This window comes from Megascapheus bottae, chromosome 23, assembly GCF_031878675.1.
Source record: "Megascapheus bottae isolate mThoBot1 chromosome 23, mThoBot2.hap1, whole genome shotgun sequence".
NCBI lineage: Eukaryota > Metazoa > Chordata > Mammalia > Rodentia > Geomyidae > Megascapheus > Megascapheus bottae.
Genome location: NC_143531.1, coordinates 1,394,600 through 1,682,957, shown reverse-complemented (window position 1 = coordinate 1,682,957; position 288,358 = coordinate 1,394,600). Strand labels below are relative to the sequence as shown.

General features: G+C 39.9%; 1 protein-coding gene across 1 annotated transcript; it reads left to right on the top strand.

Moving 5' to 3' along the window:
- Window positions 1-68,325: 68,325 nt before the first annotated feature.
- On the top strand, window positions 68,326-213,092 carry Fat4 (FAT atypical cadherin 4). The gene is made up of 17 exons (XM_090356610.1): window positions 68,326-74,006; window positions 136,390-136,521; window positions 146,477-146,738; window positions 148,245-148,595; window positions 155,309-156,231; window positions 156,740-156,914; window positions 172,066-172,246; window positions 178,937-179,187; window positions 181,602-185,951; window positions 193,972-194,076; window positions 199,377-199,684; window positions 200,155-200,240; window positions 201,492-201,671; window positions 204,063-204,187; window positions 205,461-205,678; window positions 208,706-208,967; window positions 210,748-213,092. Exons 1-17 carry the CDS (start codon window positions 68,832-68,834, stop codon window positions 212,598-212,600), a joined length of 14,937 nt encoding a protein of 4,978 aa, XP_090212736.1. The 5' UTR covers window positions 68,326-68,831; the 3' UTR covers window positions 212,601-213,092.
- The last annotated feature ends 75,266 nt before the right edge of the window (window positions 213,093-288,358 follow it).

Sequence of the window (288,358 nt, the reverse complement as noted above, 5' to 3'; positions counted from 1 at the left end):
TGTTTTGTTTTTTTTGGGGGGCTCACAGACATTCCTGTCCAGGCTGAATCTGAACTCAGACCCTCAGATATCAGACTCTTGTGCAGCTAGGAATATAGGATTGAATCATTTGTGAGTAACTTAAAATGAGTCTTTTGTGTATGCTTTCATAAATATGCTATTTGATAATCAGTTTAACATAGAAACTTTATAATCTTATTACCTCCCTCAAACATTTGTCATCCTTCTGTGTTTGCCTTATTCTGATGGTTATCACAAGAAATAAGCATTAATCATTCATTCTGAATAAGTTCTTCTGCTAGTCTCTGATTACTAAAGAAATATAGACCCACTGAGAAAAATTCGTGCAACATCACAGAAATTTTGACCTCTGTTTATACAACCTAGCCACCAGATTCAGCAAGCATCCATTATCTGTAAAATATGGAATGATCTAGGTGACTAGATTTTCTGGCGTCTGAACTATTTGCTTATCAGTTTACTGTGTTCCTTCTCAATTCTATCTCTGTATAATTTCATTTGATGTTAAACAAAACAATGACACAGATGGCAGGAGAGAATTACACCACATAAACTAACCTAAATACCATGAAAATAATAAATCATAGAAATTGGCTTGAAAATTCAATACCCATGAAACAGATCTGGTTAAGACAATGAAAAAAACTACAATGAGAAGTTGAGAATGTTTCTCACTGGTTCAGTGCTCAGCACTACACAAACAGAAAAAGCCAAGTCGCCGAGTGCGAGCCCTGAACAAAAGAAGCTCAGGGATAGTGCGTAGGTCCTGAGTTTAAGCCCTGGAACTGGCAAACACACACACACACACACACACACACACACACACACACACACACACATACACACACACACACAACAATACCAGACACAAACTCAGGTTCTGAGGAGAGGTTACAGATGTTTGGAAGTTCTTGCTCTGTATACATAGCAGAAAGTAAGGTTTGAAGCATAAACAAATATTTCTCAATGTCAAACCAGTAGGCTGTGATTCATTTTGCAATACTTTCTAAGTTTTTATGTTTTTGTTTCCCCTAAAAATAATCTACCAAAATAAAAGACAACAAACACAAGTCTTTTTATAAAAATAGAAATTGTTCTTTACTGATGCTATTAAAAATGACTATGTTTGTAATCTTACTGATTTAAGGTCAGTTGGCAAGCCGTCAGGGAAATGTGGTCATAGAAATGGAAGATGGCAGGGTAAGTTAATAAATCAAAACCTGTGTGACCAGGAAATAGGGTTGGAGGGAGACAAAAGAATGAAGAAATAAGGACAAAAAAAAATGAGGAAATAAGAAGAAAGCTCACAACCTCACAGGAAACAGAGTGGAAACCCACCGATCAGAAAGCTATCAGATTCCAATTCTCCCCATTAAACCCAAGGCCAAGCTTGGGAAAGAGAAAGAGATTCAAGATGGCAGAAATGGGCTGCCATGCTGGCTTCCTGTGGCTTGTCTATGCCATGTGCTCTCTTTCTTTGCTATATTTCTTTTATTTTCTTTGAGTTGGTTTAATTTCAAGATGATACAAAGGTCAAGAGTAGAACAAATCAAGCCAGGCAGCAATCTAAGCTACATTTACTTCAAATTTACAGTTGAGGTAGGAACAGCTGACACAATGGCTAACTAGAGAATGAGCCACTGAAGGAATTTAAAAAAAATGTTTTTTAATGTTTGTGAAGTCCGAGACAGAAGTTGCTTCTACCTATAGGTGGAGGTGCTATGACAGAAAACCCAGATGTTTAATAAGAATGCAATCGAGGGTCATCATCATCTCAGGAACTGCTTACTTTGCCAGATTTGTTAACTCCCCTGTGCCAGGGGTCCCTTCCCCAAGGCCTTAGCTTTCAGGTCCTCGGGTTCTTCTGCTTGTCCTTCTGTGTCTTCCTCACCCATCTTCTGGACTGCTTCAAAGGCCTTCTTCTACCCGCCTTCATGACTGGACATGACATAAGCCATCTTTTGCCCATGCTCTGATCTGAAAACCACATCTTTTTTGTGGGTCACAGGGCTTAAACTTGGCCTAGGTGCTGTCCCTGAGCCCTTCAGCTCAAGGCTACCACCCTGCCCCTCAGGCTGGATGCTGTCCCTATGCTCTTCAGCTCAAGGGTATCCACCCTACCCTTGAGCCAAGCCCCACTTCCCATTTTCTAGAGGTTAATTGGAGATAAGAGTCTCAGGTCCTATTGTGCCTGGGCTGACTTTGAACCTTGATCCTTAGATTTCAACCTCATGGGTAGCTAGGACTACAGGTGTGAGCCACTGCTCCCGGCCCACATTTCTTTTGTAATAAAGTTTCCCATCGTCTTTACTAATGTTCATGTGTTGCCTGAATTCTTCTTTTGCCAGATGCAAGGACTGGGTCATCTTAGGTGCCCTAAATTTCTGATAGTAAATTTGATGCATTGCCTGGGAAGTTAGAGATTAAATCTATCTTTTTCTGCTGTATTTAAACGCTGAAGCTACATTAGGTGACCCTGGCTTAAAAACCAAGGGCTAGTGGTACAGCTCAGAAGTGGGGAATGTCTCTACATTGGACAAAAAGGAAAGAGAGAAAAAAAAAAAACCACAAGTGAATGAGGAAAAAAGCCTCAGAGTTTGTACCAGTTTTAACTGGAACAGAAAGACTCTTTGCTTAGATTTTTATTGTTAGATCTGACATATGTATTTGTATTCAACCCTGCCTGTACCTCATTGAGCAAAGCATAGACTTCTGAATTGAAATTTCTATGTCCAGTCAGTCGCCTCAAAGGCTTGATATCAGAGCCTCACATTCTCTTACTCAGAGCTTTCTTCCTCACAATGGGTGCTTTACCACTCAAACCACACTTCTAGTTCAGTATTTTTGCTGGTAAAATGGAGATAAAGTCTTTTGGACTTTTCTTCCCTGGCTTTGAATTTGGAGCTACCAGATCTTAGCCTGCTGAGTAAATGGAATTACAGATGTGAGCCACCACTGTCTCACTCTCCTCTGCCCTCTCTCCCCCCCACCCCGCCCCGCCGGGATCTTACTGCATAGGTTAGAAATGGCAGGTAAATGCCACGGAGTATTAAAGAAATGGTTCTGCTTCCCTGTTGCGTTCCTGTGTGGTAGGTCCTCAGTTTGTGAAGGCTGGTTTCCTTAGAAACTCCTGCGCCATTTCCATTTTTATTTCTACAATAGTAAAACTATCTCTAAACAAGTTATAAAAGCAAATATCCCTTGACTTGGGTCATGACTGGAAGAACCATTAGAAATGAACCATAGTTACTGAGCCAGCTCCCTGCTGGAGCTCTTGCAGGAGTAATACATGTGACTAAAAGTCTGGAAAGCAAACTTCCCAAAGTAAGCAGCAAAGATTTCCTATTGTGGGGATTCCTGTGCCCAGAGAAATAGCAAGCAACTTGAAGGATTGGTGGTCCTATCTTCTATGGCCAGAGGCCAGGGCACAAATTATCAGTAGGGGCTGAAAGGAACTATTTCTAACTTAACCTCCAGCAGAGAGTCAGAGAAGTAGTAAAGAGATGACCATTAGTTCTAATTCATATGCTTAACCATAAATCTGAAATAGGGACAAAAATCTGGAAAAAAAATGCATACTTCTTACTTTTCAGGACAAAACATGTCAACTTATCCTCTTTTTTAGGATAGATATTTATTGATTGATTTTATTTGTTTATTTATTTTGTCCTTATACTGAGGTTTCAACGCAGGACTAGGATACGGTCCCCTGAGTGTTTATTGATCAAAGCCAGCATTGTACCTCTTGAACCATACCTCTATTTCTAGCCTTTCTGATGATTAAAATGAGAGAAGAGTCTCATGGACTTTTCAGCCTATGCTTGCTTTGAATCAGGATCCTCAGATCTCTGCTTCCTGAATAGCTAGAATGGCAGGCACAGGCCATAAGTAAGGGCCTACCTAGATGGATAATTCTTTTATTTACAAATAGGCCATAGCTCAAGCTTGATAGAAATATCCCCGCCACATCTAGCAACATTTCCATTTTATTTCCATCATGTTTTCTCCTCTTGACCCTGGAGCAAGGCAACACAAATTGCAGCTGCTAAGTTTGTTGCTGGGGAGAAGAAAGCCACTGTTTCCTGAGGAGGCAGGACTGCATCCACCCAAGAGCCAAATGTCAGGAATACGTAAAGGAAGGGTGAGAACCCCAGCCGCCAGAAATGGATCCACTCTCACAGAAGAGAAGCTAAGCTAGGCCGCCATTATCTGGGCCTGAGCCTTTCGAGACATGAGCATAGGCGTTGAGAAATGACTTGGTCTCCTGGATTGTGTGTGTGTGTGTGTGTGTGTGTGTGTGTAGGTCCTGAGGTTTGAACTCAGAGCCTGAGCAATGTCATGAGCATTTTTACAGAAGGCTGGCACTCTATCACTACAGCCTCAGCTCCACTTGTGGACTTGGGGTTTCCTTGGAAATAAGAGTCTCAATGACTTTCCTGCCGGGGCTGGCTTCAAACCCCAATCCTCCAATCTCAGCTTCCTGAGCAGTTAGGATTACAGACATGAGCTGCAGCTGCCTGGCAACTTCCTCATTTATACATGAAGACAATGAAGTTGTAGACACAATATAATTACTCCAACTCACTGAGCTTGAAGCCAATAAAACTCAACCTTGAAATAAATAATCTGAATCCAAAGACTATCACTTCTCTGCTATGTTGTAGCAACCAACCTGGAAGTCACATTGTGTCTCCCTGAATGGAGGTACACCATAAGGTTAGCTGAGCGTTTCATTTATCCAGGGAACTCAGTGAGGAAAAGCCAGCACCCTGCAAGAACACTTGGTACCACAACCCTGTGTCCAGCAGCAAGCAAACACCAGTTTGAGCAAGGGAAAATGGCTGAGCATGTTCTTTGATGGCATGCTTGGCAAACTTCCATATGGGTGTCCTTTGTCACAAGGCATTCACTTGGTAGAATCTAGGGAAACAGAGGGATGGCAGCGGTGATGAAATCTGTCCTGTTTGGGAGAAGATTCTATGGGATGCGAAAAATACAGAAGAGGGTTTGTGTATGTGGCACTTTAGCAATACTCTTATGGGCATGGATGGACTCCTGACATTGGCATTAAAAGAAAGGCTCTGGTTTAGGAATTCAGAATTTATAGAAAAGTTCTTTAACACAGAGAAACAGGGAAAAGAAATGAAAAAAAGAAAGAGTGAAAAACAAAACCCAACCATTTTCCCTTTAGCTGGTGTGGCTCCATCCAGAGGGAGAGCTCCCTGGAGACAGATCGGGCGTGGGTCCAGATGTGAGAAATGGCCTTGTATAGTCTGGTATAGTCCTACTACCACCCCACCCCCATCCCCTGTGCTCCGTGGTCTTGGAGGAAAGCAGGGATGCAGAAGCAAATCCACTTTGCCAGCTGGGCGCCGCCCTCCACCTCCTAACTTAATTCTTTCAGATCTCATCTGGAACATTTTTATTCAAGTGTAGTCAATTCTCCAATTTCACACTGTAATGAGCTCATCTGTAATAAGCAGGTAGTATTCGTGAGGAGAATCTCCTGATGCTTTTCTCAAAGTCCTCACCCAACTGGTGACACAGATTGAAATGATGCCAGGAATTAACTCAGGCAAATGTGACATGGATGAAGAGACATTTGAAGGAGGGCAGACAAACGGGGAGCGGAAGCATGGCAGATGCAGTCATAATACTTGAGGAGCTGTGTACAGAGCCAGGTAACTTGAGGGGATGGGTGAGGCTGGAGAGATAGGAGACAAGAATGAAGATAATGATGTCAACTGAGATGCATTGTTCTCATAAAGGGACATGTTGAACTGAAACCCCTTTATACAACTGCTTAAAGATAGAAATATATATATATATACACATATATACATATATAATTTAAAAGAAAAGAAAAAAAGGATAACCCGAAGAATGGGACATAAAACAAGATTTTTGTTTTGGTGAGGGTTGTTGGGTTCTATTTGCCTGTTTATTTTTCCCTCTCTCCATTTTTATTGTAAATAAACATTTAAGAATGATGTTTGGCATTTTTAGTCATTCATAGAAAATGTCATTTCTCAGTTATGAGCATGAAACATTTATAATTCTACAATGTGTAATGCTCTCTTGAGAATTCCAGCTTCTGGGAAAGATGGGGAATGTTGTAAAAGAATGTCATCTGAAGCTGGGCCTGGACGCTCATGCCTTTAATCCTAGTCACTTAGTAGGCTGATATCTGAGGAGCTCAGTTTAAAGTTAGGCCAGGCAGGAAAGTGTATGAGACTTTTATCTTCTATTAACCTGCAAAAAGCCTGAAGTAGAGCTGTGGCTTAAGTGGTACAGTGCCAGCCAAGAACAAAAAAACTAAGGGTCAAAGCCTAAGACCTGAATCCAAGTCCCAAGACCTTCAGATAAGGAGGTAATCACAACTTTGAAAGAAGAGATGAAGGAAAATAGAGTAAGCTCTAAACAAGACCTTCAGATAAGGAGGTAATCACAACTTTGAAAGAAGAGATGAAGGAAAATAGAGTAAGCTCTAAACAACTATGCAAAATGAAAACATCACAACAAGAAAGTGAGTAAATAAAATGTAAATAGAAGTGTATTTTTCTTGTTTTACTTAAGGTAACATTGAAAGTCAAAAAACATGTGAGCAGGGGCTGGGAGTTTAGCCTAGTGGTAGAGGGCTTGCCTAGCATGCACGAATACCCAGGTTCGATTCCTCAGGACCGCATATGTAGAAAAAAGCTGGAAGTGGTGCTGAGGCTCAAGTGGTAGAGCTCTAGCCTTGAGAAAGTCCAAGGACAGTGCTCAGGCCCTGAGCCCACGCCCAAGACTGGCAAAAAAAAAAAAAACAAAACCAAACAACAACAACAACAACAAAAAAAAACGTGAACAAAAAATGCCAGAGAACAAACTTGGTGTCCACACAGGATTTGGATAAACAACAAATAAACAAACAAACAAAAATCCAGACATTAACTTATCTAGTTTAGTAACTAAAAATGATTATTATTTTGAAGTGATTCTGAATTGATGCTGGTTATTAATTTTTAAATATTCTCTTGTAGTTAATATAACATAACTAATTAAGAAAATGCTAATTACATTTCTAAACAAGGTACCTAGAAATAGGATTGTTTTTCCAGTCACATTAATTGAAGGACCTACAAAGAAATTAGGCAAAATGAATGGAAACAAAATTTAACCTATCTTGATAATGAGGCAATATGAAAAAAAGTAACAGAAAGTCACCTAGATTGATACAGTCTATCAGAGTTTTGGTTCTATACTTACATCTGTAAATATATACAACTGTAAATTTGGATCATGCATTCAAAATTGACTTTTCTGTGCCAGCTTTTATAATTTTTAAAGAGAATAACTGCTAGCCTCATAGCATTATTTTTCATTCTCTTTCATTTGAAATGTTGTGAAGTTGACATTACTCCAAATACCCAGATATTCAAGTAGACTGTCCTGGCAAATATTCTTTGCAGTATTACCTTTCTTCTTCCGGGTACAATATAAAGGTAAGTGTCTCTTTCTGTCATATCCAGGATGTTAAGAAACAGAGAAAGAAATCATTCCTGGAAGTAGCTTCACTACTGCGAATATTGTGACATATTTCTTCTATTCCCTTTCATTATTTTGTCAAGATCTTTATTCTGAAGATTTTTTTGTCTCTTTCTCTGAAGATAATCGCTTCTGAAGCTCAACAGCATACAGAAAAAGTATCTGGATCCTACTGTTACACCCAATTGATTTTCTTGTCAGAAACTGTACACTGAGAGGAACTATGCTTAGAGGGAGAGGAATAATTTTCCATGTTTCTGAACATGAATTGATTTCTCATCACTATTGTTTTATTTTCCCATTCTGTGTATAATTAAATAAATTAGAAGGTCAAATAAGTCAAACTAAGAGAGAAATTGTTATATATATATATATATATATATATATATATATATATATGTGCTGATCTATCTTTTTTTTTTTTGGGGGGGGGGTAGAGCCCTCATTCCCATACCCAGGCAGATACCTCATGCCTGCTTTCTAAGAGTAACCAGATCTTGGCTGCGCATGGCTGCAGTACCCCATTCTGAGGCTAGAGATAAAAGGGGAGGGCAGTCATTGGCTATGTCTCCATTCTGATGGAACTCCAAGGATAACAATGAGGAGCAATTTGGAGAGACATCAGACTGTATCTGATGACTACAAAGAGCTCTTTGAAGCCTTCCTTAAAATCAGGAAAAGGGGGAAAAATGAGATAAACTACATTATAAAAGATCGATTTTAGAGTTTCCAGCCTCTTATCCCAAAGCTGGTGAAAAAAAAATTGCTTTACTAAGCAAAGTTGAGTTTGACATACAACTTTGCTCTTTAGGCAAGAAATTCCTGGAATCTCCTTTGGGTTTAGCAATTATAGCTGTTGGTCTGCAGCCTTGCTGTTTGGTGCAATTAACTTTCTGGAAAAAAATAAAAGGCTTCTCTCAAATTATCTTTGCAGAATATTCATAAAACTGTTAGCAATTGTTTGCCTATAATTAAGTCTTTGTTCTCTCGTTGACTTTTATGTTGTTGTTTTTTGTTACAAGGTATTTTTCTTTCCATGTAGGAGGGCCAGTTTGCCATTGTTTATTGAAGAAATCAGAGCCCAGAGGGAAAGAATAATAAATGCATTATGTATGTTATTTCCATCCTCTACTGGGTTAATCTTGAGGAACAATAAGATATTCTGACTAATACAAGTTGTGTCATTTAAACCCCATTCCTTAAGAATCCTGGGCCACCTGGGCCAGGAGTTTGGCCTAGTGGTAGGGTGCTTGCCTAGCTTGCATGAAGACCTGGGTTCAATTCCTTGGTACCACATACATAGAAAAAAAGCCAGAAATGATGCTCTGGCTCAAGTGGTAGAGCTCTAACCTTGAGAATGCTCAAGGACAGTGCCCAGGTCCTGAGTTCAAGGCCCAGGACTGGCAAAAAAAAATCCTGGGTCTACTTAGAAAAGCAGAATAATGTTCTTCTGAAAATTGGCAATTTAACTCATCTTCACAAATCCTCAAGAACTGTATCCATCCAGGCATCCATTCATTGCTCACACCTGTAATCCTAGCTACTCAGAAGGCTGAGATCTGAGGATCATGGTTTGAAGCCTTCCCCATCACCAGAAGTCACACACACACACACACACACACACACACACACACACATATTAATTTATACAAATATTCCTGTTCTTGTACAGATTTTCTTTGTTATCAAGTTCCTATCCTAGATAAAAATGGTAAATTTATTCTTCATGTAAGAAGGTAATTTAGAAATAGGATCTTCCATGTTCTTGCTTTGAAAAAAAAGAGTGAAGATCACAGTAATCTTACACTGGCTTTTCTTCTTTCTTTTTTTCTTTTTCTTTTTTTTTGTGGGTTATGGGGCTTGAACTCTGGACCTGGGCTCTGGACCCTACCCATGAGCTTGAACTCTGGACTCTGGACTCTGGACCCTACCCATGAGCCTCAGCCCCACTTCCCGCTTTCTAGTGATTAATTAGAGACAAGAGTCTCTCATTCTTTAGTGCCCAGGCTGGCTTTGAACCTTGATCCTCAGATCCCAGCCTCCTGAGTAGCTAGGATTACAGTTGTGAGCCACCGCGCCAGCCTTTACACTGGCTTTTCTTAAAGAAAAACTGGTAATGTGCTAGAGCAGTATATTTTACTTTTGCCAGTCCTGGGGCTTGAACTCAGGGCCTGAGCACTGTCCTTGGGTTTTCTCAAGGCTAGAGCTCTACCACTTGAGCCACAGCACCACTTCTGGCATTATTTTTTTTTTTTATATGGTACCAAGGAATCAAACATGGGTCTTCGTGCATGCCATGCAAGCACTCTACCACTTGGCCAAACTCCTGGCCCCTAGAGCAGTATATTTTAAGGTAATGGATATAATTCTTTCTTTCCTTCCTTCCTTCCTTCTCCTTTCTTTCCTTCTTTCTTTCTTTCTTTCTTTCTTTCTTTCTTTCTTTCTTTTTTCCTTCCTCCCTCCTTCCCTCCCTCCCTTCCTGTCTGTCTGTCTTTCTTTCTTTCTTTTTCTTTTTTGAGTCATAGGGCTTGAACTGGGCCAGGGTGTTGTCCCTGAACTCTTCAGCTCAAGACTACCACCCTACCCTGCAGCCACAGCCTCACTTCTGGTTTTCTAGTGATTAATTGGAGATAAGAGTCTCTAGGTCTTTTGTGCCCAGGATGGCTTTGAACCTTGATCCTCAGATCTCAGCCTCCTGAGTAGCTAGGATTATAGGTATGAACCACCATGCCTGACTCTTGCCTTGATTTCTTATAGTCAGAACCCTAGTTGGCAAGATTTCAGTTTACCAAACATTACAGAGGGAAGTAAATGATTAACATCGCATCATGGCCGGGTGTTGGTGGGTAAAGCCTGTAATCTTAACCACTCAGGAGTACTTCTGTGAAGTCTGATACAAACCCAGGTAGTGTAGCTAAGAAATTTATGCTTATAATCATCAAAGTATCTAATTTTTAAGACACTATAAAATAGCACGTAAAACATGGCCTTTTACATGAAACTCTGGTAAAAGAAAAAGAGAACCTTGACTTCATCAAAACAAAACAGAAGCGTATGGGATTCCTAAGGAATATGACTAATAGTAGAATTTATTAAATTTTAATGGGGTAAAAATGTAGTTTCCAAGACCATAGATACTTGCCTAAATTTCCTTCTTTCAAGTCAGGTAGACATGGAGAGCCACACAACTACAATCTGATTCCTATATAACTTTTATTTTGTACCAGTGCTGGGGGTTATACTTAGGACTTAGAAGCAGTTCCTTAGTGTTTTTGCTCAAGGGAAGTGTTCTACTGCTTGAGCCACAGCTCCTTGCAGCTTTTTTGCTGGTTAACTGGCAATAATGTACTTTTCTGCCCAGGCTTCGATTTGCCATCCTCAGATCTCTGTCTCCTAGAAACTAGGATTACAAACACGAGCCACAAGTGCTCAGAGCTTGTGTGCCTTAATCAAATTGTTAGCTATTTTATTCCTCAGTACGTTTTAATTCCTGTAAACTATGGTTATTTCTTTGCATGATCTTATAATAATAAAAATACTGTAGTTCCCTAAAATACTGTAGCACTTTAAAATAATCCTACTATATCACAATAGTAGAATTTAATTTATATAGACAGATAAACCTGAAACTAGTTTGGACATACTCTAGGTCCAAAATATTAACTCAACTGAATGAAGAAGAAATATCGACATTTTTCAAAAAATATCTTATGTATTAACTGTTTTACCTGTGGCACTGGTAAAATCTCATGCTGATCATCTTTAAAATATGCATTTGTCTGTTTCACTGGAAAATTATACAGAATTTCAAAGAACCCTTTCTTTACTCTGCAACTTAATATCATGTTAACAGTTTAAGGTTTCAAGCATAATGTAAGAAATCATTTATAATGTTGGGTTTTTTTTTTGCCAGTCCTGAGCTTGGGCTCTCTCTGAGCACTGTCCTTGAGCTTTCTCAAGACCACTTGAGTCAAAGCACCATTTCTGGCTTTTTTTCTATGTATGTGGTAACATGGAATTGAACCTGAGTCTTTGTGCATTTGGACAGCACTAGGCTAAACTCCCAGCCATCTAATGAGTTTTTGTAAGTGAACAAATTCAAGAACAAAAATCAAATACATGTAATGGAAACTATGTTAAAAAGAATGGAAATTCATGATCTTTTAATGTATCGATATTAACTGATTTTTTTCATAAGAAAGGTAATGGCTTCCATTCATGAAATCACTTAGAATATTGTAGGCAGATCCATTTTATGAGTCTGTGTAAAATTAATTTAACAGAATCATTCACTCGGTGGATGATTTTGTAAGACATTGTTCTATACCTAAATTATCTGTGAAACTCAAGATGAAAAATGTTCATTAAATTTCTTTCAAATACCTGACTTATAAGAAGAAAAGGCTTTTTAGAAATCATCCACAGTATTCTGATAAAGAGTAATACGATATTTAGAGAACAGTGACTCTTCAATCTTTCAATACATTTGATGTTCACTGAGCCCGTACATGGTGAGCAGAGCCGGCCTGTCCAGCTGGTTACTAAGTCCATGCTCACAAGCAATCACTCATAACTAAACAACCTGATGCTTGCCTGAACCCTGCATTTCCACAGTGGGCTAGGCCAAGCAACTTAGTTGCCTTGCTTACTGTGGCTGTGTATTCTGTTGACTTCAGAAATTTCCAGTTTTCTTGAGGAAACAATGATGAGGTAGATAAATAATTCTGGAATTATTAACCTGGCAAGAAGTAACGGGAAAGAAAGTACAAGACGTGCCAGTGTCCCTGCATTCTTGTGCACCTATGCACAAGCAGAAGAGAGCGTCGTTGATAGAACACAGAAATGTATCTCTGGACTCTAGAGGCTGGAAAAATCAAGGTCAAGTCCTGCGAGGTTCAGGTGGATGCTGCTGCCTGCCTCTAAGGAGCTGTGTATGGCTGAACTTGAACTCCAGGTCTCTCACTCATGATTAGCTTTTATGCTCAAGACTAGAGCTTGATCACCTGAATCTCACCTCCACTTCTGCATTTTGGCTAGTTAATTGGAGAAATGAGTCTCATCTAGTTTTCTGCCCTGGGCTGGCCTTGAACTAGCGTCCTTACTTCTCAGCCTCTGGAGAAACTGGGATTACAGGCATAACCATGAGAGCCAAGCTAGAGCTTACTTTTTAACACTTTCCCACTAGGCGATTATTTCAAGAAATGAATTTTGGGAACACTCACTCTAAATTGTGTGATTGAGGATGGCCAATCTAAAAATGTGAACATTTTAGCTAATATCCAAAGGATACCAGGCTGGCAGCCAATCTTGCCAAAAGTCAGAGTAAAGTCTTTCACGCTCAGAAAATATATCAAATAAACAGATTGGCCATGAAGATGTCCTTCTACACAGTTGTCCCACTTTTCTTGACTCATTCTGTGGTCTGCTCCTTGAGGTTATGTGGCCCAGGGGCTGCCTGCCTAGCTGGACAGATGTGCCCAGGATATGGCTTTCTTTCCGTGTTCGGCATTCCACATTCGAATTCAGTATCTATCCTTGGAGAGTTCCCTCAAACCAGTGAGTGCCAAGACTTTAAAAATACAGGCAGTTCTATGGACTGGGCTGAGAGGATAGCATCACAGATGATAGCCCTGTACAGGCAGCCTCTAACAATAGATATTACCTGCCAGGTGCTGGTGTCTCTGCCTGAAATCCTAGTTCAGATCTCAGGGGCTGAGATCTGAGGATCACTGGTCAAAGTCAGGCTGAGCAGGAAAGTCTAACACACACACACACACAAACACACACACACACACACACACACAGAAGTGGAGCTGTGGCTCAAGGAGTAAAGCACCACCCTTGAGAAGAAAAGCTAAGGGATAGGACTCAGGCCTTGAGTTCAAGCCCCAGTGTAGGCAGGCACATACATGCACATGCACACACACATGTATGTATGCATACATACAAGGTAGGCACATATGAATGCACACACATGTGCACTCACACACATATGTGCATGCACACATATGCATACCCAGTACTCCTCTGATCATTTTTATCTTCACTGGTGGCCGATCTGGCTTGTGCAGCAATGGATGAGAATATGCATAGGTCATAATGTATCATGCACTTGCAGTATGTGTGAGGAAAGGAGAATTGACTGGCTGTACACATGCCTCACTGGCAAGCTCATCCTTATAACACACAGATGAAGAGTGATCGAGCAGAATTTTCTTTTGCCTACATATCATTTGTGTGTGAGAGGCAAAAAAAAAAAAAAAGGTTGTTAAGGGCTTACTGATAAACTTTGACAAACACTGAAGCACCCCATTTGACAAAAGTCAAATTTGGTGGTAAAATGTCAATACCTGGCAAGTATTTCCACACTTTTTTTTTTCTACCCTTCTGTCATAGAGTTGTAGCATGGTCTTATAGATAACAACTCACACAGCACATCCATTGCTGAGAGATCCGTCTTTCTCTGGTGCAGAACAGAAAGCCTAAACAGAACAACCAGACCCTAAATTCAAGGCCTAAGATCGGTATCAAAAAACCAAACAAAACAAAATGAAAACCACTTAGTGAAATTGTGCACTAGAAACTCATATGAGTATTCCATTCACCAGGACCATAAAGGAATGTTATCATGAGAGGGTCATGATTTGATTAATAACCAGTTATGTGGCAAAGCTCAACCCTCTCAAGTTCAGGGTTTATCGTTCCAAAAGCTCTTGTGGATATATGACACAATATGACAGGGCCTCATAGCAAGAGAGATCAAATAGAAGTGCTCAAAATACAGAAGCCAAAGGTCACAGTCCTAGCCATGACAAGAAATGACAAGCAAGTTTAGAGGAGGTAGAAAAGGAGCCAGGAGTTTAACTTAGTGGTAGAGTGCTTGCCTAGCATGCACGAAGACCTAGGTTCGATTCCTCAGTACCATACATAGAAAAGCCAGAAGTAGAGTTGTGGCTCATGTGGTAGAACGTTGAAAAAGCCCAAGGATAGTGCTCAGGCCCTGAGTTCAAGCCCTGGGACTGGGAAAAAATAGGAAAGAAAAGAAAAGGAGTCCAGTATACAAAGGAGGAAAGAGCTGGCTTCCCTGTGCTAGCAGCAAAAGTTGTGAGCAAAGAAGATCAGGACATAGCCTCACCATCATCCATCCCTCAGGGGAAAATGCATAGACAGATCTCAGGATCACTAGATACCTGAACCAATGGAAAGGAAATCACAGTAGATCATTAGCAAGCAGAGCAAAGCTCCAGTAAAAAAAAGTTGTAATCTCGGCTGGCTCACATCTGTAATCTAAGTAGTCAGGGGGGTGAAATCTGAGGATCATGGTTTAAAGCCAGCCTGGGCAGGAAAGTCTGTGAGACTTTTCTCTCTAATAAATGATCAAAAAATAAAAATAGAGTTGGAACTGTGGCTCAAGTGGCAGAACACTAAGCTTGAGCAAAAGAAACTCAAGGACAGTGCCCAGGCCCTGAGTTCTAGTCCCAAGTCTAGCAAAAAGAAAAAGGAAAATAAAGTTGGAATATCATTGCTCATTTTTCAGCCCCATTCCAGTTTTCAGATTGAAGATTTATCCATGATGAGGTTAGATCCTAAGGAGAAATCTGACGATTGACATTTAAGTACAGCCCAGGCAGAAAAGTCTTCTGAAACTCCTATCTCTAATTAATCACACACACACACACACACACACACACACACACACACACACACAGAGAAAGTTCATCCAGAATATCCAACAGACCAAGGACACATTGTTCAATTAACTGGACACAAGAAAATGAAGAACACCAAATGATTTCAACTGTCAAACTCCCATGTATATTGAAAGACTGGAAGTAAGTAGAATGGTTTCCTTATTAGGTTTTAAACACAAGGAGACAAGCTAATACAGGACGTCCAGCGTCTAATCCAGTGTGGGCCTGCTGTGTCCAGATTCCAGTGGTCATTTCTGCTGTCAGTGAAAAATTAAAAGTGACATCTTGGCAGTAGTGCCAAGCTCATATTAAATGTGTGGTCTATTGGAGTGGTGTTGTGCGTTGCATTTATAGCAGAAGTCTGAAACTATCAACCATTCTTTCTAAAATCATGTAAATCCAAAGCAGTATCATAATTCAGGTTTGGCGGGAGAAATTACGATCTTTTTTAAAGATCTAAGATTCAGGGATGGTAGATCTTGTTACATTTTCTTGAATTCACAAAAGAGACCCTGCTAAAAGTCTGGCAGTCCTTTAAGACCAATCAAGCATCAACCTCAAATGCAGCTTTCAAGCTGGTGAGAAAGACAATGCTGGGCTCCTGCAGACATGATTGTGATTACTGACTAAGGGGTGCTTTCTGTCCTATCGTAGAACAGTTTTCATTCACAAAGAAGAGAAAAGAGTACACAATTATGGATTTGCTTCAGTGCCACCAATGACAAAGATCAAAAGATGCTGATGACTTTACACAGCTTGGGACAGATGAAGAACTTTGCACAAGGCAGGTTTTTCTCAAGAGGATGGAAAGAAAACCTTGTCTTGTTTCTGGAACATACTACTTGAGTAAAACCATGGAGTCTGGAGGTCAGGAACTTTGGGGATGGCTCATTATCTCCAAAACAAAAGATAAAAAATCGAATTTTGTATACTCAAGTAGGAAGACTCCAGTGCTCTTCAGAATGGTCCTTTGGGGTTTGGGAAGATTCTGGAGCTAGGCCCATGGCTCATGACTTTACCATGAAAACCGGGAGCTCTGAGGACAGCACGTAAGCTCCAATGCCACCAGCCAAGGGTTCTAGGCAGTTCTGGGCCATTGTGTACAGTGCCACCTGGATTGGATGTATGCCAGCTCCTAGAGAGAAAATTAAAATAACTATTCTGATTCTAGATCAAGGTATGACATCTTCAGCAGAGAATTCCCACCTTGCCTGCTTGCCTCCCCCCTCTCTCTTTCTCTTCCGTTCTTTCCTCTTCCTCCCTCTTTCTTTCTTTCTTTCTTTCTTTCTTTCTTTCTTTCTTTCTTTCTTTCTTCTCTATTTTCCTTCCTCCCTTCCTCATTCCTTCCCTCCTCCCTCCTTTCCTCTTTTCCTCCTTTCCTCCCTCTCTTCCTTTCTCTGTCATTTTCTCCCTATCTCTTTCCTTTCTCTCTCCCTTCCTTCTCCTCCCCTTTTCCTTCTTTATCTATGCTGTTGTTTCTGTTTTCCTCCCTACCTCCTTCCCTTCCTCCCTCCCTTCCTTCTCTGTCTTACTTCCTCATCCTTCTTTTATTTCTAATTATTTATTTCTTTATTTGCAAAAAGCATAGAATGAAAAAGAAAATTTTTATGTTTATGCAGCCTAATGGAGGGGCTCAGGGGCTAATGCTTAGGCATCTGGGAGAGGCCCGGGGATGCCTGGATGGCGGGCAAAGCTGGGTGGTGATGCAGCCAGCTCCTCAAGTCAGCTAGGCTCTGGAACCTTCTAGCAGTAATGGATGGAGAGAGGCTGGAAGAGATCCTGGCCTGCTGGGCTGGAGAAGGCTGGACAGGAGTCGGCCCCTTTTCTTGATGCTGCTGTCCAGGCCAGGGTGGTTTCCGTGGCTTCCGTGGCATCCCCCCACTCATCGGGGGCTTCAGGACAGGAAGCAGAAACAGCTCCAAAGGGAAACATCCCCGATTCCCAGCAGAGGTCCATCTGATCAGGGTCCAGCCAGGGCCTGGATGCCAGCGTTGCTCTCAGCATCTCCATCCAGGGTCAGCAGCCCACAGGGCTCCAGGCAACCCTCTGCCTCTGAACCCCAGCTCCCTCCCGCCGCTAGGCCCTGTGATAAAGCAAAGCTGAGCTGGACCTCAGGACTGGACTGGCCTTCTACAACTCTTCAGCCTGGCTCTGGCCAGCCAGGACCCACAGGCCCAGAGCACCGGGGCCTGAGCCACCCCAGCTCATCTTCTTGTGCCATGCATGCATGCCTGCGGCTGGCTGTGCAGAGGTCTCTCCATGGCCAGACAAGAAAGTACCAGAAAGTGCCAGCTTGGCTCACAGATGGCTGCGGGAACAAACCAAATATGGATGGATGCCTCTTCCTGGAAGACTGTGGACCAGCTGGGACTTGAACTCAGGGTTCAGGGAAGCACTGTTCCTAGCTTTTTTATTTTTTATTTTTTTATTTTTTGGTCATGGAGCTTGAACTCTGGGCCTAGGTGCTGTCCCTGAGCTCTTCAGGGCTAGCGCTCTGCCACTTGAACTACAGAACCACTTAGGTTTTCTAGTGGTTAATTGGAGATAAGAGTCTCATGGATTTTAGTGCCTGGGCTGGCTTTGAACAGAGATCCTCAGATCTCAGCCTCCTGAGTAGTTAGGATTGTAGGTGTGAGCCCCCCTCCCCTGCTCCCCGCCAATGCAGGGCCCTAAGTTTTTTCTGCTCATGTCTAGCAGGGCCCTAAGTTTTTTTTGCTCATGTCTAGCACTCTGTCACTTGAGCTACAGCGTCCTTCCTGTCTTTTTGCTGGTTATTTGGCGGTAAGAGTTTCGTGGACTTACTTGACCTGTTTGGCTGGCTAGTCACAATTTTCGCATGTAGCTAGCTAACAAGCGTGAGCCACTCGTGTCCAGCAAGAACAGATCTTTAAACCTAAATGTAACATGCTGAAGGGAAAGCTGTTGGGACAACTATTTGGAGAAAACAATCTAACAGTTCAAATAAGTAAATAAATAATCAAAATAAATTTTCCTTAGTATTTGATTTTTCATATTTGATGCTGAAAGGCAAATTTACTATGTATTGAGAATTAAATTTTATATTAAAAAACATGTTATCTATGTTAAATGAACTGGCACAAGTGAAAACAAAATGCATGATTAAATGTGATCAGTTTATTAGCTTCAATCTGAATTGAATTGTTTGAAAATGATGGCTGCTAACTGGTAGATGATCTAAATGGAAAACATATTTTGCGGCCTGTTCAGAATTTAAGAACTTTTATTTCCCCTTTTGCATTCATTTCAACAGACTCTCTCTTGCAGGTTTGAATGCTGCCAAGTCAAAATTCTTCACAAATAAAACAAGCTCCCAAATCTGCAGGCCACAGAGTAAAATGATAATATCTTTGGAAATGAAAACCTAACTAAATCCAGGCTGCAAGAATCTTTGAACAATCACAGATTTTGACTTCTGTGTGCACAAAACCATATTTTGACTCAGAGTTACTTTCATAAGATGACATAAAATAATAAACATGTCTTCTCATTTATTAAAAACTCCTTAGAATGTAGAGGCATAATTTATATGTGATAGCATGGATTTGAGTTTTCAATAGCATTGCACTGTTATATGAATTTTGATATTAAAATACCTTATTATAAGAAGCATATTATATATTGGGACAGTTAAAACAGTTACATTGTGTTATTCTGAATAATGTTGATAAGTGGTACAAATTTCTAAAGACATCTGTTGTCTGCATCATAGGGATTGAGAATTGTTAGGAATATTCCTGCTACTTTTCTCTCAATTACATCTATTATTTATTTATTTTGTTCTTGTCTGCCAAGTTGCCTATCTTCTTTAAAAAACAGAGGACAAAGTTTAAAAAATATTTTTATCCCTTTACCCCTACCGGCTACACACAACTGTTTGTACTTTAGTATAATCTCATTTAACATCTGCTATTACCCATGACAAATGTACTGTTATTATTACTATTACAAATTAGGAGCTGAAAATATCTTTAAAGGGTGAACTAGCACCTCTAAGCTTTTCAGAACCAGCATGGAGACTTGAGCCCTTGTCTACTATTACTTTCATCTGGAAGTCAGTACATTTTACATTCTTCTCCCAAATGACAAAGCACTGGAGAAATTACACAGTTATTCCATGTGACATCAGGCAACATGGTTACCCAAATATATAATTGCAAAACCAGGAGTGTGGCCTAGTGGTACCACATACACAGAAAAAGCCACAAATGGTGCTGTGGTTCAAGTGCTAGAGTGCTAGCCTTGAGAAAGCTCAGGGACAGTGCCCAGGCTCTGAGTTCAAGCCCTGGGACTAGCATATATACGTGTGTGTGTGTGTGTGTGTGTGTGTGTGTGTGTGTACTATATGTATGCAAATTCTGAGGCTTCCTTCCATCCCTCCCTCTCTTTGACATACTTTCCTTCCTTCCTTCCTTCTTTCCTTCCTTCCTTCCTTCCTTCCTTCCTTCCTTCCTTCCTTCCTTCCTTCCTTCCTTCTTTCCTTCGCACTCTCTCCTTTCTTTCCTTTCTTGTGACTGCTTTCCATGTTCAATCATCTCAGCATCTATTCAGAGGTCGCATACTCCATCAACTCAAAGAATTCTTTCTCTCTGTGCATCTAACTACAAACTGAAAAATAGTCAAAAGATTAGGAATAAAATCACAGTTTCTAAAGCATGATTCCCTGTGTAATGATTAGATTATCATCCTAATTATATATCCAAATTTTATGTAATCTGTAAAGAATAATTGCTTTAGATTCTGAAGCTACTGCTAATAAAGGGTTCTTTTAAAAACCATAAATATCATTTACATTTTAACTGATCTAATGATTAAAATAAAAACAAGAATGCTGGTGAATATTGCTCATTATGCATGTTTCTTTGAGTATGCAATTATTACACTCCTGCTAGGTGCAAAGCAGCTTGAATTATTTATTCTTGATTTACAAATGAGAGAACTGAAGCATAAAGTTCAGCAATTTTCCAAGAGCTCAGATCTGGGAATGGCAGGATTGAGGCATGCCATTTGCTGTGATACACCCATTGTTTGAGCTGATGCTAGCACAGGGAGTTTGGATGGCTTAACTTACTGTAGTATTTAGAACAATAAAGCATGTCCCATCAAACATTTGATTATCTAAACAATTCCAAAACTGTAACATTAAAACAGATGTTATAACTCTGTACTAGAATTAGTGTCCTCTCATGAACAGAGACTAAACAAATGTACCTTCAGAAGAGTCACCATGGGATTCAATTATTTTCCTACCCTTAACAACAAAAGCAAAGCTTTATTGAAGCACATTTGTGAGCGCTGGAAATTATTATAAATTATTCCGTATTTCTATGCAGTGTCCTAGTATCAGTAGTTGTAAGAAAGAATGAGAGTTTTCTTCACATTGACCCAAATAATACTGTTTCATTTCCCCAAAGGGCAAAAAAAGTTCTATATCATGGTGGTCAATGTAAGAGAAAATAGTAACAAAATCAAATTGCTATTTACTGGAATAAATAAAAGCAATTTGCCATTGTTTCTAGTAAAATTGGCATTGGATAACTACCCAGCAAATGCTACATATTTGGAAGGGTATAATGAGCTACTTTAAAAGTAATGCCCAGCCAGGCCCCCTTGGCTAACACCTGCAATCCTAGCCACCCAGGAGGATCGCACACACACAGACACACAGGCACACACACACACACACACACACACACACACACACACACAAACACACACAGCCAGAAGTTGAGCAGTGGTTCAAGCACTAGAATACTATCCAGTGAGGGAAGAGAGGCAGGGAAAGATCTCTGAAAAGTGAACTGCATCCATGCTAAATCTCTTGACATTGTCACACAACTCATGCCTTTTCGTAGCCATTTTAACCATCATCCTTGGCTTTTTGTTTTAATAACCAACAGTTTGCTAAAGTCAATATCTCTTCTTTTTTTTTTTTTTTACCAGTCCTGGGGCTTGAACTTGGGGCCTGGGCACTGTCCTTGGACACTTTTTGTTCAAGTCCAGTTCTCTGCCACTTGAACCACAGTGCCACTTCTGGCCTTGTCTGTAGTACTGGTCTTGTAGTACTTTAGCACTGAGGATTGAAACCAGGGCTTTGTGCATGCTAGGCAAGCTCTCTACCACTAGGCTCTACCACTAAGCTGTGCTCCTGGCCCCAGTAATAACTCGAGTTATGCTTGCAAACCTGAATGGCAGTAAGGAATTCTGATAACTTCAGCCACACACTTCCACATGGTACAGTCTAGACAAGCCAACTACTTTTTGGCAAATTAGGGCCTTCAGAAGTGGCTTTGCTTATGCTTTGGGAGGATATTCTAAACAAGTTTTTTTTTTTAAATGACAATAGCCTTCTTAATCTGACTAAAACAATGTCCAATTCAAGGCACAAATGGGTGGGCTGGTAGTGTTTGGTTGTAATAAACAAGCACATATTTTCCCATTCCTTGGGCTGGAACTCAGGGCCTGGGTGCTGTTTCTGAGCATTTTTGCTCAAGGCTAGCTCTCTACCACTTGAGCCATGGCTCCACTTCCAGCTTTTTTAGTGATTAATTGGAAATAAGAGACTCACAGATTTTCCTGCCTGTGCTGGCTTTGAACCCTCATCCTCAGATCTCAGCCTCCTGAGAAGCTAGAATTATAGACACATCACTATATATATTTTGTGGGTCATAGGGCTTGAAATCTGGGCCTGGGCATTGTCCCTGAGCTCTTCAGCTCAAGGCTACCGCCATACCCTTGAGCCAAGCCCCACTTCCCATTTTCTAGAGGTTAATTGGAGATAAGAGTCACAGGTACTTTTTTGCCCAGGCTGGCTTTAAACCTGATCTTCAGATCTCAGCCTCCTGAGTAGCTAGGATTACAGGCGTGAGCCACCACGCCCAGCAAAAACATATATCTTTAAGAAGTTGTAGAAAAGAGTTGCCATTTAAAAAAGCAGTTTAGGAATACAATTAATTTTGGTCAAAATTTTGTTATCCTTAAATAATTATACGAAGGAGTTGCCATTCAACATATCAGTTTATGAGCACAATGTACCTGGATGGATGCCACCACCAGGTACATCTTCCCCCTGTCCTTCTCAACTCTCCCCACCCCTCTCCTTCAGTTTGCTTACTTTTATGGGAATTTTAAGACTGCAGTGGCTGGGAATGTGGCTTAGTGGTAGAGTGTTTGCCCAGAATACATGAAGCCCTAGGTTCAATTCCTCAGTACCACGTGCACAGAAAAAGCCAGACGTGGCACCATAGCACAAGCCTTGAGCACCAAGAGGCTCAGGGACAGTGCCCAGGCCCAGAGAAAATTAAAAAAAAAAAGAAAATCAAGCCTGCATTCTCCCCACTTCTCCTCTTCACTTGTCTAATGCTACATTTCTTAAATCAATGCTTGATTTGTTTCTGCAGAGCTTGAGAGCACAGTCTGCATGAACTAAACACAGGCCTTCACAGTACTATTGTTCTGCTCGATAGGGCCTAGCCAAGTCACGATAGGGTGGCCCAAAGAAGACACTAGTCAATAATGCTACGGAGCCTTCATGTTTTTTCCAAGCCAGGCATGGAGGCTGGTTTTCTTTCACTCATACCACAGGATTATACATAGTCCCTGTTTATATGAGTCACGAACAGCTAGAATATTCATACCAAGTCTTTAAGGGAGTTAGTTTACAGGATCACTTTGCATGAATAGTTTTTGATGGAGTCATGCAATGCATAAAAATGTATTTTTGCAAGGATAACTGTGGGCCTATGCATTTTTTAATAGTAAATCCAGAAACCTGAGGCAGACATCAGGAAAGGGGGTATTTTCAGGATGCGTAAGTAGAAAACCCTTAGAAACATAACCAAGGAAGCTGTTAAATGGCTATAACAGAACTATTTCTTCCTTGATAACTCTTAGGAACATTCTGAAAGTATTACCATTTGATTTCTATACCTGTTACTCAGAATTAAGACTAGGCTTCATCAATATGGAAAGTTCGTTGAGCTAAGCAGAACCATCTGTAGACAGCATAGGTTCAAGCTGTCATTAGAGCTATTTTTTGTTCTGTAGGTGGATTTCGTTTTCTCCCATCAAGGTTCATTGTTTGTTGTTTGGTTTGGCATGTTTTGGTATTTGGATTATTTGAATGCAACAAAATGTGGTTAATGTGGAGCATTAGTTATAACAATAAAACATTGTTGATTTTCCCCCTAAGGCAAATTTCCATTCCACAGTTAATTCTAAATAATGTTTTAAAAAAATGCTGCTCATCCTTTCCAGGGTGTAATTTAGTGAGCATACTAAGGCTAGAGATTTAAAATAAATTCATGTGACTTTCACATCCGGAAAATAATCATTCTATGTCTACATCATCTGTTCCTGTGTTTGAAGCAGAAAGCCAATTTGTGTAAAAGGAACAAATGTTGAAAATCAACAAATGATACTTGATTTCAGAAATCAGAGTTTTCCCAACCCACAAGCCAAAATTCTATGAAAATATTTGTCACACATTGATACATTCATTTGAATTGGGTAGATGCCTGTTATTGGAAGCCAATGTGGAACTTTCAGTGTTAATGTGTTAACAGATGCCAACTATAAACTGTTAACTGCCAGTCTAATGATAAAGATCTTGAGAGATATGGAAATCATTGTAAAGAGGATAAATAGTATTGTGAGCCCAGAAATTCACATATCCTAGAGATAGATTGTCTGAAAATAAATTAGCCCTATAAATAGTGCTTTAAAATACAAGGCACCAGTGGCTCTCACTTGTAATCCTAGTTACTCAGGAAGCTGAGAGCTGAAGATCACAGCTCAGAGCCAGCCTACACAGGAAAGTCCACGAGACTCTTATCTCCAATTAGGCAGCAAAATTCCTTAAGCAGAGCTATGGCTCAAGTGATGGAGTGCTAGAAGCCAAGTGAAAGCAAGAAACTTTAAGCTCATACCACAGTATAAACAGACACACATCTAGAAATTGAACTCAATAAAATTTGTCTTACAACTTACATACATAGTTTGTTATTTGAGATCAGTACTCAGACTTGTATTTTACTGAGGGAAATGGAACAGTATAATACGGCCTGTGATTGCCTACTTTTATTGTGTGTCATTTTGTGTAAGAGTGTCTCTCCCAAGTGGAATTTTTCTATCAAGGTGGTGCCTCTGTGAGGCAGAGAAGAAGCTACAGTTTTGTTGCCATGGTTACCGGTATTACCAAGCAGCAAATGCTGGAGTGCAGGTGAGCCTTTGATTCCAGGTGTACCTGCCTAAGTGAATCACCCAGCTCTGCAACAAATAGCCTCTTACAAACTTTCAAGGAGAAAAAAACAAATTGGGAATTTAAAAACAAAAACAACAGGCTTTGTTTTCTGGAAGTCTTGCAGAGTGAAAGTGAAACCCTCCATAGCTTTCCTAATTCTTGAGTTTACTATTTTTATTGAATATGTACTAACTGCAAAGGACAGGAACAACCAGATCATTTTTCCTGCTCTTGTATTCACTATTTACCAAAGAATCCTTTTACCTCTGGCCACTACAATATGTCTGGACAATCTTTCCACATACTAACTGGGTAGATCACTTTTTTTCTGCAGTGCATTTGATTTTATTGTGCAGGTGATAAATCAGATAATGAGTATATGTCACCTCCTCCCACCTTTTCTCCCAGTTTTGTCCCTCCTGATCCCTCTCACACACAAGTTGTAGAGTTCATTTTCAACACAGTATCCAGTGAGTATCACTGCTGCATTTGTTTACCCTTTGTCTCTCCATTCCTGAAACAGATACACATATAAACAAGACAAAAAATATAGAGATCAAAAACAGTGAAAGAGGGGAAAAGGTAAAATAACAAAATATCTTCTTGTTTCCATATTTTGGAGTTCATTTCGATAAAGCATCATTTTATATTGTCATATGCACATAGCTACTGAGCCCTTGTGGTCCTCTCCTAAGAATATCCTCCTTTGATTTCACTGTGTGAATGTCAATTGATCATGTTCAAGTAATTTTTGTCTTTTACCATTGTGTGTTTATTTGTATATTTATAAGCACATTCTAACTTCAAAAAAATTAGGAAAACCATTCAATGTATTTCTTTGAGCCTGGCTTATACTACTGGAATTTCTAGCAAAAGCAATGAGGTAAGAGAGAAACATAAAAGGATTCCCAGTAGGGGAAGCAATACAATTATCTCTCTTTGAAGATGACATGATCCTGTATCAGTTACTTGAACTGATCTGAAACTTGGGCAGAGTAACAGGGTATAAAGCTAACTCAGCTCACTTTTAACATTACCTTTGTGGAATTAAAGTTGAAGAACTCACTCCCCCATAACCCCAGCCCTCAGTTGTGACCAAACCTCTGCCTACCCTTCAGGATTTCGTACTTTATCCTTGGGCTTGAGTTACCCTAAAGGGCTGAACAGATTAAGAATTTAATTATTTTCTTCATTTATTGTAGGCTTTTATAAAGCATATTGGTAGGATGAAACTTAGAGGAGCCCCGAGAGGATAACCATCTCTGTTTGGCTCCCATGATCAGAGTCATATTGTTATTTTAGTATAGAAACACCCTTACAGATGCATATATGTGCATACACGCCATATTGATTTTGCTGATGCTGAAGTCATTTACTTGTATTGATGGATGCATTCCAAAAGCCAATCAAAGTAGAGTGGGTCCTGTGTCTTTTCTCAGTGGGTCATCTTCCATGTCCCTGAATATATTCAGCAATCAGCAAGGTCCCCGAATGGTGTCCTTTGGGGCTTTAAACAGAGGTTTAGGCATGTAGGCATGATTCATTTATTTGTTTCAAGGGATTTCTAAAAAAATAATATACCCTATTCACCTTCATATTTATTATCAAGGTGATCTAGATATCTAATTGTGTGTGTGTGTGTGTGTGTGTGTGCGTGTGTGTGTGTGTGTGGTGTTGTTTGTGGGATTAACTCAGGGCCTGAACACTGTACCTGAGTTTTTTTTTAAATTTACCGTATTATTGGGGTGATGTACAGAGAGGTTACAGTTATATTCATCAGGTAATAGGTACATTACTTCTTGAACATTGTTACCCCTTCCCACATTTTTCTCTCACTTTCTTTCTCCCCACTCTCTCCCACTCATCTTGTTTTTCCCTTACCTTCCCATTGTCAACTGCACAAATAATACATATACAATATATCAGGTACCAAAATCAGATACAGTAGCAACCTGAGATAAACCCTAAGGGGAAAAGAAGAGAAAAGAAATAGCTTCACATAGTACGTTGAGAGCAACAATCACAAAGATAAGCCTCTTGTTTCCATATCCTGGAGTTCATTTCACTTAGCCTCATCTTATATGGTCATATTGTACCTGAGAGTTTTTGCTCAAAGCTAGTGCTCTACCACTTGAGCCACAGATTTTGGTAGATTTTTGGAGATAAGATTTTGGAGATAGGGAAATCTCACGGATTTCCTTCTTAGGCTGACATCAGCCTCCTGAGTAGACAGGATTACGGGGGAGAGCCTACAATGCTAGGCTAGTTATTTCTTTGTATATAATAAACCATCTCAAAGTGAGAACAGTTTAAATTACCTGGCATAGTTCCTACTTCCAAGTCTTGATGGGCTTTGCTGGGTGACTGCACACTGATAAGGTGATGCTTGGGGAAGAGGAGGCTGGGATGCTTGAAGGTGGTTTTCCAATGGCCCCATGTAAGTTTCTTTAGCCACATGTCTGGAGAAGAGCTGAGACTGGTGGGAAAGTTGGGGTTGTCCAGTGCTGCTCTCTCCTTCAAGTGGCAAGACCACTCTGCAGGACAATTGGACAAGTTTTGAATAACAAGAAATATTTCATTTTCACACAGACTTCCTATTGGGAAATTATTTTTTTTTCATTGAGAGAGTAAATGAGACAGAGAGAGAAACAGAGAGATAGATAGATAGATAGATAGATAGATAGATAGATAGATAGATTGATACAGACAGACAGACAGACAGACAGAGACAGAGCGGACAAAGAGCAAGGCAATCTTGACATAAATAGTAGACAATTAAGAAATGCCACTGAAAAATTTGATCTATGAGGGGATGCTACCTAAGCGAAAAAAAGAATACCTGGTCCTTAAAGTCCATTGAGAAATAAATCCTGGAGCTGCAAGCTCACACCCACCATCCTAACTGCTCAGGAGGCTGAGATCTGAGGCTCCTGATTTGAAGCCAGCCCAGGTAGAAGAGTTCATCAGATAACATCTTCAATTAAGGATCAGAACAATAGTCTAGAGTCATGGCCCAAGTGGTACAACCATGAGCAAGTAAATCCAGAGAAAGGTCAGGCTCTTAGCAATAGAATGGAATAAAGAAAAAGGAAAGAAAAAGAAAAATGGAAACAGGAAAGAAAACAGATACAGGAAAATATTGCTTCCAGAAACTTGATTTTGGCTGATTCTACGAAGTATTACAGTGTTTCACTGAAAGAGAAGAAAGTGCTCTTAAGGAAACCTGAAGAAGAACCCTATTTATAACTCCTGGCTTCAGATTCTAGTTTAATATAAATTTTTATGGTTCAGTAGTTAATTTAAATTTTTAGTATCTTTCAGTAGTTATAAAAGGAGTTTCCAATTAACAAAATAGTTCAGGTTTGAAAAGAAGGTTTTTGAAGGACCTTGGGCATTTAATTAAATCCACAGATCTCAACTTCCTGAGTAGCTAGGATGACATGGGTAAAGCCTAAGAATCACAATTGGAAGGCAACTAAGGCAGAAAAAGCCATGAGCCTCATATCTCCAACAAAATAGCTCCAACAAATACTCAGAAAAGCAAGAAGTGGCTTTGTGGCTCAAGTACTAGGCTTGAGCAAAAGAGGTTCAAGCCCCAGGAATGGCATTAAATAAACATGCAATCGGGGCCGGGAGCTTGGCCTAGTGGTAGAGTGCTTGCCTAGCATGCACGAAGACCCAGGTTCGATTCCTCGGTACCACATACATAGAAAAAAGCTGGAAGTGGTGCTGAGGCTCAAGTGGTAGAGCTCTAGCCTTGAGAAAGTCTAAGGACAGTGCTCAGGCCCTGAGCCCAAGCCCAAGACTGGCAATAAACAAACAAACAAACGAACAAACAAACATGCAAACCAATAAATAAATAAATAAATGCAATGAGTTAGTAGGTGATATGAAGTGAATTTGGTTTAATCTATGTGTGTGTGTGTGTGTGTGTGTGTGTGTGTGTGTGTGTGTGTGCACATGCCAGTGCATATACCAGAATTAGGTCTTGAACACAGAAAATTGCCCTTCCACTTGAAATTTTCACTCAAGGCTATTTGTTGCTCTACCATTCAAGTCACAACTCCTGGCTTTTTGTTATTTTATTGGAGAAAAGAGCCTCATGGACATTTCTGCCCAGACTGGCTTTCAACTTTGATCCTTAGAACTCAAGCTTCTGAGTAAGTAGATTGCACACTGGGCTGAGCTTGGATTGAGGTTTTAGAAGGTTTTCATTAAGCTGGGTGCTGTAAACCTAGCTACTCAGGAGGCTCAGGTCTGAGGATCACTGTTCAAAGCAGAAAAGTCTTGGTGGAACTCCAATCTCCAATTAACCACTCCCAAACTGGAAGTGGTTCTGTGGCTCCAGATGATAGAGTGGTAGTCTTGTGCAAAAGACCTCAGGGACAGCACCCAGACCCTGAGTTCAAGCCCCATGATGGACCAAAAAAAGATAACTATTACCCGAGATGCATTGAATGTGATGGAAACAAATTCCATGTCTGTTTGCAAGCTCACGCAGCTATGGACAAGAAAACACCATGTTGTGAAGTTCAAAAGTTGTGAAGGACACAGGACTTCTGAAGAGGCCACACAAAGAGGTTATTGCTAATACTACTAAGGGCAGGGGTGTGCAAGGGAGAGGCTTGCACATTGGAGGTGTGCAGGGTGTGGTGTCCAATGGACACAAGGACATGAGAAAGAGGGTTAATACTCATGGGTAACGATTGGCCAGAGGGAAGGAAGAAGAATTCTGGGAGGGAAAAGATGATAAGGTTGGGGTGGGGGCAATGGTGTTTGGAGAACTTTCCAGAGGAAAGCATTGTTAGTAGGTAGACACATACCTACTGGCATTGCAAACATACAGCTGGAGGTCTCAGGCTGGCTTTAGTGGCTAGAGTGAAGGCACGAGTCACCCCCAAAGTGGCCTCCCTCTAATCTCATTAAAACCCTTGAAATGCATGTATATAAAAGCTGGGGAACAATCCAGTTCATTACCCCAATCAAATCCTAACCTATTAGAGGTGGTTTTACCCTCACACACCTGGACTTTCTCTCAGCTGCTCCTTACTCCCTGCTTGAGTTTTGGGGATTTTTTTGTTTTATGTTTTTTTTTTTCAATTCTAATGGGGAAGTTAAAAATTATCTCTGTGGCTTGGTTGGTTTTGTGGTGGTTGTATAAATGTTTTACTCTCTCAAATAATTTGTTTTGATTCCTACTTTTGGTAGTACATGAAAACTTGGATAGTAAGTGCCCAAGTATAAAATAACAATGTAGTCTTTCAAATTCTCACCTTGTTTTATTTTTCTTTTTTGGTGGTCTTTACTTCCTGTCATTAGAGGCATGGGACTGGGGGCAGCTAGGACTCTCCTTTTCTTGGAGAACTAGGGAAAGGCAGCAGAATGAAAAGATGAGCCAAGCACTACTGACACATGCCTGTAATCACAGCTGTTCAGAAGGCCAAGATCTGGTGATCTCAGTTCAAAGTCAGCCTGGAAAGAAAGCTCTGTGAGACTTTTATCTCTAATTAAACACAAAACAAAACAAAAAATGGAGCTGTGGTTCAAGCAGTAGGGTACTAGCCTTGAAAAGCTAAGGGAAAATGCTCTTGAGTTCAAGCCCTAGTACCAGCAAATACACCACACACACACACACACACACACACACACACACACACACACACACACACACACACACAAACACACAGTCCCTACGTGAGTCATAGTGAAGCTACTAAAATTCATTGAAAATTGAAAGCAATCTTCAAGTATCCAGAAAAGAAAAAAGGCATTGACTTCAAAGAATCAATAGTAAGAGTCATAATAGATTTTCTATGACCAGGATGAAAGTTAAGAAAAATGGAATATCAGCACTTAAAAGTTGAAAGAAAAGACATAATTTCTTTCTCACATCCTAGAGCCAGCAAAAATCATCTGTGATTTTAGGCTGGGATCTGAGGACAGCAATTCAAAGCCAGCCTGGACAGGAACATAAATGAGACTCTTATCTGCCATTTGCCATCAAGAAGCTGGAAGTAGAGCTGTGGCTTAAGTGGTAGAGTGCTAGCCTTGAGCAAAAGAGCTCAAGGGGGCCGGGAGTTTGGCCTAGTAGTAGAGTGCTTGCCTAGCATGCACGAAGACCTGGGTTCAATTCCTCAGTACCACATACATAGAAAAAAGCTGGAAGTGGTGCTGAGGTTCAAGTGGTAGAGCTCTAGCCTTGAGAAAGCCCAAGGACAGTGCTCAGGCCTTGAGCTCAAGTCCCAGGACTGGCCAAAAAAATTAAATAAAAAAGAGCTTAAGGACAGTGCCCAGGCCATGAGTTCAATCCCCAGGAACAACACACACACACACACACACACACACACACACACACACACACACACACACACACACACACACTGGCTACCAGCAAATGGAAGCTCAGGGTTTTCCAAGTCTTCAGTAAACAGAGGCAGAGGGGAATTGAGAAGCATGGGCTCTTGATGGCTAATGGAATCTGGGGAAAGTCTTGCTCAATTTGAAAATGAAGGAAGGATGCTATGACACTGACAGGGGGAATCTGAATGTAGAAAAGGAGGAAAGTAGGTTGTACTTGTATATTTTCTAAACGAGCACGGCCCAGACCACACCTTCATATCAGAACTCTCCCCTGCATGGGATTACAGTGTGCTAAGGGATGGGGCCTACCTACCAAGTCCCTAGTCATTTGTTAGAACAGAGATAGAAAACAAATACAGAAAATATGGAGTGCATCGAGTGTTCCACAGCCACTGGAACACTTAAAACAACACCTTGGCCTCAATGTGGAAAAGCCATAATTGCTACATGGAAAAGCCAACGTGTGTTTCCAATGGTGGAGCATCAGTGTCAAGTGCAAAAGCTAAGCAATAGCAGGAGGTCCTAAATTCAAGCCCCTGTAATGAGCAATGGCACACACACACACACACACACACACACACAATTTCTTTAGAATGTCTGATTTGAATTCATTCCTTCTATTTTCCTATGCATTGTCTGAATTAAATTTATTCTATCTCTTTTGATGTGTAAATAGATTTCCTTCTCAGACCTTCAGTTAAAAAATGCAAATTCACACATTATTCATGAAGAAACTAGTTATTATTGTTTTATAGGAAGCAAGTGGGTTTTATAAAATGAGACATTCTTGCTTTTTTGCTAAAAATATAAATTTTGCTAAGATTTAAAATGTTGTTAGATTTGGGATGTTATAAAGAATATCTGTAGATTTATGGTTTTATTGGTGAGCTGTTTCTAAATGAATTTATTTAGTAGTATATATTATGAAAGTGAAAGTAGCATCTACAAATGCAAAAATCTATCCTCAGGATAGTAAATAATAGATATCTTTTGTGAAAAAAAATTGCAAAAACATTGGCTCAAATATCTTCTTGATGAATGCCAGGGACCGAACAAACAGCTCAAGCAACATCTCACACCCAGCAAGGGTCCCCGAGTGACTTGTGAGGTCGAATTGTCTTCACTAGGAGACCTAATAACTTCTCCATATCTTGGAAGGTAGCTTGTAACCATCTTCATTTAGCTGGCTTTATTGAAGCATTGTTTTTAAGTATCTGTACAGTGATTGAGCCAATAGTGACCCTCTTTCTTCATTCCTTTCTCTGTAATTATTGAGTGTTTATAACAACCCATCCCCCACCCCCTATCTGTGATCAATTGTGACTTCTATCCTTTTAAGACAGGAATGCTGGGCTTTGATAGTCGAGCAAATAGATACCTATCAATGTCATCTCAAAGTATCTGTAACTATAAGACAGGAACTCATGCTGGCTTCCTGGAAGGTTTTAAAAGCCTCTGTTACAATTATTTCTTTTGTTCTTAGAAGCTCATGGAAAATTTGATCTTCGCAGCTGCTAGGCATCCATTTGGTTCAGAACCAATCTCAGCATATCCAAACAAAAGTGACTGACTTAAGATTCATGCCAGATCTGTGTACTGGATGGTTTGGGGACCGTCCAGGTCCCGGCCAGAAGAAGTAGTCGCTGCTGCCCAGGTGGGCTATACAATTTCTCAGAGCCAGCCAGACTCCTGTCTGCTCCCTCTGTCCGATAGCATCTAGGAATTCCAACTCACACAGTTAGGACGTAAACCACAAAGATGTTCTTTTTTTTTCTTTTTAATTTCTTTCTCCAGAATGACTACCTTGTAGCAGAAAACAGAACAATTACAAAGATTGAAATGAATACATGCTTGCTTGTTGTAGAACCCTATTTTCTATATTAATAAAATGAAGATTATTCATGACAGCATGTATTAATATACACTATATTATATATACATACATTATAGATAAATATTATATATGTTATTTGTATATATTAAGTTACATAAATTGTGGGAAGAGGTTTTAAAAAATATTGTATAAATGATATACAGAGGGGTTACATTTACTTAAGTCAGGTAATGAGTACGGTTCTTTTTGAACAGTGTCACCTTGTCCCTGATTTTTTCCCTCCTGACCCTCTCCCCTCTAAGATGGATAGTTCATTTCTAACAGTATCTAGTGAGTATCACTGCTGTGTTAGTTCATCCTTTGTCTCCCTGTTTCTGGGCTTCCCCTCCCCAAATCAGATAAACGTACACACAAGACAAGACACACAGAAACCAGGAAGAGCAACAAAAGGGGGAACCAGAAAAAAAAAAAAAACAAAAAAAAACAGGCGAAGTAAAATTTAAAAACCAGTTATTTAGTGCCCATACAGAACCTTAAATTCAAGGCCTGAACTCCGGGTTTTGTGTGTCCCCTTAGCCAATTCAAAGCTCAAGGATGGTGCTTTACCACTTGAGCCACACCTACACTTCTGGCTTTTTGCTTATTATTTGGAGCTGAAAGTTCCTGTGAACTTTCCTGTATAAGCTTCATAAGCTGAAGATTTCAGCCTCCTGTGTAAGTAGAATTACTGGCATGAGTTGCGGACAACCAAATTCTTGGGAATTATGAGATTATCAAGAATTCAGATCTGTTGCAATTCTTCACAAGTGGTGATACAATCCTCCTACAGCAAACCTTTCCTACTGTGTTGCTCGAATGTCCACTGATTCTTATTATATCTGTTTATCCTTCATCCTCATGAATAATGCATTTTGACTGTTGTGCTTTGCATTTTTGGTGTTTGGATCTTATTTCCTTAGGTTATTTTTCCTTCTGTCACCTGTTTTCTCTTTACCCCAGGCAGGACGTCTGAGTGGCTCTGTGCTTTTGCACAAATGACATCATATTCAATGTATCCTTTGGTAATTTGTCTCCTCCTGTCCTGTGATGTCTTGTTAGGACTAGGCAGGCATAAGCCCCCAGAAAATGGTGAATTCTGAGGTTTAGATAGAGAGTCTGCAAAAAGTAGGAAGCAGAGACTGGGCTAATGGAACATTTGTTGAAATTACTGTTCACATACACAAATCCCATACTGCAACTTGTTTGGAAATAAGTTAGTGAAACATAAGCACATTTATCTTCATGCTTTGTCCATGACTGCTTACCAGCTACCATGCCAATGCTGATGGCTTGAGACAGACACTTTATCTCCTCCAATAGCAAAAATATTTACTGCAATAACAGCAGCTGTTGGACACAGCTGTTTTAAAACTTAATCTCTCTGTGTGAGAACAAGGGGAGGGGGCGGGACTGGTCTTCAAAAGGCCCAGCCTTGGACGCAGGAACCTTTATTTGATGGCATCAAATAAATTAATTTGCTCCTAAATCTTTCCCAAACATACAGTATCTACAATCCAAGAATCAATTATTACCTTCACTAATTTTACGATTTTCTCACTTAGGTAGAGATACAATGCCTGCCTTTCTTTCTTTCTCTCTCTCTCTCTCTCTCTCTCTCTCTCTCTCTCTCTCTCTCTCTCTCTCTCTCTCTCTCTCTCTCTTTCTTTCTTTCTTTCTGTGGGTCACAGAGCTTGAACTAGGCCTAGGCACTGTCCTTGAGCTCTTCAGCTCAAGGCTACCACCCTATCCCTAGGGCTGGGTGCTGTTCCTGAGCTCTTCAGCTCAAGGCTACCACCCTACCCTTGAGCCAAGCCCCACTTCCCGTTTTCTAGGGGATAGTTGGAGATAAGAGACTCGGGTCCCTTTTGTGCCCAGGCTGGCTTTGAACCTTGATCCTCAGATCTTAGCCTCCTGAGTAGCTAGGATTACAGGCATGAGCCACCACACCTGGCTTGCCATTCTTAGTTTTTATATGAAATATTCAGGAGAAAAGGTCCGTGTAGCAAGTGAGCCTCATAGAAACACTTATTTCTCTTAAAAGCCACATGGTTGTCTTAGTTGTAAAGATGAAGATATAATCAAGGGGTTTTTTTTTTGACGGAAAAAAGGGTTCTGAGCCAGGTACCAGTGAGTGGCTCACACCTGTAATCCTGGTTCCACATCAGCCCGGCCAAGAAAGCCCATGAAACGTTTAGAAAAATATTCAGAAAAAGCCAGAAATGGTGCTGTGGCTCAAGCGGTAGAGCACTTGCTTTGAGAAAGGGAAGCTCACGGGTAGTGTTCAGGCCCCAGAGTGCAAGCCACAGGATTGCTCCCAAAATAATGTTCTGGGATGTTTATAGGCTCACATCAAGTATACTTGTACAATATAATCTTAAGCCAGGTGCTGGTGGCTCACACCTGTAATCCTTGATCTCAGGATGCTGAGATCTGAGAATCATACTGATAAGCCAGCCTACACAGGAAAGTCCTTGAAACTCTTATCTCCAACAGCAAAAAGCTGCAAGTGGACCCATGGCTCCAGTGGTAGAGTTGTCAGCTTTGAGAGAGAAAAGCTGAGGGAAAGCGCCCAGAGCTTGAGTTCAAGTCCTAGCTCTTAATTATCTTTCCTGGGCAGAGAGAAGATTTGATTGTAGTGACCACGGAAACTGGTGTGGGGCAGAGACCTGCAAACCCATCCCTCCCCGAGGCTCAACTGGAGATCACCACTTCAGAACCAGGCCTGGCTACATCTTAACACCCTGGTCAGGAAGCTCTGCACAGCCCAGTGAACGCACAGCATTGGAGGCCTCTCGTCCAAGAGAAAGTAATTTATTTTTATAAAAAAGCAGTAAATCCTCCAGCCTCAGTAATGCCACTCACCATCTGTGCAGACATGGTGAGAGTTAGGGGAAGGAAATGGCTGCGAACGCTGAGCTCCGTGGCTGCACCCACTGTGAGCCGCGAGGCCCTTCGTCCTGTGCTCCACGCGGGGCTGTGGAACCTCCGAGAGCACGCGTGAGATTGTAGCTGATAATTCCTAGCTTCTGAATTGGATGGAATTTCAGACCCAGCACAATTCTGAGCGGACAATTATTACAAAAGTTTGTGTTCACAAATAATTCTATGTATATGGGTTGAGGTACACATGCACATTCATAAATAGAATACAGGCTTATAGATACATGGACATATAGATATAATACAGATGTCTATGATATATGGATATATAGTATAGATATACAGATATATAAATATAATACAAAATACAGCATATAATACATATTACAATTCATATATGTGCAATGCATATATGTAATATATGCACATATATGTAATATATGAGTTATACTAGCATATATAATAGAGTATATAATATAAATTCCATATATTCATTTGTATAATATATAATATATATTATGTATATATGCTTTATATATAATTTGTATGTATGCATTACATGAATGCAATGTACATCACACGTGCATTACATATTGTATGTCATATTTTGCATTATATCTATTATATGTATATTCCATGTATGTATTCTATTATGTAATATATGTGATACATATATGTAATATATAATGTTTAATAATATGTAGTACACACATACATATCCTATGATATTCCATTAATTGTATGCAATGGTATTTCATTTGCTAAACTTCTCTATGCCGATTGCTCTAGATTTATTCAGTTACACTGAGGATATATCTTACAGGTTTCCTGTAAAATATGACTGTATATCATTTGTGATTATCTCATGGGATTGTCATAATAAAATCTGACTGTATGTCACCAGTGGGTGATTCACAGGGTTGTTGTAATATCTGGCTATATATTATTAGTGGGTAACTCACAGTGTCCCTGTTAGACCTGACTAAATGGCACAGGCAGATAACTCATGGCATTACTGTGAGATTTGACTGAGTAGGAATGCAACATTTCTAGAACAATGTTTGGCACTGAGTAAATCAGCATTCTATCCATACCATTGATTTAAATGATTTTTTTACAATCTTCTATTGCAAAGTATTTCATTGGAAGAAAAATTGTCCTCATTCTCCATGAAAGGCCAGCAACTCAGTATTGAAAGTGCCATTTTCATAGAATAACAAATATTTATAAAGAAAGATGAGTGGATTTTAATGAAAGATTTCACATTTTGCTCTAAAAATTTTGCTAATTTCTAATAGGCCCAATGAAGAGCAAAAAGATATAAATGTCTTTCTCTTAGTTCTCAAGCTGATTATGTTTATGTTTAGAGTATTTTAAGATTTTCCTGCTTGTGAAATGCACTTAAAAGACAACAGTGGCCCCTAGTGCTACATAGCATACAATAGCAGGAGAAATGATTTCCTTCCATTCTTCCTCCAGTTGATGGGTCGTTGTGCAGGCACTGGTAAATTCATACACAATCATCTAACCCACATAGGAATTGAGATTTTGTATAGAATATGACTATCATACAGAACCAAAAATGTTAACTTCCTTTTCATATTTTTCCTCCCTCTGGTACTGGATTTCAACTCAGAACTCATGCTAACTTACTTTCCACATTGTTCTTCCCCCTCTGGTACTGGATTTGAACTCAGAGCCTCATGCCCACTTGACTTAAGTGGCTAGCCATTTCTCACTTGAGCCACTCTTCCAACCTGGCCTTTGAGAGTTTATAGATAGGGTCTTGTAAATTTTTCTGACTGCAATGGCTTCAACCCATGATGTTTTAGATCTTAGTCTCCTGAGTAGTTACGATTACAGGCATGAGCCACCAGTGCTCAACTACACTTCTTTATTTTATTTTTTTTAATGCAGTATTTTTTTTATTGTAATTAGTAAAAGGGTTACATGGTATTTGCCAGATAGAAGGTGCATTAATTCACATACATTGATACCCTTTCACATGTCTTGGTACCCGTTTCCCTCCCCCCCCACACCCCCCACCCATCTTGGTTTTCCCCCCTTCCCTATCAAATTTCAAATATCCAAATACAAATAAATTCAATATTTCAAAGTGAGATACTATACCAATATGAGATAACCAAGGGACAGCAAAGGAGACGAGAGACAGCATAGTACATTAAGGACAACAATCATTCATTATATGGCTTTTGTGTCTATACCCTAGAGGTCCTTTAATTTAGCATCATACTATATGGCCTTATGTTCAAGGTTTTGCTCCATTGCAAATCTCTGCTATCAACTACACTTCTTTAATTAGCAATGATTTAGAACATTATTATAGATAATAGCAGTATATTTGAAAATCCTGTCATCTCACTTGTTAATGTTTGTTCCAAAGAAAGCTATATGATGTAAGGGAAATATAGTTACATAGACCATCTGATACAGTCTTATTTTGTATTTAAATATGTACAATTTAAATATTTATTAGAAAAAATCTGAATGGGAACAATATTGTATTTTATCCGTGGAATATATGTGATTTTATTTAAATATTACTAAATGTATCATTCCTCTCATCCAAATTACTTTATTTTCTTATCTAATTGAATTGCAAATAAAAACACTATTTTGTTCTGTAAAGTTCAGGTTAAGATATGGGGTTTACACTATTATTTTTTGTGTATGCATGTGCTGGTACTGAGGCTTGAACTCAGGGCCTGGAATCCTGGAATCTGCTTTTGAGATTTTTTTTTCCCCCTCAAGACAAGGCTAGTGCTCTACCACTTGAGCTACAGCTCCATTTCTGACTTTTTGCAAGTTTACAGGAGATGAGAGTCTCATTGGCTTTCTTGGGCTGGTTTCAAACTGTGATTCTCAGATACAAGCCTCTTGAGTAGCTAGGATTTACAGTTGTGAGCCTAACAATATCCTATTATCTCCCCCCCCCCCCCCCCCCCCCCCCGTCAGTTGTGGATCTTGAATCCAGGGCCTGGGTACAATCCCTAAGCTCTTTTGCTCAAGGCCAACACTCTACCAATTTGAGCAATTTCTGGTGATTAATTGGAGATAAGAGTCTCAGGGACTTTCCTGTCTTGGCTGGCTGTGGGAGAGTGAGATGGAAAAGGAGAGGGAAAGAGGGAGGAACGGAAAAATACAATGGATCTAAAATTACAGATGTAATTGGAATAGCAGGCCCAGGAAAGAAAGTAGAATGGATCAGAGAATTATTTGTTGTAAGAAAATACAGGAACTATGGTAAGAATTACAATAAAAGTCTTACAATCCAGAAAATCAAGAAGAAACAGTGTTGTAAGACATCATTAAAAGTGTAAGAAGAGTGCAGCAGAAAGCATCTGTAAAGATGCGGTGATGCAGTAAAATAGCTATTGTGTTTTCTTTTTATTGATCTACAAGATGGTCCTTTAAAGTAACAATAGTAATAACATATTAAGAGTTTATAGTCCTTGGAAAATTGAAATAAAGGACAGTTTGAGGATGGGAAGGACAGAGAAACAGAAGGAAAAGTCTATTATAAAAAATTCATAGCAATCATGAAGCCATAGTATGTGATTTGAAAGCAAAGTTAGGGGAATTGTAAATGCATGTTGCAAACTTAAATGCAAGTACTTTAATTGTATGTTTGTTGCCTTTCTTAGTGCTGGGATTACAGGCTTTTGACACCATATTTATAGATTTCTCCTCTTCTTACTCCATCTCTGGGATTTCTTAGGGAAAATCAGTTGGGCTTTGTACATCCATAAGCTCCCAGATGTTTCTTATATTGAAATTTGTATTGAATTTTTTCTATGCATTTTCCCCACATTATCAGTTTTTTTCTCTTCCTTCTATGAACACATTTCTCTTTGAATATTAAAAGTTGCACGACTGATAACCCAAATATATTGCTAAGGCATCAGTTCCTCTGTCTATATTATAATTGACGCTTTGAAAATTGTATCTGGGAAGAAAAATCATAGAATACAATTATATATAAATCAATTGGTAAACCAAATGTTACACATTCAGGAAAAAAAAACTATTGCTTTTAGTACATTTAAGTTTTCTTTCCCTTGAAGTTAGCTTCGGGTTTGCCTAGAAATATGCTTTCAATCATCCTTAAATCTCTACACGCTGCAGTAGGAAGCTCTTCTAGAGCACAGAGATTTATATGAAAAGAATTGCCTTGACATTAATGCATTGAATAGAATTGCAGGCATGAGAAGAATCCCCTGCTTTCAGACATGGCGCATCTGTTCTCTGGAAGCTACCTCTGGCCCAGGCCTCACTTACATCAATACCACTGAGTGGAAATATTGCTCCTGATCACTTCATGTGGATGCACAGATTTGGGGTACTCAGTGATAGCCTGTTCCCCAGCTTCAATAACCACCCCTAGGCCAGTCACGAGGCTTTATGAAGCTCTGCCATAAACTGGACAAGGACCTGGTTGAGTCATGAATGACAATAAAGTTGAAGTGAAATGTATTGAGATTCATTTAAAAAATGCTTTAAAATTAGGGGGGCACCAGTGGCTCTGTCACACCTGTAATCCTAGCTACTTAGGAGGCAGAGAGCTGAGGATCACAGTTCAAAGCCAACCAGGACACAAAAGACTGTGAGATTCTTATCTCCAATTAACTACCAGAAAATGGGAAGTAGTGCTGTGCCTCAGTGTGGTAAAGTGCTAGCCTTGAGTTGAGGAGCTCAAGAACAGTGCCCAGGCCCAGAGTTCAAGCCCCACAGACTCTGAAAGAAAGAAAGAATAAGTTCACTCTTCTAAATTAGTTTCTAATTTCTTAAGGCTGGCTATGGTCATTTCCTGCCCTTTGTGAATGTGGGAGAGAAAGGATCTACACACTTAGTTAGCCATAGTAGTATTTAGTCTTTATTCAATCTAAACAATACAAATTAAAAATAACCTATGATCACCCCCTCCAAATGATTTTAGCAACACACTGGCCCTTTGCAAACATCTCAATGACAAATCTTTGAATAACCAGTTAAGTAGTTAAAGCAAACCAACAGAGGATGGAAACCTGAATCTAGAAGTTCACATCACCAGAAGGTCTTGGCTGTGCTTGCTCTCGATTGCTGGGCAGCAGTCTCTCTTTTCAGGAGGTCTGGTTTTGTCAAAGCAACAGAAGTTGTCTATGGAAAAGACCTATTGAGAACTGCAGGTGGCTTAGTTTTTCATCCAGTCCAGTGTGGACAAGGTGAAAGAGAATTCTGCATGAAAATTCTCTATAAAGAAACAGCCGGAGCTCACACCTGTAACCCTAGCTACTCAGAAGGCTGAGATCTGAGGATCGTGGTTCAAAGCCAGTCCAGGCACTAAAGTCCGTGAGACTCTTATCTCCAGTTAACCACTAGAAAACCGGAAGTGACGCTGTGGTTCCAGGGGTAGGGTTGAAGAGCTCAGGGACAGCACCCAGGCCCAGAGTTCAAGCCCCACGACCAACAAAAAGAAAGAAAGAAAGAAAGAAAGAAAGAAAGAGAAAGAAAGAAAGAAAGAAAGAAAGAAAGAAAGAAGAAAGAAACAAAGAAAGAAACAAAGAAAGATGGCACCAGTGGCTCACGCCAGTAATTTAGCTATTCAAGAGGCTGAGATGTGAGAATCGAGGTTCAAAGCCAGCCCAGGCAGAAAAGTCTGTGAGATTCTTATCTCCATTTAACCAGCAAAAATAAATACACAAATAAACAAATATTTGAAAGTGGAGCTTGCAGTTCAAGCCCTAGAACTGATTCCTATACATAAGCATATATGCATATGTGTACACATGCAAACACTTAATATCGAAAATAGTGTCTGATTTGAGCCACTCTCTTATTAAGACTTACTGTATATAAATCTTAGTAGCAAAGATTAATTATGCTAAAACTGTGGTCTTATATAGTCTTATCACCTTTGCCCTAATATCCAGAAATGTTTCTTTTTTTCTTTTTTTTTCATCTTTTTTTTTCTGCCAGTCCTGGGCTTGAACTTACGGCCTGAGCACTGTCCGTGGGCTTTCTGAAGGCTAGAGCTCTAACACTTGAGTCACAGCACCACTTCCAGTTTTTTTCTATGTATGTGGTACCGAGGAATCAAATCCAGGTCTTCCTGCATGTCAGGCAAGCATGCTTAACACTAGACCAAACTCCCAGCCCCAGAAATGTTTCTTAATACTTAAAATGAAATGTAACTAATACTTTTTTGCCAGTCCTAGGGCTTGATCTCAGGGCCAGGGCACTGTCTTGAGCTTCTTTTTGCTCAATGCTAGCACTCTACCATTTGAGCCACCACACCACTTCCAGTTTTGTCTGTGTATGTGGTACCGAGGAATCAAACCCAGAGTTTAATGCATACTAGGCAAGCACTCTGCCTCTAGGCCACACTCCTGTCCCTCTTTTTTTTTTTTTTGCCAGTCCTGGGTTTGAACTCAGGGCCTGAGCCCTGTCCTTGGACTTTCTCAAGGCTAGAGCTCTACCACTTGAGCCTCAGCATCACTCTGGCTTTTTCTATGTATGTGGTACCGAGGAATGGAACCTGGGTCTTCATGCATGCTAGGCAAGTACTACTACCACCTGGCCAAACTCCTGGCCCACCTCTTTTGTATTTGATATTTATTTTTAAATATAGTTTTATTGCTATCATTAAGGTGTTGTACAAAGTCGTTAACATTTTATAACTAACATTTATTTTTTAAATTTGCAAAATGTAAATTCTTATGTGACACAAAAATGATATAAATGAAATATTATATCATTTGTGAGGAAAAAGACTTTTTAAGTTTCTTAAGTTTTACTAACTCTCTAATATAGATGTGACAAATCAGCATGCAAGCTTCATTTAATTTTTATATAGCTAAAATAAAAGGGTCTTGATTTGTTGATTCCCTAAAGGAAAATGGCTACAACATTTAAAAGTAAGCTTCAGAAAAGAACAAGGAAGCCTAATGCAAAGTGACTTCGGTATATTTTATGGCAAAGATCAAGTTTGCTGTAGAATTTTAGCTAGATTTACTAGTTAAATGATACGTTACTCTTGGAGGTTCTCTCATTTCATTTTTAATATTTTACCCCATGCTGTATGCCAGCTTGATTCCTGAGCAGCTGTTCTTATTTTCTAACACTTACCAGATATATAAAATGCTGAGGTTTCTCTTCAGAATTCATGAAATCCACCATTTATCTATACAACGGTCTGAAATCTATATTATATAAAACACATTTCCCTGGGCATAAAACTGGCATCACAGAAGTTTGGCAGATATGAACTGTGTCTCTCAGGAACTTCCCACTTATCTGGAAAGAAACATAAGGCATACACAAATAAATTTAGCATAGTAAAAGACAGAAACTAAGAACTATCAGAATAGAGGTATCGATTTAGATAAGGTCAAATAACTCCCAGGATTTATGGAAACTAAACTTTTCTCTAAATGCTTCTCTTTTCTTCCAAGCTCTGCTCTGAGTGTACTTTTCATTGAAAGTCTTCAACTATCAGTTACTTATTTCTACTTCTTTTTTTGTTCTTTGTGCCACTGCTGAGGTTTGAACTGAGAACCTGTATGCTATCTCATAGTTTTGTCATTCAGTGCTGGAGCTTTACCACTTTAGTTACACCCCCACCTTTGGAGTTTTGCTGGTTCATTGGAGAGAAAAGTCTCAAAAGGGTTTTCTGCCCAAGCTGGCTTTGAACCATGATTCTAAGCTCCAGGGAGTGGCTAGGATTTCAGGAGTGAATCATATTACCTGGCTACTTAGCCACTGTGTTTCTCCCAGATAATTCTCTTTTCCGAGAATTATAACCTGAGAAACCTATGATTTAGGTATAAAACAACAAACTATGTCTATTTTTCACTCATTTATTGACTTCTGGCCCATGTTACCCCCTTGAAACTGGACCATTTCTTTAAACTTAGCAGAGTATTTCTTTTTCTTTTCTTTTTTTTTTTTTTTGGTGGGTCATGGGGTTTGAACTCAGCCTGGACACTGTCCCTGAGCTCTTCAGCTCAAGCCCTAACCCTTGATCCAAGCCCCACTTCCCATTTTCTAGAGGTTAATTGGAGATAAGAGTGTCGAGTCCTTTTGTGCACAGGCCTGGCTTTGAACCTTGATCCTCAGATCTCAGCCTCCTGAGTAGCTAGGATTACAGGCGTGAGGCACCATGCTGGCTTAACATATTATTTTCTTATTGGTCTTTCCAAACCTCCTCCACTAATTCTTGGGAATGGCAGACCCTAGTGCTTTGACTCAGCTTCTGTCTGTCCTTCAGTACTGACCTCAGTACTCCTAGGCCAAGCACTCAACCACCACCAAGAGCTTCCTGCTTTCAATAATCATCCCCTGGGTTTCCAGCACCCAAACACGGCTGCCCTCCCCAGTGTGCTTCCCCTCCTGGCTCTGTCCCTCACTGGCTCTCCCCCTCCAGTCTGTCTCATAAGAAATCCCTTTCTTGTGACTATTCCAAACTCCTCTTCAGTGTTCTGTTCACTCTGTGCCTGGACCTGTGGCATATGGGATGAATGAAAATCTTACCCCCCCCCCACACACACACGTACACATGCCAACTTATAGCTCCCACTTCCAAGGTAAAGTCTGGCTCGTGCGACCCTGATAATAACATGATAATGGAATTATCTTCCTATTCCACTTCCCTCTTGGTCTTCCCGCAGTCATTTCCTAGATTCTCTTCATCCCTCGCGTTGCCTTTAGGACCTTGTTTTCTCTTTCTGCTGAAATTCTGGAAGTCTCTGAAGAGAGCCCTCGTCGTCCAGTGCCTCTTTCTGCTCCTGTGCAGCCTCGCAACCCTGCTCGCCGGGTCCATGGGACAGATGCTCCAGTCTACAGAGCTCATTCAGTTCCACTCCAGTCACCCATGTCACTTGTGTCACCACCATCCTCTCTCTCTCTCCCCTTATCTCTTTCCCTCTAGTCTGTCTCTCCATCTGTCTCTGTCTCTTTTTTCTTAATTCTACTTTTCCTTCCTTCACCTCCTCTCTCTGTCTCGTCTCATCTGTCTCATCTCTGTCTCTGTCTCTCTCTCTCTTTGTGTGTGTGTGTGTGTGTGTGTGTGTGTGTGTGTGTCTATGTCTGCCTGTCTCATCTCTCCACAATTTTCTGCCTAATTTCTCCAATTTCTAAGAGTAGAGTATTAAAGTCAGATGGGAATCTTCTGGAAACATCTCTTCTTCCTTCTGTCTACTCAATCCCCTCCTTCCTTTTCACAAACTTTTTGGAAACTTACGTCAGTTCCCTCCTCTTGAAATACATATAAATTATATATATAGACAGATAGATGTATTAGACATGTGTGTGAGGCTTTCCTTCCTTCCTTCTTCCCTCCCTTCCTCCCTCTCTTATTTACTCCCTCCCTCCCCCCCATCTTTTTTCTTTGGTGGTATCCTGGGCTTTTAACTGTTGTCCCTGAGCTTTCTTTTTTTTTTGTGAGCTTTCTTTTTTGAAACTTTTCTGTCTCACTCAAGGCTAGCATTCTATCACTTGAATCACAACTCCATTTCCAGCTTTTGGTAGTTTATTAGAGATAAGAGTCTCACACAGTTTCCTGACTAGGCAGGCTTTGAACTGGGATATTCAGATCTCAGCCTGCAGAAGAGCTAGGATTACAAGTGTGAGCCAAAAGTGCCTGGCTCCCATTTGCCTTAAAAATGCCTTATATATTATATTAAATTATTTATTTTATGAGTCCTCAGGAGTAAGCAGTGTTAACAACATACTCGAGCAATGTTTTGTAAATACCTAAGTAAATACACCTTACACCTCTGCTTTCAGAGTTGGGCAGTACTTTTTTAACTCTGTGCTCAGCAGGAGGCCCACCATACTGGCTGCCTCAAGGAGTGTAAGCTGCTTGCCAGGGAACATGGCTCAAATGCAGTGGGAGAACCACGTCTGTCTGGCTCCAGAAACAATGCCTGTGTTAAGCCTTTTAACAGATGGTCCTGTCATTTATGCATTCCTATAGAGTACCTTAGAGTTTTCCTAATATGTCCATATATCTATATTGAAATAGTATCAACAGGAAACATACTCAACATAAAATTATAACCCCTCTGTACACACCTTTACAATAATAACAATAAGAAATGTAAAATATATAGAAAACCACGTGGACACACTAAGTGTTGAATGTAGGCAAAGAGTGTGAAATTCATTAAAGTTACTACATAAAATGCATCTCTGCTGAAGGTGTATTACACGCCTGAGCAGAAGGTCCTAATTCTCTTTTGCCCATAATGATTTGCAAGAGAAATCAAAATCTTCAGAGCTACAGATTCATTTAATGGTATCCTGCCCATTTGGTACCTGATAAACTTTAGATAATAGATGGATTTAATGTGTGTGTGTGTGTGTGTGTGTGTGTGTGTGTGTGTGTGTGTGCCACGGCTGGAGCTTGAACTCAGGGCTTTGTAGATTTGGCTTGGCTTTCCAACTCAGCGCTAGTTCTTAGAGCACTCTACCAGTTGAGCCATATCTCCAGGTCCAGCCTTTTGCTAGAAAAGCACAACTGGAAATAATCATCTCCTGGCTTCTTCTTCCCAGGCTGTGTTCCCAGGGTGACCCTCAGACCTCAGCCTTCTGAGTAGCTCGGATTACAGGTGAGCTCCTTAGGTGCCTGGTTTCCTGTTTGATTTTGCCCAGAAAATATTATTTCCCAGTTCAAGCACATTGCCAAGGAAAATGCCCATCCTTTAATGATGTCTGCGTGAGTGATCATAGGTTCTCTGAATACCTTCCGAGAAGTGGAATTGAACCTGGACTATTTCACAATAGTCCCTGGAGCTGCGGCCCCGCCCTCCCGGAGCATGGCCGTGGGAACCCTGCACACGTCATGCATCTCTCATGTTCCCACGCTGCTGCTCTCCTCACCAGTGACTCGTCCTCAGCTGACTCACGCCATCGTCCAGTGACCTGGCAAACTCTGTCCACATTCCACCTCCCCGGGTGTGACAAGCACAAGGCCTTCCGTGCAGGTCAGGTTTGATCAAGTTGCTGAGTGTGTTCTGTGCTGGGTTTGCATCTCCATTAGTTATTCATAGGGGATCTCAATTAGTTATTAACTGGGGATCCCCGAGGAGCCAGGGAGTCTCTTCCCCTTGAAAAATGGGCTGGTTTCAAAATCATTGACTTTCTTTTCCCGCACACTTTCATTTTATTTTTTCTCATTCCTGCACTGGGGCTTGAACTCAGGGCTTCCCACTCTCATTTGGCTTGTTCTGCTCAAAATTGTCACTACCACTTAAGCCACAGCTCTACTTCTGGCTCTTTGGTAACTAAGAGTATCACAGACTTTCCAGCCCAGCCTGGCTTTGAACCACATTCCTCAGTCCTCAAGCGCTGTGAATAGCCAGGGGGACAGAGGAGAAACATTAGCAAAGTGCATTTTTTAGATATATTGTTTATTTATTTATATATTGCTATATATGTATTTTGTTGATATCTATTGTTTATTTCTCTTTAAGTATGAATTAGATAAACACTTTATAGCATTCCTATTAAATCATTTTTTGGAGATTTGTTTGTTGGTTTGTTTTTTGAGACAGAATCTTGGTCACGTCTCCGAGCCTGGCCCCCCGATTCTCATCATTCTTCTGCTGGGATTATGAATCTTTCTAACAAGAAATAAGTATAGGACATGAAGTTGAAATCTCCTTTTACTGCTGGCTCACAATTCTTTCTCATCTCACTTCTTGCTAAAGGCAAGAACTGAATTTAATCATTTTTTTGAGTTAACAAAGCTATAAAGATCCACACTATTGCTTCTGTAAATTGAATGTGAACTTCTTTGGAAATAAAACTAAACTGCCTGGACCTGAGGTAGTCATAATATTTTTTCCCTATTCAATGTTAGTGCTAACAAGTGTGATTTGGGGAAGGCACCCAAGGCAGAAGAGATAACTTTAGGATGATATATTGCCTCCCCTCCCCCCTCATTACCTTCCCAAACTAAATTTGCAAACAGGCCAAGGATTTGGGAGGGGATATATGGGCTTCCAAATATATATATCAGGCTATAATTATGGGCATAATCTCTACTATTAACGACTAAAATAAAACTAATATTAGTCATTAATAATAACCAATCATCACTAATAACTAGCAATCATTAATAATATTTCATAACTAATTGGGGAAATTACCAAATATATAAGGTTAAAAAACTTTTTAAAAAGACATAACACAGCCTGATTATAAACAAATATGTAGTGGGCTCTTGCCTGTAAGTCTATCTACTCAGGAGGCTGAGATCTGAGGATCACAGTTGGAAGTCTGCCCAGGCAGGAAAATCCATGAGATTCTTATCTCCAATTCAACACTTGGGAACAAGAAGTACTGCTGTGGCTCAAAGTGGTAGAGCACTAACCTTGAGGGGAAAAGCTTAAAGATATTGCCCAGGCCCTGTGGTCAAGCTCCATAGCTGGCAAAACAACAACAACAATGAAACACAACAGGTATATGTATCTGTGGATGAAAAGATTTATGTATAGAAATATATAGAGAAACTAGAACTATTGGCTTTTCCCTGGTATTCCACATTTTGTATAGTCACATACAAGTTTTCATGTGTAAGTGTGAGCAGGTGTGCCAGACAGGGAGGATACAAGGTAAGGAGGTAGCTGTGTAAAATTCTTGCATGATGAATATGATTATTCAGTCAGTTAGCATTAGTGAAAATGTTCAGTGAGAAGTTTTCATAAGACAGACATTATAAGAAGTATTTGTATTCAGTTAATTAATTAATTAATTTATTTATTTTTGGTAGTTGTGGGGCCTAGGCCCTGTCCTTGGACACTTTTTTTCTCAAGGCTAGTGCTCTGCCACTTGAGCCACAGTGCTACTTCTGGCTTTTTCTGTGTATGTGGTTCCAGGGAATCAAACCAAGGGCTTCGTGCATTCTAGGTGACCACACTACCACTAAGGCCACGCTCCCGACCCTCCCTGTTTTATTTAATAATCAAAACATCATTCCTGGAACTTAACTCAATAATCTTAAAACATGTTATAAATTGCTTAATTACTTTCAGCTACTTGAAGAAGAGATAACAATTCTTTAAATGCAATATATTTCCTTTGGTGTATTTGATACAAGACATATATCCTGTGGGGTGCAAGAGAAAGGAATCCATCCTTGCATTTGTCCATTGTTATGGCGTGAATCATCTCATCACACATGACTTCTAAACTACTCACAGACTACTTCCAAACAGCCTTGCGGTAAGCTGACTGTAATTTCTTTTAGGAGGCAGTGAAAGTTATTTCTCTGAAATAAAAGCTCCAAACCCCATAGACAACAGAATTAAAATACTTTGGATATGTACACACACACACACACACACACACACACACACACACACACAAATGCTCATAAACATAAAGCAAAAAATGTAGACATAAGTGTATTCTAATTCAACCCTTTACATTGTGGAATATACAATTTGAGGTAGAATTTTGATGAGTTTGTAGTTATTGCTTCTTCTTACACTTTGTACCAAAAACTCCAAGACTTTATTTAAACAGGGCAAGAAATTAGTGATCCATTTGGATAATGTGGTAAACAGAGAGAGAGAGAGAAAGAAAGAGAGAGAGAGAAAGAGAGACAGAGACAGAGAGACAGAGACAGAGAGAGAGAAAGACAAAACATCGCACAGTGCTTATCCTGATTTCATGTAATGAACGTTTGTCTTTTTTTTAAGTGTGCAACTTTTATTTTAATCTACACTATTTCTTTTTTATATATTTTTATTATAATTAATAGAAGGGTTTCATTATATTCACCAGATGGAAGGTGCATTACTTCACAAACATTGATACCCTTTCTCATGTCAATCAGTTAGCATTAGTGAAAATGTTCAGTGAGAAGTTTTCATAAGACAATTTATTTATTTATTTATTTATTTTTGGTGGTTGTGGGGCCTAGGCCCTGCCCTTGGACACTTTTTTTCTCAAGGCTAGCGCTCTGCCACTTGAGCCACAGTGCTACTTCTGGCTTTTTCTGTGTATGTGGTTCCAGGGAATCAAACCCATTTTCCCTTCCCCCACCCTCGCCCCTCATCTTGTTTTTCCCCCTTCCCTATCCGACTTCAAATAACCCATCAAGCATATATACAATATATCAGATAACAAGGTGAATATGTACCAATATGAGATAACCAAGGGACAGCAAAAGAGATGAGATATAACACAGTACATTAAGGACAGCAATCACTCATTATATGGCTTTTGTTTCTATATCCTGGAAGTCCTTTCATTTAGCATCATACTATATGGCCTTAAGCATCTAGGTTTTTTTTTTTCCATTGTAAATCTCTGCTAGGAGAGACCAAGGTTTCTACTTATTATGACAAATGAGGAAAACCATTGAACCTATATTCCTCTGAGTCTGGCTGATGAAGGTTTGTCTTTGAAAAGACAATGAAAGAAAAGGAAAATAAGAGAAATGGTATTGCTAGAATGTCCTTTTATAGCTCAAGCCTGCCATCTTGTGGTAGGCAGGTAGAAAAGTATGTTTAGAAGCAATCTTCCTTATTATTGCTTATTTACTTTTTATTATATTTCAGAAGTTGGACAAGGGGTTCCAATTCAACATGATCAGAGTCACCCCTTCCATCCTTCTCCCCTTCTCCTCCCACCTCGCCTCTCCCCTTAGGTTAGCTGGCTACCTTTTCACATCTGTAAAGAGAATCTTATGACTGCATTAACCCACCCTTCCCCTCTTCATTCCGCTACCTTTTCTTACTTTCTGACAAAATGGGACACAAAATATACATTGTTTAATATTTAAACAATGTGCAGGGCCCATTTGTGTTAAAAATATTACTATGCAAAGTGTTTCACATGAAGTATTTACTTATCCCTAGATGCTTTGAGCATCTTTAAAAAATATTTTTTTTTTCTTTTGCCAGTCCTGGGGCTTGAACTCAGGGCCTGGGCACTGTCCTTGGGCTTTCTCAAGGCTAGCGCTCTATCACTTGAACCACAGCACCACTTGCGACTTTTTCTGTGTATATGGTACGGAGGAATCGAACCCGAGGCTTTGTGCATGCTAGGCTAACGCTCTACAACTAGGCTAGGCTCTCACTCCCAATCTGGATATCTTGATGGCCATTCCATGCAATCTCTGCCCCATGTGGAGTGCAGACCCAAGGCCAGGCACAAATCCTAGCTTCCATCACAGCATAGGTGCGTGCGGGCCTCTTAGAAGTGTGGCAAGACTTGCAATATGATCAAGTTGAAGTTGAAGCCCAGCGCAATCAGATATACTAAAACCTAAACATGTCCCGATCCGTGAAGTTCCAGGCTAGGGCAGTTCTTACATAAGTCAACTAAGTGACTTATCTTGGTTTCACTTGGTACGAAGTGAACATAACACGAATAGTATAATGTAATATTAATAGTTAAAGATACATAGAATTATATCAGTTCCCTTGTCTCTATAGCCTTGAAGACTGAGTTCACAGGCACATAGGGAGATGCTACACAGGGGAGGGTCCCAAGTGTGGGCCCAGCCCGGGTGTGCGAGGGTTAATAAGATGTCTGGGGGAGAGCTACTGATTGGCAGCCTGCAGCCACAGCAGACCCCAGAGCCAATCAGAGGATCCAGGGAGCCTGCTCAAGCACACTAAGAGTCCTTCAGCACCTCCCTCTGTACACAAGACTGCTCAGGATGGTGGGGGATGGTGAGGAATGAAGAAGCTGGGGGAGGCATGGAAAGGGGGAGGGGGTGGAGATATCCTAATGGCTAGGTGCTCATGAAAGCAAAGGATATCACCAATTTTTACGTCACAGTTACCAGCAGCCTACACGTTGACTAGAGACCATTTCTCATTAAGATTGTTGTTTTACAAATCGAAGTCACTTCTTAGGATCTCAGTGACTCTTTCTTTTATGAAACCACAGGCTAAAAAGGCGTCTTTTTTTGTGTGTGAGAAATGATTTTCTATGCTTTCCCCCCACTTTATGTCACTTGTCAAAGCGGTATCAAGTGATTTGTCTTTGTTTGTCACAATGTAACCAAGAAGCAACTATTGCAAATATTTCCAAGAGTGAGCAAGTATTTCACACTGTAAAAAGGAACAAGTTCTTTCTAATATTATATTAGACACTAAATATTTTATTAAATATTATGATTCATTGACACCTCTTATCTGAATATCAATAGATTTTGTTAACTGCTCTCTTCCAAAAGTACTGGAAAAAAACTCTGGACTTGTAGGTGCAGGTATATGCTTAAAATGCCGGCTACTCAGGAGGCTGAGATCTGAGGATTGCAGCCCGAAGCCAGCTCAGGAAGGAAAGTCCTCGAGATTCATCTCCGGTTAACCAGCAAGAAGCCAGAAATGAAGTGATAGTCCAAGTGGAAGACTGCTAGCCTTGAGAGAAAAAGCCAAAGGAAGGCTCTGCAATCCAGGTCAGTACCAGTACAAAAATCAAACAAAGAAAAAAAACCTTGCGGACTAGATTATATTAAAAAAAAACATCAGCTTATTCTTGTGAATAAGCCATAATAAGAAAAAAATGGAAGTATGTAAGGCTTATGGTTTAATTTAATGTTTTCTCAACTTTTGGAAGTCTAGTATATAACAATTTAAGGTACATTCTTCACACTCCACATTCAGACATTTAGTGAGTTCAGTGCTAAAGATCCCATTGTCCCTTTTTTGAAGGAAAGCTGGTACTGGAGTTTGAACTTGGGACCTTGCTTTTGCCCTGCTGATCCTCTACCACTTGAGTCATGTCTCCACCGCAGCTTTTTTTGCTGGGTATTTTACAGATGGGGACTCATGAATTTTTTCTACCCAGGCTACCTTCACTCCACAGTCCTCTAGATCTCAAAGTCCTGAATAGCTGTGATTATAAGAGGGGGTGGGGGCAGTGCCTGGCTCTTTCCACCAGCCTGCATTGCAATCTTTCAAGGTCTTCTAGTAACTACAACTGCACAACACCTAGGTGGGGAGACACTGAGCAACTCGGGTGAAGAGAATTGACCTATCTGACTTTGTTACCTGGCATTTTGCATAGATGTTTATTTGTTTTTTGAAATAGGAAAGGGAAGGGGAGAAAAAGATGATTTGGAGGGTGTGGGGGTAGGGAAACGGAGACAAAAACATGATAAGGGGTATCATTGTGCGAGAAGTAATACACCTACTATCTGGTGAATTTTACTGTAACCCCTCTATACATTATCTCAACAATAAAAAATTAAATTAAATTAAAAAAGAGAGAGAGGGGCCGGGAGTTTGGCCTAGTGGTAGAGTGCTTGCCTAGCATGCACAACGACCTGGGTTCAATTCCTCAGTAACAGAAAAAAGCCAGAAGTGGTGCTGTGGCTCAAGTGGTAGAGCTCTAGCCTTGAGAAAGTCCAAGGACAGAGCTCAGGCTCTGAGCTCAAGCAGAAAGAGAGACGGAGAGAGAAAGGGAGAGAGAGAGAGGGAGAGAGAGAAAGAGAGAGATCTAACCTATTGTAGCATTCCTCACTTTTATCCAGCTGAGGTGTTTGTGGACCTGGTTACTTTGATCCTAAGTCCTAAGTCTAAGTCCTAGTACTGCACAGACATAAAGCAAAGGAAGGAAAGAGCTTGGCATTGGTGGATTGCAGTTCAAACTACCTTGGCAGGAAAGTCAGTGAAACTCTTATCTCCAACAAACTATGAGGAAAGCTGGAAATGAAGCTGTGGTTCACAGTGGAAGAGTGCAGGCCTGAGTCCAAGCCCCATGACTTGAACAAAAATTCCAAAAGTAAAATTAAAGAAAGAAATATTTGCCTATCAGTCTTTGACCTCTTCAAAGCTCTCTGTGAGCCGTTTTCATCAGACTTATCTGGGGTTCTGGTTTAATAAATATGAGGGTACATTTCACAATTAGGACCTTGAGAAGGGGATAGAAACCCTTCCCTTTTACTCACATGGGGGAATAAGGCCCTGGAGTCACACTTTACTCATGACAGGAGTTCACAGACAGCTACTGCCTTCCCAGAAAGCACAGCAGCAAGGTGGAATCCCATACTGGTGTGGAATATTACACACTGCTGAACAATGCACTGGATATTTAACCTATGTGCTAAACAGTCACACTTGAGAAAGTGCTAGGAGGTTCAACGGTCTACTTTATCTGTAAATAATATGCAATCCAAGTTTAAAAAAATATGTAAAGTCTAAAATGACAAAAGAAGCTACCACTAAAACAAAAGTACCACAGCATTTTCAAACGAATGAAAATACTCTATTTTTAACTTTCACTGCTTTATCAAATTACCTTGTTTCACAGACTTTTCTGCCTGGGCTGGACTTAAATCTCAGTCCTCAGATCTCGGTTCCTTAAATTATCTACGATTACTACAAACATGAGCCCCGGATCCCCAGCTCAATTGGGTGTTTGGATTTTGTTTCTGTGTCTGTTTTCACTTTTTGTGCAGATACTGGATATTGGGGTTTGAACTCAGTCTTTTGGCACTTTGGCTTAGCTTGGTTGCTCAATCACTTGAGCCACCGGTCCACTACTCTTTTTTGTTTGTTTTGTTTGCTTCTTTGCTGGTTAACTGGAGATAAGAGTCTCACAGATTTTCTGCATGGACTGCATTCACCTTGGGATCCCCTGAATGAGGATGACAGGTGAGTCACAGGAATCTGGCCCTGCAATGCTCGTAAGGCTTCCTTTTGTCCCATAGGTATCTAGCTAGGCACTTCTTTCCCACAGAAATGCCTTCTCACTTCCATCTTCAATGAGATCTTCTGCAGTTGCTTGCTGCTGGCACAGCCTGATTCTGCTTGGTGCCCTAGTGACTGAAGTTGGGTCAGTCAGGTGCACACAAGTAAAACTGCTCCATCACGTCCCCAACTCATCACTGCCCCTGACTCTAGGCTTTTGTACCCAAGGTTAGTGTTCAACCAGCTGAGCTATCGCAGTCTACTTCTGGCTTTATTTATTTCTGATCAATTGGAGGTAAGAGGATCATGGATTTTCTGCCTAGGCTGGCTTTGAACCATGATCTTCAGATCTTAGCCTCCTGAATAGCCAGGATACAGTTGCCAGCTACTTTCACACACTCACACACACACACACACACACACACACACACACACAAATGCTGGCTGTGATTCCCATAAATTGTAAGTTCATATGAAGAACTACATTCATATAGCAAATATTTATCAAAACATATTTTATTGAGTATCTTACTAACAAATATTATACAAGAAGGCAGAAGGTTCGTGCTTGTAATCCTCACTGCTCAGAAGGCTGAGATCTGAGCATCACCAGCCTTAAGCAAAACAAACAAACAAACAAAAAAAAGCTCAGAAAAGCACCAAAGACCAGAGTTCAAGCCCCAGGCCTGGCATCTACTTGGAAAGAAAGAGAGAGGAAGGAAGGGAGGGAGGGTGGGAGGAAGAGGAAGGAAAGGAGAGATAGAGGGAAGGAGAAAGGAAAGCAGGAAAGGAAGGAAAAAAAGAAAGAATATGAGCTTGAGAAGAAAGAAGTATATGATAAAGAGCTGTTATCCAGAATACACAGAGCACTCTGCAAACTGACCAATAAGAGAAAGGAAGCACCTAGAGAAAGGTGGCTGGAAGAGCACTGAGGCAGTAGCTCTAAGGACAGCGCTGAGCACATCAGGATGGAATTTTATGTTATTCCAGAAGTGCTGAGGACTTGAACTGGAGGCTTTAAACTTTCTAGGCAGGTAATTTACCATCTGAGTCACCCTGAGACCAAAGACCTTAGTTTGTTTTAAGATGTCCTGAGTGGTTGAATAATGGTTGTCCCTCCTCAGCTGGGTTGAGATGAAGTCTTCAGAACTTTTTCACTAATTGGCCTCAGCCTCCTGAGTACTTCTAATTACAGATATGAGTTACCACAGCCAGCTGCACAGGCATTGTACAAAGGGATTTCAATTCAGCTCAGCTGTATATGAGTATAACGAATCTCTTTTTTGGGGGGGGTGATGGGGCTTGAACTTTGGGCCTAGGCACTGTCCCTGAGCTTTATTGCTCAAGGTTAGGTGCCACTTTGAGACAAAGTTCCATTTTTGGGTTTTTAGCTGGTTAATTGGAGATAAGAGTCTCACAGACATTCCTGGCCTGGCTGGCTTTGAACCTTGATCCTCAGATCTCAGCTTTCTGAGTAGCTAGGATTACAGGAAGGAACCACTGGTGCCTGGCTACCAAGGGTTTTTTAAGACTCTGTTGGTGCTGACCTTGCTTCCAGCAATGACCTTGGCATCCAGAGCTCAGCAGTGGGACTGTTTTAGCCTCTCGTCTCAGTGGTATGGGCTCAGCCCCTGCATCAACAGAGATCTCATGTATCCTCACAGCCAGTCCTGACCACATTGAAGATAAGACAAGGTGTCATGGTCGTGAATGCCACAAAGACCTCTGCTAAATCAACGAGCTGCCCTCCATCTTTTTAGCTTCACCTATTTCACTACGGGCTAAGAAGAGTTGGGGCTGTAAAATGTGCCTCACTCAGCACAGTGGTCACACCTGTAATCCTTAGCTACTCAGGAGGCTGAGAGCTGAGGATCGTGGCTCAAAGCCAGCCCAGGCACTAAAGAACGAGAGACTTTTATCCCCAACTAACCATTAGAAAACAGGAAGTGAGGCAGAACTTTCTTGAGTAAATAAACAGGCACTCAGACAGAAAACGTAGACAAACACACACAGAAGGGCAGGGGCATACGGGAATAGAGTGTGGATAATCACACACCCAGATAGAGAGAGAGAAAGGCAAGCAGAGAAAGACACACACCAAGACACACCCAGAGAGACAGTCTCATGTTCTTTAATGCCAAGGCTGGCTTTGAACCTCAATCCTCAGCTCTCAGCCCCCTGAGTAGCTAGGATTACAGATGTGAGCTACTGCACTCAACTGGGTTGAGAAAATTTACAGCCCCTGCTTTTCTTAGCCAAAAGCTAAATAGGTGAAGCTAAGAAGATAGAAGACAATCCTTGGGGTGTTGTGGGTATTTATGGGGTACAGGCATGGGGTCTGGCTTCAATGTTACACAAAGATTGGTGCTTTGTGTTTGCTCTGATCACATCTGGTATTACTTTCTGAGTTTCCAGGTAGAGGGCATCCTGCCATACAGTTGTATCCATGAGACAATGAGGCACGCTGCTATCTTCCTTTTGGGGCAAGAGGAGGCTTCAGTCTGGAGGAGAGGTTTTCTCAGGAAGGCATACATCCTGTCAGACAAGTGTTAATTCTTGGGGTGAGGGATGTTTCCCTCAGGAAGGAATGCATCCTGCTGTCTCTCTTTAAAGCAAAGATGGCACTTTTATATTTCCAAATACCATATATCTGATTTGCCTTCACTGGGCCTCAGTTTCCTCAAGTTATCCTGCTTCATTTCCCCTAAAATGACTTTTATTTATTTTTTTTTTAGCCAGTCCTGGGTCTTGAGCTCAGGGCCTGGACATTGTCCTTGAATTTTCTCCTATTTGAGCTCAAGTACCACTTTCAAGTATATGTGGTACCAAGACATGGAACCCAGAGCGTCATGCACCCTAGGCAAGCACTCTACCACCAAGTCACTCTACCAGCCCTGTTCCATTAATCTTAAAGGAAGTGTATGAAGGAGTATTTCCTGTGTTTGCCATATGCTGACTGTACCTGCAGGGCGGGATGTACTGTGCAGCAGAAATGGAGAAAAACAAATTTCCATAGTGTTGTCCCAAGTCTAAACTTTACAAGGTTCCTGTCTTTCTCTTGATTTTAGTGTGGTGTCGGGTCACTCACCTCAAAATGTAGCTACATGCCTATGACTTTAGATTTTTTTAATGGAGGGGGAGTATGCTTTGTACAATTATTCAGCTATCTGGACCTCCTCTCCATACTCTTTAAGCTTGATGCATTTTTCCTTTTTTTGGTGGCCAATAGGAAAGAAATGTCAAATAGGCTTTCCTGTTCAGGCTGGTTTCAAACTGAGATCCTCAGATCTCAGCATCCTGAATTGCAGGCAAAAGTCACTGATGCCTGGCTTTGATGCATTTTTTTTTGTAAATTCAAAGCTTTTCTCTGTTTCTCTAGAGTGTAAATTGTCCCTATGTATGTGATCTGGAAATCAGCTTGTTTTTCTGTCCTCTCTGTGTTTGTGTTTTCTTTTTCTTTGTGTTCGGTTCCGAGTTCATGAGTAGGGCAGGGTAGAAGGGGTTAATGTGTTCTGCCATTCAAAAATTACTACCCACAACCCAAATCATAGCCCAGTGTCTCTTTAAAGTACATGTTTGCCAGTTTTAATCACAGACTGATTGCAAATGGAATGAAAAAGAGACAGGATGAAGGAGCAATTCAAATAAACAAAGAATTAAGATGTTGTGATATGTTTATAAAGGCAAGGAACATCTGGAATGTTCCAGCTAAGTAGTGCAAATAATGTACTCTTTTAATAAAGGCTTTGAGGATCATAAACTATCAAGCACTTCTGAAATCCTATTATTTTTCTTTTGTCTTCTAATATGCTGAGATCCCCGTTTGTTATGTTCATTATGTTGGACTCAGATAATAATCTTCTTTATTAAAGGGAATCCGTACTTTGTTCAAATATTATCATATTAAATAAATCTTGATGAATTGTGCATGTCAGAGGGGGACTCCCCTCTCTAGGCCCCCCATTTCTCTACAAGTACTTTTACAAAGGCAATAAAACATTCTGATTTCAGCCTTATAATCCCTACTTTACTTAAAAGAAAAATGAAAGTGGAATGATTTTTATCTCCTGGGATAGAGAGTCCTGTCTTTTTGCTAGAATTGTAAGGTGGTCTAGCTTTTTCAAATTGGACATTTACTTTAGTGCATTTGATGATTTCTAGATCATTGGAAAGAGAAATGGCCTGTAACCCATCCACCCTGCCTGCGAAAGTCAATGAAGTGGTAGTAAGCCTAAGTGCTGACAGAGGCATTATTAAAAAAATTCTGTGGACCTGGACATTGATAAATCATACCTATAATCCTAGCTACTAAGGAGACTAAGATCTGAAGATTATGGTTCAAAGACATCTCGGGCAGGAACGGCTCTGAGACTCTTCAACTAACTAGGAAAAAAGCCAGAAATGGGAGAGTGCCAGCTTTGAGTATAAAAAAGCCAAGAGAGAACTTGAGGATCTGAATTTAAGCCTCAATATTGGCATGTGTTAGCACTCATACACACACACACACACACACACACACACACACACACACACACAGGTTTATTTGTTAATAGGCCATCAGTACAGGGAGAGCAGTGTGTGACAGCCATCTGTGATTCTATTGGGTAGCTGAGAAACAGGAAGACAGCCTCTATGGAACATTTGCGCAACAACCTTTCGTGAGTGGATAAAAGTAGGTCATTGCTGGAGCCATAAAGGAGACAGAGTCTTCCTGCCTCCAAAATGCTGTGATTGTAGGCATGTACTACTTCATGCAGCTTTAAACATATATATATATATATATTACACAACCTTATTTTAATAGTATATATGAACTTTTAATACTTTTAATAATAATGTATATAACCCCCCTCTTTTTTTTTGCCAGTGTATGAGCTGAAGGCCTGAGCACTGTCCTTGGGCTTTCTCAAGGCTAGAGCTCACCACCAGAGCCACAGAACCAGTTCCAGCTATTTTTCTATGTGGTACCTAGGAATGGAACCCAGGTCTCCATGTGTGCTAGGCAAGCACTGTACCACTAGGCCAAATTTCCAGACCTATATAACCTTTGTTTATATATAATATATAAAGTATATATTATATGTGTAATATAAATAAGGTTAAATGTCAGATTACAAATGCAATGTGGTAAGTTTTATAAATGTCTATATACATATATAAATTGTAATGTAATGTAAATATATAACATGTATATATAATATATAAAATGTAATATAAATATATAACATAAAATATATTATAAATGTAATGATATATGATAATGTATATGTATACAATATGTATATATATGCATAATAAAATTATTTATATTATATCCCCCTCCCCCCAAAAAAGGAGACAGAGTCTTACTAGAAAAGCCCAATAGAAACAGATTGCAAGGTTCTACCAAATGGTGAGGTTCAAGCCATGTAGTATCTTATACTTCAAAACAAATATTTTTTGCTGGGCCACAGTGGTTCACGCCACTGTAATTCGAGCTACTCAGAAGGCTGATATTTGAGGTTCCTGGTTTGAGGCCAGCCTGGACAGGACAATCTGTAAAATCCTGATCTAAAAATTACCTCCCAGCAAAAAGCCAGAAATGAAGCTCTGGATAAAGTGATGAAATCTTGAGAAAAAAAAAATCTCAGGTACAGTTCCTAGGTCCTGAGTTCAAACCCCAAGACCAGCCCATAGAAATATTTGAAAATGGAATTTCTCTTCTGCAGCTACATTTTTTTTTGCCACTTAGGGACTTGAACTCAGGGCCTGAACACTGTCCTTGGACTTTCTGAAGGCTAGAGCTCTGCAACTTGAGCCACAGCACCACTTCTAGCTTTTTCTGGGCTTGTGGTACCAAGGAATAGAACCTGCATACTAGGCAAGCACACTACTGCTAGGCCAAATTCCAGCCCCCACGGTAACTCTTTAAAAAGTCTTCTAAAGAGCCCACCGAGCAACACTGGTTAATGTAACCACGAAGATACTTCAGAAAAAGCTGCTTTAGACTGGAGTGTCCAGCCCTCTATCATGGCTTTTATTCTTATTATTTTGTAAATTAGCTTTTTAAAATGTATAGTCACCCTCTGAGGAATGGAATTTTGTACATACCTTTTAAACTCCCAGCATCACGCTAGGTAGGAAGAAAAGAAAGTGTTGTATTTTCCTGGTTCAGACTGATTCACACAACAAAGTTCAGGGGAAAGGAGGAAGAAGGGTGCATAGATAAATAAAGCATCAAAGTGTTATGAAAGCTTAATCAATTTGGGGGTAAAAGAAAGTATAACAAAAAAGTGTAACAGAAAAGTATTCATAAGCAAAGCAAAATAGATTTAATGCCACAATTGGCAATAACTAAATTGTTTGTGTGTGCGCATGCGCACGTGCACACATGTGCATCTATCTGAAATTCCAACTGATTACACTGCAAATGACATAACTCAGGAAGAAAGAATTACATAAAAATTCAATAGAAATTCATATTTAAAAGACTCTTATTTTATCTCCCTTAAACATGTCAGGATTGAAAGCAAGCAATACTCAAATATGTTTCCGTCTTGTTTGTCCTGTAGCAACTCTGATAAGCTGCTTTCAGTTACAAATTGAGGATTTCTTAATGAAAATAATCGAGTAATAAGCAGACTTTGGAAGTTCACTGAATATTTTTCAAATTTATTTTCAATATTTTCAAATTTGTTTTTCAAATTTCCATGAATTTTTATGAAGACAGATGTTGAAGATGCTGTATTTGTTTTATTCACTACTGTGTGCACTGTAGGTTTTTTTTTAAGTTTTCTTTTTGTGTTAGTCTTGAACTCAAGACCTGGAGATTTTGCTTGGGTTTTTCACCCAAGGGTAGTGAACCACACTTCTGAATTTTTTTGGTTAATTAGGGGTAAGAGTCTTTCAGATTTGTCTGCCAGCCTGGCTTTGAATCATGATCCTCATACAGATGTGACTCACCATATATATACATACTCACATACATATTAAATTACACTCATAAATATATAAATATACTTTCTACTCTATATTTAATATTTTCTATAGTATATTAAGCATATATTTTAAACACTAGTATTTATTGTATTTTAAATATTTTGAATATATTGCAAGCTACTCACTTATGTAAAAATTCAATACTGAATGTATTTAAAACTTAGTCTTCAAGTATCCTCATATTGATTATATAAATTTTTTTTTACCAGTTGTGGGGCTTGAACTCAGGGCCTGAGCTCTGTCCTTGGACTTTTCTCAAGGTTAGAGCTCTACCCTTGAGCCACAGCACCACTTCCAGCTTTTTTTTTTCTATGTATGTGGTGCCAGGGAATCGAGCCCAGGTCTTCCTGCATGCTAGGCAAACACTCTACCACTAGGCCAAACTCCCAACCCCCTGACTATATAATTTGAAATAAGTATGATACTTATATCAAAAGATTAAAAATGGTAAATTCTTCAACAAAACAGCACACTGTCCCAAAGAGTGTTGAACTGAGAAGTTTCTCTAAATTACAGTGAGTCATAACTTGTTTGTGGCCAATGACACAGTATTCAGAAACCTGGTCTTACTTTAGTATCAACCATTTCCATTCCAGTGGGTTTGCACACATACTCACATGAGCTATATTATGAAGGATTTTAACATAAACCCTTCATTTTGTTTCTCCTGTAAAGTGTGACATTAAAAAATATACTAGTTTTCATGGTGTAGTTTCAGATTTATTTATATATACTTGTGGTTCCACATAATCTTTGAAAAAGTAAGCACTAGCTAGCAATAAGCACCACCATAAGCATACATTATATATACATGCATAGACTTGTATACATGTTTACACATGTATATCACATAGCATGCTCTATAATGTGTAGTGGTATTTAGTATATAGTATATTATATAACATATATTTAAGTACTTGATATACATACAAACTCAAACAAAGGAGCCAGAAAAAATGGAAAGATAAAGTGCCAAGTATTAAAAGCCAGACCTTTGTACAAAGGTCTGGAAATGATATCTGTCTATCTGTCTGTCTGTTGTCTATCTTTGTGCAGTATAGGAGCTTAAACACTGGACACTGTCCTTTTTCACTTAACGCTATGATTCTATTTCTTGAACTACAGTTCCACATTTAGCATTTTGCTCCTTCATAGGAAATAAGAGTCACAAATTTCCTTCCTGGGGTGGTTTGAACCTTTAGCCTCAGATCTCAGGCTCCTGAGTAACTAGGATTACACGCATGAGCCACAGAGGCCTAGGACTGACACACTCTCTCTCTCTCTCTCTCTCTCTCTCTCTCTCTCTCTCTCTCTCTCTCTCTCTCTCTCTCTCTCTCTCTTCCTTTCCTTCTTTCTTTCTTCTTCCTTTTTCTCTGTCTGTCTTTCTGTCTCTTTCTTGTTTAAGTTTATCTTTAAATAGTTGTACAAAGGGTCTTCAGGAAACCAGTCAACATATTAGTATGATTTATTTTGGCCAATGTTATGCTACTAAGCAAAATGTTAGTAAGACTCCATCTCAATAAGGCCCTGTCAATGTGACACCCAGTGCCCCTTAACCCATCTATTAGGAGACCCTGGGTTGGGGGATTACAGCTAGGACCAGCTCCTGTGTAAAAACATAAGCAACAGGAAAAGGTGAAAAATAATGACAAGAGTTCCTGCATAGAGAACATGTCATTCTGAGGTTAAAGTTCTGGGAGAGACAGACAGACCAAAAAAAAAAAAAAAACCAAGCAAAAAATACTGTCATATGAGGTTATCCCATTCACGCTTCTAACCAACAAGCAAAGAGTTTATGGTGAAAAATAACAAAACACCACAAGTACAATAAAAAACAGTTAGCCTCCTGAAATCCTAGCTACTCAAGAGGCTGAGATCTGAGAATCACTGGCTTTGAACAGACAGCCAGGACAGGAAATTGAGACACTTATTTTCAGTTAACCACCAAAAATCTGAAAGTACAGCTGTGGTTCAAGTGGCAGAGGCTAGCTTGAATAAAAAAGCCCAGGGTTGATCAAAGACCTGGAGGTAAAAGCAGATACACTAAAAACTTGCAAGAAGGAATAGGAGATACACTAAGTCTCCTTGGTACAGGTCGAAATTTTCTTAATAAGGACCCAGAAACACAACAAATCAGAGAAAGTCTGGATAAATGGGACTGCATTAAACTGCAGAGCTTCTGTATGGCAAAGGACATAGCTAGCAAACTAACTAGAAAGCCTACAGAGTGGGAGAAGATCTTCACTAACCATACAACAGACAAAGGCCTCATATCTAAAATATATCAACAGCTCAAAAAATTGAATCACTCCAAAACTAATCTCCAAAGAAACAGCCCATCCCATTAAAAGATGGGCCAAAGACTTAAAGAGAGTCTTCTCTGAAGAAGAAACAAAAATGGCCTATAGACACATGAAGAAATGCTCAACATCTCTGTTCGTAAAAGAAATACAAATCAAAACAACTCTAAGATTCTACCTCACTCCAGTTAGAAGGGCCAGGATCAAGAAATCTAATAACAACAGATGCTGGAGGGGATGTGGCCAGGAGGGATCACTACTACACTGTTGGTAAGAGTGCAAACTGGTTCAACCACTAAGGAAAGCAGTATGGCAGATCCTCAAAACACTAAACATAGAGCTCCCCTATGACCCAGCAATTCCACTACTTGGCATTTACCCAATCATCCAGAAACAAGTACATACTAAATCCACTAGCACAATGATGTTCATTGCAGCACTATTTACCATAGCAAAGATATGGAACCAACCCAGATACCCCTCAGTTGATGAGTGGATCAACAAGATGTGGTATTTATATACAATGCTGCTGTCAGAAAGAATGACATCGCCCCATTTGTAAGGAAATGGAAAGACTTAGAGAAAAAATCATATTAAGTGAAGTAAGCCAGACTCATTTGTCATAATCAGTAGAAACCTTGGGCTCTCCTAGCAGAGATTTACAATAGAGCAAAACCTAGATACATAAGGCCATTATAGGATGACACTACATGAAAGGACTTCCAGGATATAGAAACAAAACCATATAATGAGTGATTGTTGTCCTTAATGTACTATGTTATCTCTCATCTCTTTTGCTGTCCCTTGGTTATCTCATATTGTTACAGTATTTTACCTTGTTATCTGATATATTTGTATACAAGCTTATTTGGTTATTTAAAATAGGATAGGGAAGGGGGGAAACAAGATGAGGGGCAGGGGTGGGGAGAGGGAAATGGGGACCAAGACATGAGAAAGGGTATCAGTGTTTGTGAAGTAATGCACCTTCTATCTAGTGAATATAATGTAACCCTTTTAATAATTACAATAAAAATATATGAAAAAAAGGGAAAAAAAGCACAGGGACCTGTGCTGAATGTACAAGCCCCACGGTGGGCACAAATGAAAACAACCAATAATATTCACTACATTTTATAATTGAGAATCTGATTGCTTTCTTCTTGTTCTTTTGTTTCAGAAGAATTGAATTATGAGTAACTCACAAACAAAAAGAGAAAAGCTAAGTCATCCTAAGTCACATATAATAACCATGATTTGTAAATAGTAATAACAGTAACAATGGTAATGATAACAGATATTACTTCAATCTACAAATCTTTGGCCAAATCATAACAAACTAATAACAACAATCTTGTGACTGTATTGAGAGAGAAAATAAGTGAGAAAAAGTTTTAAGTATCTTTTTTAAAAAGGGGATAGGCGTGTGGCTGAGTGGTAGAGTGCTTGCCTAGCATGCACAAAGTCCGGGGTTCAATTCATAGGTACCACATACACAGAAAAGGCCAGAAGTTATGCTGTGGCTCAAGTGGTAGAGCTCTAGCCTTGAGAAAGCCCATGGACATTTAAAGCCTCAAGACTGGCAAAAAAAAACAAACAAAAATCTCTTCAATAATTTTCATGTCTGAATAATCCAGATATGGTTAAACATCACTCCTTTGTCTGATTCCAATGCAAGGTAAAATTAAGGAATTGTGGTCATTTCTGCATAGAGGGTGCTAAGTTTGGATTTCGGCTCTCTGCAGGAGCAGGCTTTGAATTTGTTCTATTCCCTGCAGCTCTGTTGTCTTTTTAACCCTAGGTAAGGAGATTTTTTTTTTAATTTTTGAGGATTTACACCTTTTATTATTTTTTAAATTTTGTATTGTGGGGGTAATGTACAGAGGGGTTACTGATACATAATTAAGGTAGCGAGTACATTTCTTTTTGAACCGTGTTACCCCCTCCTTCGATTTCTCCCCCTCCTCTCTCACTCCCCCTCCCCCTAACCCGAGTCAGGGATGCTTAAGGATCTTTACTTGTCCCTAGGCAAGGAGTGGGCCTTAGACCCTTAACTGGATCCAGCCAGTCTGGGTTTAATTTTCTGCAAGAAAGCTAGGGCTGACGACGTAGGACCGGAAGCGTCCATCAGAGGGCAGTATTGACTCGTGCCAGCGCGCAGCAAGTTTTGGGTTTGGAGGGGAGTTCTTGTGGCTAGAAAGAAATGTATGACATATGCCCTGTATTTGCATTGTCTGGCTTAAATTCATGTTTTTGCAAGTTGTTTCCCTTAAAGGGGAAAATGACTGACCTTATTCCTAGTGATTCTTTTCTCTGTTAGAGAAGCAATGCGCCTTCTTACAAAACCTATCTGTGGCAAAGAGAGATCAGGAGAGTTTATGCCATCTGTAAGACGTGGCATGTGGGCATAGTTTTAAAAAATTCCAACTTCCTTTCATTTTTGTTTCCTATTTCTTATACCTCTTCTCCCCTTAGGCCCCAACTGAACAAAATCTTTATTAGATTTCCTTCAGCTACAATGTATCCAGAGGGGGAAATTGCTCCATCCGGGGTCAAAATTCCAAAAGTAGTTTTTGTAAAAGCAAGCAGGGCACTCACTCCTTCCCAAAGACCGCGGAATCCCAGGTGTGAGTTAAGTAATGCCTACCGCCCCCACCGGCCCATCCTGGCAGAGGGTGCAGGGTTTGGGACAGGGCCCTGAGAAGTCCTTAGGGAAGAGGAAGGAGGGGCCGAGCTGCGAGGGGTGGCACTTTGGGGCCAGAGATGGGTGATGTGTGTGTGTGTGTGTGTGTGTGTGTGTGTGTGTGTATGTGTGTGTATGTGTTTGTGTGCGTGATGTGTGTGTGATATGTATATGTGTGTGTGATGTGTATGTGTGGTGTGTGTATGTGTGTGGTGTGTGATGTGCGTGTGATGTGTGTGATATGCGTGATGAGTGTGTGTGTGGGGGGGAGGTGATGCTAGCCAATCCTGTAGTACAGCGATCTCTGCCATCTCTCTGGCAGTGGAGGGAAAGGGCACCGAAAGGGTTAAGACAATCTGTGCGCGCATTCCCAGACAGGCTTTGCTTAATCCTTCCTCCCGCTTTACCAGACCCGAGGCCCCCCGCCTTTCTTTTATTTGTCTCTACGACCCCCCCTTTACCCGGGCGGGTCTTACAAACCTAGGGTTCGCCCTCCCCACCCCACCCCCTCCTCCACTGAAGTTTATTTGCAAACCGGACCCCGCCCCCGTCTATTCTGCAGCGGCACTTTGCTGTTATAAAGGGGACGCTGGCCAAGATTTGACCAAAAGAAGGGGGAGAAGAGGAGGGAGAGATGGGGGGGACCCGGTCACCCCTTCCCTACCCAGCGCCTCCGCCTGGCTGAGCTCCCACGCGAACCGCCCACAGCCCTGGGGCGGGTCTGGGGAGTGATGGGCATCCCAAGCCACCAATCAGACGCCGGGACAGGCCGAGGCGTCCGCTCGTGGGGGTGTGGCAAGTGGGACTACGGTCCAATGAGGCCGCGGCGGGGGCGGGACAGTAGGTGACAGGACCCCGAGCCTGGGGGAGTGGTGGTGAACTCCAGCACCAGGGATCACCGAGTGCTGGGCAAAGTTTCGGAGCCCGAGCGGGGCTGCTGCTCGCGGGCCGCCCTTCCCCGCTGGGGCATGGGGCATGAGTGTGTGTGTGTGAGTGTGTGTGTGTGTGTGCTTGCCCCCGCCTGTGTGTGCACGCGCGGCCGTGTGAGTGAGCGTGCACCAGCGTGTGCTTGCATGGGTGTGTGCACGCGCGTCTGGGTGTACGAGTGCACGAGCGCGTGTGCAGGGTGCGCGTAAGCGTGTGCACCCGTGTGCGCTTGCATGTGTGCACGAGTACGTGTGTGTATCCGTGTGTGTGCACTCGCGCTTGTGTGCGTGCCTGAGTGTGTTCCTGCGCGCGCATGAGTGTGAGTGTGAGCGCGGGTGCGCGCGGCGGGGAAGGGGCGGGGACGCAGAGCCGCCGCGGGGACTGGGAGGGACCCGCGGAGCCCGAGCAGCGGCCGCTGCCACCGCTGGCCCCGGCAGGCGAGCAGAGCGCTGACAGGCGCCGTCCCGAGCTGCACAAGGTCCCCGCGCAGCCCGGCCGGGATCCCCGCCGGCAACGCCACGGTGACCAAGAAGAAGGACCAGAGGGGACCCGGCACCCCGCCCCAAACCTAAAGCCTGGTGGATTACAAAGTGAAACTGAGCCGGGACAATAGCGGGGAGCGCAGCCCGGGCGAGGGCTTCCCACCCCAGGGAACCGAGGCGAGCGCCCCGTGCCGCACTGAAGGGAGGGGACGCGGGCGAGCGCGCGCCGCTCCGGCGGAGAAGAAAGGGAAAGCCGCGCTCCCTTCGGATGTACAAATAATGGATGGGCAGACGCCCGGGAGGAGGTGAACGATGCGGAGGAGGGCCGGCGGCTGCCAGTGTCCGGTCGCGGGCTCCGGGCCACAGCAGGGGCGGCGACGCTGGTGGCTGTGGGAGAGGAAGGGGCAGAGCTGAGCGCTCGGGACACCCGAGCCGGAGCGCCCGGAACGCGCTCCCCGGAGTGCGGGCGCGCACCCGCCGCCCAGGGGCCTAGGCGGCCGCGGCTGGAGCGGGATTGGAGGGAGGGGCGCTGCAGCCTGCATCGGCGAGGAAGGGGTCTGCGGGAAATTCCTCGTCTCCAGCTTCCAGAGGACCAAGGAAATCAGTTGCCCCAAGTTTTCCCTCGCTCCCTCCCCGGTGCCAGAGCTTCACCGTGGGTAAGTTGTAAAGTTTGTGGAGATTGGTTTTTTTTTTTTTTTTTTTTTTTTTTTTTTTTTGGTGTGCACTGATTGCTCAGATTCGGTGCTGGGATCACACATCTCCCGCCCATCTCCGAGCCAGAGCAGTCAGATTCTTTCGCGGATTCAAAAAAAAAAAAAAACAAAAGTGAAGGAAAGGCAAAGGGACACACACACATACACACACACACACACACACACACACGCACGCACACACACACACACACCCCAAAAGCCAGAGAGCTGCGCAACTTTCTTAACCGGGTCGGCTGGGGGCCCGCGGAGTCCGCGATCGTTGTGGGGCGTCTTTCCCCCTGCGCCCTGCGTGCCTTGGGGGCGATCTGGACCCATTTTTTTCGGGGTTGCAGGGGTCGGTATTCCCCGGGGCTGGACTGAGCTACCGACCTTGGAGGTATCAGCCCCAGCGGATCGCCCCTTCCCCTCTATCCGTCCCGGTACATCTCCCCGGCGGCATCTCCGCCGCTTCCTCTCCCAAGGCGCTCGGCTCGGAAAGCCCGGGACCATGCCCCTGGCAGCGGACAGGGCTGCCGGCCACGCGTGCCCGCCGCCCCTTGCGCGGTCCCCATCCCAGCTTCTCCGAATCCTGTGGTTGCTGTGCCTGCTGTCCGGCCCCATCCGGGTCCATGGCGCCGAGCAGCGCCAAGTGTTTCAGGTTCTGGAAGAACAACCCCCGGGCACGCTGGTGGGGACTATCCAGACCCGGCCTGGCTTCACCTACCGGCTCAGCGAGAGCCACGCGTTCTTCGCCATCAACGGCAGCACGGGGGTTCTGTACACCACGGCCACCATCGACCGCGAGAGTCTCCCCAGCGACGTCATCAACTTGGTGGTGCTGTCCAGTTCGCCTACTTATCCGACCGAAGTGCGCGTGCTGGTGCGCGATCTCAACGACAACGCGCCGGTCTTCCCGGACCCCTCGATCGTGGTCACTTTCAAGGAGGACAGCGGCAGCGGGCGCCAGGTCATCCTGGATACGGCCACCGACTCGGACATCGGCTCCAACGGCGTGGACCACCGTTCCTACCGCATCGTGCAGGGCAACGAGGCGGGCCTCTTCCGCCTGGATGTCACCCTGAACCCCAGCGGCGAGGGCGCCTTCCTGCACCTCGTCTCCAAGGGCGGGCTGGACCGCGAGGTCACCCCGCAGTACCAGCTCCTGGTGGAGGTGGAGGACAAGGGCGAGCCCAAGCGGCGGGGCTACCTGCAGGTGAACGTGACAGTGCAGGACATTAACGACAACCCCCCGGTGTTTGACAGTCCCCAGTATGAAGCCGGGGTTCCCGAGGACGCGGCTGTGGGCTCCAGCGTCCTGCAGGTGGCGGCGGCGGACGCGGATGAGGGCACCAACGCGGACATCCGGTACCGGCTGCAAGACGAGGGCACCCCCTTCCACGTGGACCCCGAGACCGGGCTCATCACGGTGCGCGAACCCCTGGATTTCGAGGCCCGGCGGCAGTACGCGCTGACGGTGCAGGCGGTGGACCGCGGCGTGCCGTCGCTGACCGGGCGCGCGCAGGCGCTCATTCAGCTGCTCGACGTCAACGATAACGACCCTGTGGTGAAGTTCCGCTACTTCCCGGCCACCTCCCGCTATGCCTCGGTGGACGAGAACGCGCAGGTGGGCACCGTGGTGGCTTTGCTCACCGTCACCGACGCCGACTCCCCGGCGGCCAACGGCAACATCTCCGTACAGATTCTGGGGGGCAACGAGCAGCGCCATTTCGAGGTGCAGAGAAGCAAAGTGCCCAACCTGAGTCTCATCAAAGTGGCCAGCGCGCTGGATCGCGAGCGCATCCCTTCCTACAACCTCACCGTCTCCGTGTCTGACAACTTCGGGGCGCCCCCTGCCGCCGAGCCCCGGGCGCGCTCGTCCGTGGCCAGCCTGGTGATCTTCGTGAACGACATCAACGACCACCCCCCGGTGTTCGCCCAGCAGGTGTACCGGGTGAACCTGAGCGAGGAGGCGCCCCCGGGCAGCTACGTGAGCGGGGTGTCCGCCACAGACGGGGACTCAGGTCTCAACGCCAACCTGCGCTACAGCATCGTCTCCGGTAATGAACTGGGCTGGTTCCGGATAAGCGAGCACAGTGGGCTGGTGACCACCGCAGCCTCTGGGGGTCTGGATCGCGAGCTCGAGTCCCAGATTGTACTCAACATCAGTGCTCGCGATCAAGGAGTCCACCCCCGAGTGTCGTACGCGCAGCTGGTGGTGACTGTTTTGGATGTGAATGATCAGAAGCCAGTGTTTAGCCAGCCACAAGGGTATGAGGTGGCTTTGGTGGAGAATGCCCCGGCCGGGACCGAACTGCTGGTGGTTGGGGCGACCGATGGGGATCTGGGGGACAATGGGACAGTGCGCTTCTCCCTCCAAGAGCCGGAAGGTGCCCACAAGGTCTTCCGGCTGGACCCTTTGTCTGGGAGATTGAGCACCATTTCCTCTCTGGACAGGGAGGAGCAAGCCTTCTACTCGTTGTTGGTAATGGCCGCAGACCTGGGCTCGCCTCCCCAGACGTCAGCCATCCGCATCAACGTGAGTCTGGTGGATCTGAACGATAACACACCCGTGTTCTATCCTGTCCAATACTTTGCTCATATCCAAGAGAACGAGCCCGCGGGCAGCTATGTGACCACGGTCTCTGCCTCTGACCCAGACCTGGGGCCCAACGGCACCGTCAGGTATACAATCTCGGCGGGGGACAGGTCCAGGTTTCAGATCAACGCCCAGAGCGGGAAGATTTCCACCCGCATGGCCCTCGATAGGGAAGAGAAAACAGCTTACCAGTTGCAAGTAGTGGCAACCGATGGTGGTCATTTACAATCGCCCAACCAAGCCATCGTAACCATCACGGTACTGGACACGCAAGATAACCCCCCTGTGTTCAGCCAGGCCGCCTATAGCTTTGTGGTGTTTGAGAACGTGGCGCTGGGGTACCAGGTGGGCCGAGTGTCCGCCTCCAGCATGGACCTCAACACAAACATCACCTACGTGATCACCAGTGGGGATCAGAGGGGCGTGTTTGCCATCCACCAGGCGACGGGGCAGCTGACCACGGCCAGTACGATCGACAGAGAAGAGCAATCGTTTTATCAGCTCAAAGTGGTGGCCAGCGGCGGCGCGGTGACGGGGGACGCAGTGGTAAACATTACGGTTAAGGATCTGAACGACAACTCGCCTCACTTCCTTCAGGCCGTGGAGAGCGTCAATGTGGTAGAGAACTGGCAGGCCGGCCACACTGTTTTCCAAGCCAAAGCCGAGGATCCTGATGAAGGCACCAACGGCCTGGTCACCTATAGTCTGAAACAAAACCCCAAGAATCTGTTTGCCATTGATGAAAGGAATGGCACCGTGCTTCTCCTCGGTTCCCTGGACGCACATGCCGGTCCTTACCAAATGGAAATCTTGGCGTGTGACACGGGCGTGCCTCAGCTTTCCTCTAGCCTCATCTTGACCGTGTACGTCCACGACGTAAACGACAACCCACCCGTGTTTGACCAGATTTCTTACGAGGTCACGCTTTCGGAGTCTGAACCTGTGAATTCGCGCTTCTTCCAAGTTCAGGCTTCTGATCAGGACTCGGGGGTCAATGGAGAGATTGCATACGCCATCGCGGAAGGCAACACTGGGGGTGCGTTTGGAGTCTTCCCGGATGGTCAGCTGTACATAAAAAGTGAACTGGACCGTGAGCTTCAAGACAGATACGTTTTGTTGGTGGTTGCTTCAGACAGAGCCATTGAACCACTTACTGCTACTGTGAACGTGACTGTGATTCTCGAAGATGTTAATGATAACAGGCCTCTTTTTAACAGCACCAATTACACGTTTTACTTCGAAGAGGAGCAGCCAGCTGGGTCATTTGTGGGCAAAGTAAATGCGGTGGATAAAGACTTTGGGCCCAATGGGGAAGTAAGGTATTCTTTTGAGACAGTGCAGCCAGACTTTGAGTTACAAGCCATCACTGGGGAACTCAAAAGCACTCGTCGGTTCGACAGGGAATCTTTCATGAGACGCAGAGGCAATGCAATGTTTACATTCACAGTCCTGGCCTCCGACCAGGGGGTCCCTCACCCGCTCAAGGACCAGGCGACAGTCCACGTGTATATGAAAGATATCAATGACAATGCTCCTAAATTTTTAAAAGACTTTTACCAAGCTACCATATCAGAGACAGCTGCTAATCTGACCCAGGTTTTAAGAGTATCGGCTTCAGATGTGGACGAAGGTAACAACGGACTGATTCATTATTCTCTCATCAAAGGGAACGAAGAGAAGCATTTCGCGGTGGACAGCCTCTCGGGTCAGGTGACACTCATTGGCACCCTGGATTACGAGGCCACCCCGGCCTATTCCCTGGTGATCCAGGCAGTGGATTCTGGAGCCATCCCCCTCAATTCCACCTGTACACTCCACATCGACATTTTAGATGAAAATGACAATAGCCCCTCCTTCCCCAAGTCCACTCTGTTGGTGGACGTTTTGGAGAACATGCGGGTTGGTGAGTTGGTGTCTTCGGTGACCGCCACCGACTCAGATTCGGGTGACAATGCGGACTTGCATTACAGCATCACAGGGACCAACAATCACGGAACTTTCAGCATCAGTCCCAACACCGGCAGCATTTTCCTGGCCAAGAAACTGGACTTCGAGACCCAGTCTTTGTATAAACTAAACATCACGGCTAAGGACCACGGCAGGCCCCCTCGCTCTTCCACGATGTCCGTGGTCATTCAAGTGAGAGACTCCAACGACAACGCGCCCAGCTTCCCCCCCGGGGACATCTTCAAGTCCATCGAGGAGAACATTCCCGTTGGGTCGTCGGTCATCTCAGTGACTGCGCATGACCCGGACGCGGACATCAATGGCCGGCTGGCCTATGCCATCGTGCAGCAGCGGCCCCGAGGGGGTCACTTCCGCATCGACGAGGCCCAGGGGGTCATCTACACCAGCGCCGAGATCGACCGCGAGTTCGCCAACCTCTTCGAGCTGACGGTGAAGGCCAGCGACCAGGCCGTGCCCCTGGAGACCAGGCGCTGCGCCCTGAAGAACGTCACCATCTTGGTGACGGATCTCAATGACAACGTCCCCACGTTCATATCGCAGAACGCCCTGGCGGTGGACCCGGCCACCGTGGCTGGCTCCGTGCTGACCACCATCCTGGCCGCCGACCCGGACGAAGGGGTCAACGGAGAGGTGGAGTATGAGATCGTCAACGGGGACGCGGGGACCTTCAGCGTGGACCGCTACAGCGGGGACCTGCGCGTGGCCTCCGCTCTGGTGCCCTCCAGGCTCATCTACAATCTCATTGTGGCCGCCACCGACCTGGGCCCCGAGCGCCGGAGGTCCACCACGGAACTGACCATCATTCTGCAGGGCCTGGACGGACCCGCGTTCACCCAACCCAAGTATATCACCATCTTAAAGGAAGGGGAGCCCATTGGCACGAATGTCATCTCGGTGGAGGCCGCCAGCCCCAGGGGAGCAGAGACACCCGTGGAGTATTACATCGTGTCCGTGCGCTGTGAGGAAAAGACCGTGGGTCGCCTCTTTACCATCGGGCGACACACTGGCATCGTGCAGACCGCTGCGGTCCTGGACCGGGAACAGGGCGCCTGTCTTTACCTGGTGGATGTCTACGCCATTGAGAAAGCGTCGGCTTTTCCCAGGACGCAGAGAGCAGAGGTAAGGATTCTGGAGTTCTTTTATTACTGTCCTGGTGTGTTCTTTCTAGCGAGATTTCCACTGGCTGTAGATTGAATGTCTGCTTGACTGGTTGTGCCAGTCCTGGGGCTTGAACTCAGGGGTCTTGGGCAATGTCCTTAAGCCTTTATGATCCAGGGGAGTGCTCTACTACTTGAGCCACATCTCCACTTGCCGGTTCTTGAAGGTTAATTGGAGATAGAAGTCTCATGTTTATTCTGCCTAGGTTGGCTTTGAACCTTCACCCTCAGATCTTAGCCTGCTGAGTAGCTAGGATGACAGGTGTGAGCCATTGGTGTCCAGTTATTTTCCTTTATTTATTCATTAATTATTATTATTATATTATATTATTATAATTATTATTATATTATATATTATATTATTATTAATATTTCTTTCCTTATTTTTCTTTTCTTTTCTTTTCTTTCTTTCTTTTTTTTTTGTGGGTCATGGGGCTTGAACTCTGCCTGGGCTCTGTCCCTGAACTCTTCAGCTCAAGGATGTCACCTTACCCTTGAGCCAAGCCCCACTTCTCATTTTCTAGAGGCTTGTTGGAGATGAGTCTCAGGTTCTTTTGTGCTCCGGCTGCCTTTGAACCTTGATCCTTAGTTCTCAGCCTCTTGAGTAGCTAGGATTATAGGTGTGAGCAACAATGCCTGGCTCCTTTATTTTTTAATGCTGATTTTTTTTTTAATAAAAGGGAAAGAGAGGGAAAAGAGGTTCTTCCACAAAAACGATTTCAGAAACCAAAAAGTATAGGGCTATCTTGGTTACTTTATTCAAATTTTTCCAGTTTATGCTCCCCCACCATAGAAATATCAAGCCAAAGAGAAATAGTAAGTGAAATCCATTTATATGAACCCAGTCACTGAACTAACTTACCCTTACTTCTCATTAAGGACGTTCTCGAGGGGTGGGAGATCAGAACACAAATTTCCCTGTTGCACTATGAAGCTGAAGTCTGCAAGGTGCCAAAGCGTTTGGGGGTGAGTGGGTTTGCAGATGGGCGTGAGAACTTAGATGAGGACACTTATGTCCTTAGCAAGCTTGGCACATTCTTTCCCAAAAGTGAGTAATTTTTTTTGTTGGGCTGAGTCCAAGTTACAGCAGAGATTTTGGACTCCATCTCTAGTCTCTGACTCTGGGTCACCATTTCTCCTCCTTTGAAAGGGCACAATGTTTTATGAATGAACCAAACTGGGCTGTATAATGCCATATAGAAGTATATGTTATATATGCAGATTGATAAGGGATTGGTGTTTCATGGTTTAAGCCAAGAAAATTCCAAAGTAGGTCTTTCCTGTGGAAACTTTAGGGTATTGGATTTTTTCTCAGTTGACTTCACATGTTGAGCTGGTCATTGTTCTGCATCGATGCACTAACACTGGAGGAAGGTCTCATTTGCTGTCTTCTAGGCTTTTTATTCCCCTACCTTCTCTCACAGATATTCTAGAGCTTGCCACTCAGCCAAAAGTACAAAATATCAAATGTGGTTTGTGATACTTGGCGATGACCCAAATATAACATGCTGGTGAAATACAGGCTCGTGTGTTTGTTTTCTTGGTCTCTTCTCTTTAGGGAGGAGGTGGGGAATTTGCTTCATTTTAAATGCTCATTTATTCTTATCCTGTAAGGCTCATTCATTTCCATGACAGTTAGCTGGATCTGTGCTGTGGCCTGAGTAACATTTTCATACCTCACAGGGAAGTAGAGACAATTAAAAATAGAATGCTTAGTAGGGGGCTGGAAGTGTGGCCTAGTGGTAGAGTGCTAGAGCGCTCACCTACCATACACAAAGCCCTAGGTTTGATTCCTCTGTACCACATATATAGAAAAAGCTTACGTGGTAAAGTATCAGCCTTGAGAAAGCCCAGAGACAGTGCCCAGGCCCTGAGTTCAAGCCCAGGACAAGGAAAAAAAAAAGAATTCTTAGTACATGTAGCTCCTACTTATACTATTCTAAGTGAGATTTATTTGTATCTTAGATGCACAGTCCTGAAAGAGTTTATAGATAAATTATCTTCTTTTACTTATTTTTCTGCTGTTTTGATTTCATTTTATATTTTGTGTGGGTGTTGGGGCTTGAACTTGGGGTCTTTGATTATTTGGCTTTGTGTTCCAGGCTGGCTCTCTATCATTAGAGCCACACCCCCACTTCCACCTTTTCCCTGGTTCATCGGAGATAAGAGTCTCATGGGCTTTTCTGTCTGGACTGACTTCTAACTGCAATCCTCAGATCTCAACCTCCTGAATAACTACCCACCAGCTGTGATTATGGCTCTATTTTATTTAGCACATTTAGTTTGGCTCCGGTCAGGGTTTATCATGACTTATGTGTAATTTTATTTTTCCCTCCCTTAAATCCAAACCCTGTGTCTACTAATTCTTTTCTAGATTTTTTTGGTGAAGAAATTTAATTGGAAAGTCAAAATATTTATTGTAGGCAAGTGGTTAAGTCCTTTGGGACATTGGATGAATTTGTTCAATTATAAAAGTTATATTATGAGGGGTTATTTAGCTGAGTGTATTGCATCTCAGTATACAGATTCTATTAGCATACTTATTTACTATATAAAATTAAAATCTATATTCAATTTCATTATGTGTGCATTGTTCTTTGAACATGAGACAGGCAGTGGCTCTATCTTGAATAGTATTGTCTCTGATAGGTATAAAGCAGGAAAGATAGTCATTATAGTGGTTTTGTCAATGTTAGGGGTTACTATATCAAGTTTTAACATCAAGTAACATCAGTGTGAAAAGTTATCATACAAACTGAAATCCATTCATTTTAGAATCTAAGGACAGTTCAGTAAATTATTTTAAAAAATGCAAAACATTGTGCAGGTTATTATCTGAGAACTTAAGGGCTGAAATCGAAAACCAAGTTTATGTTCCAAGCTCTAGGCACTCTAAAATTGAAAGCAAATGTTTTTTTTTTATATTCCAATGAATATTAACAGCAGTAGTTGGGAGTTTAAATTTCATCTTCTTAGTGCTTGAATCTTTCAAAGATAAACGAGAAATAGTTCTTTTTTCCTTCTGCTCAATTTATTATAATTGTGCAAAAAATGAATTTATGAATGGCCTCTGGTTGTTATTTTAAATTTTATCCAAGCTCAAATTGTTAATGCACTTAGTTTTCATTTATGTGTGCTGATAGGATTTACTCACTTGGGTCTCTAGTCAAAATTGTAGTTGACCATTCATGTGTGCTCTAAGCAGAGAGACAAGAACTAAAAAGTAAACCACTGAATTCATATTCTTTTTCTAGCTCACTGCTTGAGATAGCATGAATAGGAAAACTTATTTTGAGTTGAAGACACGGATTTATTTTTCCTTTTTTTTCCTCTCAGGAGAGTGCACAGTCTTGATTTTATTACAGTACCTCCTATAAAGTCTCGATCATGGTTTGTTGTTTGTTTTTCAGTTTCTATCAATAGGAAGTAACAACTTTAAAAACATTTATTTTCTTGTGCCTGTGATTGTGCTTGAACTCATGGCCTGGAAACAGCCCCTTTAGCTTTCTCCACTCAAAGCTGGAGTTCTACAAAAGACTTTGAGGATTATCTGAAACCTCCGTAAGCAGAGAGGATATTGGTGTGTGTGTGGGGTCTGAGGTGAGTTTATAATTTAGACAGAAGAAAGCAGGGTCTGCCCTCCACGAAGTCCACCTGGTTGCACTTCTCAAAATTTGCTGGCTGCAGGATGCTTCTGGGACCTTCAAAACCACCCCAGAGGGCTTTGGGTTAGGTAGGTCTTAATTACTGAGACTTTCTATTTTTGATAATGAAGCAAAATTTAAAGTTTATTTAGTTAAAATCTGCACTAGACCCAATGTTTCAATCTTACTTAAAAGACTATTTTATTTCTTTCCCTTTTTATTATCCTTAAGTAGTTGTGCAAACGGTTTCAGTGCAACATGTCAGTTTATGAGCACACTGCATCCTGGTCAATGTCCCCCTTATGTCATTCTCCCTATCTCCACCCACCCCCAAGTTCCCTGGCTCCATTTTTACTGTAATACCTGCCATTCACCTGCTCTCCTTTCCTGTATCCCTCCTTTCATAGTCCCCCAGCCCCCCCAAAACACATGTTCCAGCTTTCTAAAGTTAACAAAACAAAGAGTAATATGGAGATTTAGATAGGCCTCCAATATGCTGATGATTGCTTTTGATTATATTTCCAGAGGTAAGATTGCCAGATCTCATGGTCATTCTCATTTTGAAGGAAGTTCTTCGATGTCTCTCAGACTCCTTTTGTTAGTTCATATTTCTTGGTTCTTGACTTTTCCTCAAAGGTCTAGGTGTTAATTTGGCTTAGTGTGCAAGTTGGTACTATTTGGGTATATTGCAGTTGGTCATTTATTTATTTATTTTGCCAGTTTTAAGGCTTAAGCTCGGGGTCTGGGTATTGTCCTTCTGCTTTGTATTTTGCTCAAAACTAGTGTTCTACCACTTGAACCATAGCTCTATTTTTGGCTTTTTGGTAGTTAATGGGAGATAAGAATCTCTTGGACTTTTTAGCTCAGGCTAGCTTCGGACCTTGATTCTCAGATTTCAGTTTCCTGATTAAGATAAAAAACATGAGCCTCACGTCACTGCTGTTGTGGGTTTTGTAGTCATTTATTTTGTGTTCTTTTGAGAATTGTCTGTTCAGATCTGCTATCATGATTTAATCTAGTAATTCATTTTCTGCTATTTACTTGTTTGAATTTCTTCTGTAGTTTGGATAGCAAACTTGTCAGATGTATGATTGGAAAATGTTTTCTCTCATGAGTACATTGTCTCCTATGTTGGTTGTTTCTCTTACTGTGTTGAACCATTTTAGTTTAAAGTAACTCTACTTGTCAATTGTTGCTTTTATTGTCTTGGCCAAAACCACTGCTGTAACCAATGTCTTGAAGCATTTTTTCTGTGTTTTTTTTTTCCTTTTTATTTTGTTGGTCATGGGTCTTGAAGTCTGAGCCTGAGTGCTGTCCCTGAGCTCTTCAGCTTAAGGCTAGTGCTCTGTCACTTTGAGCTACAGGGCCACTTCTGGTTTTCTGGTGGTTAATTGGAGATAGTGTCTCATAGTCTTTCATGCCCTGGCTGGCTCTGAACTGCAATCCTCAGATCTTAGCTTCCTAAGTAGCTTTCTCACAGTTTTCTTCTAATGATATTTCATAGTTTTACATTTCAACTATTAATCTATTCCCAGCTAAATTTTGTTTAAGAGGTAAAAGTTTAATAAAAAGAGAGATAATTCTAATTTCTGTCTTCAGCATGTGCCTGTAAAGTTATCCATTACTTTTTAATGAAAATCTGTGCCTTTTCTCCCCGTTGTGTATTCTTGGTGTTCTCCTTATAACTGTGTATCGTCATCTCTGGACTGTCTGTCCTCTTCCACTGAGACACACACAGGTCTGTTTCAATGCCAGAGCATGATGTTTGGGTTAAAGAAAAGCACTGAAGTCTGCTGCCTCCGAACCTCATGCTGATGGTTAGAGATGACTCAGAACTTGAAATGCAGCTTACACTGCAGTCTCAGTAACATACATGCTTCTTTTCCTTAAATGGTCAGATTTGTTTATTTATTGAAATTTTGTTCCTGAGAGTTTTTCTTTCAAGTGAAAATGATATTTCACAAATAAAACTAGTTCAGTATACAACTCTAACACATGCTTTTCTTTGAGACAACCACAATTTTTATATAGATAACAATGCTTTCTGGAGCATCATTTGATCTCTACCACAAAAGATGTTGTGATTAGAGTCTTGATTAGCATAATTATTATTTTATCAGTGTTTTTTAAGGGATTTCTTTCATTCTACCTATATTTATTTATTTATTTAGTTATTTCAGTGGTCCCGGAACTTGAACTCAGAGCCTGAGCACTGTCTCTGAACTTGTATGTTCAAGAGTGATGTTCTACTACTTGAGCCACATTCCACTTCCAGCTTTTTTGGTAGTTAATTGGACACAAGGGTCTCATGGGCTTTCTTGTCAGGGTTACACTTGAACCACAATCCTCAGATCTCAGCTACCTGTGTAGTTAAGATTACAGGTGTGAGCCACCAGCATTGGACTGTTTCACTTTTTTTTTTTCAAGGAGTTTACTTTTTTAATTAGATTTTTTTTTTCTGGTCCTGGGGCTTGAACCCTGAGCCTCTTTGTGCTCAAGGCTAGTGCTCTATCCTTTGTGCTGCAATACCACTCCTGGCTATTTCTGAGTAGTTTATTGGATATAACAGTTCTGCTAGGGCTGGCTTCGAATCGTGAGCCTCAGATCTCAGCCTCTTGAGTAGCTAGGATTACAAGTGGGAACCACCAGCATCTGGCTATTTTTCCATTTTTAAAAGTGGAATTGGCATTTGATCTTCACTGGGAAACCTTGACAATAAATAATACATTTAATGTTAAAATATTTCAAAGCTGCTATTCTGATTTGTGCAAGATAACAGCTATTTCTCCTGTACCTTTACTATATATGTCAACACAGTAAATGAGGCATGCCATTTTCTGTCATTATGAACACATTTTTGGCTCCCTAGGCCTTCTGAAACAGGTTTCTGGTTAACCTAGGGGGCAGAGTACAGTCTGTAGGGAGAAAGACATTTGTCTACTACTGAGATCTCGGCACTTCAAGAAAACACACAATAGCCACTAGTAATATGACACTAAAAGCAGGATTTAAGTATTAGGTGGGTAGAATGTGATTCTTTAAAATCCAGACTGTTTAGTAGTTGGATAATGAATCATTCTTACCATAAAGATTTCCAACAGAACTGAGGATGGCATTTGTTAGGCCAGTGATAGTCACATAGTTTAGAAACAAATTTAGTCCAGAGCTGGTGGCTCATGCCTATAATCCTCGTTAGCCAGGAGGCTGGGGTCTACTGATTGAGGTTCAAAGCCAGCAAGAGCATAAAAGTTTTAAGAGACTCTTATCTCCAATGATCACCCAAATGCTAGAAGTGAAATTGTGATTCAAATAACAGAGTGCTAGCCGCCAGTGAAAAAATTCAGAACAGCATTCAGACCATGATTGTAAGCCTCAGGGCTTGGACAAAAACAAATAAATAAGCAAAACTGATATTATTCTCAAAAGAGCTGGGAATGTGACAGTAAATGCAATTATTACTGATGCTTGATGTGTCAGTAGAGTACAGGATACTTGGTGACTAGTTGTACATTTGGCTATATAAAATACTTTTAAAACAACTTTATTATTTAAAACTTAATCACAAAGAATATCACTGCCATTTCATACTTTTGGGAAACTATGGAATCCCTTTTCTTACCCCCCACAAAAGTTAAATAAATTCATTTAGATAGGCAATGAGTGTTCATCCAGATTTGGAAAACTGCAGAATTTGTTTTCCTAGCCACTGTTCTAGGAAGCCAGGGCAATTTGCAGGTTTAGTTAAGAGATACATATTGTGCTTTGTAGATATGAGTAGGTATGCTTTAAACAAGTGCTTTTTTCACTTTTGTGTTTAAGAAACATCTTGTATTATATGAAGTAAGGGAAAATGTCCAATTTAGGTCATTTCCAGTGGTAGTTTGGTTATTCCAGCTAGTCCCAAAGATGAGGGCAGGGTGTAGCTGAGGAGGTGGAGGGAAGGAAGAGAGAGAAGGATTATAGATGGATGGGTGGTCAGGGCTTGCTGGGGTCTCTTCTAACAGCACTGCCCAGTCTGGAAGCAGTAGATATCAGTTGTTTATTGTTTATTCATTTATCTTTCTACTGGGATTAAACTTGGAGTTTGGGATGCTATCTCTTAGCCTCTTCACTCAAGGTTGGCACTCTAACACTTGAGCCACCGTGTCAGGTGTGTGTTTGCTGTTTAATTGCAGATAAGAATTTCTTTGGAATTTGTCTGCCCACACACTAACTTTTGACTTCAATCCTCAGAGCTCAGCCTCCTGAGTTGGTGGGATTACAGATGTGAAACACCTTTCTGTGCTATGTCCTGATGTTGAGATGGTAAAGATGGAGATGTTTAAAACAGGGAAATACTTTAGAGTTTCATCTGCTCTAGCTTATTTTTTTTTAAAGACAACTGGTAATTATTTACCATTTGTTTTATTTCTTATTATACTTTAAACTATATTGGAAAATGATACTGCAATTTAAATGGCTTGATAAGGGCGTGTGTGTGTGTGTGTGTGTGTGTGTGTGTGTGTGTGTGTGTGTTTGTGTGTTGGTATTGGGGCTTGAATTCAAGGCTTTGTGTTGTGCTTTTTTGTTTACTCAGGGTTGGTGTTCTTACCATTTGAACTATACCTCCATTTCCAGTTTTTTACTGGCTCATTGGAAATGAATCTCATGGATTTTCCTGCCTGGGATGGCTTTAAACTCTAGTCTTTGTATTTCAGCCTCCTGCATAGCTAGGATTACAGGTATAAGCCACCGGTATTTTGAATTTACAATTTCTTAAGATACAAATGACTTTCTTTTGTAGCTTATGCTGCATATATTCAATATATGTGGAAAGCCAGGTGCTGTTGCTCATTTCTGAGGCTCAAGTTTCTGATCCGAGCTTCTCAGGACACTGAGATGTGAGGAATGAGGTTTGAATAAGCCTGGGCAAGAAAGTCCGTGAAACTCTTACCTCCAATTAAGTATTAAAAAAGCCAGAATTGGGGGCCGGAGTTTTACCTAGTGGTAGAGTGCTTGCCTAGCATGCACTAAGACCCGGGTTTGATTCCTCAGTACCACATACATAGAGAAAAGCTGAAAGTGGGTCTGTGGCTCAAGTGGTAGAGCACAAGCCTTGAGGAAAATCCAAGGACAGTGCTCAGGCCCTGAGTTCAGTCCCCAGGACAGGCAAAAAAAAAAATAAAGCCAGAATTGGAGCTATGGCTCAATTGGTAGAGCATTAGCCTTGAGCAAAAATATTCAAGGACAGGCTTGGAGTTCAAGTCCAAAGAGTAGTGCGCGTGCATGCGCGCGCACACACACACACACACACACACACACACACAGAGCTAAATATGCCTGATTCTGGTCACATGTTTTGCTGATAGATTTTAATCAAAACTCATCTTCTGAGGAATTTGCTGTCTTTCTCTCTGTCTCTGTCTCTCTGTCTCTCTGTCTCTGTCTCTGTCTCTGTCTCTCTCTCTCTCTCTCTCTCTCTCTCTCTCTCTCTCTCTCTCTCTCTCACCATTATTAAAACCTTCATCCTTTAAATCATTTATTGTCCCATTAGATTTTGAGGTCACCACACTTGGAACGCTTCTGAAAGTGACTTCTGAGCTTAGAATCTTGTGGTATGCATTTTTCACTGCTTTGTCCATAGCTTGCACTTTGTCATTGTTAGAATAAAATACTGCCAAGGATATTCATTAGTGGTGAAGTATTGCTGTGTTAATGACAATAGAAGACTAATGGGCCCTGGAGTGTGCCCTCTCTTCCAAGAATTAATAAAGCCTGGGCTCAGCTCTTTCCTGTCTTCCTTACCATTTGCTAGTCCTCTCCACAGGAGCTTGTGAGGCAAAACAGAGAAAGATCAGTGGTGAAGGGAGGTGGGTCAGAATGAACTGGAGAGTTCCTTGAAGGATACCAAATGAACCATCTATGGCATCTGTTCTTGAATGCTTTCTGGGTGTCATTTCCAACAACAGCAGCCACTGTTAACAGCATGTTAAATAAGGATGTGGACTAGTAAAAGACTATTCATATCCTGTAATCCTAGCTATTTAGGACAATGGTTCAGAGCCAGCCTGAGAAAGAAAGTCTGAGAGACTCTTCTCTCCAGTTAACTAACAAAAAACTAGAAGTGGAGCTGTTGTGGAGCTGTGGTAGAGTACCTGCGTTGAGAGAAAAAGCTAAGAGAGAGTGCACAGGTGCAAAACACTCTAGATCTAACAAACTAAATATTCTTTGTAAAATGTGCATAGATAGAGCCAGGAGTTTGGCCTGGTGGTAGAGTGCTTCCCCAGCATGCGCGAAGACCCGGGTTCAATTCATCGGTTCCATATACATTAGAAAAAAGCCAGAGGTAGTGCTGAGGTGCAAGTGGGAGAGCTTTAGCCTTGAGAAAACCCAAGGACAGTGCTCAGGCCCTGAGTTAAAGGCCTAGGACTGGCAAAAAAAAGTGAAAATGCACACAGATATTTATATATGAACATCCATGAAGCCTTTCTTCATGAGAGTTCCATTTACCTTGATGTTAATGCCTGTATCAAATTTGGGCATTCAAATTATGAACATGACATAAATCAAACTGCCAATTACCATATGTGGTAAATAAGAATTGACTATAGGAAGCTAATCTTTGTGTTTACACACAGAGACACACAGACACACACACATTTAAGAAACAGTGAATAAAAACTGAACATTTTAAAGGTTTTAAGAATACATTGAAGATACATGCTGGTGGCTCATACCTGTAATCCTAGCAACTCAGGAGACTGAAACCTGAGAATCAAGGTTCCAAGGCAGGACAGGTAGGAAAGTTTATGAGAATCTGATCTCCAATGAACTATCAAAAAGAAATAGAAAGAGTTGTAGCCGAAATAGAGTTGAGGCTTAGGTGCCAAATAATAGAAAAGCTCAAGGAAAATTCAGAGAGGGGGAGAGGGGGAAAAGAAGGAGAGGGAGAGGGTGAGGTGGGGAGAGGGAGAGGGAAAGAGAGAAAGAGGGTAGAAACATTTAGAAAGAAGCTTGTCGAGATTCCCAATTTAAAAGTAATTAGTATTTTCTGTTCTCCTGATAGCCTATAGTTTTTGCTGTCCCCAAAGTTTCCATCATTCTATATATTTTCCTAAAGGACAGATTTAAGGGTCAACAAAATTTTGGTAATTTCCTGGTACTTGGATCACTTTTAGCTCTGTCTTTAGGTTATATTTATAGTTGTCAGTTCTTCATTTTGATTTATTAAACCCAAAACCTAATAGATTCCCATATTTCCAAGCTACTGACTTGCTTTCCCCTCTGATTCTGGCAATTGTTTTTGAACAATTGGCCTATGCCCACCTCTTTTCTTCTCATCTTCTCTTAAATCATTTCTAATAGGCTTGGCTCCTGACCCTTGGGTGAGATTATTCTGACCAAAGCCCCCATTGTTGATGCATTGCTGTATCTACCTGTCATTTCTCCACTGAGTACTGAGTACTGTGCGTGTCTCTGTGTGTGTGTGTGTGTGTGTGTGTGTGTGTGTACTGGAGCTTGGACGTAGGGCCTTGTACTTTTACTTGGTGTTTTTATTGGTTGGTACTGGCTGGTGTTCTACCTCTTGAACCACGTCTCTACTTCCATTTTGTTTCTGTGTAATTGGAGAAGAAAGTCACAGGGAATTTTCTGTCTAGGCTAGCTTTAAATTGTGATCCTCACACCTCAACCTCCTGAGGAGCTAGAAGTACAGGTGTGAACCATCTGTACCTAGCTTGAGAACATTGAACTAGTGGTTTTCTCACTTGTGTTAAATATTTTGACTATCTGTGAGTTTTTTGTCTTTTTCTTTTTTTTTAAATATTTTTAACCACATCCCATGTGAGCATTTCTTCAACTTCTTAAACTCTAAATATTTGATGGTCATGAGAATCAGTTCTTGAAATTCTTCTTTTTTCAATATATTCTCATTCTCTGGAGGATGCAGTGTCATGATCTGCACACCAATATAAACACACACATGCACGCACATTCACACACGTATACTTGCATACGGTAGGAGAACTGCCGTAGTTCTCCTAACATCTATATTTAGATACAAAATACAACATTTACTCATTGTTCAGGTTTTGTTTTTTTTTTTTTTTGAGCTAATCCTGGGGCTTGAACTCTGGGCCTGTATTCTGTTGGTTGTTATTGTTGTTATTTGTTTGCACAAGGCTGGGGCTCCACCATTTGAACCACAACTCCAATTCTGGAGGTTTTTGGTGGTTAATTAGAGATAAGAATCTGACAGACTTTCTTGATTAAACTACTCCCAATTGTGACTCTCAGATTTCAGCCACCAGATTGGCCAGGATTCCAGGCATGAGCTACTGGCGCTAAGCTTAATTGGTTTTTTAATAGATGTGTTAAAGTTAAACTTGCACATGTGAGTTTTTGATGTTCTTGTTCTCCAATAAAAAATGTTATATTTTCAATCATCTGCCTTTTCAGTTGATGGAAAATTGCTGGTTGCTCAAGTAAGAGTCATGAGGTCAAGTGTTCTTTTTTTTTCTTTTCTTTTTCTCCATGCTGGGTTTGAATTCAGCATGTGGGCACTATGTTTTAGTTTTTCTCTCGTTGGCACTCAACCTCTTGACTCACAGTTCCATTTCTGGCTGTTTGGTGGTTAATTGGAGATAAAAGTGTTATGAACTTTTCTGCCTGAGTTGGCTTTGAAGCTCAGTCCTCAAAGCTCAGTCTCCCGAGTAGCTAGAATTGTGAGTGTCTTATTTTGTCCTTCTCTTGTACACAATCAGATTTCTTTCCAAAGTCTTTACAGTGCATTTGAACTTCAACCATCTCTCCTCATGTCTGTGTTTCTGCTCTTCTTCCCCTTGTATAGAACATTCTTTCCTGTAAACACATCTTATGATATACTATCATTTATATCATGTATTACATAGGATATATATTGCATGACGTATGCTATAATATAACAAGGAAATCTGGGCAGTTGTCTTTGAAACTTTTAGTATTTTATCCTGTCTTTCATTCAGTCTGAAGCTCAATCTTCATTTCATAATTCTATGTTACTCCTGTCTTCTCCTCATCCTGCCTCCTCTCATTCCTCTTCTGCAGTTTTCCATTTCTTCAGGTACGGCCAACCAACTTTTTCACCAGTTCCTCTACGTTCTCATCTCCTCAATGCCAAAATACCTTGACATTTACTAGTTGAGTCTAGTTGCCAACATGAGAGTAAGCCCTAAGACTATCTCACTCAGAGCACTTCCATTTTTTCCTAAAAGAAAAAGTCAAGTATTTATAGTGAGCCATAGCACTGAAGGTAATGACTCTCGTTGATGGCTTTGTTGTCAAGGTACTGAGTTCTCTTTGCACAGCACCTGCAGTGTTTAGTGCAGACCCCACCCCTTCACAGTCTCTGTCCTGGCTCTATCCTCAGCCTGGACACCCACTTCCATGTCTCACTCCCATCTTCCCTCCGTACCCTGATGTGATCTCTGTCTCCCATCTCCCTCCACTGCCTTTCTGTCGGTCCTTACTCTTCCTTGTTATCTACACCACTGGGATGGCAGTTCCTTCTCTCCAGAGTGCATGCTCCAGGAGAGAAAAGTGCATCTCCTGCTTCTGATGCACACCTTCTACAGTATACCTGGTTACATGCGTGGTTGCAGCACATCAGACCATAGAGTGTATTGTTTCTACCGGTGATGCTTAGAATGTGCTGCCTGGACCTGGGGCCTGGTCCCAGGTGATCCAGGCTGGGAAGGAGAACTCAGTTTCCAATTCTCAGGCCAGGTGTCTGCAGCTTCTTCTGAGATTAGTGGAGAAGCTGGGTAATTGTTGAGACCTGATTTTCCTGGATACAATGTCAGTGCTGTCTGCCTTGGCTATTGGAAAGCCTTGTACGAATTTACTGTGTGTACCTGTGAAGGAAAGTGAAGCCACTACTGACTATTTTATAGTTTGGTAAAACAAATTATATATGAGTGTATAGGAATCTATAATATTATGATGTACAAGGATAACACATCATACTTAGGATAAGTATCATAACTATATAATCTATGTTATATTACTTTTATAGTATGTCACCATTATCATTTATCATAATTAGGATATATAATTGACTTATGTTATATTATGATAAATAATGTAATGATAATAAATAATTAGGATACAGTATGCTATATGATGGTATACATTTCTATAATATGAAATATGTTTATAATATATTATATATTATGCTATATTATGACATATATGGTAGATATAGGTCATGTATCATATCTATTATGAATATTATCTATTATGATTATATAGAAGCATATTATGGTATATATCACAATATATACTAATATATCAATATTTCTGTGTCCATTTCTTTCTCTGTATGTACCTTTACCATGACCTCTTGCTTCTTTAGAATGCACTTATTCTGGCTTTGGAAAGCAAACCTACACTTACAATAAATTGTATGTGAATGTGTGGAAACTTTACAGAATGTTACTTTTTTAAAAAGTACTACTTTCCACATTGATAAATTTCAGCCTTGTCAGTCTCATCAAGGTCATGACACTTGTCAGCACTTTACCCCAGTGGAAGCATTAGCTGGAGAAACACTCCACTCCACTGGACAGGGACAGCAGAGTGTGGTTTTGATTTTTAAAAACTGTGACTCACGACTCTGTTACAGCTCCTGCCAAAATCTCCTTTTACTCCATTTTTAAGGATGGAAATGGAAACATCTATCGCATAACTTCCTGTAAGGACAAAAAGATACCCAACAGTTGGTCAATTTTTTTTTCTTAATTGTGGTATCTTCTCAAAGTTGGCAGTTTTCATTTGTAGCCATGGCATTTCCTGAAAACCAAACTTTTATTACATTATGAAAATGTAAGAATAAGCAAATAGAACTACTGCTATACACAGTCCTAGGAAGATTAGTTTCCTCAATTCTGTTTCAATTCTGTTCCAAGTCAAAACAACTATGTGCAATTTTTTATTCATTTTATTTGCCATGGGCTTGAAATTGATTACCAAAGCATATATACAATGAAATAATAAAATAGTTAAATGAATATTTAGGAAGTAAAAATTAGTGTTTCTAGAGAATAATACTTGAATTCACAAGATTAATTGACACAAGTATGCCACTTAGGTAACATACTGAATTTCTGTTTACCCACTATGGATGAATTCAACACAGAAACATGACTGTATTTATGTCCTGATTGTCTGACACTAAACACATACGTACAACAGACAGAAATAAAATTAAAACCAAAACAAAAAAATAAGAAATACAGATTTTCTAGGCCTAGGGAGCAAAGTAGAATTTGGAATACAGATGCTCAAAACACAATTTGTAGATAACCATGTTTTTCAGTGAAAATTTTCAACCTGCCTTTATCATGATGTCTTTTATTATCAGTTTGTGGCCTTACAAAATTACTGTTCTGGAAAATTAATTATTCATGGATCACAAGAAATTCCTCATTTCATTTAGCTGATTTTCTTGGAGTGATTAACATTTCATAACCATAAGAATAGTGTTCCTCTCAGGGTTTTCCCACGGTACCAGCTATGCAGTGTAACACACCGAAATTTGGAAAGTTCTGCAAGTGTTCAGAAAATGTTTAGCTTAATCCAACAAGGGATTTCCTCTTCCTTTTCCTTCTTTTCCCTTCTCTCCTTTTTACCGTCCCCCTCTCCCTTCCCTCCCTCCCTTCTTGTTCCGTCTTCTCATCCCTATCTTCCTCCTTCCCTTTCCCTTCCTGTCCCCCTCCCTTTCTTCTTCTTTAATTTATTTTTATTGTTATTGTAAAGGTGGTGTACCTGGGTTACAGTAATGTAACTCAGGTAATGATTGCGTTTATGTTCAGCTGTGTCATCTCTTCTCTAGCCATCTCTCATTTCCTCCTCTTTTTTCCTCATTTTTCCCTCTTCCCTGCCTTCCCTTCCTGAACCTTTGCCTCTGTACCCTCCCTGCTTTTCCCTTCCTCCTTCCCTTTCCTTCCCCCTTCCTTTTATCTGTTTCTCCCCTCTCTTCTTCCCCCCTCTTTTCCTCCCTCCTTCCCTTTTCTTCTTTTTCCTTCCTTCCTTCCTTCCTTCCTTCCTTCCTTCCTTCCTTCCTTCCTTCCTTCCTTCCTTCCTTCCCTTTCTTTCTTCCTTCCTTCCTTCCTTCCTTCCTTCCTTCCTTCCTTCCTTCCTTCCTTCCTTCCTTCCTTCCTTCCTTCCCTTTCTTTCTTCCCTTTCTTTCTTTCTTTCTTTCTTTCTTTCTTTCTTTCTTTCTTTCTTTCTTTCTTTCTTTCTTTCCTTACTTGTCCTGTAACTCTAGAAATCTAGACTGCTTACATTTATTAAGAAGTAGAACAGTTCGGGGCCAGGAACATGGTTTAGTGGTAGAGTGCTTGACTAGCATGCAGTAAACCGTGGGTTCGATTCCTTGTTATCACATGCTCAAAGCCAGAAGTGGTGCTGTGGCTCAAGTGGTAGAGCTCTAACCTTGAGAATGCACAAGGACAGAGTTCAAGCACTGAGTTCAAGCCCCAGGACTGGCAAAAAAGTAAAAGCCCAACAATTCCTTTGTGAGATAAGAAAATTGGCCATGGCTATTCCAACACTGGTGTTATTTTTGTAAGTGTGATATAGTCTCCTCAAATATTAATACTACAAGAGAAATAGGTTTACATCTGCATCCCATGATGGAGAGTCCCTCGTGTGCCAAGGACTAGCAAGAAAATGGCCAGAGCTGGCCACACCTGAGCGCCAGGAGAGAGACGGGTCTCAGGGTGTCATTCTGAGGTGATCTCATGTCCAGTGGGGCGCTGCCACGCCCAGGTGACAGCCACAGATCAACATTCCCGGCTCTTCAGCCTGCCTGTTCCCAGAGCTCTGAGCATGAAGGGAGGCTGGGAAGGCTCCCACTCTTCTCCATTCATGAGCATGGAGCCTGGGACTGTGGATGGTGTGGATGCTCTCTGTCCAGGCCCTTGCTTTGAACCACCTTGGCCCTTGCAGCAGCCTGGCCCAGTCGTGACACTCCCCAGTGCCGACTTGTGTCTGGTAGGGATCAGGAACTCGAAATGAAAAAAAAAAAAACCAAAAACCAGAATAAATGTCCTATCTATCATTGTCATGATTCCCCCAGATCCATACTGATTTTCACATGTTGAGGAGCATTCCAGGCTTTATGCTAAACAAGGCATGCATTTTATTTACTGTGACAGTGTCTGTCACCTTAGCAACAGAGACCTGAGGAGCCAGGTTCAAAGCCAGCTCAGGCAGATTTACATCACGAGGCCCTCATGTCCAGTTGACCGGCAGAACATCCTGAAGTTGGAGGTTTGGGTTCAAGTGTAGAGGGATAAAGTGAAGGGCCAGGGTGAGGCACTGGATCAGCACGTGTGTATAGGGCACAAAGGTAGCATTTAAAGAACAAGACTAGGCCGGGAGTTTGGCCTAGTGGTTAAAGTGCTTGCCTAGCATGCATGAAGACCCGGGTTCGATTCCTTGGTACCACATACATAGAAAAAAGCCGGAAGTGGTGCTGAGGCTCAAGTGGTAGAGCTCTAGCTTTGAGAAAGTCCAAGGACAGTGCTCAGGCCCTGAGCTCAAGCCCAGGACTGGCAAAAAAAAAAAACCAAAAACAAGACTATAGTGTAATATTTACTTTCATAGCGTGATTACTTCCTCAAGTCAATTTTTATGCTGCCCTAATAAATTCAAGGTGCACTTTATTTAGAAAAATATTATTTTCAAAAATATGAATGTTAAGTACAGTTCTGTATTACAGGATGAAATTCAGTTTTTTCTCTATTCTTAGTATTTTTGTGCTAGATTCAGGACCTTGAACTAAAGGCCTGGGCACTGTCCCTTAGCATTTTCTCTCAAAGCAATTGCCCTACCACTTAAGCCACAAGTTCATTTCCCTGGTTTCTTTCCATTTCGTTTGGTTGCTGGTCAAATGGATGTAAGAGTTGCACAGATTTTCCTGCCCAGGTTAGCTTTGAACCTTGATCCTCAGAGATTTCAGTATCCTAGTAGCTTGAAGTATAGGTGTGAGCCACCAACACATGCCTCACAATAAGGCTTTGTAATTCCATGTATAGTGTGTTATCATCAGATAGAAACTAATTCTCCTCCTGCCATGGTGCCTTAGTCTCTTCCCCTCCTCCTGTGTGCTGCGAGGGCCTTGCGGGTGCATGCAGGGTGGAGTTTCCACAGAGCTGTTTGCAGTCACTTTCATACCCCTTGTGTGGTCCGGAAGGCAGTGATTTCCAGAGAATGTAAACAATGTAAACAGCTCCTGTCCAGGCAAACCATTTCCAATGCACTGCAAAGGTGGTCATCCAACCAATATGTCCATTCTCTTCCCGGGTTTTAAGGAAAATCATAATGAAATCTGTTAAAATCACTCTCTAGTAATTTTCCTCATTAGGTGAGATCAGATAGAAAAATAATTTTGTAATGACAGGGACTGAAGAACTGAGAGACATAATTAAGACCTGAAAAGTGATTAGCTAACTGAGGGAAATGAATGTCATTTTAGGTAAATTGAAGAATGTTTTACTGAAATGCCAGCGTTGAACATTAATTTATAGGCTTGGTTTTGATATGTGCCAAATACTGACGGAAAGTATTTTTTAAAATACAGGCAATCTACTTAGGAAAAAATAAGACTTAAGCACAGAGAGAACAGGTTATGGTTTTAAGCAAATAAGACAGAAATGTGACTTCAGAACATATGTAGGCTGTGAAAGGCCTTTAGTTTGTTTTAATATTACTTATGAAGCATTCAGTAATGACAATTTTTAAATATTCTGTTTGATCACTGTAAACATTTGTTACCGCTTTTTAAAGAAAATTTAAATTAAATTAAATTAAGTTTGCAATTAAATTGCAAACTCTCAGTTCAACTTGCGATCTTCCAAGTAAGATACATTTGTGTTATAATAGAAGAAATGAAGGCCAAGTGCCAGTAGCTAATTATTTAATCCTCGCTATTGAGGATCTTGAAATCTGAGGATCATGTTTGAACCCAGGCAGATAAATCTAAGAGACTTTTATTTATGGTTAACAGAGAGCCAGAAGTAGTGGTTTGGCTCTGGTTGGCAGAGTGCTAGCCTTGAACTTAGGGACAGTGCCTAGGTTCTGAGTTCAAGCCCCAGGACTGGAACCAAAAATTTAAAAAAAAGAAGAAAGAGAAGAAGAGAAACAGGAGGAGGAGGAGAAAATGGAGGAGGAGGGAGAGGAAGAGGGGGATGTAAATAATGAACTAGCATTCTCCTTTCCATGGCAATTTCTTCAGAATTATTTTTTTAATATTTGGTGTGATCACAAAGGCACAAAAAGAGCAATAGAAAGAATCTATTTTTATACTTAAAAAGACCAAAAACTTACCAACACAGATACCACTTTGAAATAGATTTCAAAATTCTATTTTTTGGAAATATGAGAGTATTTTTATGAAAAAAGCCATAAAGTTCACGGTGAACTTTTTACCATCATTAGGAAACTAGTATTGTTACTAAACCAGACTTTAGGAAACTAGTATTATTATTAAACCATACTTTAGACATGTTATAACAATTATTGTTATAAAAGGCATGAACAATAAAGTTAAAAAGCAAGGATATTTTTTTTTCTGATAGTTTTCAAGGTATCCATCTTACACTGTGTGAGGTGCTTTACAAATCTTACCTTCCATTTGACTACTAATAAGCTCCAGACCTGTTCAGCTTATGATCAGATGTGATCACATTTGTTCAGGGTGGTCTTGTCAGAGCCTAGAAATATGTTTTCATCAATTCTTTAATTAATGATAGCTTAATTGTACAAATGGAGTATAAAATAGCGAGGCGTTTTGATCATCCTGTTCTCTAGCAAATCCAGATTTCAATTCATTTGGTTTCAAAGCTTTAGTTTCTTGGAATAGACTTATCTGCTCTTTAATCATTATAAATAATGTTTACTGTGATAGAAGATGAAGGTTAAGGAGGAAGAAATACACACAAATGACAGCTTTTGCCCGAGTGCTGGCCTACAGCAGAAGTTGATCATTCGGGTTCATTTGTAGTGTGATGAATATTGACTATTTGTTAAAGCTGGAAAGTTTACTCACACATGTTTTTAAAATGTCATGTACCTTACTTCAAAGAACAAATAATCCATCTGTTAATAGCACACATGCGCATATGCGCGCACGCGTGAGTGTGTGTGTGTGTGTGTGTGTGTGTGTGTGTGTGTGCTGATTCTAGTGCTTGAAGTCAGGGTTTGGGTGCTATCCCTGAGTATTTTCTGCTCAAGCCTCATCACTAGAGTCACAACTCTACCCCCATCTTTTTGGTGGTGATTAACTGAATGTAAGGTTTCTGCCAGCGCTGGCTTCAGACTTTGATCTTCAACTCTTAGCCTCCTGAGATACTGAGATTACAGGTGTGAGACACGGGCTCCTACCATCAGTTAATCACTTTTAACTCAGGAATGCTTAGAAAATGAACAATTCATGCTTTCTGTGATTTACATTTGCCCTCTGGTAAAAGACACCTACATTATCGACACATCTAACAATGGCCACCAACTAATAAATAAGATGGGTTTGGGTTTTTGATGATAGATCAAGTAAAGAAAAATATGGAATTCCTAACTCCGACATACCACCAATTATTATAGTTTTATTGATGGAAAAAAGATACTTTGAAGTCGAAGTTTAAACTGCAATTTCATGTTGTGTCACAGATACTGTACTATGAATGCTGTACTAGTTGCCTGTTCATTTCTCTAACGACCCCCTGAGATGACCAGCTTTAAAAAGGAATGGGGCTTGGTTTGGCTCATCATTTCAGTTAATGCTGTTTTTTCCTGCTCTACCACTTGAGCCTCAGCTCCAGTTCCAGCCTTCATTGGACATCAGAGTTTCATGGGCTCCTCTGCCCTGTCTAGCATTGAACCACAGTCCTCATATCTCTCCCCCCTCAGTAACTGGGATTACAGTTGTTATAATCCCAGCCAAGAGCATGAACTTTTGATTGAGATAAAATGAGATATAAAAGACACGTGGAAGCTGTCTCATGTAACAGTTTATCCGTAACTTCTTTTATATCCAATGGCATAGTTGCTTTGAAAGATTGAACAAATACAGCCATGATATCTATCCTATTTTTCAGTTATATCAACGCTACTTTTTCTTCAGTCAGATGAAGAAGCCAGGACCTACCTTGAGAAATAGATAAATAATATTTCCTATTTTTATCCTCATGATTGGACAAGATTGAACTCGAGAATTTTCTGGAAGCATTTCAGCAGTGAATGAAAGCTACTTCGGGTGTTTAGTGTTGTTGGAGATGTATGAGAGAAGCAAGAATGCAGAACTCTTCCTGCCTATTTCCTGACAGTGTCTGTGTATGACCGCAAAGCAGTGAACAATGCCTGCCACTTCCCTAGAGCTCTGGGTTAGCAGCATGCCTTTATCACTTGGGTCATCTGGGAACACTTGAGACCCAAACCACAGACCAGGTCAGCAAAAGTCCTAAGACCTCATTCTCATATTTTATCATGAATAATTCATTTGTCTTTAGATTACTTTCTTGTTCCATTATTCATCGGGCTCGTGTGTACTTTAGTCCTGGGCACTCACTCACTCATTTCTCAGATCCAGGTCCTCAGGAGACAAATAGTGTAAAAGGAAGATCAAAATCTTTGTCAGATATTAGAAGATTGTTGGGACAAGAAAAAGATGGTTCATTAACTGATTATGGTCATTGATGAGCCAGTGGGACATTATTTATTCTGCTTAAGCCATTCCATGTGTATTTGAATACGAGTTTACATTTTTTTATGGCAAAGTATTTGAAAGTATTTCTTGGTATCTATGCTGAGAAAATAACTGCAAACTAGTGTCTACCTCTATTCTTTTCCTGGTTTCAAGATATTTCCTGTGAAAAATCACTACACAATTAAGTGTAGCTTGGTTAAGAAACCCTAGCCTAGGCTACAGCTCTGTTTCAATGTATTTTTTTGTCCTGAAATAGTTTTTTTTATTAGCATTGGGTAAACTTTAATTGATTAAAGCTTCTTTGGAAACCAATATTTTAGAAAGGTATGTGGGGAAAAATAATGTGCAAGTATTAGTTTCAAGTATGAAGTATATTCTTGGCAGTTACTTTTGTATGAACTAAAATAAGGATGTTTTACTTAGCCTACAGATGATAAATTATTTTTTAACTCATATAAAATGCCCTCAGGCAGTGGATACTCAGGAATTTATAGGTTTAGATTTATGGGCACATGGCATGCTGTGAACTTGACCATACTGACAAAGTATAGGTTTTTTGTAGTATAGTTTTGTAATTGTAGAATCAGTACTGGTGTAGAGACTCAAAAGGCTTTTTTCTCTTCCTTTATCTTTTCTCTATATTTATTACTGCTCCTGAGGCTTGAACTCAGGGCTTGGGCATGGTCAATGAGCTTTTTGCTCAAAGTTAGTGCTCTACCACTTGAATCACAGTTCCATTTCCAGCTTTTTTTGAACAGTTAATTGGAGATAAGAATCTCACAGACTATATTTGGGAATTAATCATTTGATCAATAACTTTTGCAAAGTTCTGACTAATGCATTGTCTGGTATCTTTTCATGCACATGTAGTTTTACCATAAAGTATTTGCATTTAGGAATAAGAATCTATTTACCTTTACTAGTCAATTGATTGATCAGGAGCTGTAAATTAAGTGCTCTATCCTGAAGCTCATAATAGATATACATAGCATTGTGAAGGGTTTAATAAGCTCTGGATCTGGCCATCTGGGATATTTTGCACAGCATAGAGATGTTTGGCCTTTTAAATAGAGGAGTTGGAATTAAACCAGAATTATTCTGTGTCATCCGGTGACACTGATTTATTATCAGTATATATGAAAGATTAATGGTTTCTTAAATGACCTTTCTATTCTTTCATTTTATAATATATATGTGTGTAGAAATATGTATAAATATATAATATGTTTATAAAATAAACAAATGTATATGCAAATATTAAATATGTGTGCAAATATATATAAACATATTCATATGGATGAAGATATGTTCATATATATCTATATATGCATATGCATGTACACATCTATGTGTGTGTGTGTGTTAAACAGTGAAAATGAAACTTGTCATAGTTTAGAAACAAAAGGTGTCAGGAAAAAGTACCCAGTATTTTGCTCTCACAGTTTATAAGTGATAAAAAATATAAATTTTCCCAAGAAAAGAATAACTAAACTTAGGATTCTTTCAATATGGTATACGTGTAAATTTCATGAAATGAGGAATCTGATAAAGTAATTCTAATTCTAAATTTATAAACATCTAACTCTTCAGATTTCTGCATAGTAACTATAGAATAAACTTAGAGCTTAAATGTGAAATTGTTTTAGCCAGGAGAGGTAATATTAGATTAAATCTTATAGTTTAAGTGATTAGAACATGTGTTTTCTGCTACAAAATAAGAAATTTCTGTTATAAAATAAAATTTTATTGACTTATTAGCTTTTTCAAGTCTATGAACGCATAAAATATGTGCATATACACTTACACATATACAAATACATGCACACACATATACATGCATACATATAAGTGTGAAAATACAAAATTTATACATCCTCATGAATATATACATGCACACATACATTACGAATCGACACATATATAAATACACACACATATATAAATACACATACATGTGTACATATACACATACATGCATACATAGACACCTATACATACGTTTTGCCCACCTTGGGACTTAAACTTAGGACCTCAGCTTTCCTCTTCCAGGCTGGCACACTCCCATGTGAGCAACATTTTCATTTCTAGTGTTTTGCTGGTTCATTGAAGCCCCACAGGATTTTCTTCCCAACCTGCTTTTGACTCTTGATCTTCAGATCTCAACCTCCTAAATGGCTAGGATTGTAGGCGTCATTTCCCAGCCACTGACATAGTACAAACCCAAGTGACCTCTTCAGTGACATAGAGCCCCAGAGAAATAGCTGTAATTCCTTCTAACAGGTCTGTGCATATATGTGTGTTCATAGAAGTTAGACTGGGTTAGAAAAAAGGAAAAATTACTTAAAGGGAATCAAACCCCTGAAACTTCACTTCATATTGAATTGAATTAATTTAGCCTATTGAATGACAGAGATCTACTTCACTTTCTGGTATTTATATATTAAAAAAAACCCCTGTATATATTGCAGCTTTATTTTAGAATATATTTTAATGTATCTGATATTCTAATATATTATATTCTAATATATAACATTAATCATTATAGATACAATTGCTCCATAATCATTACAATGTAATAATTATATATTTTATTTTTTAATTTATTTTTTCATATATTTTTTATTGTAATTAATAGAAGGGTTACATGATATTTGCCAGATAGAAGGTGCATTAATTCACATACATTGATTCCCTTCAACCTGTCTTGGTCCCCATTTCCCTCCCCCCACCCCCACTCCTCATCTTGTTTTCCCCCCTTCCCTATCCAATTTCAAATAACCAAATACAAATATATCCGATATATCAGGTAACAAAGTGAGATACTGTAACAATATGAGATAACCAAGGGACAACAAAAGAGATGAGCGATAACATAGTACCTTAAGGACAACAATCATTCATTATATGGCTTTTGTTTCTATATCCTAGAGATCCTTTCATTTAGTGTCATTCTCTATGGCCTTTTGTATCAAGGTTTTGCTCTATTGCGAATCTCTGCTAGGAGAGCCCAAGGTTTCTACTGATTATGACAAATGAGGGAAACCATTGAGCCTACGTTGCTTTGAGTCTGGCTTACTTCACTTAATATGATTTTTTAAATATTTTTAATTAGACATTTTAAGCTAATTTTCTACTGTGTTGTGTTTTAAATGCATGTCACCTGAATTTTTTTTTTACTTTGAAGCGTGTGAGATGTGTGCTTTTTTAGTGTTCAGAAAAATATTTTTACTTGCAGGTACCATGCATTTTGATCAAAATATTTCTCAAGACTTTTCCGCTTACTAAAGGATTCAAGTTTCTGGGATGTAGAGTTCAAATAGTAGGGTCTGCTTTGTAAATGGGTTATTTTTTAATATAGCAGCATTCAAAATATGGATTTGTAATTGTAATTTGAATGTACAATTAATGTTTTCCAATATACACACTTTAAATTTCCCTGCTAACATAATCATTGCTACTATGTCTTTGAAGGGAATTTACAGAGGGAAATTTATACAAAGATGAATACGATTTTTATATTATCCTATTGTTTTAGTCACTTGTAGCAAATGAGTTAGTTTAGTGTATTGTACTCTTGTGAATACTTTCCTGTGGCAAGTGTGTTTTCCATTACCTGGAAGACAATCAGAACCACATTTAGTAGGCAAATGATTTCTCTTCTGTACTATCTCAAGTTCTGTGGGCATTGTTTGCTGTCATTGAGTTCACTTTGTTTGTGAGTTTATTGACGAGATCTTCCACTTTCATTCATTAAAAATTCCAGAGCACACCTCAGATACCAGACCCAAGTTTTGGAATTTCTAATTGCTACTCTTAATTTTAAATGGAGAGACAGAGAGATAAGTAGGTAGACAGATGATGGGGTGGAGAAGGAATGAGAGAAGAGGAGAAAGAGGAGAGATACAGGGAAGGGGAAAGATCGAGGGAGAGAGAAAATGAAAAAGGGAAATAGGATAGAGGAAGGAAAGATACAAAAAGCATACATACACACACATATAGATAGATAGATGATAGATAGATAGATAGATAGATAGATAGATAGATAGAAATAGATGATAGGTGATATATTGATAGATAAATTGACATAGATAGCTATATAGATAATAGATTCATAGATGAATGGGCAATCATTGAGAGATGATAGATGATAGGTAGTTTGATGACAGATAAATGACAGCTGATAGAAGACAGATACACATGACTGATTGATAGATGGTAGTGGGTAGCTAGATAATATAGAGATGATTGGGTGACAGGTGATAGATACATAGACGATAAATTATAGATGTATAGATTATAGATCATAGAGTCATTGTTGAGAGATACTAGATGATAGATTGATGAGAGACAGATGTACATATGATAGCTGGAGAGGTAGATGAGAGTAGATAGATGCCAGATTGACAGATGGTAAAACAATATGTTTATAGATAGTAGATACCCCCTAATTTCTTCAGGATTTATTCTCATAAAAATGAAGTGACTGTCTGGATGAGTTGTCCATGCTTACATTCCCAGCTCTCTCCCTGCTTGTGAGACTGCTCACTTCTCTCAGGTCCCACATGCGTGTGCCTCTGCCTGTGGGCACTGGTGCCTCGTGATCACTGCTGAGAACCAATAGGTAGGTTTTACCAGAGATGGGTCATGGGTCCTGTGGCAACTGCCAATTTCAGATGACTTGCGTCTTTGATCCTTAGAAGGTGGGTATGCAATTGTGTCATAATGTGAATTGAAGGAAACTCTTCCATTACTTTTCTAGCATAGGAATCTGTTACTTTTATGGACACATGATAGGAGAGCAACAATTTGACATTGTGTCAAACAGTGCAAGCAATAGATTAACACTGTAGTGTGGCTTTATTTTTTTTTATATTGGGATGAAAGAAGGAAAAAAAATTCTCTGAGGCACAAAAACATTAGGCAGTGAAGGTGCTAAGTTTTACCAGGCATTGATGGTTCATGTCTGCCGCCCTAGCTACTCACGAGGCTGAGATCTGAAGATGGCGGTTCAACGCCAGATCAGACAGAAAAGTCTGCTACAAGACTCTTAACTCCAATTAATTAGTAAACTCAGGAAGCAGAGCCTGTGGCTTCAGTGGTAGAGCACTAGCCTTGAGTGGACAAAAATATAAGGGAGTGTTAAAAGCCCCAGTGTGGCAGACACACATATACACAAGCTCCAAGTCTGTCTTTTTACATTTGGAATTTGAGAACTCTATCTGAAATGAAGCCTCAACGTCTGGCGTCTTCCCCTCTTAACTTTGTACTTGTGCAAAAGAAAGCATCTAAAAAAGAGACCAGAAATTGGTAACATCAAACATTGGTGTTGCTCTCTCTTAGCAAATGCTTTTTCTGATTACTTGCTTGTTAGGTATCTATTGCTGCTCTTCTTCCCATTTTCATGAATACTTTTAGTAGCATTTAATGACTTTCTTCTCTATTTCCTCCTAACTACCATTTCTTCATGAATTATTTATGTAGTCGGATTTGCATTTGTATGTTGCAATTTCTTTGTGTCCCTTAATTCGTTTAGAATTCACTTTGAGTTTAGAAGGGTTGCAGTTGGAATATATAATATATATTTATTTGCCATAAATAGAATTACAGATTTATCCTTAAAATAATCGATCCTACATCTTTGAAGCCAGTCAATGTGTGACTGAGTTACAGTATTGACCAGGTAACTTTTTCCCAGCAGTGGTACAGTTCAACCAACCTGGCCTGGTATTTAGAAGATCATTCCTTGAGAGAAAGCAAGAAAGGTTTTCTTATTGAATGTGTTTTCAGCCAGTCTTCCCCTGACCCTTTTTTGTAATAGATATTTTTTTAAGGACTGCCCTTAGTAGGTCATTAGGCTTTGAGAGTTATTCACTTTATTAAGCAAAACACTAAAACCTTGTGTGTTTTAACTCTGATTAGTAACACTTTAATAAAGTCATTGGAAGTTCAGTGGACTGAATTTTCCAACTTTCCTGAGGTTACTATGGACACGAAAAAGCAACCTGTATTGAGGCTTGTGTTCCATCTTTTAAATGCAAATCTGGGGTGGAGAAAACAGTGTCTAATTTTGTGGATCTAACTTCAACAGCAAAATTAAAGGAAGTCAAAGAAATGTTTCTCTTTTCATATTCTTCTTGGTCTATGTTTTCTTCTCTCTCTCTCTTTTCAAGTTGAAATACAATCAGGGGTGGGAAATAGAGTATTTGTCACTTGACCAAATTTGGACTTAAGGATAGATGTTTACTGATAAAAACCTTATGATTATAATTTATTGTTTTCTTGTCAAATCCATTAGGATACAACTTCATTTTCTTCCTGGTGATTAGATAGTCACGAAATTTTCTTAGAGATAAGATTTCTGATTATTAAATTTCTTTTTGTCTAAGGAGCAGAAAGAAGACTATGTCCAATTGGCCTTAATTAAATCTTGCACGCTGAGTTCATTTTAGAGGAATTAGTGCAAGTTACAGTGCAGTGAGTGAACATTTACAACACATAAGAAGGGGAAGGGTGACAAATCGTGCGTGTCTTGTGGTTCATCAGGCACGGAGGAGGCAGGTCACTGCCTCGATTTTCATGGGAAGCCTGACTCTAGCTTGCTCGCATGTTCACGACCTAGCAGCCTGGTACTGACAGCTATAGATTGGGAGAAATTCATACAGCAGGTTTGTGCCACGGTTTGTTGAGAAAAAACAAGGGAAGATTTCAAACAAAGCTGTGAATAGAACAGTAGTCCTGTGTCTGTACACTGGCTGATTTCTCTTCTTTAGTGTTCCATGAGAGTGTTACCCTTCCTCTCCAAATAAGGTTGAGCTGCTGATAGAAAAACCACTTGAGACAATTCAGGAACTTTCAGGACTGGGAATACTGAAACTGCTTACAGGAAGACGAGTCTAGAACTGCAGATGCCTGAGCATGACCTTGAGCTTGATCTTGAAGCTAACCCTGAGTGGGAACTGGGCAGGGCAGGGAATATTAAGACCGCTAAAATTATTTCGCAAACCTAATGAATTAATGGCAGTGTATTTTCTTGCTTTTCTAAATGTTCATGTTGATGAATTTGGCCTTCTTATTTATCTCATGCATGCAATCACCTAGTGAAATAAAACTTTTGCACTCAGTTTTTGCTTTGGTCAATTTTAGAAAGTTTTTCTCCAGGTTTGGTCAATTCCAAAATTAATTTATGGATATTTTTATGGATTAATTCTATGGAAATTCAATAATAGTGTTATTAAAGGTAGTAGGAGCTAATAAAAATCTTAGCATATTCACTGGAGACTTGGTGTTTGTGTCTAAAAGTGAGGGCAGCAGACTAGTTAGTTGTGAGTTCAGCGCTTTGCTGCTTTTCTTTCTTTCTTTCTATCTTTCTTTCCTTCCTTCCTTCCTTCCTTCCTTCCTTCCTTCCTTCCTTCCTTCCTTCCTTCCTTCCTTCTTTCTTTCTTTCTTTCTTTCTTTCTTTCTTTCTTTCTTTCTTTCTTTCTTTCTTTCTTTCTTTCTTTCTTTTCCTTTTTTTTTTCTGGTCCTAGGGCTTGAATACCAGGCCTGGGAATTGTCCCTGAGCTTTTGTGCTCAAGGCTATTACTCCACCACCTGAATCACAGCTCCGCTTTGGGCTTTTTGGGTGCTTAATTGGAGAAAAATGCCTCTCAGATTTTCCTGGCAGGGCTGCCATCAAACTGATTCTTAGATCTCTGCTTCTTGAATAGCTAAGAGTACAGCCATTACCTGACTTTGTTGCATTTTTAATGTGTAATAAAATATTCTAGGCAATGAGGACAATGAATAGTTTCAATCAAGCAATCTTCTGAAAGCTGACAAAAGAACAGCTATATTATTTGAATGTTTGTTTTAAGTTAATTTTACTTTTAGACTCAACATAATATTTGTACATATTTGTGAGGTATGATATTAATTCATGTGTGTATCCACAGAGCTGTGGTCAGATGATTACAATTAACTCTCATTATCAGAATGAACATATCCAGAATCAATGTTAGCTTGAATGGCGAGGAAGTTGTAAGTTCTCATTTGTTACCTAGTCTTTGGGGCTGAGCCTAGTGTAGAAACATTGAGTGGGCAATAATGATTCATTGAGAAAATGAGTGGAGGATTAGGGTGGGAGAAAATTCATATGATAATTTTGTAATTAAGTCATTACACTGAAGAGACTATATTCTTGTTGCATGGATATGTAAAAAGTATGAATCCTAGAGAATAAATATTCTGGGAACAGAAATGAGAATATATAAATTTCTGTAAACAGAAAATATAAATATTTAGATTTCAGTCAAAGTAGCACTGGCTACATAATATCAGCCATCCATGATGTTGACAATATTGTATTTTACTTATGATTAAAGCAGAGATTTTTTTTGCCAGTCCTTGGCTTAAGCTTAGGGCCTGAGCACTGTCCTTGGATTTTTTCTAAGGCTAGAGCTCTACTACTTGAGCTTCAGCACCACTTCCAGCTTTTTCTAAGTATGTGGTACCAAGGAATCGAACCCGGGCCTTCGTGCATGCTAGGCAAGCACTCTACCACTAGGCCAAACTCCCGGCCCCTAAAGCAGAGATTTTTATACTATGTGAATGTGCTGTCTATTATAAAATTAAGTTTATGATAGCATATTAACTTTATTACATGTAAAAGTAAAGTAAATTTCGTGATGCTAGGGAATCTGAAGGAATCTACAATTCATATATATTTGTGTATATATATTATCGCATGAAAACTGCTTTATTTTCTGAACAAAGAAGATTAGAGAAAAAAATAAATGTTTAAAAAGCCTATTCAGGGGCCGGGAGTTTGGCCTAGTTGTAGAGTGCTTGCCTAGCATGCACAAAAACCTGGGTTCAATTCCTAGGTGACACATACATAGAAAAAAGCTGGAAGTGGTGCTGAGGCTCAAGTGGTAAAGCTCTAGCCTTGAGAAGTCCAAAGACAGTGCTCAGGCCCTGAGCTCAATCCAGGATTGGCAAAAAAAAAAAGCCTAGTCAATGAAGATATTGTTTTATTTTCTACAATTAAGAGAGACTAAAAGTGGGTCGTAAATTACCCAACCTGGTATAAAACATGACATGTAAGAGTGATCTGGCACCAGTTAAGGTATCATCTGAATCCAACCTAGATCAGAGTCCTGTACTGATTTTCCTATGAGTGAGAGATAAATGTGGTTTTGACATAGGACAAGCAAAAGAAAGAAAGAAAGAGAAATAAAGGAATCTCTTCTTAAGCCTTTAAAGTATTGTATCTTATCCAGAAGATTATTGTGTAACACTTTTCCCTGTAGAGATTTGGGAATTAAAAATAAAGGAAACTTGCCCTGGTATAGAAATGCCCATATGTTTATAGTGATGAGAGGCTACTAATTTCATTACCCTTACCTCTCTGACAAACATGCTGACCTTTACCCTCACATCTTAATTATTTATTTTGTTGGCATTAAGATTTATTAGTTGAAGTGAGGAAATTAAAAAAAAAGATTATGATGAAAAAAAGAAACATTTTAGCCAAGAGGATGGTGGTGACTCACACCTATAATTGTAGTCATTCAGTAGGCTGAAACTTCAGGATTGTTGTTCGAACCCAGGCAGGAAAGTTTGTGAAAGTATTATCTTCAATAAACTACTCTGAAACAGCCAAAGGAACTGTAAGCATGGCCTGGTGGTAGAGTGCTCGCGTCGAATGCACAAAGCCCTGGGTTTGATTCCTCAGTACCACATATACAAAAAGTTGGAAGTGGTGTTGTGGCTCAATTGGTAGAACCTCAGCCTTGAGAAGGCCCAAGGACAGTGCTCAGGCCCTGAGTTCAAGCTCCAGGACTAGTAAAAAAAAAAAAGTGTTAGAGCACTAGTTTTGAGTGAAGACGCTCAAGAACAATAACCAGGTCCAGAGTTCAAGCCTCAGTATTGGCAAAACAGACAACATATTTGAATCTCAAATCTGGGAAAGAAAATATAAAAGTTGTCTTCACTAGAATTTATTAATTGATGTGAAGTATTTCCTAAACTATACTTGTCCTTAATATAACTATGTTACAAATAATAGCTAAAGTGTATAGCTTGGTAAAAAGATATTTAGGGAAAATATGTAACATGTAGTATTCTATCATATATATTTTAGCAATCCATATGCTAAATTTAATTTGCAGTAGTATCACAAGAGATTAAATAGATTGAAAGTAGAACCTTCAAGGAGCAACATTAATCCAGATTGTACTCACATTGAAACTCCTTTGTGCAACTACACATTAATAATGATAAATAAATAAAAAACTATAACCTTAAAAAAGAATTAAGCTAGCTTTGAACCATAATCCTTAGATCTTGGACTCCTAAGTAGCTAGGATTACAGGTGTGAGCCACTGGCACCCATTTAGTGATAATTCATGGTGCTTTTTTCTGGACCCAACTGAAAAGTGAAATTTTAGCTATGTATATTAAATTTGTAATTACTGACTATAGTCAAGCATCGTCAATTTTTCATGTGTGGATCTATTAATCTTAAATAAGTTTACTTTCACTGGATTTCTATGTAATGGAACTTGGTCGTTATTGCTAACCACAAATGTATACTTCAGAAGATCAGAGAATAATTTATACAGTTTTGGGGAATAGGATAGCTTCTAGTAGAAATATAAAGGAATAGTAAGTTTTGATTCCAGTAGATTACATGCTTTAGAGCAAACTGAATTCACAAATAGCTCGGGTGTGTTTATCTTTGGTCACAGTATTCTCCTTCTTTCCTCCCAAGATGAGAAATTTGAAGCTTTTTCTCTGTTTAGGACACGTCAATTGAAGACCATGAGAAAAACAAAATAACAACAACATAGGGTTGAGGTTAGCTTTCTAAATGCTGTCATTTTATCTTTTTTTTTCCCCCTGAGTACAAAAAAAAATCAAAACTTCATCTTATTTCATTTAGATTATTATTTTTTATAGTTCTTTCCTCAATGCTGATTAACAAAAGAAAGAAAAGGAGTGAAATGAGTTAGCTTCAGTGACTTAGTTTCTTGTGTACAACAGAAAGAATCCGGTTGGGCTTTTGTAAGGCGTGAAAGCCTAGGAAGGAAGTGTGCGTGTACAGCCAGTGTTTTGAGTTGGTCGTTTTTGCTTTTGTTTGCTGTGTTTCACATTCACTTCGAAGGTTCCTATGTGTAATAAGCTTTGGAGAAGCATCTTTGTCCTGGACTTGGCCTCCAGGAAGGCTTGGATGCTTGTAAGTTGGGGGAAATGGGTACTGGCTGTCATCCATAAGAAAACAGAGCAAGTTTACAGAACTCCTGCTGATTTCCTTGAAAGTCCTTTCCCTGGACAATTCACTGCAGTCAGCCACTTGGGACAAAATTAGGCAGAAAAGTTCTGAGGTACCTATTCATCCTTGCTGGTAAGATGATAGTCCACTAAGTTTGAGTAATGTGTGATTCTGCATGGTCTTGGACAATTCGGAAGGATGGAAACCTGACATTCATATCATTCTAGATGAATAGTGACATGGAGTCGGAGGCTAAGATTTCAGCAGAAAACTCCTGACTCCAGTACCAATCAGAATCACACTGTGCTCATACAGTGGGGTGCAAGGGTCAGAGTGAATGTTGACTTTTTGGTTTTAGTGTTTTACTTCATCTTTATATAATGCCTTTGCATTCAAAGGCAATGGACCGTATGGATTTCTAAATAAAAGAATTAAAGTATCTAGGAGTAAAAATTTGAACCACTAGTATGGCATCAAAATTGACAGAAGAAACTTCCTACCAGCACCAATTCCCTTGGAAAGGTGTCATAATTGTGTTTTTGTATGCATCTTGATGGATGTGCTCTTTTGGCATTCACTTTAATAATTTTAAACTTGAGACATATTAATAACACATTTATTCATAGCACAGAATTTCATAGTTTTGAGAAACCATAGCAGTATAATGCAATTTTTCTTATTATTTTTTCTTTTCATTAAGAATACACCTTTGCCAAGACAGATAATTATATTTACATGAAATATTGTGAATCTTCATATTCCTCTATATTATTGGAATAAGTTTAATGTGTTGTATCAAAAGTTCTCATTTCAAACATAACCTCCCTTCCTTAAGCATATATTTGATTAGTATCATTGAATATTGATATGTCATAAATGTATATAATGTACCTTCATCAGATTCACTTTTCTTCAGTTCTATTAATTGTTCCATTTATACACATGTGACTAAAATATTTTGACCACATTTTCACTTTACTTCACCATCTCCACTCTGCCTCCCTTTCCCAATGGTACCTACATTTCAAAAGCACGAATTTATACTGATTTATATTTCTATCATTAATTAAAAATATTTGCTAATAGTTCAGTGATTTCACCTGGATATATTTATAAAGCATATATAATTTGCCTAATTTTGTATATCCTAATCATATAATTTCAGTGTTTGTTAGCAGAAATTTCATATCACTTGTATTCTTCAGTAATCTTAGAATTTGGGACCTATACCTTTAAAATTAGGTATGACGAACACAAGTAGATATAATGAGTTTTCTTAAAATTAACGCAAAATCTGAACTTAGATATAATTTTATTCAGATAAACTTGTCAGTGTGAGTATATGAGATGGTTTTGGGAAATTATTTTCTTTCTGTATTTCTGAGGAGGATGGGAGTTTAAGGTAGAGTCATTTGAAAAATGTATGAAAGGCTGTTTGGCTCAAAGTGGTAGAGTGCTAGTCTTGAGTAAAAAAGCTCAGGGACAGTACCCAGGCCCTGAGTTCAAGCCCCAAGACCAACAACAACAATAAAAAAGAAAGAAAGAAAGAAAGAAAGAGAGAAAGAAAGAAAGAAAGAGAAAAAGTTGGGAAAAGAATGGGTGAAAGATGATACAAGATGGGATAACGGAAGGAAGGAGGGGCAGGGGATGGGAAGAACGCTGAAGACATACATTGGCATTGGTCAAGACGCATTGTACACATAAACTGACAAGCTGAATGGGAAGCCCCTTTGTTAGGACTATTAAAAATTGTTCTGGGGGCCAGGAGTTTGGCCTAGTGATAGAGTACTTGCCTAGCATGCATGAAGATTCGGGTTCAATTCATTGGTACAACATACATAGAAAAAAGCCCAAAGTGGTGCTGTGGCTCAAGTGGTGGAGCTCTAGCCTTGAGAAAGCCCAAGGACAGTGCTTAGGCCCTGCGTACAAGCCCCAGAACTGGCAAAAAAAATACATTTTTAAATTCGAGTTACACCCTAATGAAATTCATGCAAACAATTTTTTTTCTTCAATGTCTGGACAACGTGAAATAAATTTTATCATTCTTTTAAGGAGATGTAAAAATTAGGTTCGAAACCAATATAGCAATTTACATTTGATAAATATATTTTCTGTTGTTCTTTTGTAAAACTAAGTATGAAGTTTATTTGAGATGACTTTAGAGTTTATGTATTTATTTGAGTATGTACAGGTTGTGGAGCTTGAACTCAGGGCCTGAGACCTGTCCCTATTTTATTCAAGGCTAATACTATATTACTTGAGCCACAACAGTCCACTTTCAGGGTGTGTGTGTGTGTGTGTGTGTGTGTTTAATTGCAGATAATTTTTTCAGGAACTTACCTGGCCAGGCTGGCTTCTAAGTGCTATCCACAGATTTAAACCTCTTGAGAAGCTGGGATTAGCCAAGCCTGGCTAAACAATCTGTTAAATTTTGTCACTAATATGAATTAGTTATCAAAGGTGATATCATATTGATAAATCCACATAGCCAACAGATTTAGTTCAGACTCACCCCTCTATCAAGCAATCTCAGCAAGCTTCAACTCAGGGAAAGCAGATGAATAAGAAAGGGTCAGGCCTGGAATGCACACAGAAAGAAAGGGGGAGAGTGCAGATCTTATTAGACTGTGATATGTGTGTGTGTATAGTGCCACACAGAAGTCCCTTCAAACAATTAACAAGAACTTTAACATAAATAGAATTTAGGGCTAGGCAACGTTAGCTCACACCTAGTTACTCAGAATACTTGATTGGAGAATAAAGGTTCAAAACCAACCCAAGCAGGAAAGTTCATGAAATCTTATCTCCAATGAGCCACCAAAAAGCCAGATGTAGATCTGTGACTCAAGTGGTCGAGCACTAACCTTGAGCTAAGTCACTCAGGGGCATTTTTCTCTCTGAACTTGGCTTACCTCACTTAAGGTAAGTTCTAGGTTCACCCATTTCCTTGCAAATGACATCATCTTATTCCTTCCAATGGATGAGTAAAATTGGAAGCATCCTTAATCATCTCATGCAATGATTCTAAATGAGTACCACAGAGGCTTGAAGACTATAAGGAACCTTTCTCACTAATAGCTTTCCTTCAAGGTTTCTACCAGAGGAGCTTTGAGCTTAACAGATTTAAATTACTTCTTTTACCTAAGCTTTATTTTTAATATCAATAGTTCATTGTTCAAGACTAAAATTGTTTGAGCAGAAGGCAATTGCAATGTATTCTGTTTGAAAATGTGCCAGTGTGCAGGTTGCTAACAGATGTGGGAATTGTATCGCTTGGGCTGGGATGGGCCTCTCATTTGCAGTTGTTTGTGGTGTGTGTGTGTGTGTGTGTGTGTGTGTGTGTGTGTGTGTGTGTAGTACTGTGGTTTGAACCAGCGCCTCACACTTTAGTGTTTTCCCTCAAGGCTGGTGTTCTACCAGTTGAGCCATACCTCCACTTCTAGCTTTTTTTTTTCTGATTAATTGGAGATAAAAGTCTCATAACTTTTCTCTCCAGTCTAATTTGAAGATGTTTTCAAATCCTCCTGGAATTTTAGAGGGATTCCAAATTTAGGATTCAAAGGCTATATTCAGTTCCATAGGAAACCTGACTTGGAACTGTGATCCTCAGATCTCAATCTCCTGAGTAGCTAGGACTACAGGTGTGAGCCGTCAATGCCAACAAAGGTTTTAGGTTTTATTGCAAATTACATTTTGTTATCCTGTCTAGATGATTTGCAATAAGGAGATTTTTAACATGAGAGCTGAGTAGATACTCAGGCTGCTTTCTTGTGACAGTGACATTTGCAGGACACTTTCTGTCTTCGGGTGGATGCTTTCCTCCTTTGCAGAGTTCAACCCAGTGTGGAACTGACTGGTCTTTTTAAAGCAAAACTACAAAATGCAATCATCTATTCAGGTAGACTATGTGAGACCTGTATAACCTGGAAGAATGGGTGGGAGAAGGAAAGTGGAGGAAGTGAGATATTGCCTGCAAACTAGAAATTTAATCATCACCTGACTAATGAAATGCTAATCTCCTATAACTCCTTAATAATAACAATAATATGATACTACAACAAAATAAAACAACAACAACAAAAAGCAGAACTCTCCTCTGCTTCTCTAAGACAGCTATCTTCCCCTTGAAGAAAAGCAAGCATCAATTGTCTAGGCTGAAACTATAATAATATTTTATTGGATACAGTTGTGTAGTTTTAGAAAAAAATTCATTTCCATATTGCTCTATCCCCAACAGAGTTCCTTATGCCTTCTAGGCTCTTGAAAAATGTGGTTTTGATTCAGAATTAGCCATCTTCTGGATAGTGATGGTAAAGTAAGAGTCTAATTTGAAGATGTTTTCAAATCCTCCAGGAATTTTAGAGGGATTCCAAATTTAGGATTCAAAGGCTAGATATTTAACTACAGTACTAATAAAAAGGGTTCAAACAAGATCTACTTCTTCAAGGAATATTCAGCTCCATAGGAAACCTGGCATTTACTCAGAATGATATTTCTATTTAAGTAGTTTTACAATAATTTGAGAATGAAAAGCGGCCAGAATATAGTGATATTTTACAGAAGTTTTCCCCAAATATTACTTCAGCACAAACAATGGAACTATTCATTGCCTGTTTGATATCATCTCAGCATCTGTCCAATGTTGGCTTGCTTAGTTTTATATTGTGTGAAAATGTGATGTAAATTCAAATTTTTTCCTTTTGCCTTTGTTTAAAATTGTTCCCCAAATTGGAACAGACCCAGAAGTGAGATAATTATGTTCAAAAGAAAGTCCTTTTGAAACGTAATTCCTAGCCAATCTGTTAGTTAATTGAAGGCTTGATACAAATGAGCTGGGTGCAGGAAGCTCAGGCCTATAATCCTAAAACACTCAGGAGGCTGAGATCTGCGGATCACTGAAGTTCAAAACCAGCCTGGGCAGGAAAGTCTGTGAGACTCTCACCTCCAGTTAACCACTAAAAAAGCCAGAAGTTGGGCTGTGCCTCAAGTGTTGGGGTACTAGCCTTCATCACAGCTTCCTGGGGATAGAGCCCAGGCCTTGAGTTCAGGTCCAGGGTGAGAAGCCTCACTCCCACCCACGCAAAAAAATGAAAGTGAATATTTTGCGTTAGAGTAGAAAACTAGAAGGTACAATCTCCTGATCATGGAAAGTCTCAGTGGTATCATTATTGTATAAAGGAAAATTGATTCTATAACTTTGCTGTATTATAGTCAACACTTGTTATATTTTATTAGCAAATTCCAACTGAAGGTCAACTAGTATACTCTTTGGCTTAACTACCATGTCTGAGAACTTGCAAAGTGATAATTCTAGAACTCATTTAAAGGCTTCAAGAATTGTGTATGATTAATCACTCTTCTTTCCAGTTGAATTTTGTATTAATCCTTACAAATAACTATAATTTTACTTAAAATATTCTTTATGGTGGGCTTTGTTTGCTCTTGCCTGTGATCCTAGCTATTGGGGAGGGTGAGATATGAAGATAGTTGTTCCAAGCCAACCTGAGTAGATAGGTATTAGAGATCTCTCTTATCCCTAACTAACCAGTATATTGCAGAACTGGAGGTATGGCTTGAGTAGTAGAATAGTAGCCTTGAATAAAAACTCAGTTAAGAGTATAAGACCTTGAGTTCAAGCCCTAGGACCAATGTACATAAAAATCTTTCAAAAATATAATTCAGGCCTGGAGAGTGGCCTAGTGGTAGAGTGCCTGCCTAGTATGCACGAAGCCTGGGTTTGATTACTTGGTACCACATACATAGAAAAAGCCAGAAGTGATGCGGTGGCTCAAGTGGTATGGCACTAGCCTTGAGAAAGCCCAAGGATAGTGTCCAGGCTCTGAATTCAATTCAAGCCGAGGACTGGCAGGATATATATATATATATATATATATATATATATATATGTATATATATTTCATTTAGGGGTTAAGAAAATAGAGGTATATTCACTGCACATTATATAAAAAAGTAAACTACACAAAACTTGAGGGTAGGAATGAAAGGGGAAAATAAGGGAGAATGATGAAATAGGGACATTGATCAAGATGCATTGTATGCATAACTTGACTATTGGAATTGTAAACTTTGTACCTCTACTTGATAACATAAACATTTCTAATAACTCATAAGGTGATAAAGTAAATCCTGAAAGCATGCTATTTGAAAGCAAATAGAAGTCAACATCTATATTTCATAAATAAAATTGGAACATCATAATGCAACTTAGACTACTAAAGGAAAATACACCCATAGATCATAATTTTAAGGTGTTTTTTAGAAAGTTTTGACAGATATTTTCATAGGCACTAAATGGAAAGTAAGTGATCATTTTTCTCTCATCATCTGAAGACATTAACATAATTTGTACCTGAAAAATCATATCAAACCTCAAGTTGAATAAGAAGTATGTGGAAATTGAAGAAAGAAGAAAAGATAATAGTTGGCAGAATCATAAATCTGTTTTGTTTTAATGAAAGGCCCTGGGCAGGACAAGTTTGATAAATTAGGGACTAACAATGATGGCTTACTTTTTTAATGTGACTAGAGCCTAGACCAAACTTTGGGAATGTGGCTTAATGGTAGAGTGATTGTCAGGCACGCATGAAGCCCTGGGTTCAATTTCTCAGTACCACATAAAGAGAAAATGCCAAAAGTGGTACTGTGGCTCAAGTTGTAGGTGCCAGCCTTGAGCAAAAGAAACTCAGAGAGAGTTTTCAGGCCCTGAGTTCAAGTAAAGGCATATACCTAGGATGATTTCTGAGACTTTCTAAATGTTAGGATTCTGAAATATAGAAGAAATCCTGAATGGTTTAGTTTATACATTGATATAGTAGTGTTCCCTTAACTGTGCCATACATAATATGCTGTCATTGGATTATGGATATAAATATATTTAGCATGCTATCTACTTGCCAATAATTTAAATGTTCCACTCCTTTCAAATAATTCCTTCTATGACATTAAATAGATATGAATGTCATATATGTATACATGTGCATAACACATAATTTTATACACACTGTATGTATAACATGTAAATGTCATATACACATATATTATGCATATATTAGTTTACTCAATTTTAGATCTTCTTAAGGACTATCAATGAATCACATACGATACTGTTTTTTGGTCGGTCATATGACTTGAAATGTGGGCCTGGGAGTTGTCCCTGAGCTCTTCAGCTCAAGGCTACTGCCCTATCCCTTGAGCCACATAGCCACTTTCTGTTTTCTGGTGGTTAATTGGAGATAAGAGCTTCATGGACTTTATTGCCTGGGTTGGCTTTAAACTGTGATTCTCAGATCTCAGCCTCCTGAGTCGGGAGGATTACAGGTGTGAGTCACCATGTCCAGCCAATAACAATATTTTTAAGGAACTTTTTTTTTTTTTGCAAGTAAATGATTTATAAGTTAAAGGCTGGTGTGCTACCATTTGAGCCACAGCCCCACTTTTTGGAGGTTAACAGAGACAAAAGTCTCTTGGATTTGTCTGTTCAGATTAGCTTTGAGCCTTGATTTTAAGATGTCAGAAATCCCCAACAGCTAGGATTACAGGAATAGAAAAAAATTGTTCTTTGGGTTCTGGTGATATCATGGAATCAAAGAATATCACAGACTTCATTTAAATCTCAGATATTCTTACCAGCTTTATACATTTGGTCAAGTTACTTTAATTTGTGTGAATTTCAACTCTTTCATTTGTAAGTAGAGAAAGTAGCTGGTTTAGAATTTCATAAAGACTAAATGACATAATTTATAGCTTTTTTTAAAATCAAGACAAAAGGATGTCACTTTGGTGTTCCATTTGTTTTTTATGATGCACACACACACACACACACACACAAACACACACACACAGATGTGTGTCTTCCTCAGTTTTTTTTTGCTCAAGGCTAGTGCTGTATCATTGGAGCCCCAACTCCCTTTCTAAGTTTTGGTGGTTAACTGGGCCTTGAACTCAGGGCTTGCGCTCTGTCCTTGGGCTTTCTCAAGGACAGCACTCTACCACTGGCCCCACAGCACCATTTCCAGCCTTGTTCTATATATGTGTACCAAGAAATGGAACCCAAGTCTTCATGCATGCTAGGCAAGCACTCTTAGCACTAGGCCAAACTGCAGTTCCCTCTTAGCTTTTTGGCCCAAGGCTGGAGCTTTACTGCTTGAGGCACATTTCTACTTCCTGCTTCTTGCTGCTTAAAGATAAGAGTCTCATGGACTTTCTTTCCCAGGCTGGCTTCAAACCATGATCCTCAGATCTCAGTCTTCTGAGTAGCTAGGATGACAGACACAAAGTCACCAACTCCTGGCTGAATTTGTTTAAATTTTTATGGTACTAGATGATTCTGTGTAGGTCATTGAATATATATGTACCAAGAAAATGCAGAAAAATCACTGTCTCTTTCTCTCCAAGAATGTGCATGTGTTAGAGGGTTCATCTCACCACAGTTGTGACCTTGATTGACATAATGACATCCCCACCCCCACCCCAGAGCAGCCATCCTGCTGAGTGGCTTATGTTTTCTTTTCTGTCACAACCATTTTCCTTAGTGGGCTTATGAGACCCCAAGTGGGAGGTTCATAAAAGCAGCCTCCTTATCATCCATCACCCAGGAGGATTTCAAAGAGAGGAGTGCAGAGTTCACACGGCACTCGGGGTGGTCGTACTTTTGTAGTCAAGGCCTACCCCAGCTTGCATCCCTCAACTTGAGAAGAGTGAAGTGGGTTAAGGATCCTACGTTTTGTTTTATGTCTTTGACATGTCTTAAAATGGGAACTGTGATGCAGGGTGAGACTCCCTGCCTCCCCGCGCCTCTGTCTTCAAAGTGCCTGCAAAGCAACGGAGATTTATCATGTCTGAAATCAATATTTATTTAACACAGTTACTTGAACTGATGCATTACAGATTGGTGTTTATAGAAGCAACTCTGATGTAAAAGAATTTGTCTTGTTACAGAAATAGAAAAGGAAGTCTTATACAAAAGCCAGGATTATCTTTTGGTAATGCTCTAAATATAGACTTCGATGCATTGATTTATCTTTCACAATCTATGAGTCTTGAACCACAGGTCTTTTAAAAAAATATGATTGAAGGTATTTCAAAAGCAACTTTATCACATGACCAAACTAGACTTGGTATTATCAGTAGGACACAGGTAACAGTCCATAAAATAATGTACAGCATGTATATATATATATATACATATATACACACATATGCTGCTTGTAATTCTAACTATTCAGGAGGATGAGACTTGAGGATCAAGGTTCAAAGACAGCCTGAGCAAGGAAGTCCCTGAGACTCTTATCTCTAATTAAGCAGCAAGAAGCAGGAAGTGGAAATGTGCCTCAAGCAGTAAAGCTCCAGCCTTGGGCCAAAAAGCTAAGAGGGGACTGGAGTTTGGCCTAGTGCTAAGAGTGCTTGCCTAGCATGCATGAAGACCTGGGTTCCATTTCTTGGTACACATATATAGAACAAGGCTGGAAATGGTGCTGTGGGGCCAGTGGTAGAGTGCTGTCCTTGAGAAAGCCCAAGGACAGTGCTCAGGCCTTGAGTTCAAGGCCCAGGACCGGCAAAAAAATAAAAAAAAAAAAGCTAAAAGACAATGCTTAGGCCCTGAGCTGAAGGTCTAGTACTAGCATGAATAATAATGAGTTAACATATTGTAAAGCTTATTATTATTATAAATATTATGAACAATATAATAACTAGGAAAGACATCTATATGTCAGTACATATATAGAGAGATATAGCTATAGATAGATGAGGGACACATTGCATTAAATCTCCAGAAGCTCCAATTGAACTGTTCATTAATCTAACAATGTAAAAATGTGAGTTTGACTAGGTCTTGATTTTCTTTTTCCCTCTCTCCCTCCCTCCCTCCTTCCCTTCCTTCCTTCCTTCCTTCCTTCCTTTCTTCCTTCCTCACTTTCTTCTTTCTTTCTATTTTTTTCTTTCTTTCTTGCCCCCCCCTCTCTCTTTACCTTTTTCTGTTTTTTTTTCTTTTTCTTCCTTTCTTTCTTTCTTTTTCTGGTGCCAGTTCTTGGGCTTGAACCATGGTCTTGGGCCATGTCCATGACCTGTTCTTTTTCACGGCTAGTGCTCTACCATTTGTGCCACAGCTTCACATCTGACTTTTTCTTGTTAATTAAAAACAAGACGTTCATGGACTTTCTTGCCTAGGCTGGATTGGAACTATGATCCCTAGAACTCAGTTTCCTGATTAACTATGATTACAGATGTGAGCCATCAGTACCTGGTTCAGATTTTATTCTTTAGTTAATTACCAAAAAGCAGAATAATCCCATGGAACTTTCATAAGAATTATGTTAGGAATATTCTTATTTGCATCTAACTTAGTGAAATGTATTTCCCATTAGAGCCATATTTGACTTTTAAGTTTTCACACCTCAGCAAAAATGATGTTATTTTAGTTGTTCATTCATTTGAGCCAAAAGAATTCTTCATTCATTCTTCTTTCACCAATGAGAAAATACTTTGCATATCATTGCAGCTTAGATCTCCAGTGCAGTCATTAAAGCATGCACACACACACTGCTGGCTTGCTTCCAGTCGAAACATTTAATTTGAGGAATTTTACAAAGCTCCCACTCTTTGTCCTTGGAATCTTCCATTTACTGTGAGTGCCTCGCTCGCATGTAGCTCAGTCTCAGACCACATCTGCACATTTGTCCAGTCCTACAAATTAATAAACTAATGGACCTCTCATCCTTCACTTAAGAAAGCAAGTTGTTTACTTCATGGAGCTGTGAGATTACTTTCTTTATCCCTCTGGTGTGATTTTCTTTTGTAGCAATATAACCTTTATAAACACAAAGCCATCTAGAATTCTAGCAGGAAGGAAAAAAGCTGTTACTATGAGTACATATTGGAGCAAAAACAAAGTAAGTCCAACTGATGGATATTAGTCTTCTTTTTTCAAGGGAAATTATGTTGAATTTAAACTTCTATTTAAAAATAATTTAGGCTTGTTATTTCAGACAAATTACCAGGTATGTAGCAAGAAATAGGAATGTTAGCATTGACAACCACATTTTTTTCTACCTCTTGTGAAGATTTCACATGGGACTAGTGGTTAGAGGAGCCAAAAATTACATCTGGTTGAAGGAGCTAAAGTGGGAAGTAAGATCACATACATTATATTTTCTTTCTAGAACATTCTTTAGGTACCACAAGTATCCATTATACTAAACATCATGGAAGCTCTGTACAGGTAGCTCACATCTATAATCCTATCTACTCAGGAGACTGAGATCTGAAGATTGTGGTTCAGTGCCAGCCTGGGCAGAAAGTCTGTGACTCTTATCTTCAATTAACAGTGAAAAAGCCAGAAGTAGAAATGTGCCCCAAGTAGTAGAGCACCAGCTTTAAGCCAAAAAGCTAAGGGACAGTGTCCAGCCCTGAGTTCAAGCTCACTACCAGCACAAAAGCAAAACAAAACAAGCACACACCCCATGATTGATGACCCTTTTGTTTGATTTAAAAAGTAGTTAATTGTGATCAGTAATAAGCAACATGGCTGCTTTGCCAGTATTGTTTATGATCAGAATGCCCTTTTATGCCCTTTTGTATGTTTGTGATTATACTTGAAATGAAATGATCCTCAATACATTCATGTATAAACCGAGAAAGGACTGCATTTATGATCAGTGTTAGTCATCTAACTCTCATCAAATAATAGAAGCAACAACAATGAGAATAAGAATCATAAACTTGAAAATGTTCATTATTCCATTGTGTTCTATTCTCTTTGCATAGAGTGTGATCCTAACTGAAAGAAAAAGAGGAGCTGTCAGAAGGGACTGTAAATTCCTATTTACAAAAGCCAAGATGGTAAACACATAAACTATTGGTTTGGGTTAATTCCACAGACCCTGGGATAATCATTCAGGATGTGCACATACAGATGTGCTTTCGTTCTTTCAAGGACTCTTCGTTATCTTTAGTGTGGTGTGTGACTGGCCAGTGTGGTTCTGTTATGAGCTGCACTGATTGGTGGTAGGAGCTGCCTTCTGTGCAGTGCAGTGATGAGTGATGTTAGAGGAAATCACTGATGTGAATAGTCCTTCTATTCTCCAGGACTCCATTTCTGTCTAGGTTACACAGGTGAAGCGATTTAATGTGACATCCCAACGAACGTCACAAGGCCAGGTCTGTATAGATCCACTGAAATGTGTTTGTCTGAAGGTCAGATGGCGGTGACCTTTGTCTGATTTAATGAGTGAGGTTCTTGGAGTATCTAGTCATGAGTGATGCCCGGGAACCCACAGAAGCTTGGAAAATATGGTCATTGCTTTGTCTGAAAGGGTGGCATGTATGCTGTGATGCTCAGGGCCATCCGATGAGATTTCACTGTCAAAAATAATGGAAAACCTCATGAACTCTCCTCTAAGGACTCACAGTGTTCATTGGTGGCAGGTGCCTGTAATCCTAGCCACTCAGGAGGCTGAGATCTTAGGATCGTGGGTGAAAGCCATCTGGGACTGGCTTAGTTCCAGTTATCCAGCATAAAGCTGACAGTGGAGCTGTGGTTCCAGTGACAGAATTCTAGCCTTAAGTGAAAAGCTGGATGAAAATAAGAAATGAGAAGGAGGGGAGGGGGGAAGTAAGGGGAGAAGAGAGGAGAGGAAAAGAGAGGGGATGGAAAGGGTTGAGAAGGAGAGGAGAGGGAAAAGTCAGCTTGTTTAAATTCTTTGTGTTTGTTTTAGTTTCTTTTCAGTCTTGGGCCTCGAACTCAAGACCTGGGTGCTGTTCTTGATCTTGTTTGCTCAAGACTAGTATTCTAGCCTTTTGAGCCACAGCTCCATTTCTGGCTTTCTGGTAAATAATTGGATATAAGAGTCTCATAGATTTTCCTGCCCAGGCTGGCTCTGAACCTTGTTCCTCAGATCTGAGACTCCTGATTATCTGGGATTGCCCCCCATGCCACAAGTACCCAGCGCGCTCTCTCTCTCTCTCTCTCTCTCTCTCTCTCTCTCTCTCTCTCTCTCTCTCTCTCTCTCTCTCTCTCTCTCTCTCACACACACACACACACACACACACACACACACACACACACACGTTCCCTCCTTCAAACTCAGAGTAGGCTTTCTCACAGACATTTCCCTGGGCCCTGCCAACTCCTCTCCAGCATCTCCTGGTTATTCTCGGAGCATCATCCACAGTTCACGTTTAATGAGATCACAAACTCTTCTCAGCATTACAGGCTGACAAATGGGGAAACTTCCTGTTTGAAAATGTAGCCCTATATCCAGTTCACTCTATCAAAACAGGCAATCAGCGATAAAATATTGCAATAAATCATGCTGAGTATATGATAAGAAGAAAAAAGAATGAGGATCTTTTTTGAAAATATTGGAATAGATCCTAAAGGAGACTCTGGAGCACTAAACAAATCACTGTGGAAATGATATTTAACCTGTGTCTTAAAGGTTCATGGGAAATTAGCCTAGCTAAGGTCAGGGTTAGCAGTTGTGTCACAGCATGCACATGGGAGGCAGAAGAATGCTAACGGAAGGGAGGCACAGGGAGGAAGAAGAAGGAGAACGAAGCTTTGGAGAAGGTGAAAGGCTAAGTCAAGATCAAAGGGGTTTTATACCCAGGGGATCCATTCCGTGTTTCCTCCTGGTTGGTTGTGTGAAAAGCATTCTCACCCAACAGAAGTGAGAGTGGGTGTAAAAACTCACGGGGAGGCAGGCTGGCAGTGCCCTGGGAGGTTGTGTGGGAGCTGATCTGAGCTGCCCGTGCTCCTGGTAATCGAGGGAGAGGGGGATTGGTCAGAAGGATGCTGGAAATGAAGGAACTGTGTCTCCTGTGGGCTGAACCTGAAAGGAGCCCTTTAGGGTCAACCTTGCAAGGTCAACCTTGGAGATGGCCTTTAAAGGGAAATGGATGGTTTTAGTGATGGACTTAGGATTTTGGTGGCATTGGAGGAAATGGGTCACTGGTGATGTCCCCTGGATATCTCTCTCTCTCTCTCTCTCTCTCTCTCTCTCTCTCTCTCTCTCTCTCTCTCTCATTTCACTCTCTCTCCCCCTTCTTCCCTCCCATTTCTCTCCCTTCATCCCTCCCTTCTTTCTTTCCTCCCTTCCTTTCTTTTTCTTTTTTTCTTCCTTCCTTTCTTTCTTTCTTTCTTTCTTTCTTTCTTTCTTTCTTTCTTTCTTTCTTTCTTTCTTTCTTTCTTTCTCTTTCTTTCTTTCTTTCTTTCTTTCTTTCTTTCTTTCTTTCTTTCTTTCTTTCTTTTTTTCTTCTCTCCCTCCCTCCCCCCCCCTCTGTCTCTCTCTCTTTGTCTGTCTGTCTGGCTGTCAGTCTCTGTGTCTCCATCTCTTTCACTCCATCTCATTGTCTGTCTCTGTGTCTCCTGTCTCCCCACGTCCCTCTCTCCAACCACTCACTGGCTCATTGGCCTCAGGCCCAGAGCAATGGAACCCACTAACTGTGGATTGAAACCCCGAATCTCCAAACCCATTAAATCTTTTCTATATGAGATTGTTTCTCTTGGTTATTTTGTCACAGTGACCGCAAAGTACCCTAAGTTCCTGCCTTACACAGTTCAGGAGATCTTGAGTTAGGGCTTTGGCAGAGATGCAGCGATGAGGAGATGGTGACCGCGCTGGGTCCCTTTAGATGCAGCACTGCTGTGAGGCTCTTGAGGATCTTGATAGGCTCCATTCCCAGGAGGGAGAGGTGACACAACACCGGGCTCAAACTTAGAAGTGGCAGTTTTTGTTCAGAAAGTAGCCTTGAGCATAGATGCAGTCAAAAACAAACATACTATTGCTTAAGCTCTAGGTACCACCTCTGTCCTTGTTTTCTCCCCTCCTTCCCTCCTCACTCCAGTGGAAACATTTGCCAAGTCTTGTGAAGTTTTCATATGGCACCACCGTCTCTGTTTTCAGTTGTTTCATTAAGCCCTTGTTCTTTCACAGCAGAACTATTGCATAGCTGAGGTTGCCGGGAATTAACAGTTCACTGCAAGAAGCCAGGGGAGTGTTGAGCATTCTGCCTCTCATTTGCATGGGAGTAGTAGCTGTTGAGAAAGATGAATGGAAAGATTTAAGAAATATAGGACATGGAGAAGGGGAATGGAAAAATATTTGCCTGAAACTAGTAGGGAGGCCATTAGAAAACCTTCGTATTTAAGTAGATTAATGTCTTTTCTTTCCTTTTTCCTTCCTTCTTTCCTTGCTCTATCTATGTATCTATGTATCTATCTATCTATTATCTATTTTTATATGTGTTCTGGTTCTGGGGCTTGAACTCAGGGCCGATTCTGTCTCTGAGAATTTTCTTTTCCTTCCTTTCTTCCTTCCTTCCTTCCTTCATTCCTTCTTCCTTCCTTCTTTCATTTTTTTTTTTGTCAGTTGTGAGGCTTGAACTCTGGGCCTAGGTGCTGTCCTTGAGCTCTTTAGCTCAAGGCTACCACTCTACCTCTTGAGCCCCAGCATATACTTCTGGTTTTCTGGTGGTTAATTGGAAATGAGTCGCACGGACTTTTGGTGCCTGTGCTGGCTTTGAAGGTGGGTCCTCAGATCTCAGCCTCCTGAGTATCCAGGATTACAGGTATGAGCTACCAGCACCTGGATGTCCCTGATGTGTATATATATATATATATATATATATATATTTTTTTTTTTTTTTTCTCAAAGCTGGCACTCAACCACAGCTCCACTTTCTGTCTTTTTTGGTGGTTGTTATTTGGAGATTAGTGTCTTACAGGTTTTCCTGCCTAGGCTGGCTTTCGATGCCAATTCTCAGATTTCAGCCTCTTGAGTAACTAGAATTACATGTGAGCCATTATGGCATTCCCTTTTCCTTTTTGTTTTATTTATTTATTGGTTGATTTATTTTTGCCAGTCCTGGGCTTGGTCTTAGAGCGTGAGCACTATTCTTGGGTTTTCTTAAGGCTAGAGCTCTACCACTTGAGCCACAGCACCACTTCTGGCTTTTTTCTATGTATGTGGTACTGAGGAATTGAACCCAGGTCTTCGTGCATGCTAGGCAAGCACTCTACCACTAGGCAAAACTCCCAGCCCTCTTTTATATTTTAATAAGTACATTAACATCAAATTATATCAGTGATAACATTCAAAAAATGCATCAGAACCATTTTTGTGATAATCTCTCATGTCTCTAAACACTCACATATAGGAAAGTAATTATTAATTGTAAAAATCATATGAAGAATTTACGTTATCTCATTTAACAGGTGAGGTAATAAGAAATACAAAGAGTACATTTTTTTTCTGCCTGGTGCTAGTCACTCATACCTGTAATTCTAGCTATTCAAGAGACTGCAATCGAAGGATCATAGTTCAAGGCCAACTCTGGAAAAGTGTATGGAACCCTTATTTCTAATTCACCAGCAAACAAACAAACAAACAAACACCGGAGTAGAGCTATTGCTCTACTCAAGAACCAGCCTTGAGTGAGAAAGGTAAGCAAGAGCTCTAGATCCTCAATTCAAGCCCAGCTTTGGCATGCATTCATGTACGTGTGTGTGTGTGTGTGTGTGTGTGTGTGTGTGTGTGTGTCTGTGTGCGTGCGCACATACATACATTCAAATAATTATGCTTTTCCAAATTCATACAGTTTATGACTACTGAGTTTAGATTTGAACCCAGGAATGTGGATCCAGCTCGTCTGTGCCCTTATCCAGGAAATCAAGGACTGTCTGTATTTTAAGAACTTATTAGTGAGCTAAGAACTATGGTGTGCATAAAAAGTTGCATAGAATTAAATATTTTAATACATATATACATAGTTTTGATATCACGTATGGAAAATAACATACCCTCACTAGCTTTAAAACATTATGTTTTCATGAATTAGAATATCTTTATTATTATTATTATTGTTTTTGTGTCAGCCCTGGGGCTTGAACTCAGAGCCAGGATGCTGTCTCTGAGCTGTTTTGGCCAAGGCAGGTGCTCTAGCACTTGAGCCATAGCTCTAGTTTAAGAATTCTTCTTGGTAGTTAATTGGAGATAAAAATCTCATGCACTTTCCACCCAGGACTGGTTATAAACCAAAATCCTCAGCCTTCTTAGTAGCTAGGATTTATACATGTGAGCCACTGACCCCTGGAAGAAATTATTTTTAATTTTATGAAGTTATTCAGACCAATGAAATGGTTTTTCTACAGGATAAACTCAAAATTGCTCCATGGTCTGTAGTGAGACATCTAGAGTCTGTAAATACCTCAGATCTTCTGTAGGGCTGGATGTATACAATTTTGAATTGATTACTTTTGCCAACAAATTTGCCAGAGTTTTAAATCTGGAAATTCTACTCTGTCTCATGTAGGCAGATATTATGAGCAAAACCGGAAAAGGTCATTTTCTACGGGAGAGTTTGGAATACTAAACCATCCAGTCTAGTGTCTCTGTCTCCTTCTGTCTTCCAGTTTATAGGACTTTCCTAATAGGCAAATTAGTATTTGTTACTAGTTTGGAAATTAGTTTTCTGAGGCATGATGAAGTGCTAACTATTTAGAGACAGAAATGTTGGCAAAGAACACAGAGGGGCTTGACGTGGATCTTATTCTCAGGAAGGAAAATGGGAGCTTACTCAAGCACAGACACAGATAGAAGCCAGGACTGGTTGAAATGAGTGTCGGAGTGTCATTCTTTCCAGTATCACTTAGTGATTCAAACTGGTTTTTAAACTGACTACCTTAGAGGAAAGCTGCTACATAGCATTGTGCAGTTAAAATACTTTTGTAAAAAAAAGACAAGATGAAGAAAAGCAAACTAAAAAGACATTTTAGACTTAGAATGGGAATTGAGCCAATAAGCTTGACTGGTAAAGTCCGATCATTGGAGGAAAGCCAGGGAGTCTGCCATACATTTAGATAGATAGATAGATAGATAGATAGAAAGAGAGAGATAACATATATTATAATTATGTATGTATATATGTTAGAGAGAGCTGGAGATACCACATACATACAGGTTATTTGCAAGGATTATATCTTTCTAAATTATCACAACACAATAATATTCAAAACATTTTACTTTTGATTTTATCTTATTTGTACTTTTAATTTTATATTTATGCTTAATATGTTTATATTTTAGTTTAGTGTACCCTTTCATTTTTAACTGCATTTTATGCTTTTTAAAAATAATTTTGACAAAATGAGAGTTGGGTCCTAGCCACATATCTGTTAAGAACTTGTTCAGAGAACTTCTGGAATGGGTACTTTTAAGGTGGTCATATGGCTTCTTTGGCCCCACAAGCTCCTTGGGTGAGCTGAATGTCTCATCTGTTTGTGTCCTGTTATTGGACGTCCTTAAGATTTCAGAGGTCAGGTTTCATGTTGGCTAAATGACAGAAGAACAATATTGTGTTTGGCAACACAGTCTCAGAATATTTTAGGAATGATTATGCCAAGGAGAGTCACATGATAGAGCTCAGATCATATTTTTCATGTATGATATGTATGTCTCCTTATGGTAGACAAATCTCAACTAGCTTTCCTTTTGCCTCTAAAGTTAACATCATATCTCATATTTGGTATATACATATTTTGGCTGCAGAGGTAAGTGGGATGGCCTTCATGGAAATAATAAAATCAGTGGAACTCCAGTCTACTATACTTCCTGCGCGCTCTCTCTCTCTCTCTCTCTCTCTCTCTCTCTCTCTCTCTCTCTCTCTCTCTCTCTCTCTCTCTCTCTCTCTCTCTCTCTCTCTCTCTCTCTCTCTCTCTCATGCTAATAACATCCCCAAGATACCTTTGGAAGTTCCTCTCACCTCTGCTCATTTGTTCATCATGTTATTGAACAGAAAAGAGTGAAAATGTGATCCAGGGTCCAGAAAATTTTTATTAATCCTGATAAATACGTCAAACCTCCCCTTGCCCATTTTAACCAATTATAAATATGGCATGCTGGTATTAAGTTCCACCATGTTGAACTCACCACCATCATCCATCAATTTGCCAAAGGTTTGCATCTCACTAACCAGAGAGCCCAAGCCCATGCAGGTAGCTTACCTTGTGCCAGCCCACAGCCCCCGGACCCTCCCCTAGCATTCTCTCTCCATGAATTTGACTCCTTCCTTAATGCCCCCATGGAGGCTTGCATTTCATTCATTGTTGCCTTATTTCACATAGCATACTATTATTAGTATATCTATCTTCAAACAAATGTCTGATTTTCTTTACCTTTCTTGCCTAAATAATATTTCACTGGTTGTACATACCACATTTTATTGATCCAAGCAGACCCCTGGGTAAGTCTTAATTTTAGACGGCTTGTGTGTCTCATGGGTTTCTACAGTGGGTGGTTGTGAAAGGAGTCCACACTGTATTTGAAGATAGACCAGCTAGCATCAGTGTTTGGGAGTTGTTTTGTATCCATAGTGCAAAAGACAGCATTCAGGACCTTGGCCTTGTTTGTAGGTTCTCTGTTTATTTGACCAGAGCCTCTACCCCTTGTGTGTGTGTGTGCGTGTGCGCGCGTGTGTGTGTGTGCGTGTGTGTGTGTGTGTGTGCGCGTGTGCGTGTGTGTGTGTGTGTGTGTGTGCAAGTGTGCATGCGTGCATGTCCCTGAGGCTTATTATAGCTCAAGGTTAGCGCTCTATCACTTGAGCCACAAGCTCCCCTTTCAGCTTTCCCCTTTCAGTGGAGATAAGAGGCTCATGAATTTTGTTGCATTGGCTGGGTTTGGATGGTGATCTACAGATCTTACTCCTTAAGTAGCTGGGCTTCCAGGTATGAGCACCAGTGCTCAGTGCAGAGTAACTCAGTGATTCATGATGCAGAGAATGTATGTATCAAATGCAAGTAACTTTCTCCATACTTATGGTTCTGACTTATTTCAAAGTGCTGTGATAAACACTCTTGAAATAGCAATGAGAAAAATAAAAACATATTATATTGACATTTGTGGTCAGGACAATGGAAGATGAACAATAGCATATAGAAAAACGGTACTTTCAATATAAGATCAAATTCTAGGAATCTTTTTTTGGGTTTTTAATTTTTTTCATTTTACTTTTGGGTAATTTTTTTTTGTCGGTCATTGGGCTTGAACTCTAGGCCTGGGTGCTGTCCCTGAGGTCTCCACGGGGCCACTTCCTTAGGTGATTTTTAAGTGCTATTTTAATGTTGATATACAGAGGGATTACAGTTAGATCGGGTCATGAGTACTTTCATTTTGGACAATGCCCCCACCTTCCCTTGTTCTCTCCCAGTTTCCCCCTCTCATTCCCACTCATAAGTTTTAGAGTTCATTTTCTATAGTGTCTAGTTGTTCACCTTTTTGTCCCTTCTTTTCTGTGCCTTCCTCCCCTTACCTTCCTAAAGACAGATAAATGAACAAACAAGAAAAAAGAAGAAAATAAAAAACAGCAACAAAGCAAAAAAAAAATAAAAACCAACCCTCTTGTTTCTCATTTCCTGGAGTTCATTTTGATAATATCATTTTATATGAGCAGGTGCATAAAGACATTGTGACTTTGTGATCCTCCTTTGCTCTCACTCTGTTTGAATGCCCAGAGATTGTACAATTTATCATGTCTTAGGAACATTTTTTTCTCATGGATTTTTATCTTATCAATTCTTATTTAATTGGGAAATGTATTAGTCTGAATTTCTCATTATTTTGCCATTAGTTTATTTTATTCTGGTACTACAGCTTGAATTCAGAGTCCAGGGTAATATCCATGAGCTGTTTTGCTCAAGATTGGTGCTTTACCACTTGAGACACGGGTCCACTTCTGTTTTGTGATTGTTAGTTGACAATAACAGTCTCATGAATATTTCTGTCCCAGTTGGCTTTTGATTGGGATCCTCAGATCTCAGTCTGCTGAATAACAAGAATTGCAATCACGAGCCACCAGGCTCAATGGGATTCTTAATACTATTGTTATTAGAGGATAGCAGATGAGATAATCTGGATAGTCTTTGCCAATATTAACATTTTACTGTCATCCTCCATGTTAACACTCTGTGGTTTATGAGTCTTACAGGGAAAATCATGGTCAAGATCTTCTCCAAATTGTTTTGTTTTGCTTTGCTTTGTTTCTGCTTCCTTAGCTGTAAATGGAAACGGAATGCAATGGGAGAATGTAAACCTATAGTCTCATTGGGAAATCTTTGAAGTTGTAGCATTCCAGAAGGTTGATGACAAGCAAATATTTCTGTTTTCTAAAGAGATAAATTGTCAGTCTATAGACAATAATTCAGTAATTCCAATGCACCATTAAGATAACCTTCAGAATAGCTCCAAAAGGAGACTAATATCTTTCATATAAAGAAGTTAGATGAAGATGCTGTTATTTATTCTATAAACATTAATTGCAAACTTCCTCTTATGTGAAAGAACTTTTGCCAGATCAGACTTGCATACTATCAAGCTGAGCCTCTGAGAGGGTGCAGACCTTTTCATGCATTCACAGCGCTGCTGAAATGGACTTCCATGTACTCTGATGCTTGTTTAGCAACAGACTTGGAATGGTGTGCCTGGGCGACAGGTTATCAACGTCTCCCCCATAAACTCTTTAATGAATGTGAATGTGTATCCCAGATAATCCTTGCTAAATCCAGATGCTAAACAAAGGGAATGATTAAGTATTCAGATATAAATTTCAGAAGCTGGCAAATAAACTCTAAATGCTGTATTTGGTGTAGTGTTAGTTGTCATATAAATAGATAAAAATCACTGTAGGCTTGTTAGCTTTAGACATGTTTTCAAATAATATACATTTTAATGTTTGTATATGCATACATGTACATAGGTATATGTGCATGAATATATATACACATGTACACACATATATGAGTACTCATACACATATATGCATATAAATAGCTGTTACACATGTGTGTATATGTCTGCATGCACACATGTATATGTATGTGTATATGTGTATATATATGTGTACATGTATAACATATAATTCAATCATTATAATAATTATATAGTAATTGTATAAAGTAATATATAATAGTATAGTAACATTAGGCATATACATATATGTATAGATGAGTGCATAAAAATATATTTACATACAGACAGTGGGTTTTGGGGGGGTTATGTCAGGATCTCATACTTGTTGAGCCATATACGAGCCTATTTTCCTTCAGTTATTGTTTTTCATGTAATATCTTGTGCTTTTGATGAAGGCTGGCCTTGAACTGCAGTCCTCCTATCCCAGCCTTTCCTGTGGTTGTGATATAGACACACCTGTATTCACAATGCTTCTGTCTCTCCCAATTCACTTGAGCTTCAAGTAAGCTGTTGGCTTGAGTGTGAATTTGTATCAGCAAGTGGGCACCCATTCTTTACAAACTTGATCAGATTCTTATAGTTGGCTTGTTCATCCTGGTGGGGTTCTTTAGGATGTTTGACTAGAAATGTGTATTTTCAAAAATACATCCAGTGACCACAATATGTAATTCCAGTTAAAATCACTATAGAGTTTTTATGCTCTGCCAGCTCTCTGCCTGGGCTCAGAAGCTTTTCAAGTTATGCAGAAGTCAAATGGTGGGTGGCGTATCAGCCATGCTGAACATTTTGAAAAACTGCCAAACTGTTTTCCAGAGAGATGGCATGATCTTATCTTCCAACTAGCAGTAGACAGGGGTTCAGGTCTTCTAGTTTTCACTACCATTTTATTTAAGAATTATTCTATTGGATATGAAATATCGTGTCACTATGGATTTTCTTATCTCATTCATTAATGATTTGTATGTCTTTCGGGTGATTTAGGGGCATTCATATATAATTTGTTGAAAAATGTCTTCTGAACTTTTTTTCTAAATTGGATCACTCACTTTTTATTATTTAACTTTATGATTTTCTTTTAAAATGTCTTTTGAGTGTGTCTACCCAGTATATAATTTGTCAATGTTTTGTTTTTATTTTGTACCTGTTCTGGGGCTTGAGCTTGGGGCCTTTTGTTGTTGCATGCCTTTTTTCCCCCCACTTAATACTGGTGCTCTACCATTTGAACTACTGGTGGTGGATTGGAGATAGGAGTTTCTGCAATGTATGTGTCCTGAATGGCTTCTTCTGTGGAGCAACAAAATGTGGAAGTGCCCTGGCAAACCAGTTTTCCAGTTATTGAAGAAACACAGTGCGTTTGGACTCTGTATCACAATTATGCTAGAAATGAATCTAAATATTTCCTAGTTTAAGCTTTAGAAAAGAAGTCATCTTTCTGAGTTGATTGAAAGAAAGAGTTTCTGAAAAAAATTCCTAATGCACAGATGCCTTTAAAAACTTGGTTTTGACAAGGAAATTCAGGGTATATTGAAGATGCAGTTGGTATTTTAGATGAGATTTAAAAACCAGCAACACTTGATGAGCCAATACATTTTCATAAAAATGATATTTACTGTTGTTTGGAAATAAGAGGAGGAAGGAGGAAGATAGGGAGAAGTGAAAGTAAGAGAAAGGACCCCTTAAAATTAAATTTTAATCTCAAAGATTGAGATGGGTTTTAGAAGTATGAAGAAATTCCATCCCTACAGACTGAATTAAACTTTGTTAGTATCTAGTTGGAAGTAACTGGAAGTAGCTGGAGATAACTTTTTTCCCTATATTTTTATTGTAATTAATAGAAGGGTTACATTATATTCATCAGATAGAAGGTGCATTGCTTCATAAACATTGATACCCTTTCTCATGTCTTGGTCCCCATTTTCCTCCCCACCGCCCCCGCCCCTCATCTTGTTTTTCCTCCTTCCCTATCTGACTTCAAACAACCAAATGTGCATATAGACAATATATCAGAGAACCAGGTGAAATACTGTAACAATATGAGATAACCAAGGGACAGCAAAAGAGATGAGAAATAACATAGTACATTAAGGACCACAATCACTCATTATATGGCTTTTGTTTCTATATCCTGGAGGTCCTTTCATTTAGCATCATACTATATGGCCTTATATATGTAGGTTTTGCTCTATTGTAAATCTCTGCTAGGAGAGCCCAAGGTTTCTGCTGATTATGACAAATGAAGGAAACCACTGAGCCTATGCTTCTTTGAGTCTGGCTTACTTCACTTAATATGATTTTTTTCTAAGTTTTTCTATTTCCTTACAAATGGGGCGATGTCGTTCTTTCTGACAGCGCATAGAATTCCATTGTGTATAAATTGGAGGTAACTTTTTATCCGTTGTAGAAAGTACTAGGAGGGGCAGAGACTGTGGAGAGGAGCCTGCCTCCAGTGGGAGGGGTAAGAGGGTGTGGCAATCAGCCCCACCTCTAGAGGGAGGGGCAAACGAATGGCAGCAAAGCCTTTATAATGCTTGGTCCCTGCTTAGACCTTGCCTCTCTTCACAGCCCCAAGACCTTTTTATCGGCTGTTCCTAGGGCAGTAACTGCTTCGCCCAGCTCCTTATTTAAGTCACTCATTCCAGGATTTCCAGCTTCATCCTCTTCATTATCCGTTGCATACCTTTCTCTGGGTCTCTGCTACCCACCTGTACTCTCCTTCTGGAATTCTCTTGCCCCACGGGAAACCCTAACTTCTGCCTGTAGTACAGTTCCAACAACTGTACTGTTGCAGCACACTTAACAGAAATCTTTGTTTTTATCATATCTATTCTCTATGAGCAAGAACAATGAAAACAATCGATGAAATACTTTAATTATGGTTAAATTTCTCTTTGATATGTGTATCTACCTGTCTCAGATTCACATCGATTGAAAAGTCCATTGCAGAACAGTTTTGCACTGTGTTCGCTGTAAAGAATGGATAAAAATTTCCATAAGTTTCACATGCAAACCACACCACTTTTAACATGATCCTTCCTTCTGCATTTACTTTTGGTGTCTTAAGAATCTGTTAAAATGCAGAAATTATGCAGTATTGATTTCAGGAAAAGTTGAAGTGGTTACACATGATTGCCTTCGCCTTAAAAGAAATCCTTATTTGGTTCTAATTTGAACAATATTGAAAGCACAACAACACTAGGTTTTTATTATGTCAGCACACATTTAGTGAGTTATGGAAAGTATTCTGTTTCGAGAATGGAGTTAACTGTGTCTTATCCACACTCCAGCCATTCTGGTCGTTTCTGGCTGCTCTCCAAGCTGGCCTGTTACCCAGACATATTTCTTTCCTCGTAAGAAATACATCGAAATCCCAAAAACATATGCTTCTGACTGCTAGGAAAATTTTACTGGGGAGAGATTAATGTCACTGCTTTTGTTTGAGAAAATGTAATTGGACACTGTTATATACATGTAACTTAGGTAAGAAACATGGCCTGCTTTACAACTCATTATAAGTTTATTTTTACTTTTAAAAGTGAAACTACAATGAATCAAAAAGGTATGACTTCCTCCACTCCTGATACTCTAGAATAATTGGACTGGAACAATCCCTCTTTGTGTGAGGTCAATGTCTAGATATGGATACTGGTTCACAGAAAAACAGCTAATCAAGGGATAAAGGCCCATTGAACTTAGAGCTGGCAGGGTCATACAGCCAAACCTACCTGACAATGAAAAGGAGGGCAGAAGGCTAGACAAGCCTGAGGACTGGGAAGTAAATAATCTTACAGGAAACAGAAGAGAACCCGCCCGTCAGCAAGTCATCTCAAGGACTTCCATTATGCCTTTGTAATCCAAGGCCACCACGACGGGCAGGAGCTGAAATGTTGACTCCCAAACTTCCTTCTCACCTTTACTTACATTCACATCTTAGCTAACTTCTCTTGCCAGCTGTGAAGACACGGGTTTTTAGATGGCCTGAAGTTTCTGATAACATGTTTGGTGCATTAACCAAGAAGTTAGGAATGAAGTATATCTTTCCCTGACTTGGACTCATGAAAAGGTTACAATACCACTAATATCATGTATGATAACAAGATATTATCAAATTGTATGTAAAACAACTTGAACTGTTGAGTTTTAAAGAGAAAAATTCTTAGCTTAAAAATCTCTGCTAGAAAAAATATTCTAATTCCCAAATCTCATATGGCTTCCTCAAATATTAGCATTATACCATGATTCTTTGACTCAAGTGTTTTGGACACAGTAATAGAGTCAAAATGATTTTTGTTAGGGTCCGTGATCAAAGGAACGAGTCTGACACAAAAGCGGAATTTGGAAGTTAAGTTAGAGTTTTATTCTGCGCCTAGCATAGAATCATACTGACCGGTCAGGGCGGCCTCTAAGATGTGAGTGAGAGAGACACTCCGCCTGATCTTACAGGCTACTTTTATAGGCCCCAGCCATGTGGCCATACACAGGTGGCCAATGGAATTCAACATGGTTGATTGATGGCTAGGGCAACCACTGACACCTTTGCTGTTTGAACTGACCTATCATCTCGGTGGGCATCTGGCGCACTGTTCTGACGACAAAGGAAGGGGAGGGAATTCCCTGGCAGGCTAAGGGGGCTGGGGTGGGGAGGAATCCTGGTCACTCCACCTGGTTTAGCTGCTCTTGTAATCTGAGCTGTTATCAGAGATTCTGCAGCCCCCGTTAGGTCAAGTCCTCCTTTGTCATAAAGATGGGAAATGCCTATAGGGGATGGATTTTGGGGAAGTCAAGAAAGGGGTCCCTTCAATTTTCATGTCTTTCTTTTAGTTCCAAAGAAAAAAGGAATGCATCTATATGCAGAGATTTGTTGTCACTTAAACCTTAGTTGAGGTTAGATGGAGATAGTTCTGTTCTTAAGAATTTGTGACTCAAATATATAGTGTAATTGCTTAGAAAAGCAAAGCAGAACAAAATAAAACGCCAGGAACACTCAAAAGAAAGGGGTGGGGTGGGACCAACAGGAAAGGGGTAGATAAAGGAAGAAGAGGGGAAGAATGCAGCCAAGAATTCAATGTATGTCCTACAAAATTAAGAGGGGAGGATGGATGAGTGAGAATATTGAAATGGGTGACATTCCTCAAGAGATATTATGGTCATAAACTGCTTAGTCAACTACTTAAAGATGATTTAAAGGCAGTAGAAAAAATTTGTGATTTGGTTCAGTGGTGGTGTTTTAAGCTTATAATCCTATTCAGGAAGCTGAGATCTGAGGATTAAGAATCAAAGCCAGCCAGCACAGAGAAGTCTGAGAGCCTCTTATTTCCAGTACACTTAGCTAAAAGTCAGATGGGAGAAGTGTGGCTCAATAGGTCGATTGCCAATCTTGAGCAAAACAAAAACAAAAATAAAAACAAACTTGGAAACAGCAGTTGGGTCCTGAGTTTAAGCCCTAATACCACCACCAAGAAAATAAAAGAACTGGGGATTCATTTGACAGTCAATACTGGCTTTTTTGATTTTTCTCTAATGTGTCACATCAGGCTCCTGCCAGTCCTTTTGAGAATGAGGCCACCAGTTTTATTCTGTAAAGTTCTACTTCTGTTTATTTCAAGATTTCAGTTTCTAAATTGCAGTAATACATCAAGAAGAGCCCGGGGATGCACTACCACAGAGCCTTCTGGCTCATAAATAAATAAATAAATACCTAAACGCAGTGTTCATAGGGTAAGATCAAACCTTACATACCTCCATAGCCCAAACATTACATTCCTGACATTTGGGGCATTTAAATGTAAACTGTGCTCTTTGTTAGGACCTCCTCATAACTAAAATATGAGTCACTTACAAAACCATAATAGATTTTGGCCGTGCTGCGTGATGAAGTGTTTTGGATGCCGTGAGACATTTCACCCAGACTCATGGCAGTAGAATTCCCATGGTCTCCCCAAATAGGGAAAGAAATGAAGAACAACACTCAAAGAAATATGTAGACCCTGGCAGAGCTCGCTCCTACAACTCCAGCTCAGCACTGTTAAGAAATCCAATTACTTGGAGCAAAACCCTCACATTAGAGTGTAAATTTGTGTGTGTGTGTGTGTGTGTGTGTGTGTGTGTGTGTGTGTGTGTATCTGGATTTAACTCTGTCCTTGACATATGAAACTAGATCATGGCTTAGATTCCATTAAGTGAAATTATATGGCTTGTTCACACACACACACACACACACACACACACACACACACACACACACTGATGTGAATACAGTTTGGCCTTTGAAATACATTTTATATGGAAAACAGAATATTGATTTGTTGTTGCTGTTGTTATTGTAACTGGCCCTGGAGCTTGAACTCAGGGTCTGGACCCTGTACCTGAGATTGAGATTTCTGATCAAGACTTACACTCTCCCACTAACAAGCCATAATTCCACTTGTGGCTTTTTGTTGATCAATTGGAGATAAGACTTACGAACTTTTCTGCCAAGGCTGGCTTTGAACTGAGATCCTCATATTTCCCTGTCTTGAGTAGCTATGATTATAGGTTCTAGGGCGATATGGAGATGTTTATTATTGGGAACTTACATTAAATAAATGTGTCAAACCCATTGAATTGAGGAAAGTAGGTAGTCTTTGGCTTCATTTAAAAAGAGAGCTTGTGAAGGCATTTTGCATCCACATTTTACCGTTTTCTTGAGGCTATGACATTCTGACATTCTCTAATAACTGCTGTCTCCTTGAGGTGTAAATTAAAGGTTGGATCACAGAGCCTTTCCCTGTACCCATCAGTCTGACACGGTGACACTGGAATGTCCCCAGCACAAAGCCTGTGACTGATTTCAGTCAGGAAAGGTGGAGTTTTCCTCTGCGGAGCCAGGGGAAGTGACAGAGCAGTCCCTGGCTGTGATGACCCTGTGACGATTCCACTCAAGTCTGTTCACTTGAGTCTTCAGGCAGAAAAAAGAACTGCAGGATTTCAGTGTCCTTGGAGACTGTTCCTGTCTGCCTTTCTGTAATAGCCAGCCCATAGAAGCACAGGCGTTATTGGCGACATCGGTTTTGGAAGTTGTGTTGGACATGGATGAAGACACTACACTTCAATCTCTTCATGTTGTTTAACAACAACATTTAAACCAAATGATAACTTCTACAAGCCAGAAAAGTAATGTTAATCCACTGTTAATCTCAGTAGCTGAGAGTGCCCAGACTAAATATCTATTTTTAGATAGACTGGTTAAGTTTTGTAACTAGTTAGCATCAAGTGGTGGTCAGAGAGATAATGAGAAGGGATTTCCCCCTTGCAAAGTTGAATACTGCCTTGGAAATTTGGAAGATTTTTTTTTCTCTTTTTTCTTCCCTTCTCTTCCTTTCCTTTCCTTTCCCTTCCCTTCCCTTCCCATCCTTTCCCTTTCTTTTTTCTTTATTTCTTTTCATGTCAGTTCTGGGACTTGAACTCAGGGCCTGGGCACTGTTTTTGTTTGTTTGTTTTACTGAAGGCTGGTGTTTCACCACTTGAGCCACACCTCCACTTCCAGGTTTGTTTTTCTGGGTTAATCGAAGTTAAGAATCTCACAGACTTTCCAGACTTTTACACTGACCTGAAACCCTCAGCTTCCCAAACAGCCAGGATCTACAGGTGTGAATCATTGGAGCTAGGCTCGAGAGTTTTTGTCATCAGAATAACTTTTCATTTGTCACTAGCGAGACATTTTAGGAAGGAATTTCCCCCTGCTATGCGTGGCAGGCTGGGGGTCAGATCGTCCTTAGTCTTGGTCCTCTTGATGGTGGAGAAACTGAGTTGGGTGGTAGAAATGTCTAGTATAAATTACCCAGGGGTTATTTAAACTCTGCTATGATCAACGAGTCTACGAATCCTCACTTGATTGTGTCTTCTCTTTCCTGGGCATCTGGTTTCCTTTGGGTCGTGTGGATCAAGTCATGCACGCAGGCCTCATACTGGTCTCTCCTTGTGTCTCCCAGGTGGAAATCACGCTTCAGGACATCAACGACAACCCGCCTGTGTTTCCGGCAGATACGCTGGACCTCACCGTGGAGGAGAGTGTAGGGGATGGGGCCCGGATCCTGCAGCTCAGCGCCCTGGATGCAGACGAGGTAGCGCTAACCTCATCTCCAACCTTCCATCCAGCATAGATGCCCATGCCCTGCGTGCAGGGACTAGTGATTGCAAGTGTGCATTTCTTCCTCCTCTCCCCCAGAGTGTGAGAGGTGTGAATCAAGAATGGCAGCCACCTTTTGATCCACAATTCACTTAGCCCCTTAAAAAAAAAACTTTAAAATAGGCCTTTGCTTTTATGCTATTATCATTCTGATTTGCAGTCTTCTAGCAGGAGAAGATTGCTTCTATTGCCACTGAAATTGTTTTAAAAAAAAGCAAGTTATTTAACATGACAAATATTGAAGGTGGCCTTAAAATGTTATGTAATTTTCATGTGTGTACATAATGCATACATTTACAAATTACTGAAGGAAGACTATTATCCAGTCAAGCTCATGATTTTTTTTCAGTTTTTAATGAATGAATTTTATGATTAATGGTGAACTTGAGAGCAAAATTTAGGTTATTATCTCCTACAATTATGTTTTAGAGGCATGATAACATGTATCCTTTGTAATTCTTTTCTGGCATTTTTAATTCATTAAGAGAATATTTTTTTTTTCCTGCCAGTACTGGAAGTTGCACTCAGAGCTTAGGGTCCATCTCTTACTTTTTTTCACTCAAGGTTTCTGCTTTACCACTTGAGTCCTAGCTGGACTTCTGGCTTTTTGGTGGAGACACAAGTCTCATGGAATGTGGGCTGGCTTATAACTGTGATCCTTAGAGCTCAGCCTCCTGAGTAACTAGGATTACACATGTGAGCATGAAAGTGAGGAATTTCCTCTCCTTACCTTCATCGAAACTTCAGCAGGATCTGAAAATCTGACATTTTGCTTTCTGAGAAAATGCTTGCCTGCCTGCCTGCCTGCCTGCCTGCCTGCTTTCCTTCCTTCCTTCCTTCCTTCCTTCCTTCCTTCCTTCCTTCCTTCCTTCCTTCCTTCCTTCCTTCCTTCCTTCCTTCCTTCCTTCCTTCCTTCTTTCCTTCTTTCTCCATCATGGGGCTCAAACTCTGGGCCTGGGCGCTGTCCTTGAGCTCTTTAGCTCAAGGCTACTGCCCTACCCCTTGAGCGATAGAACAACTTCCAGTTTTCTAGTGATTAATTGGAGATAAGACTCTCATGGTATTTAGTGCCCAGTCGGGCTTTGAACCGTGAGCCTCAGATCTCAGCAAAGGTGATCAAATAAATAGCAGGCTACTATTAACAGCCAATTCAAAACCCCAATGACTTAGACATTACAAATTTTGCAAAATCTACCTAGTAAAAGGAACAGAATGATGAGTAGATATTTAAATAAATTTAGTTTTCCACTAGCATAGGTTCGATATGCAATTTTATGAAAAGTTCACATTTATTGCAATGTCTGTCATTGACATTTATATGACTGAACATTTGTATTATTGATAGAGATGTGATCTCTATCAGCAAATATATCAGTAAATATTTGTAAATATCAATTGGGAAATATTAGTAAATATGTTTCTTGAAGCTTATCACTGCTAAAATACATTTGTTTATATCAACTTATAAAATGCAACAAATGGTATTTTGCATATAATAACAGGAAAGATCTCATGTGACGGACATGAATTGCTACATATAAAATAATTAATCGCAACAGTTATTTTATTGGTTGTACTCTGTAGGAAGGGAGGAGAAACTTCATGAAATATTATAATTAGAGTAGGATTATTCAATATAACTAACAGTAAAATTGTTCTTGAAAATTTTGTTAGTTATACATAATTCTCTCTCTCCTCTCTCTCTCTCTCTCTCTCTCTCTCTCTCTCTCTCTCTCTCTCTCTCTCTCTGTCATCAGGTACTTGGACTTCAGTTCCTTGTACTCTTGTGTTTTTTTCCTCATAACTGATGCTCTACCACTTGAACTACAACTCTACTTCTGACTTTGCTGGTTTTGTCTGCCTGAGCTAATTTTGGACCTTGATCTTTTGGTCTCAGTCTGCTACGCAGATAGGATTACAGGTGTGACCAACTTATATGCTGGTAATGGAATGACTTTACAAAAGGTATAAAAGTAATCAACCAATTATCTGTTGATAACTTTTATTGTTTACACGCTTTTTCATAATGGCCTAACTTGACTGTTAGGCAGTATTAGGGAATAAAGTCTAAGTTAAGAATAAATCAGTTTGAGAAAGCCGTATATATGTGCTGAACTTAATTTAAGATGCATTTGAGGCTGGAGGCTGGCCCTCACTCCTGCACTGGTAAAGCTACCAAGGAGGCTAAGATGTTCAGGTCAAGGTAATGAGACCTTGGCAGCAGACAATCATAGCAATACCTCCACTGGAGTCTTGGCTCAAGTGCAGAGCACCAAAAACCAAGACCTCCAGTCCTCTGAATTCAAGATTCAGTACAGGCATGAACACATGCATATACTCGTATATGCGCACACACCACATATACATACCACAGACCACACACATATGACATATACCACATACATCACACACACCACACATACATCACATATACACACATGTCATACACACACACACTCCACACATCATATATACCCTCTCAACATACCGTTTAACTGTGCTGAATCAAGCAATTCTTAGGTTTTTGCTTTTGAGAACTCCTTCTTTGTGTTTGTGAGTGTCTCCTCTGAGAGTAAAATGTTTCTCTAGCATTATTCTCACTGCAGCTGGCACATCATATTTATTTTCTGTGCTGCTGATATAGCAAACTTAGTGTATTTAATAAACAGACTTTTTCAATAGCCCTAATGAAATCATTATTCTTGGCAAGACATTTCCGTACATTTACCTGTGGTATTAATTCACCCCCTCAGCTGATACTGAATATGAAAAAATGGCTTTCTTAAAGTCAATCCAGTCTTACGTTTTTCCTTCTTTGCAGAATTGTCATAACTTTCAAATGGGACCTTTGAAAATATCAAAGAAGTTCTCTAATAGCTTTAAATTTGTTTTTGTTTCTTTGCTTTCTCTGTTTCCAAGGCTGTATTATGTGGACAGATCAGACTTGAATATAGTATCTGAACTTTGCTAGAATATTCTAATAATAATATTAATAATATTCCTAACAGATTAAAAAAGTAGATATTAGCAGTCTCAAATTGGTGTTGGATGTTTTTGTTAAGCCATAAATTTATAATAAAAATGTTCGTCATGTACACCTGAATATACAAGATAAATGCGGGCAGTGTGTCCAAGTCAGCTATTTTGTGATTAAATTAAAATGGTTGGGAGGCTTTCACTTTATTAAATTTAAAAATTGGCTTTGAGAAAGCAGAATAAAAAGATTGCAAATGTCACTCCTTATAAATTTGAAAGAAGGAATATTTTTGCCTTGGACCATTAGAAATCATTCCCTTATGTACTTGAACATAAAAGAAAAAACAAGTACAAGTGATGGTGACAGGAATGTTCTGGAAGTCTTGGATGCAGTAATCCCTCCTTGGGTTCTGCATTCACACACCGCTCATCATCTTCTAAATAGTCTTTCAAGATTTATTATGCTGAGTGCTTTAATAAACTTCTCTAAGCTAATCATGGAGAAAATAAAATGGTGGCTTAGAGAAAATACAGTTAGGTCAAAAGGCAATTTCTCAAGTCAAACGCTCCAGAATTACTTGGATTTCAATGTCAAGATCAATAATTTATAAGTAATGGTGAAACTGAAGTTTAGAACTTCGCTTCAGGACTCCTGGGAATGGCAGGCCTTTGTCCACTGGCCCCTGCTGGCCTGGTGAAGGACAGCCATCTTCAGGAAAAATACAGGAGCCACCCACTTAAACAGGCAGGAAAGTGGGGGCAGAGAAGGACAGACATGAGTAGTGCAAAGGGGTTGTCATGATGAGCTGTCAGCTCAACTCTAGTGTGGGGAAGGCTTCCATGGGAATTGTTAAATAAATTATTACCTGGTAGGTGATCTTTCCTGTGGGGGGTCAACTGCTCCTCAGAGGTAGTTTAAATCCCCCCCAAGAATGTTATCCATGGGTGACAAGTCCCACCCTTTTTAGCCTTCAAGATGACTAACAAGGCACTGCAGAGAATGGCTCAGGACCGTGTCCACAGGTACAGAATGGAGGTATCTGGGATTCTTAGCCTTTCTTCTGTGCTGAGGAGTCAGTGCTTCCCAGTGAAAAATAGCTTTGGAGGGCCTCTTACAATTGGACACCAAAAGCCATATTTTCTAGGGATTCCAGGAAGCTCTTCCTTTATTTTCCTTTGCAAGCTGTCTAGATGGTCAAATATTTCTCTTTTAGCAATAATAGCAAACATTGCATAGCTCCATATTTTCTCTCAAGGGTTATTAATGTGTATTAACTAAATCTTAACTAGAAAGCTCTTTGGTTTTAATCAGGGAACATTGGTGTAACATGTATTCAAAAGCCATACAAGTAATAGTAGAATAGTCTACCGTAACATTAAGTCCCACAGGATTATATTTCAACCAGCACAGTGAATGTTTAATTTACTATTTTAGTCACAGTTAACATAGATTTTGTTGTTTTACAATTTCCAAGTGGGATGTTGCTGAGTGCCTGTAATAATCATAACTACTAGGGAGGCTGAGATCTGAGGATCACGATTGCAAGCCAGCCCAGGCAGAAAAGCCTGTGAGATTCTTGTGTCCATTTCACTAGCAAAAAGCCAGAAGTGAAGGAGTAACTCAAGTGGTAGGGCTCCAGCAAACAAAGCCAAATGAGAAAGCAAGGCTCTGAGTTTAAGCCCCATTACTAGCAGAATGAGACAGATACAGATACAGAGAGAAGGAGAGGGAGACACAGAGAGAGCACACAGAGAGAGACAGAGACAGGCAGACAGATACTGAGCGACAGATGGGATGAACCAGATTTAATATTCTAAAGCATGGTGAAGTCAATTATCCTTCATGACCAAATCCTAATTCTAATTCTACCTCTCCCAAATTTCTTTATCAATGCTAAAACAGGGCAGTCGGAACATTCTGGTGCCTTCTGTGGGGCAATTTCTTTGGTTATCCTTCCTGTACCTATCTCTGTTTCTGCTCCTTTCACTCCGTAAATATCAATATCAGTCCTCATGTTCAGATCACTTCTTGTCTTTTCTATTTGTTTACGTTTTCAATAATACATGTGAATGCAGCAGACTCCTACACAAATTGACCTTCCGATATTTTTCTTTTTAATTTTTTTAATGTAATCAATAGAAGGGTTACATTATATTCACCAGACAGGTGCATTCCTTAACAATCATTGCTACCCCTTCTCATGTTTTTGTCCTCATTTCCCTCCCCTCCTCTTCTCATCTTGCTTTCCCCCCTTTCCTATCCTATTTCAAACAAACAAATAAACATATATGCAATATATCAGATAAGAAGGTAAGATACTGTAACAACATGAGATAACAAAGGGACAACAAAAGAGATGAGAAATAACATAGTACATTAAGAACAACAGTCACACATTATATGGCTCTTGTTTCTATATCTTGGAGGTCCTTTCATTTAGCCTCATCCTATACGTTCAGATACTTTTCTCAAGTACCTTTTCCACACCTGAAATCCTAGTCATTTCTTAATCATTCAATCACAGAAGAGACCACAAATAAAATTTTACTTCTTAATTTCCTTTGTATCCAAGCACATCCTACTTCCTCTGTGGTCTTCAATAAAACTCTTCTCCAAATTCCTAACATAGTAATTCCAAACTTAATTGGATTTCTTCCTTTTCTTCCACTTTCTCCCATTCTGCCCGATAGTTCAAGAATATGTATGAAAATGAGAACAAATGATTATTATACTTACTTCTGCACCCAATTATATTTTAGCATTACCAATCTGCCCCCTGGCTCCTGCTGGTTCACACAGATTCTTATTTTGAATTCCCAAGGGACAGAACCAGTAGCTAATGCCTTCTTCCCAGTCAGTTATCATCAAGGCAGCCCTGGAACTGAGATTTAGCTTACTGAGCACCTGGAGAGTTGAGCTCATTAATCCCCTTGAAGTGATGTAATGGGGCAGGTCTATTACTCAAGGAAGCTCATAATGAGTGTTCCGTGACCTTTCTCTTTCCTCACCAACCTTTCTAGCTTGGAGCTTGCAGTTTGGGGGCTCAGATCTGAAGGACCTGGGAAAACAAAACAAGTTATCTCTGTTCTCATCCCACAGAATAGGGGTTTATAATCTGCTTATTTCACCAATTTTGGCAATACAGAGCCCTAATTTCTCTTGGATCCAAGTTTTACTTATAGTCTCCTAGCTATTGAGAAGTCGATAATAGTAATAGTCTTAAAAGCTTATATCCAGCTAAACTACTATGAAGGTTTGGAATCTGCAGAAAGCAAGCTATTTTATATATTTGAAATTCTGCAGAACAGTCCCACAATGTAACAGTTTAGTTTGATTTTCTTGTCTTAGATTAAAGATCTCCACTGTAAAGCACTGTGAAAAAACCTAAGCACTTCTCACTGCACATTCATCCATAGTGGATTCATCGTTCACAGTCTACAGTCCCCTCTATAAAACCCAGACACCTCTCCTCATTCCATTATATTTCCTAAATAAATAACTCAACATGACCCCCTCTCTTTCTTTGCTTTTTTGCCAGTCCTGGGGCTTGAATTCAGGGCCTGAGCACTGTCCTTGGGCTTTCTCAAGGCTAGTGCTGCCATTTGAGCAGCAGCACCACTTCCAGATTTTTCTGTGTATATGGTACTGAGGTATCAAACCCAGGGCTTCATGCGTGCTAGGAGAGCACTGTATCTCTAGGTCACACTCCCAGGCCCAGCCTCTCTCTTAACCCCCACCCTGTCCATTAAAGATCTCCAGTTGTTCAGCAGGTTAATTTCCTTTTCTTTCAGACAATGTAGGATAACTTTGACAGGTGTAGATTTGAAATTTACATGCATGGAGGATGATTGTGTATAATCAACTAGTGTCTCATTTGTAAAAGGAATCTACTGGAAGTGTGATTGCTTGCTTCTGTTTGCCCAGAGAAAACTCGTGAGTGTGTGTGTGTGTGTGTGTGTGTGTGTGTGTGTGTTCACTTGTGAGTGTGTGCGTGTGCCAGTTATGGGGTTTGAACTCAGGGCTCCCTGCTTTCACTTGCCTTTTTCACTCAAGGATGGAACTCTACCACTTGAGCCACTTCCAGATTTTTGCTGGTTAATTGCAGATAAGAGTCTCACAGTCTTTTCTGCCAGGACTAGCCTTGAACCTTGTTTCTCATATCTCAGCTTCTTAAGAGGCTAGGATTATGGGAGTCAACCCTCCACCCCCAACTTCTGTTGGCCTTTTCTATATTTTGGTTTGGAGAAAGGTCTGTCTGAGCCACTTCATTTTGTAGTTAGATTGTTAGATATTTTTCCTTGAAAAATCACATTTTTTTCATATATGTGGTTTTAGAAATACTATTTCCCATTCTGTGATTTACCTCTTCATTTTTTTCATATATTTTTATTGTAATTAATAGTAGGGTTACATTATATTCACCAGATAGAAGGTGCATTACTTCACAAACATTGACACCCTTTCTCATGCCTTGGTCCTCATTTCCCTCCCTCCACTCCCACTCCTCTTCTTGTTTCCCCCCCCTCTATATCCTATTTCAAATAACCAAATAAGCTTATATACAATATATCAGATAATAAGGTAAAAAAACTGTAACAATATGAGATAACCAAGGGACAGCAAAAGAGATGAGAGATAACATAGTACATTAATGAAAACAATCACTCATTATGTGGCTTTTGTTTCTATATCCTGGAGGTCCTTGCACTTAGTGTTATCCTATAATGGCCTTAAGTATCGAGGTTTTGCTCTATTGTAAATCTCTGCTAGGAGACATCACCCCATTTGTAAGGAAATGGAAAGACTTAGAAAAAAAATCGTATTAAGTGAAGTAAGCCAGACTCAAAGGAACATAGGCTCAATGGTTTCCCTCATTTGTCATAATCAGTAGAAACCTTGGGCTCTCCTAGCAGAGATTTACAATAGAGCAAAACCTACATATATAAGGCCATATAGTATGATGCTAAATGAAAGGACCTCCAGGATATAGAAACAAAAGCCATATAATGAATGATTGTTGTCCTTAATGTACTGTGTTATCTCTCATCTCTTTTGCTGTCCCTTGGTTATCTCATATTGTTACAGTATCTCACTTTGTTACCTGATATATTGGATATATTTGTATTTGCTTATTTGAAATAGGATAGGGAAGGGGGGAAAACAAGATGTGGAGTGGGTATGGGGGAGGGAAATGGGACCAAGACATGAGAAAGGGTATCAATATTTGTGAAGCAATGCACCTTCTATCTGGTGAATGTAATGTAGCCCTCTATTAATTACAATGAAATACATGGATAAAAAGAAACAAAAATAAAATAAACCAAAACAAAAAACAAATGGGGCGATGTCATTCTTTCTGACAGCAGCATAGAATTCCATTGTGTATAAATACCACACCTTGTTGATCCACTCATCAACTGAGGGACATCTGGGTTGGTTCCATATCTTTGCTATGGTAAATAGTGCTGCAATGAACATCATTGTGCTAGTGGATTTAGTATGTCCTTGTTTCTGGACAAGTGGGTAAATGCCAAGTAGTTGAACTGCTATCACTGAAACTTTGTATTTTAATGTCTCACTTATCTCTCTCTCTTTTTTTTCTGTTTTTGTTGCCTGTGCTGGTCAGAGCCATGAAACCACTGCCAGGTCCCATGGGGACTGGGAGAGGAGGTTTCTCCTAACTTTCTTGCTGGAGTATAGTTTCAGGTCTTATGGTTAAGTGTGAAAACCATATGGAATTGATTTCTTGTCAGCTTTTTAATATGTATATATGTTTTAACTAACCTTCCTTTCGAAACGGCTATTTCTTAGCCACTGTGCATTCTTAGCAACCTTGTCAAAGATCGGTTGACTTTTAGGCATGAGTTTATTTCTGGGCTTTCTAGTCAGTTCAATGGATGGGTCTGTCTGATTGATGCTGACTTTATAATGTATTAATTACTGTAGCTTTGTATCACTTTTGAAATCAATACCTGATTTTAAAACACATCTTTTTTTCTGACCATTGTTTCACCTACGTGGAAGTCTTTTCTAAGTCTAAATGAATTAAAAACTCATTACCACACACACAAAAAAAATGTCTTTAGAGCTGGGTTCCAGTTATTCACATCTTTATAACTAAAGTTACTCTGAAAATCATAGTTTGAGGTTAGCTGTGTGAGACTAGTTTTTTGTTGCTTGTAAATTTTTACTTAACTATACAAATGTATGATATTTTTGTAGAAGTGGCTTTTTAATACATTCAGAAAGCATCTTTACTTGCAAGAATTTTTCATAAACTAAAATCAGCTTTAATGTCCCTGTCATAGTAATGCTAAAAATGGAATATTTGATCCTCAGTTAAAGAAATATTTATTAGGTTCAACTGGCATTTCACATCTCAAATTTATAAAACATTAAGCAAGTCCTAAATTACATGTGTTGAATTAGCTATGAGACTCTTATCTCCAATTAGGCAGCAAAAAGCTAGAAGTGGAAACGTGATTCAGGTATTCATGCATTAATCTTGAAGCAAAAAGGAAGCCAAGTGTAAGCTTGAGGCTCTGGGTTCAAGCTCAAGCACCACACACACACACACACACACACACACACACACACACACACACACAGATTTCTATAAGGATTGACATGAATCTGTAGCTTTCCTTGGGTACTATAGCCCTTTTAACAACATTGCTACAAATGTATTTCCACTTCTTTGACTCTTCTGTAATTTCTTCCATTGGTGTTTTATACATTTCCAGTGTACAAACTTGGACCTTCTTAACGTTTTCCTTTTGAAATCCGATAGTATGCTATGGAATGAAAGCCCCAACCTCACTGGGTCAAATAAATGGTCAGAGGAAATGAGAGAAACAATGGTTCTGCTGTTCTACTTCCCTGGTTCAGATGCTTGGTTTTCTTCCTCCCCTAGGGCGCCAACGCTGTGGTCACATACGCTATCATTAGTGGAGCTGATGACAGCTTCCGCCTGGACCCAGAGTCTGGAGATCTCATAGCCACCAGGAGGTTGGATAGGGAACGCCGTTCCAAGTATTCCCTGCTGGTACGGGCAGATGATGGGCTGCAGTCCTCAGACATGAGAATCAATATCACCATCAGTGACGTGAACGATCACACGCCCAAGTTCTCCAGACCTGTGTATTCTTTTGACATCCCTGAAGACACCAGTCCTGGTATGAGACTTGCCTGAACTTCAGGCCACTTTGTCAACCATTGCCCTGGCTGCAATCACTAGTTATTAACTAGTCTTACTACATTCTACCAGTTATTATATGTATGTAATATATTCTATATACCAGTTACTATAGATAATATATTATAATGTATATATAATACTGTATATATATTATATAGATGTTGACTGTTTGAATCTGTTAATTAACATCTTTGGTGAAATTCCTGAACAAATGGCTAGGTTCTGGAGGAGGGGGTTTGTTTGAAGGCAAATGAGGTTAATTATTTTCCTGATTACTAATTACAGATATTTTTGTCCCCAGAAATATTTGAACCAAGAGTTCAGAGGGCTTTGAGTAACCACTCTTGATACCCCTAATTTCCTTTCTTAAAACGGATGTGATTGTGTTTCTCTATATAGAAATAGCAAATTATGTGGAAACTCGTTTCTGATTTACCAGGAATCAACTCTAGCTTAGGTGGCCCCGGGAAAATGAACTCAATTCTAGTGAATTGCTCGCACTGTTCAATGAAATCAATAATCCTGGTAGAATTAAAAGACCCATTTCTTTAGTTTGCTTGCCTGGGGTTTGAGATAAACAAGTAGTCAATAAATGTTCTTAGACTTTCAGTTGGAACATATTGTGTTGTGATTGTACAGTCTAAGAACACATACACCCTTGTTGCCTGTGCGTGTGTGTGTGTGTGTGTGTGTGTGTGTGTGTGTGTGTGCCTTCTTGCCATAACAGCAAAGTAGAAAATTTTACCTAAATTTTGAAATGTTATTATTCTGACTTACCTTTGGAATGAGATCTTATGCTAAGGCATAGGTTTGGGACATTCCATTTGACAAAGACATTGTGCACAGAGGACAGTTTCACCTAGTGACTCTCCCTTTGTTTCCAAAGATGGTCATTCATGTTCTTCTTTGAAAGATTTCCTTCACATGGATTTCTTGCCTTGATTATCATAATAACCAGAGAAACTCTTGCTTGAAATCACCATTTCTTACAACAGACCCTGTTGAATTGACTTTTAAATGTATACATTGCTTGCGTCAATAAGGAGGGGAAGGGCGGGTGAATTGAATCACATTGTGCATGTGTGGAAAGAGAGCCAGGTCACCTGAGGGGAGGAGAAGGGTTGGGGAGTGATGGGGAGAAGATAGAAGGGTGAGGGACCAAAATGCTTTGCGCTCATAATCCATAGGTTGAACTAAAATCCCTTTGTACAACTACTTCATAATTATTAAAAGATTTTAAAAATGGTAGTGCCCAGTAGAAAATAGAAGTGATTCCTTCCCAAAGATATTTAGTGGAAGCTTCACGTTACTGGGTAACTAATATGATTCCGGTTTCTCTGATGCAGGGGGAGGCTGGTGTGCATGATACCATGGAATTCTGTAGTGCTGTGGCACAGTGTTTTCACGGGGTTATCTCTCTGCCAGTATTTGGTCAGTAACTTGCTCTGTTAATTCTAGATCATTCATTTATGCTTCTCAACAGGTTCCTTGGTAGCAGCAATTTTAGCTACCGATGCTGACTCTGGTGTGAATGGAGAAATTACATACATTGTGAATGAAGATGATGAAGATGGCATATTTTTTCTGAACCCAGTTACTGGAGTCTTCAATTTGACCAGAGTATTAGATTATGAAGCACAGAAGTATTACATCCTCAGTGTTCGGGCAGAAGATGGTGGGGGACAATTTGCTACAGTCAGAGTTTATTTCAACATACTCGATGTCAATGACAACCCACCAGTCTTCAGCCTGAGTTCATACAGCACTTCCTTAATGGAGAATCTGCCTCCTGGGTCCACTGTCCTGGTGTTTAATGTCACTGATGCAGATGATGGTATGTGATTTCCTAAGAATAGTTTTAAAAGTTCATCAAAACATGGTTCTTATATATACATACACATATATTCAAGGACACACATGAGTACATACATACACGCATGTATATCTAATATATACATATATGTGTGTCCAATGTATAGCATGTTGTAATAAACACATATGAAAGTGTTATATATGTAATAGATATGTATCTATAATACAGCAGTGCAATTATATAGTATGTCATATACAATATTTTATTATGCTATATAAAATATATTAATAATAATCATGCATAATATGTTATATTGTATAAAATGTAACAATATAATATTTAGCTAACAATAATTTATTATTAACTACATATTTGCTTTCATTGCTCTCTATTCTTACTTTTATTTCTGGGGTGTATAGAAATACCACGTAGGAAGACATTGGGGTATTTTTATTTTATTTTATTTTTTAAAAAATTATTGTAGGGGCCGGGAGTTTGGCCTAGTGGTAGAGTGCTTGCCTAGCATGCACGAAGGCCTGAGTTCGATTCCTCAGTACCACATATATAGGAAAAAACTGAAATTGGTGCTGAGGCTCAAGTGGTAGAGCTCTAGCCATGAGAAAGTCCAAGGACAGTGCTCAGGCCCTGAGCTCAAGCCCAGGACTGGCAAAAAAAAAAAATATATATATATATATATATATATATATTGTAATGTATACAGGGGTTACAGTTACATTCACCAGATAGTAGGTGCATTACTTCTCACACATTGATACCCCTTTTCATGTTTTTGTCCCCATTTCCTTACCCCCACCCCCTCCCAATCATCTTGGTTTCCTCTCTAAACAGAATTAGAGATGCTTTCTTTATAATTTATTGAGTGCATTTTGAAATCGACTTCTTTTCTTCAAACTCATATACTTGAATACAGGCAAAACAGATACAGCACTATTATGGTTATTATAATTCTTGGAAATAAAAAATATAGTATGTATGGCCAGGCACAGGCTACACATGGGGTCGGATTTGAGGCCAGCCTGGGCAGAAAAGTCTGAGAGCGTCTTATCTTCAATTGATCAGCAAAAGCTGGAACAGAGCTGTGGGTCAAGTAGTAGAGTACTAGCCTTGGGCAAAAAATTATCAGACATATTGCTCAGACCCTGAACTCTAGCCCCACAACTAGTATCCCCCTCCCCTCCATACACACAATTGAGGACAGTCCATGGTACTTTTTCTTTTTTCCCCCTTTTTTTTTTGCCAGTCCTGGGACTTGAGCTCAGGGCCTGAGCACTGTCCTTGGGCTTTCTCAAGGCTAGAACTCTAGCCCTTGAGCCACAGCAGCACTTCTGGCTTTTTTTTTCCCTATGTGTGTGGTACCGAGGAATCAAACCTGGGTCTTCGTGCATGCTAGGCTAGCAATCTACCACTAGGCTAAACTCCCAGCCAATACATGGTATTTCTAAAATATGTAGGCTAGCTTCAATTAGATGCTCATGCCCAGATCATGTTATGGTTGCTGTTAGTTTGGCTTTGTCCCTGTTATAACCTTTATTTATCTTCTTTGTTTCCTGATCATGGACATTTACAACATTATACATTTGTATACTACTATGGTGAGAATTTTCCATTCTAGTCAGAGATCCTAGGTTTTAAAACCTTGTCTCCATTTTCAGATATATTCCATTTCGTCTCGTAACTTTAAATGCAGGGTAATTGGGACAAGAGTCAGAAAAAAAAGATGCTTGGTCAAAAATCTTCTGGAATATTCCATGCAGAAGTAACTACATGCATATAGTAACGGCTGTCTCCAAAACACTTTTAAAATGGATTTTCCCCTTTAATTGTGTTGCATAAATGTTTTGAGCTACATTTACCCATTGTTTTCATTTTGAATGCTTTTATCAGTGTAATTTCCTGTACCTTGACCTAAAATATAGGACACAGTTCTTAGTTTTTCTGAACTTGTTTGTAAAATTACCAGCACAGCAAAATGCAATGGTTCTCAAGTTATCCCACAAATAATATTAGTTAGACGTTTTAATTTTAACAAATTAACCTTAACCATTGATTCAAGAATTCATAATGAGGGCATGGTGATCTTCTAGGTAAAAATTCAATAGTAAAATAAATCTAACATATTAAATAGAATCTTTCTATAGCTAGCTTCAGTTTAACATTTATTGTTATCCCACCATTTCATAAACTAAGGCAAATCCTTTATGAGTTTCATAAATAGATAATTAGTGTCTGGATCACGAAGCTTCTCTGTGTATAATTAAAAAAATACATTGGGGAAAATTAGTAGAAATTAGAGCATCATGAAAATATCCAGGGTTGATATCTTAAGACTGTTTATTGCAATGATAATAATGCTAATATGGCAGAATAATTATATCCTGCATACTTAGAACAAGATGTGGGTTCATATTGCATGATTCCACAGTCTCCATGAGAGCTGCATCATCACAATTAGTGCTGTGACATGTGCCACTTCTTACAAACATACTAAGGCAGTGTTTGTAGTTGTGAATACATATGCTCCATAAGACAAATCTATGTATCTGTAGTTCTTAAAGACATTTTATCATCTACATTCTTATTTGTTTAGGTGAATGTGTCATTTGTCTATTTATCTGTTGATGTGCTTATTTATTTGCTAGGGCTTGAACTCAGGAATCTCTTAGTCTTGCTTAGCTTTTTCTGTTCGAGGCTGAAGATCTACCACGTGGCCCACACTTCTATTTCCTTCCTCCCTTTGATTTTCATCATTCTTATTATTGGTGTTATTTTGGTAAACTCGGTAAGATGAAAATTTTTCTACCCAGGCTGACTTCTAACCTTAGATCTTGGCCTCCTTAGCAGCTAGGATTACAAGCATGAGCCAGGGATATTTGGCTGTTTATATGATTTATGTATTATGCTTCTTGGATCTGAACAATTACTTAAATATAAATGTCTATATGTGTACATGTACACACATAGCAACATACAGGCACACACATACACAGACACACAGACACAGACACACACACACATACACACACACACACACACACACACACGGCAATAAAACTGCAAATAGAAGTCAGGGACCTAAATGCTGTTCAGAAAATTGAACACAAATGGTTTAAAAATGCAGTCTCTTTTCAGTGTGAAGTTCTGGTGGACCACGAAAGCCCAATGCACTCTAGTTTTAACATATGGGAATCAAATCTGAAAGTTAAAGATGAAGGGCTGGGAGTTTGGCCTAGTGGTAGAGTGTTTGCCTAGCATGCAAGAAGACCTGAGTTTGATCCCTCAGTACCACATACATAGAAAAAAGCCAGAAGTGGTGCCATGGCTCAAGTGGCACAGCTCTTGAGAAAGCCCAAGGACAGTGCTCAGGCCCTGGGTTCAGGCTCAGGATTGGCAAAAACAAAAGAAAGTTAAAGATGAATGCATTTATTGTTTCATGATTCAGATATTTGATGCAAAACTCAAGGATGAGCTAAAATGACAGGATTTATTTTCTTCATAGAGTATAAAAGGTAAGGGAGAAATTTTTAATTTTAATTTTTATGGACTTTTTTTGATGAACATACTGCCAAAGTCCCTTATTTGACATGCCAAGAATACAATGCCCCTTTCTTTCCTGGGTCTGTAATTTGTAAATTTCCTGGTGGAAGAACTGTTTCTTCATGTTGCAGAATTCTGTTCAGTTTGTTAGTTTCTCAATGCTAATAGTTATCTTTGGCTTCTTATTATGGATTTCTATCTCTTAATAGATTTATCATTTTGAATTAAATTTATCATCAGTTTCATTTTCATAATTCAACTAGTAGTTGTTATTTATTACTTCCTTTGCCAACACATCCCAGCACCCATTTCCCCTTTTTAGAAGGGATTGCTCTGCCGTTTACGATTAGGCTATAAAGTCTTGGTGTCATATTCTTTTCTTGCTGTAGCTTAGCTGTTGACTTAGGGAAGTCACACCCCTCAGGCCCAAGGATATTCAGACCTCTGATTTAACTACTCAGATTGCCATTGGTTTATGTAGCCCTTTGTAACCATGAAAATGTCATCAGTATTTCTAACTATTTTGGAAAAATCTTGTGTTTTCAGAAAACTAGGTTTTTAAAATCTTCTCTTTTTGGTGTTATTATATAGTTATTTGGGTACTTCTTATAACTTTTTAAATAATAATTACATACGTGCTTGGGTCTCAAGAGGCTGTCTTGCTGGGCTTTCTTCAAGAATGTCTATAAAGAGTCAAGGAAAGTAACTAGAGTCTATAATCTTTTCCACTCACCTACAAACATTGAATCAGAGTTGATATTCATTCTATATCAATGTGTATGAACCTTGATTTCTCAAACCTGTGATATTTACCACAAGGACTGAAGCTGGTTGTTGATCTTGTTTTATTGGATTTAATTTTTTTTTCCTGCTGCTAAATTGACCTGTGTCCTCTATCAATATTATTTATCTGTGTTTTTTCTGATTCTAATATTTTCTTAACATGACAGTAGTCTTAAATAAATTGTAATTATTAAAAGCCACAGCTCAAAATGAATGGAATAATTATCTTTCCAAAGATCTACATGAGCAAGAAATTCTGTGTCAATAAACCAGTGTCTTAAAGTTATCCTCTAAATATTTTTCTTCCATATCATCTTACAGAAAAAATAGGAGATTATGAAAATAGAGATGATGAAATTACAGTATAAGAGGAGTGTGGCTTTATTTTCTCAAGAAAGGAAAGAAATGAAGATAGTATTCACATTAAAATTTTCATGGGATTCAAGAAAAAGTGATAATGCCAGTATTCATAGAATACTAATGAGAGAGAGAGAGCAAGACCGAGACATAGAAAAAGAAATAATAGAGAAATAAATGGAAAGAGGGAAATGGAGAGGATAAAAATTGAGAGAGATGGTGAGATTAAAAATGGAGAGAAAGAAAATTGATAGGATCCAAAAAAAGGCAAAAGTTAACTTGCATATTCATAGAATGCTGAGGCAGGAGGAGGAGGAGGAAGAAGAAGAGGAGGAGGAGGAGGAGGGAAGGAGAGATCAGAGAAAGGGAGAGGGGAGAGACAGGGAAAGAGCAAACAAAAGGAGACAGAAATTGAGAGACAGATTGTGAGAGGGAGAGAAAGGGAGAGAAAATGGGAGAGAGGAGAGAAAGCAGAGAGAGGAGACAAACAAAGAAGGAAGAGAGAAATACTGAGATCAAAAGATGTGAGAGAAATTGAGAGACAGTGGTTGAGAGGGAGAAGAAAGGGAGAAAGAAGAGAAGAGAGTTAGGAGAAATGAAGAAGAGAGACAGGTAGCAGAGAAAGAGAGGAAAGAGAAAAAGAAGAGAAAGAAATTGAGAGATATTGAGAGACAGAAAAAATGGAGAGAAGACAAAGCACCAGAGAGACATAGGAATAGGGAAGGAGGAGAGAGAAGAGAAAAGGAAGAGGAGAGAGAGGAGAGAAATTAAGCAACAGAAAGAGTTCTTGAGGACTATTGGTAAAGTAGGAAGATCATTTCTCAAAGATGGAGTTTGGAAACAGAACTATCTGAAATGAATTTATTTACCAGCAGCTCACATTACTCATAGGCATTCCCTAGCACCAGAGTTGAACATTTTTGTGAAAATAATACATAAAATTGCCAGTGGCACTGTGGGGTCATGAATTAAACACTATTCTCTTCGACCTATTTTTACTAACTTCCTGTTTAATGGCTTACTAAAACCACAGGCAGAGACATTTTCTACATTAGTTTTACTTTTGGAATTTCTACAACCATTAAAAAACAATCAGAATTTAGATGTTTCTTTAAATTAGAATGTGTCATAGATTCTTAGGGGATAAAAGATATTTTCTAACTATAGCCCAATTACGGCATGGACAGTTATATTTGGATACTTTCATGTATAATTTTACTACTAACAATTCTTTGAAGGAGGACTTTTTAGAAACTTAGTATATGTGTAATAAAAGTTGAGAGGGTTATTTTTCTCAAAGGCCATTACTTGGCCAGATGCTTCATAGGAATTAAAAAGTATTTATTGGTTCTGACAAGAAATGTAAAAGTAGACATAGTGCCCCGTGACTAATGTGATACATCGGAACGTTTTATTACCCTTCTCTGAAAATTCATGTCGGCCTCAATAAATTACCGACATAATAAATGTTTGGCTAATAATACAGAGTGTGGCATGGTTCATGTTAGGCCCAGGAGAATCTGTGATAGCAACCAAAAAAAAATAAGCATAGAAAATATCTGCCTCCTACGACACATGTCTCCCCTTTTACTTTTGTATTTTAACATTTTTACGGTGTAATAAATAGCAAGTCCTATATCACTGGCTTCCTAGATTGTAAACACCTTTTCAGATCAAAAGTTACCTGGAAAAATTAGTGCCTGGGTTTTCTTTTATTTTGTGCGCATCGTGGGGCTTGAATTCGGGGTCCTGAGTTTTGTGGCTCAAGGACAGTGCTCTACCATTTCAACCACAAGTTCACTTTTAACTTTTTGGTGGTTCAGGGGAGCTGAGAGCTTGGTGAACTTTCCTGCTCAGGCTGGCTTTGCACTATCACCCTAGGTTCTCAGAGCTCGGGTTACAGATAGGAAGAGAATCCAGTGATGTCACCATAAAGTGTGTGTGTGTGGGCACACACGCGTGTCACCCAGACGGTCCTGCTTGTGGGTGCTTTCGCTGTGATCAGAGCGTGTCTGATTTCCTTCGCCTTGCGTTTCCAGGCATCAACTCTCAGCTGGCTTACAGCATGGCTTCTGGGGATAGCCGTGGACAGTTCACCGTGGACAGGGCTGGTGTGCTCCAAGTCCTCACAGCCCTGGACCGAGAGAGGCAGTCTTTCTACAACCTGGTGGTCCAGGTTCACGACCTCGCGCAGCCCCCCGCCCCCCGATTCACCAGCACGGCTCAGGTCTCCATCATTTTGCTGGACGTGAATGACAACCCACCCGTGTTTCTCTCCCCGAAACTGACGTACATCCCAGAAAACACCCCTCTGGACACGGTGGTGTTCAAGGCCCAGGCCACGGACCCGGACAGCGGCCCCAACAGTTACATCGAGTACACGCTGCTGAACCCTTCGGGGACCAAGTTCAGCATCGGGACCATCGACGGCCAAGTGAGGCTCACGGGGGAGCTGGACAGGGAGGTGGCCTCCAATTACACGCTGACCGTGGTGGCTACGGACAAGGGACAGCCACCCATGTCCGCGTCCGCCGAGGTGCTGGTCACCGTCCTGGATATCAACGACAACAGCCCGGTCTTCGCGCAGCCGTCGTACGCGGTGGAGGTCAGCGAGGCCACGCTGCCCGGGACGGACATTCTGCAGGTCCTGGCCACCGACGGCGACGAGGGCTCCAATGGACAGGTCCGCTACAGCCTGGTGGCGGGGAACGGCCACCAAGAGTTCCGCATCGACTCGGTCACTGGCACCATCACAGTGGCCAGGGCGCTGGACCGAGAGAAGATCCCCTCCTACCTTCTGACCGTCCAGGCCACGGACCGTGGCAGCACCCCCAGATCCGATACCTCCACGGTCAGGGTGCTGCTACTGGACGTGAATGACTTTGTGCCCGTGTTCGAGCTCTCTCCATATTCCGTCAACGTCCCCGAGAATCTAGACACACTCCCCAGAACCATTCTCCAGGTGAGTGTGTCAAGGCTGCTGCAGGAGAGGCTTTTGTGTGGATCCAGCCTTGTGTTGTCAAGTTGTGTTCCTTGCTGTGTCATTATGGCTTGCACATTGATGCCTGTGTGCATTGTAAATTTGTTTCGCTGTGGCAGTGAGCTCTGCAGTCTGTTCACATAAAATGATGTCAGAGTTTGAAACAAACAAGAAAAAATGGTCATGAGTATTGTACATAAATACTTATTTTATGAGCCACTATCTTCTTGAAACTATGAGAATCTTATTTTGCATGAAGCTTCCAGAAAGACTGTGCATCTGTTTTATGCAAAAGTTTTGTGCGCATTCGTGTGCATAGAATTCCCTCCCCTGGGTTTTTTTTCTTTTGGCCATTTTTATTTTGTACTTGAGAGGGTGTCTTGGAAATAGTGTTAAGACCTCATTGTCTTTCAGCTGCTGTATTTCATTTCTTGATATGCCTCAGGGTAGGTTTACTCTCATCCACTACTTGTATCGTGCTGTCTTGCAGGTGGTGGCAACAGATCATGACCAGGGACAAAACAGCAAACTCTCCTATGTTCTGTGTGGTGGAAATGAAGACCAGGCTTTCACGCTCTCAGCAAGTGGGGAACTGAGTGTGACCCAGAGTTTGGACAGGGAAACCAAGGAACATTTTGTGTTGTTGATCTCAGCTACAGATTCTGGTAAGTGCCAAGTGCATTACAACTCTGTAGGTGGCCTGAAAATTTCCTTTCCTGCCAGGCATGGTGGCTCACGCCTGTAATCCTAGCTACTCAGGAGGCTGAGATCTGAGGATTGCGGTTCAAAGCCAGTCGGAACACTGACGACTGTATGACTCTAGAAAACTCTAAGTGGGGCTGTGACTAAAGGGGCAGGGCAGTAGTCTAGAGCTGAAGAGCTCAGGGTCAGCATCCAGGCCCAGAGTCCAAACTTCACGACCAATAAAACCAACAATAACAACAAAAAAGAAAAATCCCTTTCCTACTCTATGAAAATGTTTCTACTAGTACTACTACTGCTAATTTTGTTGGTACAGGTCCTGAGGCATGAACTCAGGGCTTGAATGTTTTCTTTTGAGTTTTGCTTTTCACTCCCAGGTTAGCATTCGAGCACATGAGCCACATCTGCACTTCCAGTTTTTTGGTGATTAATTGGAGATGAAAGTCTTGCATCTTCTCTGTCCTGGTTGACTTCTAACCATGATCCTCAGATAAGCCTCCTGAGGAGCTGAAATTACCAGAACAAGCCACCACCAGGGCCATGTATTATTAAATGAGCAATTTGTTGGTTGGGTTTTACTAAAAGTCTCAAGTAACTGGAACATCTCAGGATGTGAGTTAGTAGCATGTAGCTCCTCAACTAGTCACATGTACATTGTCGGGTGAAATGGATGGGAAAGTAGTGAGGGCTTATACTCACCATAAGCAAAACTCTGACTCTATAAAATAGAATGTAGTCTGTGACTCCATGAGTCTCTAGCGTGCCCAGAGCTCAAGTATCCAAGTCAGAAGACATGCAAGGTTCTGGGGCTCTGAAGACATCCAGATGGTGTGGATAGGTCAGCTTCAGTGTTTGCAGAGTCATTACATATAATAGTGTATTAGGGAGTGATTTTGTAAAAAAAACCTCATCTTCCCTTAAAACTTCACTTCTTTCTTTCTTTCTTTCTTTCTTTCTTTCTTTCTTTCTTTCTTTCTTTCTTTCTTTCTTTTTTTATTTTTGCCAATCCTGGGGCTTGAACTTAGGGCCTGAGCCCTGTCCTTGGGCTTTCTCAAAGCTAGAGTTCTACCATGTGAGCCACAGCACCATTTCCAGCTTTGGCTATATATGTGGTACCAAGGAATTGAACCTGGGTCTTTGTGCATGCTAGGCAAGCACTCCATCACTAGGCCAAAGTCCTGGCCCTTAATTTAATTTTAATATAAAATTTTAATTAAAACTTTTAAAATTAAAATATTTTATTATTAATTGTACAATGAGGTGTGTCTATGACATTTTCATATTTACAAGGGGTTTTGTAGGTTTGGTTTTTTTTTTTTTCTGTTGTTTTTAAATCCTAGTACAGGGGTTTGAATTTAGGCACACACTTTTGATTAGCTGTTTTCAATCAGGACTTGGGGTAGAGAGACAATGTAGTCATAATATTCTATGCATACCCTACAAAATTAGGAAAATGGAGGTGAGGGGCTGGGTTGGAGGGATTGGGGGAGAATAATGAAAGGGGTGATATTTATTTATTCATAAACTGTTTTGTTGGAAGCTCCTTTGTACAGCTATTTAATGGCAATAAAAAAATCTAAATAAGAAAGCAAAAGTCTGGTGCTTTATCATTTGAGCTGCACCTAATTGGAGATAATAGTCTCGTGGGCTGACTTCAGATCTCAGCCTCCTGAGTGGCTAGGATTGCAGGCATGAGCCATCAGTACCTCAGTAGACATTTTCTTTTGATGAATGCGGTGAGCTAGACTGAGGCAAGAGAGCATTTACAAGATGGTTCAATTCAGTAAGTGCCCAGTGCTGATTTCTAGGAATCAACATGGCAGGAACGTCCCCCACTGTTGCCCTTTCCCACAATGCCATCAGCCTTATGCCCAAGGAAAACAGGGAGGTAGGAGTCTGGGTAAAATACAAGTCAGATTGTCTGTTATAGAGGACTTCTGCTTTTATGCAGTGAGAACGTGGAGACACAGTGGGTGCAAATTCTGCTCTGTATTCACTTTGGAGAGTTGTGAATTGTGGTGGGGGGTGGTTTGGAAGTGTCATTCAGGGGCTTAATGCGGTAGTGAGATACACGAATTCCAGTAACTCTGTTGCAGTATTTTGCTAGTCCTGGAGAATTAAAGAATCCACAGAAACGTACACCAGAGCACACATCTTTACAGAACTCTCCCCAAAGTTTTCTGGAAGTGGGCTACAGTTTGACGCCCACCCATGGGCAAGTGCTAGCCCAGAAAGCTGGAGATCACTCCCCACAATCACCAGGAGAAGCTATGAGGAAAATGAGACTAATTCTCTGAACTGTTTAATCAATTCCTATGCACACGTTTAGCATGAGGAATAACTCACCTTTTGCAAGGGAAGTTTATACTTTAGCTCTTGGTTTGAGACTCAGTAGTTCAATCCTATTTTTTAGGAATAAAATCTCTGACACCAGACTTAAAAACATCCATATGCATTGCTGTGATTTTCTCGTAAAATTGGTAGATGACATGAGAAAATGCAGAAAAATATGGCAGCTTTTAGATCCCAGATGCCATGTTTCTCTCAAAGTTGTGGTATTCTAAGGACCAGGAAAATGTCAAAGCATTCTTAAGAAAAACATCGACAGTTTTATTCCTTTTCTCATAAATCACCTTTCTTTTGCTCTTTTTTTTTCTTTTTTTATAACCCTTATCGGCTGGCAGCAGAGAGATAGGCTAACTCTGGCAATATGGTAGGAATTCAAGCTGTAGCTCTAAATCTTTGCATTTTTCTATTGGAGGAAACATTAGCATTCTACTCTCATCATATTTTTATTTACTGACATGCAGAAACTCTAGCACATCTGGAAATGGTAAGCACTTCTGTCTGCTTCTGAAAATAAGCTACCCTCAACCCTGTCACATGTGTGTGAGACTGCATGTCACATTACTCAAAACTAAGCTGGAGTGGAGCACAATCATTTTAGCTCATGTTTTTGCCCTTCAGGATTAAATGACTAAACAGAGTAACACAGTCAGTCAGAGACGATGCTTTGCTGCTTGGGCTGGTTTTGAACCACAATCCTCAGATCTCAGTCTCTTGAGTAACTAGCAATACAGGCATGAGCCAGCAATGCCACCTTTTATTTTGTTTAGTATTTTATATTCGATTTAATCTTGCATTTTATATGTGTCCTTCATTTTATTTTGTATTTTATACTTAATTTTCATATTACTTTACATTTTATTTTATTTTTGTACTTTGTGTTCTATTATATTGTATCTATAATTGTACTTTACTTTTTATTGTATCTTACATTTTAACTATTTTACTATTGTATTTTATTTTTCATTTAGTGATGATACTGGGGCTTGAACTCAGGCTGGGATGCTGCCCCTGGCTTTTACCCTCAAATCTGGCACTCTACCACTCTGACTTAACTGGAGATAATGCGTTTTATAGACTATTCTGCTGCAGCTGGCTTTGAACTGTGATTCTCAGATCTCAGCTTCCTGAATAGCTAGGGTTACGGGTGTGAGCTACTGGTGCTTCTTAGCCTGGTTTTCTTAGATATGCAACAGCTATTCATGCTTCTGTATCACACCAATATTTGTTTTATTGCAACATATTTCTCACTTGCAAATTTTATGAAGGACTTGAGGAGAGGGAAAGTGCAAGATTTTTTCTCCTTTTTAATTCATGGCTGGAATTGCTACAATGGCTGTGGACATTCAAACTGACCAATGTCTTGAAAAACAGCACCAACATTCAAGCCTCTGGGAGTTCAGTGTTAGGTGATAAATCTCAGTCAGATGTATGGACGCACTGAAGCATTTTATAGCTTTAATTCAGTTCCAAGTACTTAACTTACTGCGCAAGCCGCATTCCCATGACAGCCTGAGCACACTGGCTCTTATTCAATTTTGTTATCTGTTACACATTTCTACACAGGTCTTGTATCTACTTTATGCTTTGCTGTTTTACTTTTTTAAAAATTTTGTTTATCTTTCTATAGATGTAGTAAGGAGCTTCAATTCAATATGTCAATTTCTGAGCACAGTGCCCCTTTTAATTAGAATAATGTCCGCCTAAGCAGAAACAATGTGTATTGGAGAAGTTGGACCATCTGAAATTCTTTTAAACCTGGGAATCTTAAAGAAAGAAAAAGTATGGCCTGTCTTACCTCTGAATTACCAAATCACTGTCTCAAGCACAGTGTAGGAGCTGCTTTACATCTAACATGTATCACGCTTCACATCCACTTACTATGAAAAATTGGCTTATTTTAAATTTGGTTATGGAAATTGGGGTTTCCATAAACTGTTCAGATAGACAGGCATTTAGGAAAGCCACTTTTATCCAAGGCTTGCTTTTTCCTTTCTCCTCATTCCTTTCTTTCATTCGTTTGTTCCTTCCTTCCTTTGTTCCTTTATTCCTTCATTTCTTTTTTCCTTCCTTCATTCACTTGTTCATTCATGTGTTCCTTCTTTCCTTTTTTCCTTCGTTCCTTCTTTCCTTCCTTCCTTTCTCCCTCCCTCCCTCCCTCTCATCTTTCCTTCTTCCTTTCTCCCCTCCTTCCTCTCTCCTTTCTTTCTTCCTTCCTTCCTTCCTTCCTTCCTTCCTTCCTTCCTTTCTTTCTTTCTTTCTTTCTTTCTTTCTTTTTCTTTCTTTTTTCTTTCTTTTTTCTTTCTTTCTTTTTCTTTCTTTCTTTCTTTCTTTCTGTCTTTCTTCCTTTCTTTCTCTTTGGATTCATTCCTGGGGCTTGAATTTAGAGCCCATGTGCAGTTCTTGAGCTTGTTTTACTCAAGTCTAGCACTTTACTCCTTGAGCCACAGCTCCATTTCTAAGTTTTTTAGTGGTGAATTTGGGAAAAGTATCTCACAGACTTTCCTTCCTGGGCTGGCTCAGAACTTCACAATCTTCAGATCACAGCCTTCCGAGTAGATTAGAGGTGTGAGCCACTAGCTCCTGGTATGGGGATTTCTTTCTTAACTTAGGCTGATCTTGTACTCTGAGAAAACAAAGCCTGTGCTCTGCAAATATTTAGCACGCCACGTTCAGGGACCTGAGTTATGTATGCCACAGTTACAACTCAACATGTAGCATGGAGGTCTTTTTAAAAATTTAACATTTACTTTTTTGCTGTAAAGGTTACCAAGGTGAGGAAATGAGTACATTTCTTTTTGAACAGTGTCACCTCTTCCTTTGTTTCTTCCAATTTTTCCCTCCTAAACCTCCTCTCCCTCCAAGTTGTGGAGTCCATTTTCAACCTAGTGTCTAGTGAGTATCACTGCTGATTCCATTTACCATTTTGTCCTGCCGTCTGTTTCCCCTTAGCCTTCCCCAAACAGCATTTTTATGTATGCATGTATGTGTGTGTGTGTATGTATGTATGTATGTATGTATGTATGTATGTATTTTGGGTGTTGGGGCTGAAACTCAGAGCCTGGTCACTGTCCCTGAACTATTTCACTCAAGGCTTTGAACCATAGTGCCACTTCTGTGTGGAGGTCTTTTTTAGACTATTATATACAAAACATGCAAAGTCAGAGAAATATCATTTAGAATGATAATATCATGTAGAGAGATAGTTAAGTGCCTGTAGCCCACATCTGTAACCCTAGCTAATCAAGATTCTGAGATGTGAGGGTGGTAGTTCAATGCCAACCCAAACAGAAATGTCTTGGGAGACTCTTAGCTCCAAGTAAGCACCAAAAAGCTGAGAGTAAAGATGCTTCTCAAGTGACAGAGCATCAGCTTTCAGTGGAAAATCCATGAAAGAATGTCCAAATTCCAGTACTGGCTTAAAAAAAAAAAACTTTGCCAGAAGACTTCTTGGAGCTGAGCCAATCTATTTCCTTTATTTTGCAGATAAGGGAATTGTAGCATGAATAAGTGAGCAGTCTGCCACAATTTATAGCTTAAAATAGCAGCGAAGTCACGAACAGTCGCCAAGATTTCTGACTTTGACCAACTTCTGAGTCACCCAAACTATATTTACTCTTTTTTTAAGCAAATCAGAATAGTCCTTAAGAATTGTGTTTCTTCTAAATCACATAGATTTTCACAACACAATTGGAAGACTTTATTTTCATAAATAACACTTTAATTAATTATACTTTATACTTTTATTTGACTTTCCCCAAATCAATACATATTCCAAAACATTTTAAAGTGAAACCAAATTATAAGGAATAGTATTTTCACTATTGAAAACAAACCTTCGAAAGCCTTTTCAGTAGTCTGAAAATAAGCTTAAATTTAGGCATGTTCATATTCATTTGCATAGTTGTAAAAGATATAAACAATGTATTAGACTTTTTTCATATATTTTTATTGTAATTAATAGAAGGGTTACGTGATATTTGCCAGATAGAAGGTGCATTAATTCACACACATTGATACACTTTCACATGTCTTGGTCCCCATTTCCCTCCCCCCCACCCCACCGCTCATCTTGTTTTCCCCCCTTCCCTATCCAATTTCAAATAACCAAATACAAATATATCCGATATATCAGGTAACAAAGTGAGATACTGTGACAATATGAGATAACCAAGGGACAGCAAAAGAGATGAGAGATAACATAGTACCTTAAGAACAACAATCATTCATTATATGGCTTATGTTTCTATATCCTAGAGATCCTTTCATTCAGATTAGAGATGAAAGTGGTATTGGTGATAATTATAGGAAATTATCCACTTTAGTGTTTTTGTTTTTGTTTTGTCAGTCCTGAGACTTGAACTCAGGGCCTAGGTGCTTTCCATAAGCTTTATTGCTCATGGCTAGGGATCTACCACTCTGAGCCACAATTCTAGTTTGGAAGTGGTTAATTGGGGATAAAAGGCTTATGGACTTTTCTGCCATGGCTGTCTTTGAATAGAGATTCTCAGCTCTCAGCCTCCTGAGTAGCTAAGATTATATAAGTGAGCCACCAGTGCTCTGGCTGTAGGGTTTTGTTGTTGTTGTTGTTTGCTAGTCTTAGGGCTTGGTCTCAGGACCTAAGCATTTTTCTCAAGGCTAGTACTTTACCACTTGAGCCACAGCACCCTTCTGGCTTTTTCTGTACATGTGGTACTGAGAAATTGAACCCAGGGCTTCATGCATACTTGGCACTCTACCAGCCCTGTGTTTTCTATAGAGAATATTTATGAGTTTTCCTTTGGGGATTTATTTTTATATGGAAAAGAGCATGGGAGACTGTCGGTGTGATTCAAGTGATAGAGCGCTGACAGAAAAAGATAGTTGATTGAGCTTGAATACCTCAAATTTATTAAAAAGCCTGAGTTTAAACCAAAATCCCAGCACACACACACAAAAGAAAAAAATACCTTGTTGAATGGAAACCGTTTTCTACTTCTATTAAAAAATGAGTATTCAATTTGGTTGTAAATTACTTGTAGTTCTCTATCATAAAAACAGCATTACTATTATTATTATTATTCATTTTTTTGTTCTGGTTCTAGGGTTTGAATTTAAGCCCTAGACACTGTCCCTCAGTTTTTTTTTATTCAGAGTTATTGCCCTACAATTTATGGTTTTCTGATGGCTAATTGAAGATTGAAGTTTCACAGACTTTACTACCTGGGCTGGCTTTGTATCTTGATCCTCAGATCTCAGCCTTCTGGTTAGACAGGATAAAAGGTGTGAACCACTGGCGCCCAGCTAATGTAGATCTTAAAGTAAAATATTCATAAATTAGAAATAACTGTTCTCTCAGGGGTGGGGGAAGGAGAATGGGGACCAAGACATGAGAAAGGATATAAATATTTGTGAAGTAATGCACCTTCTATCTGGTGAATATAATGTAACCCTTCCATTAATTACAATAAAAATATATGAAAAAGAAATAACTGTTCCTATTAACTTAAGAAGTATAAATGAAAGGATCTTAGAATGTGTAAAGTACAAAAGAAATATTAGATTTCATATGAACATCATACAATATGCAATGGAATACATATCATAAATGTATTTGGTTGGTGTGTGTGTGTGTGTGTGTGTGTGTGTGATTAATAATGGGCTTGGGAGTTTAATTTGTATCCAAATTAAAGGCATTTCCCTATATTTATTTATTGTATCCCTGTTTAGTGTACTAAAAAGATGTAAAGATATTCTGAATATAAATCAGACCTCATTGAATTCCAGTGAATATAAAAGTAAACTGAGAATAATTAAAAATTAATTAAACATAACTATTTGGATAGCTATTTGAAGAATCTTTATATTAAAATAAGTGAGAGGTTCAAGATAATCACCTATGATTTCTAAATGATAAGAAAATTGGCTATTGCTTATCATCACAATGTTTAAAATAAAAATAAATTATTAAAAAGAAAAAAGATATTCTGAATATAGAATCAGCTAAAAAAATCAAATTATGCAGTGTTCCTGGTCTGCATAATGGATAGGTCTGCAGTTAATCTTCCATTATCAGCATTACTAATTAAGGGCATTTATCATCCAACTGAAAGAAGGAATAAACAGCATCCTTTTGCAGGATGGGAAATTACTTTTTAATGGAAGGGAAAAAACAGTGCTTTTACAAGACTTAATGTTAAAAGCTAAAATGACTAATCACGTGCTTTATTTTCTTGGGGAGCATATGGTGACATTCTGAATTAATACAATCTGTCACATGGCTTACTAGAAGGGAGTCACTGGCATCACAGAAGGCTGTGTTTCGAGAGGGTACAATTGTGTGTGCATGATATGTAACAACTCGAGTCATTTCCCAAAGAGTACATTTTGTAGAAATTTTATGCTTCATTTTTATGAAAAGCTTACTTTGTATATCAGGAAGGGGGGGGGAGGGAAGAAGGAAGGGAGAGAGGGAAAGAGGGAGTGAAAGAGAGGGAGGAAGGGAGAGAGAGATAGAGAGATAGAGAGAGAGAGAGAGAGAGAGAGAGAGAGAGAGAGAGAGAGAGAGAGAGAGAGAGAGAGAGAGAGAGAGAGAGAGAGAGACAGTTGGTTCTTGCTTGAACTCAGGGCTGGAGTGTTGTCCCTGTTATTTTTTGTTCAATGTTAACACATTTGAGCCACAACTCCTCTTCAGGTTTTTGGTGGTTGGTTGAAGATAAGAGTCTCACAGACTTTTCTGCCCAGGATGGCTTCAAATTGAGATCTTTAGACCTCAGTCTCCTGAGTAGCTAGGATTTATAAACATAAGCCACTGGCCCCTGGCATGGTCAAAGTATTTTCAATAATGAACATACTTTAAAATATTTCATAAGGCATCAATAGTTCCATAAATCTGGTATGTTCAGAGTTGTCTGCAATGACCAGAAATTAATTGCATTCACCTATTCGTGTATTTGTATCTAAAGCAGCTCTGGCTATTTCCATAGGCACTTTGGTCTTCAGAAGTTTGTTTTTATTATTAATTGTCTATTGTTTTATTTGCTCTTATTTCTAGTAAAACTGTATATCACATGTGTGAATAGTAACTATAATTATGAATACTTTATTAAGATAACTTGACTTAAATCAGTTATGCTTTGGTAGTAAGACTTTTTTTTTCAGGGTGCTGTGTCACACCTATAACTTATCTCAGCCCAATTAAATGCCAAAAACTCTGACAGTGGAGGTGTAGCCCACGTGGTAGAGGATTAGCTTTGAGAAAAAGAAGCCCAAGGATTGCACCAAGGCTCTGAGAAAAGGTTTACAGCTAGTTACTCACTGGTGTGAAATCAGCCACAAATCTGATCACATATGTGAGCCATGACTTGAAACGGCAATAAACTACTTCTGGTATTTCCAGTTTGAAATCTGTAGAGTCTAAAAAGTAAACATCACACACATTGTAAATAATTTGATTTCACATTAAAGACTTTTTGTTCTTCCAGTGTTCTCTTAAAACTTGCTGAAACTCATTTAGATAGTTATTCTATGAACTTATAATTGGTTTGTTTGTTTTTACTAGAATCGGGGCATAGGTTCAGTATCTCTAGTGACAATCTCTAGTATCTCAGAGTTTTAATATCTGTTTTATTTTTTTAATTTCCTGCAAAGAGTAATTTTGTTATAGTGTGCTTTTTTTGCAGGGGACATGCTCAGCCTGTATTATATTTTATTTGATAATTTAAAAAAGTTTTTAGCCACATACAGCTATAAAGCTTACATTGCTGCACAAATTTCTGGGTTGGTTTTACAATACTATGCTATTTTGCTTAGTTTTACTAACTTTATTAAACACTACGCAGTTAATCTTATGAAAATCTGGTGTTTTTCAGAGAGTGCTTGAGAGGTAATGAATCAATGTGTCTACCACAGTTATTTAAATTTACTTATAGAACTAGTAATAGCATAACAGTATTATAAAAAGTATAAATTTTCAAATACAAAGCTGCTGGTCATTTTTAAAATATGCTTTATACCCTTATATTTGACATATTTACATTTTAAATATTTGTATATTTATATAGAGATTCAAATTAACATACAGCTACAGAGTTGGATGTTGGTAGGTCACCCCTTTAATTCCAGCCACTTATGAGGTAGATATCTGAGGATCCCAGTTTGAAGCCAGCCAAGCAGGAAAGTCCATGAGACTCTTATCTACTATTATCCAGAAAAATGTGGACATGGAACTCTGGCACAAGTGGCAGCTGATCCAGTTTGATGGAAAAAGATAAGGGACGGTGCTAGGGCTCTGAGGTCAAGCCCCAGGATTTATACACACAACAAAACTTTTCTTATACATATCATCAAGAATTTTATTAATGCATCCTGTTATGCAAACCATATAAAAATCTGGAAGCTATAAAGCAGAGATTGTATGAGCAAATCATATGAGATCTGCTATTACACTTTTTAGAGAATTTCTTAAGTGAGAGAGGCAGGTAGCATGAAGCAGGCCCTGAGTTTAAGTTCCAGCAACAAGACACCTTTCACTAACACCAAAATTACTACACAGCATTGTTGGTTGCCATTTACATTAAAACTCAAAAATAATTTTATAAATTTACTCATTTATTTTTATGTGTGTGTACGAATTTACTTATATCAATACATATTTTCTTATATCGATATACATATGTATGTGCTTATATAGGTTGTATATACATGTAAAAAGAATATAAATACATAAATAAATACATCTGTGTGTTTCCATGTATAAACATGCATATATATACAACGGTTTATACATGTACGCGTACATTACATATAAATTTAACACGTCAAGTCTGAACATTTGAAATCCCCTCTACCTTTCAGTGGTTAATCACTGCTGGCCTTTGAAAGATGATTACAATTCTGAAGATTTCTCATTTGAATGTCCATCATGGTCTCCTGTATAATTGCCTGTCTCTGAGACCTTTGTGCCTTCTGTCTGTTTGAGGACCTCACCATCCTCTTCCAGGACTGTGTCTCTTTATTTACACACACTTCTCTTTGGCTGCATCTGGTTTTCATCAATCAATCCCAGATGAAATTGAAAAGTCTTTCCTTATTACAGCACTACCTGTATAATTCATCATAATCACATGTCCTTATGCTGAACATTGGCCCCTAGTTTTCTTCATCTCCTCATGGGATTCATGATTAATTGAGACCTTCTGTTTTGAAGTAGCTATACAATCTCCAAAACTTTGACCTTTGCTTTGTTGTCAGACCCCAGCCTTAGGCTAAGGCCTATGTTCCCAGATTGTGTATTTGTGGGTTCAGATATTTGAATGCTCAAATAGCTGTAGAGTCAGTAGACACAATTTCCATATGTCAAATGAAAGGAATGGGCACAGATGATGCTTGAGGACTCTCATGATTTATACAAAGATAAATTAAACAAGTATTCCTGCTCTCACCTAGCTTAGAACTTAATAGAAGATATGTTAGAGATATATTAACAATAATTCGGGATCAAGCATCTGAGAAAGAGCCTCTTCATTTTAACTGAACTCAAGAAATTCAGAAAAGCTGTTTTAAAGAAACCAGACTTGGAGGTAGGCACTGGTGACTCTTGCATATAATCCTAGCTACTCAGGGGACTGAAATCTGAGGATCACAGTTCCAAGTCAGCCTGAACAGAAAAATCCAGGAGACTCTTATCTGTAATAAACTACAAAAATACCAGAAGTAGAGTTTAGTCAGATCTCATCGAAGACTTAGGAACTTAGGGTGACTTTTGCAAGTTTTTCCTTAAAGAATTAACATGAGTTATGGGTATGTCTTTGGTGGAAAGAATAGAATCAAGAAGGCAGTAGAATTTTCACCTTACTCCAGATGTGTTCCATAGGTGGGAAGAATGTAGTTGTCTAGCTAGGTGTATATCAAGCAGACAGGGGCTGGCAATTGTGGACCAAGGATTCTGGGAAAGTTTTTGGCTCAAGGGTCAGCCCCACATAGCCTTTTTGTTTAAATGAGTGTAAGCATCAAGAATCAGAGAATAATGTGCCTATCAGATAGATTCAACTTTTACAAATAAAATTTATTTGGACCCTTTGAGGTCACATCTCATGTCAGGGTCATCTATGGTTTTGTTGTGGGGGGTGTGGGTGACTTGAACTCAGGCCCTAGGAGCTGAGCTTTAGGCTCAAAAATAGCAATCTGTCACTTGAACCACAGCTCTGCAGCTCTTTTGATGAATAATTGGAGAAAAGAGTCTCAAAGACATTTTGCTTGGGCTGGCTTCAAACTTTGATACTTAGATGTCAGACTCCTGAGTAGCTAGGCTTATAGATATGAGCTATTGGTGACTGTCATGGTGTCATTTTCAATTTTTTTGCCAGTCTTGGGGCTTGGACTCAGAGGCTGGGCACCAGCCCTGAGCTTCTTTTGCTCAAGGCCAGCTCTCTACCATTAGAACCACAGTGCCACTTCTGCCTTTTTCTGTGTATGTGGTACTGAGGAATTAAACCCAGGGCTTCATGAATGCTAGGCAAGCACTCGACCACTAAACCACATTCCTAGCCCTCATGGTTTAAAAAAAAAAGAAGAAGCATTAAGAATTAGAAACTGACAATGCCTATCAGAAATATTCATGTTCTTATCCAACCAATTACACTGTAAATTTGTGTGTGTGTTTGTACAAGAACTTTAACTCTGAGCCTGGATGATGTCCTTTAGCTATTTGAAGGTTGTTGCTCTGTCGTTTGAGAAACACCTTCATTTCTGGCATTATGCTTAATATTTGGAGACCAGGAACTCATGGACTTGCCTCTCACAGCGGGATTCGAATCTTACTCCAAAAATCTAAGTCTCATGAGTATCTAGGATTACAGGCATGAGCTAATGGTATGTGGTGTCTATAGTATTTTTTTTAAGTTTCCATTAGATTCATTAGATTATTTTGATTCAGCCTATTTTCGATAAAGTTTAATTTTTTTGTGACTGAAACTCTGATACTACAATGTGATCCCTAAGATGAATTATCATTTAAAACAATCTCCTAGACAATATTGTTATTGGATTGGGCTGAAACAGGATTGATAGAGGGAAGAAAATGAGAGTTATAGATATAGAGATCTATATAATTAAAAATAGGATGTGTATACTTTAAACTATTGTCCTTTCTAAAATAAGTATACTATCAACAGTGAGGAATATGAAACTTTTTTTTGCTGGTGTTTGTTGCTTGAACTCTGGGTTTAAGTGCTGTTCCTGAGTTCCATTTTGCTAGTGCTCTACCACTGGAGCCATGTGGCCACTTCCATTGGAAATAAGAGTCTCAGGGACTTTCCTGACCAGGCTGGCTTTGAACTGTAATCTTCAGATCTCAGCCTCCTGAATAATTGGGACTACAGGCATGAGCTACCCGCACCTGGAAGGAATATGAAGTATTTTGACTTGATTCTAGGCATTATACTCACACACATCTCTCTCTCTCTCTATGATTATGATGCATATGCACACACATACACACATATAATGATTAACCAGCAACCTAAGTTTAGTTGCACAAACATCTGCCTTTTCATTGTATTCATGTCAGCTGGTAAGTCACATTTTTTTCTCTGATGTAAAATCTGAGGTTCCAGCATTGTTGAAATGTCTCAGGTGTCTGTTCATCCCAGCATTCTGCCCTGTACATTTCTAGGATGAGGCTTTGTGCTTCTATCCATCTGAGCATAAAAGCTGATTGGTAACTATAATCTATAGTCAGAAAAAAAAGTTTGAGCAATGGTAACAGAGGCATCAGAAAATCACAAAATTATCAGAAAAAAATAACCATCCCGGAAGGTGGTTGATCCTTAGCATTGTTCTGTGTTAAGAACATTGTGTAAGCATGTTACAAATGCAGGAATGGATAGATTTATTTATTGGAAACTGAGTGGTAAAATAAGTAAGATGGTGAAATATCAACATAAAGAGAATATATCTGGGTTTTAATTTAGACAAATACATCTGAATGTGTTTCTATTGCTTTTACTTCGAAGGGTTAAAGTTCATGGATGGTTTTGAGCACACACCCAAAGGATGTGATTTTCCCGGTTTCCCGGTCTTTATACGGACAGCCACAGCATTCTCACCAAATGTGAACTGTCTCGCCTTCACCACACAATGAGACTGTTAACATTGAGCTCCAAGCCTTGTTCAATGTTGGAGTTTTAACTGCACGTCATTGATAACAACAGATCTAAAGCATAAAGTGAAGTGAATTATTTCATTAAGTAGAAAACACGTGAAATAATACCTCTATATCAGCTCATCAATATTTTTGACAATATTAACACATTGCCACAAAGTAGAGAAATTATACTATGGACATATAATACAAACCTGTTTTTTCCCTAACCAATATGAATTGAATACAGATAATGAGACTTAACTCCATCAGAGATTGTTTTAGAGATTCTAATATTAAAGGAAGAACCATGATTAACACTTGGTTTGTTGGTCAGCTTTCCAAATCCTGGGTTGCTGCAAGTTTGTGCTACACTTTTTAATGTAATTTCAGAAAAATTACCAATACTGTCTTCTTTTTGGTGTTCAATAATACCATTGGGCTCTCTCTTGTCAGATTAGCCCCTTCAAGAGAGAATGAGAATGACATACACTTCTGGAGCTGACGCAACAGGCATAGTTCAAATTGTAGGTCATCAATGAAAACCTTGTTCATGAAACAGAAGTTAAGAAAAAATTCTCAGTCATTTGTCTTAAATGTTCACATGTTTCCAGAACTCTCTCCTGGAATCTATTCTGTCTTTCTAGGATCCCCTGCCCTGACTGGAACTGGAACGATTAATGTCATTGTGGATGACATCAACGACAATGTCCCCACTTTTGCCAGCAAAATGTATTTCACAGAGATTCCTGAAGATGTACCCACTGGGACTGATGTGTTGTTGGTAAATGCCTCAGACGCTGATGCATCAACGAACGCAGTCATAAGGTCAGTGTGTTTGATTTTGTGAATGTTGCTAAAGGCCTACAAGCTCTCCCTTAACTGTTACTTCACTTCTGGCTTTTAATGATGAATTGGAGATAAGAATCTCATTGATGTTTCCTCCTCCAGGCTCACTTTAAACTGTGATCTTCACAACTCTGCCTCCTGAGTAGCTAGGGTCATGGCCTGACACTCAGCCTAGAGTCCCTGTGAGGCAAAATGCATACAACCAACTTCTTATGGGAAAACCAATTATTTTCAAATTACTGCTAAACCTAACAATCTTTTTAAAAAAAAGCAGTTGACTGAACTACTGAACTGCTTTGTCTTATCCTGCACGCATTCTGAACTTTCTAGTAAAGGTTTTCCAAGCCAGCTGCCAATGGCTCCTTGCTGCAGTCACAGTCTTAGTTACTCAGGAGGCCACAATCTGAGGATCATGGTTCAAAGCCAGCAGAGCAAACAAAATTTCTAGACTGGAGGGAAATAGCCAAGCAACAGTTTGAAGCCCTAAGTTCAAAATATGTACTGGTATACATACATACATACACACACACACACACACACACACACACACACACACAAGATTTCCCAGTATATTTTTCAATTATACAAATTTCTTTGCACAAACATCCCTTGCCTATGTTGTGTGGGGGTGTTATTTATATTTGAATGCTGAAAAGTTCAAAGTGGAAATTATCTGCTGAGGCTGAGGAAATAGTAGTCAAGCCTGGAATATGAATGAATATGCTAACAACTTGATTGATGATTTTGTTCCTTGATACTAATTTCCAATTAAGAAAATCATCCCAGAAAACTGAGTTTAATTAGTGTTTTGCAATTGGCAAAGATGTCTGAGTTAGAGTAGGAAGCCTGAGGCTTTTTTTTTTCAATTAACACTTTCCGAGATATTGACAAAAGTATGTGCCAAGCATGATAAGATTTTTGCTGTCTTCAACACTTCATTTTCCTGTAAGGTTGAAAACCAAATGCAAATAAGGAGGGTGATTTTAGATAATGATGATAGCCTGAAAAATAAAACAAGGTAATAAAGTTAAACAAGGTAATAAAAAGTACATAAAATGAGATAACTAAATAGATGCTGTCAAGGAACGCTTTTAGATTTGATTTTGTGGTTGATGTCTGCATTCATCAGCTTTTGCCATTGTTGCTGTGTAAATACCTGAGAGGATTCCACTCTGGGATGAATTTACTTTAGCTTATGGCCTCTGTCTGTGCTGTCATGGTTCTGTGCTTTAAATTCTGAGTTTGAGCTTTGAAAGAAAAGACGGAATGCAGGGAGAAGGCCCAGAATGAGAGCAGAGCTAAGGTAATGCTCTGTGAAGGCATTACCTTTCCACAGACCTGTCCCCCACACACATTCTAGCACAGGTTGACTCCGTTAGTGAATAAAACACTTGATCAGATCTGAGCCCATGGAACGTGGATGTCCCTGGAAATGGCCTCACGAGCAGGCCCCAGGGAATGTATTATTAATCTCCTCTGCAAGCTGAAAGCCAAGGTGGCCCACACCACTTCAGTAGTGTGCTATTGACCCGTTAGAGCTGAAGATTGAGTTGTAGGTAAGAGTAGTATAAGTGCATTGGTTGCTGGGAGTCTGAGAGCCAGCTTCGTGTGTAGATGGAGTGCCATTTGCTGTGAGGATGATATCTTGTGTGTGTGTGTGTGTGTGTGTGTGTGTGTGTGTGTGTGTGTGTGTGTGTGATGGGGCTTGATGCTATCCCTGAGCTCTTCAGCTTATGGCTACCACCCTATCCCGTGAGCCACAGCCCCACTCCCCCCTTTCTAGTGATTAATTGGAGAGAAGAGTCTCACTGTTTTTAGTGCTGGGCTGGATTTGAACCAAAATCCTCAGATCTCAGCCTCCTGACTAGCTAGAATTACAGATGTGAGCCACCATGCCTGGCTGAGAATCATCATGTGTTTTTACTGATAGAAAGATGAGGCGAGAGAGGAGAGAGAAAGAATAGGAGAAAAGAGAAAGGGGAAAGAGGAGTTGTCAGTGTTTAGAGGACATTTAAAACCAGGGAACTGAATGAAAAACATTAGGAGAAACTGTAGTAAAGAAAGAAAGACCCTGGAGTTTGTCCTGGAGATTATATAAATAAATGGTTGTTTTTGTCCCCCAAAGGAAAAACTCATGGAGGGTGTTAGGAAGGGCTGGACAGAGATATAGGAAAAATCTGGGAAGAGTTGTTTATACTCATTGTGAAAAGAAAAGCAGTAGGACACAGGCTCCCTGCAGAGGCTAGGGATTATCTCTAAGTGAGATTTTCTCCTCCTAGAAGGTAGAGGAATTCAGTCCTTGATTGCAGACAGACATTAGTCCAATAGTCAGAAATGTTGCCTTAAGGCACTATATGCCTGTATCTTATTGAGCTTAGCATATTCAAGAGTAAGACATGATCTAACTTTTCCTAGGGATAAACCTCAAAAGGCCCATAAGCACAATATGGGAAATACAGACAACAAAATCCATAACCTAACTGAGATTCTGTCCCAAATCTCTTAATTTTGTGTTGAAAATTGAGCCTTATGAGTCAAGCAGTATGGAGACTTAAATAATTACTAATTGCTAAATAGGGACACATTATTGTCTTTCGAGTTTTTCATAGGCAGACAGTGTGACTGGAGGATGCAGGGCCACACTACAAAGTGGTTTGAAGTTGCAGTTACTGGTTTCATTTTACCTTTGTGCTCTGCTTCCACTCTCCTCGGAGTCTCCCAATGTAGCCAATCACAGACTCAAACCTGCAGTTTCTCCACAGAAGAGGCTGAATTCTGAGGATTGTAGTTCAAGATCAGACCAGGCAGGAGAGTCTGAGAAATTTCTGTATGTTCTGTCACACATAGATAGATAGATAGATAGATAGATAGATAGATAGATAGATAGACAGACAGACAGGACAGATATCTCCCCACACAACTTGTCAGTGACATAACACTCAATTTCCCTATTCTAGTCACCCTATAAATGGTGCTATGTCTTCCAATGCTTCTCCTACACAAATTCCTAAACACATAGCCAACATTTCATCTTTACCGGATCATTTTTTTTTTTTGCTCCTGCAAAAGAAATCAGAGATTTCCTCAGCCCTACAGCTGTGTTAAAATTCCTTTATAGCCTAGATCAGTGCTAAGGGAAATGCTGTATGTACTGACCTAATTTGGCATGGAGCCTGTTCTTGTAACTGTAGTGTGATTGGACCATAGCCATGCCCCTAACCTTATGCCCTGTGTGGTTGGTTCTGTGATATGCCATACTGCGGTGCAGGAAGCAACAGCAATCTCAGGACCCACCAAGCTGAAAGTCCACTCTTTATAACTTTACCGAAAGCTTCATCCCCCCTGGTCTACAGCACAGTTTTTCTCACTTTGCAACAACACTCTAAGGTAAGGAGCCATTCAAGAATTTACTCTTGTTGGGTATTTGCTCCTAGCTCACATTTTTAATACTTGTTACTCATGAGGCTGAGATCTGAGGAGCATATTTCACAGCCAGCTGTAGCAGGAAACTCTGTGAGACTCTTAACTCTAACCACCAAAAAGTTGGAAGTGGAGCTGTGGTTCAAGTGGTGGCCTTGAGCTCATGGACAGTACCCAGATCCTGAGTTCAAGCCCCAGGACCAGAACACACACAAAAATATTTACTCTAATTTTATGTTTTTCAAAGAAGGCTTCATTTTAATCATGTTAGTCAAGTGTTTGTGTCTGCTGTGTTCCCAATTTAGTTCTTTTTAACAGTTTCAAAAGGTGTTCTTTTCATTACTTTTTATTTGTCTCCTCTCCATTTAGGAACTAAGCTTGAAACAATATTTTTTGAAATCTACTCACCCATGTCTGTATTTTAGTCTATTCCACTATCAAAATATGTAGATGGAGTATGATACATTATTTATAATAGGCTTTATTTTATAACTACACCCTACATATGTTTATATGTATGTAAAACTATATTCTTGAGTGCTTACAATGTGTCAGTGTTTTCCTATTCTTTTTCATTAAAGAATTTCATCAATGCACATAACTCCCAGTGATAGGAATATAAATGTGCCCTCTATTTTATAGAGAAAGCAAAAAAAAGGGTGAGACTTTTGATGAAGTTAAGTGTTGTCAGCGAGGTTAACCTACGCCAAGTGAACTGGGTGTGAATCTGTGTGTGAACTGTGTGTAATATTGCTTGTCCTTGCTCAAGCCCCTCAGATGAGTCAGACCTTTCTTACAGCATAGTGTAAGGGGACAAAGAGCAAACTGAAGTCATGAAGACAAAAATCCAGACTCCAGATGTGCCACTTATCCACTGTACATGTCTGGTTAATTTCCTCTAGATTTAGATTCAGTGCGTATAAAACAAACAACAAATGAACCATCAACAACAAATATGAAGCTGAAAGTAAGTATGTCCTGAGGCTTAGGAGAAGGGGTTTTGTTTTTATATTGATGCTACGGCTTGGTTTCAGTATCTGGGCTCTGTCCCAGAACTTGTCTGAGCAAGGCTACTGCTTTACCACTTGAGCCACAACTCTATTTCTGACTTTTTGGATATTTATTTGGACGTAAGCATCTTCTGAACTTTCCTGCCTGGGCTGCAGTCCTTGTATTGAAGTCTCTTAAGTAGCTGGGATTACAGGCCTGAGCCATTGGTGCCTAACTGCTATTATGAGTTTTAAATGAAGAATATATATATATATTATATGTATATATTTTCTCTGTACCTATATACATATGTATTTGGAGTCATCTACTTTTAATTAGAAAACCATATTTGCTTGCAAATAGCATAAGATAATGAATGTAAATTTACAGAATAAGAATCCATACTAGGCACTGGTGATTCACTCTTGTAATCCTAGCCTTTCAGGATCTGAGATCTGAGGATTGTGGCTCAAAGCCAGCACAGAAAGAAAAGTCCATGGAACTCTTATCTTCAGTCAACTACCAGAATCACAGAAGTGGAAGTGTGGCTAAAGTGGTAGAGCACCAGCTTTGTGCAAAAATCTCAGTGAGAGTACTGGGTCATGAGTTTAAGTCCCAGTAATGGCAAAGCCAAGAATGTTCCCTGATTATATGATTATTTGGGAGACCTGGAGCAGATACCATTTCATTTTCCATTTGCCTTTCTTTATTTTCTATATCTTTGTTATTGTAACTAATAGAAGGGTTACATTATGTTCACCAGATATCCTTTGCCTTTCAATCCATTACTTCCCAAAACACTGTGCTCTTGATGTATGCAAAACATCCTGGTACAAATTTGCATATTTTATCATTTTTAAAATGTTATTATTATTTTGAATTTTAAGCAGAAATTCTTGTCAGAAAGCTGTTAGACACATTCATAGTTTAAAGAATTATTTTTGTTATTCAATTATTTTAGTGATTTCTACACCTACCAATAACAGCAAGATTTTGATGTTCAGATTGATGAAGAGAATAGCTACCATTTAGCAATATGAAGGCAGTCATTGTACTTTGTAGAAAGCCATTTTTTGGAAGTAATTCTGACATATGACTGTGTCCAAAAATGTTAAAAATTCATGCAATGCCAAGTGCTTCTTCAAAATTGATGTTATTTCTCACTAACACCTTCTCTCCTTCTTTTGAGGGTTATAATTTCTGATGAGTTCTATTTTTAATAAAAAAAATCAGAATTCAAACTATTATTCCAATGAAATATGATCAAATACTGAAATTGGTTTTTTTGACTGTGAGGATAAGTAAGGAATGAATACATTGCAGGCTGGACTATAGTTTCTTTTCTGAGTCCCCTTTGGTGGCTGGGTCCTCTTGCCACCAAAACACTTATGCTGAACTCTTTCTAAAATAGCAATATCTTTGTTGATATAAAGAGGATAAAATATGAAGTAGGTCTATTTTCTTCCTACCTTCCACATGTAGAACTTAACCACCATAAATGATTTGGATCCTTCAAATTGAGCTGCTATTTAGTTTTTAATACCTGATCTCGTGGACTCTCATTTCAAACACAACACCAGGAATAAGTGCAGATAACCTTATTCTTCCAAAAGAAGGAGGAAGATATTCTCAGTGGAAATTCTTTCTGGGTAACCAGTCTGGCTAGCATCAAACTGTTCATGAAGGTGTCAAACTTTCTTGACATAACCATATGCGGAATGACCAATGAGGGAATTGGGATCCAGGAATGTCTCTGTATAAATATTGGATCGTTAGCTACTCTGAATGGACATTGCTGCCAAATATAGTGTTTTGTCTTTAAAGGATAAGATCTTCAACTAATTTCTTGTGGTTTAATATGGCATACAGCAGAAAAATAATTTTTAAGGTTGATTTAAAAAGGATTCATTTGAAATCCTGGCCCACTCTCCACAATACAACTCCAAAGCCATGGCTCATACTTCCAACCACATTTCTTACAACACGGCAATGTTCTTTCTGGGTTTGTTTTGTGACCCTGTATGACTTCACACAGTTCTGAAAAAGCCTTCTGACATGTGTTTGAGGTCACTGGATGTCTTTTAAAATCAATTCTGCCAATGTGATAATCAGGCCAAACTTGAAGTAGTCATCTCACCTCCTTTCCTGTGATCTGTAATGTTTTCCTCTGCGCTTCTGCTCCATGTTTAAAGCCTCATGAAGAAGATGTTACAATCTCATAACTGAAAGAATGATGCCTCTCTCTCATCTCTGCTTTAGTTACAGCATCATGGGTGGAAATGCTCAGTTTACCATCAACCCATCCACAGGCCAAGTCATCACGAGTGCTTTGCTAGATAGGGAAACCAAAGATAACTATACTTTAGTGGTGGTCGCCAGTGATGCCGGGTCCCCGGAGTCTCTCTCCAGTTCCACCAGTGTGCTGGTCACTGTGGCCGATGTCAATGATAATCCACCAAGATTTCAGCACCACCCATATGTCACTCACATCCCATCTCCTGCTCCACCAGGTAACGGACAGATCGCCAAAGCTCTGGGAGCTAGGCAAACTGTGTATCAGATGTTTTCTATGAGCATATTTTCCTTATTCTCTGGTTTTGAAATCATGTACTTTTGGAAATTCTCTAAAATTCAAGTGGTTTTTTTCCCCAACACAATGGAAGAAAATTTGAATTTTAGTCTAATGAATCAAGTCCTTCATCATCAGAGTTTTAGGAAAGAATGTACAGATGGTAGTGATCTTTGCCTTCTATTAAATTGAGCATGTGTAATTCCTAAAAAGCCACATTGGAGAGAATTTTCTTTCTATTTTTTCATGTCCCAGCGCTTGAAATATCATCTGGGAAGTACCAGATATTCAAATACAATTGTTCTTTAATGACAAATATTTTACTTCGATACTTTATAGATACTTTTACAAAAAACTTAAAATGATATGTTAGTCCAGTCTTTCTAGAAGAAAAAAATATGTTAGCTTCTATACTATTAATGACCACTGTATGTGTGCAGTAGGTCACGCCTGTAATCCTAACTACTCAGGAGCCTGAGGTCTGAGGATCATGGTTCAGATCCAGCCCAGGCACAAAAGTCCATGTGACACATATCTGCAATTAACCAATAGAATACTGGAAATGGTACTGTGGCTCAAAGTAGTAGAGTAGTACCCTTGTGCTGGAGAGCTCAGGAACAGTGTCCAGGGCCAGAGTTCAAGCCCCATGACTGAAATAAATAAATAATTAATAAATAAATCAATAAGTGACCATTTTTAATTAAAAATATTCATCTGTATTATGTTTCACATGTAGTCTGGTATCATTTACTCACAATGACATGCTCTCAAAAGCTGTGCATCTCTGCCTGTATTTTCTGTTTGTTTTTTTCTTTTTGGTACTGGACATTGAACCCAGAATGGTGCATTTTCTCTGCAATCACTTTGCTACTGAGCTACATCCCAGCCCATTCCCATTTGTAATTTTAAAATGACTTTTTAAAACAAGAAAATGTACTCATGTAGATTATGTGTAATTGAATCTTCTTTGCTTAAAAAGGACTTTTAAGTGGAGGGAAATATAAAGGGATTTCGTTTTGCTTCTCTTAGTGATCTTTGATCTTCTCTTAAATTAAGGCTGAGCTAGTCAATGTCAATTGAAAGCATCAAATCTGTGAACTCATGCCAACTTTCTAACCCAAAGAAATGCCAATGGCAAAGTTCAATATCTCTCTTGAGAGTCTTTAGACAAAATGGTGCTGGCAGGCATGAATCTAATTACTTCCGATGTCTGGTGGTGCACTGTGGAGTCTCGCATAAAGTGAGGGGTACTTGGGCCCATTTGCATTATTAATCAGTATCACTGGACTTCCTTTTTTTGCCAGTCCTGGAGCTTGAACTCAGGGACTAAGAAATGTCCTTGGGCTTTCTCAAGGGTAGAGCTCTACCACTTGAGTCACAGCACCATTTCCAGCTTTTTCTATGTACAGGGTAGCAAGGAATCGAACCTGGGTCTTTGTGCATGTTAAGCAAGCACTGCTACTAAGCCAAACTCCCGGCCCCTCACTGGTGTTTTTAAAAAGTAAATTTAGGATGTTTCACTTTGAGGACTAGCTCTTCAGTCGGGATGTTTTGAAAGTGTCTGCCTGAATATTTTTTTAAGATAACGATAATATGAAGATTTTCCTTGTATTTTTTTTTTGCTAAAATCTGTTGCCTTGGCAATTCACTCTATGTACTATGTTTCAAAATCTAAATTGAGTATTCTTCCTTGATTTCCATTTCTTACTACTTTATAATTAATATGTTTATATTTGCATAGGCAAACGTGTTTATTTGTATTTATGCATGTTTAGTCTCCATGTAAGAGTACAAATCAACGAATTTGATCCAGGAAACAGTAGCAAATTTAAGCAACGTTTTTGTTGACAAGATAGGTATTTAATAATTCCAAGGTGCAGTAAGGCATCCTGGAGCACAAAAACACTTTCACACCAATTCTCAGCATAACTCTTTGCAGAGCTGACAGATTACATTTTGGGGGGGCGGGGTGGGGGTGGGGGCATATTCTCTTATGTACGGATTTTTCTCCAGAGCCATGATCTTGAATGATTGGCCAGTTTCCCTTTCTGTGCTTTTCTCAAAGAAACACTGAAAAAAAAAAATCTTCCATCTAGTAGACTGTGTGAGTCTTAGAGAGACAATTAAAGGTCAGTGTCTGAAAAGGATTATTAAGCAGATTTGATTTGGGAACTTGAGAGAAAATATTGGCGGTATTCTTCTCCTTAAAGATGGCGAGACCACTGCCAGCCCCAAGTAGCAGGGGGACGTTATGTCTGCAGCCACGGGCTGTGGACGCGTTACTTGGATTTCACATGATCGTAACTGTGAACTGTCCCCCCTCTCCTTTTTGTCGTGTGTGTGTTTGGTACACAGGTGCCTTCGTCTTCGCGGTCACGGTCACAGATGCCGACCTCGGCCTCAATTCCGAGCTGCATTTTTCCCTGTCGGGGAGACACGCGGACAAGTTCCATATCGACCCGGTGCGCGGCGCCATCACGGCGGCCGGGCCCCTGAGCGGGGCCTCGGAGATGACCTTCTCCGTGCACGTCAAGGACGGCGGGGCCTTCCCCAAGGCCGACGCCACCACCGTGACCGTTCGATTCGCCAACAAAGCGGATTTCCCGAAGGTTCGAGCCAAAGAACACACGTTCGTGTTTCCGGAGAACCAGCCGGTGGGCACGGTGGCCACCACGGTGTCGGGGTCGTCCCTGAGAGGGGACACCCTGTCCTACTACATCGCCAGTGGAAACCTGGGCGGCGCCTTCCAGATCGACCCGCTGAGCGGACAGGTGTCCCTGGGTCAGCCCCTGGACTTCGAGACCACCCAGAAGTACGTGGTGTGGATAGAGGCCCGGGATGCGGGCTTCCCACCCTTCTCTTCCTACGAGAAGCTGGACGTCACCGTCCTGGATGTCAACGACAACGCCCCCGTCTTTCAGGAAGATCCCTTCGTGGCTGCGATCTTAGAAAACCTTCCTCCTCGGAGAATCCTGACCGTCTCCGCGCTGGACCGGGACAGCGGGCCCAACGGCCAGTTAGCTTATGAGATCGTGGACGGGAACGCAGAGCGCAGCTTCAGCATCCATCGCGCCTCCGGGGAGATCCGGAGCACCCGGGCCTTAGACAGAGAGCAGGTCCCTCAGTACGTCCTCACCGTGAGGGCCTCCGACCAGGGCTCCCCGCCCTTGAGCGCCTCGGTGACTGTCGTCGTCCGCATCCTGGACGAGAACGACAATGCCCCTCGCTTTTCCCAGATCTTCACGGCCCATGTGTCGGAAAACTCGCCCCTGGGCTTCACCGTGACGCGAGTCACCACCTCGGACGAGGACGTGGGGGTCCACGCGGTCAGCAGGTACTCCCTGATGGACCAGAGCCTCCCGTTCACCATCAACCCCAGCACTGGACACATCCTGGTCAGCAGGCCTTTGGACCGGGAGGACACGGATCGCTACCGAATCCGCGTGTCGGCACACGACTCCGGGTGGACCGTGAGCACGGATGTGGCCATCTTGGTGACGGACGTCAATGACAACGCCCCGCGCTTCAGCAAGCCCTCGTACCACCTCGACTGCCCGGAGCTGAGCCGGGTGAGCGCCAGCGTGACGCGCGTCTCGGCCGCCGATCCGGACCAAGGGGCCAACGGGCAGGTGTTCTACTTCATCAAATCCCAGTCCGAGTATTTCAGGATCAACGCCACCACCGGGGAGATTTTCAATAAGCAGCCCTTGAAATATCAAAACGTCAGCGGCTTCAGTAACCTGAACATCAACAGGCACAGCTTCGTGGTGACCGCGTCCGACCGAGGCGCGCCGGCCTTGCTCAGCGAGACCACGGTCACCGTCCGCGTGGTGGACAGCAACGACCACGCGCCTCGCTTCCTCCAGGCCGCCTACGCCACCCCGGTCACCAAGACCGTGAACGTGGGGACCAGGCTGATCCAAGTCACCGCGGTGGACGACAAGGACTTCGGGTTGAATTCTGAAGTGGAGTATTTCATGGCTGACCAGCATCCACCGGGGAGGTTTCAGCTGGACAACCACACGGGCTGGATTTCCGTGGCGTCGTCCCTGATGTCCGATCTGAATCGGGACTTCGTGATCACGGTGACGGCGAAGGACAAAGGGAACCCTCCTCTGTCCTCCCAAGCCACGGTGCAAATAACCGTCACGGAGGAAAACTACCACACCCCCGAGTTTTCCCAAAGCCACCTCACGGTGACCATCCCGGAGAGCTACAGCGTGGGCTCGGTGGTCCGGACACTGTCGGCCAGGGACAGAGACGCGGCCATGAACGGCATCATCCGCTATGGCATCTCCTCGGGGAACGAAGAGGGCACGTTCGCCATCAACTCCTCCACGGGGGTGCTGACCCTGGCCAAACCTCTGGATTACGAGCTGTGCCAGAAACACGAGATGACCATCAGTGCCTCGGACGGAGGCTGGGTGGTGAGAACGGGGTTCTGCCGGCTCACCATCCACGTGGCCGACGTGAATGACAACTCGCCCACCTTTGTCCCCGAGGAGTACTTCCTCACCGTTCTGGAGAACGCCCCGAGTGGCACCACCGTGGTCCACCTGAACGCCACGGACGCGGACGCGGGCGTGAACGCCGTGGTGGCCTACAGCGTCCAGGCCTCGGACAGCGATCTCTTCATCATCGACCCCAACACCGGCGTCCTCACCACGCAGGGCTTCCTGGACTTCGAGACCAAGCAGAGTTACCATCTCACCGTGAAGGCCTTCAACGTCCCCGACGAGGACAGATGCGGCTTCGCCTCGGTGACTATCCGGCTGGAAGGCACCAACGAGTACGTGCCCCGCTTCGTCTCCAAGCTCTACTACTTCCAGGTGTCAGAGGCGGCCCCCCGGGGCACGGTGGTCGGGGAGGTGTTCGCCAGTGACCGGGACTTGGGCTCCGACGGGGAGGTCCACTATTTAATTTTTGGGAACAGTCGAAAGAAAGGCTTCCAGATCCACGAGAAGACGGGACAGATTTTCGTGTCCGGGCTTCTGGATCGGGAAAAGGAAGAGAGGGTGTCCTTAAAGGTCCTGGCCAAGAACGCTGGCAGTATCCGGGGGCCGGACATAGACGAGGTGACGGTCAACGTCACGGTGCTGGACGCCAACGACCCGCCCGTGTTCAGCCTGGACGTGTACCGGGTGCAGGTGAGCGAGGGCGTCCCGGTGGGCACGCACGTCACCTTCGTCAGCGCCTTCGACTCGGACTCCACGCCCAGCTGGAGTCGCTTCTCCTACTTCCTCGGACCCGGGAACGACCACGGGGCCTTCTCCGTGAACCCCCAGACGGGACAGATCACGGTGACCGCGGAGCTGGACCGCGAGGCCCTGCCGGTGTACAACCTCACCGTGCTGGCCGCGGACTCGGGCGCGCCCCCGGCCACGGGCAGCGCCGTCGTGCTGGTCACGCTGGAGGACATCAACGACAACGGGCCCCAGCTGGCCGTCCGCGAGGGGGAGGTGATGGAGAACCAGCGGCCCGGCACCCTGGTGCTGACCCTGGGGGCCACCGACCCCGACCTCCCTCCCAACCAAGGCCCCTTCACCTACCACTTACTGAGCACCGGGCCTGCCACCAGCTACTTCAGCCTGAGCTCGGCTGGGATCCTCAGCACCACCCGGGAGATCGACCGGGAGCAGATGGCCGACTTCCAGCTGGCGGTGGTCACCCGGGATTCGGGGGTCCCCCAGATGTCCTCCACGGGGACCGTGCGTATCACGGTCCTGGACCAGAACGACAACCCCTCCCAGCCCCGCTCCCTCGACATCTTCGTCCACTACTACGGGAACGTGTTTCCCGGGGGGATCCTGGGCTCGGTGAAGCCTCAGGACCCCGACGTGCTGGACCACTTTCGCTGCACCCTGACTTCGGGGGTCAGCAGCCTCTTCAGCATCCCGGGGGGCGCCTGTGAGCTGAGCGCCCAGCCGCGCTCCTCCGATGGGGCCTTCGACCTGAGCGTGCTGAGCAGCGACGGCCTGCACGGCGCGGTCACCAGCAGCGTCCGCGTGCTCTTCGTGGGCTTCTCCAACGCCACGGTGGACAGCAGCGTGCTGCTCCGTGTGGCCGTGCCCACGGTCAAGGATTTCCTGACCAACCACTACCTGCACTTCCTTCGCGTGGCGAGCTCCCAGCTCACGGGCCTGGGCACTGCCATCCAGCTCTACGGGGCCTACGAGGACAACAACCGGACGTTCCTCCTGGCCGCCGTGAAGGGAAACGGCAACCAGTACGTGAACCCCAGCGGCGTGGCCACCTTCTTTGAGAGCATCAAAGAGGTCCTGCTGCGGCAGAGCGGGGTCAGGATCGAGTCCGTGGACCACGACGCCTGCGCCCAGGGCCCTTGCCAGAACGGGGGGAGCTGTGTCCGGAGACTGGCCGTGAGCCCCACCTTGCAGAGTCGCGAGAGCCTTCCGGTCATTCTTGTGGCCAATGAGCCCCTGCCGCCCTTCTTCTGCAGGTGCCTGCCGGGGTACGCGGGCAGCTGGTGCGAGACAGACATCGACGAGTGCCTGCCGGCCCCGTGCCACAATGGGGGAACCTGTCACAATTTGGTGGGAGGCTTTTCCTGCAGCTGTCCAGATGGTTTCACCGGAAGAGCCTGCGAGAGAGACATCAACGAATGCCTACCCAGCCCTTGCAAAAATGAGGCTGTCTGCCAGAACTTTCCAGGAGGTTTCAACTGTGTTTGCAAAACTGGATATACAGGTATGAGCTCGTTTTACGTCTCTTCCAACTTTAGTTATGTCAGGAATAATAGTAAATCATGCTTGTGTCTTAGAAGATTTTTATGTGTGTGTGTGTGTGTGTGTGTGTGTGTGTGTGTGTGTGAAAGAGAGAGAGAGAGAGAGAGAGAGAGAGAGAGAGAGAGAGAGAGAGAGAGAGAGAGAGAGAGAGAGAGAGAGGAGGGGGGGTGGTAAGATTGTGTCTTGAACTCGGGGCCTCAAAGTTCTCAACATTGGCCTTTTTGCTCCTGACCAGTGCTCTAACCCTTGAGCCTTGTTCTAGCCCAGCTTCTTACTGGTTCATTGGAGATGGAATTGTGAATATTTTGCTACCCTAGCAGGCTTTCAAATGTAATCCTCAGATCTCAGTCTCCTAAGAAGCTAGGATGAATCACCGGGTCACTTTTATCATTTTTTTCAATGTCATTTTATCATAGTGAATATAATCATAACTATTTTCAAGCCTTCACTGTTCATCAAATGCTGGTCCAGTCACTTGATAGGGGTTGATTTTATTTTCTTATAAGAAAACTTGTAACAGAAGGGTATTTTCTTCAGTTAACTAGCATAAAGGCAGAAGTGAACCTGGCACTGTGAACTTGCCTCTGTAATCATAGCTACTGAGGAAGCTGAAATCTGAGGATCATGGTCAAAGCTAGCCTGAATAGGAAAGTCTGCAAAAGTTTTGTCTTCACTGAACTACCAAAAAAGCTGGAAGTGGAGCTATAGCTCAAATAGTAGAGGGATAGCCTTGAGCAAAAGAAGCTGAGGGACAGTGCCTAGGCCCCAAGTTCAACCCACAGGACTGTCACAGATAAACAAGCGAAAAAAAATCCAGAAATATTAAGTGTCTTAATTGGAGAACACCAGCTATGAGTGGAAAAGTTCAGTGAAAACTCTAGTCCTTGATTTCAACTCTGTCAGTACTGACGTAAAATACATGGAAGGAAAAATGTCTTCTGAGTTCTTTAAATTTGAAAAGATTTTGTAGATAGATGGATAGACACACACACACACACACACACACACACACACTCATACCACATTTATGTGGTATGAGAGTCTCATGTCAGCATGTTCTCATTCTTTTTCAGTCACCTCCCAAATTATTGCTTGGCTAGGAATTCAGCACTGAAGACTCTCTTCTTTATTCTCTTTGTAACATAATGCAGTTATGTACACATAGACTCTGAGCAAGTCCATTTTTAATCCCAGCACCAAGCAATGCAGATGCATTTTATCTTGAAAGGGAGCACGGATGGGCTCTGGGCTGTGTGTAAGGCTCTGAGAACTAAGCCCAGTGCACTTCTAGCACGCCTCTCTCTAGCTCATTTCTTTCTTTGTTTAATCTTGTGTAGTTTTCTAAATGTGGCATCTTAATTTTTTTAAAAATGTACTTTTGTCCATCATAGATTGTTAGACACATGGACAGATGATAGAGAGATAGATAGATAGACAGATGACAGTAATTTTGATTATCCAGACATTCTTTAAAGAAATGCTTTCAAACTCCTGGCCCTGTCCACATTATTACATTGCATTCACAGAGCTCTGTGAGATGGATATAATCATTATTTTCCTTTCAAGGAAAAAAAAGCCTGCTGTTAGGGGATTAAAGGGGATTAAGGATTGCTTCCAGTTGGGCACAGAGAGTGCCCATCAGTTGGCGTCTGGGGCCCTGGCCTTTGTGTGCCTCTCACAGCCTGGCTTCCTCCTGATTGTGCTTGCTGTACAAAACAGGAGTGGAGATTGTAATATTTTATTTTTTTTAAAAATTGTGTCCTTTTTACTTTTTCTTCTCCTTTCCATCCCCATCAAACCTATGCAGCAAGAGTGTACTGGGCAGAGCCTAGTCCAGGAGGAGGGGTTTGATGGCAGGCAGTAGGTGCAGGATCTCCACAGTAAGTGCAGACCAGACGAGAAGATATTGCCATGCTGTTAGTGGTTGTATGCCTTGCCAGGGCACCTCCACTCCCCCACTGTAGAGGTTCAAGAAGAAGAGAAGCCACCTGCCTTTCTCTTCCTCTGCTGTGCATCCATCTTTCCCTGTCTGCCTACAAGCCAATGGTGTACTGGAAGGATGCGAGGGGGAGGGTGACTGGAACACTATTCTATTATGCAGAAAGATAGGACAAATACTTGTATAGAGAGATAAGTGAGTCGGGAGGCCTGACAGCTCATATCTGTAATCATAGCTTCTCCCGAGGCTGACATCCAAAGGGTCAAAGTTTGAACCTAACCCAGGCAGAAAAGTTTGCAAGAGTCCATCTCCAAAATAATCAGCAAAATGCTAGGCTGGAGGCATGGTACAAGTGATAGAGATGAGCAATCAAGCCACGCAAGTATGAGATCTTGATTTCAAACCCCAGTTCCAGAAAACAAAAACAATAACAAGAGGAGATACTACCTTTCATTGAAAGATTTTACTTCGGTTCCTCTTTTAAGTTGTAGGAAATGGGCCTGCTTCCTAAGGGCTACACTGCCCCTGATGATGTCATAAATTCTTCCTGTCGGAAAGTTAAGCATTCGAAGTTAAATGTTAATTCCACCTACTTCTCCTCGGAGTTCATTTGTCTCCATTTGTATAGTTGAAGATAATCCAGATGAACAGCTATTATATAAACAAATACAAAACCCAATGAGTAATGGAAATCTTACATTAAAAATTATCTACTTCATTATGTCTAATTCTATGTGTACAAATGAAGTCTGGTGGTTTTATTTCTTTCCTTTATTTTGCAACCTAACAAAAAACTTGATAATAAGCGAGGTGCTAGCAATTCATGCTTGCAATCTTAGCTCTGGAGGACGCTGAGACCTGAGGTTCAAAGCTAGTCCATTCAGACTCTTGCCTCCATTAGCCAGCAAAACAAAATAAACTAAGAAATGACTCACAAAAGTGGAATTGGAAGTGTGACTCACATAGTATCGCATCAGCCTTGATCAAAGATGCTAAGATAGAGCACTCAGGCCATGATTATAAACCATATTCATGCACACACAAAGGAGGGAGAGGGAGGGAAGGAGAAGAGATAGGGAAGGAGGGGGAGAGCAATGAAGAAAGGAAAGAAGATTGAAAGGAAGGGAGGAAGGGAGGTTGGAGGGAGGTTGGAAGGAAGAGAGGGAAGGAGACAATTCTTTTCTACACTTGTTTAATGATCTTTGTCCATGTAGTCTCTGACAAAGTGAAGCATACAGCTCCTGGCTAGAACCACAGAATAGTGCCAGTCAGGAAGTTGGAGCTGATAGCACCAAAATATCTTGAGCTTGTCACAGGACCAACTCCATACTATATTTACATGTGACCTACAAACAAAATTTCTAAAGATTATCATATTAGATTAATAAGCTTTGCTCTATTTTTTTTTGCCAGTCCTGGCTTGAGCTCTAGGCTACAGCTCTCCCTTGAGCCACAAAACCACTTTTAGCTTTTTTTCTATATATGTGGTACCAAGGAATTGAGCCCAGGTCTTCATGCATGCTAGGCAAGCACTCTACCACTAGGTCAAACTTCCAGTCCAAACTTGCTCTATTTTTATTTATTTTAACTGACATAGATTAATTGAACATATTTGTTGGAAATTAGAAGACATTAGGTTAAGTGACATAAGCCAGGAATAAATAGATAAACATCACTATCATGTTCTGTCTTTATTTGGAAATTAGAGATCTTTAAGTAGGCCTGTGATTGATTACTCGGCAGTAGAGAGGGAAGAGGAGGGTGGGTAACAGGGAAATATTGCTAGTATTTATGTTAATTCAATACCAGGACTTCTTATCTCTTTAGAGCTTACATATACTCACCAAATATTTTTGGCTATCAGAATTATTTTAAATCATCTGCATTTTTTATATTCTATTTTTATTTGCATACTTTTGCTTACATTTTGTCTATGGTTTTCAAAATCTATGAAATTACAAATCAAAGCAGCTTAGATGTTTCTATAACTACCTGGGTCTTAGCCTCTGTCTTTGTCTCTATCTCTTTCTTTGTGTGTCCCTGTTACTCTGTCTCTCTGTCTCACTGTCTCTCTGAGTGTCTGTCTTTCTGTGTGTCTCTGGATCTGTGTCTGTGTCACTCTCTCTGTCTCTGTGCCTCTCACATACACCAAGGCATATAGTGTGTAAGTATAGGGGGCTGAGTTTCCAACAGGGAGTGACTGCTTGCTACGCAAGGGTTTGCATGAAAAACATCTTGTAAAGAAGCAAGTATGAAGCTGGCGCAATGGCTCACACCCATAATCCTAGATACAGAGGAGGCTGAGATGTGAAGATAGCAATTAGAAGCCGTTTCTAGCAGGAACATTTGTGAGACTCTTATCTCCAATAAAGCGTGTATGCACTCACAGGCACATGTTTGTGTGTCACGCTTACACACACACACACATACCACAAGAAAAAAAAGACAAGGAAAACAAAAGCCAAAAGTTGAGTCATGGCTCAAGTAGAAGTTTTTTTTTTTTTCCAACAGCAGGATTAATCAGCTCTCCTTAGGCAATGTGGTGGTTTATTAAGACATTAATATATGCCTTTAGTAGCTGAAATGATGCTCATTTCTTCATTAAATGTAGATTTAATGTAAATTTATAAATATGTATATATCATTTTACATTATCACTTATAGACTGCAGATTCATTCCAGCTGTATTTCTGTATTTTAATTTTTATTACTGCAGCCCTTATTAAAACATGGCCCAAAATTTCAGTTGTGGGATTTGAACTCAGGCCATGGGCTCTTTCCTTAGGCTTTTTGCTCAAGGCTATCACTCTACTCCTTGGAGCCATTTCACTAAGGGGTCTATGGTCATTAATTGGTGGTAAGAATCTCATGAACTTTCCTGCCAAGGCTGGCTTCAAACCAGGATCCTCAGATTTATGCCACCTGTGTGCCTGGATGAACTAAATATCATGCAAACATTTTTCCTAATAATGTACAATGTTTAGATACTGTGTAAGAAAGAGTTACTTTCCACCAAATTAATTTAGTCATCAGCATAAATAACTATTATGGAGTTATATCTATTAAAGTAAATAAGGTATCTGTCTAGATAATGATTTAGGTAGTTCTGTGTCTGGATAGATACAGTTATAATTATCTATTGATAGAGATATAAATGTCTATAGATATATTGATACAGATATAGATATATCTATCTAGATAGCTTAATAACCTATTAGCAGATTAATTCCATAATAGTTTATAAAGAGTTATGCTTATGACCATTTAAATTAATTTGGTATTAAGTATCTACTCTTTACACTGTCTTAATATTTCACATTATTTTGAAAGTTTTTTATCAGGATATTTAGATATCTATACCAGTTCTTCCATCCATATCTATCATCTATCGATAGCTATATATCTATCTACATAAGTAGGTAGAATAATACATATCCAGATAGAATAGTAAATATGTATCTATGTAGACATACAGAGAGATAGTCAGACAGATGGATATTTTAATACTGTTCTAGAACAAGTTTTTAGGATAAGAAAAATATCTTAGTTTTAGTAGCTTATGTGGAAAATATGTATTGTCTCTTCGAACAGGAGTCCACAGTGACTTTCCTGATGTAACTAATGAAAACATTTAGCCTGAGGGGCCTGCTTCCTCTCTGTGGGGGAGACACTGGTGTTGAATTATGATCAAAACTTCAGCTCACAACAGGGTCTGCCACACATGCCTCTCACACCCAGCCAAGCTGGAAACAAGTCTCTAGTGTAAACTCCAACGGGAGCTTTCAGTGACGTCGTCTTGCCTTGTTCTCATATTGCTTCCATTTTTAAGACCTAATTTCTCTGCCTACTAAATTAACAACCTGTTTGTTTGTCATGGTCTCCCCTGAGCATAGCAGGATATTCTGAAATTCCAGAGCTCAGTGTTTTCCCTAGCAAAAAGTTACCAATTACATTCATAATGGAAAATGTTTGCCTGGAACTCCAGTGACGTACAGAAATGGGCTTACTTAGCACTGTCACAAGGCCTGACTCACACTTATAATTTCAGACCAGAACAATTGTGGCTACAAGAATCCAGCCACAGACATACAACTAACTGAAAAAAAAACCTTAGGCAATGTTTACAGCAATGTAATTGTGATGCAATGTAGTCCTGTGTTTGAAGTGATGCCTAGTTGGGTACAAAAACATATACATATACATATATATATACATATATACACATATATATGTGTGTATATATATATGACATATATGGATTAGGTATTAGTGCAATTATTTTTTCATTTTACTTTTTTAACTACAAAGGGTTACATTTACATTTTAGGATTTTAGGTCATCCACCCAAGTCAGTGCTTCTTGCTCAGTCACCTCTTCCATTACTCTCTCCCATCTTGTCTCTTCGCTACAATCCCACACTCATTTCACATTCCCACTTCATCTCTGGAAAGGAGGAACAAAAACTACAGCCATTAAAAGTTTCCTCTCAATGAGTATATACTAGCTAAAAACTATAGTATCTCACTCTTTCTTAGAACTGGGAAACTAGAGAGTATATAAAAATGAAATGGGCTGGGGATCAGCCTGTAATCCTAGCTGTTCAATAATTTGAGATTTGAAGATGGGGGTTCAAAGGCAGCTGAGGGAGAAAAGTCGGTGAGACTCTTATCTCCAATATACTACAAGAAAACTGGCAGTGGAACAGTGGGTCAAAGTGGTAAAGTGCTAGACTTCAACAAAAGAAGCTCCAGGACAGCACCCAGGCCTGAGTTCAAGCTCCAGGACCAGTAAAAAGCCAGACAAAACCCCCAAACCAGTATATATTGAACCTTTACTTATACATCACTGATAGTACCATGTATTTTAAGTTATATAAAGCAAAGAAAACCCAAAAGGACTCATAACCTAAGTTTTGTCTAACAAGTAATCGAATATTCAGACTACACATGAATATATGAATTCAGAGGCCTGGGGCCTGTATGGGTTTATGCCATAGTTTTATGATCTTCAAGCAAGTTATTTGTCTAAGGGTTTCTCAACCTCTGCTCATAAAGTGCACTTGTTTCTACCTTTTGGATTACTTCTCATCAAGTGGAAATGCGACCATGTGTCATTTGCTTTTACACACTTGATTCCAGAACAAATTGTGACATGGTTGATTGGATTTGATGCACCAAGGAAGCCAGGTCCTAAGGGATTCACACCTGTGATCCTAGAATCTCAGAAGGCTGAGAGCTGAGGATCCAGAGCCAAAGCCAGCCCAAGAAAGAAAGTCTGCCAGACTCTTTTCTCTAATCTATCAGCAATTAGCAGCAGAGGATTGTCTTACATCATAGAGAGCCAGCCTAGAATGCAAGAGTGGGAGACTCTAAAGTTAAGCTTTGGGTAACACACACACACACACACACACACACACACACACACACACACACACTATGAAGTATGATAATTGCTTTTGTATATTAGAAAATAAAATCTCTAGGTATTACTTCAGAGAAAGGTAAAATATGGCTAGTTCACACTGAGGAAATTAACAAGCATTTCAGTGTATGTTCTGTGTGCTTCTACTTTATTCATTCTGCTCCCAACAGTTCTTGAGCGGGGAGAAAAAGATAATTTGGCAAGCTAAATAATATTTCTTTTTACCTTTGAAAAAGCTAACCAGTGAAATATATCCAGTGGGAAAAAAATAAACATTTCACCTCTCTCATCTATATCATATAATAGATGCCAGGACACCAACAAAGACAATAAATTCAGTGAAACTATTTAAATATGTTCACTATGTCATGTTCATGAAATTAGAATTTTCCCAAGCTGTTGATGTATATTATATTCTAAATATGATGCACATATTTCAAACAGAACAGCCAAGATTTTTGATGTCTGCATTATTATTTTGATTTCTTCATGTCAAATAAAATGTTCTTATGTTTCCCTTCTCTCAGACTTGGGTATTACATAGAGTCACATTGTGATCATGTTCATTTATTTATGTATAAGCTTTTTTTGCAAACAAACAAACATATGTAATGTATTTTAGGGAAAATGTGTGAATCATCAGTCAATTACTGTGAATGCAATCCGTGCTTCAATGGTGGCTCTTGCCAAAGTGGCATGGATACGTACTACTGCCATTGTCCGTTTGGTGAGTACAATTTTTAAAATAATTAAATATTAATTTACATTTTTAAACTTTGTTATAAAGGTGATAAACAAAGAGGATATTACATCATTGGGGTAAAGAGTACATTTCTTTTTGGACAGTGTTACTCCTTCCCTCGCTGTCAGTTAGAATTTGCTTTTTAATGGAGCAGGGAAAATTGTTGAGATTGGTTTGAGGAAGGTGGGAGTGGGTGGGGGAGGTAAGGGAGAGCAGTGGAGTGGAGTGGAAAAGCCTGGTTAGGATACATGATATACATAGACGAACCTGTCAAAAATTTTTAAAAAACAAACAACCCTTGAACAAATGATTGATGCTAAACATGTGGGGGAAAATAAAGTGCCAATCTAGCCAGGTCCTGGTAGCTCATATCTGTAATCCCAGCTACTGAAAAGTCTGAGATCTGAGGATTAAGGTTCAACCTGTGAGACTCATATTTCCAATGAATGAGCAAAGCTGGAACTCAAGTTGTGGTTCAAGTGGTCAAGCACCAGCCTTGAGACAAAAAGTCGAGAGGGTGTTATTGAGTTCAAGCTCTCCCCTACCGGCACAATTAAATAAAATATTTTGGAACACAGGCCAACTGTTTTGCACAGGTGATTATTTAAAAAAAAAATGAAACCTTAAACGTCTAGCACTTTAAAAATACTATTGTATATATTGCTTCAGTTACTCTTACAAAACAGATCAATTCAAGAAAATCGCATCCCATTTGTCTCTGGGAACATAGTTCTCCAAAGATTTACAGATATTTGTTTTTAATATATAACGTATTCATGAAGAAGCCATCTAAGAGAATGTGACATCATTATCTATTTTTAATCTCCAAAAATACCCAAAATATTTGCTCTTTTTTACATTAATTAAACCACATGTATAAGAAGGATTTAGGAACTTGACAGGCATTTTCCATGAAAGGCTTCTATTAGATAGTTTGCATGACTGAGAAAGATTTAGGTTAGTGTCAGACACTGGTAGCTCATGCCTGTAATCCTAGCTAGATCTGGGGAAAGTTCAAAGCCAGCTAGGGCAGAAAAGTCTATGAAACTATTAGGCTCAATTAAGAACCCAAACTTCGAAGTAGAGCTGTGATTCAAGAAGTAGAGCACCTGCTTTGAGCAAACTAGCTCTGGGAGAGCTAACACACACACACACACACACACACACACACACACACACTGTTTTGACTAATGTGCTCTCTCAAAGAGTCGTTAAAGAGAATTTTGTCCAAGGACACATTTAGTCACCTTAGTGGAATAAAATAAAGGATTTTCCCTAAATCTTACTGGTCACTAGGACTGTAAGAACTACTTTAGTTTCAGCAGCACCGTGATTCCATAAACTTGTGCTGATTCCATTGACTTAAAGTTATTTTACCTCACCGCCTTCTAGAATTATTTCCAGACGACCCACATTTTCCTCTTGTTGTACGTTTTACCATGGTAATAAGACCTGACCACCAAAGCTCATTTATTTTGGTTAAAAATATAACTATAGTATGCAGTAACCCATAAAATGCTGCCATTTATTTAAAAAAAAAAGCCTGTGACTCTTGTCTCTTTCTTTTTAAGTATAACATTAAAATAGTGTTATAGAGGAATAGAATATAAAGGTAATTGTGAACCAAATTAATATTACAATGATTCTGAGGTCTACACAGTGATTATGCAGTCAAAATAATGACATTAGAATACAATTTCCTTAAGATGATAGAGGGACTACATCTTAATATCTGCAGCCAAATGTAACATCCACAGAGCCGTCCTTTATAAATGTATTTATGTCTCACCCTAAATGTTTATAAAGTCAAATGGCTGGTTCACATTTATAATCTCAGTTACTCAGGAGGTGGAGATGGGGACGCTATCATGGGAGAAATATTAGTGAAACCACTTCTCAAACAGCAAATTGGGCATGGTGACATGTGTCTATAATCCAAGCGACTAGGCAGCTTTGTGTAGAAGGACTGAAGTTAGCCCAAGCAAATCGCACATGATCCTCTCTGAAAAAAATAACTGAATCAAAAAGTGCTGGGGCTGGGGCCAGGAGCATAGCCTCCTGGTAGAGTGCTCGCCTAGCATGCATGAAGCTCTGGGTTCGATTCCTTGGTACCACATACTTAGAATAGCTGGAAGTGGTGCTGTTGCTAAAGTAGCAGGGTACTGGCTTTGAGCAAAATGTGTCCAAGACTAGTGCCCAGGCTCCGATTTCAAGTCCCAGGACAGGCAAAAAAAAAAAAATTACTGGGGCCTAACTCAAGTTGGAGACTGTGTTTGTAGCAAAGTTCAAACCCCAGTATTGCCAAACACAAATGCTTATTTGGTAGTAAAAGATAGGACAAAAGGAAAATAAATGTCACATGTCTTCTGATGCTTCTTCATTTTAATGTTTATCACAGTCCTTCTGGCATACAGCAAAGCAGGTTTCATGGTTGAACATTTTTTGAGAATGGTGGAAAAAATCATTTGTGGGGAGAGTGAAAAAGTGTCTGAAAGGACTGGCAGAGTTGTTTACACTTTGAGAAATTCCTTTACTTTCCCCAAGCAAGGGTGAGAAGATAAGACAATTAATAGGAAACTGAAAGAGGGTGCCAGAATCCACTTCTCAGCACTATCAGACAGCCCCTTCCCATCATGCTAATCACCCCACTTTTCCTCATTGCCAGTCACCCTAGGGGAACAGAAACCACATACTGTAAGTAAAAGTGGACACACGTGGCCCGTGTCCACTTCAGTTTCTCCCCCCTCTCTGCCAGTGGCAAAAGCAAACCCACTACTGAACTACTTGAATTCAGTCATTGTGAGCTGACAAGCTAGGAAAGAAAACAAACACCTGAAAAACCAGGTTTTAATTAGAGACTGCAAAGACTGCATTAAAAGGAAACAAGCATTCTCCTCAAATTCAATGTGGGTGAAACCATACAAATAATAAGAGCAGATGGAATGCTTCAAATAGCTGTGGGTACTTACACATGCATCCCATAAAACTGTATTTATACTGTTATTTCTAAGTTGGGAAAAATTTTGTTCTGTTTACCTTTCCATCAGTAAAAGATTTGCTCTTTGAATCTAAAAAGTATTTTTAGTGGCTTAGATTTTTTAAAAAATGTTTTAGAAAAAACAATGTGCTTCAAACTTTATAGGGAGACTTGAGTCTATGTGATCATCAGTTCTTAGACTTGCATTGCTGAATACGTATTATACAGAAGCAAAATTCTATATATGTATGTTCACATTGGATACTGTATATGAAACTACTTTCATACAAGATACTGTGGAATTGTGAGTCTATCTGGCATTTGTAATGTATATGCACACAACGGCATACCCATATGAATGTGCATATATTATATATAATTGTTAAGTATAAATGACTCTGATAAAGAAAATTGTAGGTTCATATCCTCCTTAGGGTAATTTTATAATTTCCCTTGATCTTCAATCTAAATTTACTTATCTCACTTAGAAGACCAATTTAAGATTTCATTAAATGTTATTTATATATTTAAAGGCAAGAAATAGCTTTTAATAGAAACCATAATAAAACCTCTCATTAATATTTTTAAAGGCAATAGTTTTAATGGTAAAATAATTAATTCTAAAAATCTATAAATATTTTTATATTTAAAATGTGTATCAATTTGAATAGCGATATAACGATATCTGCAGTATCTATATACATTGTACATACATCTCCAAAAATCTATTTCAGTCATACACTTTATCTTTAACTTCAGTTACTGTTCCTGTATGTAGAAATAACATGTATATAACATAATATGTAATTTAAATAAATATGTAGAACTTGAGTTTCTATAAATTATATATTTTATGAATTATATACATATTGTATACTATTATTTATAAATATATATATGTACTATATTATATGTATTTCTTGTATTGAACTGAATGTAAAGATTGAAATACTAAGTTTTAGATATGTAGTTACAGATATAAATTGATGGATATGAACTAGTCATCACAATGATTATGAATATTATCTCATCCTGGATAGAAATTATCAAGTAAATGATGCCAGCTTTTATAGTGGCATGTAGGCTATTTGAAAGATTATTTGGAAATTAAATGTATATAGTCAGGTCTAGCAGACTTTATAAAAAAATTGGACTTCAATTTTTTTTTCAGTTTTCCTTATGGAAAATGGATAAATTTTGAATACGTTGTTATAAAATAGAAATGATTCCTTTGAGCTGAATAATTCCTTTGGGTTTAAAATTGATCCGTTTACAGAAAACTAAGCCAAAATAAAGGAATGAAACTTTTGGAAAATGAATATGAATTATGCTCTATTCACATGGGTTAATTTTCCAGTCATCTGCTCTATGTAATGTTCTAATTCTTATTGGGAAGGATTTTTGGCCAAGCATTGTAATATCAATAAAACTAAATGTTGACATTGTTAAAAAATTAGCACAAATAAATAAAAATGTTTTCACATATACACAAACAACAAACAATCAGAGTATCCTGCCTTAAATGATTCCCAGAAATGGGATAAAACAAGAGGTGGATTCTAAGAAAATTAATGATTCCTTCCCCTAATTCTGTGGCCCTTAAAACACTGTGTATTTTATTAAACATCTTTGTTAAAATTGTTTTTAAGCAGTTTGCACTATAAGAAAAGTATTTTAGTCGATACTACAATATATTCTAGCCTTACAAACACAAACAAACCAATTTTGAAATTGCTTTTACAAGAATAAAATCACTACAGACATATTCTGTTACACAAAGCCCTCACTTTTTTTTCTCTTTCTTTCTTTCTTTTTCTTTTTCTTTTTTTTTCGGTCAGTCATTGGCCTTGAACTCGAGGCCTGGGTGCTGTACCTGAACTCTTCAGCTCGAGGCTAGCACTTTATCTCTTGAGCCACAGCGCCACTTCTGGTTTTCTGGTGGAGTTAATTGGAGACTTTTGTGCCTCTGCTGGCTTTGAACCACGATCTTCAGATCACAACCTCCTGAGTAGTTAGGATTACAGGTGTGAGCCACCAGCGCCCAATTTTTTAAAAAAGAGACAGAATTAAAATTATTTCAAATTACATGGACGTTTATCTTCTCTGGTTTAAACTGCAGAGTACCAACTTAGTATCAATTGTCAATTTTAGTTCAAATAGTACTTCTTTGTGGGGGGAGGTTGGAATAGTCAACAGTTACTAACAGGTTTCACTCATATAAAATGTAAACATATTTGGCTCAAAATAATTTAATAATAAAACATGTTTGGAATTTAATGTATGGGCTTTGTTGTTTTCCCTTGCACAGGTGTCTTTGGCAAACACTGTGAATTGAACAGTTATGGCTTTGAAGAATTGTCCTATATGGAATTCCCAAGCTTGGATCCCAACAACAACTATATTTATGTCAAATTTGCCACCATCAAAAGTCATGCGTTATTGCTTTACAACTATGACAACCAGACTGGTGAGAGGGCTGAGTTTTTGGCCCTTGAAATTGCTGAGGAAAGACTGCGGTTCTCTTATAACTTAGGCAGTGGCACATATAAGCTTACCACCATGAAGAAGGTGTCAGATGGACAGTTCCACACTGTAATTGCTCGGAGAGCAGGAATGGTAAGATTTCACTTTATAGCTGATTGTTGTATATCTGCTAAATTCATCCCTTAAGGTATGATAGAACCTACAAATTAAATGAAATTATAATGACTGCTTGACCATCAACATCAAATAAACATCAAATAACGACTTGCAAATAACAGATTTCTTTTGCACATGACACAAATAAATTAAAAGTAATGGTGAGTACTGGTAATTTCAGCTACTCATGAGGCTGAGATCTTGAAAATCGTGGCTTGAAGCCAGCCCAGAGGGTGGCGAAAAATATCCAGGGAAGGCTCCTGTGGCATTTTTGAGTCCATTGTTTGTTTTGTCTACAATTCAAAGCAAATGTTTGGTCAGCTGAGTGAAAGTGGGAGCTATTGCTGAGTGAGAGTGAGAAGCCCTAAATTCAATCCCAGTAGATAGAAAATGAAATGGATTATGATCAGAAAACCACTGGTGACAATGTCCTTCTCTTTCCACAGGCGGCCTCCCTAACTGTGGACTCTTGCTCTGAGAACCAGGAACCAGGGTACTGCACTGTCAGCAACGTGGCAGTCTCAGATGACTGGTGAGGAAAATTATTCCTTAGAACCTTATTCTTTAATTTTTAAAACCACATACATTTAAAGCAATCCTAATATTATAATAAATATTCTTACCTAATAAATAGGTAGGATAAATCAGTCTCCTCAAACGGGGTTTCTTATTGTCAATGAAAATAGTTACTACTGTAATTACTGTAATTCTGTGTTTCCATTGCGTGTGTGTGTGTGTGTGTGCGTGTGTGTGTATACATATATATATATATATATTATAAGACACTCTAGGGCAGAGATGAGAAGAGTAAAGTGAAATAAAACAAGGAAGTTTAATGCTGGCATGGTATAGCCACAAGAGACCAGAGTCCTGAGAGCACTGTAGGTTAAGATGTTAAGTGTTTTTTAAATTAAATTAAATTTTGTTGTAAGGTGATATACAGAGGGATTACAATCTCATAATTCAAGCAGAGGGTAAATTTCTTGTGTAACATTGTTACTCCTCCCACAATTTTCTCCCTAAATCTCTTCCCTCCTCTCTGTTCCTCCAAAGCTATAAAATAGTTCATTTCCAATCTAATGACTTGCGAGTATTGCTAAATACATTCTCTAAAAGATGGTGTGACAATTAACATTCTTTTTTAAATTGAAAGGCACCAGGAGCTGATACACAGAATTAGCTTATAAAAAATAAATTGAGAGGCAGGCACTGGTGCCTCATTCCTGCAATCCCAGCCACTCAAGCAGTCAGGTGTCTGAGGTTCAAGTTTCAAAACCAGCCAAGGCAGGAAAATCAGTTTGATTGTCATCTCCATTAGTCACCCAAAAAATTAAAAGTGGAGGCGTGGCTCAAGTGGTGAGTCTAGCCCTGAGCAAAAGAGCCAAGGGGGACCAAGAAGCCCTGAGTTCAGTCTCCAGTACCAGGACATAAACACAGACACACAGACACACAGACACTGACACACACACAGTGACTCAAATAGGAGCATTAATGGAGGCATTCTGTGCTCTCTGTTGCCTTTTCCTTACTCTTTAACAAACACTACTAGCTAATTCTTGCTAATTCAACACGGGAACACATATCAAAAGTAGCATTGGCTGGTTAATTGGATGGTTAATTGGAGGCTGGCCTTGAACTACCATCCTCAGATCTCAGCCTTCCGAGTAGTTAGGGTAACAGGCGTCAGCCACCAGCACTCAGCATTGTCATTCTTTGGAAATGATTTGTTTTGTTTGAATGCACTCAGTTGTCACACACAGCTCTACCGTCTTTTCTCACTCAGGACCCTGGATGTGCAGCCGAACCGCATGACCGTGGGCGGCCTCAGGTCCCTGGAGCCCATCCTGCAAAGACCTGGCCACGTGGAGAGCCATGATTTTGTGGGCTGCATCATGGAGTTTGCAGTCAACGGAAGGCCCCTGGAGCCCAGCCAGGCCTTGGCAGCCCATGGCCTCCTAGACCAGTAAGGGGATTTTATGTCTTATATCTTAAAGGAAAAGTGCAAAAGTGTGTGATACTTCACTTGAGCGTCAAAAAAGAGGAAGTTGCTCATACCTGTGATCCTAGCTACTCATAAGACTGTGACCTGAGAATTGCAGTTCAAAGCCATTCTGCAAAGGAAAGTCCATGAGATTCTGATCTCCAATTAACTATCAAAATGCCAGTGATAGAACTATGGCTCAAGTGGCAGAGTTCTAGCCTTAGGCTAAAAGCTCTAGGACAGCATCCAGGTCCTGAGTTCAAACCCAGTACTAGTACAATAATGATAACAACAATAATAATAAATGTCACATCTAAATCCTGAAACACAGATAAATTTGTCAATGTCTTAAATTTTTAAGTATTTATTGTTAGCTGGGATTTAATTTGGCACAAAATGCAATATTAGTTGGAAACATTTATGCTTGGACTGTAGGGAAATATATAAGCATGCACACACTTGTGTGTGTGCTTGACCTTTGCACAGTTTTGGAGACTGAATGTGATCAGCAGCTTGATCAGAGGGTGAAGGTGGTTGTCACATTGTGATACCTAAGTCTTAGCTGTCCTATACACGTAAGACATAGATTGGCTAGGCACTGGTTGCTCAAACCTATGCCGAAGTGATATAATTGGGGCTGAGAATGCGGCCTAGCATGCACAAATCCCTGGGTTTGATTCCTCAGTACCACATATACAGAAAATGCCTGAAGTTGTGCTGTGGCTCAAGTGGTAGAGTGCTAGCCGTTAGAAAACCCAAGGACAATGCCCAGACCCTGAGTTCAAGCCCCAGTACTGACAGAGAAAACAAAACCCAGGATTTAAAAGTGATATAATTGGGGGTTTTGCCTATGATTTCTATTATTGATAGTTTTATGTTACAAAAAGAATATATCATTACTATCGTTGGTCCAAGAGTAAAGTACAAAGTAGATGTTGTTAGCTATTGATAACACTGTGGCATATTTCCTTCTCTATCATTCTACTTTTGATTTTTTTTTCCTCTTAAAATTATACCAACAGTGGCTCACGTCTCTAATTTTAGCTACTTGGGAGCCTAAGATCACAGTTTGAAGCCAGCTTGGGAAGGAAAGTCTATGAGACTCTTTCTTATCTCTAATTAAACACCAGAAAAAGCCAAAAATAGAGCTGTGGCTCAAGTGGTAGAAGGCTAGCTTGAGCAAAAGAGCTAAGGAGCCCCGGCCCCAAGTTCAAACTCCAGGACCCACATAAAGGAAAAACAAATCTAATCAAAGTTTGGCCTCTGGACTATGGTAACTAAAATATTTCATTGACCATGGTATGCTGTTTAATTAAGAATTAAGCATGGTGCTTGTGGCTCACACCTGTAAATCCTAGCTGAGATGCAAAGGATTGAAACAGAAGTCAACCCAGGGAGAACGGTCTAGAAAACTTCTCCAAGGAATAAGCAGAATGCTAAACTGGAGGCACTTTTCAAGTTCAAATGGTGAGCACCTGCCACTATGAGCAAGCAAGCTGAGCCAGTGCAAAGCCATCAGAGATCATGGATCAAAACCAGCTGAGCCCAAAAGTCCATGAGACTCCATTTCCAAAATAACAAAAAGTAGGCCTAGAAGCATGGTTCAAGTTATAGACTACCATCCATGGGAGCTTAAGGCTCTGAGTTTAAACCTCAGTATTGCCTGCACAAACTATATCAATAACAGAAATCATTAGCTTGTTTGTTACTGCTTTAATAAATTCATCTTTGTTTTCTTTTGTTGTTGTTCTTGTTGTTTTTTTTCTGGTCCTGGGTCTTAAATTCAGGGTTTGGGCTCTGTCCTAGAGCCTCTCTGTGCTCAAGGCTAGTGCTCCACCACTTGAGCCACAGCATCACTTCTCGCTTTTTCTGAGTAGTTTATTGGAGATACCAATCTTACAGATTTTCCTATCTGGTCTGGCTTTGAACTGCAATCCTCAGGTCAGTGTCTCAGCCTCCTGAGTAGATAGGATTATAGGCTTGAACCACCAGCTCACTAGCACTGAGCCTGAGTTCATTTTTTGCGTGTATTTCTCTGTGTGTGTGTGTGTGTATGTGTGTGTGTGTACATGTGCACACAAATGCCAGAACTGGTTCTGAGTGCTATCATTGAATTTCTTTTTTGTGTGTGTTCAAATCTAGTGCTCTACCACTTGATCCACAGCTCTATTTTCAGCTTCTTGGTGGTTAATTGGAGATAAGTATCGTTCGGACCTTCATGCACAAGCTGGCTTCTAGCCCTGGTCCTCAGGTCTTACAGCCTCCTGGATTAGGATAATTGGCATGAGCCCCAGGTGCCCAGCTTATCTTTCTGTTGTTTTCTTCTTCCTTCCTGTTTGTGTTTCATGGGTCTTCACTGTGCATTTTTCCCAGATGTCCCCGACTAGAAGGAGCCTGTGCACGCACCCCGTGCCAGCATGGTGGCACCTGCGTGGATCACTGGTCATGGCAGCAGTGTCGCTGCAGAGAGGGCCTGGCTGGGAAATACTGTGAAAAATGTAAGTGTCCTCTTCCTTCTCCCTGGGAACATACAAATGTAAACACATCACTGAGTCAGGAAAATTAGTCCTTCCCATTGAATGTGCATTCTTTCAATAGACAATTGGTCAGATGTAGTGACATAGTTAATTAGTTCTTTTCATGTGAAAAAGATTGACACCTTTTTTTTTATAGAATTGTCACTAAATTGTACTTACCCTTTATGAATATATTTTTACTTTCTTTGGGTGTTATTGGCAGGAATGCTAAGAATTTTGAGATTGTGTTTTAATGTTGCTTGCCATCTGCTTACCATTTCTCTAGTTATTTCTTTAGTATATTTACTTAATGTATATTACATATAATATATGACATATTATATATATATATATCTGATGTGTGTGTAGATAGTGTAGACAGACAGATAGATAGATAGACAGATAGATAGACAGATTAGGTATAGCCACTGAATCATTGAATGAGTATTGAACTAAAATTAGCACATAACAGCCACAAAATATATGAAAGACATATTAATTTTGATTTGCAATGAACTGGGATTTGCTTTAAGTATCTTTTAATTGTTTCATTAGATCTTACTTTTGATGCTCTGATTTTTCTGGTCATATAGCCAGTAAACATATCCAAAACATCATTAGAAAATGATAGTCTGTGGTTTCAAGCTGTGCATTACATTAATAACCTCGAATGGGCCCTCTTTTTTAAAGAATATATATATAATGTATATGTATAATTTTTTCAAGTTATTGGCACTTAATTCAGTGACAGTAACTGTGATTTCTGTATATTTGTGTGTACACCAGTCCTGGGGTCTTGAGCTTCGTGCTCAAGGCTGGCACGTTACCACTTGAGCCACAGCTCTACTGTGTGCTTTTTGGTTGTTGATAGAAGATAAGAATCTCATGAACTTTTGTACCAGTGTTAGCTTTGAACCTTAATCCTCAAGGTCTCAGACTCTTGAGTAGCTAGGGTTACAGGCATGAGTCGCAGGAATTGTTAAGTGCACATTTTCAGCACTTGAATATATGCTGATTTATTACTATTGTCCTTTGTTTTACTTTTTGTCAATATAGAAAGTGCTCCAATAGGAGTAAACCTAATGGGGGTGATTTTGGGGGGTGAGGACTCATGTAATAGAGGGGTGAGGTTGAATGAAGTCTAGCATAAACAGGAATGGATATGTAACAATGACATCATCATCACCACCACCAATTAAAAGAAAGTATTGCCAGAAATGGGCTACTCATTTTTCTGCTCTTCACTGTCTTTCAGCTATTACTCCAGACACAGCCTTGTCATTAGAAGGCAAAGGGCGCCTGGACTACCACATGAGCCAGAATGAGAAGAGGGAGTATCTGCTGAGGCAGAGTCTGAGAGGGGGCCCAGCTGAGCCTTATGGTGTGACTAGCCTGGAAGTAAAGTTCAGGACAAGAAGTGAGAATGGCATTCTAATCCACATCCAAGAAAGTAGCAACTACACAACAGTGAAGGTAGGAGGAAAGCTCATGGTGACATCACTGGGGACAGCCCATGGTATTACTCTCATCTCCTTCAATGTCTAGCCTTTTCTTTGCAATCTTTTGGTGTGCTGCACTCCAGATACCAGCCAGAGTAGTAGAGATCTGGATGAATTGATTTCTACACCACTTCATTTAGGTTGACAGTAGACAAAGCTTTGTTGTAAAGTTGTGTCACTAGTGCCTCATACCCATCATCCCAGCTTCTCAGGAGGCTGAGATTTGAGGATTGTGGTTCAAAGTGAGTCTCTGAAGAAAAGTTCATGAGACTCATATCTCCAGTTGACTAGCTGAAAGCCAGACATGGAGGTGATGGCTCAAGTGGTAGAGTACTGGACTTGAGTGAAAAAACAAGCAACAGCAAGAGGTTTTGAGTTCAAGCCCCAGTATGAGGCTTTGTGTGGGAGTCTAAAAATTTTAATAGTGGAACTTTGCCTATCTTTAAGCAAAGGTCAAACATATAGTGCTGACTTATGGGATTGAAACTACTCTCCAAAATGTTCAGCTATTACAAAAAGACATGCCATGATTTTGAAATTGAAAGTGCATCAGTACTATGTTATTTGTTATATGATTAGAAAAAAAGATTCTAGATTAAGATTCTAGGACTTTATTCAGAATATATGTTCAATTCACTATGTAGGCAACTATTAAATTATATACATATGTAAAGTTTCTTGGGAGCAGTTGACAGATTATCTCAAAATAAGGTTGAAGCATCATCAGCTGTATACTTCTATGTCAAAAATGTTATATAAAATTTATTTATTTATTTACTTATTTGTGTGTGCCAGTAATGGCCTTGAAATCAGGTCTGTACGCTTTTTTACTCAAAGCTAGAACTCTTATCACTTGAGCTACAACTTCACTTCTGACCTTTTGCTGGCAAATTGAAGATAAGAGTCTTAGAGTCCTTTCTGCTTAAGTTGTCTTTGAATCATGATCTTCATATCTCAGTCTCCTAAGTAGCTAGGATTACAGACATGAGCCACAGGTACTTGCCTCACACTTCAGTACATTTCCAAAAACAAAAAAGGATGTAACTTGCTAAATTATTTTCACCATCAATCAATATTCTGATAACTACTCTAGTGTATAAAGAGAAAAATGTAGAGGAAACTAACAGATTTAATTCATGCATAATACTAAAAGGTAAAAATAATTGTTCCTCTCTAAACTTGGATCCTGAGAGGGCCATTTGGAATTCTTTGGAGAGAGAAAGATTGTCTCCACTGGGGGTTGTAGGAAAGAGGTCAGGAGTACTGCTAAACAGCCTGTAATGCCAATGGTACCCTAACAAATGATACCAAGTCTGAGTTACAAATTTGTTTCAAATGCTACTTCACCTGCCAAATAAGTGTGAGTTCAAGTCTTAGTAACCCCTCCCAACACCCCCACAACAAAAAGAGGATATTAAGTTAACAATGAAGCAATGATTGTAGAACTGAATTTAAAACAGAACATCTTCCCATTATAACAATATCTTTATTGTGGAAACAAAACTCCCAGTTCCAAAATTAATAAAACATTTGCAAAATGTAACACATTTATGGAAGTGTAATACCTTTGTACAACTCCTAAATAGTAATAACAAAAAATGTGAACAAAGAAAACACATACGTTTCTTAGAGTATTTAATTCATATACAGTAATAACATTGTTTATGACAACTATTTGTATCACCTGGACTTGTATTTTTGTCTTAATAGGAGTGAGCAATAACTCTCAAATGGGCAAAATGTGAGCTGTTTGTGTATACTCAAGTGATCAGAAATTAGGCAGGATTTCATTTCAAGAACTGCTTAGAGATTTTCCGATTACTTTTGATAGGCAAACTAAAAGGTGCTAATAATAAATCTAACTCAATCTAAAAAAGAAAACATGTAAGTTCTGGCATTATGTTCAAATTTAGTGTTTATAATTTTTAGTAATTTTATGGCAACAGGCAAAGAAGGCAAAGAAGACAGATAGTGGACTGAATCAGTCATGAGATCAAGTTTCAGAGGCTTTGATGGTGAAGTCTGCATTATCCCTTATGCTGCTACCAAGTACCTCTGCCATTTAAATTATATCTGAACTATCTCTGGATAGTATCACACCAATGTGTGAGGCCTTGAGTTCTAGCCCCAGTACCAACACAAGAAAAAAGATGTCTCTGTTTCTAAGACATATCATTACTTGCTGCTCACCTGATGTTGTATTAAATGTTATCATTTAACTGCAATTTCTGTATCATTTATCCTATCTGAACTTGGTACGGAAACACATATTTTCTGTCTGGAAAGAGTGTGTTCGTAAAACATTACTACATGGCTAACATACATAAATCAATGAAGCATATTTATTTTGCTCTGATTTTTCCAACTTTGCTTCTTTTATACTGAGTATTCATTTTTCGTTTTGCAAGTGGTCATCGCATTTTTATGGCCATGTGCCATTCACTAATCTGTCAAATAAATACATGAAATATTTGACCTTGAAATAGATTATTCCTAAAAAATGTTATTTATTTATCCAAGCTAGCTATTCACTTTATGTTCTTCAAAATAATTCTATGCATTTCAGGAAGCTAAATGTAAATAAAAGCCTCTGGTGGAGAATATGAAGAACAATTACATTACATTTCTTGCATGTAAGCTAGCTGCTGGTCATTTGTGACTGCAGTCCTGGCAGTTGGGAAAGCTTCGATCTGAAGGTGAAGTTCAAAGCCAGCCTGGGGAAGATAAATACATGAGATGTTGATCTCCACTTAAGTAGAAAAATGCCAGAACAGGAATAGTGGCTCAAGTGGCAGAGTGCCATATTTGAGCAGACAAAATGAAGAAAGAGCATGAGAACCTGAGTTCAAACCCTAGTAGCAACACACACACACACACACACACACACACACACACACACACACACACACACACACACACAAGATTCAATTCTATAAACTATGTGTATTTAAAGATATATCTTATTTGGTCATATTTTTAATGAATTAATCTTTTCTGACAGATCAAGAATGGCAAAGTGCATTTCACCTCTGACGCAGGGATTGCTGGGAAAGTGGAGAGAAATATTCCCGAAGTTTATGTTGCAGATGGACACTGGCATATTTTCTTAATTGGAAAGAATGGAAGTGCCACAGTATTGTCGGTTGACAGAGTGTACAGCAAAGATATCCTTCACCCCACCCAGGATTTTGGTGGTCTCGACGTGCTTACTATATCTCTTGGTGGAATTCCACCCAACCAAGCTCACAGAGATGCCCAAACAGGTAACTGCTTGGCTAGGGTCATGAAAGAAGGGGGAACACATGTTTTCACTTGGGGATTTTTGTGATGGAGCATGTAGAATTTGTTTATTTAGCAGGACCTCCCAATCCAGAATGACTTATTGCAAAAAGGGGGTCTTACAAAAATGGCTGAATTTCAGATATTAAGACCAATGAAGATGATTTTAAGACATCTCAACTATGTTTAGAAATTTGATAAGATAATAAATACCAGCCATCATCCCCCTTTTTCAATAACATCTATCCGACCAAGGTCATAATTCAGCTGATGGTGTTTTGATGCTTTGCTTGTCTGTCTACCAAGTGTGTGTTCTTGCCTGCATCCATTCATAGAATGTCCCCACTGGGACATGTGAGAAAAGGGAGACAAATGTCAAACAAACCCTTATACAAGTCAATACATTCTTTTAACTTAACAATGATGTGAAGAATGAATGCAAAGTAGGAAGAGATTGTGACAGAAGTAACGGAAACCTACGTACACTTAAATGTGAATGATGAAGCCAGGTACTGGTAGCCATGCTTATAGTCTTTGCTACTCAGATGCTGAGGAAGGAGAATTGCAGTGCAAACCAACCTGAATAGAAAGGGCTCTTATCTCCCGCTAACCAGAAAGAGTCTAGAAGTTGAGATGTACTTCAAGTGATAAAGCACTAGCTTTAAACAAAAAGTGAGTGTCCAGGACCTGAGTTCAAGCCTTTGGACCCCAGAAAAAAGTAGAGAAAAGAGAGAGGTGTGATATATTTTAGAAAGTTAAATGACTTGCTAGTGACTTTTGGTAATGATTTTTGGTAGTGATACTGCATAATACTGCATGACATTGTAGGTAAAGCTGCTGGCCTATTTTTGGGGTGATGTCATTGCTGGCTGGTTTTAGTGATTAATAATAATTTCGATTATTTGTGTGTGTGCCCTTTCCGGGGCTTGAACTCAAAAGCTTTGTGTTCTTTCTTGGCTCGTTCCACTTGAGGCAGGAGCTTATGACTTAAGCCACACCTGCAATTCCAACTTATGGGTAGTTAATTGGAGACAAGAGTCTCAGTCTTTCTTCCTTGGGCTGACTTTGAACAGTGATCGACCTCAGGTTCTTAATAGCTCAGATTACAGGGGAAATTACCAGCATTTGGGATTTGGTTAAGTTCTATGTAGTAACTGGAAGTAAAAACAGCCAGAGAATGATGAAACAGCAAGAGACAGAGACATTGCAGTATGTTTGGCTCATTCCTAATGCTTCAGGTGGCGTCCACCTGCCCATTCTGCACTTTGGGAAACTTTTCATCCTGTTGACACAACTTGCAGACGCACATTTCTGGATTTTCAGCTGGAGGGCGGATCTGGTTTCTAAGGATCAGAATTGGACAGCTGAGAAGTAGGAGAGCAGCTTCTCAGGATGTGATTGGCTGGCGTCTCGGGGTGTGAGCAGCTTCTCAGGATGTGATTGGTTTGCTTCTCAGAGTGTGAGCAGTTTCTATGGCTGTGACAGGGCGGATTCTCAGGATGTGATTGGGCGGCTTCTCAGGGTGTGAGCAGCTTCTCAGGATGTGATTGGTTTGCTTCTCAGAATGTGAGCAGCTTCTCTGGCTGTGATTGGGCGGCTTCTCAGGATGTGATTGGGCAGCTTCTCAGGGTATGAGCAGCTTCTCAGGATGTGATTGGGCAGCTTCTCAGGGTGTGAGCAGCTTCTCTGGCTGTGATTAGGCGGCTTCTCAGGATGTGATTGGGCGGCTCTCTCCTCACCAGTTCCCGTTACTCTTCCTCGCAGGGCTCAGTGGCTGTATCGCCTGGGTGCTGTACGGAGGCGAAAGTCTGCCTTTCAGCGGGAAGCACAGCTTGGCCTCCATCTCGAAAACGGACCCCTCGGTGAAGATTGGCTGTCGGGGGCCCAACATCTGTGCCAGCAACCCCTGCTGGGGCGACCTGCTGTGCCTCAACCAGTGGTACGCCTACAAGTGCGTCCCCCCGGGCGACTGCGCCTCCCATCCGTGTCAGAACGGGGGCAGCTGCGAGCCGGGCTTCCCCTCGGGCTTCGCCTGCAGCTGCCCGGAGTCGCACACAGGGAGGACCTGCGAGACGGCGGTGGCCTGCCTGGGCATCCGCTGTCCCCAGGGCACGGTGTGCAAGGCCGGGAGTCCCGGAGGACACGCGTGTGTGCTGAGCCCCGGCCCGGAGGAGATCTCTCTCCCGCTGTGGGCAGTGCCCGCCATCGTGGGCAGCTGCGCCACCGTGCTGGCCTTTCTGGTCCTCAGCCTGATCGTGTGCAATCAGTGCCGAGGGAGGAAAGCCAAGAGCCCGAAGCAGGACAAGAAAGCGAAGGAGAAGACGAAGAAGAAGAAGAGGAAGAAAGGCAGCGAGAACGTGGCCTTCGACGATCCGGACAACATCCCGCCCTATGCGGACGACTTGACGGTGAGGAAGCAGCCCGAGGGGAACCCCAAGCCGGACATCATCGAGCGGGAGAACCCCTACCTCATCTACGACGAGACGGGGCTCCCCCACGGCGCGGAGACGGTCCCCAGCGCCCCCCTGGCGTCCCCGGAGCAGGAGATCGAGCACTACGACATCGACAACGCCAGCAGCATCGCGCCTTCCGACGCCGACATCATCCAGCACTACAAGCAGTTCCGCAGCCACACGCCCAAGTTCTCCATCCAGAGGCACAGCCCGCTGGGCTTCGCCCGCCAGTCGCCCATGCCCCTGGGCGCCAGCAGCCTGACCTACCAGCCGGCCTACGGCCCGGGGCTCCGGAGCGGCTCGCTCAGCCACTCGGCCTGCCCCACCCCCAACCCGCTGTCCAGACACAGCCCCGCGCCCTTCTCCAAATCCTCCACCTTCTACAGCACCAGCCCCGCCAGGGAGCTCCACCTGCCCCTGCGGGATGGAAACACGCTGGAAATGCACGACGCCTGCCAGCCGGGCCTGTTCAACTACGCCACGAGGCTGGGACGCAGGAGCAAGAGTCCGCAGGCCATGGCGGGCCCCGGGTCGAGACCCGGGAGTCGGCTCAAACAGCCGATCGGGCCGATCCCGCTGGACGCGGCGCCCCCGGTGGGGCTGAGCGTGGAGGAGGTGGAGCGCCTGAACACCCCGCGGCCCCGGAACCCCAGCATCTGCAGCGCCGACCACGGGCGCTCGTCGTCGGAGGAGGACTGCCGACGGCCGCTGTCCAGAACCAGGAACCCCGCCGACGGCATCCCGGCCCCCGACTCGTCGTCCGACAGCGACTCGCACGAGTCCTTCACCTGCTCGGAGATGGAGTACGACCGGGAGAAGCCCGCCGCCTACCTGTCCCGCGTGCCCAAGCTGTCGCAGGTCAACGAGTCGGACGCGGACGACGAGGAGCAGCACGGAGCCCGGCCCAGGCCGCGCCGCCTGCACGGCCGGCGGGCGGAGGGCGGCCCCGGGGGCGCGGACGGCGGGGGCCCCCGGCCTGGCGCGCCCCCCGCCGCGGGCGCCTTCAGCTGGGACAGCCTGCTGAGCTGGGGACCCGGCTTTGGCCACTATGCTGATGTCTTCATCGACCTGGCCTCGCTCCCCGAGAAGGCGGCAGGCAAAGACGAGGCTGGGCCGCCCCGGAAGCCGGGGTCCGAAGACGGAGAGGCCGAGCCCCGCGGGTGAGGTCGCCTCGCTCCACGCCGGCCACGGCGGGCCGCGGGTTCGAGGCCAGCAGAGACCCCGACCCGGGCCCCCGGAGGCTCGGTGTTCGGTCACGAGTAACTCTGACAAGTTTGGATTCTGTGATTTGTTGTTATTGTTATATTATTATTATTATTATATTATTATTACTTTGGTATGCTTTGGTGAAGGAGTCACTGTGACCAGGACGTTCATGGGGAGGGGAATGGGGCGTGTGGGGTGTGCTTTCCGTGGTGTGGTGATAATGAGGTGTGTGCCTGGATAGATCCTCGATGTGCAGCCCGGGCCCCTATGTGAAGCCCAGGCCGGAGCCTCCCTCCTGGGAGCCAGAGGCTCCCCTGGAGATGGCAGCTCCATTCAGGGTGCTTAGGAATGGTCGGGCTTGCTGAGGTTGAATGGGACCGCGGGGCAGGGAAGCTGAGCCAGCTTTCCAGGGCATCCGGACCAAGCAGGGTTCAAGCAGCCCCACCTTCTCAGCCAGTCACAGCCATCTGATTTTCCTCGGTCTTCTGTGACGAACCAAGAACCGCATTTTGTCCCCAAACACGGCTAATTTCCTAATGTGGATCTTTGAGAAGTTATTTATTGGGAAAAAAAGGAAAAAAAAAAGTTGTGTGCTTGGAACATTGAACGAATTGACTTAAAGCTAGGATTGGACTGGGATTTTTCATCCACTCAGCATTCACCCCAAGTACCCAGGTCTGTTTGGTTTTGTTTTTTTTTTAAGGTAATTTATGTAAATTCCGACGGCAATACTTTTTACTTCGTGTGACTTTTGTAGATCATGTTTTTAATACTGTGTGTAAAGACTTTTCGTTTTTGGTTTTTGGTTTTTTTTTACACCCGAGCTGTGTTTTTGATACTGATATTTTCCTATGCCTAATGATTTTCTTACTTTCAGGGAAGGTAAGAAAAGACTTTTTTTTACATTTGTTACTTATGTAACGCTCCTATTTTCCACATTTTTGAAATTTGTAACATACAGTATGCCTTTCTACTTTGTAAATGCCAACAATAGAATTAAATATTTATTTAAAATGTGTTGTACTCATTGGAGTAATATTAACATTTTCTCCAGTGAATTGTCCTCTCCGCTTCGTTGGAGCAGTTGGGAGTGATCTGTACTTGTTAACAGGGCATGTTACATTAAACTTAGAAGCACCATAGTATTTACAAAAGAAAACAATGCAGTGATGGCTCACACCTGTCATCCTAGCTACCCAAGAGACTGACATCTGAGAATCAACCTGGTTCAAAACCAGGTTGGGCAAGAAAGTCTCAGTGACTCATCTGCAATTAACCAGCAAAAAGAATCAATTTATAAAGTAGAGATGTGACTCAAGTGATGAGTGCTAGCCTTGAGCAAATTAGCCTAAGGGACACTTTTCCAAAATGGTCATTTTAGTGTAGTTGTACTCTTATGTCTGCAGAGCTAGTAGTGAACTCTCTTGGGAACTGAGGAGTCTCAACTAGTTCAGTCTTAGAAACTGACATTACCAGGAATCTACATTAAACATCCAACTACTGAATATTTGCAAGTTCCATGGAGAATATTTTCAATGAAAGCCCACTTGGGGCTGAGCACAGGGAAGCAGCAGGCAATTAATTCTAGAGAAGATTCTAGAGAAGCATCCACTACTGATTTCGTCCGTAGACATAGCTCAGAATTTACTGAGTCCGGGGGTAATTATGAGAAATAGCCACATCTCTCTATGTTTTCATCTTTAACTTATGGATCTCTCTGTTGTAGAAAAGCTCAGTGAATTCTGCAGACTATCTAATGGAAAATCTGTTTCCAATAGTCCTGAGTCATGAAAAAGTCCCAGAAGAGAATGGCAGAGAACAGGAGAGAATTGTGTCTCAAGTAGCTAGGACAAGGTGTCAAAGTTGCTTAAAAGACCAGGCAACCGCAGAATGTTTTAGAATCAGATACGTCCATCAAATTCAATATTTGTAGACAGCATATTTCAACACTAATGACTGCACATAACATTGAGGGTTCTTGGAAAACATTTTGTAATGCAAATATTTTTAAAATCAACACCAACAAGTTGATATAAAGGACAGAATTATTTTGGCACTTAATAATGTTAACATAATTATTCTTGTTTCAGATGAGTAAGAGGTCAAATGGGTTTTTCTTTGTAAATCATAGTATATGTTTACTGTGGTTTGAACACTGTTGGACACTAATTCTCCATCTTAGTTTTTGATCACCTGTGATGAGACAACATGGTTTTGATTTTTTATTTTCCTATGAATTTCAGCATCATGAGTTTATTTCCCAAATATGGGAAAATGTTGATCATTTTTGTATAACTTGAAACAGTGGGTTTTTATTTTTTGGTTTTGTTTTGTTTTCTGGAGAAACTCCGAAGCATCTAAATGTCCTTAAGGTTATAAACTCCTTAATTCAGAACAGAGCCTGATGGTATCTAAGGGCTCAAAGAACACAATTCGATGCCCTGCTTTTTCTGTATTTTTTTCTCTAAGAATGCTTTGTGAGGGAGAATAAATTCTCTCCAGTAATGGATCTGAGCTCAGGACCGAGATAGCATTCTTATGGGAAAACAGTATATTATCTTTCCTCTTCAAGGAATGTTTTTCACTGAAGCAAGAACAATACTTCCAGATCATAAATATATGAAACAAAGATCTCACTAAAATTGGAGATGGCCAGGGAAAGTCTCTCTCACCTGCAATCATAGCTATTCAAGAGGCTCTAGAGATACAGTAACAGTCTTGAGCAACAAAGCTAAATGAGCTAAAGGCCCTGAGTTCAAGCCCCAATATTAGCACAAAAAGAAAAGGTCATTTCCAACATACTGTCTTGTGAGTGTTGCTGTTGTATTGGTTCACACTTTGTCCTTTGTCTCACCATCTTGGTCCAATTCCCTTCCCTAGTTCAGATAAATGTGTACCCGAAATCAGATACAATGACAACAGGGAAAAAAAAAACAAAAAAGAAATAACTTCACAGAGTACATTATAAACAACAACCACAAGAAAACGCTCAATGAAGTTTAATTTACTGAGTTATAACGTGACATGACACACACAATCAGGATGCATTACTATGGACAATTTGACAAAATAACAATCTCCACAAATAAATGGCTGATATTGAACGGTAAGCTCATACGTAAAACCAGATCATTAGAATTGTAACAGAGCCCACCCCCTCAAAGGTCTTTTGGGATTTCCTGTTGTATACACATACTCATTCGCCCCCTCCAAGTATCTTCTCCCACAGAAATGTTGCCTGCTCTCAGGTATAAAGTAAAAATTCCTGAGGTATGAGGTCCTGATTCCGTGAGGATCAGGGGGCAGATCAGGAGACCACACCCCGGGGGCCCAGGGCTTAAGAGACAGAGTGTCAGGGAACTCTGCTCAGTTCTTACCAAGAGCATTGCTGCGGTTCTCAAGCCATTTCTAGAATTTTCTAAATGAGCTGATTCTTTGATAGCTTATTAAGATAAATTAAAACCACTTTAACAAATGGAGAACTAAGAGAGCCTGGAGCACAACTCCCCTGTTAAAATATTAACAAAATGCTTTACCCACAAGATTGATGAGAAACATAATGTTTACAATGTGGAAAGTTGGGTTCTTTATAAATATTTGTAAGAGGAACTAAATTACATCCCTGTGAAACTATATTAATTCCTGAGATTCCATCAAGAATAAATCATTATTGTCACATAAGAGCATTTCATTTATCTAGAATTGCACATGAGGATAAATCTGTGAATTAATTTTAGATGTTCAGATTAATAATTCAATAATGCCATTTTCCTTTGTGCGACTTTACTTGGGTCATCGCTTCAAGATGACTGAAATTACTTTCCTTATGAAACAGAAACCTACAAATGGAATGTATTTTAGCATATTATTTGGCCTTTCAGTGTGCAATAAAACATCATAATTGGTCATTAAGCATGTGTCCCTTAAAGATATTTTGAATAAAATACCATGCCATTAATAACTTACATTGGAAAATGGCCAGTAGGGGTGTGTGTGTGTGTGTGTGTGTGTGTGTGTGTGTGTGTCCCAGTCTTGGAGCTTGAATTCAGGGGTTGAGTGCTATCCCTTAGCTTTTTCACTCAAGGTTAGCCCTCTACTATTTGAGCACCAGCTACTCTATTGTTTTGTTTTGTGTCGTATTTTTGTTTTTCTGGGGGGTTAATTGGAGATAAGAGTCTCACAGACTTTCTGCCTGCTATGGCTTTGAACCTCTAGCCTCAGGTTTCAGACTCCTGAGTAGCTTGCATGACAGTGGTGAGCCACCAGCAGCCAGCATCTCAGCCAAAAGTCTTACTGATTCATCAAGTGTTTCAGGTGAGTGATTCACAGGCCTGTACCACTGCATTTAAATAGCTTTGGATAGATTTTGTTGATTGATGACATTTACAGGTAGCTCTATTATTGTATAAATGGTGTTCAAAGTCTGTTATTTCAGTAGAATCTATGTGGAGGGTGCTAAAATGTAATTGTGATTTAAATATCTATTTTTAACATTAGCTATGAAAACACTTGGGAAAAATCTTTTGTCTGTGCAGTCTTGATGAATCTATAATTGTGTCAGAAGTCACACTGGCTATTATAAGTTCTTTAAAATGTGTAAATTGTCATAAATATAGATAATCAAACTCTGTTTCCACTAAGTAAGAGAACACATTGGACAAAGGAAAGACTCAAGAAATGTTCACATAATACTGAATATTCAAAATCAATTTATAAGAATAATTTGTGTGGGAATGGGAAGAAACAAAAGTGTTTTAAGCAGCATTGTGTGAAGACAGGTGATTCTCAGTTGACCCACATGGATTCATCCAAGTTTGACAGTTTACAAATTGGCCTGCCAACTCTTAAATCAGGTTACAAGTTTATAAGTCAGTCACCATGGTATTCTGGTAGAAAATAAGGATAATGATCCATGTAACATTCTAGAACAAATAAAGCACCCAGTGCTGTACAAAGTTCCTTGACGATGTTGCCTGGTTCCCTAGGTCAAATTGAAACCATATTTTTTGTGGTGCTGATGCTAGTCAAACTCAGACTCCTTTTTCCCAGACCTCATCCTGTTGTTTCCTTGCATCATCATTCCTTTAGTTTCCCTGTGAGCTTCATTGTCATTTCTGAGTCAGGCTGCACTAGGAAACAGTGTCCCATCAACAACTTTGTATTTAAGAAAATGATACAATGTACAAAATCAACTTCTAAGAGTGAAAAGTAAAATGAATAGTATGATTAAGACAATAAACTCCACAGTCTACTTCAGAAAAGTGTTAATTAGGGGCCAAGAGTTTGGCCTAGTGGTAAGAGTGTTTGCCTAGCTTGCACAAAGACCCAAGGTCAACTCCTTGGTACCACATACACAGAAAAAGTCTGAAGTGGTGCTGTGGTTCAAATGGTAGAGCAATAGGTCTTGAGAAAATCCAAGAAGAGTGCTCAGGCCCTGAGTTCAAGCCCTGGGACTGGCAAATATAAAAGGAAAAGGAAAAGTTGCTAATTAGAATATGAGGGGAGACCCATATGAAAGACATTGTCATAGCCTCAATTTTACACACACACACACACACACACACACACACACACACACACACACACACACACACACACAAGCTGCATAAACATCCATGAATGCAATGGAGTTTATTTTTTTTCTTTTCATTATTACTATTATTATTTTTTTGTGAATCATGGGGCTTGAACTTGGCCTGGGCACTGTCCCTGAGCTCTTCAGCTCAAGGCTACCGGCCTATCCTTGAGCCTCAGCCCCACTTCCCATTTTCTAGAGACTAATTGGTGGTAAGAGTCTCAGGTCCTTTTGTACCCGGGCTGGCTTTGAACCTTGATCCTCAGATCTCAGCCTCCTGAGAAACCATGATTACAAGGCGTGAGCTACCGTGCCCTGCCTCTTTTCATTATTTTCAAGCTTTATTTCCAGTATGAATTGGACAAAGTCCCATGAAAGGGGATGCTTTGGACTATGAACCTAATTAGGATCGCTAAAATACATTTTTTTTCATTTAAAATTATCTTAATTTTTAACACTTCAAATTAAGAATAGAACGAATGAGATGAAGAAAGTAACAAATTATTTTAGGCTACTTTCTAGTCAAACTAAAAAATCATATCTGTGCTATTCTATATCAAATGGCAGCCCTTGAATAAATATTTGTGATGGATTCACTCACAAACAGCTACAAAAAAAGTGCACTTTGGGCTGAGAGCATGGCCTAGTGGTAGAGTGCTTGCCTAGCATGCATGAAGCCCTGGGTTCGATTCCTTGGTACCACATACACAGAAAAATCCCGGAGGTAGTGCTGTGGCTTAGTGGTAGAGCATTAGCCTGGAGAAAAGCCCAAGGACAGTGCTCAGGCACTGAGTTCAAGCCCAGGACTGACAAAAAAAAAAAGTAACCTTTAGGGCTGGAGAGATGGCTCAAGAGGCAGAGCCCTTGCCTCCCCTGCACAGGGCCCTGCATTCACATCCCAGAATTGACAAAAACCAAAAAGGCAAGGCCTTTGCTTTCACTAGGCTTGCAAGTTTGGACGACTAAGCTCTTCTTTTACAAAATGCTTTTGTATTTTCACAATTTCGTTTCCAGAGAATTCGTGAACTACTTGCAGAGAAATAATTGTAGTAATCTCTATTCAACACACAGGGACCTAGACAATCCATATAATCAATGATTCCCCAACTAATCCATTTTCAAATTTAATTCCAAATGACGTTAGTGAGCTTTAAACAATAATTCATAATAAATTAATAAGCAGAGTGCTAGTGGCTCATGACTGTAATCCTTGACTGAGTTCTGAGGATTGCAGTTCAAGTCCAGACCAGGGAAGAAAGTCCAAGAGACTCTTATCTCCAATTCTTATCTCCACAAAACTAGAAATGTTGAATAGAAAGCTTAGAGGCAGCTCCCAGGCCTTGAGTTCAAGCCTCAGGACCAGCACACACACACACACATACACACACACACACCGAATGAGACTAAAATAATAATATAATGTTTTCAGTAGTCCTTTTCTATTGACTTAAGACTCCAGTGAAATTCCTGATACTTGAAAATCATTGATTGACAAGAATTCAATACTATCGGTGTCAGCTGTCTGTTCGTTGGCCTGTCAACTAATATTTTGTCACAGAATTTGGGGTCTTCCCCAATAACAAGTATATAAGTTTTCTCAGATTGATCACATTTTGCTGACTTTGTGGTTCAAAGGGCAAATGCCTACATGGGTTGACAATATTGAATAATGACTTCTGACATTTGTCTAGACGTGTCAAAATTCTCTGCTCATTCCAGTTCCAGTGGTGCCCCTTTTCCATTTTAAGTTTTCTGGACTCCATTCAAATTGTTATAAGACCCTGTTGTGTGTGTGTTTTAGCTGTGTTCTATGGAGAGAAGGGGATTCAAAACTATGAGACCAATAATCAAATGACTCAAATTTTCCTGACAGATGCATTTCCCTGCTTCTTCTCTGATTACTTTGGTATTAATAAATATCTTTCACTTGTCCTGCTTTTCCTGAATATTTGCTCTGATATACTCAACCTCATTTCATATAATAGTGCATGATTTTATTTAAACAAGTCATACATCTATTTCCATTGAGTAGCCAAGATATTTTATATAAATTCTAGGATCACCATGAATCATAATGAATCTAATGTAAACAGATGATTCATATTGTGATTTTATTGTTGCTGTTGTTGGTCATGGTGCTTAAATTCAGGGTCTGGACACTGTTCCAGAGTTTCTTTCACTCAAGGTTAGTGCTCTACCACTTCCAGAATAACTCCACTTTTGGATTATTTTATAATTAATTGGAGGTGATGGTCTCATATTTTCCTGCCCAGGCTGGCTTTAAACCATGACTCTTAGATCTCAGCCTTCTGAATGGCTACAATTATAGGGTGAGCCACCAGGGCCAGTACTGGAGACATTTTTTAAAAAATTAAATGTTTAAAATTGTAGCTCGGGGGCACTGGAAGTTTGGCCTAGTGGTAGAGTGTTTGCCTACCATGCACGAAGACCCATATTTGATTCCTTGGTACCACATACATGGAAAAAAAGCCAGAAGTATGCTGAGGCTCAAGTAGTAGAGCTCTAGCCTTGAGAAAGTCCAAGCATAGTGCTCAGGCCCTAAGCTCAAGCTCAGGATTGGCCAAAAAAAAATTGTGGCTCTAACAATGTCTTTCATATAGGTCTCCACTTTGTTGATAATTGAAATTTGGGGATCAACATTAGAGACAAAAATTAACAGACTTGAAATTGCATTGAAGTAGTTGAATTCTTTTAATATTTTGCCTAGTATTAAACATGGTTTAGGATATTAGTATAGAGACACACTTATAATTCAAACAGAAATAACGGTGACAATAATCTCATAGTTTATATTGCTACCTGGCAGTGGAAACTGGAGTTAGATACAGACTCACACTTACATGCATGGAAAACACTATTTTACAAATGTGATGCTACTCAGTTAAGCAGCCATTCCGATATTTAAAGAAAAGATTTAACCTAGTGTCAGTGGCTCATGACTATAATCGTAGCTATTCAGAAAGCTGAGAACTGAGGATTGCAGTTCAAAAGCCAGCCTAGGCAAGAAAATCCCTGAAACACCAAAAAACTAAAAGTGGAGTTGTAGCTCAAGTGGTGTAGAGCACTAGTCTTGAAGCAAAAAGTTCAAGCACATCACCCAGGCCCTGAGTTCAAACCCCAGGACCTGCAAACATAAATACACACAGAGACTTAAAGAGAATGAATTTTACTCTGTATACTAAGAGTCTTCTGAGTTCCACAATGACCAACGACGAGAGTTAAGTCTCAGACTGGGCAACAAGTAGGTAAAGGAAATTATAAGTACAGGGTTAAGGGCAGGCACCCTGTGTAGACAGAATATGGAAGCTGAGGAGTTTCAGTTCAGCATATTAGTGTATGAGTACAATGCATATTTTTTGTTGGCTTCCTTTTGATTTTAATTGTTTTATTATCTGCAAGAAGATGTGTAGGGAGTTTCAAATTAACATGTCAGTTTCTAAGTACAAAGCTTCTTGATCAATGTGACCCTTCCCTTCCAGCATTCTCACCCATCTTTCTCATGCCATGCCTTCCTGCTACCATAACATTAGTATTGAAAGTCACATTTTAAAAAAAAGTTAGGAAAGTGATGTAAGGATTGATAATAATTATATAATTATGCTCACAAAAGTGCAAGAAGCATGAATTCAAATAATTTATACTTTGAGGAACTAACACTAAGAATCTTTATTGCAAATATCTTTCTTTCACTTACTCATTGAATATTCATGAAGCACTTAATTTTTGTATGCCACAACACTATCAAACTGTCAGCCTAAGTAAGAAATTATTGTCTTAATGTTTGGCTCCAATTATAAATTTTCTAAGGGGCAGGAAATTAAAATATAACTATGAGATGATGTTTTATCCATTTTGTCTTACAATTTATTTTTCAGGAGATGAAATAAATCTCAGAAACTATAATAGCAACCAGTGTGGTAGCTATAAAAATAGTCAATAATTTTCAGGCAGCCTACCTTATGATAAGGTAGTAAATTAATAAATTCTCATAACTTACCAGAAGTTAGCTTCAGCTTTGATATACACTTGTAAATCATTACTTTTCAAGCTGGCCTCATAACTGTCATTACCACCATTTGTGACCCTGACTTTTTTTGGGTATGTTTTTTTTCCTACTGGTACTGGGGCTGTCACTATTCCACTTAAGTTCCACCTCAACTTCCAGCTTTTTGCTGATTAATTTTTCTGCCCAGAATGGGCACAATCCTCCAATCTCACCTGCTGAGCTGCTAGAATTAGAAGCATTAACGAAACGACCAGCTCCCAGCTCAATGTGATGTATAGAAATAAGTCACTTATTCCAAAATAGCACCAGAATAACAAGAAGAGTTTATTATTTTTTCTAACTTTATTAAGAATATGGAGAACTGTAGTGCATAATTCTTATTTACCAATGTGAATAAGAGCCAGGATTTTTGTTGAATTTGTACTAGGTTTCATAGCTCATTCATTTACTATTATTCAGTATTTACAAATCTATTTCCAACTGTCAAAGGTTTTCCAACTGATCTAATTTGAATAGGCATCACGTCGGTAGGCCTGACCAAACAATAATAATTTTCAGATTTTATAGAGACAAACAGAACAAGATTTGGTTAAATCCCAGTCTAGTGTTACTAAATATTCTTTAAAAAATAATGTACTAACCCACAATCAGTGTTATTTTCTATCCCAACAAAATATGAAAAAGAGATAGATGGCAGTTCATGCCTGTAATCCTAGCTACTCAGGAGGCTTAGAGCTTGGGCAAGAACATTCAGAAAACTCTATCTTCAAATAACTACCCAAAAGCTGGAAGTGGAGCTGTGTCTAAAGTTGTAGAAATCTAGCCTTGAGCATGAAAGCTCAAGGACAACCCCCAGGCCCTGAGATCAAGCCCTAAAAATGGCAACAAAAAAGTAAATGTAGAAAAGGCAGAATTTGAGGGTGGCATCATTTTAAGCAGTACTATAGTGTGAATTCAGAGTCTAGAGCTTGTTATATTGGAGCTTGACTGCTGGGCCATGTTTTTCTTTTCTTGGTCATGGGGTGTGTGTGTGTGTGTGTGTATGTGTGTGTGTGTGTGTGTGCATGCACAAGAGCATGTGCTGGTACTGGGCCTTGAACTCAGGGTCTAGGCACTGTCCCTTGGCTTTTTCCACTCAATGGTTGGCATTCTGCCCCTAGAGCCACATCTCCACCTCTAGCGGTTTTTGTTGTTGCTGTTGTTTTGTTTGTTTGTTTTGTTTTTGATTTTGCTGGCTAATTGGAGGTAAAAATTTCAAGTACTTTCCTGCCTGGCTGGTACTGAATTTGTATAACTTAGATCCTAGCCTCCTGAAGAGCTAAGTTTATGTTGGTCATTTTTGGATAGGGTCCTCTCTTCTGCCTAGGCAGCTGCCTGGACTTCGATCTGCCTGTTTTTATCTTCTAACCATATCTGAGACGTGAGGCACCTACCCCATGCTCAGTGTCTTCCACAGAGGCATTGTGTCTCAGCCTCTTTCTGCAGTTTCTCAGCCTCTCATGAAGCTGCAATGCCAGGAATCTACTGCTGTACCCGAATTGTGAAATTTCCTCCGTGTTCATCCCGTTTGAGCCTCCTAAGCTTATGAGACTAGAGGTCTCACCCACTGTCATGTGGCTAGGGGAAGAATCATTGACAGTAAACTTTTAAGGAATACTCATATTAACAATGGCAGTGGAACATTACTTTGGCAATAGCACACAGGTCATTGAAATTAGGAACCCACACTAAAGTAGCTATAAAGAAAATGTCATGATAAAGAGAAAAATAGCGTATGGAGAAAAAATAATCAGAGCATGCCGATGTCTTACGTGAGTTATCCTATTCAATGGTTTGCTTTTTAAAAATCTCTTAGCTGGGGACTGCTGGCTTATGCTTGTAATACTAGCACTGAGACATGAAGATCACAGTCTGAAGCTTGCCTGATGAAAATAAATAAATAACTCCAAGAATCTCTTGTCCTCAGTTAAGCACCAAAAATCTGGAGATGGAGCTGTGCCTCTGGTGTTAGAGTGCTAGCAAAAGAGCTCAGAGGCAGCGCCAGAGTTTAAGCCCCAGGACTGGCACAACAAATCAAACAAATCAACAGAAATCACTAAGGAAGAATAGAATATAAACCTATGCCCATCTGATATCAAAGTCATCACAGTTAATGACTAGAAGTTAAACCAAAGTCTAAGTTTCAAGTCAGCTTTACTACTATGTACATTAATAATGTTCAGGCCAGCAACACATCTCCCCAAGTAACTTGGTAGCTAGTGTTGGTCAACTGCTATTAACTTGATTTAGCTTTGCTATTTTCCCCTACCATGGCTCAGCTGTATAACTTTTACCTTCTCTCTCTTCTTAATTAACAAGATGATTGTGAATCAGTGGGTTTTGGCCATTACATCCTGTTTCCTGTTCCTTTAGGGAGTTCCACATAGTCATAGTTGTGCCTAGTACAAACAAGCTGAGGATTAAATACACTAACTTACGTCCACTTCTTAGAATATAAAGGTTCTCTTAGATAATCAAGTTCTTTATCAATAAGAAGGACAGAGCCAATCATTCTTCCTAAACATGTAGCAAGCAGCTCTGATGATCTCAGCCTGAGGTCTGGATTTCTGAAATGGAGAGGTTTAGAAAGTTCGCATCTAATTTCTGAGAGTTCCCACTGACTCATGCTCTTCTTAGACTTGAGCTAATGGCTTTACATTTCCAAATATTTCTTATATTTGGAAATACTCATTTATACTGGTAAAATTATTATTAAATAGTTATACAATTGAAGTTTCAACACATCAGTACAATGCACCTGGAGCAAAATTGTGGCCCCCATCTCTTCCCATGCCACCCATCCCCTCAAGGTTTCTGTTCCTGCATTCACACATTTATACTTTTAATGAAATAACTGTATTCTCCCATCCTTTCTCTCATGACTCATTTGTTCCCCTACCCTTGAACTTCTCTTTCCTTTCTGTCAAAATACTTTTCAGCTGTCTGATACGTATTTGCTTAAACATTTGTTTACTGTTCTACAAGCTTTCTAAGCTTTCTTTTATATTATTGTAAAATGGATTTCTCTTATAGGTGGTAGCTAGGAAAATTCTACTCAAGGCATAAGTGATGAGGGTGGTTCAGGAACATAATGATTCCAAGAGACATCAATTAATATCTTTGTTAGGTATAAAGTTTATAAGTCCTCATAGTTCAGCTGGCTTCTACCTGTGATCCTAGCTACTCAGGAGGTTGAAATCTGAGGATTAAGGTTTGAAGTCAGCAAGGGCAGAAAAGTCTGTCATACTCTTATCTCCAATTTACCCGCAAAAACCAAAAGTAGAACTGTGGCCCAAGTGACAGAGCTGAGCAAAAAAAAAAAAAAAAAAAAAAGCACAGGGACAACACCCACGGTCTGGATTTAAGCTTCAACATTGGCACGCGCACACACACACACACACACACAATTTCCAAAGAATACAGAATTCACTTCTCATTTTGAAATAGAATAATTTAAGGCATCAATTTAGAATTTGCTTCAAAGTAACTATTTGCATAATCCTGTTTGGGATATTTCATGGATGTAAAGACAAAGATTAAAATAGACAATGCATAATTTTTAGTGTGCTTTATTGTTCCAAGTTTCATAATTTATTGTCTCTAAGAATAAAGACAGAGGTATTCTAAAATATTATGTGTGCCAGGCATAGTGACACACTCTTGTAATCACAGCATCAAAAATATCACTTGAGGTCAAGCTGGGCTTCGTAGCAATTTCCAGATCAGGTAGGACTAAATTAAAAAATGACCTCAAAAGAAACAAATGAACAACCAAAAAAAAGAGTAATGCCTATTTCCTTTTTGTTTTTGGCTAAGGAATATAGATGTTTAGTGTTTAGAAAGTAAAGAAAATACAACGGAAGAAAATAAAGCAGATAAAAAGATAAAATATAGTACAGAGGCCAAGAATTTACTATGGTATTTGACCAAAAAATTCACATATTTGCTACTAATTTAAACATACATATAAACAGATAGCAGTAGCTCCCCCTGTAATCCTGGATGCTCAGGAAGCTGAGATTCAAAGGATCCAAGTTGAAAGCCAATTATGGCAGAAAAATCTATGAAATTACCTCTCTAAAACAACCAGTAAAAAGTTGAGCATAGGTGTATCTCCAGTGGAGCAGTATTAGGCATAAGCGAGCAAGGTGAGGAAGTGTTTGCTTAAATGGTACTCTTTCACTTGAGCCACACACCACAGTCGGGCTTTGTTAGTATTTTGGAGATGAGGTTCATATTCCAGCAAGGTCAAGAAATCACACACACACACACACACACACACACACACACACACACACACACACACAATACACACACACTTTGCTAGCACTTTACCACCACGAGCCTCAGCTCAGCTTCCAGTTTCCTGGCGGTTAATTGGTGTCTTTTCTGCCTAGGCTGGCTTTGAACTGCAATCCTCAGACTGTAGCTACGATTGTCTGGATACCCTGCTTTATTTCAAATGTAGATTGGCAGACATTTCTTACTGGCTGGGAATGAGTTACTGGAACTTCATCCTTACATTGGTGATAGCCTGTTGCCAACCATACTTTTGAGCTGGAAAATAATTCCATATTCTTGGTTGCTCTGCATGGCATATTTGTCAGCTATAGTGATGACTTCATACTTGGAACGGTATTGTTCTGCTCTGAAACTACTTTGGTATTTTATAAACAGAATGATGTTCTTAAAATGCTGCCAACGATATTAAAGGAACTTACTCAGAATTGAAATGAATTTGGTACAAAGATTTCTTATGAATACTTCCTTAATTTAAGTATTAGGCATACCATTTTCTGCATTTCCAAACTTTGCAGCTCATCTGTAAATAATTCATAAATTCATTTAGGCAATTTATCCACAAATTTATCTGTGTGACTGAGTGTTCAATCAAAAGAGCAAGTGAACTGATTTACTTTACAATCATAAGAGGACAGTGTTTCGCAACAAGCTCGAATGCAGAATAAGTCTGTCCTTCTGGGTACCGTGGCTCACACTTGTAATCCTACCTACTCAGAAGGCTGAGATTTGAGGATCGTACTGCCTTGATGAAGTTCAGTTGCAGAACACCCCCCCCCCCCCACAATCTGCCCCTACCTTAGATATTGGGAGTGATTATTCAGTTCTTTTTCTTTTGGTTGATTAGGGGTTGAATTCAATACCTTGTCCTTGCACTTTCATCACGAGTCCCAGACTCTGAGCCCTGCTTTAGCTGGTTAATTTGGTGATGAGCTCTAGCAAGCTTCCCTGCCCAGACTGGTCTTAAACTAGGACCTTCCAGATCCAGCCTCCCAAGGACTACGAGTATAAGTTGGAGCTCCTAGCACTCAGTCCTGAAGAAATTTAGCCAAACACGGAAATGTAAGGATAAGTACAAGTTTATTTTTTAATAATAAGTTAAGTATTTTTATTGATTTAGCATATCTGCACAACACCTTTCTGAATGTCTTAATTTTGAGATCATAGACTGTTTTATTGCCAGCAATTGGTTGTAGAATGAGGCTTTATCTGAACATGCTGGTCGATGTATAAAATGTGTCTTGGTCAGGGTCAACTACGTTGTCATTTTTACTTATTCCACATTAATTTTAGAAAAATACTTCCAGGATTGTACTATGTATGATGTTATCTTTTGCTGTCGCTTCAGGCAAGGACTTGGCTTGAAGCAGTGAGGCTTCACATCCCCTTGGCCTCTGGTGCAGTCATAGGGACACTTATGGTCAGTTAAAAGTGACTATAAATAATGTGTTATGCTCCTGAAGAGAATCTGTGGGAGAACCTTCTAGATCTGCTATCATTCCATTTTCCTCTGAGAAGAGCTGGGATCATAGGTCCATCTGACATTAGCAGAGCTACTGACAGCTGACCTATGCCAATCAGCTAGTGAAACAGAGCTTTGCGTTAGTCTGAATATCAACTTTCAGAAATCTAAGATTGCCTAGAGAAATGCTTACAATGGATGAGCAAATAAATGAAATATGAGAAATGTGTACATATATTTTCATATGAATATATGAATGCATGTGAATACATGCATAGACACAAATATGCATACATGTAGGCACATATGATGCATGCCTGAATATGCAAGCCAATGTTCACATATGTGTGTGCATGTGTTTATGTGTATATATACACATATGGAATTTTGCTCAGCCATCAAGCAGGATACTATGTCATTTGCAGGAAAATGGATGAACTCTGAAAGAATTATGATAAATGAAGTAAATCAGGCCATGTATTTTTTCTCATATATGGATGTTAGATCTAAGTTATAAATATGTGTGACAGTGTATCCAGGATCACAAACAAATTGACTCACTATTCAAGGGATGATTCCTCTTCCTTTGAACAATTAACTTATAGTTCACAGTATGAACATCAGAAATCTGGGACCTGGGGTGCTGGAGGGGGAGGAGGTCATGGTGAAGGTGGAAAAAGACTGGAGATAAGAAGGAAGGGAGCATTCAGTCAAAATATTCAATGTACATATTGGAAATGGAGCCAGGTACTGGAGGAGATGGGTGGGTTGGGAAAGATAAGAAAGAAGGATGGAGGGGTGACATTGATCAGAACGTACTATAGTCACAAGTTAGCATATTGAAATCAGATCCCTTGTACTACTTAAAGATAATGAAGAAAACAAGTGCAAAAATAAACAAATTGGGCCTGGCATTGGTGGCTCATTATATAATCATAGTTATACAGGAAACTAAAGTCTAAGGATTTGCATTCAGAGACAACGTGTGCTGAAAAGTGCATGCAATTTGTATCTCCAATTAATCAGAACAAAAACAAGAACAACAACAACAACTGGAAGTTGAACTTTAACTCAAGTGGTAGAGCACCAGCCTTCAGTGAAAAGTTCCAGAGAGAACATAAGCCCTGAGTTCAATCCCCAGTAATGGCATACAATGATAAATAAAACTACAAAATAAAATAAAGGAAAAAAAGAGGTGGAATAATTCTTCCTTATATTAGTTTGCACCATGGCACCATCTTGGCCTATGAGGAAAATAATTCAGGGTTAGTGTAGAGTCATAATTCTACTTTTGTCTCCCAGTAGATGAGAGAGAATGAGAATGATTTTTTTTCAACATTTTTCAATGGTCCTTGTAGCCATCTGTCCATTGAATTATTAATTCTGTCTTTGAGTCCTTGGGAGATGGTTACATTTCCTTGGGCAACAATTGAAAAGCAACAGACTGTAGATTCTCCTTCTTCCTGTAATATAAATTTAATTTATTTCTGTCATTAAAGATTGTATTACAGAGGAACATATTAAAATATTCAACAGAGGCTAATTAGCTGCCTGTGTTTTATGTGGGGTAATAATATTGTAACTACTTCAAAAATTTACTAAGTATACGCAGGCTGGCACAGAAGAAACTGCATTTCTGAACTTAACAATTAATTCAGATAGACCAAGGGATTATGGCTCCTTGCAGACTTGAATTTTCTCTGAACTGTTGTAATGTTCAGACTTTTCATTGGTGAAGAATCAAAAGCACAAATTTCTTTTTTTTTCCCTGAGATACAAATTTCCCCAGTGACTCCAAGAATGACAGAGCAATCACCAATGCACCAAAGAATCATGAGATTTAAATTAACTAACTGTATTTGTTACTTAAAAATGCAAAGGACTGAATCCTTAAAACAAAAGGGCTCAAAAAGTCAACTTCTAGCATGGTGGTTCATATCTGTATTCCCACTTACCTAGAGGCTGAAATCTAGAGGTTCAAAGTTGACCTGGCAGAAAAGTCTGTTGAAATCTATCTCCAATTAACCCGCAGATAGCAGGCCTCACTGGTGGCTCAATGGTGGAATGCCAGCCCATCCAGTGAGCATGAAGTCCTGAGTTCAAATCTCTTACCACTGTGCAAACAAAACCAGCAAAAGCACAATAATGTTTTGACAAAACACACACACACACACACACACACACACACAACCACAAATTTCTTTTTAAGTCTGCACTGGAGCTTGAACTCAGAGCCTTAATCTCTGAAATAATTTCTCTGCTCATGGCTGGTGCTCTGCCACTTGAGTCACACTTACAGTCCACTGAGAAAATATTTTTAAATAACAATTTTCTGTCTTGCAATTTCATTTTTCACATCAGATCACTACAAATCCAGAAGTCATTTTAATCATAATGCCGATTGACCTTCCTATTTTCTTCTAGTTTACTTGTATTTAGTCCCTTTTTTTTCAAGGTAAATGTGAGCCTGTTAAATTTGGATGGCTTAGAAGAAAACTGAGTAATTTGGGAATGAATAATTATATATATTACATTGGATTTTTAGTAAATAGTAAAAATAGCCTTTGTTTCTATGACACCTTAATTTGTGTGTGTGTGTGTGTGTATGTGTCTATGTGTGTGCCTGTGTGTGTGTGTCTGTGTGTGTGTGTACGTGAACCAGTATTGGGGCTTGGACTTGGGGCCTAGACACTGTCCATTAAGTATAATCCTAGCTACTCGGGAGGCTGGAATTTGAAGATAGTTTGAAGCCAGCCCTTGCAGGAAAGTTCATGAGAACCTTATATCCAAGTAAATATTAAAAGGCTAGAAGTGGAGCCTTAGTTCAAGTAGTAGAGCTTTAGCCCAGAGCAAAAAATTACAGGGGCAGACTGCAGGCCCTGAATTCAAGCTGAAGAATACACACACACACACACATTAACAGCATATAAAAACTCTTTTTAATAATGGTATGGACACAGTGCTCCTTACCTGGGTTTTCATATTTTTGTAAGCTATTATTTCAATTTTATTCTCATTTATCTTATTTCTGCAAAGGATGGGGGAGCTAACTAATGTCTGCTTTAGGAATTCTGATGAAAAAATTCAGAGGAACTAGTTAAACCTAAGGTCCATAGAATCCCATGATTAAATTGAATTCCATATGGCTTTTGTTCTTTTTGAGGTATTTTCATCTAGTAAATGAAAACTCTCATGTCAAGATATGGAAATAAATATAGAATATCCAGAAACTTGATTTTTCTTAATGGATTCCATAAATAAGAGCTTCATAGGCATTTGTGACAACACTCTATGTATATTAAATTAACAATGTCATTGTCATGACCTTATGATAGTTTTTGCAAGCCATGTTCCACAAAGAGCTTTGAATGAATTACTAGTAAAATGAATTGAGATGTTGCTTTATGGAGTTCAGCACAACAAATTATTTGATCAGCTGCACTGAAGTCAATGGTTGTAGGCACAGGTAATCCTAGCTGACTGTCACAGGCAAACACTTACCACAAGTTGTAATTTGTGTCCTAAATTTACCTAGAATCAATTTTCAGCCCTTCCTAAACCAAAACAAGGTAAATTATGAAGTCATTCCCTCCTTAAAATGTCCATTTCCTGGCTTTGTGCAAATTTTAGGGACCCTCTTTTGCTTCCTTCGCTGAAGCCAGAGGAAAAGCACTATTTCTGCTTCCTGCATTTTTCACACCTCTATCTGCCTTTGATTTTCACGTCTACCTTCTTCTGAGGCTCTGTACACACATTGAGTCCAACCTAGTAAAGTAGGATAACTTCCTGGCTCAAGGTCTTTAAAGACATTTGCAAGTGCTTCTGGAATATAAAGCAATTTAAGCAGTTTCCAGAATGAAGGTATAGACAGAACAGCGTGTCAAAGAAGCCAGTGACCCAACACGGGACTGGATGAGAAGTGTTGGGAGGCCCATGTCAGCTTCCTGAAGTCCCTCAGAGTCTCATATAAAGGGTTATCTTTGCACCTGTGTGTGTGTATGTGTGTGTGTGTGTGCGGGCACTAGTACTGAGGCTTCGTGTTAGGATTTGATGTCCTTGTTTGATCTTTGCACTCAAGGCCAGTTGGTGCTCTGCCACTTGAGCGTCAGCTCCACTTCTGGCTTTTTTGATGGTTAATTGGAAGTAAGAGTCTCATGGACTTTCCTGCCCAGGCTGGTTTCAAACTTCAATCCTCAGTTCTCAGCCTGGTGACATTGGATTACAGGTGTGAGCCATGGCACCTGGCTCTTGCAATTTATTATTGACTTTCTCTAGAATTTAAGGGTCTCCTGCAGAGAGAGAGAGAGTTTAAGAACCTTGTTATTTCTCTGGGTAGTCAGGTTTTACTTAGTGTTTAAACAGTCTGTCTCCAAAGCACCCAGCTCATTGTTCTTTTTTACCCACAGTGTGAAAAAATAATCATCTGTTTGGAAAGCCCCTATCATATAAAACCCTAACAATGGGCTGAGTGTGACTTAAGAGTTCATAATGTTTTTTTTTTTTATGAAGGTAAGGAAAATCCATTATGGGGATTAATTGTTGCATAGAGAGCCCGCATCTCTACAGCCAGAAATATTTGTTCTGTTGAATGGTTTGCTGACACATTGGGTTGGTACTCTGGTATAGGAAGGGCACTGTTATTTTCTCCAATATATTTTCCACAAGTGGATCATTTATAAATTATTAAACAGGGATTTCTCGAAGGGAACTTTGACTTGGTGCTGAAACTTGTTTTCTTTTGTATAATTATTACAGAAGGTTTACTAGGGGAGCTATTACAGAATAAAATGATTTCTTCAGGAACATGAAAATTGTAGAAAGTTGGACTTGTACACAGAGAAAATCTTTATTTCCTGATCTTCAGCAGGAACATTTGAGAAAAAAAATGTAATTGCTATAATACATTGTCTCATTGTTCAGTGGCACTAAGAATATAGCCCTTTGGTAATCCTGAAAAAGATAATTAATGGACCAAATTTAGAAATAATACAATGGGTCTTTTATGGCATAAATAATTTGAGTTATACAGATTCTTATCATGAGATGAGGAAAAGAAATGATTGTAGAGTTTAATCATTACCCAATTACATATTCAAATCCCCAGAGATTCTCAGCCTGCTGTGATCACTTGAAGCCCTTAAGAATATACAGACTGTTAATCCCTGGGGGCTCCGCCTGTACTCCTAGTTACTCAGGAAGCTGAGATCTGAGAATCAAGGTTCAAAGCCAGCGTGGGCAGGTAAGTTAATGAGACTTCTCATCAGGTAAGTCTAGGAGAGTCTTACCTTCAATCAACTAGCAATAAGCCAGAAGTGGAGCTGGGGCTCCAGTAGTAGAACATCAACACCAGCGCGAAAGCTCCTGACAGTTCCCACTCCCTGAGCTCCATCCTCAGGGCTTGCACAGAATAAATAATAACATAGATACCTTTCTTCAGATTTCATCTTTTCTAACTAGCCCACAATAGATTCCAAGAAGTCTAATAGCCAGTCAGTGGAGAAGCATTGAGTTTAGAAAAAGAATCAAAATTCTGGTGAAATTTCTTATCTTGCATAGCCCAGGTAAATTGGAAAAGAGCAATTCATTACCTCATTTTTACCCTAATATAAACACCAATCCACCTGGTTTCATATTTTCCACTTGGGGATCTTCTAGTTATGATTAAGCCAGGAAGTTCTAGTCCTTTAATCCAGAAGGTGCCCTAGCTAGTACAAAATTATCTATGCTTTTCTCAGAAGGAAAGAGCAGGCTTGAACTAGGTAAGCTGGGGATCTACAGATAAGATACCACACCCAGTCAACAACAAATCATGACCAAACTCCAGGCAAGAGGATTTGGGGCACAGCTTGGATGGCAAATGTCAAGAAAAGATTAAAGCTCAAGAAAGTTCCTAGTTTGGGGCCAGGAGTTTGGCCTAGTAGGAAAGTGCTTGCCTAGCATGCACAAACATCGGGGCTGAATTCTTGGTACCATATACATAGAAAAAAAACAGGAGTGTTGTTGTGGCTCAAGCCTTGAGGAAGCCCAAGGGCAGTGCTCAGGCCCTGTGTGCAAGCCCCAGGACTGGCACAAGAAAAAAATAAAAGGAAAGTTCCTTGAGTATCCTATGACTGAAAACCCAAATGCTTTGTGAATAGGACGATATATAATGGAGGGGAGCAACATGAACTCTAAGACATGGAAGAGAGTCTTATTATATCCTTTATGTAGGTTTAGTTTTTCTCTTTCTTTTTCATTTCTCTTATTTTCCTGCACCTTGTGCCTTGTATATAAGATAACTCTATATGTGGAAGGGAAAGGGAATCACAGAAACAGCAGAAAAAAAGGATGAGTCAATGCAACATTAATATTTACTTGACTCTAGGTTGGATATGAAACTCACCACTTGCAAGGAGAGGGGATTGGGAGTGGTAAGAGGGAGAAAATGAGGGATGATGTAATGATGAACCAAAATAAATGTACTCAATCCCTTAACTATGTAACTGTAAACCCTCAGATCATAGCACCTTCAATAAAAAAGATAAATAGGTAATATCTGATTAGAAAACATCACATATAAGAGACAAAATTTAGGTTAGCTATTTTGCTTGCACTATAAAGTCATAAGGAAGAAAAGTTATCCTGACTGGGAAAATGGCAATTTGTAGCATAGAATGCAGCCTATAAGATTTATAGCTTGGGTGTCAGTGACTATCATCAGAGCTATTCAGAAGGGAGAAATATGAGGATGTAAGTTCAAAGCCAGGCATAGCAGACAAATCAAAGATATTATCATTATCTCCAGTGAACCAGCAAAACAATGACAAATGGATGTAGAGCTATGGCTTAAGTAGTAAAGCCTTGAGAGAAAAAAAAAATCTCAGAGACAGTGCAGGGGCCCTGCGTTTTAACCTCAGTACTAGCGCAAAGAAAAAGGACTCTTGATGTGGTTCAGGTGGTAAAGTACCAACAGCCTAGCTTTTGAATCTAAACCCCAGCATCGACAAAACAAAACAAAGAAAAGCATGTTATGAGATTTATAGAAACCCAGGCTCTAATCACAGAAAACAAACATATACTCACAACTCAGAACACATTTTCTTTAGAATTCTGAGATGTTGGAAACATGGAAGAGTGAAAGAGAAAATCTGTATGAAGAGTGGAGCTCAGAGCTTGACACAGTAGTAATTAAAATATATTGATGATTACGGGGTTTTACTGATTTTTTTCCAAGCTCTGAACAATTTAAATTTAATCAAGCAAACTCACTAACATGAGTTATTTGCCAACATATTTCTAAATGCTCCCACATTTCATAGTAATTTTCCCTAGTAAAGAAGTCTAATTTAAAAAAAGAAAACAAAATCCCCAAATCTAACAGTTTAAACAAAATCATAGGATTGAAGAAGGATGGGTTTCTACAATATTGGCAGGGGGCCTAGAATTTAAAAAATAATAACTCTTATCACTTGTTCAATCATTAGAGCCACAACAATCACTGCCAAAACATGCCTGTGTCACCATAGAGACCAGAGAGACATTCATATATTAAATAACAAACATCACTCCGCGAGCACAGAACTGAGAACAAGTCCCCTCGCTGAAATTCTGGAATTAGATTTACTTTTGGCACAAAATGGGCACAATGTGAGTTTAACCAATAAGCAAATTTTGGTTCTTGATATATCACATGGCTGGTACATTGCACTGTGATATTTCTGTTTGAAAAGTTGATTATTTTCTCGAATAATTGCACCTGAATAGATCTTCTACAGAAGTTGTTATTGACCTTTGGGCTGGTTGCAATCAAGAAATACTTTCTTACCAGGTACTGGTGAAATTACAGGTGGCTCACACCTATAATCCTAGCTACTCAGGTGGCTGAGGTCTGAGGATCATGGTTCAAAGCCAATCTGGGCATGAAGGACCATGAGATTCTTAACCAGCAAGAAGTCAGAAGTGAAGTTATGGCTGCAGTGCCAGTCTTGAGCAAAACAGCTAATAGACAGAGCCCAGGCCCCCAAGACTGGCAAATAAACAGTCACAAAATATATATTTTTTTAATTTTCTGGGATAATAAACATTTGGCAATATTAACCCTCCCATCACCGTCAATACATCATTTATACAATTCATTTTTATTATAACACTAATATATTTGGCATTTTAAGGACTTTCCTTGTGTATATCAGGCTTCTGTGTATTGCTTTCTTTTTCTTTAATTCTTCCTTCCTTCTTCCTGCCCTCCTCCTCCTCCTCTCCTTTTTCTCCCCCTCCTCCTCCTCTTCCTCCTCTCCTCCCCTCTTCCTCTTTTCCTCCCCTCTTCCTCCTCTCCTCCCCTCTTCCCCTCCTCCCCTTCCCTCCTCCTCCTCTTCCTCCCCTCCTCTCCTCCTCCTCCTCTTCTCCTTCCCTCCTCCTCTTTCTCCTTCTTCTCCTCTCCTCCTCCTCTTCCTCCTCCTTTTCTTTCTCTCCTCCCCTCCTCCTCCTCCTCGTCCTTCTCCTCCTTCTGCTGCCACTGCTGCTTCTCAAAAGGCTTGAACTGAGCATCTGGGCATTTCCCTAAACATTTTTGTCAAGACTAGTGCTCTGCCAGTTGAGCCACAGCTCCACTTCTGGCTTTTTGGTGGTTAATTGGGATGTCACAGCTCAGGCTGGCCTCAAAACATGTTCCTCAGACCTTAACCTCCAGACTCTGTGATGGGTGAGCTTCCACAAATGTTCTTTAAAGTGCTACACTAAGTTTCCAGCAGTCCTGTATCCTCAATTCTTCACGAGAGAGAGAGAGAGAGAGAGAGAGAGAGAGAGAGAGAGAGAGAGAGAGAGAGAGAGAGAGAGAGAGAGAGAGAGAGAGAGCGCAGAGCAGTACTGGGTTTGAACTCATGCTCTCCACTTGGCATTTTTTGCCCATGGTTGGTGCACTACCACTTGAGTCACACTTCCAAAATATTTTCAAATGCTCTCACATTGCATAGTAATTTTCTGGTTAATTGGAGATAGAATACTCCACATTTGTCTAGGTGGTTTATATATTGAGGTCTGTCTTTTAGACAGCACAAGGCCCAGATATTTTAAGTCAGTTTTGACGTTTATTTCTTCTATTCTTGAAGGATTGAAATATTCACTTGGGCTATATTATTATTGTTGGAAAGTTGTCTCATTAATAAAGTATCATTTAATACACTACACCCATTGTTTAATCAGAGACATCACAATAAAATCAGTCTTACTACATTCAGTCTGGGAACTCAATAAGTCACTAAAAGATGCATAGATTTTGCACCTCCAACCTTCGCATCTTGCTTCTTTCTGCCTCCTCTTCTTTCTTCTTCAACCAATATAACAAGAGTAACACCTCCCATAATGTAAGGTATGGCTATGTCCATGAGAAAATATGGAAGCACGAGCTTTGCTCATCTCTGTGAATACAAACCCACAGAGAACCAACAGAGACGAAGCTTCAAAAATCCTTCCCCAGAAGCTTTTTCCAATAAACAAATTCTTATCAGCCCTAGAACTTATAGCTTCTTCTATTTTCTGAACGAATTCTGAATGGATCATGCAAAGTTAGCATGAGTAAATCTTACTATTCTAAAAAGAATCCAAAGACATCTTTTCCCCCATGTAAAAATCTTTTGGTCCAAGAGAAAGAAAAAATATTCCATTCTCTCTTTACAAATTGTCCCAGCAACACCTCCCACCTGTCAGAGAGATATGGCCATGTGGTCATTTTCTCAAGCCTGTGTGGCACGCACAGGCTCTCCAGAGCAGTGTGGAGACCAGTCCATATGCATGAGGAAGAGACTCATTAACTCTGTTGCAAGCGGTAGCTCAAAGTACCTCTTTCAGGGAAGATCATAAAAGGTTATATAACTCTCATTTTAATCAACATTTCCAAAGTGTTAAAGTAGACTTGTTTTCTTTTCAAAGGACCAGGGGAAGAGAAGGAAAGCAGAGATTATTCCCACTAATAGTGTCAAATACACTTACAGGCAGACATTGGAGAAAGAAACACCCCATCTATGCTTAACGTCTGAAGGACTTTAAGCTTTTCAAGTAAATGTATGCATCATTAGCATTCACTGAGCTATGAAAGCTTTGATCTTCCTTTAAAAGAAACAAGGGGGGGAAGAGGGGAGAGGAGGAAGAAAGCGAAGCTGTCAGCAGTTTGAATGCTGCCAATTATAACACACTTACAAAGAGCTAATTAAACTTTGCAGAGGAATCATTTTTCTACTCCTTGCATTCCTTTTCTATTTGTACTGTAAAGCTGCTTGATTATTGATAAGACCCATGTCTTGCAAGTTGAATTAGGAACGTTTCTCTCTAACACTACTGCCATTTCCCATGCTGTCTGCAATTTCATGCTGGTTTACCATCCAACTTTCAGATATTAACCTCGACTCCAGGTTCAATAGTTTGTAAAGAAAATATTGTTTAATTTTACATAGAGTATTCTCTTTCTCCATGTACTCTTAACTTTTTCTCTTATACCAGCATTGGGACTTGAACCCAAGGCCTCCCACTTTTGCTTGGCCTTTGTCACTTAAAGCTAACTCTGCTTGAACCATAGTGCCACTTCCAGCATTTTGCTGGCTCATAGAGATTAAAAGTCTCATAAACTTTTTGGCCTGGGCTGATTTAGAACCGTGACTCTCATATCCTCATCTCCTGTGGCTAGGATGATAGGTGTGGGCAATTGAGGACACTTTACTCTGTGTATTCTTTTCAACATGTAGGTAGAATCTATTAATATTCTCAGAAAATTGGTAGTTATTTTCCTGTGGTGAACTTCAGATGTGGAAGAGCTTCATTTTTTTTCCCATGCAACAAAGCTATTTTTGTATACCATTCATCTTCATCTGTGTCCCCGCTTTAACATTTTCACTCCCCTTCCACACACCCCTTCCCTTATTTTTCTTACTTTGGTGGCATATATCATTAAGTCTTGACTTTCCCCTTTCTCTCTTCATTCCTCTGTCTTACTCCCTTTGGCTTCCTCCCTGACTCTTGCAAGTACTCACATAATGGCACTTGGGTTTTTTTTTTTGGTAGGGGGGGAGAGATATTTGACTTACTCTTACAAATGAATTAACTGAAATGTAAGAAACTCTATGGAGAGCTCAAATAGTATAATTCTTTACAAAGATGAAATTAAAGCCCAACAAAATAAGTATGAGACTGGCTAAATAAACTTTACCTATTCTTGTCAGTCTCATAGCTGTTTATAGCTGCCTACTGTATCTTCCTTCCTTCCTTCCTTCCTTCCTTCCTTCCTTCCTTCCTTCCTTCCTGCTTGCCTGCCTGCCTGCCTGCCTGCCTGCCTTCTTTGCTTCCTTCCTCCCTCCCTCCCTCCCTCTCTCCCCGCCTCTTTCTATCTATACTCTGGCATTCTTTGTTTGTGCCTCCATTTCTTCTCTCAGCAATTATTAGAACTCTGCTCTTTTTATTTTCCCCTGGTGGCAGTGATTTTATTAGTTTGTTATTAGTCACTTAAAGTACATATTGATGCAGTATATCAATGGAAAGCAAGGACATGTAGAAAATTGTTGCAAAATCCATCTAAGTCATACTTTTACCACTTTTATTTCACTGACAGTTTTGATTAATGGAGGAAGATTTCCACATTAGTAACAATACCTATAGGAACAGTTCTTGTTTGTTTCTTTAAATTGTTTTTAAAGTACATGTATAAGCTAATAAACAAGTAAGATTATGAGAAGTATGCATCTTGATCCATGTCGCACCTTCCAATGTAGAACTCTGCTCTTAACAGATGCGATTTCCCATCTCAGCCATCTTAGAAACCTTCCTTGAGTCCGAACACAGATGGCTCACATCTGAGATCCTAGCTACTCTGGAGGTTGAGATCTGAGGATTGCAGTTCAAAGCCCACCCAGGCAGACAAGTGTGAAACTCTTATCTCCCATAAACCAATCAAAATCTGAAAGTGGTCCTATAGATCAAGTTCATTGAGCACAGACACCAAACTCTGAGTTCAAGCACCAGGGCTGGAACCAAAACAAGCAAGAAAGAAAAACTCAAGCCTTCTTTGTTAATTCTTTTTTTCCCCACTGGCAGGCAAATAGTCTTGCTTTTCAGGCATTTCGATGATTGTATGAAATAAAATAATAATAAATTCAGAAACAGTTACAGAAATCTGGCATTGATTTTGTTAAAATGAATTATATTGCAGAGTGGGGAGCACTGTGGAAGAGCCCAGAGTCTGAAGGCCTAACATCCCCACACAGTTTCCCTATGTCTCATGCTCATAAGACTGACGGCTAGCTATCATTTTTCTCATCTTCTGTTTGATCACCATTTTCTTGTTCTCAGGACTTCTGAAAGTCTCCTGCATATGAATTCATTTTTCTCTGTGACTTGTGACTATCTTTTTGTGCTAATACTCAGGGATATCGGGGTTTGAACGCAGGGCCTGGACACTGTTCCCTCGCTTTTTGCCCAACGTTCACTACAGTGTGAACCCTAGCTCTGCTTCTGTGTCTTACTTGTTAAAAGTCTCTGGCTTTGGACCTCTATTCTCAGAACCACTGATGCTGGGAAAAAATGACAACTACCCTTATAGTTCATCACAAATTGATTATTACAGTCATATTGTTTCTGATTCTCCTGTATCACACATTGAGCAATGCACCTGCATTTTTCTGTTCAGGCTTATGAAGAACCAATTCATTTTCTATCTTTCTTTACTTCTCTGGATTTTTATCTTCAATATTTATATTGCTTGTTAGATCTTTGGCTTATTTTTTATTATACTATCATTTAATTACTGTAACTTCCTTGAAGGTCTCTGAATAAATTACTCATTTTTTGTTTTTCAAAATTGTCTGTATTTTTCTTAGGATTTGCTTTGTATCAAGTTTTGAGCAGCATCTTAGACATTTTCACATGTCTGAGCTTTGGGAAAATGAAGATGAGAGAAGTGAGGTTTGAACTCAAGGCCTTTGTATTGGCAAAGTAGAGGCTTTAACACATGACCTTAAAATCTCTTCATGTAACCTGAGCTAGAATGCTGCTGAGCCTTTCACATGACTGTGATTAGATGTCTAGATGTCTGCCGTGTGTGTGTGTGTGTGTGTGTGTGTGTGTGTGTGTGTGTGTGTATGTGTGTGTGGGGGTAAGTGTGAGTCCCAGGCCTTGAACTCAGAGCTTAAGCATTGTCCTTACCTTTTGTGTTCAAAGCTAATGCTTGACCAGTTGAGGCACAGGTCTACTTCCAAGTTTTTAGTGGTTAATTGGATGTATTTCTAGCATTTCTATTATGAACTTTCCTGTGTGAGTTGGCTTGGAACCACAATCCTCAGATCTCAGCCTCCTGAGTAGCAAGGATTATAGGCATGAGTTATTAATCCCCATCATTTTTCTATTTCTATTTTATTCCATTGCTTGGAGCATTTAAAGGTATTATTTCCATATCTTCTAACAAAACAAGTTTTATATAAAACATTTCAAAACAATCATGTATATGATTAAACTCTATATTATATACCTTATTACATATGCATAATTTTTAGTTTAAAGATAAAATAGACTTTATATTGGATCCTAATCCCACTTTACAATAATAAATTGCTTCCAATAATATCCTTACAAATAAAATTTCAGGATGCATAGTTGCAGGATATTAAAATAATGAACATTGTATTTTTTCCTTCAAACGATAGGTAGACATTTTGCTTCTTTTCTCTCCTATATTTAACTGGCACAAACAACCGTTGCTCTATAGATACAAATGCAGCTGTTGATGTTTCTCTCTTTCTCCTCATGAAGTGATGGAATTCACCCTTAGTTACTTGCAATGCTTAAAGAATTCTGCAGCACCCTCCACCTACAAAGGAAGCAAAGGATTCAAGATGGTGGTTCAGAGGCAGCTAGCACACCCCTGCTCTTCAGGAGAGAACCAAACCCCAGGTATGTGGTTGCTTGTGAGGTGCCTCTTAGAAAGCTTTGGAATTCAAAGGAGAAAACCAGTGACCAGCTGAGCTCCAGAAATGAGGGCCTGCAGAACAGCAAGAGGGCCCTCGGCTCTCAGCACTCAGAGGCAGGGAAGGGATGGGGAAAAGCCTGGAAGTGCACAGGAAGATGGGGGGGGCAGGGTTCCAGCCACCTCCACAAGCACAGAACACTTGGCACATGGTGGAAGCAATATATTTAAACGTAACAGATACCCAAGGCCTATACTATGCGATGATGCTCTAGATGCTGTGTAAATTTGCTAATGGTCATATGGTTTGTAGCAGGGGCCATCTAGGGAAGGAGACATTGTTGGAATGTACTGCACCAGTGGTGCGCTCTCTCTCTCTCTCTCTCTCTCTCTCTCTCTCTCTCTCTCTCTCTCTCTCTCTCTCTCTCTCTCTCTCTCTCTCATTATTTTCTTGTCAGGGTGATGTGTAGAGGGGTTACAGTGACACTGGTAAAGTAGGTAAGCAGTGTACATTGCTTCTTAAACATTGTTACCCCTTCCCATGTTTTTCTCCCACTTTCCCTCCCCAACCCCTCCCATGTTGTAAAGTTCATTTGCAACAGATTATCTTGTGAATAGCACTGTTACATTGGTTCACCCTTTGTCCTTGGCCTCCTCATCTTGTTTCTTCCCTTCCCTTCCCTAATTCAAATAGACAAATAAATATATATACAATACACCGGGTCCCAAAGTTAGCTATAGCAACAAGAGGGGATAAACCATAAGGGGAGAATATGGTTTTCTCTTTCTAGGATCCATGGTCCTTTTCTCTGTATTTGCTCAATGGAAAATCCATTGATATCCAGTTTTGGTTGGAGGGGTGAGAAAAAAATTCTACTAAGCAGGATGCCAGGGATTCATATCTGCAATCATAACTACACAGGAGGCTGGGCTCTGAGAATTAAGATTTGAAGGCAGCCCAGGAAGGGAAAGCCAGAAATGGAGTTGTGGCTCAAGTGAGTGTTAGCCTTGAGAAGAAAAGGAATGAGAGAGCGAGAGCGAGAGAGAGGGAGAAACAGAAAGAAAGGAAGGAAGGGAAGGAAGGAAGGAGAGAGAGAGGGAAGAAGAGAGGGAGGGAGGAAGGAGGAAGGACAAAAAGAAAGGAAGGAGAAAGAAAGAAGGAAAGGAAGAAAGAAAGGAAAAAAAAAGAAAGAAGGAAAGACTCAGAGACAGCATTCAGGACCTAAGACCAAGGTTCAAGTCTGAGAACTGGTACATACACCCACACACACCCACCCACACCCCCCCCACACACAATCTACTGAAAATTCTATATAGTGGATCATGCAGAGAAGATTCCCTTTGAAAACCTGCATTCTTTTTTTTTTTTTTCCAGATTGGCTTTGAGCAGAGATGAGCCCAGAGACAACCTCTAGCATATGAGATTTCATAGAGATCCAAGTTAGGCACCATGACTCACTCCTAGATACTCAAGGTGCTGAGATCTAAGACTCATGGCTCAAAGCCAGTCCTGGAAGAGAAGTCCATAATCTGCAATCAACCAGCAAAATGTTAGAAGTAGAGTGTGGCTCAAGTTGTAGAGTGCCATCCTACAGACAATCTAAGGGTCAGAGACAGTTTTTTGGTGCTCAGTTCAATCCCCAGGACTGGCACATGCATAAACAAATCCACCCAAACTTGGGAGCTCAGGGTTGGTGACTGTGGAGCCAGCATTGCCTCCCTGAACAGACCTTTGTGGTTCTGTCTCTTGTCACCTCTAGGGATACCAGGAGAACCCCACAACATTTGCCTTTCCTGACAAGAAAGCTATCTATGGAAGCTTCTGAATCTCTGTGTAAGAGCCTAAGAATCCAAGCACCACATGTGGCTCATTTACATTCGTGGCCTCAGTCCAGGCTCAGGCTGTTTGTAGAGTGTAATGGAAGAGAGGAAGAAGCAAACTCTGGCCACATTCCACACTAGCTCCATCCGCAATGCAAAGAGCCCTGGGCAACTCTTTAAAGCTCCAGCCACAAGTTACCCACCAATCACTGGGCAAACACAACCATGGAAGGAAATGGAAGGTGATTGGCTTCAAGCCACTGCTCGCTCGCACTCTCTCTCTCTCTCTCCTCTCTCTCTCTCTCTGTTGTACCCTCCTGGGGCTTGAACTCAGGTCCTGGGCTCTGTTCTTCAGCTTTTGTGCTTACTCTACCACTTGAGCCACAGCTCCACTTCCAGTTTTTTGGTGATTGACTGGAAAGAAGAGTCTCATAAACTTTCCTGCCTGGGCTGGCTTTGAACTGGGGTTTTCAGATCTCAGCCTCCTGTGTAGCCAGGATGACAGAGGTGGAATTCCCCCACCCAGCTTTATGTTACCTCCTTTTGATAGTTAATTTTCTCTTTTTCCTGTTTTCTCCCTTTTCCATGCAGTTATTTTCTCCTGTCTACTTAGCACTCCCTCCTCCTTTAAAAAAATAAAATGTTTTTATATTTCTATGGTTCCTTCCCTCCCTTTTCTATTACTGATGTTGCTATGGATATATTGTGCTTTTTATCTTCTTAAATATTAAACAAAATTATTCTATTTCTTCTAATTTTTTCTTTATATTTTGTTCCTTTTTTTTTTTGGCCAGTCCTGGGCTTGGGCTCAGGGCCTGAGCACTGTCCTTGGACTTTCTCAAGGCCAGAGCTCTACCATTTGAGCCTCAGCACCACTTCCAGCTTTTTTCTATGTATGTGGTACCAAGGAATCGAACCCGGGTCTTCGTGCATGCTAGGCAAGCACTTTAACTACTAGGCCAAACTCCCAGCCCCTTCTCTTTTTTTTTTGCCAGTCCTGGGCTTGGGCTAATGGCATGAGCACTATCTTTGGGTTTTCTCAAGGCTAGAGCTCTACCACTTCTGGATTTTTTCTATGTATGTGGTACCAAGGAATCGAACCCGGGTCTTTGTGCATGCTCGGCAAGGACGAGGCCAAACTCCCAACCCTATTTTGTTTCTTTTTATGTCATATTCATCTTCTAATCTTTTGTTTTTCTGCTGTTACTATCATTTTGTTGTTTATATTTCTAGTAGAGCTGAGAATTAAACCAATAATAAATACACCTTGTGGGCTGGGGCTCCACTATTTACCTTGCTCCTAGCCCTGATGAGAGGGCTTGTACTTGAGTGCTGTCACAGTGTGGTCTCAGGTAATCTGCCTTTGAAGAAGACCAGTGTTAGAGGCTCATGCCTGTCATCCTAGTGACTCAGGACACAGAGATCTGACAATTGTCATTTAAAACCAGCAAGAAATTCATGAGACTTTCATCTCCATTTAACAACCCAAAAGGAAGAATCAGAGCTGGGGCTCAAATAGTAGAATAGCAGCATTGAGCAAAAATGTTAAGGGACAGTTACCAAGCCCATAGTTTAATACTCAGAACCAGCACACACACACACACACACACACACACATATTGTAGAGTAGCAAGCGTAAGACTGAGTTCAAAACACAGAACCAGAGAATTTAAAAAGAAAGAGGGACAAAAGATCCCAGTTAATGGTACAACCACAAGTGGTAAAGTTGAGGGTCTGTGTGGTGGCTTTTGATGTCTTGGTTGTGAACTGCCAATTCCAGAATAAGAGCAAAGAGAGGTTTATCAACACCTGGTAACACCTGCCATGTTTCTAGGAGCTAGTAGAATCCTCTGTTCCCACACCCTGTCTGATGACACATTTCTGACACAAAAAGAAAGAAAGAAAGAAAGAAAGAAGGAAAGAAACAAAGGAAGGAAGGAAGGAAGAAAGACAAAAAGAAAGAAAGAAAGAAAACTCAATAAGCTATGTTGTACATAAAGAATTGAGAAGGTGGATGTTTCTTTTTTAAGTGTTTGATGTCTGTTAGAAGTGAAATGACTTTAGTGATTTATATAATTCCATTTCCTTAGAGCCAGGTCACTTGCAGGGATGTTTGAAGTTGAGGGAGATATGTGATTGGAGAAGGATAGAAGAGGGGATATTGATGAAATTGCATTGTGCTCCTGAAATGACCCAGTGAATTAAAACCTCTTTGTACATCTGTTTAATGAAAACAAATACAAATTAAAATCAATAAACCCATATCATATTCTTCCCAAAGTGTCATAGGATGTAAGCACAAGCATAGTACATCTCTACACATATATTATTTTATAAACTTCACCGTGTTATTTGTCTTCTCATGCTTTGTGTTTTTTATTTGGATAATGGAACATATTCAGCCAAGCATATTAAATGCACAATGGCGGGCCGGGAATTTGGCCTAGTGGTTAAAGTGCTTGCCTAGCATGCATGAAGACCCGGGTTTGATTCCTCGGTACCACATACATAGAAAAAAGTCGGAAGTGGTGCTGAGGCTCAAGTGGTAGAGCTCTAGCCTTGAGAAAGTCCAAGGACAGTGCTCAAGCCCTGAGCTCAAGCCCAGGACTGGCAAAAAAAATAAAAATAAAAAAATAAATAAATGCACAATGGCTCATAAACCCTTTAACATGGTGGGTTTGAAACAGCAAACTTTGTGTATACATATATGGATACATGCACAGACATATGGTGACAGTACAAATGTGTGTGTGTGTGTGTGTGTGTGTGTGTGTGTGTGTGTGTACAGTGCCTGGCTCAGAGTATATTTTTAATTATATTAGTTACTTTGTATCTATTTCAAGTAAAAATAGTTTTATTACCGGGTAGCAAACAAAATAAATTTTGGAGGACAGTCATAATATGAAGGTACTATTATTGAAAATATACAAAATTATGGAGTTTTGACACAGGTATATGAGATTGTCTGTATTGATAATAAGAATATTAACTATGACACAGGTCAGAAGCTTTACTTCATGCAAGACACCATGGGAGTCAGGTAAAGTCTGAGGATTTGTCCAGTGAAAAAAATTAAAAATAAACACATTAGCATAAACTAACTCCTTTGAGAAATAATTTGAACATAAGAATGTCTGATGAACATAACATTCTCTGATGACACAATGCTGACATTGGACAAGAACTTTTAAGTTGTGAGCCAGGGACCAATGCTTCACATCTGCGATCCAAGCTATTCAGAAGTTTGAGATGTGATCTTGGTTCTTTTTTTTTATTTTATTTTTGGTCATGGGACTTGAACTCTGGGCCTGGTTGCTGTCCATGAGCTCTTCAGCTCAAGGTTACTGCCCTACCCCTTGAGCAACAGTGCCATTTCTGGTTTTCTGGTGGTTAATTGGAGCTAATAGTCTCATGGATAGTGCCCAGGCTGGGTTTGAATCATGATCCTTAGATCTCAGCTTCCTGGGTAGCTAGGATGACAACTGTGATCCATTGCACCTAGCAAGGTCTTGGTTCTAATCCAGCAGTAGCAGAAAAGTCCCTGTGATCCTTATCTCCAATTAACCACCCCAAATCTGGAAGTAGAGCTGAGGCACCAAGTAGTAAAGATGCTTGAACACAAAATCTCAGAGGACAGTGCCCAACGTCTGAGCTTAAGCCCTCCCCCTCACACACACACACACACACACACACAAATACTGAAAGGTACGGACTTAATTTCTATTGGAAAGAGAAAGGAAATTGTCTTTTCACGTTGTACAGCAAGTGGCCAAATGTATAACAACATATCATTGATAATGAAACATGAACATTTGAAGAAATATTAGGAAAGAAGAATTGACAAAGGCTTAAGTATGAAAGAAAAAGCCACAATCCTTAATGACCTGCCCTCCACTACACAACCCTGAGGTATTTTAACTAACATAAATCCCAGCACATTTTAAGGGATTAGGAAGTTGAGGTCTCTTTGTTTAAGGGCAGATAACCGTGAACTTGACAGCCACCACAACAAAGCTACAAACCTCTCAGAAAATTCCATTAAATTTCAATGTGAATTGTAAAAGTAAAATAATGAGTGCTCTCTGGAGCAATAGACTGAATCAGAGCTATTAATTTGATTTTGAGCAACTAAATTGAATTATTGAGTTCAGTAATTTAATCCAGAATGTCTTCTCTGGTTGTAAAAATAAATTATTCTCCATTTTAAATATCATATTTCCCATGCATTCATGTTCTTTCCTATTGCATACATATAAGTTTTATATGGAAGGAATTCATATTTTAATGCTGAATTGAGGTCTATTGCAAGCAGTTAGATGAAAAAGGAAGCATATGTTTAGGATTCTGGGATGATTACGAATTAGAAAAATCACAAGTTTATTCTCACAAGTTTATTTAGTCCGTCGAGTTTTATAGATGAATCAACTGCAGATGGTTTATACAAGATTAAAATGTTTATCTTGTTTCTTCGGTGTTCATTAGAAAAATAAAGTTTACCAGTTCAATAGTCTTCTTTGGAAGTATGTTTGAATAATACAGTGTTCCAATGTGATAGGGATAGATAGATATTTACACCTAAGTGGATGACGCATGGTTCTTTTGTGGTTATTGTTTTTCCTTTTCAAAAGCCTATTTTTGGCTTCATTCCAGTTTCCATTTACTTTATTGGTCCTTCACTTATTGTCTGATATGACAGTTATTTGATTTAATCAACCTGAATGCACCCCACTGGCTATATCATTGGAGTGCTGATTCAACGTTGTGCATGAAGAGTAACTGTTTCAAGCTCTGTGACCTCCCAGTGTCTAATTAAAAACATTCAGATTATAAAATTTCATCAGACTTGACAATTTTAAAGCTAAAACATCCAACTAGGTAAAGATTTATCCACTTAGGAATAAAATATCAAACCCTATCAACTTACTTAAATAATCAGATATCATATCCATAAATAAATTGATGAAATACCATTTGAATAATTTTTAGAAAAAAGCATCCTAGATCATTAATAAAGTATAATTGGAGTATTAATATTTAATAGCTTTAAATTAGGTTTTCTTCAATTGTAGTTTAGAATTTTTTGTTTATGTTTGTTTGAGATTCTGGACATATTCCACAGCTCTAAAACAGAAAAGCTGAAATACTTTGAAAGAAACAAATATATAATTTTTATCCTTTTCCTTGGAAAGTAGACAAAATTAAAAAGATCCAGTCATCCAGTGATAGTGGCACATACCTTCAATCCTAGCTATTTAAGGGTCTGAAATCAGTGAGTCATGGTTCAAAGCCAGCCCAGGCAGAAAAGTCTATGAGACTATTGTGTCCAGTTAAGCAGCATAGAGTAGAAAGTGAAACTGTGCTTCAAATAGTAGAGAGTTAATCTTGATCTAAAAGGCTAAAAGACAGTTCTTAGGCCCTGTGTTCAGGCCTCAGCACCTTAAAGAATTTACTATTCTTCATAATTTACTATTTTAAACTAAAATCTATCTGCCTGAAGACTAATCATCATATATTATTTGTTATGGAATCACACATATTAGATGTAAAACTTGCCTTGAGCCACAGTATCAATTCCAGTTTTCTCATGGCTAATTGGCAATAAGAGTCTTGGACTTTCATGCCCAGACTGGCTTTCAACCTGATCCTCAGATCTCAGCCTCCTGAGTAGCTAGAATTACAGGCGTGAGCAACTGGTACCCAGTTTAAAACTTGTTGGTTTTTTTTTCATATATTTTTATTGTAATTAATAGAAAGGTTACATTACGTTCACCAGTTAGAAGGTGCATTACTTCACATACATTGATACCCTTTCTCATGTCTTGGTCCCCATTTACTTCCCCCCACCCCACCCCCATCTTGTTTTCCCCCCTTCCCTATCCTATTTCAAATAACCAGATAAACATATATACAATATATCAGGTAACAAGGTAAAATACTGTAACAATATGAGATAACCAAGGGAGAGCAAAAGAGATGAGAGATAACATAGTACATTAAGGACAACAATCACTCATTATATGGCTTTTGTTTCTATACCCTGGAGGTCCTTGCATTTAGCATCATGTTATATGGCCTTATGGATCTAGGTTTTGCTCTATTGTAAATCTCTGCTAGGAGAGCCCAAGATTTCTTGAGCCTATGTTTCTTTGAGTCTGGCTTACTTCACTTAATATGATTTTTTTCTAAGTCTTTCCATTTCCTAACAAATGGGGTGATGTCATTCTTTCTGACAGCAGCATAGAATTCCATTGTGTACAAATACCACATCTTGTTGATCCGTTCATCAACTGAGGGGCATCTGGGTTGATTCCATATCTTTGCTATGGTAAATAGTGCTGCAATGAACATTGTTGTGCTAGTGGATTTAGTATGTCCTTGTTTCTGGACGATTGGGTAAATGACAAGTAGTGGAATTGCTGGGTCATAGGGGAGCTCTATGTTTAGTCTTTTGAGGAACTGCCATATTGCTTTCCATAGTGGTTGAACAAGTTTGCACTCCCACCAACAGTGTAGTAGTGATCCCTCTTGGCCACAGCCCCTCCAGCATCTGTTGTTATTAAATTTCTTGATCATGGCCATTCTAACTGGAGTGAGGTAGAATCTTAGAGTTGTAAAATTTGTTTTTATATTTTATATAAATGTGACTATTCTAATTTATAAAGGGCTAGCTTTGTTTCTAAATGAAAACTCATTCTGACTAGGAATGTTTAATTGTTAAAATATTTTTGTGAATATTTAATAGCTAAAATCCTCATAATTTGTAAAAAAATTGGTTATTAGAATACATTTTATCTTTACCTTTTTAGGTGTTTTACAGATTGCATATAAATTAGCAGCTGATGATTTTAATGATTTTTAAGTATGTTACATTAAATTTCTCTTCTTTTGGTTTCTTCCTCCAAAATGTATGACTGACGTCAATCCCACTACATTATTCTGACAAACTTCTAAAGCTTTCAATGTGAGTTAGTGTTTTCCCCCCATTACTAGTGGTTGAACTCATAGCCTGGTATATGCACTCAGTTTTCTTACTCACTGGTGTCATTCTACCATTTGAACTGCAGTGCCATTGTAGTGATTTGGAGGAAAGCATCTCATGGATTTTTATTGTCTAGACTAACCTCAAACCATAATCCTCAGATCTCAGCCTCCTGAATAGAGAGGATTAGCAATGTAAGCCACTGGTATATAGTTCAATGGGACTGTTGACATAAAAACTTACAATGGTTATTAACTATTATTATGTTTTCCCATTTGAATAATGGAAAATGTGTGTTCTTCAATCATGCAACATGGCAATTTAGACATCCACTTTTCCTGCTTTACAGAAAAGACTGACGCTGACTCTCTACTTGTATGTTCACCATTCCTGAGTCTTCTGGCTTCCCACAGTGCCAGGCACAAAACCACTTCTGACAGGACATCTGCTGTGTTGCTGAATGGCCCACAGCTCAATGAGTTTGAAAGGATTGCATGTAGGCTCAGTAGCTACCTGGTAAATTCTGTGAACCAGACTTGGTTACTTCATATATATTGGCATTATGTTCAATTTAACTCATTTAAAGTGGGGGCATAAAATCTAAGTGGTTTCATCAACTTGAGTTGGTTTTGTTGAGAGTATGAACAACCAAAAACTGCAAATAACTACATCTCGCCAAAGCTTATGTCACAAAATTTGCTAAAAATTTAAAACATGGTTATAGAAAATGAATATTTTGTGTTTCAGGGTATATTTACATTTTGATTTATATATGTAGTATGTGTATTAGATACAGACCTATGTGTATATAATACATAGCATATATAAATTTATATATAGGGTCATATCTATTATTCTAGCTATTAAAGAGGCTGACTTCTGGAGAATCTCAGTTCCAGAAGAACCTCAGATCAGGAGGAAAACTTTACCAAGCTTATCAGCAAAAAGCTGAACTGGAGGTGTGGCTCAAGTATTATGACACTAGCTGAGATAGAGCTAGACCTTGAGTTAAACCCTAGCATTGCACAATAAATAAATAAAGAAGAATATACAAAATAACAACAAATGCCATTCATGTTATATCTGCTTCAAATATGCATACATAGTATAAAATATTTGGTAAGTCTGTTTCTAAAACACATAGTTTTGCAATTTCCACATTTAAAATTTTATGTTTAGGGATATTATAGTCTCAACTATTTAATTTTAATGAGATTATAAACTTAAAACAGCACAATTTTAAGTACAAAGACACATTCTTATTTTTATTTACCATATGCATCATTAGTTTATCATTTATAGTTATTAATGAACATTTCAACATTCACTCATTTTGTTGACATTGGAACTATAATGTTAAGTTAACACTGTCTTAGAAAAAAACAATCCTGACATTGTTTTGCCTTCCAATTTAATGTTATATCTCAGAAGCAAAATATTTACATATACTAACCAGAGCTAATAACTTTCAATATCATTATCATCTGCACTATAGAACTCATTTATACAAAATGACACAATAATGTATGCTAGCAAGGCAGGGGCTGCCAGGAGCTGCCAAATATTTATGTCTTATTCACAAGGTCATCTGATCATGGAATGGAAAAGTCAGGCTATAACTGTAGCCAGAGCTAGGTTCCCTCTGCTGTGAGAATCTTGACTCAGCATAACAACCTTGCCTAGAAGCTTCATGAGACTAGATGGACGAGATTACTCAGGTGTATGTCTACCTATGCAGAAGATCCACAATCACACAGCATCATGAACAGGCCATTGCAACCATGCACAACCATGCATGATTATGTTAATAAGAGCAGGCCAGATTACTTTGTAAGAGTATATGCGGGTGTGTTTTCCTACCCCTGTAACCGTAGCTACTCAAAAAGCTGAGATCTGAGGATCATGCTTTAAAGCTAGCCTGGGCAGGAAAGTCTGTGGGATTCTCATATTAACTACCCAAAATGCAGAAGTAGAAGTGGGGCTCAAGTGGTAGAGCACCAGCCTTGAGTAAGAAAAACAAGCAAGGACATGAAGCCTCAGTCCTGGCACAGGAAGTACTTGCAGTCTAAGGTAGACATTGAATTACACACATTCAAGAGCAGAATAGAAAATACCCTTATAGGTTGCTCCTGTAGATGAGACATATTAATTTTAGTAAGTTTTCAGCAAATGTGTTCTTTCAGTCAATTATTGACCTACTAATTTTTTTTATTAGCTTCATTAAATTGTGGTTTCAACAAGGATTCTCTCAGGGGAATAGAATCATTGATCACAACTTTTTCTCAATTCAGTTTTCATTTCCCTTTTATGCTTTTTATTTTGTCTTTTGGGGGAGAGGGAGTGGGCAGAGCCTGAGACCAGGACTCAAACTCAGTTTCTGATACTTCAGTTCATTGGTGGGTGTTTTATCACCCATTGCCTCTAACTCTATCTCAACTTGATTTTGTATCAAAGATTTTAATATATTGGGAAATGTAGACAAAACCCTGTATTACTTTAAATATATTCTTAAATACTTAAATACTGCTTTTTCTATCTAGTCACAACTAGTAGCAATTTATAATTATAAAATGTCATAAACTCTATTTTTCCTCTAAGTCAGATGGTGATAATGTAGATTTCTGTTTCCTTTTTAGGGGGATGGAGAATGGGGGAGAACTGGGCTTTAAACCTACAGACTTACACTTGGGCTACTCTTCTTTTTTTTGTCATGTAGATTTTTTTATTGTAATTAGTAAAAGGGTTACATGATATTTGCCAGATAGAAGGTGCATTAATTCACATACATTGATACCCTTTCACATGTCTTGGTACCCATTTCCCCCCCCCACCCCCCACCCATCTTGGTTTTCCCCCCTTCCCTATCAAATTTCAAATATTTAAATACAAATAAATTCAATATATCAGATAACAAAGTGAGATACTATAACAATATGAGATAACCAAGGGACAGCAAAGGAGATGAGAGACAACATAGTACATTAAGGACAATAATCATTCATTATATGGCTTTTGTTTCAATATCCTGGAGGTCCTTTCAATTAGCTTCACATTATATGGCCTTATGTATCAAGATTTTGCTCTATTGCAGATCTCTGCTAGTAGAGCCCAAGGTTTCTACTGATTATGACGAATGAGGGAAACCATTGAGCCTAAGTTCCTTTGAGTCTGGCTTACTTCACTTAATAGGATTTTTTCTAAGTCTTTCCATTTCCTAACAAATGGGGCCATGTCATTCTTTCTGACAGCAGCATAGAATTCCATTGTGTACAAACACCACAACTTGTTGATCCAGTCATCAACTGAGGGACATCTAGGTTGGTTCCATATCTTTGCTATGGTGAATAGTGCTGCAATGACTTGCCCACTCTTCTATCTATACTGAGTTACACCTCCAGCCCTTTAGGCTTATTTCTATATGTCAATGTGAACATGGCTTAATGGACATAATAATCTTTGTGACTGTGTTTCAGATTTTTATTTTGTAGAACCACAAAGCAAGATCTGTTTTGCTATTCTGAAAAAAGAAATAAACTAAGACTCATTTCAAACAAAATGAAATTAGGTCAGGGGCTGATGGCTTAATCCAGAAGATTGAGATATAAGGATCAAGGTTTGAAACAATCTAAGAAAGACAGATCCAAGAGATTTTTCTCTCTAGTCAAGCAGCAGAAAGATAGCAGTGTAGTTGTATCTCCAGCAATAGAGGGCCAGCTGAGTGAAAAAGCTAAAGGATAGAAAGAGGACTTGAGAATTCCTCATCTGAACACACAAATACACACACACACACACACACACACACACACACACACACACGGACACACACATGCACAAGCACAGAAATAAAGCCACAAAGAACTACAGCAATATTTCAAGGCAAGAATGCAGTAGCAGCCAGAATACAATGAAGCCAAGGGAAGAACCAGGCCATGTTTCTGAGTTCTAACCATTGGAGGAACAGACAAAAATACAGTCATTCACTAAGTATTTACCTGCTACCTACATATAATATACATTGTTGTAATGCAAAAAGTATGGTTATAGCAATTAGGTGATTCATCTGTCATTCCAACGAAGACCTTATATTACAGTAGTCTGAAACAATTCATTATGAGAGTGTGTGTGTGTGTGCATGCATCTCCTTAAATTGTCTTGGAAAAATGTGATGATCAGAAAGATGAGAGATCAATATTGCTAAAAAAAAAAAACAAGCTTGGTGATAATGATCTGTTTAAATACAGAGTTGTAGCTGGATGCTGGTGGCTCACACCTATAATCTGAGATACTCAAGGAGGCTGAAATTTGAGAATTGTGGTTTGAAACTCACTGGGGAACAAAAGTTCATGAGACTCTTATTCCAAATTAATCACAGAAAAAGATGGAAGTGTAGCTGTACTTCAAGTGGAGGAGCACTTGCATTGAAAAAATGAAACTCCAGGGAGAGCACACAGACCTGGAGTTCAAGCTCCGGGACTGGTAAAATAGATAGATGGATGAATTGATAGATAGGTGTTAGACAGACAGACAGACAGACAGACAAACTGATGCGAAGTCATGGGAAGTATGAAACCATAAAGTTAACTGGAAACTTGGGGGTGATTGCTTATAGAAGTAAAGTCTTTACGGGAGAGCAGTCAGTGGCCTCTTTGCAAAGTGACGGGAGAGAAACTGCACCACAAATAAGAGGAGATTGTGAATGGTGGAAACTGGAAGAAATTCAGAGGACCAGACAGTGTCAGCATTCATGGCATCTGGGGATGTTGTGTTCTGCTTTTAGGTGATAAACTACCATATGGTTTTGAGAAAAATGTTTCATCATTTTACACACTGAAATGAGATTTACGTATAGATCATAGGCTGGTGTTGTCATTCCTGACTCTCTTGCTTCAGTCTCCCGAGTGCTGGGATTACAGGCATGTACTACCATGTGCAAGTTTCCATGTATTAAATACAAATAAAAATAAAAACATCCACTCTGAGTATTTGCTCTGTAACAGAGAGACAGGAGAACAAAGGAAGAAGCCATGTTGCAGATTTGAGGTGTGGCCCATACTAGTACTGGGTCAAGGAGCGGGGAAGCTGCCAGAGTCTTGACAAATGTCAATAGCAATGCCAAGGAGATTTGCTGACATACTGGATGTGAGGTGTGAGAGGAAAAGAGAAAGCACTATGATTTCAGAGTTCTTGGCACAAGCAACTGGAGAAGACTGGGATGTGAGTGTGTTTTAGGGACTGTGTGGGTGGGAGAGAAGGGTTTCCAACATGTTATCTCTTGATGTCAGGCGCTACATTGCTCTGTGATGAAGTCTGGAAAAGCCAGGTGCCATGTAGGAATGTACCGGGGTGAGTCGTAAGGCCAAATTCTTCCTGTCTTTACAGAAATAGGAAATCCTCCTTGGTCCTTGGGACACTGTTGGTGAATAGCACAACAGAGAAATGGTTTTAAAAGACTGAACACAAGATCAGGGCTGGTAAATTACTCTTGTAATGCCAGTTATTCAGGAAGCTGAGATGTGATGATCAAGGTGCAAAGGCAGAAAAATAGCCTTAGGCAAGAAAGTCCATCAGACTTTTTTTTGGTCAGTCGTGGGACTTGAACTCTGGGCTTGGGTACTGTCCCTGAGCTCTTCAGCTCAAGGCTACCACCCTACCCCTTGAGTCACAGCACCACTTTCAGTTTTCTAGCGGTTAATTGGAGATAAGAGTCTCATTGCCTTTAGTATCTGTGCTAACTTTGAACCATGATCCTCAGATCTCAGCCTCCTGAGTAGCTAGTATTACAAGAGTGAGCCACCTCACCTGGCCCATGAGACTCTTACCTCCAACTAACCAGCAGAAAGCTGGAAGTAGAGCTGTGACTTAACATAGTACTAGAATTCCTAGCCAGTGCAATAAGGCAAGAAGCAAGCATAAAGGGGGTCCAAGTAGGGAAAGAGAAAGTAAAACTATCCCTCTTTCCAGATGACACGATTCTGTATTTAAAGAATCCTATAGACTCTACCCCCAAGCTCCTTGCGCTGACTCAAAACTTTGGAAGAGTAGCAGGCTATGAAATTAACCCTCAAAAATCAACTGCCTTCCTTTATGCCAACAGTGAGAGGAACGAGGCAATAGTCAGGAAAGAAACTCCTTTCACAATAGCCTCAAAGAAAATAAAGTACCTAGGAATTAGCTTAACTAAGAATGTAAAGGACCTTTTTGATGAAAACTTTAAAACCCTAAAAAAGGAAATTAAAGCAGAACTAAGGAAATGGAAAAACCTCCCATGCTCCTGGATTGGAAGAATCAACATTGTAAAAATGACAATCTTACCAAGGGCTATCTACAAATTCAACGCAATACCCATCAATATCCCAATGGCATTCTTTAAAGAAATAGAAGAGGCAATCCAAAATTTCATATGGAATAATAAAAGACCCCGTATAGCAAAAACACTTCTTATCAGAAAGAACAGCGCTGGAGGAATTTCAATTCCAAACTTTAGACTCTATTACAGGGCTATAATTATCAAAACAGCTTGGTACTGGCACAAGAACAGGCCTGAAGACGAATGGAATAGAACTGAGGACCCAGATATTAAACCACAGACCTGTGGCCACCTAATCTTTGACAAGGGAGCCAAAAAAGTAGAATGGAAGAAAGACAGCCTCTTCAACAAGTTGTTCTGGCAGACCTGGTTAAGCACCTGCAGAAAACTAAAGTTGGATCCTGCATTGTCACCCTGCACTAGAATTAACTCCAAATGGATCAAAGACCTGGAGGTAAAAGCTGACACACTGACAACTTTACGAGAAGGAACAGGAGATACACTAGGCCTCCTTGGCACAGGTCGAAACTTTCTTAATAAGGACCAAAAATCACAACAAATCAGAGAAAGGCTGGATAAGTGGGACTGCATTAAACTGCAGAGCTTTTCTATGGCAAAGGACATAGCTAGTTAATTAAATATGAAGCCTACAGAGTGGGAGAAGATCTTCACCAACCAAACAACAGACAAAGGCCTCATATCTAAAATATATCAACAACTCAAAAAATTGAATCACTCCAAAACTAAAAGTAACAACCATCCCATTAAAAAATGGGCCAAAGACTTAAAGAGAGTCTTCTCTGAAGAAGAAACAAAAATGGCCTATAGACACATGAAGAAATGCTCAACATCTCTGGTCATAAAAGAAATGCAAATCAAAACAACTCTAAGATTCCACCTCATTCCAATTAGAATGGCCAGGATCAGGAAAAACGAATAATAACAGATGCTGGAGGGGATGTGGCTAGGAGGGATCACTACTACACTGTTGGTGGGAGTGCAAACTCGTTCAACCACTATGGAAAGCAGTGTGGCAGTGCCTCAAAAGGCTAAACATAGAACTCCCCTATGATCCAGCAATTCCACTACTTGGCATTTACCCAACCATCCAGAAACAAGGGCATACTAAATCCACTAGCACAACAATGTTCATTGCAGCACTATTCACCATAGCAAAGATATGGAACCAACCTAGATGTCCCTCAGTTGATGAGTGGATCAACAAGTTGTGGTATTTGTACACAATGGAATTCTATGCTGCTGTCAGAAAAAATGACATTGACCCATTTGTTAGGAAATGGAAAGACTTAGAAAAAATCATATTAAGTGAAGTAAGCCAGACTCAAAGGATCTTAGGCTCAGTGGTTTCCCTCATTCGTCATAATCAGTAGAAACCTTGGGCTCTACTAGCAGAGATCTGCAATAGAGCAAAATCTTGATACATAAGACCATATAGCATGAAGCTAATTGAAAGGACCTCCAGGACATTGAAACAAAATCCATATAACGAATGATTGTTGTCCTTAATGTACTATGTTTTCTCTCATCTCCTTTGCTGTCCCTTGGTTATCTCATATTGTTACAGTATCTCACTTTGTTATCTGATATATTGAATTTATTTGTATTTGGTTATTTGAAATTTGATAGGGAAGGGGGGAAAACCAAATGGGGGATGGGTGGTGGGTGGGGGGGAGGGTGATGGGTACCAAGACATGTGAAAGGGTATCAATGTATGTGAATTAATGCACCTTCTATCTGGCAAATATCATGTAACCCTTTTATTAATTACAATAAAAAATTATAAAAAAAAAGAGAGATGCTGCCAGCCTTCAGTGAAAAAGGCAAATGGAGGGCTTGAGAGCATGAGTTTAAGTTCCAGTATTGGCATGCAAACAACAACAAGAACTAAACATATAACCAAAATGTATTGGAAAGTTTGAAAAACTACTGGAATAATCCAAGTTTACCTTAGGAGTCTTTGTAGAAAAAATTAGAATAAAATTCACATGTGCTGCTTTGCAAAAAAAATATTAGCTTCTGTATTTCATATAATAGGTTTCATCCCTTTTTTTGTGCTTCCCAAATTAATAGCAGAGGAAAACTAATTATTTCCCTATTAGACAAATACATTCCTTTCATTGTCTAGTACTATGGTAATAGAATAGGATAATAAGTTAACTGAACCACACTGTAAAATCTGGTATTTTTATTTTGACTATGTAGAAAATATGAAATGTAGCCAGGTACCATTAGCTCATATCTGCAATCCTAGCTTCCCAGGAGGATTGAGGTTCAAAACCAGCCTGGGCAGACAAATCCCAGAGATGCTTATCTCCAGTTAACCAGCAAAGAGCTAGAAGTGGAGATAGGGCTCAAGTGTTAGTGGCACCTGAGTTCAAGATCCAGGATTAGCACCAACACATAAAAGAATGTGTGAAGTGTTAGTAAAATCTACTTTGTGAAAGACTGGTTTCCTTTCTTTCTGTATAAATTCACCCTGATAATGTTGACCAGGAGCTGGAGTAGAAGAAGTAGAGAGGAAGTATAAAGAGTGCAAAACTAATGCAGGATGGCGAAGATTAAGGCATGAGTATGGAATATGAACTGGCCTTGGGGATCCCAGGTGTTTAAAGAAATGATCTCTAGCTGATGACAGTATTTGCGAAGAGGTGGACACTTTAGAGAGAGTGGCCTAAATGCTGTGGGTGTGTTTTGGACATCTTGCCCCTACCTTCTTCCTCCTTCTGTCTCTATGTTTCCTGGCCACCATGAGGGGAGCAGTCTTTTCCTTCCCACTGTCTCCATTATGATGCTGTCTTTCCACCCTTCTCCTCAAAGCAGTGGTGTCACCTCACCACTGACCTTGCAGTCTCAAATTGAGAGTTAAAGCACATTTTTCCCTCTGCAAGGGTTCCTCCAGATTACTCTATCAGTGGCATAAGTGAAGCAATCACTGAGTTCCTGGAATATATCATTGGTTAAAAGATATGTATTAATCATGACCTAGTTACCACAGCAATCCTAGATGCTCAGAGGTAGCAAAATATAAGACTGAGTGATTTTCTGGTTTCATATATATCCCTGATTATTTTGCCACCGTGACAGTTGTAAAAATGAAAAGGTAAGTAAAAGGTTAAAATGTCAATAACAATTGCCACAATAATATGAAAATGAAGAAATTGTCAGGCTCAGGAAGAATTCTCTCACTTAAAAAATTCTCTTTTTGGGGTAGAGGCCTTTGTGAAGAGATGTCAAAAATGAAAAAAGCCATATGCTCATGACTTTATTTTTATTACAGATAAATAGAGGGTAAGGATTAGATGATTACTAACTATAGATGTTTAAAGCAATCATAATTTAACCAAATTATTTGATTTTTCTAAAGAATATACATTTTAGGTGATTGAAAGAATGACAGTAAAACTCACTCACCAATAAGACAAATATCAATTGCTTGAATTTCATATACATATATTAGTTATTTATTTATTTATTCAGGTATAAAATTAGAGTGAAATACTTTAGATTAAATAATTTCTGCCTATTACATAAGGTAATGAGTATTCTAGAATTTACTGAAGCTCAATTGTACCATGAGTTTTTATTTATAATTTGGGTAAACTACAACAAAAATGGATAGTACAATGTACATATGGCCATAAAGTGATTGCATGATTGGGTCTGAGATTTTTAATAATTAGGTAAGGTATTTTACTCTGTTATATTGGATAAAAGAAGACAAGTGGACTTGTTATCCACAGTATGGTAGAACAAATTACGGTTTTGGTTTTTTTTTTTTTTTTTGGTCCGACATGTGGCTTGAACTCTGGGCCTGGACACTGTCCCTGAGCTCTTCAGCTCAAGGCTGGTGCTCGAGAAACAGCACCACTTCTGGTTTTCTGGTGGTTAATTATAGGTAAGAGTCTCACAGACTTTTTTGCCTGGGCTGACTTTGAACTGCAATCCTCAGATTTCAGCCTCCTGAGTATCTAGGATTACAGGTGTGAGCCACTGACACCTGGCTTGGTAGAGGGAAATAAAAACATTCGGTCCTGAAAGAATGTAGAAAAATATTTGTAGTGAATGTACAAATACATTAAATATACATACATGTATTTGTAATTTTGTTTGTGACATATTATAATACATGCATTATATACATGTATGAACATGCATGTGTATGCACAATTATACATGTACACATGTGCATGTGTGTATGCATGTCACACATATATAAGTATATTATATACACATGTGCATAATACCTGCCATATGTAATATAGTCCTAATGTGTAGAAGGCACATGTACATGCACATCTAGGACTGAATGTATATATGTACACATATTAACATAATGTGAATCATTTTTAGTCTCATTCTCATTCTAAATGATTATATTATTGGAAATTCTTTAAAAGAATATAAATTGCTGTAAAAATCAGTTGTCTTAGTGTATTGTGGTTAATTTACCATTAGCAGAGACGTGCTGGTTTCATGACTAGACGCATCAAAGTCTAACATTGAAGGCCTTCTGTTGAGGATCTTCCTGCTACTTCATTCTGACTTCCAGGCAGAAAGGCAAAGGGAAGAGGAGTGGCACTGCAGGGCTGAATGCTTGCTTGTCTAGGGACCCTTTCCTGTCACAGTGCTTGCTCCCTTACACAATTAATCCATTCTTGAATGGTCCTTCCTCATAGCTTAGTTGCTTCCTAAAAGTTGCCATTCCACCAGATGCCAGTGGTTCAAGCGCAACTCAGGAAACTGAGATCTGAGGATCCTGGTTCAAAACCACCCAGGCAGAAAAGTTCGTGAGACTCTTATCTCCAGTTAAACACCAGAAAACCAGAGGTGGTACTATGGCTCAAAGTGGTAGAGTGCTAACCTTGAGATGAAAAAGTCAGGGACAGCACTCAGGCCCCAAGTTCAAGACTCATGACCTATAACAAAAGAAAAAAGGGGCACTTCTCACACTTCTCGACTTCTCAAAATTGTTCGCAATGATGCATTTCAACGTGGTTTCAGAGAGATCATTTACACACACATACTATACACACACACACTTGTAAGTTCTTATATGACAGCTGCATTTGCATCTAAAATCTATTTCTTTGATAGTCCCGGCTATTGATTATAGTTTATATGCTAATAACTATTATGATGCCGAATTACCTCTTAGTTCTAGACACCTGAAATGACATGTGTTTCATGTAGGAATCTATTCTGGAAGACACACTGCTGCATATCAACCTTTCACACCTTTTATATGGCAAGATCAGGATGGAGAGTTGAGGCTGGAACGCAGATAAAATGTTAGAATCTGTCATCCTTGTGTTTTTGGCTTACTAAAGAAGTTAGGCTCTTGCAGATGGTCTCACACTATTTCTTAACCAAGCCAGATTGGAAAAGATGAAATCTGGCTGATGGTCAGAAGTATTTGAACAAGAATTTTTATTAATTAGACCAGATGGTGACCAATAATAGCAGTATTGGAGAAAAGAGCTAAATTTAATTAATAGTTGTTAATTAGCTTTAGCAAAATGTTTCTGAGATTAGAAGAGATATTTTTATCAAAAAGTTTTCTTCTAGAAATTTTGTTCTTTTAATTTTACTTCTGGATTTTAAAAAAAAATTCTCAAGGGGCCGGGAGTTTGGCCTAGTGGTAGAGTGCTTGCCTAGCATGCATGAAGACCCGGGTTTGATTCCTCGGTACCACATACATAGCAAAAAGCCGGAAGTTGTGCTGAGGCTCAAGTGGTAGAGCTCTAGCCTTGAGAAAGTCCAAGGACAGTGCTCAAGCCCTGAGCCCAAGCCCAGGACTGGCCAAAAAAAAAAAAAATTCTCAAGCATTGAACAAATCAGCTACAATTCCAAAAGTCAGTTTATGAGCACAAAGCATCACAATCATTGTTAGGTTTCCACAATTCTCCCCCATTTCCTCCTCTCCCATCCCTACCCTCATGCAACTTCTTCATTTTCTTTTTCATTCCTACAAAGTCCTCAAATCCAAAAGCTCATGTTACTCACTACAAAGGGGTTCATTCATTTCTAAAATACTTTTAAAATATGAATTAAGAACACACCTCATTGTAGGTCACAACAAATTTTCCAGATGCAGACTACCTTACAAAAATAACTTGCTAGTTGGGTTCTAGTGGCTCATGTTGTAATCCTTAGCTACTCAGCAGCTAAGATCTAAAGACGATGGTTCCCGACCAGCCCAGGAAAATAATCTGAGAGATCATTTTCTCCCAATTAACCAGTAAAATCAAGAATTGACCTGAGGCTCAAAGGTAGAGTGCCAGCCTTGAGCAAAAAAGCCATCAGATAACATTAGGCTCCAAGTTCCAGCCCCAATATTGGAATGCACACTTGAGTTCAAACCCTGGTACTAACATACACACACACACACACACACACACACACACACACACACACACTAATTCTAAATGAGAACAAAAAGATGTCCTTGAGTTTCATTTAGTGAGAACTAAATTATTGTAAGATATTGGTGCCTATAGCTAGTCAGAGGCTGAGATCTGTGGGTCATGTTCAAAGCTGGCCTAGGCAGACAAATCTGAAAGATTCTTATCTCCAATAAACCAGCAAAACCCCAGAAATGCAGGTCTGGTTCAAAAAGCCAAATAACAGTGCAAGAGCATGAGTTCAAATCCCAGTAACAACTCATGCACACATATAACACACTAATCAGACAACGTAAATTATCTTAAGGTGAAGTGGCACAGTCATATTCATCGTATAGGCCCTCTGTCTTATGGTGTAATACAATAGATGACTAGTTCCTTAAAAGAACTGTTGTTTGTTTGATCAGTTTTGGGGGCTTTGTTTTGGTGCCAGTCCTGAGGCTTGAGTTCTGATTTTGGGCACTACATGTGAGCTTTGTGTTCAAGGCTAGCCCTCTAGCATTTGAACCATAGCTCCATTCTCAGCTTATATGATGCCTAAATGGAGATAGGAGTCTAACAGATTTTCCTACCCAGGCTGGCTTTGAACTACGATCTTCAGATCTCTGACTCCTGAGTAGCTAAGATTACTGGTAGAATCCACTGATGCCTGGCTGATCTGTTTTTGCATAATTTAAAGGCAATCAGAAATTTTTAAATAACTGAGCAAGTTACACTTTTGCCAGGTCAAGACTTTTTAGATATGTAGAAATAGAGTTCATAAAACTTTCTAAAAGTTTATTCAAAATAAAAATGAGAATCATTAGTCTGATTAGTTGATGAAACAATGCTAAAACGGAATGATGAACTAAATCTCTATTAATTGAGAAGCAAGAGCTGAGAGTGTAACCCAGGAGTTGGAATAGACTGCCTGTGTCCAATCCTAAGCACCCAAAACACTAAGGGAAGCAAAACAGCAACACCTTGGAAACAGTCACTATGGCTATTGATAGTCATATTCCTATTACTCTGTAGCAGGATATCTTTAAGAAAAATTAGTAAGTGTTCATCTCTAAAACTTCTTGTATAAGCAGGTTTTCTGGGCCTGGGCACTCTGAGCTCTTTAGCTCAAGACTGGTGCTCTACCCCTTGAGCCACAGTACCACTTCTGGTTTTCTGGTGGTTCATTGGAGATGAGTCTCATGGGCTTCTGGGCCCAGCTGGCTTTGAACCACAATCCTCAGATCTCAGCTTCCTGAGAAGCTACGATTACAAGCATGAGTTATCGGTGTCCAGATAGCAGGGTTAATTTAATTTCCCCAAGACCTCTCAGAGTGTCATAACGAGATGTCATTTGGTCAATATTTAGAAGAAAACAAAGACCCAAGAAAGAAGGATAGGATGGGGAGCTAGGAGAAGGGGTACAGAGTGAATATTTGCCTTTTGAGCCAAATGCCAACATTAGAATGATGCTTGAATCTAGTTTAAAGTTTGTCTTAGAAGGCAAAGCCAGTAGGCCATTAAATGATCGAATTTTTGTGACAGAATTGATGGTCTGGTGAGTCTTTAAAATACTCTTTTCCACAATAAAAGTAGCTCTCGGCTTTTCTGTTCTTGTGTACAACAGTGACTGAGCAGAGCTCTGAAGTTCTAAGTAAGAATACTTTTTGCAAATAATTTTGACTTTTGGCATTTACATTTTCTTCTGATAGCAGGTACTCTTATTTGTACTGTTATAAAAGAACGAACTTTTTAATGGCATTCTATCTGTCTTCCTTACACTGTCAATTTCTGGTTTTTCTGCAACTGATTTGATTACATGCATATTTGTAATATAGGTGGATCAGTTCATAGAATTTGTGTGTCTTTACCTTGATTGGGACAAATATGATTTCTTTTGTCATTGTTTTTAGTTTATAACAATTCTGGTACTTGAATTCAGTGTCGAAGCACTGTCCCTCAGCTCCACTTTTGAAATTTTGGTGGCAATTGGTGATAATATTCTCACAGATTTTCCTGTTCAGTTTGGCTAAGAACTTTGACACTCAGAACTCAGCCACGTGAGTAGATACAATTACACAAGTTTGATTCAACTATCATTATGATTCATTTTCCTTCTCATATTATCTTCAAATAAATGTTTCCCAGATATTGTTTTTAATTTTTCCTTTGAACTCGACCCTGTGTCTCTGTCCTGACAAAAATGACTATTCTGGCTGTAATACACTAAACATCAAGAAAGTAATATAAAATACAATATAAGAAAGACAAGGAAATATCCCTAACATAGAGCTGGGTACTAGAACTGCTGGCACCTGAGTTTGTGCTTCCAAATTATGGTTCAGGTATATCAAAACCAAAATAGTTTTTAAGTAAAATGCTTTAGTGTGTACTGGCACATTCAATATATAAGAAAAATGTAGTTATATAAGTAAATATATAAATTAAGAATTACTAGATTTATTTTCCACTTTAATTCTCTTAAAGAGTAATTACTAGCAATCAATATAAACTAAGTATAGAATAGGTAACAAAGATATTGCAAATCTGTGATTGTGCAACATCAAAGTTTGTTTCTCTCTCATAAAGTATTTCAGAAACAGCCAGGTGTCCACAGCTGGTACTTGTCTCTGTTCCTGTCCTCACACGGCTAATTGTGGTGTAACTTCCAAATGTGTGTTTTTTATGTTAATAAAAAAATAGAGGCAGGGAGTTTGGCCTAGTGGTAGAGTGCTTGCCTAGCATGCATGAAGACCCAGGTTCGATTCCTCGGTACCACATACATAGAAAAAAGCCAGAAGTGGTGCTGAGGCTCAAGTGCTAGAGCTCTAGCCTTGAGAAAATCCAAGGACAGTGCTCAGGCCCTGAGCTCAAGCCTAGGACTGGCAAAAAAAAATAATAACAACAACAACAAAAATAGGGAACTTGGGGTGTGAAGCTCACAGCTTTAGAGCAAGACCTGTAAGTCACTTGCATACTTTTAAAACTCAAAATAGTGTTTATCATGTTTAGAGTTTGAGAAGATTGTTTTTTTGGTGAGTCATGGGGCTTGAACTAGGCCTGGGTGCTATCCTTGTGCTGGTTAGCTCAAGGCTACCACCCTACCCCCTGGGCCTGGGCGCTGTCCTTGAGCTCTGCAGCTCAAGACTACCACCCTACCCTTGAGCCAAGCCCCACTTCCCGTTTTCTAGACGTTAATTGGAGATAAGAGTCTCAGGTCCTTTTGTGCCCGGGCTGGCTTTGAACCTTGATCTTTAAATCCTAGCCTTCTGATTAGCTAGGATTACAGGCGTGAGCTACTGCACATGGCTTTGCCAAGATTTTCTTTTTGGAGGGGGGAGGTCAGTCATGGGGCTTGAACTCTGGACTTGGGGGCTGTCCCTGTGCTCTTCAGCTCAAGGCTAGTACTATACTACTTTGAGCCACAAGGCCACTTCCAAGTTTGACACAAGATTTTACACATGGGAGGAAGAATCACAATTGCATAGAATGTATGTGTGTGTGGGGGAGCCATTATTATTTGCAGAGAATGTTGGGAAATGTAGTTCGTAATTTGTCTGGCATGGACCCAGTGAAACCTCAGTTTCCACAAAAGGAGAATACATGGTCTAAAACATTGCACATACTATAATATCTACATACCAGACGTAATTGCTATATAGGCATAAAAAATTGAACAATAAGATTAGCAAAACTCCTTGATTAATCAGTTAAAGTAATGCCTTAAGAGGAAAGTTTTTTAAAACCTTGGAAAAACTAAAACAAAAGAATCCAGTATCTGATTATATATAGTGATTATTTACAAACATTTTTCTTATCTTTTCCTAAATTTAATCCTGGTAAATTTAATTTCTTATGAGTAGATTATTGTTTATCTGTCAATGTGGAGAAAAATGGGCAGGAGTAAAATACTAAAAACATTTTTAAATAGTAATTCCCATGTTTTCTCCTTTTAAGGTAACAAAAAATCAAAATAATTTAATTCCAGTCCTCTAAAAATGTTCATGCATGTTAATTGTACAATTCCATTCTGAAAATATTTTGATGGGATTGAAATATAGCAAAGCACATGTTTTTCTTATTTTAGTATTTAGTCAAGTTAAGTGTCACTAGTTATACTTAAAATCTCTAAGGAAATTTTTCCTAATAGTATTGTCAAACTCAATAGCACAGAAAATACTTTGTCTAGATTGAATGTAAATGTACATGAACTAAAAATAGTCTGGGGGGAAAAAAAACACTTAAAAATCTGTAGATAGTGGGGCCGGGAGTTTGGCCTAGTGGTTAAAGTGCTTGCCTAGCATGCACGAAGACCCGGGTTCGATTCCTTGGTACCACATACATAGGAAAAAGCCAGAAGCAGTGCTGAGGCTCAACTGGTAGAGCTCTAGCCTTGAGAAAGTCCAAGGACAGTGCTCAAGCCCTGAGCTCAAGCCCAGGACTGGAAAAAAAACAAAACAAAAACAAAAACAAAAAATCTGTAGATAGTATACAGCCTTGGGACTAAACTTCAAAACTCACACTCTATCATAAAGTGACCTCTGTTAGCCTAAGAGAAGAAAGAGGTGGACTATCAGATGACAGGACACTGTCAGTTTTATGATTCAGTATACCGAGTGCTCCCTTTTCATCTCATTCCTGGCTGTGTGAACTCTTCAAAGTATAAAACTAGTTCTGTCTTTCAGTTAAACCCACATGGAAATGGAAACACATGGAAATGGAAACCAAGGCCAAAGCTGAATGGCTGGTCCTTCATGTGACTTTCTATCTTGAATACCCAATTCCCACCTGGTAGTTCTCATAGAAATGGCAGAATAATATTTTTGACCTAATCTCAGCAAATCCTGTTCTATGAAGCAAGTAAATGCACTCCCTCATGGGACTCTCGAAAACTGACTTAATTTGACAAAGAAATACTATCTTTCTCTTTTTTTTTTTTCTGCTGTAGGCCAGTGTCAAACTTGAGAAATGGTACTCCATACTTATATCAGCCTCTGGCTCAAAGCTATAGAACTGGAAAGAAGAACAGCAAAAACTCAAGCTGGATATGGGGGGCACACACCACCAATCCTAGCTGTTCAGGAAGCTGAGATCCGAGGATCACAGTTTAAAGCCTGTCCTGGCAAAGAAAGTTTCTTTAATCTCCAATTAACTACTAAAAAGCTAGAAATGGAGCTAATGCTCAAAGCTGCAGAGCAATAACCTTGAGCACAAAAGCTCAGAGACAGTACCCAGGCCCTGAGTTCAAGCCCTAGAAGGGCACAAAGAAAGTTAAGCTCATACTGTTGTCAATGCGATCAAAACTTTAATTTAGAAAATATGCAAGTCTGAAATCAGTCTGTCATATCACACAGAGCAATATGTCAATACTTTGTGATAATAATCTTAGTTACAAAAGAACAAAAGCAGAAATGACAGACATATTTGATGTCTAAATTATTGTTTTCTTTTCCTTTTATTTGTTGCTGCTAATTTAATGCCCAAGTATTATTTATGTTTCAATTAAAAATGGAAAAGATAAATGTTTGGAATAACTCCATTTTCCCAAGTTTGCAAAGAGCTCCAGTTTGTGTTAATTTATAATGTCTTCTCCCTGAGCTTATGGAAGACTATTTGTCTAGCCAATCTTCCTTTCAGCTGTCTGGAATATGAGAATATAATTGTCTTTTATATCAAATAAATCTTCCTTCTTTTTACAATAAATTCCAGTAAAAATTATCAAGTAATTTTATTGTGTTATTTTCACTTGTTCTATTTAATGCACTTTATTTGTATGTGTCTCGGCAATGCTGAGATTTGAAGTCAGGATCTTGCTCTGGCTTGCATGCCCTAACGTGCAAGAACCAGCCCTCCAGTACTTTCACACATTTGTCTTTTTTAGGTTGGCTTCACTTCTGGCCTGTGTGCATGGATGGACTGTTATTTTCCTTCATAGCTGAGATGACACACCCAATTTATTCTATCATGATAACGAAGGCAAACTGAGTTTTCTTTCTCACTTTAAGCCATGATCTATCTCATCTCACACTCCCATGTAGCTGTACCAGTGTTGATCAAGAGAGGGTTCTTGTAAGCTTTTCTTCTTGGGCAACCCTTGAAATGTAGTCCCTCCAATCTCAGTCTCCCAAAGAACTAGAGTTACAGGTGTGAGGTCCTGTACGAGTTACAGGATATATCTGGTAATTATTTTGCTTTTACTTGGCCATAGTCCTTCCTTTTTTTTCCCCATTCTTGGAGGTAGATTTGCATGTTATAGGTAACAGGAAAGGGGTGATAGTTTTGTACTTGACCTATTTTTATTTATGCTTTATGGTATCTGATTTAATCATCTCTGAGATCATTTTTCCACATCTTGGAGATTAGAAAGAATCCATGTAGGATGGAAGAAAGAAATGAATTAGAACCCTGGTAAATGTTTTTGTTTTCATAATGCAATGTCATAAATCTGAGAGACTAAACTAAATTTACTGGGGTATGAATGATACATTTTGTAAATGAAAATAAATAGAATTATTAACTAATAGCTTATTTACTGATTAAAAATTAAGTAGGGTTTTTGGAAACCTTTGTTGCAGTACATGTTTGTATACTGAGAAAAAATTCTTTCACTGTCTAGAAAATAATGACCGATCAATTTTAAAAAGTTCAGAGCCCATCTCAGCAAATCAGATTACATCTTTTGATCCTGGCTAGACCACTACTGGACCCCAGGGAAATAAGAAAACTTCATATTTAATATCACGTCTCAGTAGTCTGGGAGAGACAAAAGGTAAATTTCTTCTTGGAAGAGCCAGAGTCTTCACCATGGAGCAACCCATGGTAGCATTTTATGATTTGATAATTTAATGAACTACAATGAATGATCCCAAGACTTGGTTTGTTCATTGATTTCAAACAGCCATTCTCATAACCTTCCTTTTATTTATTTAATTATTTTAAAAAATATTTTGTACTAGTCTTGAGGCCTGGGATTGTCCTTGAGCATTTTTTGCCCAAGCCTTGTACTCTTTACGTAGGCATAGCTCCATCTCCTACAATTTATTTTGTTAGCTAATTGGAGATATATATCATAGGCATTTCTGCACAGGAATATATATATTTATAATATATATGTATATGTAGACACATATGAATATATATTTATTAATTTACTCATATATACATCCATATACACGAGTATGTATATATTCACACACATATATATCTACTTAGGAAATAGATTCATGTATACACATATGTACATATACTTAAGTTTATGAACATAAGTATGTATATATAAGTATATACATACTTATGTGTATATAGAAAATATATATTTAATGTTGACATATATATGCACATATATATTACATTATAATATATAATATGTATATTTATATATACTTGTATATATAAAGAATATACACATATTTATTCAGCATAGTATTTTCGATGTTCATAATTTTCCTTGCAAATGACATAATTGAATTTTTCCTGATAAGTTATTTATTCATTTTATTTATCTTTTTCTTCAGAGTTATACTGCTTAAATTTCAGACCTCAAGTTTTACTTTACTTTGAATACTCTCAAATGTCTTGTCTGACATGTGGCCGGACAGACAAAGAAAGTTGGAGAACAGAATATCTTTAACCACTCCATAAACAAAGTATCAGTTTGAGAGGAAAGTTTTTACGTCAGATTTTTTTCCAAATGCAAATGGATTTATGATTCAGGAAAATGGTAAGTTTTATTATGTTTTGGCCTCTGAGGCTGGTGCAATAACTTTTACAAAGGCAACAGAGTGGAGATGTGGGGTCTGAGCCAGCAGTCATTATTTCATATCATCTAAATCTTTGAGACGAAGAAATCCTGAAGCTTTTTTCCTCTTGTCAAAGAAAGCCTGTGTGGGGTCTGCATGTTGCCTACACCCCAACCCTCTCTCTCCCTTTCCTTCCCCTCAAGGCCAATTTCAAGGTTGTTTTTTTTTTTTTCCTCCCTTAACTTTATGTTTTCCTCTTCTTTTCACTCCCCTGCGGCCCCCACCCCCACCCCTGCCTTTGCTCTTCCCATTACAAGCTACTTTTGCAGGGGATCTGACTCCTAAGAAAAGTCATTTCTGAGTGATCTTTGAACTCCAGTAACACTCATTTGATTTGATAAAAATAACTCCCATCCTTAGCTTCTGGAGAGACTTTCATCTTCTCTCTCTCTCTGAAATCTCAAGGCTAGATAAAACAAGCATTTTCTGGCCGTGTTTTTCCTTTCTTTCATTTCTTCAAACTTTGACCATTGGTCACTACTTAAAAACATAAAACAAAAAAAAATCTCTCCCAGGTGCCAGGAGTTGTAATCCTAGCTACTCAGGCGATGAGATCGGAGGATTGTGATTCCAAGCCAGCCTAGGCAGGAAAGTCCCTGACATGGAGCGGAGGCTCAATTACCAGAGTGCTAGTCACGAATGAAAATGCTCAGGAACAGCACCCAGGCCCTGAGTTCAAGCCTCAGGACTGCCACACATACAAAAAACAGCATATACACGACTATTTTCTCTCGTGCTATAAAGAGCGTCAATGATGTCTTGATAAATGCTGAACAACAGGCTATGGAGAAAAGTCTCTTGTCCCCAGTGTGCTGAATCTGGTATAAATGTTCCTGTAATGGCAAGCTGGCATGGGGTTCAATGCATGGGTGATAACCCTGCATTGGTAGGTAACTAAGGATTGGTAACCCCATTGCTTCAGGGTAGTATTCAAAGCATCTATTGCTATTGCTTGTATTGGTTTGCTTTATTTTTTTTTTCCCTGATGGGATAGTCTTGGGGTTTGAACTCAGGGCCTGGGTGCTATCCATAGGCTTTTGTGATCAAGGAAAGGGATTTGCCACTTCTGGCTGTTTTTCTCCTGGTTAACTGATGATAAGAATCTCACACACTTGGCTGATGCGGTGGCTCTCACCTGTTATCCTAGCTACTCAGGGGGCTGAGATCTGAGGATCAAGGTTCAAAGCCAGCCCAGGCACAAAAGGACCTGAGACTCTTATCTCCAGTTAACCTCTAGAAAATGGGAAATGGGGCTTGGCTCAAGAGTAGGGTGGTAGCCTTCAGCTGAAGTGCACAAAGACAGTGTGTCCAGGCCTAGTTCAAGCCCCATGACCCACAAAAAAAGAAAAGAAAGAAAGAAAGAAAGAAAGAAAGAAAGAAAGAAAGAAAGAAAGAAAGAAAGAAAGTATCTCACACACTTTCCTGTTCCCACTGGTTTCATCCAGCAATCCTCAGCTCTCAGCCTCTTGAATAGGTAGGATTACAGGTGTGAGCAATTTTAGTTAAATAAGTTAAGTAGTTAACTAAGTTGTTAAGACTTGCTCTGAGTAGTTGACAGACTCTTATGTGGCAAGTGAGCCTTAGCCTGGAGTATCAAAGCAGTGCATTAAAAATCATAAATATCAAGTATTACATGTTTTTCATTACTAAGAGGAGAGTCCATTAAGTGGATTTTAGGTAAAATGTTTCACATCAAATAAACAAACTTGAATGTCTAGAGTGATAAAAGCATTATTTCCAGTGGGAGTGTAAACTCATGTGTTCTTAGCCTGTTTGTCGTCTCTATAGTTAAGCTTAATTTATTGGGGGTGTTCAACCTAAGATTAATCACATTATGTTGATGTGTCTCTTTCATGTGGCCTATCATAGAGAATTATCAAACATCAGACATTGCTACATTATTATCATGCTTCATAGACATCAGTCACATGCCACACTCTGAATTTCTGGTCCTGTTTGGTGTCTGCAGGGACAGTTCCAAAATATTGTGCATTGTAGTCATTGATGTTTTCCCCTCCCCTCCCCCCAGGGCCCAGGCATGGCTCTCAGCTATACAGTCTGCTCAGTACTTTGCACTGCTTTCTTGTTGTTGTAGGAAAGAAACGTTTATCTTCCAATGCCATGAATGGCAGGTGACATGTCTACATTATCCATTCCTACCCTAGAAGGATTCGTTACCCCTCAATTCTGCAAGTCAATGAACTTATCAGTGTGTTTGGTTCTTTCCAGAAGTGCTGAGCCTCTCTTCCTTGAGAATTCCATCCTGATGACACATAAAATCATAATGCTTTTCGTCCAGGTATTTGTATCATCCTTTATGCCCCCAACCCATCCTGGGAATGGGGTGAATGGTGGTTACAGAGAAGCCTGAGTTTAAATTGGGATATCTTCTTTCTGATATTCTTCTGGTTGTGATAACTTTGTCTTTCTTCCAAATTTCACTTTGAAAGGGGAGGCACTGATCAATATGCTTTGGATTCTTAAATTGCTCTGTTGATTGGCAACTCATCTGTGCAACTACTTCAAGAGATCACAATAGTTCAATAGCTATGTACATATGACAATATAAGATGACTTTAAGGTATATGAACTCCAACATATGGAAACAAAAGGTTTTCTTTGTGGCTGTTTTTAATTTACTAAGTTATTTCTTTGGAGTTTCATTTCCCCGCCATGGTTTATTCCCTGTTGTCTCTGTACACATTTGACTTTGATACCTGGTGTATTGTGTGTGTGTGTGTGTGTGTGTGTGTGTGTGTGTGTGTGTGTGTGTGTTCATTTGAATTAGGGAAGGGAAAGGAAACAACAAAATGATGACACAAAGGACAAAGTGTGAACCAATGCATTGATGATACTCATAAGACAATATGATGGAAATTAACTTTACAACTTGGGGGGAGATTGGATGGGGAGGAAAGTAAGAGAAAAAAAGGAGGAGTGACCATGTTGGAAAAGAAATGTACTTACTACCTAATGTATTAAACTGTAAACCCCACTGTACATCACTTTGAAACTAAAATAAGGAATAAAAAAGAGCTTAGCTTTCAAGATAGTTGTAGGTATTTTTGTTTGTTTCTCCTTAATAGTTTTGCTGGTCAGCTTTCTCTCACTGATGTTGATGAGGAAGAATGTCCAGGTAGTAAGTCATCATTTCAGGGTGACCAGGAAATACAGACAGATAAAGGGACACGGGTTCTCACATACAGTTCAAGCATTAATTAGATGAATAATGCCTTTGGATCCTAATTATATGGTATTCCCCTCCCATTTCCTACCCAACCAGTCTCTTCTTTTCTGTGTGCTAAAATTTTGGCTTGGGCTCAAAGACTTGTATTCTTTTTTTTTCTGTGGGTCATGGGGCTTGAACTCAGCCTGGGCACTGTCCCTGGGCTCTTCAGCTCAAGGCTATCACCCTACTCTTGAGCCAAGCCCCACTTCCCATTTTCTAGAGGTTAATTGGAAATAAGAGTCTCAGGTCCTTTTATACCCAGGCTGGTTTTTTTCTTTAATTTTAAAATTATTTTAAGTTTTTCTTTTTTCTTTTCTTTTTTATTGTCGGGGTAATGTATACAAGGGTTACAGTTACATTTGCCAGGTAGTAGGTAGATTATTTCTCACACATTGATACCCCTTCTCATGTTTTTGTCCCCATTTCCTTCCCCCCACCCTCTCCCAATCATCTTGTTTTCCCCCTTTCCTTTCCTATTTCAAATAAACAAATAGAAGTATATTCAATGTACCAGGTAACAAAGTCAGATACAATAACAATATGAGATTATTCAAAGGGCAAATAAAGAGAATAACATAGTATATCAAGAATAGCAATCACACAAGCTAAAGCTCTTGTTTCCATATCCTAGAGATCCTTTCATTTAGTCTCATCCTATATGGTCTTATGTATCTAGGTTTTGAGCTATTGTAATCCTCTGCTAGGATAGTCCTTGATCCTCGGGTCTTAGCCTCCTAAGTAGCTAGGATTACTGGTGTGAGCCACTCTTGCTTGTTATTTTTATGCTCCATGCTGGCTCTCTACCACTTGACCCAAAGCTCCAATTACTGTTTTTTGATGGCTAGCTAGAAGAGTCTCATCACTTTTCTACCCCAATTGGTTTTGAACTACAATCTTCCTATCTCAACCTCCTGAATAGCTAGAGTTATCAGTGTGAGAGAATGGTGGTTGTCGTGTTCCATTTTGACATGACACATGAGCTTTAAAGGGATATTTAAGTACTAAGTTGTAGCAAGAATATTCCTTTTCTCCTTGAGTAAAAGAGTGTGAACTGGTATGGCATTTCAATTTGGAGAAGGGAAGAGCAAGGAAGGAAAATATGAGAGGAGGAAAAACAACTTTCTTAATATAGAAGTGCCATACTGTGCTGCATACTTGGTGACATAATTCATTTATTGTTTCTGCTGTCAGCACAAAAGTACTCATGGTCAATGCACAAAGAAAGATTTTGTTCAATAATATGCTCCGCCAAACATTGACATTACAAATAGCAACTCAACATTGGAAGACGCCTTGGGGAGAAGACTAAAACGACTGAGGCGATTTAGAGATATTTCATAGCAGATCTGCCAAGCAGTCAATGGACTGAACTAATGTTAACTTCTGGTTGTCATTAACAGGTTGCTGGAGAGATGGTGCTTTTAATGTACACACAATCCTGGGAGACGCCGGAGCCAGAACTAAAGAGAGAACTTACCATTAGAGCAATAGATTGAAAAAATTTGAGATGTGTTGAATAACAGAATCATGGATGCAGAATAGAGTATCAGAGCCCATATGAGTACAGAGTGAGGACCTGGTCCAAAAATTCCTTTATTAGTGCTGAAGATTGATTCCAGAGCCGTACACGTGCTTATTACATGCTCTACCACCAGACTAGGCTTTTCCTTCCCTCACTTCAAAGTAAGTGTTTGTGGGATGTCTGTTCATGGGAGTCTACTTTGTTCACTGAATATTTACAAAGAATAAAAATAACAAGAGAATTTAATGGTTCATCTGCTGTTTGTTCTTTTTCTAACTTTAAAACTATTTATTGTGTGTCACAATCTTAGTTTTGTACTAAGGAAACCAATCATGTAATATACACATGTGATATATCTATTTATGTATAATATATTCACTGTATATATTCTTGTATTTTACAGTTATATATTTTGTATGCATGTTATATATGTATATATACAAATATATTTACATGCATCTATACACATATCCGTATGTATATATATATATACACCATATACAACAAACATATGTATATGTGCATGCAAATGTGTTAGTGTGCATACATTTGAAAATACCATTTTAATTGTTACCTTACTTACCTACTGGTATAATTTGCATCTGAAATGCTTCTCAAGGGTCTATATGTTCCGGATCTGGTGTCCTCCATCTTGGCATGAACGAGTGAAGAATCCTAAGGGGAAGAGTTCTAGTCCTTGACAGTGTTCCTCAACTTGAGTACAAGGAAGTGCCGCAACAAGCGCTGTGTCTTGTTTCAGCACACATTCCCGTCCTTCTTTGCTGTCTCAATCGACTGACCATGGACTAAAATCATGAGCCAAAATAAACTTTTCTTTATCAGGGGAGTATTTGAAACAGAATGCTGAGTGACACCCCTAGAAGAGACTGTGCTTGCTCATGCAGTGTTCCCCAGTGTCCTGCATTCATCCAATTGTATACACACTTGTCAAGATAATTATTTTCAATATGTGTATCCTTTACAAGAATTTAAACTTTTAGAATGATTAAAAAACTTTTATGTTAACTTTAACACGAGATGCAAGGTATCTGAATAAAATTATCAAATAAAATCCATTATAGAGAAACTGCTGTCAAGAAATAAAATACTATGTAAAGAAACATTCAGATTATGTTGAAGTGTAAGCAAAAGAAGAATTTTGATATTATACAGTTTACCTCAGAACTGTATATATATGTGTGCATATTGTTTTGATGTTATCAATTGCTAAACATATATAAAGACATGTCAAATATTTAAAACTAGAAAGATACAAGCATCTTGTAAATAATGGATATGAATAATGTTTTCCTATCTATTAATACATTAGGGATCAATTTTGAAGTCTTGAATAAATATTTTAACAAGAAAAGTATCTTTGAAATATAAAATTTTCAAGATTGTTTACAAACTGTATTTTCATATTAGGTAGGAAAGTTTAAACTCATATTACCAACAAATATACTTTTACTTTTCTGACTTTCAGAAGAAGGCTAAATTTTCTGTAAAAGAAACTTCAGGGAATCTCACCTTGTTATCTGATTTATTGAATTTATTTGTATTTGGATATTTGAAATTTGATAGGGAAGGGGGGAAAACCAAGATGGGTGGGGGGTGTGGGGGGGGAGGGATACGGGTACCAAGACATGTGAAAGGGTATCAATGTATGTGAATTAATGCACCTTCTATCTGGCAAATATCATGTAACCCTTTTACTAATTACAATTAAAAAAAAGTAAAAAAAAAAAAAAAAGAAACTTCAGGGATTTTTAAGACTGTTAAGGAAAGTTCATCGTGTGTGTGTGTGTGTGTGTGTGTGTGTGTGTGTGTGTGTGTGCATGTGTGCCAATGCTGGGACTTGAACTTGAGACCTTTTGCTCTAGTTCTTAATTGCTGTTGGCTGTCACTCTACCACTTGGGCCACACCTCTACTTCTGGCCTTTTTTTGCTGGCTATAGATGAAACTCTTACAAACCTTGCTGGCCCAGGCTGGTGTTGAGCCTTTCTTCTTGAATCTCAGCCTCCTCAGTAGACAGAATAATAGCATTGAGCCATTTGCATCAGGTTCACCAAAGAAACTTTAAATATTGACAGAAATCTAAGTGATGTATGCTCCCTCAGCTCTGGTAAATACTGAATAGCTAAATAAATAAACAGTCATGAAAGGTTTATAGGCTGCCTTTATAAGAGTTTTGTTACAATGTTCACAAATGTCTGACATATTTTGAAGACCTCTCCAGAACTGGCCATGAACTAATCTTACAACACATATACTTGCACAGGATAAAATGCAAAACCCTCAATAAGTGTGTTAATTAGAATGGCTATTAGCAGACTAATATATTGAGGTTGCTATTAATTCTTTTGGCACATTTTGTTGGCCAGTCCTGGGGTTTTAACTCAGGGCCTGAGCACTGTCCTTGAGCTTTCTCAAGGCCAGAGCTCTATCACTTGAACCACAGCATCACTTCTAGATTTTTCTATGTATGTGGTACTGAGAAATGGAACCCAGGTCTTCATGTTTGCTAATCAAGCACTTTACCACTAGGTAAAACTCCTGGCTGTGGCCCCTATTTTTAGATATTCATTTTTGCATATGATTATGCCAGGACCATGCCAAGATCTCAGAGCTTGAGGTTTTTGTTCAAGGCTCCACTTCCAGATTTTTGCTGGTCAATTGGAGGTAAGAGTCTCCTGGATTTGTCTACTCAGGCTGTCTTAGAGCTATAGTCTTCAAATTTCAGAGTCCTGAATAGCTAGGACTGCAGGTATAAATTACCAGTGTCTGGTTGGAAATTAAGATTTTCATAAACTTTGAAGACTAACATAATTTGTTTAATATGAAGTTAAAAAGGGTAGAAACATGAAGTTTTAAAGGTTGGGAGTTTGGCCTAGTGTTAGAGTGCTTACCTAGCATCCATGAATACCTGGGTTCAATTCCTTAGTACCACATATATAGAAGAAAACTTGAAGTGGTGCTGTGGCTCAAGTGGTAGAGGGCTAGTCTTGAGAAAGCCCGAGAACAGCACTCAAGCCTTGAGTTCAAGCCCCAGAACTGGCAAAGAAAATGTATTTTAAAAATCTTTGGAATGAGTTTCTTCTTGGTTTTTTAGTGAGGCTTTTTCCCCCTCGACAATTAATCAATGTGAATTAACATTTAGACCTGTCAAACTAGTTTTATGCCTTGTTACATTTATCCAACACAGGGTAAGCAGTTTCAGTAAATCTTTTCCGGCACAAATTATTTTCATAGGACATTAGAATCTGTGTTTGAACACTCATTCATTAATTCACACACTAGCTCAAAGTCAATATTTATAACACACATTAATTGAAAAGCAAAGGTTGGTTTATGGGGAAAGAAAGAGCCACGAGAGGATATTGAAGAAGTTGTGATCTAGCAAGAGTCCACCATCTTACCAGCTGTGTTCTTTTGGGCTTTCCTTTGAATTTATTGATCAGTGCATGCTTGATCAAATAATACCTGAGATATTTTTTTCTAACTATAAGCTTTAAATGGAATTATAATCATTCATATCACCACATTTTGGTATAAACTTCATACCCATACAAATCACAAGTGTAGTACATTCAGAAAAAGAAATCAGAATATTACCCAAAATACACATGAAGGAAAATGTCTTCAAAAATGATTTGCTTTGGCCGGGAGTTTGGCTTATTGGTGAGTGCTTGCCTAGCACGCACGAAGACCTGGGATTGATTCCTAGGTACACATACATAGAAAAAAGCCAGGAATGGTGCTGAGGCTCAAGTGGTAGATCTCTAGAAGTGAGAAAGTCCAAGAACAATGCTCAGGCTCTGAGCTCAATCCCAGGACTGGCAAAAAAATACGATTTGCTTGATGACGGATATTTCCTAAATGAGGCTTCAAGAACACAAGAAATTAGTCAGACCATAGAGGAGTAAAATAACCAGAAAAAACTTAATTATTTATGTGAATGAAACTTAACATTGTCCTTAGACCTCCTAGCTAGAAACACAATCTTGGAGCATGTACCAGGCTAAAAAAATTCTCTTTCCAGACGAGACCGCTACAAGGCAAGTGAAAATATCACATCTTGATAAATGCTATGGCCCAGTGGGTTCAGCAGTGGTTATGTGCATGACCTGAGGTTACTCTAGTAGATTTGGCTGCTTTCATGGAATGAATTCAGACCTGCTGGAGCTGGTGGAGAAGCCTCTCTCAGGCAGGTCTGGAGAGAGGGTACGTTCTGTTTCCTGAGCAGATAAAATCCTGTGGATTTTCAAGAGGAGATTGGGGTGGTGGTTGGTGATAGTATGAGCAGCTCATCACTGACTTTAATCTCTGCTGACACATTCTGCTCTCCCACCCTAGGGTGGAAGTGCACTGTGGCTGGAGTCTCCTCAGCTGGCTCCTTAGATCCTCTCAAATGTATCAAATGTCTAGTGCTGTAGTCAGTACCCATTCCACTTGCCATCCAACATGGCAGCATGACACGGAGGAATTTCTTGTCCAGCTTGAGTGAGCTTCCTGAGATGCTTGTTCCATGGGGACTTCATGTGAGCTCCCAGTCACCTCTTAAAGCAATCCAGCTCTCTCCAAGGACACCTAGGTGTTGGAAAAACAAGTCTCAGGGCTTCCCCCACAGGAAGAATGCCCACAGGCCTCCTGGAACTGAGCTCTGTCAGCTTTCCTGACGGGGAAGAGGAGAACGAATCTCATTCTTTCTATTTGGAAAACACATGACTTTCTTTTCCAGAGGACAGAGGTTATATCCAAACACAGTTTGGTACCTTGCTCTCTTTCACACACTGGGTTGTGTGTGTGTGTGCCAGGACTGGGGATTGGACGGAGGGTCTCAGAAACTTGCTTAGCTTTTTTGGCTGAAAGTTGGTGCTCCACCACTTGAGCCAAATCTCTACTTCCAGAAGTTTGCTGGTTAATTGGAGATAAGGATCCTATGGATTTGTCTGCCAGGGCGAACTCTGAAATGTGATTTTCAGATCTCTGCCTCTTGAGCAGCTAAAATGATAGGTGAGAGCAATAGGTGCATAATTTTCCTATTTCTAAATAAAAGCTGGCAATTAAGTGGTAAATTCTCTTTATTGAAAGAGGAGCTGAACTTTGCATTTGGTTTTGGAGATAGATGTTAAAACACCAAATAGAGACATGTAAATAATGACAAAATTCAATTAAGTATGTTCATAAACTCATTACTTATATAATAATAATAATGATAACAAAATAGTTAGAAAAAAGCAGAATGACAGAAATATTTCTTTCAGAAAGTTACCATTAAGTAATTCAGCTTTTATTTAATTTAATGAATTTTACTAAGGATGAAGTTTGTAGCAAAAATTCCACATAGTATATTCCTAAATGCTCTTTGTTTGATTTCAACATATTTTGCTATCAAAGGGTTGTTACTCTTTCCTTCAATGTCACAGTATTTTACAGAAACAAGATTGTCATTAAAGTCATCATGCAATAATTTCCAATGATCAGGGACTTAGGTATTAAACATTTTATTTCTCAAAAGTGGAGAACTTTTACCATTCACTTAAAAAGAATATTCAAAGAAATGCAAAGAAGCCACAGTTCAAAGACATTGTTATTAATTTTTATTATTTGTGTTTCATCAGGGAAGAAAGAATAACAATTCTAAGTATACTGTTCTGTTTAAACAAGGTGTTTAGTGATTTGAACAGAAAAGCATCAAGTTGAAAATATTCTATTACTTTTGTTTTATCAGTTTCTAAAAAGTCATTCAACCAAATCAAGTACTTGAAAAAATGGCACTCTTTTTATGTGAACCCAAACGTCTTTGCATACCCAGAAATAAATGCTAAATTCCACTTCAATTGGGGCTGATCAATTTACAAGGATTGATTACTATCAAAATGATCTCTGAAACAATAATTTGATTTTCTTAGAGAATTTCTGGGGCAGTTGCCCTGTTATGTTGTAAGAATTTCTATTTATTTTGCTCTGATCAGAGCAAAATCGATTAAAGAGAAAAAAAATCTACCAAAAAGCAAAAATAAATGCTACTTTTGTCTGTGAAACTTTTCTTCCTTTCCTTAAAACAAACAAAAATGTTGAAAGACTAACTCCCAGAGGCTGTTTCTTGTTGTGACCAAAATCTGTTTTGTGTTTAAAGGTGCAGATCTTGACTCGATAGATGTAACCCTAGCTTAGGAGATACCTTACTCGCTTCTGGGATGTATTCATGTGCCAGGCCCAAGGCTTGAACTCCAGGCTTCTCTGTCTCTCCTGGCTTTTTTTTGGCTGCAAGTCAGCACTCTAACATTTGAATCACAGCTCCACTTCTGGTTGTAGCTGGTTAACTGGAGATCAGAATCTTACGGATTTTCCTGTCTGGGCTGGCTTCAAACAGTGATGGATCCTCAAAGCTCAGCCTTGTGAATAGCTTGGATTAAAAGTGTCATCTACCAGATCGGTGGCCATCTGTCTGGTTTTTTTTTTTTTTTTTTTTTTTGCCAGTCCTGGGCTTGAGCTCAGGGCCTGAGCACTGTCCTTGGACTTTTCTCAAGGCTAGAGCTCTACCACTTGAGCCTCAGCACCACTTCCGGCTTTTTTCTATGTATGTGGTACCGAGGAATCGAACCCGGGTCTTCATGCATGCTAGGCAAGCACTTTAACCACTAGGCCAAACTCCCGGCCCCTGTTTTTTTTTTTTTTTTTTTTTTTTTTTCAATGAAGCAGAATGTCATTACTATTGACAACTGCACATCACAACCCATCTAATCTGGTTGTTTGGGGTAATGTATCTCACTCCGCATGAGAGAGATTTATGAAGGACATGAGACTATGCCTTCTGAACTTCATGTTGATTTGGGGAAAAGAGAATAATGGTCTATAATCTTTCCAGGAAAAAAAATGAACCCATGTGCTATTATCTTTGAAAGAAGCACAATCATGGCTGGGAAAGAGCAGAGGCAAGGGCAGCTTTGTTTGTTCATTTTTTCTTTTTTTATAGAACAGCCCAAAGTGTGGGCTTCTAAATGTTCCCACGTCTTTAGGGTGGGGAGCCTGCTCACTTTCCAGTGAGTCAGTGTCTCACTTTTAAGATGTATTCTTGTTCCTTTGCTCCTGTAGCCAACAAGATAAGCAGAGCAGTGCCGTGACACTGGCCAGTGGAATTCGGGGGAGGAAAAGGAAACAGTGAAGCTAGGACCTGGTGGCTCATGCTTGTAATCATAGCTTCTCAGCAGGCTGGGATCTGAGGATCAATGTTCAAAGTCAACCCAGGCAGGAAAGCTCATGAGATATTTATACCCAATTAACTATCAGAAAACTGGAAGTGGCGCTGTGGGTCAGAGTGGTAGAGAGCTAGTCTTGAGCCAAAATAGATCAGGGACAGCACCTAGTCCCATGTCCAAGTTCTACCAAAGACCAAAAGCACAAACAAAAAGAAGTTAAAGAAAAAAAAAGGAAACAGTGTTTTAAAAACTTGAGTGACAACACCTATCCTGGTAATTGAACTAAAACTTCCACTGTGAACAGTTAAATGTCCATTCCTGTCACAATTTCTCCATGGTTAATTGTACCTTTGCGTTATTCTGGAGAAAGGCTGTTGTGATAGAATGGCTGTTTCATATTAGAATCCATTTTGTGATGGGCTACTTCTGTTCAAGGTCTGACTGTCTTTGTTGGTTGTCCCAGTGGATCTGATGGGCCACTGACATGGTTTGCCCTACTAAAATGCCTGCCTAAGCAATAAAGGGAAAAATGGTAGATTGAACCTATAATACACACCATAATCACACCAGAATAGATGCCATGGGAAGAATGGATTAAACAGCCTGAGTGATCTTGGGAAACAAACTAGAAAGCACCCAATTGTCATTTGATCTCCAAACTGTAAAACATGCTCCTTGGGGTCACTGCTTATTTCCTAATTCTTTTTAAAGGAAAAGTATTAATATAATTATAACAGAATATACTACCAATTGCACACATGTTCCCTAAGCGAGCGAGCCTAACATCTAGAGCTATTTGACTATGCAGAACAATTTTTCCAAGAGAATCCAAGTAGTGTATTGAAGATGTCAAGGTTTGGGCAGCAAGTTACCCTTTTATCCTGTAGATGGAATTCAGAGACAATAGTAAATAGTGTCAAGTGCTGGTGGCTCATGATTGTATTCCCAGCTACTGAGGAGGCTGAGATTTAATGATTGTGCTTCAAAGCTAGCCTGGGTAGGAAGAGTTTTACCTCCAATTAATCACCAGGAAACTGGAAATGGTGCTATGGTTCAAAGTGGTAAGGTGCTAGCTTTGAGTAAATGAGCTCAGAGACTTCACCCAGGCACCAAGTTCAAGCCCCTTCACCAACAACAAGAAGAAAACAAAATAACAAAAAATAAAAGTATATTAGTAGACTAACAAGACATTTATTGTGACTTCTGTTGTGAGTAAACCTAGGTGATGGAACCATGACTGGACAGCAATAAGATTTAAAAAGCTACAAGGGACTCAGAGTACATCATAAAGCCTTTTTTTCATCAGTTTTGTGCTAGTGTTGGGTCTTGAATGCAGGGCCCCAAACTTCCACTTAGATTTTTCAGTCAAGGATGATGCTTTGCCACTGGAACCAAACCTCCACTTTCAGCGTTTGGGTGGTTAATTTGAGATGAGAGTCTCACAGATGCTCCTGCCTCGGCTAGCTTTGACTTGTAATCTTGAGATGACAAGCTAGGAGTATAGGTATGAGCCACCAGTGCCTGGATATATATTTTTGTGATTATTGTGCTGTTGTTGGTTTTGTATTGCAATGCTTGTTACAATCATAAAACTGTGAGTGTAGCACTCAGTTCAAATCTACCCCATGGATATTTTTACATGTATCTGTCCCAGAGTTTGACATGGAGAGCTTTTGATAAACCTCAGTTCCCCAATGTCAAGAATTTCAGAGTGAAGACCCTCCCTGGATAGCTTCATAATCAACTTTGCTACTGGAAATCTGGTCCACTGAATTCAGTGCTAGTGTTGAAGAAAAAGAAATAACTGTAGATAATTTTGCCAGGCAAAATGAGGACAAGGTATTGTTATTTCCAAAAGAGAAAGGTAGGAGAGGAAGGATGGTTGATATAGAAAAGCCTAGGATCTCTGGCTCCTAGTTCTGAGGTATAGCTCCAAGAGATTGGAGGCTCTGGATCTGCTTATTTTCCAGTGTGCTGGCTTTGTCTTTAGAGTTGTATTCCTGTTTTTCCAAAGTGTTCCTTCATTCCTGTGGTCAGCAAGATAAGGACAGGAGCGTGGTGACCTTGTCTGCAAAGACATTCTTGATTTCTTTCACATGGGGAAATGGAAGAGGGAGGCCGGGGAGCAGAGTGAAAGAAGATTAGAAAAATGCCGTGAAAATCGGTGTGACTAAGAGCACCCTGCTTGGTTATGGAGCTAAAGCAACAGCTGGGATGAGATTTAGCTATCTCTTCCCTTTACATGCTCACACGTTCGACTAGCCAATAGAAGGAGGGAAAGGTAGGACTCCTTGGTTGGGGATAAGAAGACAAGTTACTAGGACCAGCTCCAATAGGAACGTGAGATGTCAATGCTATTCCCCTGAGCCAATGAGGAGACTAGCAGTAACCACGTCCACTCCTCCACCAATCAGAAAGGAGTGTGCTCTAAGGGGGCGGGGACCAGGGACCCTATGCACAGCAGGCCCTGAAAGCAGGACTTCCAGGCTCCTGAGGCCACCACTGCCTGGCTTAAGGAGTCGAAGGGTTGGTTTCTGTTTGTTTATTGGTTCTGCCTTTATATAAATGTGCTGTGTGTGCTTTATAGACTTTCCTGCCTTTTAATTGTTTAATCAGTAGGGACAACAAATCCCAACCTTAGACAATATCTAATATTCAGCAGCAGCTTAATTCAACTTCTTTCTAGAATAATATACCCCTAGAATATTACTTGCATGAAAACACCGTCAAGTCAGTACTGTTAACTGATATTTTAGCTTTTGTACATATAAAAACTAAGTTGAAACCCAGTTTACACACACACACACACACACACACACACACACACACACACACACCCCAAGCATTCTGTATGCATGTTTTTCACTGAACAGACAAGTGAAATTACTTTTGTGTTAATAGAACCAGACTTTCAGTAAGAAGGTTGGTCCTAGCTCTGATGTTTCTGACTTTTATGCATGTGGGGCAGGTATGTTTGTGTGTGCGGTGGTGTGGAGGGGTCCTAGTGTGTGAACTCAGGTCTCTGTACTGTCCTTTAGGCCAGCGCTCTACCACTTGAGCCACACTTTCACTTCTAGCTGTTTGATAGTTATTTGGAAATAAAAACCTCACAGACTTCCTTACACAGGGTAGCTTCGAACTTGGATCTTTAAATCTCAGATGCCTAAAAAGATAGGATTCCAGGCACAAGCCACAGTACCTGGCTGACCCTTTAGTTTTCTTGTTCTTTTTTTTTCTTTTACTTTGTTTCTTAGCTACTGACCTACCACACTCTTCTTCAGGCTTTAATTTCCCAAATCTGCTCTCCACATTCTGTCTCTTCACCACCACTTGCATTTTTTCCCCCAACTCTGCTTTCTGACTCAGTACCTCCACATACATCCACTTTCTCAAATCTTCCCTGTGTGTCATGGTGTTCCTCCTCTTTAAGGTTTTCCTTCAAGGTGATGTGTTGTACCTGTTCCCAAACATCCCCTGTCCCTTTTCCTTTGCAAGCCCCACAGCATCCTTAAAGCCTCATGCTTGGTCAAGCGTCCTAATGAGAAGCTGTGGGGCAGTATCAATTCAACCACCTTTATTTTTCTTTTGTACACTGTTGGAGGTAACGCCTTCCCCAGTCTTAATGTTTCCTTCCCAGTGAAGGTAATTCAGTTAGCCTCATTCCTGATCTCACTGATCACATTGCAAAATTACCTGGAACTAAAATGACATTACTTCAAATTAAGTTGCATTGTGGGGACAAGGAGAAGTTACTGGCTAATTTCAATATATTGCATCAATATAAATGTTTAACCAATTTTTATCAGAAAGAGATAGTTCAGAGTATTATGAAAAGGTATTTGAAAAAATTATTACTATGATAATTGCAAATTACAGATCTTGAGTATTCACTTTTTTTGTTGCCCTCACTCAATGTGTCAGAATTTAGTCATATTATTTCCTCTCTTCCTTGGGACAGGTAACAAAAAAAAATCCACGCAAATCCTGGAGAAGATACTATATGCAAATCTACTCAATTAAGAGGTGGGAGAGAGAGATGACTCTACCCATAAAACTATGCTATTCTAGACACAGAGCTAAGCTAGCCCAGCCACACCTAGTAGGATAACTGAGTCAAAGTCAGTGAATGATGCCAGAAGTGAGTGTGTCTACCCAGTCTAAATCTCTGAGACCTCTATTGACTTTGAAAATGTATTTTTAAACTGACTCGATTCTGACAATGTAATTGATCATCTCTCTCTATCCCCCTCCCTCTCTCTTTCCCTTCCTGATACACACACACACACACACACACACACACACACACACACACACACAGAAGCAACCTACATGATGGAAACTCACATGGCTGTCTATGACATTAAAAAGCATGTTGTTCATATTAGCAGTTGCATATTAAATGGCATATTGACGAAGGCATTACACATTCTCTTGGAGTCTCCACTTTTCTTGATAAAGAGTTCCTACTTTTCTAACAAGGCAAACTTTAATGCTATGTAACATCCACATGATCAACCTAAAACATTGACTGAAACAGTAGGAGAAATAGTATACCAGGCAAATGCAAATAGAAAAGAGTCAGGTTAATAGCTGACGGGTGGAATTCAGACCAGGCAATGTTAAAGAACTCTCAAAGGAGAATCAAAATTAGAGATCAGATTGGGCCAAAAGTTAGCAATATCAGTTCCCAAACAGAAATCTACGCATTGTGGCATGTGCTTGCATGGGGTTTGAGGTAGGAAAATGATGGACTGAGGTCAATCTGGGTCGAAAAGCACAAGTTTCTATCTGAAAAATAATTATAGCAGAAAATGGCTAAAATTATGGCTCATGTAGACAAGTGCTTGTTTAGCAAGCATTGAAACTATGAATCCAAATGTAATGCCACCACCACCAAAACAAAGTGAGCCAAAAATTTAAAAAAATATGTATTTTTCTAAAGACAATGGTTAAGCTTTTAAATGAATCAATGTTTGCATATTCAAAGATCAAACAGTATTTTTCAAAAAATAAAGTTAGGTGCAAGTGGCTCATGTATATACTCCTAACTATTCAGGAGGCTGAAATTTTAGGATTTCAATTCAAAGCGAGCCGATGCAGGGGAGTCCCTTAGTCTCTTATCTCTAATT

Coding starts and splice junctions, on each gene's coding strand:
- Fat4 (XM_090356610.1), top strand. CDS start 68,832: ATGCCCCTGGCAGCGGACAGGGCTGCCGGCCACGCGTGCCCGCCGCCC. Junction 156,232..156,739: donor TCCCCAGAACCATTCTCCAG/GTGAGTGTGTCA, acceptor GCTGTCTTGCAG/GTGGTGGCAACAGATCATGA. Junction 179,188..181,601: donor CCCATCTCCTGCTCCACCAG/GTAACGGACAGA, acceptor TTTGGTACACAG/GTGCCTTCGTCTTCGCGGTC.